At 57.4% G+C, this 271,914-nt stretch overlaps 3 protein-coding genes and 80 non-coding genes across 93 annotated transcripts; 33 read left to right on the top strand and 50 right to left on the bottom strand.

The window, feature by feature from the left end:
- The first annotated feature begins 11,490 nt into the window (after positions 1 to 11,490).
- Positions 11,491 to 20,233, top strand: LOC147377035 (low affinity immunoglobulin gamma Fc region receptor III-A). Of its 2 annotated transcripts, none has more exons than XM_086393778.1 (6): positions 11,491 to 11,554; positions 12,551 to 12,571; positions 13,382 to 13,636; positions 16,224 to 16,478; positions 18,784 to 18,973; positions 19,065 to 20,233. In XM_086393778.1, the coding sequence occupies exons 1-5, from the start codon at positions 11,515 to 11,517 to the stop codon at positions 18,960 to 18,962; spliced, it is 750 nt and encodes a 249-aa protein (XP_086249904.1). In that variant the 5' UTR covers positions 11,491 to 11,514; the 3' UTR covers positions 18,963 to 18,973; positions 19,065 to 20,233. The 2 variants fall into 2 exon arrangements, with proteins under 2 accessions (XP_086249904.1, XP_086249903.1); XM_086393777.1 differs by having other exon boundaries at positions 13,379 to 13,636.
- A 2,281-nt stretch (positions 20,234 to 22,514) lies between these two features.
- Positions 22,515 to 22,588, bottom strand: TRNAN-GUU (transfer RNA asparagine (anticodon GUU)). Its single transcript has one exon. It is a non-coding gene; the product is annotated as a tRNA-Asn (tRNA).
- A 12,363-nt stretch (positions 22,589 to 34,951) lies between these two features.
- Positions 34,952 to 35,023, bottom strand: TRNAD-GUC (transfer RNA aspartic acid (anticodon GUC)). The gene has a single exon. It is a non-coding gene; the product is annotated as a tRNA-Asp (tRNA).
- Positions 35,024 to 35,910: 887 nt separating this feature from the next.
- Positions 35,911 to 35,982, bottom strand: TRNAG-UCC (transfer RNA glycine (anticodon UCC)). Its single transcript has one exon. It is a non-coding gene; the product is annotated as a tRNA-Gly (tRNA).
- A 649-nt stretch (positions 35,983 to 36,631) lies between these two features.
- Positions 36,632 to 36,714, top strand: TRNAL-CAG (transfer RNA leucine (anticodon CAG)). The gene has a single exon. It is a non-coding gene; the product is annotated as a tRNA-Leu (tRNA).
- Positions 36,715 to 42,492: 5,778 nt separating this feature from the next.
- On the bottom strand, positions 42,493 to 44,897 carry HSPA6 (heat shock protein family A (Hsp70) member 6). The gene has a single exon (XM_086393756.1). The coding sequence runs from the start codon at positions 44,759 to 44,761 to the stop codon at positions 42,830 to 42,832; it is 1,932 nt and encodes a 643-aa protein (XP_086249882.1). The 5' UTR covers positions 44,762 to 44,897; the 3' UTR covers positions 42,493 to 42,829.
- A 546-nt stretch (positions 44,898 to 45,443) lies between these two features.
- TRNAG-GCC (transfer RNA glycine (anticodon GCC)) lies at positions 45,444 to 45,514 on the top strand. Its single transcript has one exon. It is a non-coding gene; the product is annotated as a tRNA-Gly (tRNA).
- Positions 45,515 to 47,005: 1,491 nt separating this feature from the next.
- LOC147377028 (low affinity immunoglobulin gamma Fc region receptor II-like) lies at positions 47,006 to 69,626 on the bottom strand. Of its 10 annotated transcripts, none has more exons than XM_086393769.1 (6): positions 55,305 to 55,523; positions 53,415 to 53,435; positions 51,976 to 52,230; positions 50,072 to 50,338; positions 49,115 to 49,210; positions 47,006 to 48,990 (listed from the first exon to the last, which is right to left on the bottom strand). In XM_086393769.1, the coding sequence occupies exons 1-6, from the start codon at positions 55,414 to 55,416 to the stop codon at positions 48,812 to 48,814; spliced, it is 930 nt and encodes a 309-aa protein (XP_086249895.1). In that variant the 5' UTR covers positions 55,417 to 55,523; the 3' UTR covers positions 47,006 to 48,811. The 10 variants fall into 10 exon arrangements, with proteins under 10 accessions (XP_086249895.1, XP_086249894.1, XP_086249896.1 ...); XM_086393768.1 differs by having other exon boundaries at positions 51,976 to 52,233; positions 55,305 to 55,522; XM_086393770.1 differs by having other exon boundaries at positions 49,115 to 49,205; positions 51,976 to 52,233; positions 55,305 to 55,522.
- Positions 69,627 to 109,172: 39,546 nt separating this feature from the next.
- TRNAE-CUC (transfer RNA glutamic acid (anticodon CUC)) lies at positions 109,173 to 109,244 on the bottom strand. Its single transcript has one exon. It is a non-coding gene; the product is annotated as a tRNA-Glu (tRNA).
- Positions 109,245 to 109,542: 298 nt separating this feature from the next.
- Positions 109,543 to 109,614, bottom strand: TRNAG-UCC (transfer RNA glycine (anticodon UCC)). The gene has a single exon. It is a non-coding gene; the product is annotated as a tRNA-Gly (tRNA).
- Positions 109,615 to 110,378: 764 nt separating this feature from the next.
- TRNAD-GUC (transfer RNA aspartic acid (anticodon GUC)) lies at positions 110,379 to 110,450 on the bottom strand. The gene has a single exon. It is a non-coding gene; the product is annotated as a tRNA-Asp (tRNA).
- A 561-nt stretch (positions 110,451 to 111,011) lies between these two features.
- On the top strand, positions 111,012 to 111,094 carry TRNAL-CAG (transfer RNA leucine (anticodon CAG)). The gene has a single exon. It is a non-coding gene; the product is annotated as a tRNA-Leu (tRNA).
- A 1,274-nt stretch (positions 111,095 to 112,368) lies between these two features.
- Positions 112,369 to 112,439, top strand: TRNAG-GCC (transfer RNA glycine (anticodon GCC)). The gene has a single exon. It is a non-coding gene; the product is annotated as a tRNA-Gly (tRNA).
- Positions 112,440 to 118,658: 6,219 nt separating this feature from the next.
- TRNAE-CUC (transfer RNA glutamic acid (anticodon CUC)) lies at positions 118,659 to 118,730 on the bottom strand. Its single transcript has one exon. It is a non-coding gene; the product is annotated as a tRNA-Glu (tRNA).
- Positions 118,731 to 119,030: 300 nt separating this feature from the next.
- On the bottom strand, positions 119,031 to 119,102 carry TRNAG-UCC (transfer RNA glycine (anticodon UCC)). Its single transcript has one exon. It is a non-coding gene; the product is annotated as a tRNA-Gly (tRNA).
- A 764-nt stretch (positions 119,103 to 119,866) lies between these two features.
- Positions 119,867 to 119,938, bottom strand: TRNAD-GUC (transfer RNA aspartic acid (anticodon GUC)). The gene has a single exon. It is a non-coding gene; the product is annotated as a tRNA-Asp (tRNA).
- A 553-nt stretch (positions 119,939 to 120,491) lies between these two features.
- On the top strand, positions 120,492 to 120,574 carry TRNAL-CAG (transfer RNA leucine (anticodon CAG)). The gene has a single exon. It is a non-coding gene; the product is annotated as a tRNA-Leu (tRNA).
- Positions 120,575 to 121,848: 1,274 nt separating this feature from the next.
- Positions 121,849 to 121,919, top strand: TRNAG-GCC (transfer RNA glycine (anticodon GCC)). The gene has a single exon. It is a non-coding gene; the product is annotated as a tRNA-Gly (tRNA).
- A 6,201-nt stretch (positions 121,920 to 128,120) lies between these two features.
- Positions 128,121 to 128,192, bottom strand: TRNAE-CUC (transfer RNA glutamic acid (anticodon CUC)). Its single transcript has one exon. It is a non-coding gene; the product is annotated as a tRNA-Glu (tRNA).
- A 300-nt stretch (positions 128,193 to 128,492) lies between these two features.
- Positions 128,493 to 128,564, bottom strand: TRNAG-UCC (transfer RNA glycine (anticodon UCC)). The gene has a single exon. It is a non-coding gene; the product is annotated as a tRNA-Gly (tRNA).
- Positions 128,565 to 129,328: 764 nt separating this feature from the next.
- Positions 129,329 to 129,400, bottom strand: TRNAD-GUC (transfer RNA aspartic acid (anticodon GUC)). The gene has a single exon. It is a non-coding gene; the product is annotated as a tRNA-Asp (tRNA).
- Positions 129,401 to 129,953: 553 nt separating this feature from the next.
- TRNAL-CAG (transfer RNA leucine (anticodon CAG)) lies at positions 129,954 to 130,036 on the top strand. The gene has a single exon. It is a non-coding gene; the product is annotated as a tRNA-Leu (tRNA).
- Positions 130,037 to 131,310: 1,274 nt separating this feature from the next.
- TRNAG-GCC (transfer RNA glycine (anticodon GCC)) lies at positions 131,311 to 131,381 on the top strand. Its single transcript has one exon. It is a non-coding gene; the product is annotated as a tRNA-Gly (tRNA).
- A 6,201-nt stretch (positions 131,382 to 137,582) lies between these two features.
- On the bottom strand, positions 137,583 to 137,654 carry TRNAE-CUC (transfer RNA glutamic acid (anticodon CUC)). Its single transcript has one exon. It is a non-coding gene; the product is annotated as a tRNA-Glu (tRNA).
- Positions 137,655 to 137,954: 300 nt separating this feature from the next.
- TRNAG-UCC (transfer RNA glycine (anticodon UCC)) lies at positions 137,955 to 138,026 on the bottom strand. Its single transcript has one exon. It is a non-coding gene; the product is annotated as a tRNA-Gly (tRNA).
- A 790-nt stretch (positions 138,027 to 138,816) lies between these two features.
- TRNAD-GUC (transfer RNA aspartic acid (anticodon GUC)) lies at positions 138,817 to 138,888 on the bottom strand. Its single transcript has one exon. It is a non-coding gene; the product is annotated as a tRNA-Asp (tRNA).
- A 553-nt stretch (positions 138,889 to 139,441) lies between these two features.
- Positions 139,442 to 139,524, top strand: TRNAL-CAG (transfer RNA leucine (anticodon CAG)). Its single transcript has one exon. It is a non-coding gene; the product is annotated as a tRNA-Leu (tRNA).
- Positions 139,525 to 140,787: 1,263 nt separating this feature from the next.
- On the top strand, positions 140,788 to 140,858 carry TRNAG-GCC (transfer RNA glycine (anticodon GCC)). Its single transcript has one exon. It is a non-coding gene; the product is annotated as a tRNA-Gly (tRNA).
- Positions 140,859 to 147,060: 6,202 nt separating this feature from the next.
- Positions 147,061 to 147,132, bottom strand: TRNAE-CUC (transfer RNA glutamic acid (anticodon CUC)). The gene has a single exon. It is a non-coding gene; the product is annotated as a tRNA-Glu (tRNA).
- A 300-nt stretch (positions 147,133 to 147,432) lies between these two features.
- On the bottom strand, positions 147,433 to 147,504 carry TRNAG-UCC (transfer RNA glycine (anticodon UCC)). The gene has a single exon. It is a non-coding gene; the product is annotated as a tRNA-Gly (tRNA).
- Positions 147,505 to 148,294: 790 nt separating this feature from the next.
- TRNAD-GUC (transfer RNA aspartic acid (anticodon GUC)) lies at positions 148,295 to 148,366 on the bottom strand. The gene has a single exon. It is a non-coding gene; the product is annotated as a tRNA-Asp (tRNA).
- Positions 148,367 to 148,919: 553 nt separating this feature from the next.
- On the top strand, positions 148,920 to 149,002 carry TRNAL-CAG (transfer RNA leucine (anticodon CAG)). Its single transcript has one exon. It is a non-coding gene; the product is annotated as a tRNA-Leu (tRNA).
- Positions 149,003 to 150,265: 1,263 nt separating this feature from the next.
- TRNAG-GCC (transfer RNA glycine (anticodon GCC)) lies at positions 150,266 to 150,336 on the top strand. The gene has a single exon. It is a non-coding gene; the product is annotated as a tRNA-Gly (tRNA).
- Positions 150,337 to 156,538: 6,202 nt separating this feature from the next.
- Positions 156,539 to 156,610, bottom strand: TRNAE-CUC (transfer RNA glutamic acid (anticodon CUC)). Its single transcript has one exon. It is a non-coding gene; the product is annotated as a tRNA-Glu (tRNA).
- A 300-nt stretch (positions 156,611 to 156,910) lies between these two features.
- Positions 156,911 to 156,982, bottom strand: TRNAG-UCC (transfer RNA glycine (anticodon UCC)). Its single transcript has one exon. It is a non-coding gene; the product is annotated as a tRNA-Gly (tRNA).
- A 764-nt stretch (positions 156,983 to 157,746) lies between these two features.
- On the bottom strand, positions 157,747 to 157,818 carry TRNAD-GUC (transfer RNA aspartic acid (anticodon GUC)). Its single transcript has one exon. It is a non-coding gene; the product is annotated as a tRNA-Asp (tRNA).
- Positions 157,819 to 158,371: 553 nt separating this feature from the next.
- On the top strand, positions 158,372 to 158,454 carry TRNAL-CAG (transfer RNA leucine (anticodon CAG)). The gene has a single exon. It is a non-coding gene; the product is annotated as a tRNA-Leu (tRNA).
- A 1,263-nt stretch (positions 158,455 to 159,717) lies between these two features.
- Positions 159,718 to 159,788, top strand: TRNAG-GCC (transfer RNA glycine (anticodon GCC)). The gene has a single exon. It is a non-coding gene; the product is annotated as a tRNA-Gly (tRNA).
- A 6,202-nt stretch (positions 159,789 to 165,990) lies between these two features.
- Positions 165,991 to 166,062, bottom strand: TRNAE-CUC (transfer RNA glutamic acid (anticodon CUC)). The gene has a single exon. It is a non-coding gene; the product is annotated as a tRNA-Glu (tRNA).
- Positions 166,063 to 166,362: 300 nt separating this feature from the next.
- On the bottom strand, positions 166,363 to 166,434 carry TRNAG-UCC (transfer RNA glycine (anticodon UCC)). Its single transcript has one exon. It is a non-coding gene; the product is annotated as a tRNA-Gly (tRNA).
- A 764-nt stretch (positions 166,435 to 167,198) lies between these two features.
- TRNAD-GUC (transfer RNA aspartic acid (anticodon GUC)) lies at positions 167,199 to 167,270 on the bottom strand. The gene has a single exon. It is a non-coding gene; the product is annotated as a tRNA-Asp (tRNA).
- Positions 167,271 to 167,823: 553 nt separating this feature from the next.
- Positions 167,824 to 167,906, top strand: TRNAL-CAG (transfer RNA leucine (anticodon CAG)). Its single transcript has one exon. It is a non-coding gene; the product is annotated as a tRNA-Leu (tRNA).
- A 1,263-nt stretch (positions 167,907 to 169,169) lies between these two features.
- TRNAG-GCC (transfer RNA glycine (anticodon GCC)) lies at positions 169,170 to 169,240 on the top strand. The gene has a single exon. It is a non-coding gene; the product is annotated as a tRNA-Gly (tRNA).
- Positions 169,241 to 175,441: 6,201 nt separating this feature from the next.
- TRNAE-CUC (transfer RNA glutamic acid (anticodon CUC)) lies at positions 175,442 to 175,513 on the bottom strand. The gene has a single exon. It is a non-coding gene; the product is annotated as a tRNA-Glu (tRNA).
- A 300-nt stretch (positions 175,514 to 175,813) lies between these two features.
- On the bottom strand, positions 175,814 to 175,885 carry TRNAG-UCC (transfer RNA glycine (anticodon UCC)). Its single transcript has one exon. It is a non-coding gene; the product is annotated as a tRNA-Gly (tRNA).
- Positions 175,886 to 176,649: 764 nt separating this feature from the next.
- On the bottom strand, positions 176,650 to 176,721 carry TRNAD-GUC (transfer RNA aspartic acid (anticodon GUC)). Its single transcript has one exon. It is a non-coding gene; the product is annotated as a tRNA-Asp (tRNA).
- A 553-nt stretch (positions 176,722 to 177,274) lies between these two features.
- TRNAL-CAG (transfer RNA leucine (anticodon CAG)) lies at positions 177,275 to 177,357 on the top strand. The gene has a single exon. It is a non-coding gene; the product is annotated as a tRNA-Leu (tRNA).
- Positions 177,358 to 178,631: 1,274 nt separating this feature from the next.
- On the top strand, positions 178,632 to 178,702 carry TRNAG-GCC (transfer RNA glycine (anticodon GCC)). The gene has a single exon. It is a non-coding gene; the product is annotated as a tRNA-Gly (tRNA).
- Positions 178,703 to 184,907: 6,205 nt separating this feature from the next.
- Positions 184,908 to 184,979, bottom strand: TRNAE-CUC (transfer RNA glutamic acid (anticodon CUC)). The gene has a single exon. It is a non-coding gene; the product is annotated as a tRNA-Glu (tRNA).
- Positions 184,980 to 185,279: 300 nt separating this feature from the next.
- TRNAG-UCC (transfer RNA glycine (anticodon UCC)) lies at positions 185,280 to 185,351 on the bottom strand. The gene has a single exon. It is a non-coding gene; the product is annotated as a tRNA-Gly (tRNA).
- Positions 185,352 to 186,115: 764 nt separating this feature from the next.
- Positions 186,116 to 186,187, bottom strand: TRNAD-GUC (transfer RNA aspartic acid (anticodon GUC)). Its single transcript has one exon. It is a non-coding gene; the product is annotated as a tRNA-Asp (tRNA).
- A 553-nt stretch (positions 186,188 to 186,740) lies between these two features.
- TRNAL-CAG (transfer RNA leucine (anticodon CAG)) lies at positions 186,741 to 186,823 on the top strand. The gene has a single exon. It is a non-coding gene; the product is annotated as a tRNA-Leu (tRNA).
- Positions 186,824 to 188,086: 1,263 nt separating this feature from the next.
- On the top strand, positions 188,087 to 188,157 carry TRNAG-GCC (transfer RNA glycine (anticodon GCC)). Its single transcript has one exon. It is a non-coding gene; the product is annotated as a tRNA-Gly (tRNA).
- Positions 188,158 to 194,362: 6,205 nt separating this feature from the next.
- On the bottom strand, positions 194,363 to 194,434 carry TRNAE-CUC (transfer RNA glutamic acid (anticodon CUC)). The gene has a single exon. It is a non-coding gene; the product is annotated as a tRNA-Glu (tRNA).
- A 300-nt stretch (positions 194,435 to 194,734) lies between these two features.
- TRNAG-UCC (transfer RNA glycine (anticodon UCC)) lies at positions 194,735 to 194,806 on the bottom strand. Its single transcript has one exon. It is a non-coding gene; the product is annotated as a tRNA-Gly (tRNA).
- Positions 194,807 to 195,570: 764 nt separating this feature from the next.
- TRNAD-GUC (transfer RNA aspartic acid (anticodon GUC)) lies at positions 195,571 to 195,642 on the bottom strand. Its single transcript has one exon. It is a non-coding gene; the product is annotated as a tRNA-Asp (tRNA).
- Positions 195,643 to 196,195: 553 nt separating this feature from the next.
- Positions 196,196 to 196,278, top strand: TRNAL-CAG (transfer RNA leucine (anticodon CAG)). Its single transcript has one exon. It is a non-coding gene; the product is annotated as a tRNA-Leu (tRNA).
- A 1,274-nt stretch (positions 196,279 to 197,552) lies between these two features.
- Positions 197,553 to 197,623, top strand: TRNAG-GCC (transfer RNA glycine (anticodon GCC)). Its single transcript has one exon. It is a non-coding gene; the product is annotated as a tRNA-Gly (tRNA).
- A 6,201-nt stretch (positions 197,624 to 203,824) lies between these two features.
- TRNAE-CUC (transfer RNA glutamic acid (anticodon CUC)) lies at positions 203,825 to 203,896 on the bottom strand. The gene has a single exon. It is a non-coding gene; the product is annotated as a tRNA-Glu (tRNA).
- A 300-nt stretch (positions 203,897 to 204,196) lies between these two features.
- On the bottom strand, positions 204,197 to 204,268 carry TRNAG-UCC (transfer RNA glycine (anticodon UCC)). Its single transcript has one exon. It is a non-coding gene; the product is annotated as a tRNA-Gly (tRNA).
- A 764-nt stretch (positions 204,269 to 205,032) lies between these two features.
- Positions 205,033 to 205,104, bottom strand: TRNAD-GUC (transfer RNA aspartic acid (anticodon GUC)). Its single transcript has one exon. It is a non-coding gene; the product is annotated as a tRNA-Asp (tRNA).
- A 553-nt stretch (positions 205,105 to 205,657) lies between these two features.
- Positions 205,658 to 205,740, top strand: TRNAL-CAG (transfer RNA leucine (anticodon CAG)). The gene has a single exon. It is a non-coding gene; the product is annotated as a tRNA-Leu (tRNA).
- Positions 205,741 to 207,014: 1,274 nt separating this feature from the next.
- TRNAG-GCC (transfer RNA glycine (anticodon GCC)) lies at positions 207,015 to 207,085 on the top strand. The gene has a single exon. It is a non-coding gene; the product is annotated as a tRNA-Gly (tRNA).
- A 6,206-nt stretch (positions 207,086 to 213,291) lies between these two features.
- TRNAE-CUC (transfer RNA glutamic acid (anticodon CUC)) lies at positions 213,292 to 213,363 on the bottom strand. Its single transcript has one exon. It is a non-coding gene; the product is annotated as a tRNA-Glu (tRNA).
- Positions 213,364 to 213,663: 300 nt separating this feature from the next.
- TRNAG-UCC (transfer RNA glycine (anticodon UCC)) lies at positions 213,664 to 213,735 on the bottom strand. The gene has a single exon. It is a non-coding gene; the product is annotated as a tRNA-Gly (tRNA).
- A 764-nt stretch (positions 213,736 to 214,499) lies between these two features.
- Positions 214,500 to 214,571, bottom strand: TRNAD-GUC (transfer RNA aspartic acid (anticodon GUC)). The gene has a single exon. It is a non-coding gene; the product is annotated as a tRNA-Asp (tRNA).
- Positions 214,572 to 215,124: 553 nt separating this feature from the next.
- Positions 215,125 to 215,207, top strand: TRNAL-CAG (transfer RNA leucine (anticodon CAG)). Its single transcript has one exon. It is a non-coding gene; the product is annotated as a tRNA-Leu (tRNA).
- Positions 215,208 to 216,481: 1,274 nt separating this feature from the next.
- TRNAG-GCC (transfer RNA glycine (anticodon GCC)) lies at positions 216,482 to 216,552 on the top strand. Its single transcript has one exon. It is a non-coding gene; the product is annotated as a tRNA-Gly (tRNA).
- Positions 216,553 to 222,753: 6,201 nt separating this feature from the next.
- On the bottom strand, positions 222,754 to 222,825 carry TRNAE-CUC (transfer RNA glutamic acid (anticodon CUC)). Its single transcript has one exon. It is a non-coding gene; the product is annotated as a tRNA-Glu (tRNA).
- A 300-nt stretch (positions 222,826 to 223,125) lies between these two features.
- TRNAG-UCC (transfer RNA glycine (anticodon UCC)) lies at positions 223,126 to 223,197 on the bottom strand. Its single transcript has one exon. It is a non-coding gene; the product is annotated as a tRNA-Gly (tRNA).
- A 764-nt stretch (positions 223,198 to 223,961) lies between these two features.
- TRNAD-GUC (transfer RNA aspartic acid (anticodon GUC)) lies at positions 223,962 to 224,033 on the bottom strand. Its single transcript has one exon. It is a non-coding gene; the product is annotated as a tRNA-Asp (tRNA).
- Positions 224,034 to 224,586: 553 nt separating this feature from the next.
- TRNAL-CAG (transfer RNA leucine (anticodon CAG)) lies at positions 224,587 to 224,669 on the top strand. The gene has a single exon. It is a non-coding gene; the product is annotated as a tRNA-Leu (tRNA).
- A 1,274-nt stretch (positions 224,670 to 225,943) lies between these two features.
- On the top strand, positions 225,944 to 226,014 carry TRNAG-GCC (transfer RNA glycine (anticodon GCC)). The gene has a single exon. It is a non-coding gene; the product is annotated as a tRNA-Gly (tRNA).
- Positions 226,015 to 232,219: 6,205 nt separating this feature from the next.
- Positions 232,220 to 232,291, bottom strand: TRNAE-CUC (transfer RNA glutamic acid (anticodon CUC)). Its single transcript has one exon. It is a non-coding gene; the product is annotated as a tRNA-Glu (tRNA).
- Positions 232,292 to 232,591: 300 nt separating this feature from the next.
- On the bottom strand, positions 232,592 to 232,663 carry TRNAG-UCC (transfer RNA glycine (anticodon UCC)). The gene has a single exon. It is a non-coding gene; the product is annotated as a tRNA-Gly (tRNA).
- A 764-nt stretch (positions 232,664 to 233,427) lies between these two features.
- Positions 233,428 to 233,499, bottom strand: TRNAD-GUC (transfer RNA aspartic acid (anticodon GUC)). The gene has a single exon. It is a non-coding gene; the product is annotated as a tRNA-Asp (tRNA).
- Positions 233,500 to 234,052: 553 nt separating this feature from the next.
- On the top strand, positions 234,053 to 234,135 carry TRNAL-CAG (transfer RNA leucine (anticodon CAG)). Its single transcript has one exon. It is a non-coding gene; the product is annotated as a tRNA-Leu (tRNA).
- Positions 234,136 to 235,408: 1,273 nt separating this feature from the next.
- On the top strand, positions 235,409 to 235,479 carry TRNAG-GCC (transfer RNA glycine (anticodon GCC)). Its single transcript has one exon. It is a non-coding gene; the product is annotated as a tRNA-Gly (tRNA).
- Positions 235,480 to 241,682: 6,203 nt separating this feature from the next.
- On the bottom strand, positions 241,683 to 241,754 carry TRNAE-CUC (transfer RNA glutamic acid (anticodon CUC)). Its single transcript has one exon. It is a non-coding gene; the product is annotated as a tRNA-Glu (tRNA).
- A 300-nt stretch (positions 241,755 to 242,054) lies between these two features.
- TRNAG-UCC (transfer RNA glycine (anticodon UCC)) lies at positions 242,055 to 242,126 on the bottom strand. Its single transcript has one exon. It is a non-coding gene; the product is annotated as a tRNA-Gly (tRNA).
- A 764-nt stretch (positions 242,127 to 242,890) lies between these two features.
- TRNAD-GUC (transfer RNA aspartic acid (anticodon GUC)) lies at positions 242,891 to 242,962 on the bottom strand. The gene has a single exon. It is a non-coding gene; the product is annotated as a tRNA-Asp (tRNA).
- Positions 242,963 to 243,515: 553 nt separating this feature from the next.
- On the top strand, positions 243,516 to 243,598 carry TRNAL-CAG (transfer RNA leucine (anticodon CAG)). Its single transcript has one exon. It is a non-coding gene; the product is annotated as a tRNA-Leu (tRNA).
- A 1,274-nt stretch (positions 243,599 to 244,872) lies between these two features.
- TRNAG-GCC (transfer RNA glycine (anticodon GCC)) lies at positions 244,873 to 244,943 on the top strand. The gene has a single exon. It is a non-coding gene; the product is annotated as a tRNA-Gly (tRNA).
- The last annotated feature ends 26,971 nt before the right edge of the window (positions 244,944 to 271,914 follow it).

Raw genomic sequence — 271,914 nt, 5'->3', positions numbered from 1 at the left:
CTGGGGCTAGGAAAATGTCTAGTCTTCTCTCAAGTTCATGGACACCATGTGAAAGTTGCTTAGTCATGCCCGACTCTGCCACCCCATGGACTGTATGTAGCCTGCCAGGCTCCTCTGTCCATGGGATTTTCCAGGCAGGAATACTGGAGTGGGTAGCCATTCTCTTCTCCAGGGGATCTTCCCAACCCAGGGATCAAACCCAGATCTCCTACATTTTAGGCAGAGTCTTACCACCATATATCTGAACCAAATCATGTTCTACCAGCAAGGAAGAAAGGGAGAAGAAATTTAGAGCTAGAGATAATCATGTTCTAATGATGATGAGTCTTCTAAGGATACAAGGAATGACACGGTCTCTTCCTTTCCACATTCCTCAAAAATAAATATTTTTTGGTATGTTTTCTTCAGTTAAAAAATGTGAGGGAATTCCCTGGTGGTCCATTGATTAGGACTCTACACTTTCACTGCCGGGGCCCACCTTTGATCCCTGGTCAGGGAACTAAAATCCCACAAGTTTCATGGCATGGCCAAAAAAAAAAAAAGTGGAAAATACTGAGTGATATGTGCATTTGCAGCCTATGCATATGTGGAAGTGTTGTAAGTAATTGTTGCAAAATAATTACGTAATGTAATACATAAACAATAGGAACAAAATAAGCAAAATATAAATACGTAAGGGTAGATGGGTGTTTACATGAATATGGATGTATAGGGAAAGTTCTGGAAGGACTACAAAATTCACAGTGGCTATTCCTAAGGAGGGGAGTGAAACTGGAGGAGAAACGTATTACTGTCACTTTTACTTTATTTACTTCTTGTGGAGTCCTGCCCCAAGGCCACAGGTGTGAGGGCCTTGTACTAAAGCCACAGAAGCAGAGCCCAAAACCAGGTCATCTCCGAAACTCACTGAGCCCCTGTGTAACTCACCATTGCTAAAAGACCCCCAATCATCAGCAGCCAGCTTCTCACCCCAAATTAGGCAAAAATTTCCACCCTGGTAGTTACCCAATAGCGCCACAACCAACCACATAATGCTAGCCTTCAGGCGGCAATTTTCTTTGTCTTCAGGCTATAAAAATCGGCTGCTGCTGCTGCTAAGTCACTTCAGTTGTGTCTGACTCTGTGCGACCCCATAGACGGCAGCCCACCAGGCTCCGCCGTCCCTGGGATTCTTCAGGTGAGAACACTGGAGTGGGTTGCCATTTTCTTCTCCAATGCATGAAAGTGAAAAAATACAGTGAAGTCGCTCAGTCATGTCAGACTCCTAGCGACCCCATGGACTGCAGCCCACCAGGCCCTTCCATCCATGGGATTTTCCAGGCAAGAGTACTGGAGTGGGGTGCCATTGCCTTCTCTGTAAAAATCGGCTACTAACCCACAAAAAGTGTTGGCTCTCCCTGACCTGTTAGGAGGCGTCCGTTTGCTGTGCTCCCAGTGCACATGTTATCTCTGCTCTTTGTTCTTAAAACCTCACTCCTCTCTGCCATATTCCGTGTCTGGAAATTCTTTTCCAAGCCTCATTCAGACTGCCTCGACATTTCTAAATTGTTTCACTTATTTATAGAAAGAATATATTCTAGACCACGTGTGTAGTTTCAAAGAAGTAATTGTTTAAAATGTCAACACACAATATAGGCAAGAGGAGAAAGGACTGAAGTTCTAGGAATGATTCTGAGCTCTGCTCACATTTTCACAGATGAAAAGATGGCAGTAAAGAAAAATCATTTCAAAACTAAGCATTTTTGTTTTTGTTTTGGTTTTTTTTTGGTGTCGCTTGACTGGCTTGCATGGAAGAGAAAGCATGAGTTCAGCTTTTATAATAAACTGTTAAATCTTAGTGCTATTAATTTGATAGCTCTGCTAGAAAATTCCCTGGACTCCCAAAAAATAGCCTATGGCCTTCATCGGAATTTTTAAAGACAAAGTTTATCACTTTGGATACCAGAAAAGCTTTATCAAAAGTGCAAGCTCTTGTCCAACTCATCCAAAAAAATCCAGCAAGGAACACAAAACTCAAAGAAAAAAACAAATACTGAGGTTGAGGAACAAAGAGAACCAAGAAGCAGTTTATTTAAGACAGAAGCCAAAGTTACCCCCTCAGAGAATAGGGTGGGTGGCCTCCCAAGTGAGGGATGCCCACAGAGTTTTTGATCCCACTTTTATGCTGTTTTTAGCCCTTTGAATGGGTTGGGGTCTTTTTGATTAAGGATGGACTATTCATTGAGGGGAAGGCTGAAGCATGGTCTGGATTGCACCAGGTTTTTTCAGTCCTGATCCTGAGCATTTATCTCCAGAAGCTACCACAAACACACTCCAAGAGTTTGTTGGTCAGCCTCTAGGTCATGTCTGACTCTGCAGCATGCCAGCTTCCCTGTCCTTCACTGTGTCCTGGAGTTTGCTCAAATCATTGAGTTAGCAATACCATCCAACCATCTCATCTTCTGTTGCCCGCTTCTTCTCCTGCCCTAACGTCTCCCAACATCAGTGTCTTTTCCAATAAATCGGCTCTTTGCATCAGGTGGCCAAAGTATTAGAGCTTCAGCTTCAGCATCAGTCCTTCCAATGAATATTCAGGGTTGTCTTCCCTTAAATCTTCTGTATTGGTCCAGGGCCACCACATGTGGACGCTCATACAAGGTCATCAGCAACCTGTGTGCTTTGATTGCACATGCTCCTCGGTTTTCATGGTGAGAGTTTCTTCCTCAGATGTTACCAAGTTTCTGTTTTAAACGTCATTCCTCCCTGTGTCATGACCTCTTAAGTGCAAAACGAGGAAGTGTCTTTGTTGTCTCCTTAATGCCCACGCACAAGAAGGCTATTAGGTTTGGCCCTGTATTTCTTGCCTCATTTTCTGCAAGGCTTAGAAAATTACACCTGGAAGCCAGCATTCAAAATGATAGGGCTTCCCTGGTGGCTCACACAGTATAGAATCTGCCTGCAATGCAGAAGACCTGGGTTGGAGTCCTGGTTTGGAAGATCCCCTGGAGAAGGGAATGGCTACCCACTCCAGTATATCTTGCCTGGAGAGTTCCATGGTCAGAGGAGCCTGGCGGGATACAGATCATGGGGTCGCACAGAGTCAGACAAGACTGAGTGACTAACACATATTTAAAATGATGGAATGTTAAAAGGGAAAGAACTAGATATAATCTAACTCAATTACATCATTTACAGATGAGCTTAGGAAAGAGAAGTGGCTTGACAGCTAGTCTCTGTGAAACCGAAACCAAAACTTGGATTTCCTTCCTCTTTCACCATTATCTTTCCCATACCACATCACCAACTTAAAATTCTGCAGGTCTGGGGGGAGTCTAAGTATATTCTGATGTGAGATAACGAGGTAGGATATGTATAAGTCACTCTAGCAGATAGCATCTATTTTCTGGAAAGTTCTTATATGTCAGTAGGCTGTTATTTTAATGTTTAAAGTTCAGGCTATGGTTTAAGGTTACACCACAAATATAGTTTAGTTCCTTGCAGTTTTCTTCCCTTGTGTCTATCTCTTCCTATTTGGGGAGTAGTTTTCTTACCTTGATTTCCTTTGTGTGTTTCTATAAGCATATCTGTTTTCAGACTTCTGTGTCTGTGTCTTATTCTGTGTGCATTTTCCATGAGTGTTTGAGATTTATTATCTGTGAAGCAGGGTATCGTCTTGAGTATTTTTTTACTTTCTGATCATCTTTGTCTTTCTCAGTTTTCCCTCATTTTTTCTTTTTAATGAAAAAGCCTCCAGATGACTCTAGCCCTTAGCTGTTTGATTCTTCCCAGAGCACCCCTCAGACATCATGGAGCAGATATAAGCCATCCCTACCATGCTCTATTTGAATTCCTGACCCATATAACCCATAAGAACAATCAAATGTCTGTTGTTTTACACCATAATGATTATTGTTTTAAATTTGAGTATGGTTTGTTACATAGCGATCGATAACCGGAGTTCTAGTTCTGGGCTATATCGAAGACAACCAGGCCAGCCTACCGCTCACACTCCCTCTCACGACTGTATCTTGGATGACTTCACTGAATTTCTGCCTGTCTTCATTCTAGGATTTCCTGAATCCAACTGAGCTGCTTTAGAGGTGCCACAGGTGACATAATCTACCTGGACTCCTGCTCAGGACTGCTGTCAGCAAGCTAATCAGAGAGTACTTGACCTGAACACTACTGGAGAGAAGTTACCAAGACCGAAGACTGGTCTAGCTACAAACCCATACCCCTCAACCTCTGCTGGGCCCTTCGCATTGCTTGGCAATCCTTTTACATGTAAACTCCTGTTCAGCTCCTTCTCCTGTTCACCATAAGGACCACCCTGGTGGCTCAGACGGTAAAGCGTCTGTCTACAATGCGGGAGACCCAGGTTCGATCCAATCCACTCTAGTACTATTGCCTAGAAAATCCCATGGACAGAGGAGCCTGGTAGGCTACAGTCTATGGGGTGGCAAAGATTCGGACACGACTGAGCGACTTCACTTCACTTCACTAAACCTTCTCTGGCACCCTTAAGCCCTCCTACTATCACCTTCGCCCCCTCTTTCTCAACAGTTGACTGCCTCCTTACCCAAGAAAATCAAGGCAATCAGGCATAAAGTACTTCACCTTTCTTACTCAGTGTCTGAAAATAGATTTGCATATGACTTGTCTTGAGCACCGAAGAATTGATGCTTTTGAACTGTGGTGTTGGAGAAGACTCTTGAGAGTCCCTTGGACTGCAAGATCTAACCAGTCCATCCTAAAGGAGATCAGTCCTGGGTGTTCATTGGAAGGACTGATGCTGAAGCTGAAACTCCAGTCCTTTGGCCATCTGATGTGAAGAACTGACTCATTTGAAAAGACCATGATGCTGGGAAAGATGGAAGGCAGGAGGAAAAGGGGACGACAGAGGATGAGGTGGTCAGATGGCATCACCAACTCAACGGACATGAGTTTGAGTGAAATCCGGGAACTGGTGATGGACAGGGAGGCCTGACGTTCTGCAGTCCATGGGGTCGCAGAGTTGGACACGACTGAGTGACTGAACTGAATGGAACTGATGACTCTTCCTCACCTCCTGCTCTTAGCTCAGAGGGAGAGGTGTTCCATGCCTACCTCAGAACCAACTCCCCACCCATGCGCTATTCTCGTGTCTTCAGGATCTGCGCTTGCTTCATCATGTATTCCCTCTTTGTCATGCACCCAACTTCTCCCACTCCCACTGACTTCTTCCCAAAGACCTGTAAGCAAGTCCAAGTCTTTTACTTAAAACAAAATTTCCCTTTCTTTCCTTGTCCCCCTTCTACTTATCATCTTCTAATTGTCCTTTCTTACTATGTCACTCAGGGCTCTCCATAGTAAGCCACAATATCAGAATCTGGATATATTCAGTGTCAAGAAAGGAATCTATTGGTGGGTAACTGGAGGCAGGTCAGCCAGTCCTACTGTTGTGGTGCCTGGGACCCAACTGTGTCCCTCTCTTCTAAAGGTGTCTACGTCATACGTGACCAAGTCTTACTTATTTGAGATTGAGCATTCCAGGAAAGACAAACTTGCCAGGCCCAGCTCACATGCCTGCTCTTTGGCTTTCTGCATTAGTCAACTCAGGCTGCCATAGCAAAGTATCACAGACTGGGGAGCTTAAACCTCAGAAATTCATTTTCTCACAGTTCTAGGGCTAGAAGTCAGAGATCACGTGTTTTAAGGGTTGTTTTTTTTCTGTGATCTCTTTCTTTGGCTTGTAGATAGCCATTTTCTTGCGTGTTCACATGGTCTTCCCTCTGTGCATGGCTGTGTCCTATCTCGTCTTCTTATAACCATACCAGTCATCCTGGGTTATGGTCCACCATAATGACTTCATTTTAAGGTACTGACTCTTTAAATACCCTATCTCAAAATACGGTCACAGTCTAGAGTTCTGGGAGTTAGGACTTCAACATATAAATATAAGGGAGACACAAGCCCAAGATGGGGTGAGGGGTGGAGGGGAGATCTATCTCCTCTGGCTTCTGCAATAAAAAGCAATCACCACTTTCTATTACTACTCACAGTGGGGGGTTTCCCCAAGGAATACTGAGGTGCTGGTGAGAAGGGGAAGAGGAGTGGATCCAGTCATGTTTTCATAACACAGACACTTAAAAGGAGTAGTAACTCATGGCCTTCCTTAATGGCTCAGTGGTAAAGAATCTGCCTGCCAGTGCAGGAGAAGCAGATCTGATCCCTGATTTGGGAAGACCCTACATGCTGCAGAACAACTAAGCACATGCATGACAACTGCTGAACCAGTGCTCTAGAGCCGGGGAGCAGCGACAGCTGAGCCCACAGGCCACAGCCACTGAAGCTCAGGCGCCCCAGAGCCTGCGCTCCGCAGCAGAAGAAGCCACTGCCAAGAGAAGCCCACTCGCCGAAACTAGAGAAGAGCGTGCACAGTGACAGAGACCCAGCACAGCCAGAAACAGATAAATAAATAAATATTAAATAAAATTTTAAAAATTAAAACACTTTTTCATTTCCACCCAATCTTCAGCCAAAAGTTATCAAGCTCCTATCGCCGAACCCCAGCCCCTTGAAATTGCTCAGGCAAAGGTTGTAAATAGTTCTTGGATTGCCACACTGAAAGAACTTTGTCTTAAACTTTTCTACAGCATTTTATACTGTTGACTTCTCTCTCCTACAAGATCCATTCTCCCTGGACTGTTTTGCTGTGCTCTCTCCGTTAGCCCCTCCTACCCAATTTCCTTTGTCAGCTATTCTTCCTTTTCACACCCTGTCAAAGTTGCTGAGTGTCAAGTTTCCGTCAATGGCCCTCTCTTTAGCCCTTTCCCACCTCTCCCCTTGCTTCCCCTTTTCCTCACTGTTCCCCTTTCTTTCTCAATCAATACTCTTATAAACAAAGAGATTTTTATACTTTATCTTAACCTATGCTCTCTAGATAGGCTTCACATGGAGGTTCTTAAATTATAGGGAAAATGGTATGTATATGTGCATTTTTTCTTAGGAGAGGGCCTAGCTGCTGCTGCTAAGTCACTTCAGTCGTGTCTGACTCTGTGCGACCCCATAGACTGCAGCCCACCAGGCTCCCCCGTCCCTGGGATTCTCCAGGCAAGAACACTGGAGTGGGTTGCCATTTCCTTCTCCAATGCATGAAAGGGAAAAGTGAAAGTGAAATCGCTCAGTTGTGTCCGACTCTTAGCGACCCCATGGACTGTAGCCCACCAGCCTCCTCCATCCATGGGGTTTTCCAGGCAAGAGTACTGGAGTGGAGTGCCATTATCAAAAGTTTAAAACATCAACCATGTTGATGCCTCCTAAATCTTTTGTCCAGACCCTTCTGAGTTCCAGAGCCATATATCCAACTGCCTACTTGACATCTTCACCTAAAATCACCACCAATCTCCAACTCAGTGTCAAAAGCTGAGATCATTATCTCTCTTTCTCAAAGCCTGCTCTCCTTCCTCTATTTCTTATGCCCAAGAAATGTGTTGCCATCCTCCTGATAACCCAAATCAGAAAGCTGAGCATCACCTAGCCCCTCCTTCTAAACCACTCCTCATTGCCGTTCATTCATCCAAATGCTGTCCATTCCACCTTCTTAACATCTCTCCTAAAGGCTTCCATTGCATTTTCACTTCTTTAACAGAGACTCTCCCTCAACTCAACTGTTAAAATAACTTCCCAAGTTTTTCCTCCATTTTCAATCTCTTTCCCCTCCAACCTATTTCGTGGACTATGTTATTCCCCAGCTTAAAACTTTGAAGATCAGTTTTATGTTTTGTAAAAACTACCATGATAACAGTTCAAGAAAGTCCAAAATTTTCACCATGGCATACAAAGTTTTTTATGATCACCTAATAAACATTAATTGAGCGCCTCCTCAAGGGTTTCCCTGGTCACTCAACTGGTAAAGAGCCTGCCTGTTAATGCAGGAGAGTCAAGAGATGTGGGTTCTATCCCTGAGTCAGGAAGATCCCCTGGAGAAGGAAATGGAAAGCCACTCCAGTGTTCTTGCCTGGGAAATCTCATGGACAGAGGAGCCTGGAAGGCTACAGTCCACGGGGCACAAAAAGTCAGACACAACCAAGCACTCACACACACACATGGCTTATTTGGGGGCTTCCCTGGTGGCTCAGACAGTAAAGAAGCTGCCTGCAATGCAAGAGACTCAAGAGATGTGAGTTCAATCCCTGGGTCAGGAAGATCCCCTGGTGAAGGAAATGGAAACCCACTCCAGTATTCTTGCCTGGGAAATCCCATGGGACAGAGGAGCCTGGGGGGTTACAGTCCATGGGTTGCAAAGAGTCGGACACGACTGCGCAACTAAGCAGGAGTCTACTCAAGGTACTGTATTGTATTCTGGGGATACAACGATGAACAAGAGGAACAGATTCCCTGCCCCCAAAGACCTTACAGTCCACAAATGTGATGAGTACTACAAAGGAGGAGGACAAGCCACTGCAGGATTGCAGGGGATGTGAGCGTCCCAACTTGAGTCAGGAAACGAGAGCCAGCCTCAGCCTCTTGTGTTCCACTTCCAGTTGTCATCAACAGGTGTGTGTCTAGATATGGAACCAACAACTTTGAATGCATTATTTCGTTTAAACTTCACAACAACTCCTTAGGGTTGGTACCATTTTTGCTAGCCCCATTTTAGAGATATGGAAACTGAGGCCTAGCTAGTTAAAGTAATAGAATTGGAATTCCTTCCCACACTCATCTGAAACGCAGCCCTCTTAGACCTTTAAAATCTTGTACTTCTCTTTTCTTGTATTCACGAATCCTCTGGAGCTATCCTCAGCTCTGTAAACATGCCCACCTATTTCACTTACGGTCTTGGCTCATGATGCTGCCGTTGCCTGAAATACCCATTTCCCTCAAAAGCCTTCCTGCTGAACACGCAATTATCTTCTGTGATCCAGTAAAAGTGTTCTTTCTTCCGTGTGGACTCCTAGAATTAGCCACTGCCTTCTCTGTGGATACACAGAATTTCACAAATCTTTTCTAAGTTCCTGAAGCACTTCAGATGCTTATGTGGGTAGTCTTCCCCTGCCGTGATCATTCACTCAGTCGTGTCTGACTCTTTACCACCCCATGGACTACAGCCTGCCAGGCTCCTCTGTCCATGGATTTTTCCAAGCCAGAAGAAACTATAAATCCCAGAGGATGATAATCGAGGACCTCTGTAATCTCAGAACCTTGTGCTGTGGCTGCCATTTCAACATGAAGGAAGAGAAGAAGGGACAGAGTAAAGAAAAAGATGAGGGAGAAAAGAAAAAGCAAGCACAGAGACAAGCACCCCAGTATAAGATAATGCCAAGACCATCTGTTCTTTTTAAAAATTTGCATTTACTGCAAGGTCAATCCTTACCAGCCCAACCACAGTCAGTTAGAGGGCTGTTCAAGAAAACCTGCAGAATGGCTCCCACTCTGTTGCGGTCCTCCTGTGTTCCCCTCCTCTCCTCCCAGTCTAGCCCATGCTCTTGACAGCTGACAGTTCCTCCCTCCAACTGAAGGCCACAGACAGAAAATGAGGCAAGAAGAAAATTAAACCTCAAAGGAGGAAAATAAAGTGAATGCCTGGCATCACGTATGTGGCAGAAAGCGGCTTCAGGGAACAAGAACAACAGAGAGCATTGAGAGGTACCCACCTTTCGCCCTGAAGCCACAGAAAACCCAGAAGACACTCGATTTTAGACTTCCCAGATAAGCCACCACAGCGCTACAGCATGGAGCCTGAAGATTTCAAATACAAGTCTGGATTTTCGAAGATGCAAATAAATCACCCGAGAGGAGCACTAGAATGGCTCTTCATTCGTTTCCGCCATCCATCCTTATCAGACACTTAATCCAAGGGCCTGTGGGGGAGGGGCTGCTGTAGAAGGACGTTGGGGGCAGGGAAGACGATAATGGGAGAGGACAGATTAACTCTACTCCAGAGAAATGAAAATGTGTGGAGCAGTTTTTACATCACTCTGGAGTGGAAAGGAAGTGTCTGAAGCAATGGTCACTTGTGCCAGCCTCTGATTCCATGCTGCTGCTGCTGCTGCTGCTAAGTCGCTTCAGTCGTGTCCAACTCTGTGCGACCCCATAGACTGCAGCCCACCAGGCTCCCCTGTCCCTGGGATTCTCCAGGCAAGAACATTGGAGTGGGTTGCTATTTCCTTCTCCAATGCATGAAAGTGAAAAAATACAGTGAAGTCACTCAGTCGTGTCCGACTTTTAGCGACCCCATGGACTGCAGCCCACCAGGCTCCTCCATCCATGGGATTTTCCAGGCAAGAGTACTGGAGTGGGGTGCCATCGCCTTCTCCGGATTCTATGCTACTCCTGCCAAACATCACCGGCCCACTTCTGTCTGCTGCTCACTTCCTGGGCTTTTCCAAGCAAGGCCTGTCCTAGATGTCCAGAAGCCTGCTGGGGGCCTGAAATGGCCAAGCAGAGCCATTGATTTTCTGTGTAGGAACTAGACTGATGTGAGAGCAAACAGCGCAGGGGTTGGGGGGGGGGGGGTGTGGGTGTGTGTATTTTGGCAGAGCGATGTCGAGAAAGGCGGAGAAGAGGTTAACAACTTTACCACTTCCTAACCGCTGCACCTCCACTTTTTCCGGTAAGGAACTGCTTCACAGGGCCCTGAGGGGCCTGAGCTAATCTGAGCTACTGTGGCCCATTACAGCCCTAGGAACACTAGGAGAAGTGTCACCCTAGTTCTCACCTCACCTGCTTCCTTTCCTGCCTTTCCACCTTCTCTTCATTCCTTCCAACTTTTTGGAGGTATCTCCTCCTCCCAGAGCCCATTTCTCCCACTGCCTATTTCTTTTAATAGAGGATTCAAATCTCATGATCAAATTCCCACTAAGTTAGTAGCTCCTGCAGTTTACAGATCCCAGAGATATACACATCTCCAATTTTAAAAGAAAATATTACTGTAGATAACATCGGGGTGAAGGACACTTGTAATGATCTGAAGATTTAAATGACTGCTTCCTGTGGGTAGCTTCTGGTCGCTCAGACAGTAAAGCGTCTGCCTGCAATGCAGGAGACCCAGCTTCAATCCCTGGGTCAGGAAGATCCCCTGGAGAAGGAAATGGCAACCCACTCCAGTATTCTTGCCTGGAGAATCCCATGGACGAAGAAACCTGGTAGGCTACAGTCCATGGGGTTGCAAAGAGTTGGACACAACTGAGTGACTTTACTTTCTTTTTTTCTTTCTGTAGGCAGGCCCTGGCTGCTTGGAGATGGGTCTGGGCCAAGCAGGAGAGTGAGACGTTTTGAAATAGAACAAGAGACCCCCCTAAGGAAGTGTTCTCTTTCTTGAGTCTCATTCCCAGGCTCCTATTGTCTCGAACGTGGCATTGGTGGGTCCTAATGCAAGAAGTGGGCTCATTCGTCTGCCATTTATATTCAGGAATTACATGAAGTTCCCAGAAATGGAAACTGGTGCGTAATAGATTAGGGGTGGGGAGAAAGGCTGTTTACTTCCTCTCTTCGAGTCAGCTAGGTCTCTTGAGGGTTCCTATCTGTGGTGACTTTCGCACTCTAACACACAGCATGTGGCAACTGCTACCACTGGCAGCTCTGCTGCTTCTAGGTAAGTCAGACTCACTTGGCCTGAGAGCAGAGCACAAGATGCCCTGGGCACAGCAAGCATCTCTTCTCAGGCAAGGAATGAGACCCTTAACCAAGGAGAGACCCCTTCCTATGTCTATAGACCTTGGTTTAGCTCCTAGGACACAGCTTCAGGGGTTAGAGATACAGGAAATGGGCATAATCGGGAGGTGAAAGGAGAGGACATGAGTTCTCCGTCACTTCACTCCTCTAGGTCTCAGCTTCTCTGGCTATAAACTGACAAGTGTGCACTGGGTAGCCCCTAAGGTCTGTCTCCCATTCTCACTTTCCAATGCTCCTCTCTCAGTCTTTTCATTTCTATCCTTTCCAGAGGACTTGGGTGGAGATAGTTTCCATGCTTGATTCAGAGATATTCAACCTGTGCCCTTAACTTTGGGGTTTGAACAGGGACCAAGGAGGAAGGGTATTGAAAACAGGGATTTGGGCAGACAACAGATTAGGAGGTACAGACGCTGGAAACCAGAAGGCAGGCAGTGGGGGAGATACCCACTCTATTCATCTTTGTTGAAGATGTCTTTACCTTGTTTGTTTATTTAATGGCTATACTGGGCCTTCACTGTGGCGCTCAGGCTCTTCATCACTTTGCGCAGGCTGTCTCTAGTGGCGGAGCACAAGCCTCTTGTCGCGGTGGTCTCTCGTCGCGGTGGTCTCTCTTGTTGTGGAGCACAGGCTCTAGGGCGCTCAGGCTTCAGTAGTTGTGGCTCATGGGCTCTAGAATATGAGCTCTGGTTGCTCTGCAGTGTGTGGGATCTTACTTCTGGTGCCAGGGATTGAACCTGCGTCCCCTTTACTGGCAGGCGGATTCTTACCACCAGGGAAGTCCCCACTATCTTTATCCTGATTCTTGGGAACACTGGCCTCTGAGGGCAGAGGTGGGCAGGGGAGTTTAAATACCACACTCCAGTCACCCTGTTCTCTGCTGCTGACCAATATTTGTTTTATTCTTTTTTTCTTACAGTTTCAGCTGACACGCAAACTGGTGAGTTTGCTTCATGGTCTTGGACGGATCGAGTGAGGCATGTAAATGTGTAATAGCTGCAGGGCACTGTTAGGAAATGTTCTTTGCACAAGAAACTGTTGACATGGAGTTGATGGTGGTGGTGGTGGTGGTTTAGTCGCTAAGTTTTGTCTGACTTGCAACCCCATGGACTATAGCCTTCCAGGCTTCTCTGTCCATGGGATTCTCCAGGCAAAATATTGGAGTGGATTGCCATTTCCTTCTCCAGAGGATCTTCCCGACCCAGGGATTGAAACCAGGTGTCTTGCATTTCGGGCAGATTCTTGGCAGGGGCAATTCCCCCAATACAGTGGGCTTGGCCCTACCAAGGAGGAGGCTAAGTCTCTCCAAGTCAGTATGCTCAGACTGAGTGCAATGCTGCTGCTGCTGCTGCTGCTGCTAAGTCACTTCAGTCGTGTCCGACTCTGTGCGACCCCACAGACGGCAGCCCACCAGGCTCCGCTGTCCCTGGGATTCTCCAGGCAAGAACAGTGGAGTGGGTTGCCATTTCCTTCTCCAATGCATGAAAGTGAAAAGTGAAAGTAAAGTCGCTCAGTCGTGTCCAACTCTTAGCGACCCCATGGACTGCAGCCTACCAGGCTCCTCCATCCATGGGATTTTCCAGGCAAGAGTACTGGAGTGGGTTGTCATTGCCTTCTCCAGACTGAGTGCAATACTAAGGCTGAAATGCCAACTCTCAGTTTGCAATGGGTTTTGAGCCTCCTTGGGAATACCAGTATAGAGCCTGCTCACTTCTCTGCCCTTATCTACATTCTCTTAACACTTCAGCAGATCTCTCAAAGGCTGTGGTGCTCCTAGACCCTCAGTGGAACCACGTGCTCACGAATGACCGTGTGACTCTGAAGTGCCAGGGAGACTACCCTGTTGAAGACAATTCCACAAAATGGTGGCACAATGGGACTCTCATCTCAAGCCAGACCCCCAGCTACTTCATCGCAGATGTCAAGGTTCAGGACAGTGGCGAGTACAAGTGTCAGACAGGCCTCTCTGCACTCAGTGACCCGGTGAAGCTAGAAGTCCACGTAGGTGAGTAGGAGAAGGGGAAAAAGGAACTGACCAATAAAGGATAAAAAAAAAAAGAGGCCCTGAAAAAAAATAATGTTCCTGGGGATTAAAACTAGGATGAGATGATCTGTAGTCTATTGAATTACATCAGTATTGTAGTCCTAGCTACAAGTAGGCCTTAGATAAAATGTCAAAGCCTGGCATACACTAGGGACAGGGCTGCTGGACTGCACAATTCCAAGAATCTACATTCACATAGAAGATGAATATATACAGCATGAATGGTGTCATCTGAAGGTCAGGGCATGACATCAGTGCTCTATAACAGTTATTGAATAAATTAATGAATCCACTTTAGGACCTCAATCTCCTCATTCTCAGACACAATCTCCACATTCTCTAAGCTACCCAACAAGCCACCCCTAATCTAGCATCATATCTATTTCCTCTTCCCATCAACGCTACACTCAAATATACACTTCAGCCTAAATTTGGCAATGTGAAATCTCTCCTAATAGAGATAGATACACGTTCAGCCCGCACATTCATCATGGAACGAAAGTCTTTGTATCTTAACAAAATCCAGGCATTGGATGCAAGGAGAAGTATGTTGAGGCAGAGATCTCTCCTGGTGTCCCTGAAATCACACCACATAGCCTGGTACCTGCTGTGTCTTGTAAGCTTCACTCTATCTGCATGACTGCCCCATCTCCATAATGTATGTGAGTGGAACAAGCCTGGAGGGAAAGGCGGGTTTAATGAAGGAGGACCTGCAACAAAATTCCACGGACCTGGGTCTCTGAAGCTGATTTTCTGGGCTCCTACACCTGACTGTGTTACTTAGTTGACTTAGTTCTCAATCTAGCTAGGTGAGAGATGGCCATGCCTGTGTGCCAAGTTGCTTCAGTCATATCCAACTCTTTGTGACCCTATGGACTGTAGCCTGCCAGGCTCCTCTGTCCATGGGATTCTCCAGGCAAGAATACTGGAGTGGATGGCCATGTCCTCCTCCAGGGGATCTTCCCAACCCAGGGATCTAAGCCACATCTCTTACATCTCCTGCTTTGGCAGGCAGGTTCTTTACCACTAGCACCACCTGGGAATCCCAAGAGATGGCCACCTGTGACCAAATAAAATGGGGAATTACCAACAGGAAGCAAGAGAAACCTCAAGTCTTGGAGTTGTTAGTTTGTCTTAAACTTGGCTCTAGAAACTGACTTTAGAAGTCTAATTAGTGTGAACAGTTTTAAACTCTGACCAAGAGCATTAAGTTCACCAGGCAAACTCCTGATCCTTCTTTTGGACCCACTTCACTTATCTTCTTCTCTGAGAAGCTTTGCTTACTTTCTTCGGGCCGAATTTCTTTGCTCCATTCTCTTTGGTCATGCAGTCCTTTGTTCTTAGCCTGTTGTAGCACTTATCACCTGGTATTATAATTATTTCTGAGTATATGTGTTTCTACGCCTAGACCACAGGTTCTTTGATGTGTCTCAGTCATCTGGGTGTCCCCAATCTGCATGACATGACATAGTAAGTTCTCAATAAGATATTTGTTTAACTAATGTATATGTGAACATTCACTGAGTCCATGACACCCTGAATGGAATAAGAACGTTCTCCCCTCAAAGAAACCAAACTATATGTGTGTGTGTGTGTGTGTATATGTGTGTATATACAACATAAGTTATGTATATATATGTGTGTGTGTATGTATGTATATATATGATTACATATGTAACCCCTGTTAATATTTAAGCACATGTTCTTTCTTTTTTTATGAGCATACATATGTTTTATATTCTTTTTAACTTAACATTCTCTGATAAATGTTTTCTCATGTCATTTTAAAATTTCTCTGCAGTATCGTTTTAAATTATTCAGGCCAACTTCCTCACCATGACTTTAAGTTCTCTGTGTGTGTGAAGTCTGGTTACTTGGCAAGGCAGTTGTGAAAAGAGTTGTTTTGATGATTAACTGTTTCCGTCTTAAAGGCTGTGCTCTGTAATGAAATGGTCTTGCTAAGACACTGTGGCCCCTGAAATTAGCAGTTACCATCAGCACTACCAAGCATGCTTTTCTTTCCTCTCCCTGACTTTTACAAGGAGTTCTCCTTCACAATTTCTGTAGCCACTCCTACGGATACTCAGTAACCTTCTTCCTGACTGGTTGCAACAGTCTTCCAACATTCCTAAAACCGTCTATTCCTTCTGAAGTCTACCTTTCCTTGTATTCTAATATGATTCTTACTCTTTGATCTAGAATTTACAATGGCCCCTTATCACCTTCCATAGCAAATCCAAGTGTGGACTTTGAGGATGCTGCAGCTTGCTTCTCACCTGCCTCATCACTTAGTCCCTCTGCTCTCACTTTATGCTTTGATCATGTGTGTGTCTGTCCCTCTCTCCCATTAGACAAAAGCTCTTGGAGTGACTTGAGTTCTCATCCAGAGTCCAGTTGTCTTTTTCCCAAAGAAAGTTACATAAGGACGGCGCCGCCCGGTCTGGAGTTCCATTGTCCCCCAGCACCTGGGTCGTGAGCATTCTCTTCAGAAGAGCTTTGTGCTGGGTGCTGAGGCCTCCTGGGCCTGTGTTGTCTTTGTGTTTTGCAGGCTGGCTATTGCTCCAGGTCGCTCAACGGGTGGTAAATGTGGGAAAGCCCATTCGGCTGAAGTGTCACAGCTGGAAGAAAACTCCTGTAGCAAAGGTCCAGTATTTCCGGAATGGCAGAGGCAAGAAGTATTCTCATGGGAATTCTGACTTCCACATTCCAGAAGCAAAACTTGAACACAGTGGTTCCTACTTCTGCAGGGGCATTATCGGGTCTAAAAACGAGTCTTCAGAGTCTGTGCAGATCACTGTTCAAGGTAAGACATGTGCGGCACTAAAGGGACCAGAGACCCCTGTGCTGGGAATCTTGCATTCACACTGGGGAGATGAGTTGGGAGGAAATTGCTGACAATTCCACAGACTTCTTTACGAGTGTCATTCACTTTGAAACATGACAGCAGGTGCAAAGGCCACATTTCCTTCCTCATAAATATGCCTGTCCTAACTTACCTCATTCAAACCATATCCACACTCTTGTGTATCTCTATCGTGCTGGCCCTTTTTTTGCCTGCTCCTGCTCCCCTTTCTCTTCCAAGTCTCAAGTCTTAGCCAAGAGTCTAGCTGGCAGTAACCCCTCACTTTCTCACAGAAAGACCCAGAACCTGTGTTCTGGCTCTGCTGCTGATTAACCATATGACTGTGGCCAGTTAGTCTCTTGAACTCAATTTCCACTTTTGTAACAAAGACAAGCTGACATTTATTGGGCATTTTTCAGTGTGCTGGACACTGTGCTGAATGCTTCATTACATGCACTTAATCTGAACACCTGAGAATTAATGCTTTTGAGCTGAGGTGTTGGAAAAGACTCTTGAGAGCCCCTTGGACAGCAAGGACAGTCAATCCTAAAGGAAATCAGTCCTGAATATTCATTGGAAGGACTGATGCTGAAGCTGAAACTCCAATCCTTTGGCCACCTGATGCGAAGAACTGACTCATTGGAAAAGACCCTGATGCTGGGAAAGATTGAAGCAGAAGAAGAAGGGATGACAGAGGATGAGATGATTGGATGGCATCACCGACTCAATGGCCATGAGTTTGAGTGAGCTCTGGGAGTTGGTGATGGACAGGGAAGCCTGGCGTGTTGTAGTCCATGGGGTCACAAAGAGTCGGACACGACTGAGTGACTGAACTGAACTGATATTGAATTCCACTTTCCAAATCATTTAGAAAACATCTCCAGTTTCTGTAGCACCATCCTCCAGGGTCAGAGATGCCCTGCCATGGTGCTCCTGGACTTCCTAATCTCCCAAAACTTCCACCTGGAATCAGACTGAGATAAAAACCCTGATACTGGGAAAGATTGAGGGCAGGAAGAGAAGGGGGCGACAGAGGATGAGATGGTTGGATAGTGTCATTGACTAAACGGACATGAGTTTGAGCAAACTCTGAGAGATAGTGGAGGACAGTTAAGCCTGGCATGCTGCAGTCCATGGGGTCACCAAGATTCGACACGACTGAGTGACTGAACAACAATACACTGTAAGCAATTTACATGTAATAATACAGCAATATAGACACACATCTTCTGAGATTCTAACAAAACAGTGCCATAGTTTGTATAAAAAATAACTTCATCACAATTTAAATTGAAAGTAAATACTCTCAAATAGCTAGGAAAAGAGAGAGCAAATAATAAGGAAAATGGGGGCAAATTGCAAACAATTAGTAAATCTAGGTAAAGAATATCTGAGAGTTATTTGTACTTTATTGACATCCATTTTTTAAGTTCAAAATTATATCAAAATTAAGATTTTTTAAATTGAGACTAAAAATGCACTCTCATCTTACTACCTTATAGGCAACAGCAGAGAATGACTTTAAAACAATCTTAATGGCTAAGAGGTTGAGAAGCAACAAATTCTAGCCCTTTCCATTTTGGGTTCTTAGTTACTGAGCCTTGATAAAGAAATATTTTCTGACGATAAATAGGATAAGTAGTAGATTTCAACGGCTTACCTTGTGTGTGTGTTGGTTTTTGTTTTTGTTTTTGTTTTTTCATTTTCTTGAGTCGGGTGAATACAATGAGTATAATTTTGAGACACAAGAGAAAGTTACTGAATTAAAAAACAGTGTTCTCACAACAACTTAAACTTTGATATCTCTCATTGCTGTTGTACAGTCACTAAGTCATGTCCGACTTTTTGCAGCCCCATAGACAGCATGCCAGGCTTCCCTGTCCTTACCTAACTCCCAAGTTTGCTCAAACTCATGTCTATTGAGTTAGACATCTCATCCTCTGTCACCTCCTTCTCCTTCGCATCAGGTGGCCAAAGTATTGGAGCTTCAGCTTCAGCATCAGTCCTTCCAATGAATATTCAGGGTTGATGATCTCACGCAAAACCCAGCTACAAGTACCTCCATCAAACATGAAAACACTATTGCTCAAGAAGCACTAGAATCCAAAACTGGTAGGAGGAAGCTGTGGCTTTCTTCCAGACTCCCCCACATTCAATAGAATCTGTTTCTTAGCAGGTGTCAGAAAGACTTCACAGTGATGACCTCACTGTTTATGCCAATTTTCTGCCTTAACAAATGTCATTTTTTTCTCATCTCTCTGCTCAGCTCCAGAAACTTTACAAACTGTCTCGTCATTCTTTCTACCTTGGCACCAGATCACCTTCTGTCTGGTGATGGGAGTCCTGTTTGCAGTGGACACGGGACTGTATTTTTCTGTACGGAGACACCTTCAAAGCTCAGAGGAATGGAGGGATGGCAAAGTCACATGGAGCAAGGGCCCTTAGGACAAATGGAGGTAATGAAAGCAGCATCCCCATCCCATGGGGTGATAAAAGCAGCATCTATGAACCTCTTCCTAATTTCACAGCCTTATCATCTCCCAACAGGCATCTCTGGGAGCAGCAGGAAAATTACACGTCAGACTCTAGGGATCTGAGGATCCTTCACCCAACTCTGTTTCTTCTAGTCTCCTATGGAAAGAAAGTGCCAACCGTGAAGGATCAGTAAATATCTGCATCACCAGAAATAGAAGTCTCAGAGCTACGTGGCTGCTTTCTGTATTCCAACCATTCTGTCCCAAGAGAACAACCATACAGACTCTCAAAGATCAGCCCTGATGTATGAATATTGTGCTAAAATAAATGGATATGTAAAGAAGAAAATTCATGGTGGAGAGGCAGCTGGATGGTGGTCTACATCTTTTGCTGCACGCTGACTGCCTTCAAGGCACCCTGAAACTCCTTCTAGATAGTCTGTGGGTACATGTGGGGGTGTAGGGAAGAGAGCACAACCAATGAAGAGGGTGGCTGAGAAAGAGCAGGGTAGTCCAGGATAGACCAGGCAAGACCACCACCTGGGCTGTCTTCCTAGAACATGAACCATGGTGGAGGTAAAAGAAAATCACAGACGTGAGATGGGATTGAGTTTTCCAGGGGAGCCCCTGTCAAAAGGATACAGTGTGAGTCTGTGAGTATACAATGATAAATCCTCTCACTGTCATGAGTAGAAAATGATCCAGGAAGGGGGTTAGGGGTTGGAGGATTTGCAAAAGAAAGCACAGAATAAACTCATTGGAAGGAACATTGCTGTCCCAAATTAAGCCCACTGAACAAAGATATATCAGTGTCTAAACCGAGAAAGCATTACAAGAAAAAGTCAACCACAACTGCACAGGAAGGAGCTGGCAGGAGATGAGGATGCTTTTAGACTGAGAATTAGAGAGAAGGGGCATATAAAACCAGAATTTTCACTTCAATATCTAATTCAGCTTTATTCACATCACCCTTAAACAAATGTTGGATAACCACTATTAAATGTACTAAACTCTACTGAATTAAATCATGAAACTTTTAAATCCTTCAGCATGTCAATAATAATGGAGTAGAGGTGAAATCAATCACTGCTTCTGGAAGAAAGCTTTAGCTATCTCTCTTTGTGTTTTAGAAGCTTTAAACTGAACATTTCTTGATTCCGGTAAGGCATTTTTACAAGATTCTGCATGTTATTGTTAGATAGAAGATGGAAAAACCACGATAATAAAACATGAATGATAGAATCCTTTTGTCCTCCATTGCCTAAAGTCTTATCAGAGATTAGTTAATGAGAAACCCCTCTCCTCTCAGCAACCATCTCACCACAACTCATATGAATTAGTCAACTTGCTAATTCACCAGATCTTGTTGAAACAACTAGGCAAAGGGGAACTCTGATAGGTGGTCTGGGATAGGAGGATGGATGGGAATTAGAGGTAGTTTTAGAGCATGGGGCAGGCAAGAAAAGGTAGAGCTAGGAAAGAAGTAGGTCAACTATGAGCTTTATGCCAAGCCAACAATTCAGGTTTGGTATAAGAATATTAGAAGTATAGGGATATTAGATTTGGACATGAGACAAGGGCATTTGGAAACGTTAAACATTCAACTCACATCTACTTAGTACTTAAGTGCCAATTGAAAAAAAAAGTTTTGTTTTTATTAACGTGTGGCTGAGGCTGGCCCTAATTGCAGGCATGGGGGTTTAGTTGCCCTGGGGCTTGTGGGATCTTAGTTCCCAAGGCAGGGATCAAACCCATATACCCTAAATTGGAAGGCAAATTCTTAACCACTGGACCACCAAGGAAGTCCCCAAGCTAGCATTTAGCTGCTGAAGATATCAAGATGAACAACCCAGGGTCATTCCCTGGAGCAATTTTCATTCTAGTGAAAAAAATAAAAAGCGTAAATAGAGGATGAAGAAAGGGCTGCCGAAAAGAGGCTTAATATTTGGTATTGTGGTAATGGATGACTATAAGTTTGCCAGGCAAAAAAGAGAAGTGCTGAAGGCTCATGGGCAATGATTCAAAAGCCGGAGAAAGGGGTCAAGAAAGTGGTTTGGTTCTGTTGCAGTCTAAAGAGTCAGTGAAGGACAGCAGAGAGTTCAGGGGCCAGATCTTGAAAGGCACTGCCTTCCAAGATAAGGAGGTTGTCATTTACCCTGCAAGTCATTGAAGGATTTTAAGCAGAACAGGTCTTTTCTAAAGAAAGCCTCTCTGGAAGCTACTTGGAGGCTGGAAAGAAGAGGACGGTTGAAGACAGGACACTGCTTAGGCAGCAAGGTGGTTATTGCAGTAACTCAGGGGGCAAGTAATCAGAAAGTAACTATCAGCAGGCAGAAGAGGGAGATGGCTATTCAAATGTTTAGAAGGTAGGTTCTCCAAAAATTTCGAACCAGCAGGACGTAGCATGACTGAGGGCCCAGGTTCTGGAAACACAGTTTCACAAGTTAAGAATACAAGTACAACGGGCAAGACAGGCAGATGTAGGGTAAAAGAATCCAGTTTTGGATTTTGGTTGGTAAATATTTTTAAAGCATCAGTTTCGTGATGCAATTTTAGTAGAACCTTACTCAAGCAAGTAAAAATTGTTCTACTAGTTGCAACCCTGATCTCATACACCCTTTGTTTAGAAACTGCTAGCAAAATACATAGAGAACTGAAAGAGATGAGACTTGTGGTTGCCAAGGGGGAGGAGGGAAGGGAGAGGGAAGGACTGGGAGTTTGGGGTTGGTAAAGGAAACAATTACATTGAGGATGGATAAACAACAAAGTCCTGTACAGCACAGGAAACTATAAACCTGCCTGCCAGGTTTCTTGGGATTAACCTATAATTATGTGCATAACTGAGTGACTTTGCTATACAGAAAAATGCCATGTAGTGCCACAAAGCGCCACAACACTGCTATACAGTGTGATGCCAAAGAGATGGGCACCACACTGTGAATCAACTATTGTTGTTGAGTCGCTAAGTCGTGTCCGACTCCTTTGTGACACCACGCAGTGTAGCCAGACTCCTCTGTCCATGGGATTTCCCAGCCAAGAATACTGCAGTGAGTTGCCATTTCCTTCTCCAAGGCATCTTCCTGACCCAGGGATCCAGCCTGCTTCTCCTGCATCGGCAGGCGGATGCTTTATCGCTGAGCCCCCAGGGGAGCCCAGATCAACTATGAAAGTGAAAGTGAAAGTCGCTCAGTCGTGGCAAACTCTTTGCGACCCGGTGGACTTTACAGTTGGTGGAATTCTCCAGGCCAGAATACTAGAGTGAGTAGCCTTTCCCGCCTCCAGGGGATCTTCCCAACCCAAGGATCAAACCAAGGTCTCCCTCTGCAGACGGATTCTTTACCAGCTGGGCCACAGGGAAAGTCCCAAATCAACTCTACTTCAATTTCTAAGACAAACAAACAAAAAAAAAGTAGTAGGTTGGACTCAGGCTGGGTGGAGATTTGCAAACTTTCATAATGTTAATGCCATTGGTTTCCGGTGAGAAACTGACAGGTCTATTTCAAGGGTCAAAATTGCTACACTTCGTCCCTGGGTGGATTCGAACCACCAACCTTTCGGTTAACAGCCGAACGCGCTAACCGATTGCGCTACAGAGACAGACGGTGGGAGTACCTTTTTCCAACTTGGGTCACTGAAAATAAACTCGAAGTGTTCTGTGTCTTCAATGTGGTTGAGGCCGGGTAGGAACTGGTAGAGACATCCCCCTCCAGAGCACCAGGGAAGTAAGTAGCCCAGAGAGAAGTGGGTCCTTTTCCCGCACTAGCGCCTGCTTAGATCTGAGACAGGACTCAGTTTCTACCCGGAAGATGCTAAGAAAACGAGAGCAGCCGAAGGTGAATGAACCTGACTCTTCGTCGTCGTTCCGTCGTTCAGTCGTGTCCGACTCTTTGCGACCCCATGGACTGCAGCACGCCAGGCCTCCCTGTCCATCACCAACTCCCAAAGCTTGCTCAAACTCATGGCCATTGAGTCGGTGATGCCATCCAACCATCTCATCCTCTGTCGTCCCCTTCTCCTCCTGCCTTCAGTCTTTCCCAGAATCAGGGTCTTCTCGAATGAGTCAGTTCTTCGCATCAGGTGGCCAAAGTATTGGAGCTTCATTCAGCTTCAGCATCAGTCCTTTCAATGAATATTCAGGGTTGGTTTTTCTTTAAGATGGACTGGTTGGATCTTCTTGCAGTCCAAGGGACTCTCGAGAGTCTTCTCCAGCAGCACAGTTGGAAGGCATCAGTTCTTTGGCGCTCAGTCTTTTTTCTTGTCCAGCTCTCACATAGGTACATGACTACTGGAAAAACCATAACTTTGACTATACGGACCATTGTCGGCAAAGTAATGTCTGTGCTTTTTAATACACTGTCTAGGTTTGTCACAGCTTTTCTTCCAAGGAGCAAGCGTCTTTTAATTTCATGCCTGCTGTCACCGTTCGCGGTGATTTGGCGGCGAAAGTCTGTCATTGTTTTCATTGCTTCTCCATCTATTTCGCCATGAAGCGATGGGACTGGATGCCATGATCTTAGTTTTTTGAATGTTGAGTTTAAAACCAGCTTTTTCACTCTTCTCTTTCACCCTCTTCAAGAGGCTCTTTAGTTCTTCCTCGCTTTCTTCCATAAAGGTGATGTCATCTGCATATCTGAGGTTATTGATATTTCTCCCGGCAATTTTGATTCCAGCTTGTGCTTCCTCCAGTCCGAAGTTTGGAATGACATACTTGGCATATAAGCCAAATAAGCAAGGTGACAATATACAGCCTTAACTACTCCTTTCCCAATTCTGAAACAGTCTGTTGTACCATGTCCAGTTCTAACTGTTGCTTCTTGACCTGCATACAGGTTTTGCAGGAGGCAGGTCAGGTGGTCTGGTATTCCCATCTCTTTAAGAATTTTCTACAGTTTGTTGTGATCTACACAGATGGGGGTCTTGGGGGGAATCCAAAATGAATGCTGTGGGTTCAGGAGTTCATTTGGTTTTCCTCAGAGAAATACATCACCATACTTTTTTGCCGATTTAGGCAATTTATGCATTCATGCGTGAGTGTTAACTTATAATAACATTATTACTGTGAAAATTTTAAATACTGCATCACATATCCAATCATGTCTGGAAAAATATTATATTTAAGTAAAGGAGCATAGTGAAACAAAACTGATCTTCAATTTCAGCTGTTTAGAAGGATTTCTACTAGTTTATTAGGCTCCCAGACAGAACATAGAGTTTATAAATGCCTGTAATGTATGGACTTTCACTCTGACATAATCCAGATTCAAATATTCAAGGGCCCTTATCCAATGAAATCAACCTAGAGATTCTGGCCAGTGCTGGGCCTGATAAAGTAGCTCCTCTCTTTGTTCTTGGGCCATTTAAAAACCCCAGGCTTCCTGAGCTGCATCTTCTCTGCCACAGGCATACCAAACCAGGTTACAACACCAGTTCTTCTCTGAACCCAGGCACTCACAAGAAGTGATTTTCTCTGTTGCACAAGTCCCAGGGCACCAACACATAGAATCTCTGTCTTCCTTCTGCACCAGCATCCCTTTAATAACGGTTCCAGATTAGGTGCAGGTCCAAGTTTTCACTGATTTCCAGTGAAATGAGAATACACACAATATATATATATATGTATGTGTGTGTGTCTGTGTGTGTGTGTGTATCTCAGATAAGTTTGCCAAATGACCTCCAAGCCAACATTGTTTTTTCACACTTTAAATTTTTGTTTTTAAATGTCCCTTCTTTTATAACATTAAGATGAGGATAGATGACAGTTGATGTGGCTGTGATTGTTTTATTAATTTCCTAACTTAGCAAAACGAAAAGTTAGCAACCCTATGTTGGTCACCAGCATTTGGGGGAAATATTTACTTCTCTATGAAGTCCTAGTTTGGGAATCACTACTTTCATCTTGGCCACAAAAAGTAAAAATAACTTTCAAGTTTATTCTAAAAACATATACATTTCCTGTACTTCACTTTGCATGTACACATGATAGCAATTCAAAAGAAGGTGGGAAAAGAAGAAAAGAAAAACTGAGGCAAAAAGAAAGTACAAAATGGGATAGTGAAATAAATCCAAAATATATCAGTAATCACAACAAATATAACTGGAGAAAATGTGCCAGTTAAAAACAAAAGTGGATTTTTAAAATATATTTTATTTTTATTTTGTTTAGAAGAATGACATTAAACATAAACAGAAAGACTGAATGTAAAAGAATTGTTACTCTTGAGAGTCCTTTGGACTACAAGGAGACCCAACCAGTTCATCCTAAAGGAAATCAGTCCTGAATATTCATTGGAAGGACTGACATTGAAGCTGAAACTCCAATACTTTGGCCGCCTGATGTGAAGAACTGACTCATTTTGAAAAGACCCTGATGCCGGGAAAGATTGAAAGCAGGAGGAGAAGGGGACAACAGAGGATGAGATGGTTGGATGGCGTCACCAACTCATGGGATGTGAGTTGTTGATGGATAGGGAGGCCTGGAGTGCTGCAGTCCATGGGGTCACAAAGAGTCAGACCCAAGTGAGCAACTGAACTGAACTGAACTGATGTCAGAAATATTCTAAGGAAAAAAAAGTTTGTACTTGGTATATATTAATAGCTATATGGTGGACAAACTAAAGTTTAAGAAAGAAATCATCACTAGAAGAGGATGGTCACTATATGCTAATAAAAGATTAAACACATGATAAACACATAACACTCTAAACACATATGTATCTATTAAAATAGTATTAAAATATAAAAGCAAGAATTATTAGACCAAAAGGGAAATTAACAAATCTATCACCATAGTGGGAGAATTCAACATACTTCTCTCAGTATTTCATAGATCTAATAGTTCAGTTCAGTTAGTTCAGTCTCTCAGTCGTATCTGACTATTTGCAACCCCGTGAATAGCACACCAGGCCTCCCTGTCCATCACCAACTTCTGGAGTCTACCCAAACCCATGTCCATAGAGTCGGTGATCCCATCCAGCCATCTCATCCTCTGTCATCCCCTTCTCTTCCTGCCCCCAATCCTTCCCAGCTTTTCCATATGAGTCAACTCTTCACATGAGGTGGCCAAAGTACTGGAGTTTCAGCTTCAACATCAATCCTTCCAATGAACACCCAGGACTGATCTCCTTTAGGATGGACTGGTTGGATCCTCTTGGAGTCCAAGGGACTCTCAAGAGTCTTCTCCAATGCCACAGTTCAAAAGCATCAATTCTTTGGCGCTCAGCTTTCTTCACTGTCCATACATGACTACTGGAAAAACCATAGCCTTGACTAGACCGACCTTTGTTGGCAAAGTAATGTCTCTGCTTTTCAATATGCTATCTAAGTTGGTCATAACTTTCCTTCTAAGGAGTAAGCGTCTTTTAATTTCACGGCTGCAGTCACCATCTGCAGTGATTTTGGAGCCCCCAAAAATAAAGTCTGACACTGTTTCCACTGTTTCCCCATCTGTTTCCCATGAAGTGATGGGACCAGATGCCATGATCTTCGTTTTCTGAATATTGAGCTTTAAGCCACCTTGTTCACTCTCCTCCTTCACTTTCATCAAGAGGCTTTTTAGTTCCTCTTCACTTTCTGCCATAAGGGTGGGGTCATCTGCATATCTGAGGTTATTGATATTTCTCCCGGCAATCTTGATTCCAGCTTGTGCTTCTTCCAGCCCAGCGTTTCTCATGATGTACTCTGCATAGAAGTTAAATAAGCAGGGTGACAATATACAACCTTGACGTACTCCTTTTCCTATTTGGAATCAGTCTGTTGTTTCATGTCCAGTTCTAACTGTTGCTTCCTGACCTGCATACAGGTTTCTCAAGAGACAGGTCAGATGGTCTGGTAGTCCCATCTCTTTCAGAATTTTCCACAGTTTATTGTGATCCACACAGTCAAAGGCTTTGGCATAGTCAATAAAGCAGGAACAGATGGTTTTCTGGAACTCCCTTGCTTTTTGATGATCCAGCAGATGTTGGCAATTTGATCTCTGGTTCCTCTGCCTTTTCTAAAACCAGTTTGAACATCTGGAAGTTCACAATTCACATATTGCTGAAGCCTGGCTTGGAGAATTTTGAGCATCACTTTACTAGAGTGTGAGATGACTGCAATTGTGCGGCAGTTCAAGCATTCTTTGTCATTGCCTTTCTTTGGGATTGGAATGAAAACTGACCTTTTCTAGCCCTGTGGCCACTGCTGAGTTTTCCAAATTTGCTGGCATATTGAGTCCAGCACCTTCACAGCATCATCTTACATATAAAAAATGAACGAGTTTGACTTTATATGTATATATATAAAGGGATTCCAGATTAGGAGCAGATTCAGTTTAAAGATACATATGTAGTACTACCAATTTAATGAGTATATTAAGACTTGTTTAACAAGTATATTAAGACAAGTTTAACAATATTCCATAGACAGAGGAGCATGGTGGGCTACAATCCATGGAGTCGCAAAGAATCGGACACAACTGAGTGACTACCATGTTAACATTTTGTATGTATATGGTGGTTTAGTTGCTAAGTCCTGTCCCACCATGCTCCTCCGTCCATGAAATTCTCCAGGAAAGAATAGTGGAGTGGGTTGCTATTCCCTTCTCCAGGGGATCTTCCCAACCCAGAGCTGGAACCCGAGTCTCCTGCATTACAGAGAGATTCTTTACTGTCTGAGCCACCAGGAAAGCCTTATATCCATATCCATATATATTTATATATATATATATATATATATATATAAAACTTTGCAACCAATTATATATGTATATAAAACTCTGCAACCAATAATTACAGTTTATACAGTCTTCTCAATTGACTTTGTATGAGGCCATAAAACAAGTCTTAATATACTCAGGAAATTGGCACTATTAGAAATTTTTTTAATTTGCTTTTAAATAACTTGTAATAAAGATAAACTGCATGAAAATTGAAAAATACTTAGATTGAGTAACTAAAACTAGAGCATACCAGAATTAGCAAATGCTCAATGCTTTACATGTGCTCTTGGGTAAAGGAATACTATACTAACCGTCAATGTTTAGACTATACGTTAAACAGTATTTTCTGTTAAATAAATCTGTTTTTAAAAAATGAAATACAATTTCACCCTATTACAGTGAGAGGAATAAATAGCCAGTAACTATTCTGATTGGTCAGCGCCGTACCAATGAACTCCTCAGATAGAACCGTCCTCTGGGTTCTGCTTTGGCTCTCCCTATACACTCCAGAAAACTTCCCCATACCACTGCTAGCCAACTCTAAGAAACTCTAGGTAGTCACTTCCAAGGAGCCCACTCAGTGCCTCCCAGTAGGCAGGTCTCATTTAAGCCAGCCTACTGCAGGTCCTGGATATAGGTCCCTGTCCCTAAATGTCTCCCCGGACAGGGCTACCTGAACCACAGTCCAGTTAACAAGCACTCAGTGTCAGTCTGACCACTCACTACTCAGCACACTTCTGTAGTCACCCGTGCTTGTAGCCATCTGCGGGAACTGCGGCCTCCACCCAATCTTGGCACCAAGAGAGCCGGAATAGCAGAGAGAGCAGGCAGGCAGTAATAGGTCACGGTGAAGGCATCAGCCTGGTCTTGTGGCCTCTGCTAGCACTCTGGCACTGGAGTGTAAGAAAACTCGGGGACTAAGGGATGACTGAGATGCACTTGTTCTCTTTTTCCATCCATGTTCTACTAATATTTTACCTTCTTTTCTTGGGATGAGGTGGGGTTTTTTGGGGTTTTTTTTTTTGAAAACCCAAACATCTTCCGACGATGGGCATTAAAATTTGTTTTAGTGATAAAATGAATAATTAATGTTTGCGTGTTGCCAGGCACCATTCTAAACATTAACTAACTCATTTGAAAGTTGTAGTTACGATTTTTATCCCCTCTGACAAATGAGGGAACTGAGACAGCTGAAACTGCAACCCGGGGAGCACAAGAGACCCATGTGCTTAACCACCACATTACGTCACCTCATCCAGCCTAAATGGCTGAGGTCAGCCTAATTGCATATCTCATTCCAATAAGTGATTTTTGTATGATAGAGATAACACATACATAAAACCCTTGGACAGTATTTTAAAAGCTAGAAAAAATGTTAATATAATTGCTGCTAGTTCTGCAGAAGATTACAGGGAATTCAGTATCAACATCTATCCTTTCCTAATTTTAGGAAAAAGTTTTCTACTTATTGAGATAAGTTACCTAATGACTATCCATTTTGGGGGAAAGGAATTGGGAGAATTTGATGCACTTCCCCTATGCTAAACCAGGGTTCACATTCCAGGATGTCTGACTCTAGGTCAGTGATCACACCATCGTGATTATCTGGGTCGTGAAGATCTTTTTTGTACAGTTCTGTGTATTCTTGCCACCTCTTCTTAATATCTTCTGCTTCTGTTAGGTCCATACAATTTCTGTCCTTTATCAAGCCCATCTTTGCATGAACTGTTCCCTTGGTATCTCTAATTTTCTTGAAGAGATCTCTAGTCTTTCCCATTCTGTTGTTTTCCTCTATTTCTTTGCATTGATCAAAGAGGAAGGCTTTTTTAAAATCTCTCCTTGCTATTCTTTGGAACTCTACATTCAAATGAGAATATCTTTCCTTTTCTTCTTTGCTTTTCTTTTGTCTTCTTTTCACAGCTATTTGTAAGGCCTTCCCAGACAGCCATTTTGCTTTTTTGCATTTCTTTTCCATGGGAATGGTCTTGATCCCTGTCTCCTGTACAGTGTCACGAACCTCCGTCCATAGTACATCAGGCACTCTATCTATCAGATCTAGTCCCTTAAATCTATTTCTCACTTCCACTGTATAATCATAAGGAATTTGATTTAGGTCATACCCGAATGGTCTAGTGGTTTTCCCTACTTTCTTCAATTTAAGTCTGAATTTGGCAATAAGGAGTTCATGGTCTGAGCCACAGTCAGCTCCTAGTCTTCTTTTTGCTGACTGTATAGAGCTTCTCCATCTTTGGCTGCAAAGAATATAATCAATCTGATTTCAGTTTTGACCATCTGGTGATGTCCATGTGTAGAGTCTTCTCTTGTGTTGTTGGAAAAGGGTGTTTGCTATGACCAGTGCGTTCTCTTGGCAAAACTTTATTAGCCTTTGCCCTTCTTCATTCCGTATTCCAAGGCCAAATTTGCCTGTTACCCCAGGTGTTTCTTGACTTCCTACTTTTGCATTCCAGTCCCCTACAATGAAAAGGACATCTTTTTGGGGTGTTAGTTCTAAAAAGTCTTGTAGGTCTTCATAGAACCGTTCAGCTTCTTCAGCGTTACTGGTTGGGGCATAGACTTGGATTACTGCGATATTGAATGGTTTGCCTTGGAAACAAACAGAGATCATTCTGTTGTTTTTGAGATTGCCTCCAAGTATTGCACTTTGGACTCTTTTGTTGACCATGATGGCTACTCCATTTCTTCTGAAGGATTCCTGTCCACGGTAGTAGATATAATGGTCATCTGAGTTGAATTCACCCATTCCAGTCCATCTTAGTTCGGTGATTCCTAGAATGTCGACGTTCACTCTTGTCATCTCCTGTTTGACCACTTCCAATTTGCCTTGATTCATGGACCTAACATTCCAGGGTCCTATGCAATATTGCTCTTTACAGCATTGGACCTTGCTTCTATCACCAGTCACATCCACAACTGGAGGTAAGTCAAGTGGGCCTTAGAAAGCATCACTACGAACAAAGCTAGTGGAGGTGATGGAATTCCAGTTGAGCTATTTCAAATCTGTGAAGGCGCTGCACTCAATATGCCAGCAAATTTGGAAAACTCAGCAGTGGCCACAGGGCTGGAAAAGGTCAGTTTTCATTCCAATCCCAAAGAAAGGCAATGACAAAGAATGCTCGAACTACCACACAATTGCACTCATCTCACACTCTAGTAAAGTGATGCTCAAAATTCTCCAAGCCAGGCTTCAGCAATACGTGAACTGTGAATTTCCAGATGTTCAAGCTGCCTTTAGAAAAGGCAGAGGAACCAGAGATCAAATTGCCAACATCTGCTGGATCATGGAAAAAGCAAGAGAGTTCCAGAAAACCATCTATTTCTGCTTTATTGACTATGCCAAAGCCTTTGACTGTGTGGATCACAATAAACTGTGGAAAATTCTGAAAGAGATGGGACTACCAGACCATCTGACCTGTCTCTTGAGAAACCTGTATGCAGGTCAGGAAGCAACAGTTAGAACTGGACATGAAACAACAGACTGATTCCAAATAGGAAAAGGAGTACGTCAAGGTTGTATATTGTCACCCTGCTTATTTAACTTCTATGCAGAGTACATCATGAGAAACGCTGGGCTGGAAGAAGCACAAGCTGGAATCAAGATTGCCGGGAGAAATATCAATAACCTCAGATATGCAGATGACCCCACCCTTATGGCAGAAAGTGAAGAGGAACTAAAAAGCCTCTTGATGAAAGTGAAGGAGGAGAGTGAACAAGGTGGCTTAAAGCTCAATATTCAGAAAACGAAGATCATGGCATCTGGTCCCATCACTTCATGGGAAACAGATGGGGAAACAGTGGAAACAGTGTCAGACTTTATTTTTGGGGGCTCCAAAATCACTGCAGATGGTGACTGCAGCCATGAAATTAAAAGACGCTTACTCCTTAGAAGGAAAGTTATGACCAACTTAGATAGCATATTGAAAAGCAGAGACATTACTTTGCCAACAAAGGTCCATCTAGTCAAGGCTATGGTTTTTCCAGTGGTCATGTATGGATGTGAGAGTTGGACTGTGAAGAAAGCTGAGCGCCAAAGAATTGATGCTTTTGAACTGTGGCATTGGAGAAGACTCTTGAGAGTCCCTTGGACTGCAAGGAGATCCAACCAGTCCATCCTAAAGGAGACCAGTCCTGGGTGTTCATTTGAAGGATTGATGTTGAAGCTGAAACTCCAATACTTTGGCTACCTCATGCGAAGAGTTGACTCATTGGAAAAGACCCTAATGCTGGGAAGGATGGGGACAGGAGGAGAAGGGGACGACAGAGGATGAGATGGGGCTGGATGGCATCACTGACTCGATGGACATGGGTTTGGGTAGACTCCAGGAGTTGGTGATGGACAGGAAGGCCTGGTATGCTGTGATTCACGGGGTCCCAAAGAGTCGGACATGACTCAGCGACTGAACTGAACTGAAACCAGGGTTCAGGTAGAAGCATCATTTGGCTAGTGACAGCTGTATAAAATAGAGCCAACAATTGTTAAAAATCAGCTAATCTGGAGATGAATAGAAAGATTTAACATAGTATTTGCCCTGACATTACCCAGAGATCAGTTTTATAAGATACAAAGACATGTTTATCTACATACATAAAGAATAATAGAGAATTTTTGAAATACATATTCTTATAAATGTTTTAAATCTTCAGAATATTCCTAGCTAAACACATTCCTAGCTCTGTGTTTCAACATAAATGAATCCCATAAAACTAATATTTAATGGAAAACATACTAGTTGTAAAAGAATACGTGCCACCTGATGCCAGTTATGTAAATTTTAAATCCTTGTATATCAATACCCTGCTTAAGAATGAAACAGAAAAACCAATATAATATTGTAAAGTAATTAGCCTCTAATTAAAATAAATAAAATTAAACTTTAAAAAAAAAGAATGAAACAGAAGAAGCCTCCAATGTTCCTCTATTTTTCTTTTTCCCAATAAGGAGTCTTATTTTGGATTTTATATTTATTATTCCTTTGGTTTTTATAAGCTTCACTACTTGTGTGCGTGCATGTGTGCTGAGTCATTTCTGTCATTTCTTTGCAAACTTTATGCAATTCTTTGTGACCTTATGGACTGTAGCCCACCCGGCTCCTCTGTCCACGGGATTCTCCAGGCAAGAATTCTGGAGTACCTGGGTTGCCATGCCCTCCTCCAGGGTCATTATTTGTGTGTATCTTATCAAATATCTGAAGTGCAATTAAATTAGATAGAAAATAAAGAGGATTCAAGCCTTGGAAGAAGGAACCACAATGGGTGAGCATTCTTCATTCTTCATATCTTCATTCTGAGAGCACTCACCAATCAGACATAGTCAGGCATATGAACATGCTGAAAACCAACCTTATACCTCACTCATCAAGGTACAGTTTAGATCTCCCAGACTGACTAGAAATTGAAGGAATAAATTTCAGAAAGCAGGGAGCATCATCAGGGAAAAACAATCTGCAAATGAATCACATTTCATATCTTTGGTTCACCCTAGTACCTGCTATTGGAGAAGGCAATGGCACCCCACTCCAGTACTCTTGCCTGGAAAATCCCACGGACGGAGGAGCCTGGTGGGCTGCAGTCCATGGGGTCACTAAGAGTCAGACACGACTGAGCGACTTCACTTTCACTTTTCACTTTCATGCATTGGAGAAGGAAATGGCAACCCACTCCAGTGTTCTTGCCTGGAGAATCCCAGGGAAGGGGGAGACTGGTGGGCTGCCGTCTATGGGGTCGCACAGAGTCGGACACAACTGAATTGACTTAGCAGCAGCAGCAGCAGCAGTACCTGCTATGTGCTGACTCGAGGGAGGCCAGGGGGAAAATAACAGCTGGAAGTCTAAAAGAATACTGAGCAGAGATTTTAAGAGCCGCCCCACCAGAGGAGGAAAAAACACTGGAAATGACATAAATATTCAAAAATAGGAGACTTTCTAAAAAAATTATGATGTAGCCATATAGTATAACAATGAAGTCATTAAACCAATGTTTTAGACTAGTACTTAATGAATATAGAAATATTCACATGTTTAAATAAACATTCAGTAGCTTTAAAAATGTGTACAGTATGATTCTAACCTTGCAATTAAAAATGCCAAAGAGATAAAACATACAGCAAAATATTAATAGAGATTTTCTGGATGATGAAAATATGCGTGCCTTTTATTTCTTTGTGAGTGGCTTATTCTCCATATTTTCTGTAAGGACTCTATATTACCCTTATATTCAGGAAAAATACTATCCTTTGGGGAAAAAACGAGCATATACTATCTACCAGGTGCTCACACAAGGCACTACTTCAAAGGACTCTAGCCTTGCAAAGCGTCTCAAAAACTGTACTTTTGTTCCTCTCCCTTATAAAGAAACTGCAGCCCAGAAAAGTTAAATGATTTGCAAACACGTCAACCGTTTGTAGTGATAAGTAAGCCTTCTGACTGTCAAACCAGTGACTCACTTCTTTGTAAACCAGTTTAGACATAAAATCTTGGTTTATTCCTCATCATCCCTTGTAGAGGAGAGGTTTGTTTCATAAATTGCATTCTTTGGTGTAGTATGGCAGTGCAAAGTGTGTGGGCTTGAGAACGTTAGGTTGGCCCCTACTGAATAGCAATATGAAGGAAGGGAGCAAATGAGAGCTTAGTGAATCGTCGACGCAGGAGAAAAGAAGAAGGAAAAAAGGTGGAAATCTGGAGTACAGGGTTTAAGGCAGAGCCTGAATCCTGGGATGGGATTAAAGTGTGCGGCAGGTAAACAATAGGGATGGCCCACTTAACTGCAGAGGAGGTGGAAACTTGATTGCAGGATTAATGATTCGATGCATTTAACGCAGAACCGGGGTTCCAAATAACCGCAGCAACTAGTACTCTTGCCCAGGAGCCAAGAAATTTGCATGGAAGAGAAGTACTCTTGGAAAGAGCCTAAAATTGTTTGCTGCTGCTGCTGCTAAGTCGCTTCAGTCGTGTCCGACTCTGCGACCCCATAGACGGCCTCCTACCAGGCTCCTCTGTCTCTGGGATTCTCCAGGCAAGAACACTGGAGTGGGATGCCATTTCCTTCTCCAGTGCGTGAAAGTGAAAAGTGAAAGTGAAGTCACTCAGTCGTGTCCGACTCTTCGAGACCTCATGGACTGCAGCCTACCAGGCTCCTCTATCCATGGGATTTTCCAGGCAAGAGTACTGGAGTGGGGTGCCATTGCCTTCTCCGAAAGTTGGTTAGTCTGTATTTTGGCAGTGGGGGGACAAAATAAAACAGTCTTTCGTCTCCCCGTCGGGGAATCGAACCCCGGTCTCCCGCGTGACAGGCGGGGATACTCACCACTATACTAACGAGGAAAACGACAACTACGTATGTAAAATTGCTCACTAGGAAGTTACTTCTAAACTGCCATCGTCATTCCTTGAAAAATGGCTGTTATTCAACTTGTCTCTTTACTGTGTCTAGTCTGTCACATTGCAATTGAAACATAATGGGAGCTCTACGTGTAATTTAAACTTTCTAATAGCCAACTTAAAAAGTAAGAAACAGGTGATATTTTTAATAATATATGTGATTTAACCCAAAATTTCGAAATAAGAACTGGATTTTTTTACATAATTTTCAAGCTGGTAAGTATTTTTCATTTACAGATACCACATTTCAACTCAGACGTTAAATTTTCATTGGAAAAAAATGACTAATATTTAGATTTCATGACATTCACAACTGAAATTCAAGTGGATTCATAACGTACCAAGTTGTTCGTAACGTACGTTAACGTTCTGCAATAGGTAAATGGAGTATCTGTTTAACTTTTTACATCAATTTATTTCAATTAATTAATTACAATTAACTAGCCTTTACATGCAGTTCCTCAGACACATTCGCCAGTTTCAAGTGGCCAACAGCTTGTAGCTACCGTATCAGTCTCGGAAATATAAAACCATGACCCCTTTCTGAAGCTCAGTTTCAGACAGGACATCCGGAAGATCCCAAAGATTTCTCAAGAGTTGAAAGTTTAAAATGGAAGGCAGGAGGGAAGGTAAAAGAGAAAAGAAACGCTTCAGATTCGAATCCCTCCAAAATGTACCTGGGCAGAGAATGAAGTCAAGGGAGAAAGTGAGGTACGGCTGCAGTTCTAGTTTCAGTTCTCAGTTTCGCTCAGGCTTTAAACTGCAAACTACATCGCACGCTCTGCTTCTCTCTCTCAATTTAGTTAGAGTGAAAGAAGGAAAAGATCCCCTGCGTTGGCCGGGAATCGAACCCGGGTCAACTGCTTGGAAGGCAGCTATGCTCACCACTATACCACCAACGCCTGCCTGGCAAGCTTTTCGAATTACACGTATAAGAGTAATACAGACTATGAATCTGCAAATGTTTTTTAGTACTGTTCTGTGTCTGAAACCCCAAAATACACAGAGCCTTTTCTAGGCGAGGATGGGCCCCGTTCTTACTCCTCTTAATCGGCCCCGCCAACTAAGGACTAGGGCCTGAAACGCAGAGACCACCAGGGGCCTGGAGCTGGAAGGACGGAACAGCGAGAAGCCAGGAGGGAAAGCCAATGCCTCGCTTGGCAGAGCATTTTCTTACCCACGCCCCCGCCTTCTGTCATCCGAACTCCCTGCTCCGCCGCTTGGCGCCACCCCAGGACTAGATCCACAGGGTGTTGCATTCAGTAAGGGCGATTTGAAGCGAAAGGGCCGAGGGAGAGCAGCCAACAAGGGAGTCCACTCTGGTGTGGCTAGGTCTCCGGAGAAAAGGAGCGAGAGGGACACTGGAGAAATGGATCTTTGCAATTTAGGATGGTGATAACGTAGGAAATAAGAGTCAGAAACAGTTTTATTTTCCCTATTTTGCGAAGAAGTCCAGGGAGGAGTTGTGGTTTAATTTAAAATGAGAAACTAACCATGCTACAGCACTTTTTGACAGTCTTAGAAGAAAATAAGAAACCCGATTCTATGTGTGTCAGGATGGCCGAGCGGTCTAAGGCGCTGCGTTCAGGTCGCAGTCTCCCCTGGAGGCGTGGGTTCGAATCCCACTTCTGACAACATCCAGTTATTTTCTTCGGGCTTTTCTTATTTGTTTCCAATGAACAAGTAGGATTGAATTCGTGGAGAAACGACTATTGATTAATCAACACTTTATTCTTTAATCAACGCTGTATCAACACTTTTTAATGCTCCGTATCTACATATGAAGAATGTGCTTCGCTTTGAATATAAAACTGAATCTATTTGGTTCTATGTATATGCTGTGTGTTAGTCGCTCAGTCGTGTCTGCCTCTTTGCGACCCCATAGACTGTAGCCCACCAGGCTCCTGTGTCCATGAAATTCTCCAGGCAAGAATACTGGATTGGGTTGCCAATTCCTTCTCCAATTTAGATCTATCCCTAGTTACAATTTTTTCTTTTTTTCCTTTATTATTATTATTTTTTTTTTTCCAGTGTTACAGCTCCATTTTATTTAGAAGATAGCAGGAGAGAGAGAGGGTGAGAGAGAGAGAGAGAGAAAAGAGCGCACGCACGCGGGAGAGAGAGTCCCTCTTTTTTTCCTTTAGACTCCAGTCTCTCAGTGCTTATTCACCTCATGGAGAAAAGCCCTCAATCCAGATCTCTTAAACTGCAATTGACCCGAGTCTTTTTGTGCTCAAGATTGTAGTGTCAAGCTTTGGTGAGACTCTGATTCCCCACCATCTTGCCAAACTGCTCCCACCACCAATTTTTATTCAAAAGGCTTGCTGTACCATCAAAAACCAGGGAAAGAAATCAACATACCAAACCCAGGGGAAAGTAATAGAAAGGGAAAATAAACGCATGGAGTTGTTTCAAGAACTTTTTCTTCAAGACCTAAACAAGCCACTTTCTCATTTGAGAGGAACTGGTTATAGAAAAATGTTGTCCTTTGCAGAAGAGAGAAGAACTGTCAATCAGAAGAGGCTGAATGTGTGAGGTTCATAAGCATGAAGATGGAAGGATCTTTAGGTTGGTTAGTGAAAGTTTACATTCTTTGTTATTTACTAGACTATAACCTTGGGAAATGTATTTGACTTTTCTGAGTGTTAGTTTGCTTGTTGTAAAATGGAGACAGAATTGTTGTGAGGATTGAGTGAGATGACCTAGGAGCTTATTAGAAATACACATCTCAGGCTGCACCTCTGATTTATTGAATCCACATTTTATAAGATTCTCAAATGATTCTCATGCATAATAAAGTTTGAAAGCACTGGTCTGTCTAATTTAAATCTTTAACTTGGAATATCCTTTCCCTTGCCACCTTTTACTCTGTATCATTTGAGCACTTGCAGTATGCCAGTCTGCTTAAAACAGAGACAAAAAGTTAAATTAGATACTGTGTCTAAACTAAAGAAGGTAAGAGTGTATCCATAAGAGAGACAGGGAAAAAATAACAAAGCTGAGCCTTAACCACATGATCAAGATTAAGATCACCAGAGTTGAGTCATATTGGTATCACATACCTCCTGATATAATGCAATAAGATGGGCATTTCACCCTGTGATATACTGCCCCCAAACCCCCACTCTAATCATGAGAAGTCTGACAAACCCAAATTGGGCGACAATCTGCTTCCCTGGTAGCTCAGCTGGTAAAGAATCCACCTGGGTTGGATCCCTGGGTTGGGAAGATCCCCTGGAGAAGGGAAAGGCTACCCACTCCAGTATTCTGGCCTGGAGAATTCCATGGACTGTATAGTCAGTCAGTCCATGGGGTCACAAAGAGTCAGACACGACTGAGCGACTTTCATGTATTTTCTGCCAAATACCTAACCAGTGCTTATCAAAATGTGAAATTTGGGGGGACACTGCTTTATTTCTTTATTTATTCATTCATTCATTTTTGGCCATGCTGAGACTGCATTGCTGCACGTGGGCTTTCTGTCATTGCAGAGAGTGGCAGACTATTCTCTAGCTGGGCTTCTCCCTGCAGAGCAGAGGATCTATGTGCTCCAGCTTCAATAGTTGCAGCACAGGGACTCATTAGTTGTGGCTCAAGGGCCCTAGAGCGTGCAGGCGTGGGTGGTCGTGGCATGTGGGCTCAGTAGTTGCAGAGCTTGGGCTTAATTGTTCCAAGGCTCCATGTAAGACCTTACCATTAAGAGAAGGTGGATGAAGGATATACAGTGATTTTCTGTAGTATCTTTACAATTCTCTGTCAGTCTAAAATTATTGCAAAATAAAAAGGTCTTAACAACAACAACAAAAAACTTAACAGTGGTTACCTGTTAGGAATAGTAGCAGTTGGGAGTGGGGCAAGGAACTGCTATTATTCTTGTTCTGCCTCCCCACCCCCACCACCACGAGGCTTGTGGGATCTTAACTCCCTCTAGCAGGGACAGAAACCCAGCCAAGGCAGTGGAAGTAGAGAGTCCTAACTACTGGACCACCAGGGAGTTCCCAAAACTGCTGATTTTTCATTGGAAGGGTTGTAGGAAGTTTTGATTTTTTAAATAATGGAATGTATTTTGTTTCAATATTTTGGGAAACAAATTAATATTGTAATCACAAAACTTGTGATTACAGTAATCAAACTAAGACTATATATACACAATACAATGACATTTAAATACCATGCTGTCCTCCAACCCAGGGATCAAACTGCATCTCCTGCATTGCAGGGGGATTCTTTAACTCTGAGCCACCAGGGAAGCCCATTAACAGGAAACAATCCCCAAAGTATCTAAAGCATCAGCAACAGTCATTCAGAAGTAGATGAAGTAGTTCAGTTCAGTTCAGTTCAGTCGCTCAGTCGTGTCCGACTCTTTGCGACCCAATGAATCTCAGCACGCCAGGCCTCCCTGTCCATCACCAACTCCTGGAGTTTACCCAAACTCATGTCCATCGAGTTGGTGATATCATCCAGTCATCTCATCCTCTGTCGTCCCCTTCTCCTTCTGCCTCCAATCCCTCCCGGCATCAGGGTCTTTTCCAATGAGTCAACTCTTCACATGAGGTGGCCAAAGTATTGGAGTTTCAGCTTCAACATCAGTCCTTCCAATGAACACCCAGGACTGATATCCTTTAGGATGGACTGGTTGGATCTCCTTGCAGTCCAAGGGACTCTCAAGAGTCTTCTCCAACACCACAGTTCAGAAGCATCAATTCTTCAGTGCTCAGCTTTCTTCACAGTCCAACTCTCACATCCATACATGACCACTGGAAAAACCATAGCCTTGACTAGATGGACCTTTGTTGGCAAAGTAATATCTCTGCCTTTCAATATGCTATCTAGGTTGGTCATAACTCTCCTTCCAAGGAGTAAGCATCTTTTAATTTCATGGCTGCAATCACCATCTGCAGTGATTTTGGAGCCCAGAAAAATAAAGTCTGACACTGTTTCCACTGTTTCCCCATCTACTTCCCATGAAGTGATGGGACCAGTTGCCACAGTATTCATTTTCTGAATATTGAGCTTTAAGCCAACTTTTTCACTCTCCTCCTTCACTTTCATCAAGAGGCTTTTTAGTTCCTCTTCACTTTCTGCCATAAGGGTGGTGTCATCTGCATATCTGAGGTTACTGATATTTCTCCCGGCAATCTTGATTCCAGCTTGTGCTTCTTCCAGTCCAGCGTTTCTCATGATGTACTCTGCATATAAGTTAAATAAGCAGGGTGACAATATCCAGCCTTGACGTACTCCTTTTCCTATTTGGAACCAGTCTGTTGTTCCATGTCCAGTTCGAACTGTTGCTTCCTGACCTGCATATAGGTTTCTCAAGAGGCAGGTCAGGTGGTCTGGTATTCCCATCTCTTGAAGAATTTTTCATAGTTTATTGTGATCCACACAGTCAAAGGCTTTGGCATAGTCAATAAAGCAGAAATAGATGTTTTTCTGGAACTCTCTTGCTTTTTTGATGATCCAGTGGATGTTGGCGATTTGATCTCTGGTTCCTCTGCCTTTTCTAAAACCAGCTTGAACATCTGGAAGTTCATGGTTCACATATTGCTGAAGCCTGGCTTGGAGAATTTTGAGCATTACTATACTAGCATGTGAGATGAGTGCAATTGTGCGGTAGTTTGAGCATTCTTTGGCATTGCCGTTCTTTGGTAATAAAGTGGTTAGTTTGTTTAAATCTCTCTGTAGAAAAATAGATACCGTTCAAATGAGATCTGAAGTGTTTTCACAACTAAGCATGATGGAATTCTCCTTCTTATAACCTGTGTCTGTTTAGAGAGAGAGATTGTTGAAATGTGAGGAAACTATCCAAATGTAGGTGCCATCATTCTGTTTGAGAAGTTACAAACAGGTTGCGGTGGTCAGTGTTGGAAGTGGGAAGGACATTCAGGAAAGGGGAAGTGTAATACAGAATATGTGTGTGATATCATCTCTTTTTTGCAGGTTCTTTCAATGTAAAACAAGTCACAAAAGACTTGGGCCAGGTGCAGGAAAACGCAGTTTAAAATGTGAGCTGACAACCAGACTACAGGTGGGTCGTTACTGCAATCTCCTCTCAACCTGCAACAGATCACCCTTAGCTAAATATAATGTAGCATTCCTCTAACCAAGGCCACCTTCATTTCTGAGATAAAAATAAGTCTTTGGGCTGATTGGGAACTAACTTACACAAACTTATCCTTCTCTTATGTCATTTAACTGGCAGTAAAGTTGAGCCTGAGGATACTCCCCTGGTTCAGTCACTTGCTATAAAAAGCACATATTCACTTAATGAATAATGCAAAGATACAATAAAACATACTTTTTCTCTCAGGGCTCCGTGTCCAACTGTGTTCTAAAGGAATAATATGTACAATTTCACAACATCTGGGGGAAATCTTTCTTTTTTTTAATGGTCTGTTTGTGAGTTAACAGTGCACGGAATGTAGAAGCAGGCAGGACATAGTTCTTAATTTCAACTCTCCCCACTACCCACGTTCCCTGACTTAATAGATATGGATATTGAGTAAATTGTTTAACCTCTTTTAGCCTCTGGATCCTCACTTTCAAAAGAGATAATACACTGTTATGTTGCTGTGATGATTAGATTGTACATAGTCGACAATCAATTAGTAATAATTAGTAATAGTGAATATTTGTTGCTCAATACTAGATGCCTAGCCTATTCTTCTTCACTCCTCACATACTTACTTAATTGTACCCTCATTACACATCTGAGATATTATTTGATCATCATCCCCATTAAATAGAAGGGAAAACTGAAGCTCAGAGTTTAACTTGCGGAGTAGATAAAGGAACACCCGTCTGGTTCCAGTACAGCCATCTTACTACACAGTTGCCACTGTCACCATCATCATCGTCATCATCCTAGGGCCATCAGCAGAAAGCAGATGGGACCATGCAATTCCTCTCACACAGATAAGATCAATAATAATTTTAATTATACCACTAGACTTACTCTCTTAATCTAACAAATACTATTCCCCAGAATCCAGGACTTGGGGTCTGTTCGGTAAAAGAACAATAAGGTCACATTATGAGAGGCAAATAATTAGCATATAAACTTCTTGTCCGTGTATTAGGACACATACACTGAAAAACTAAACTAAGCTCCCAATACAGAATTTTTATCTTAGGGTCTTGCCAAAACTTGTTTCTCTTCATTCTCTGCTTTTCCAACTCCACCTCCCTCCCTCTTTCAACACAATATCACAATTCTCTCCTCTCTCCTCACACTTCAATACTATCTCAGTGTGCCTTCCTCAAACTCTTCCTCTTGCTTTCCCTTATAGAAATTATGCACATAGCCTCATGAATTTTCTTCCCATCCCTCCTTCAAAACCCACCCCAGTATTTCTGCTTCTGAAAGCCCTGCCCCTTCGTCTACTTAATTGGATAGAAAGAAAACGAAGAAATTCTAAAAGTTTATTTAGCTTTATTATTTCATATAACAAATCCATACATGCAAGTAACAAAATGCATTAAATGTAGGTAAAAGCAATATTAAAGTGCCACACAAATGTTCATAATGATTTTACTTCTGCTTGTTTGATGTAGGAGAAGATTTTTTATAAGTCAAATGACAAATATCTCAATAATAAAACATACTGACCACAAAAAAAAAAATTCTCTGTTGAGGGTAAGATTCTCCTCCACTCCTACCCCTTAAGTTGGGCAGGATCACAGTAGAAAGTCTAGAAAGTCCACAAACCCAGCCCTTGCAGTCTCAGCTGATCCGTCCAGAGGGGCCATTTAATCGACCTCCTCGATGACAGGGCCAGTACTAGGGGCTCCATGTCGGGCTTGAGCTCCACAACTGCTGCCCACAGAGACACCAGGCCCCCCATAGAGCCTGGAGAAGATGGGGCAACAGATCTGCTCCAGCTCCCTCTTTTGATGCTCATATTCCTCTTTGTCTGCTAACTGGTTGTGCTCCAGCCAAGCAAGGACTTCCTGACACTTGTCTTGTACTTTGCGCCTGTCCTCTTCAGGAATCTTATCTCTAAGCCTCTCCTCTTGCAAGGAGCTCTTCACATGGAAGACATAGGCCTCCAGAGAGTTTTTGGCAGCCACCCTGTCTCTCTGGGCCTCATCCTCAGCCTTGTACTGCTCAGCCTCACGAACCATCCTCTCCACCTCCTCCTTGCTCAGCCGGCCCTTGTCATTGGTGATGGTGATCTTGTTAGCTTTGCCTGTGCTCCTGTCAGTGGCTGTCACACTCAGGATGCCATTGGCGTCAATGTCGAAGGTCACCTCGATCTGGGGGACTCCACGTGGGGCAGGAGGGATGCCGCTGAGCTCAAAGCGCCCTAGCAGGTTGTTGTCCCTGGTCATGGCCCTCTCACCCTCATACACCTGAATCAGGACCCCAGGCTGGTTGTCTGAATAGGTGGTGAAAGTCTGGGTCTGCTTGGTTGGGATAGTGGCATTCCTCTGGATCAGTGCAGTCATCACCCCACCAGCTGTCTCCAGCCCCAGGGACAGGGGAGCCACATCCAGCAGCAGAAGATCTTGCACCTTCTCACACGTGTCCCCCATCAACACGGCTGCCTGCACAGCAGCCCCATAAGCCACAGCTTCATCCGGGTTGATGCTTTTGTTCAGCTCCCTGCCATTGAAGAAGTCCTGCAGGAGCTTCTGTACCTTGGGGATTCGGGTAGAGCCACCCACCAGGACAATGTCATGGATCTGGGCCTTGCCCAGCTTGGCATCGCGCAAGGCCTTCTCTACCGGCTCCAGGGTGCTGAGGAAGAGGTCCGAGCACAGTTCTTCAAAGCGGGCTCGAGTGATAGAAGTGTAGAAGTCTACACCCTCAAACAGGGAATCGATCTCCAGAGTGGCCTGGGTACTGGACGACAGGGTGCGCTTGGCGCGCTCGCAGGCCGTGCGGAGCCTGCGCAGGGCCCGCTTGTTCCTGCTCAAATCCTTCCCATGCTTCCGCCGGAACTCCTCCATGAAGTGGTTCACCAGCCGGTTGTCGAAGTCCTCTCCACCCAGGTGAGTGTCTCCAGCCGTGGCCTTCACCTCAAAGACACCAGCGTCGATGGTGAGGACCGACACGTCGAAGGTGCCCCCACCCAGGTCGAAAATGAGCACGTTGCGCTCTCCGGCGCCCAGCCGGTCCAGGCCGTAGGCGATGGCAGCTGCCGTGGGCTCGTTGATGATTCTCAGGACGTTGAGCCCCGCGATGGCACCCGCGTCCTTAGTGGCCTGACGCTGCGAGTCGTTGAAGTAGGCAGGCACCGTGATTACAGCGTGCTTCACGGGCTGGCCCAGGTACGCCTCCGCCGTCTCCTTCATCTTGCTCAGCACCATGGACGAGATCTCCTCGGGGTAAAACGCCTTGTCCTCCCCGCGGTAGGACACGCGCACCTTCGGCTTGCCGCCCTCGCTCACCACCTGGAAGGGCCAGTGCTTCATGTCCGACTGCACAGAGGGGTCTGTGAATCTGCGCCCGATCAGTCGCTTGACGTCGAACACGGTGTTGTGCGGGTTCAGGGCCGCCTGGCTCTTGGCCGCGTCGCCCACCAGCCGCTCGGTGTCTGAGAAGGCCACGTAGCTGGGGGTGGTGCGGTTGCCCTGGTCGTTGGCGAGGATCTCCACCCGGCCGTGCTGAAACACGCCTACGCACGAGTACGTGGTGCCCAGGTCGATGCCTATGGCCAGCTCCCTCGCGGCGGACATGGTTGTGGTTTCTCCCTCTCCCGGCGACCAGTGCTATACAGAGTCGGATGGATGCAGGAACCTGCGAAAGTTGGTGCTGCTCAGCAGTGTAGGTGTACGCAGCGGCGCCTCTGTCCTGCCTGCCCAGCTCGGATCTGCTCGGCTCCGGCTCCAAGAGCTTTTTATCCAGTTGCGAAAGACCCGCCTCCTCCCGCTGCCGCCGCCGCCGCGAAACTTCTAGCGCCTTCGCGGCGAGCCCAGAGCCGCCCGGCCCGCCCGCTCCGGCTGACTCAGCCCAGGAGGCGCTGCGCTGACTCTGGGAGAAGGTTCGAGCGGATCGGGCCGTGCAGGGAGCGGCGGCCCCACCAGCGTCTGACTCAGAGTTGCAGAGAAAGTTCCAGCTTCTCCCGGCTTGTTCTAAGGGCGAGCGGTTGGGGCAGAAGAATGGTAAGGTGAAAACTTGTTCTCCCTCTGGTTGGTTGAAGAGGGCGGTTTTGAGTCCAACGGCTCTAGAAAAACCGAAAGCATTAGAGCCATGGCTTCAAGGACAGAGGTTTAAAGTTTTATTATTTTAGTCTTGAAACATGAAGGCTGTGTTTTCAAAATTGTGATTAAGAGGGGTGGTCAGATTTCTGTTACGGAGTGGACCTAGGGTCAGAGATGATGGTAAGAGACAGTGTTGTGAACCTTGGTCACGGAAGTAGCATTGGTGGTTCAGTGGTAGAATTCTCGCCTGCCACGCGGGAGGCCCGGGTTCGATTCCCGGCCAATGCAGCCTGCTCTTTTCCTTCAGGGTACCCGCATTTTAACATTTTTTTCTGTTTTTTTTCTTTAATTCAACTTCTAAAGTGGATCTTCATTAAAAAAAAAAAAATCCTATTTGAGTGTAGTTGTTTTTAAATGTTTCTGCTGCTGTATAACAAAGTGAATCACTTTTACATTTACATATATCCATTATTTTTTTTAGATTCTTTTTCCATAAAGGTTGTTCTAGAGTAACTATACATCCTCAAAAAGAAGGAACCTATTTTTATAACCCAAGAGGGAGAGAAGCTGTCAGCTTTAAATTCATTCTCTCTCAGTGTTTAGGCTGCCCAGGCCTGTGTGTCAAAAGTCAGGATATTTTAGGCAAGGCCCTGCAAAAAAGGGTGCTCACTTCAGAAAGAAAGATGTGGCCTGGCCTGGGGTCTGTGCCCTGTAGTTCAGGGACTACCTTGTCCAAGCTGCTCCAACTTTCTCTCCCAGCCCTCAGTAGCCTCAAAAGCCCTACACATCTACCCCCAAGAGTTCCAAGTTCCAAGAGTCCTACAGCTTCTAAAACAAGCTGTAGAACAAATTATACAGTGCAGTCCAGTTGCGGTATGTACAGATCTGTGACACCAACTACTTGTACATCCTTGAACAAATCATTTCAACCATCTGGTTCATTGCTTTCTCAGCTTTAAAATGAGGAGATTGAACTTCATCTTTTCTAAGACATTCTATAGCTGTAGAAGTCTTTGGTTTCATCCAGGAGCAAAAGAGGATTCCTGTTTCCCCTAAACTATGTACCTGCTCTATATCTGAAAAAATCAAGCTTCTGTTGATAAGAAAAAGAGGAGTGATCTGCTATGTCTATCCTATGGTGCCACATATACTTTATTCATTTTAACCCTTAACAACAGTCCAGTAAGGAGCCTTAGTGTGCTAGATATCGATGATGCTTAAAAATATGTATGAGTCTCCTCTTTTCAGCCTCAAAAAAGGATTGCAATTGCATGCCTCTTGAGGTCAGGTCGTACAACTTGTTTCGATTAATGAAATTTAAGTATGTGTATGTTACTTTTGGACAGAGTGCATTTAATTACTGTCCTAATTGTTACTGTTCTCTTTGCCTTCTTTGGCAATGTGTGGTAGTTGGTGTTAAAATCAAAGTATAGTATAAACCTGAGCCATCCCATGAGAGAGAGCTTCCTTAGGAAGTCTTCCACGTATATAGCAGAAAATGAGTGAGAAATAAACCTTTGATGATTTATGCCACTAAGATTGTATTTTTACAGCATATGAGCTTAGTATACTGGCTAGAGCTAGTCAAACAGGGTTATCCCCATTTTTTTTCCAATGTGACTAGCCCCAGAAACATAACTCACCCACAGTTCTACCTTTGATTTCGTCCCTACTCCAAGTTAGACCTTCTTATTTTTCTTTTTTCCCCAGTTACTATAGTAAAAGCAATATTATCTATTTAAAGGGAAAGTGCCAGCCAAATAGTGTGCTCTGAAGACATCAGATTCCATAAGCATTTATTAAACATCTACTATGTTCCAAAGACATTATGCTTCCATGTATGTTGTTACACTTTAACCTCACATGATATCCCTGGGGAGGGAGATAAAGTTATCAGTATTTCACAGAAGAAGAATCTAATTCATAGAGTAGTTAAATGAATTCTTCAAGACAAAGCACCTAGCAAATGGTAGAAACACAAATCCAAGTTGTTCAACTCTCTTTTTAGTATGCTTTCCACGGCTACTGTACAGGATTAGAAAGTCCATTCAATTAGAGGGCAGTAGGTCCAACTAATACACTACTTTACAAGATGTGATGGGTGAAAGTAAAAAATGAGTTTAGACAGATAACATTCAAAACTGAAATGAATGTACTAGTGGGATATTTTGGGTAGTATCTAATAGGGTGTTCAGTAGTACTGAATTGGACTTCTGCTTCTGGTAAGATGGAGTAGATGTACTTTTTAAAAAAGTGTCTGATTTTGAATGCTGAAGAACTTACTGATTCCATAAATATGTATTGAGGGTCTTATCATGTGCCAGACCCTGACCTTGACTCTTAAGTATATAGTAGTGAACAAAACAAAGGCCCAGATCTCCTGGAGCATGTTTTAATGAGAGAGGGAGTAGTCAGTTGGTGATACATCCATGGGGGAAAAAATACAGCAATAAACAACTGAACATATTCAGCTGGAGATGAGAACAATGGGGGAAAATAAAGCAGGAGAGCAGGATTAGGAGATGGTGGAGAAGTGAGGTTAGGTTGAATGACCAAGGAGACCTCACTGATGAGGTGATATTTGAGTAAAGACCATGAAGAAGCATGATGTGGATATCTGTAAGAACATTTCAGAAACAGTAAATAACATAAACCTGTAGCAGAAGTATAATTGAAGTGTCCAAGGAAGCAAAACAGAGCAATAAATGAGGTCAGAGAGGCATTGAGGAGCAAGATCATGTAGTACCTCGTAGAACATTGCAAAGGCTTTAGCTATTACTCTAAATGCAAGGGGGAAGCTATTACATAGCTTCCAGAAAAGAAGTGACAGATACAACACACATTGGCTGTTGTGAGAATAGACTGTTGGGTGACATGGTTGTGTGCAGGAAGACCAGGCAGGAGGCTGTTGCAGTAATCCAAGTAAGAGAGGATGGTGGCTTGGATCAAGATGCTGCCACGTCCACCCCCCTCCTGGGGCTGTGCCATCCCTCCAGGCAGCCCCGGCCCCCATGAGCCCTTCTGCAGCCTGTGAGAAGTGAGAAGATTGTTGGATTTACTTTGAAAGAAGCACCAGGATTTACTGAGGCTTCATATATTTGAGGAGCCTCTAGCAAAGAGCTGGGAGAACACATTCGCTGTGAGTCCATGTAGAGCTGGATGGGTGGGGACTGTGCCTTAGCCTTTGGGAAATCAGTGAAGGGAGGGATGGAGGAGCCTGGTAGGCTGCAGTCCATGGGGTCGCTGAGGGTCGGACACGACTGAGCGACTTCACTTTCACTTTTCACTCATGCATTGGAGAAGGAAATGGCAACCCACTCCAGTGTTCTTGCCTGGAGAATCCCAGGGACGGGGGAGCCTGGTGGGCTGCCGTCTGTGGGGTCACACAGAGTCAGACACGACTGAAGTGACTCGGCGGCGGCAGCGGCAGGGCCTGTTACCTTCTACTTGATCTGGAGATCACAGGTCTTTTCTTTCCCTGGAGGCTCCTTAGCCCAGGTTATTGTCAAAGTGAGGCCAGGGAAGAGGAAAGTTATGGACTGAAGAGTTGCTGCCACTACTGCTGTTACACCATGGAATGAAGGGTCATTTGTCCTGAGGGTCTTGGCTCCATCTGACTTTGTTATTCTTCCCGTCTCCCATGGAGCTTTGAAGGTCTCTCTGCACTGAAAAATACAGGCCTGTGTCCACTGCCAAAAGGAGTCCCATCACCAGGCAGAAAGTGATTTGATACCAAGGTGAAAAGATGAGTGGAACTGCTGGACCTAATCGGAGAGGCAGAGGGATAGGAAAAATTACAGTTGTTAAGACAGAAATTTGGAACAGTCATGTCCCTAGTGAGGAGTCTTTGCAAAGCAACCCAAGCCAAGGCCAGGAGCAGACAGCTACCCCAGGAAGTCTTCAGCGGATCGCTTCGTCTCTCTGCCTTCCCAAATAAAGTGCTGGATCGGCATTTCCCAAAGGATGACCTCAAACACATCTGTTCTGCAGAACATTAAGAAAAGTTATAGAAGAAGAAGGGTTCTGTGGTTACCTGAGTTTAGCAAATGCCTTACCAGGCTCAATTTAAAAGTTTTCTTTGAGACAGGGCTTCTTGAAGCCTTTGGTGTGCATTATGAATATAAAAGGAGAGGAAAAGAATATGTAGTGTGTTCTGCATTAATTTGACCACAGAACCCTTCATTCTGAAAGGGCTCTCAAAGAGTTATGTGATTGGGGAACAGCCTTTGGGCAACATTGAACTCGGGAATACACAGATGACATCAACACATCTTCACTCACCACCTCCTCTGAACCCAGGGCTGGGTACTTACTAATGAACATCAGGCTGGCATAAATAATCTGTGATACCGTCTGAAAGGACATAATATGGATTCCACAATGTACAGTTTCTCAAGAACAGGCGGAAGTCTAGTTCTTTATGTGTAGAGAGAGGTTCTAATGCCAACATGGCTGCAGCAAGCTAAGAGTCGATCCTAGGGTGAGAGGCTCAGTAGGGAAACGCAGCAAGCATTAGACGCCGGGAGAGACACGTGATAGAGTGGTTTGAGTGAGATGCAAAAGAGGGAGAATGGCAATGTCTGGGAATTGGATATGGAGCTTGAAAAGGTGGATTTTGTCCCCTGAGAGTTAAAACACCAAATAAATGACACCCATTTCTATAATCCCTGAGAAATGACCGGGAACACAGCTTCACATTCATACAACCATCAGGCCAAGCTAGGACTTTCAGGGTTCCTGTTTATGTTAAACAGGCACTCCCAGGAAAACAAACATTCTGGAGTCCAGAAGATTAGTAATCCCCTCACTACCCATCTTTCCAAGGTGTACATCTCCTTGAACAACCTTCATTCCCATCTTGGACAGTGATGTTCACTGGCTGTGATGAGTGTAGCATCTTCCCGATAAACGCTGTGCAGTGGTACTGGCCGCTGTGACTGAGGTTGGCGAGTGGGATAGAGAAGTTGGTGCGCTGATAGGAAAATATCTTGGATTTCCCATCCTGGTAGAACGTGATCTTATTCAGAGGTTGGTTTCTCCAGCTGTGGCACCTCAGCATGATGGGCTCCCCTTCCTGGAACACGAGGCTGGGGGTCTGGAGCAGCAGCCAGTCTGAAAGACACAAAGGGACCGCAGGACCCGGAAGGTCTTGACTCAGATCTGAGACCCAGACCATCCCTCCAGGGGCCAGTGTGTGTCGGGGGGAGTTTAAATGTGGACTCACACACCCCTGGTCTCTAATTCTGGCTCCTTCGTGTATGCACCCTGTGATCCTGGGTAAATAATTCTTTCGGACCTCAGTTTCTTCGTATGCGGAACTAGTCACAATAGTACCATTAGCTGCACTGTCTACAGTAGTTGCTGGCACACAGTAGGTGTTCAGATATGCTTGTCTTCTCGTTCCCATCCTGGGAGACACAGCTGCAGCCCTTCTGGCCCAAGAGGCCTCTGCAGGAGGATACAGGGGACCCGGAGTGCAGTCACTTTCCCCGAGGGAGGTGGGGGAGAAGCCAGTCTGAGAGAGAAGACAGCATGGGAGGGGGACGCAGCAGAGACCTGTGTCCTTGGGGAGAGTCACGGGCACCGACAAATATTGGTTTACTTGGTGCATGTTAGTAAACGTGGAATTCAGTGGGGACTTTGTCTCAAGGCAGCAGTGACATGGGTGGGCCATTAGCCGGCTGTGTATTTTTTCTCCCAAATTTAATTTTTTTACTGCGGAAAAATATTTAATTTCTTTGTTCCGTAGGGAATAGAGGCTTAGGTAGCTACTTCTAATCCTGATCTCAGCCCACACCGACTTTTTTCCTGAAGTTATAGGACAGAGCAGAGTTGAAATTGGAAAGAAAGGGTAGGAAACAGCAGATACCTTGGAAGGGAGCAGGGAGATAAGAAAAAATGACAACAGTCACACGTGTGCCAGTCAACCACACTTAGACCCTTCAGCAAATCATGACACCAACCAAGTTATATTTATGGAAGCCACCTCAATAAGAAGCCCATGCACCTCAACTAGGCACTAGCCCACACACAGCAACGAAGACAGAGCAGCCATAGATGAATAAATAAATAGAAATTTAAAAGACACAAGTTTCACCTCAGTTGCACAGACAGGGGACAGGGATTAGGGAAATGCTGATTCTCACCAGGACCTCATGTGGGAGGCAGTGGTATCTCCACTAGCAAGTGAGGAAACTGAGGCTCAAAGGTGAATGAAATCATCATGTTTAGATGGCTAGTAATTCCCAGGGCTAAGGAAATGGCAACCCACTCCAGTGTTCTTGCCTGGAGAATCCCAGGGACGGCGCAGCCTGGTGGGCTGCTGGGGTCGCACAGAGACACGACTGAAGAGACTTAGCAGCAGCAGCAGCAGCAGGATTCAGTTGTGCTGTGTCTGTGCATTTGACTCTGCCATAAAAATGGGAAGCTTTCTATGAATTAGAGATTTTCTTCTGCTTCTCTCACACCCAGATGCCTGTTGGTGGCCTGGTCACCTTCTTGCTCAATCAGCACCAAGACAAAAGAGCCCAACATATTCTGAGAAATCTCTTAGGAACTTCCACCTCACCACTCATACTAAGCCGAGGAGGTGGGTTGAGAAGGGAAATGAGTAGACCAAAACCACTTCAAACAACTCACAGCCGTGCTTTCCAGTAAGTAGGCGACTGCCCTTTCCTAAAAACCTCTGCATGGAAGCAGATTTCATCTCCCCTTGTTCTCCCAGACTCTCCAGGGCCTCCTCCACTGACCGGAAATCACATCCAGATGCACAGGGTCGCTGAGGCTGGTCTGCTCCCTCTGGCACCTGTAGGATCCACTGTCATTGCTGCCGGCCCTAAAGCTGTAGCTGGGCTGCTTCTGGGTGTGGATGGAGCTCCCGTTATGGAACCACGTGGTGAGGTTGCCTGCAGAGAAGCTGGTCCCCTGGCACATCAGCGTCACGTGATCCTCCCTGAGCACATTGATCCACGCAGGCTGGATGCTCACCACAGCTTTTGGGAGATCTGCTGAGGGGCAGAGAGAGGAGGCAGCATGAGGAAAAGGGACCCCAAGGGCCTAAGCAGACCCCAAATCTCAGATGATGGAAAACTGTGGCCATGCTGCAGAGATCAAGAGAAGAACCCAACCCAGAACAGGTCCACACCTGAAGGCAATTCCTCCAACTCATGTAGCCACACAGGGGCCCCCAGGAACCCAGATTCTCTCAGGGAGGAGAGGAGGAGGGGTAGGGAAATGGGAGAGGGGGCAAGCACACAGTCGAGAAACACAAGTACACCTCGCCCAAGGAGCTCTGCCCAGTTCCTTCTCTCTGTCTCTATTTCTCTTTCTCTCTCGAACTCACACTCACAGACACACACACACACTACACATACATCCTTTGGGGAATCACTTCCCCCACCCTCATAAACTGAGGCATTTGGACACTAGTGGATAAACTGTCTTCCCAGCTGGATGAAGACAAGTGGGGCCACCTGGTGGAGGTGCCAGGCTGAGAGTCAGAGGTCACATTTCTCTTCTGACCTGCTTCATTCCTTATCCTGTAGAATAGACCTGTCCTGACACCAAAGCACAGATGAATCTCTATGGCCTCAGGAGAATCAGAAAGAGTGAGAAAGGCCAGAAGGCCAGTCTAGGAGCTCTGGATTCAGTGACCCAGGAGAGCCCCACCCCCTACCAGCCCTGGGTGGTGGAGAGGTTAGTGGTGCTGAGAAAGGAGTGCCCAGCAGTGTTCACCCCACCCAGCCACAGTCAGTAATACGGCCTCCTCTTTCTGTCCAAGGGAACAGGCCCTGAAGCCTTCAGATACATGAAAAATGGACAATTTATCAACCCATGGGGATAATCTAAGCAGATCATGTGATTCTGCATGGCTTGGGCTCGTGGCTTAGTTTGGAAAGAGGAAGCAATTGAGACAGAGGACAGTTATTTTCTATGACAGAATCTGTGAAGTCTCATCATAACAGAAGCAGGAGGGCTGAGGCATCTGTGTCCCTTGGCTGCCCACCCCTGGTGGCTTCAGTGGAAGGGAAGCAGGAAGGAGAAGGGGGTGCAGGGCTTCTTGTGGGCGCAATTCCTCTTTCCTGGCTCTACCTCAGTCTTGGATTGCTGGTGCCTCCAGAGTTCCTCCATACAGGGTGCAGGGAGCAGAGAGAGCTGGGGGACAGAGGGGATGTGTTGGAGTACTTACCACATTTCCCAGGAACAGGAGCTGCAAGAGAGAAAGCAAAGATCAGCCTGGTGTTTGGATATGATGATTCATCATTACAAATAATCACATTGTGAAAGGTTGTTGCCGAGCCGTGAAAGATGCCAGGACTCTTGGCCTCTGGAGGAGAGGAATTCAATCCAGGCCAGTGACAAGGCATGATTGCTCAGAGCTTTTGTGTAATAAAGTTTTATTAAAGTATAAAAGAGATAGAGAAGGCCACTCCTTAGACTGGTCTTCTGACATAGACATCAGAAGGGGGCAGAAAGAGTGCTGCCTTGCTAGTTTTTAACAAGAAGTTATATTCCTATCAGCAGCCTGCTGATTAGAGGAAGGAAATGTCTCAAAACTCAGAGAGTGGTACCAGGCCCCTTATTCACAACGCGCATTTTGAGGTAACATTGGCACAAGGTGAGTCATCCCAGGCCATAAAATGATTGACATGAATCTTGAAGAAAGGCAGATTTCCAAACAAATACATAGTCTCATTAACATAGCTTAAGAGAACATTTCCATTGGGAAAACACACTGGTCTGTTGAGCTCTTATGGGTTCTGAGTGTTAGGCTAAACCGACTTGAAGAAAGACAGTCCAAGGTAAATACATAGTTCATTAACATAGCTTAAGAAAAACATTTCCCTGAGAAAAACGCATTGGTTAGCTCAAGGTTTGAGAAAAGTTAAGTTCAGGTGGAACCCGGTGTCGTCATGGCAACACAGAATTTTAAGGGAAACCTTTTAATTTTGTATAGAGAAGGGGAATACAATCTGACACTTGTAGTTTCCTCCTGCCATTTAAGAGAGAAATAAAAAAGTGTCTGATACTTGCAGCCAGTCCTCCATGTGGGGGCCCCTAGCCTTCCTGCCTGTTACCCTCTCCCTTGCAAATCCCCTTCCCTCTCTCGTGAGTCTCTTGAGGTCCTTTAACATCATGTCTGCATTTCGTTCACCTGTGGTGTTCATGCCTTAACTTGTTCAGCTGCGTTAACAAAATTACCACACAGGGGCCAGACTGATATCTTCATAAATTTACTGTCACCATATTCGGAAAGACACTAAACTGCAGTTCTCACACTTGAAGACGTTTGCTCTGATTCTCTTGGTAGTGATACTGATCTTTTCCTCTCTTCATGCTTGCAGTGCAAGGAGGCATTCTTGATGTCTCTGGTCCCACAACTGATGCTGCTGGAGTTGCCTGGCTAACATATTTTCTGATCTCCATCCCTGAATAACCCAGACTCTCGTGCGCTTTTCCCCAGGGGACTCTCCTTTCACAGAAAGAGAATAGGCCCTGCTGCCTGAAGTGGCAGGCCCAGAGGATGGCCTCTGCTCCCCAAGGCAGTTTTTATCGCTCCTTCATGCCTCTTATTGCTTAAGACAGCATCGGCCCTCTGGCCTAAGATTTAGTCCCAGTGAAACATACATTTCTAAGGAAGGTGAACACCTTGGCCATCATCAGTCCTTCAAGTCTAGGTCACTGGACATTCCTCAGGCCTGGCTCAGCTGTGGGAGGTGGCAGATTACCAGGGGCCTTAGTGCCCAGTGTCATTGGGCAAAATGTTTGAAAAGCCCTACTTCTGCCAATTTCATCATTTCCCAAGGCCAGCAAGGTCGTCAGAATGTGATTTTCATCAGCCTGCCTTCACCCTCCTGACTTTCCTGATGTGCTTCCCACTGCAGCCCTCATCCTTGCCTCTGGCTGTAGAGAGGTTAGTGGTGCAGAGAAAGCGGTGCCCAGCAGTGTTCACCCCACCCAGGTGCAACCAGTGTTACCACCTCCTATTTCTGCAACAACCCAGGTGGCAGCAGCTGACTTAGAGAAGCCCACCTGCCCATCGTCCTGATCCACTGTCCCTGCTGTGCCCCCCACTCACCCAGGAAGAGCAGAGCTGTCCACAGTAGCATGTGGCCCCAAGGATGCCAGGGCGTGCAGTGAGCTCGGTTCCTCCTGGCAGCAGGGAAGGCTAGGAATGAGGGGATCCCCATCACCTCCTGGAGCGAGCAGGTTGCTCTGACAGCCCTGCACGACAGGCACTGGCTTCTCTCGAGGCCTGATAGATTCCACCCAGTGGGCAAATTCAGGAGTCCAAAAGAGGAAGTGAAAAGAAGTGTTGCTTTATCATTGGCTCCTCCCCTTCCACCCTCTTTGCTCTAGGGAGTTCCCTCCCAGAAGATTCAGGGCTTCCCAGAATGAATCTGGCTCAGTCCCACTCCAAATTCACAGAAAATGTAGAAACTGGGAAACAAATTCTCCTCGTCCTCTGGGGCCACAGCTGTGCTCAGCCCCAGGGAGGAAGAGGGGAATGGTCACCCCTACTCAACTCAGAACTCCCTGTCTGTCTCTAAGGCGATGGAGGAGAGTGTGCCAGGGGACTCCCCATCTTCTAGATCCATTTAGAGGTGCAGACACTGGCGTCAGACTCCTCCTGAGACTGAGCAGAGGGGCTTGAGGCCACCTTTCCCCATCATTTGATTGCCTTTATTATCATAATCCAGACTCCGTTTTGGATTGTGGAACCAGGACAGAGAAGTGTGTCAGGGTGGCGATAGAAGGATCATTCCCATCTTTTATCACCCTTTGTCTTTCTTGTACTCTTCCCTCCAACAAATATCTTCTGAGCAGCAACTAGTGCCCTGGTTCTTTATCTTTCTCACCCTCATTCCCGTCACTGTTCCTATCATTATGGCATGGTGAAAGAGCAGGGCTTTGGAGCTGTAGTAGTCTAATTTTGAATGACAGGTAGCTTCTCAGAACTACAGATTCCTCATCTGTATAAATGAAGATTAATATATCTATCCTTCAAACAGGATTTCTCAGCCTCAGTACTATTGACATTTGGGGCCAAATAATTCTCCATGTTAGGACCTGTTCCATGCATTATCGGGTGTTTAGTAGAGTCGGACATGACTGAGTGACTTCCCTTTCACTTTTCACTCATGCATTGGAGAAGGAAATGGCAACCCACTCCAGTGTTCTTTCCTAGAGAATCCCAGGGACGGGGGAGCCTGGTGGGCTGCCATCTATGGGGTCACACAGAGTCGGACACGACTGAAGCAGCAGCAGCAGCAGCAGCAACATCCCTGACCTCTACCCACTAGATGCCAAGTGACATCCCCTAATCGTGAAAATAGAAATGTCTCTAGACTTTGACAAATCTGCTTTTGGGGGCAACATTGCCCCTGGCTGAGAACCACTGCACTCAAGGTTTTTGAAAATTAAAAGATAATTTGTGTGCTAGCACCATCCTTTGTGGGTATCCAATCAACACCAGTTCCCCTTTTTTGCTTTCTGTCGTCATCCTTGTCACCGTTTGCTCACCCTCAACATCCCCAGAACAGAAAATGCTCTGGGACCTCTCTCGGGGCCCTTTGCTGGGGCCTCTCTCCCAAATGCTTTCTCAGGAAACAAGCTGTAATATTCTAGAACATGATACTGTAAAACCTGCGTTTACACTCTGCGGTCTTCAGAAACCTCAACTACCCCTTGGCCCCATCGGCTAAGGCTTTACTACTGGCCCCACTCTACCCCGCCTCCCACTCCCAATCTACCTCCAGCCCTTATCTGATTCTTAGGTGAATAAGTTTCCTTAACCAGTGACAAAGCTCCAGTGAGCTGACATCAACACTTTAAAAGCTAATTTAGGAACAACTTGGTGGTCCAGGGCTTAAGGATCCGCCTGCTAATGGAGTAAACACGGGTTTGATTCCTGGTTCGGGAAGATTCCACATTCTGTGGAGTGACCAAGCCTGTGCACCACAACTGCTGAAGCCCACGTGCCCTCGTGCCCATGCTTTGCAAGTGGAGAAGGCACTGCGGTGAGAGGCCCATGCACTGCAATTAGAGAGTAGCCCCCACTCGCAGTAACCAGAGAAAGCCCATGCACAGCAAGGAAGACCCAGAGCAGTCAAACAAAAAAGGAAAGAAACTAAAAATAGAGTAATCATATGATCCTGCAATCCCATTCCTAGGCTTATATATATCCAGAGAAAACCATACTTCCAAAAGATATATGCACCCCAGTGTTGATTGCAGCACTATTGACAGTAGCCAGAACATGAAATGGTGCATATATACATTAGAGTATTATTCAGCCATGAAAAGGGATGAAATAATGCCATTTGTAGCAACATGGATGATCCTAGAAATCGTCATATTGAGTGAAGTAAGTCAGATAAGGACACATATCATATGATATCACTTATATGCAGAATCTAAAAAAAAGTGAACTTATTTACAAAAGAGAAACAGACTCACAGACTAGAGAACTTATGGTTATGGGGTTAGTGGGGAAAAGGTGGATGGGAGGGAGAGCTTCGGAGTTTGGGGACTGATGTGTACTCACTGCTATTTTTGGAATGAATGGCCAACAGGGACCTGCTGTGTACCACAGGGAATTGGGCTCAATATTTTGTGGCAACCTACATGGGAGGGAAGTTTGAGAAAGAATGGATGCATGTATGTGTGTGGCTGAATCACTTTGCTGTGCACCTGAGCTAGCACAGCATTGTTAATAATCTATAGTCCAATATAAAATAAAAAGTTAAGAAAAGACATCAGTTCAGTTCAGTCACTCAGTCGTGTCCAACTCTTTGCAACCCCATGAATCGCAGCATGCTAGGCCTCCCTGTCCATCACCAACTCCCAGACTTCACTCAAACTCACATCCATCGAGTCAGTGATGCCATCCAGCCATCTCATCCTCTGTCATCCCCTTCTCTTCCTGTCCCCAATCCCTCCCAACATCAGAGTCTTTTCCAATGAGTCAACTCTTCGCATGAGGTGGCCAAAGCACTGGAGTTTCAGCTTTAGCATCATTCCTTCCAAAGAAATCCCAGGGCTGATCTCCTTCAGAATGGACTGGTTGGATCTCCTTGCAGTCCAAGGGACTCTCAAGAGTCTTCTCCAACACTACAGTTCAAAAGCATCAATTCTTCAGTGCTCAGCCTTCTTCACAGTCCAACTCTCACATCCATACATGACCACAGGAAAAACCATAGCCTTGACTAGATGGACCTTTGTTGGCAAAGTAATGTCTCTGCTTTTGAATATGCTATCTAGGTTGGTCATAACTTTCCTTCCAAGGAGTAAGCGTCTTTTAATTTCATCACTGCAGTCACCATCTGCAGTGATTTTGGAGCCCAAAAAAATAAAGTCTGACACTGTTTCCACTATTTCCCATCTATTTCCGATGAAGTGATGGGACCAGATGCCATATCTTCGTTTTCTGGATGTTAAGCTTTAAGCCAACTTTTTCACTCTCCACTTTCACTTTCATCAAGAGGCTTTTTAATTCCTCTTCACTTTCTGCCATAAGGGTGGTGTTGTCTGCATATCTGAGGTTATTGATATTTCTCCCGGCAATCTTGATTCCAGCTTGTGTTTCTTCCAGTCCAGCGTTTCTCATGATGTACTCTGCATATAAGTTAAATAAGCAGGGTGACAATATCCAGCCTTGACGTACTCCTTTTCCTATTTGGAACCAGTCTGTTGTTCCATGTCCAGTTCTAACTGTTGCTTCTTGACCTGCATATATAGGTTTCTCGAGGCAGGTCAGATGGTCTGGTATTCCCATCTCTTTCAGAATTTTCCACAGTTTATTGTGATCCACACAGTCAAAGGCTTTGGCATAGGCAATAAAGTAGAAATAGATGTTTTTCTGGAACTCTCTTGCTTTTTCGATGATCCAGCAGATGTTGGCAATTTGATCTCTGGTTCCTCTGCCTTTTCTAAAACCAGCTTGAACATCAGGAAGTTCATGGTTCACATATTGCTGAAGCCTGGCTTGGAGAATTTTGAGCATTACTTTTCTGCATATGAGATGAGTGCAATTGTGTGGTAGTTTGAGCATTCTTTGGTATTGCCTTTCTTTGGGATTGGAATGAAAACTGACCTTTTCCAGTCCTGTGGCCACTGCTGAGTTTTCCAAATTTGCTGGCATTAGCATATGTTTAATGACACACCTTCAAGTACCAGGAGAGTTCTGTCGCCAACCATAAAAGGTCAAAAGGTTGACAGTGGCCCAATTCTTGGAAATCTCTGCTCCTTCCCTGAAACAGATGGAACAATCCTCCCACTCATTAGCTTAGGCAATTACCCAGCCCATGAAAACTAACCACCATCCATATATGGGGGCCTGTAGCCTTCTGAGATAGCCCATACTCTGTGTGTGAAGTGTGTTTCTTCCAAGGCTGTTCTCACATTTTGAAATGGACTGCATTGGGAGAAATTAGAATGTATTGTTAGTCTTTCAGTTATGTTCAACTCTTTGTGACCCCATGGACTGTAGCCCGCCCGGACTCCTCTGTCCATGGAATTCTGCAGGCAAGGATACTGGAGTGGATTGCCATTTTCTTCTCCAGGGGATCTTCCTGACCCAGGGATCAAACCTGGGTCTCCCACATTGCAGGCAGATTCCTTACCATCTGAGCCACCAGGGAATGTGGTGGTACATGATCTTGATTAAAAGACCATGGGTTCAGGTCCCAGTCTGGGGTGCACAGTTTCACTACCACTTGCTTCTCTCCTCCTTTACCAGTGCTCAGTAAACCAACTTGTTGCAGGGAGGGACACCCCTTCCAGGGTCCAAGAGTGGGCTCTTGTCTAACACTTGAAAATGAATTGTCTGAGGAGACACGCGTTTTGACAAAGCAAGAGACTTTATTGGGAAGGGGCACCCAGCTAGGCAGAGAGCAGCAGGGTAAAGGAACCCAGTGGCACACACATGGCTCAAGCAAGATGAATTCCAGCAAGGAGGATTCTGGGATGTTGGTAAGACATATGGACTGGTGTCTCCTCTCTCCTTTTGACCTTTCCAGAATTCTTCTGGTTGGTGGTAGCTTGTTAATTTTCTATTCCTTACCAGGACTTCCTGTTGTTAAGAGAATTCATGCAAGTTGGCTACTTTGGGGCCGGGCAGGGCAGGCAGTGTTTGTCAGTGTTTCTCCTATCAAATCCTGTATCTGAATTGCCCTTTCATTCTGAAGAGATCTTAAGACTGTAAACAAAAGTCTGCCAAGTTTGACCTTATTTGACACCCCTTATCTACCCTTAAAGGAGCAGGAAATGGCAACCCACTCCAGTATTCTTGCTTAGAGGATCCTGTGAACAGAGGAGCCTGGTGGGCTGCTGTCCATGAGGTCGCACAGAGTTGGACACGACTGAAGCAACTTAGCACTTAGCATTAGCATCTACTCTTAAAGGGAGGCTGCCAAATGGGCCCCTTATATGGTTGATGAGACTCTGATAAACTGCTATTAGTTATTCCCCTAAACGGCCAAGGCAAACTAAAATTAAAATTAATGGGCAACCTTACAAATTCTGATGGATACTGGAGCTTCACTCTACTTTAAACCCCTCTTGCTTCAGAGCCTCCAGAAGGGATCCTGAATGAAGTGGCAGAAGACACTGAAGGGTGGGAATTCTGACCGGAGTCAGGATCTTCCAGGTCTCTATCCTATAAAGTTGGAAGCAAAGAAGGGTTTCCAACCCCTCGTGGATAAATTCCTAAGGCATAGCCTCTTGGTGCCCTGCCAGTCCACACGTGACAATCCTGTTCTTCTAGTTGTTAAGCCCAATGGGGAATATAACAGGGCACAAGACCTTAGACCAGTAAATGATGCAGTGGTTCCTGTACATCCCCTCGTGGCCAACCCTGATTACATATTAACTGAAATCACTGAGGATGCTAAATGGTTTATTGTATACCATCTCAAGGATGCCTTCTTCTACATCCCACTTCATTCCTTATCACTCAGGTTGAACACAGTAATATACCTGAACAGTATTGCCTCCAGGGTTTCAGGACACTCCACACCTGTTTCCCCAGGCCCTGGGAAAGGAACTAAGGGAAACACACCTAGAAGGAAGTGTTATTCTACAGTACATAGATGATATTTTAACAGGTAATCCCTCCATGGAGTCCTCAGATCAAAATACCATTGAAGTATTAATTCAATTAATTTCCTTGGGGCCTAGGGTTACAGAGTCTCTCAGAAAAAGGCACAAATCACAAAGCAACAAGGTAAGTATCTGGGATATATTATAAACTCTGGATATAGACAGTTATCTCCAGATTAAAAAAAAAAACTATATTAGGCCTAAGCACTTCGAAGACTAAGGAAACATCTCCATAGCTTTTGAGGGATGGCAGGATTTTGTACAGTTTTGATTCCAGGATTCAGGCTAATGATTAAGCCCCTGTATGAAGCCACTAAAGGCCCAGATACAGAACCACTGGCCAACTGGAGGCGGCCTTATCAAGTACCAGCCTTTGCTCCTTGACTTCTCAGAGTTAATCCTCAAAACCTGCCATACTCTTAACCCCGCTACCTTAATGCCTGTTGAAAGCCCAGAGCTAACACATTCTTGCCTCCAAACCCTTGACAAGGTCTATGCTCACAGGTCTGACCTAACAGACACAGGCCGTAGAAAGTCCTAAGGAAGAATGGTTTACTGATGGCAGAAGTTTTGTTAGAGACGGTCAGGAGAGCAGGGTATGTTTTTGCGGGCACTCATAGCATCATAGAAGCAAAAATCTTGCCACCTAACACCTTGGCCCAAAATGCTGAACTGATAGCTCTAACCCAAGCCTTAATCCTAGGGAAAGGAAAGATTATAAATATATACCTAGTCTCAAAATATACCTTCCTTGTTTTACATGCCCACACAGCTATCTGGAAAGAGAAAAGACTTCTAAATGTAAGAAACCCCCCTGTAAAGAATGAGGCTGAGATTTTACATCTCATAGAAGTGGTCCAGAAACCAAATCAGGTAGCAGTCATCCACTGCCTTGAGCACCAAAAGGGAAATTCTCAAATTTCCCGAGGAAATGACAGAGCAGATCAGGAAGCAAAGTAAGCAGCCCTGATGCCCATAAATGAAATGGCTTTAATCTCACCCCTTACCCCTTCTAACATTATACCCAGCTACTCAACTTCCAAAGAGAACTGGACATGAGATAGAGGGGGAACTAAGAGAACAGATAGTTAGTGGCACATAGATCAGAAATGGCTCATACTTCTCTCTGAACAATGGAGAACTGTTAAAGAAGGGCTACATGATTCTCTCCCTCTGGGGAGAGATGCAATGTCTATCATTGTTTTCTGACTTTTAACAGGGAAAGGGCTCCTGGAGCAAATGAAAAGAGTTACTCAAGCCTGTGCCCTTTGTGTCACCCATAATCCTGGGGGCAATGTCAAGCCTCCCTCTTTTGTTAGCCCAGTCCAGCATCATGGGACTTATCCAAGACAGGACTGGCGAATAGATTTCACTCTGATGCCCTCTTTCCAGGGCTTCAAATACTTATTAGTCTTTATAGATAACTTTACTGGATGGATAGGTGAATAGAAGTCTTCTCCACTAGAACAGAGAGAGCAATTGAAGTGACTAAGACAATCCTAAAGGAAATTATTCCTAGATTTGATTGCCCCATCACTTTCAGAGTGACAATGGACCTTTGTAGCAGAGGTTTAACATTCAGGCAGAAGGGCAGGGTCGCCTGAGGCAGGCTGTTATGTATGAATGATCTCTTGTGATCTTCCACAAGAATGATCCCTCAGCCTGCAACAGCTTGAAGTGGGGCTTCCATTCCCAGCCAGAGATTGAGACCAGGTTGTGGTGGTGAGAGCCAGTAGACCAGTGGTCAGTGACAAGAGCCCTGGCCCTTCAGCTTTGCAGAAAAGAATTCCCACAAAGATGGAAAGTAGTGAAACAAGTAAAGTATTTATTAAGAGGGAAAAAATAAGGACAGTATGTGTGGATAGATACATGGGCAGGCTCAGAAGGAGAGTCCCTGAGTCTCACTCTCATAGTGGTTTGAATTACTTTCATAGGGCATTTCTTCTGGGTTTCTTTTGGCCAATCATTTGATTGGCTTGGTTCACAGTCCATATTTGGTATATCTCAGGATCTTCCTATGTGTGTGCATGCATCTTTAAACCTAGATGGGTTTTACTGAAAAAGCATGTGGATAGCCTGGCATTAATTACCATCACTCCCCTTTGACCTCCCAGGAGTTTTCTGCACATGTGTGGTTGAGGGGATCTCCTGACTTCTGGAGGGAGAAATATTTTAAACCAAAATGTCTTTGTTCAGGATGTTCAATGTCTTTGTCAAATGTCTTGTCCATCTGTGGATGACTACAGGAAGGAAGAAATTAACACATCCCTTTCCTGAGGCTGCCTATTCCAGGAAATATTTGCAAGACTGAAAGTGAAAGTGAAGTCGCTCAGTCTTGTCCAACTCTGCAACCCCATGGACTGTAGCCCACCAGGCTCCTCCATCCATGGAATTTTCCAGGCAAGAGTACTGAAGTAGGTTGCCATTTCCCTCTCCAGGGGATCTTCCTGACCCAGGGGTTGAACCCAGGTCTCCCGCATAGCAGGCAGATGCTTTACCTTCTGAGCTACCAGGGAAGCCCCTTTGCGAGGTTAACTGCCTTTTAACTACTTCCTCACCTCCCCACTTCTCTGTTCTATAGAAGAATCTGGCATCCAGACTCCATAAAGGTGGCTATTTTGAGACATTAGTCTGTCATCTTAGTCAGTCAGCTTTCCAAATAAAGTTGCATTTCTTGCCTTAATACTTTGTCTCTCCAATTTATTGGCCTGTCTTGCAGTGTGCTGACTGAGCTTGGACTTGGTAACACTTCATTTTAGAGATTCTGGTGGGTTTAAATAACTAATCGATTGGTCTACATGGTTTTCGTTTTTTCTCATCCCGTTCTTTAAATCCCTGCTCTTATATAGTAAATTCACAAATAAAAAGTGAGGCCCCAAACCCCTAGGCACTCACTCTCAACCCCAATAAATGTGTTAGGGGAAGCACACTGACTGAAACAGCCCACCCTGGCCAGGCACCATAGTGACTGTTTGTGTGAGTCATTTTATGACAGGAGGTCCTAGTAAGGAAATGGAACTAATGAGCCACCGCCAACCGGAAGAGTTCAGGAAAGGTCAAAAGGAGACACCACATGTCTGACCACCTCCCAGAATCCTTATCACTGGCATCCATCTTGGCTGAGCAAGGCATGCACCACCAGGAAGGACTCTGAGTCAGAATGATTGCCCAAAGACAACCAGGAAACTAATCCCATTACCATAAAACCCGAGACTTTGAGACCCATGGCAGAGCTGTTCTCCTGGGTTCCCTTACCCTGCTGCTCTCTTCCCACGTGCCCTTTCCAATAAAGTCTCTTGCTTCACTAGCTTGTGTGTCTCCTCGGACAATTCATTTCTGAGTGTTACACAAGAGCCCACTTTTGGGCCCTAGAAGGAGTTTCCTTTCTGTGACAAAAGCAGTACTCCAGGCCTGTATGTGTCTCCCTATGACCTTGTTGTGTGGCCCCAGGTGTGCTGGTAATTGCTAGGTCTTGTAAATAGTAAGGCTCCATTTTTTTCAGTTTGCTGATAGTTACTGCTAAAGGGCATCTTGCAGTTATGTCAGGGGAAGCACACTGATTGAAACCCCCCACCCTGGCCAGGCACCATAGTAACCATCTGCATGAGTTGTTTTAAGACAGGAGGTCCTGGTAAGGAACACAGAACTAATAAGCCACCACCAACCAGAAGAGTTTGGGAAAGGTCAAAAGGAAACACCAGGTGTCCAACCGCCTCCCAGAATCCTCTCTGGCATCCATCTTGGCTGAACAAGGCGTGTACCACCAGGAAGGACTCTTGAGTCAGAATGATTGGCTAAGGACAACCCGGAAACTAATCCCATCACCATAAAGCCTGAGACTGCAAGCCAAGTACGTGGCAGAGCTGTTCTCCTGGGTTTCCTTACCCTACTGCTCTCCACACAGGTGCCCTTTCCCAATAAAATCTCTTGCTTTGTCAGCACATGTGTCTCCTGGGACAATTCATTTCTGAGTGTTAGACAAGAGCCCAGTTTTGGGCCCTGGAAGGGTTTCCCCTTCCTGCAACATTTATAAGAACTAAAAAAGTTGGTCCAACTGTCACGCAAGTGTATGTTCCTTGGTTCTTTGTCTCATCACAACAAAGATTTGGAGTGATGGACATTAAAGCCCCCTCGGCATGTCACAGCTCTCGGGTCTTGGATAGACTGAGTTATAGCTCTCAGGTCTCAAAAGGACCATGTTGTAGCTCTTAGACAAATCAGCGTTACAGCTTGGTGTTACAGCTCTTTTATTTTATTTTATTTAGAAGATAGCAGGAAAATCAATCTCTGAGGCGTAAGGGCACATCGATCCAAATACGTGAAGGGAAGAGCGCCCCAGCCCTCAGGAAAGAGCGAGAGAGAGAGAGAAAGCTAGCTTTGGCTGTCTTTTTATGTTTATCTCTCCCTGGGCCTGTCCTATGTAAATTGGGCCAGCCAGGAGTGTTGTTTGTTTTACCTGAGGTCCTCACTCCAGTCCTCGGAACTTTTGTTCTATTTTCGAGGGCTTTCCCCTTCTTTGTCTTTTAGCCACTGCCATTTTGGACTCCTTTCCCCTATTCTACCTACCTAACACAACCACAACATTAGTTGTTGGTAGCCTGAGACTAGCACAAAACAAGGTTGCGCACCATTTATAGCTGAGGTCCTACTGTTGCCAGCTCTCAGGGGAATTAGCTAAGTATCTTGGAGACTTTTGTGAGTGGCTCTAGATCTTGGGAGAGCTATTATGTTCTGCATCCTGTTTTTTAAGGCATTCTCCCCTAAGCCAAATGACACTATATACCCAGAGAGAAGAAAAACATTCCGAGGAGAAACAGCTATGATCTACATACAGAACATAAGATTCTTTTTTTTTTTAAGTTGAGCAATTCCATCTTTTATTTATTTGTTGTTATTGAAGTATAGTCGATTTAAAGGTTTTTTTTTTCATTTCTATCTCAGTTGAAGATTTTCTCCTGATTAAAAAAAAAACAACAACAAATTGAAGATAATATAGTCAGACCGGTGGGTCAGACAGCCCTTTGGAGTATTCAGGTTGCAATGCATTTCTTTAAGGAATTAAAAACAACTGTTCTTGTAAGAACTGAATGCAGCTTAAGAAACAATTTCCCTTCATCTTGAAAGCTTGTAGGTCTTGTAGAAATCTGGATTTAGAAAATAAAATTCCTCCTTGGAGAACTTGCTTTCTTTCCTTGGTCTTTAAGATGTAAATGTACACCTGGTCTTCTCCAGGAACTCTTATCTAGCCCATATCTTTGAAATGCAAATCTCAGTGAGGTAACTTTTATTAGAAAAAAGGAAAAGATACTTGGAAACTAGGTAGATGAAAAATCTTTAGGGTTATCACAAATGTTATGAAAAAGATATGCCATCTGAGCAGGTAACTTTAACTTATTCCATCCACCAGAAACATAATTTTGATCTAACTGTCTTTTTTTTTTTAAAGTAAACTAAAAAAGTGAGTTTTTATCAACTAAAAGTGAGTTTTGCCTTATCGTAACCAAGCAGGACCCTATGGGGCATTCCTGGGACAGGCCTTCCCCCATATCCTCTGCTTTAGCTTCCCCCTGAAGTACTTAGATAACAGTATTTGATATACATTTCCTGAATTGTTTAGTTAGGGGAACCACTGACCAAAACTGCCTGCCCTGGCTAGGCAAGATAGTAGCCACTGTTGCAGTGAAAAACGAAAAAAAAAAAGAGTGAGTTTTTAAACGTTCCTTTCCTGAGAGCAAAGAAGATAAAACAGTGAGCAGGCGGGAACATTCCTAGTTTTTTTTATTTTTTTTTTTACTTATTTTTATTTATTTTTTACTTTTACCAGATGCCATGATCTTAGTTTTTTGAATGTTGAGTTTAAAGCCAGCTTTAAAGAGCTTTCACTCTTCTCTTTCACCTTCATCAAGAGGCTCTTTTTGTTCCTCCTCGATTTCTGCCATAAAGGTGATGTCATCTGCATATCTGAGGTTGTTGATATTTCTCCTGGCAATCTTGATTCCAACTTGTGCTTCATCCAGTCCAGCATTTCACATGATGTACTCTGCATGTAAGTTAATTAAGCCGGGTGACAATATACAGCCTTGACATACTCCTTTCCTGATTTGGAACCAGTCTGTTGTTCCATGTCCAGTTCTAACTGTTGCTTCTTGACCTGCATACAGATTTCTCAGGAGGCAGGTCAGGTGGTCTGGTATTCCCGTCTCTTGAAGAATTTTCCACAGTTTATTGTGATCCACACAGTCAAAGGCTTTGGCGTAGTTAATAAAGCAGAAGTAGATGCTTTTCTGGAATTCTCTTGCTTTTTTGATGATCCAGTGGATGTTGGCAATTTGATCTCTGGTTCCTCTGCCTTTTCTAAATCCAGCTTGAGCATCTGGAAGTTCACGGTTCACATACTGTTGAAGCCTGGCTTGGAGAATTTTGAGCATTACTTTTCTAGCATGTGAGATGAGGGCAATTGTGTGGCAGTTTGAGCATTCGTGGGCATTGTCTTCCTTTGGGGTTGGAATGAAAACTGACCTTTTCCAGTCCTGTGGCCACTCTGAGTCTTCCAAATTTGTTGGCATATTGAGTGAAGCACTTTCACAGCATCATCTTTTAGGATCTGAAATAACTCAACTGGAATGCCATCACCTCCACTAGCTTTGTTTATAGTGATGCTTCCTAAGGCCCACTTGACACATTCCAGGATGTCTGGCTCTAGGTGTGTGATCACACCATTGTGGTTATCTGGGTTATGTTGATCTTTTTTGTATATTTCTTCTGTGTAATCTTGCCACCTCTTCTGAATATCTTCTGCTTCTGTTGCTGCTACTGCTGCTAAGTCGCTTCAGTTGTGTCTGACTCTGTGCGACGCCAGAGATGGCAGCCCACCAGGCTTCCCCATCCCTGGGATTCTCCAGGCAAGAACACTGGAGTGGGATGCAATACTATTTCTGTCCTTCATTGTGCCCATCTTTGCATGAAATATTCCCTTGGTATCTCTAGTTTTCTTGAAGAGATCTAGTCTTTCCCATTCTATCATTTTGCTCTATTTCCTTGCACTGATCAGTTAGAAAGGCTTTTTTAATCTCCTTGCTGTTCTTTGGGACTCTGAATTCAAATAGGTATATCTTTCCTTTCTCCTTTGTCTTTCACTTCTTTCCTTTTCTCAGCTATTTGTAAGGCTTCGTCAGACAACCATTTTGCCTTTTTGCATTTCTTTTTCTTGGGGATGTTTTTGACCACCACCTCCTGTGTAATTTCACGAACCTCTGTCCACAGTTCTTCAAGCACTCTGTCTATCAGATCTAATCCCTTGAATCTATTTTTCACATACACTGTATAATCATAAGGGGTTTGATTTAGGTCGAACCTGCATAGTCTAGTGGTTTTCCCTACTTTCTACATTGTAAGTCTGAATTTTCCAATAAGAAGTTCATGATCTGAGCCACAGTCAGCTCCCAGTCTTGTTTTTGCTGACTGTATAGAGAATAACAGGGGTCAGAGTTGCCTGTCTGATTTAGAAACCGGGATGATTGGGTGTGGTTTTTTGGTCATCCAAAACAGAACATGGATTTCTGATACTGGTTAATAACATCCGAGGAGAGCCTCGTGCTCAGGAATAGGTATAGCATGTCAGTTCTGCCAGCACTCCTAGTTTCAAGGCTTTGGGCTAAATCATAATACCCTAGGGCAATTTCTAGATCCCGGTTTTGTCAGATCAGTTCTGACAGTGAAGGTTACCCCACATCATGAGTTGTCCAGATTTCCTACAGACACCCTTTTTTGGGAGTTGCTTTTAAGACAGTTAAGGAGGATCACTTGGGTAACGTTAGTCAAGAGAGAAAATAAGGGCTTGGGTGGGATGCAGATGTTATCATGGGAGTAAATATAGACAGCTATTGCTGATGCCAAGGTGTGAAGTTTTTCTCCCCTTTTACCCAAAAGGCCATGCCATGACCAGAAGGTGTGCATTGGGTGATGGCATGTAGCTGGGCTGGAAGGGTGGGCCATTGATACCCTGGGATAGGTTGGACATATCCCCAGCTTCTGTCATTAATTCAGATCCAGTAAGGGGTGGTCAGGTTGAGTTGAGAAGCAGTGTGGTTTGCAAGCGTATATGCATCATCAAGGGAGAGATTAATAGCTGTGCAGGGAGACATGATCAGAAAGAGAAGGAACATCATAGGATGCATTTACTTATCTGAGGGAGATTTAATGGTGTTCCTCTTGAACAAGGTCTCAGGTCTTCAACAGGTTCGCAGGAGTAGTTGTCCTCTGGCTTTGGAGTCTAGTCCCCATCTCCGCCTCCTGTAGACCATAGGGTTTTATTCTAGAATTGTGGACCCAGGCAGATAGACCCTTCACTTTTACACTGGTTGAGGCTACTACGACTTGATGGCCCTGTTCATTTCTCGAACAGTGGGTTTGGACTCCCTTTCTCTTGCCTGGTCTTTACTAATACTTTGGTCCCTTGGCTGTACTTGGGGATTTTTCAAGTCCTCCTGTGGTCTAGGGAGGACCTGTTCTCCATATCATTGGAGTTCTTGTTCAAACCTTCCCAACTCAATTATATGTTTTAGGAATGCATTGGTGTCTTCATCAAAAAACAAGTCAGAAGTTAAGAATGGACATCCATACATCATTTCATAAGGGCTTAATAATAGTGGTCATTTGGGGGGCTGCCCGTACCCTCATGAGGGCTATGGGTAGCATATGGATCAATTTATTATGTGTTTCTTGACATAGTTTGGCCAGAGCCCTTTGAAGAGTCTGATTGGCTCTCTCCACCTTCCCTGAGGCTTGAGGCCACTAGGATGAGTGGAGGCACTATCTCCTTTAGCAGAGCTTTACAGACTTCTGTAGTTCTCTTTGTCCCAGTAGGGAATGCTTCAATCCATCTTGTGAATGTGCCAACAAAGACTAGCAAACAAGAGAACATTTGGGTCTTTGTCATGGCTGTATAATCCACTTTGCCAGTCCTCCCCTGGGTATGATCCCCAATGTCGGACAGGTTTAATTAGAGGAGGTGGCAAGAGTCTGGTTTTTGGATTATTTCTTAGGTATCACAATTCTGTGTGACCTGCTACATGACCATAGCCAACTGGGGGTGGTAGAGAATGGGCTTGAGCAAGGTTTCCCGATTATCTTTCCTAAAATGGGTACTTTTATGTAAGGAGTTAGTAATTTTCCAAACCTGAGAGTCGGAGTATTATTTGGGCCTAATCAGTCTGGAACTACCCATGTGACCCAATCTCCCAGCCCTGCTCGGCATATTGGGAATGTTCCTCTGGGGTATAATTTGGAGTCAGGATTTCCTTGGGGCAAAGGGGGCAGGTAGCAGTGACAGGAGTAGCTTCCCTCGAGGCTTGTTTTGCCTCCTTATCAGCTTTCCTATTTCCCTGGGCCTCCTTTTCTTGTCCCTTTTGGTAACCCTTGCAGTGGATGATAGCTAGTTTAGCAGGAAGTTTGACCACCTCCAGGAGCCTGAGAATGAGCTCTTTGTGTTTAATAGGAGAGCTTTGAGCACTGAGCATCCCTTTTTCCTTCCAAATTGCCACATGGGCGTGCAGGATGAGGAAAGCATACTCAGAGTCTGTATATACATGAATCCTCTTTTCTTCCCCTAATTCCAAAGCTCTTGTCAGGGGAAAAGGTTCAGCTTTCTGAGCTAAGGTGCCTAGGGGAAGGCACTTTCCCTCATTTCTTCTAGGCTCACTATGGCATATCCTGCTTTCCTCTCTCCTTTTCTACAAAGCTACTGCCCATCTGTGTACCATTCTTCCTCTGGGTCAGATAAAGGTGTCTCTGATAGGTCAGGGCAAGAAAAATATAACTCGTTATGATTTGCATGCACTGGTGATCCAAAGGGGAAGTATGGGGATCTGGCATTAAAGTGGACTGGATTTAAAGTCTGATAGACTCTTAATTTTATTTCTGGAGTGTCTTGGAGGGCTTGTTATTGGGTGATCCTTCCCCCTGTTATTCCATGTATCCCCTTTAGTTTCCAAGACTGTTTGCACTGGTGAGGCATATACACTGTGGTGGGCTGGCCCAGGATCAGCTTTGATGCCTCTCTAACCATAAGAGCGGTGGCCACTACTGCCCCGAGGCAAGTGGGTCATCCTCTGGCTACCTCATTTAGTTGTTTTGAGAAGTAAGCTACAGGTTGTAATACAGGCTCCATTATTTGCCCTAATATCCCAAGAGCAGTTCCTACCCTTTCAGAGACATACAGCCTGAAAGGCTTTTCCAGGTCCAGGAGGCTTAAAGCTGAGGCTGTAATGATAGCCTTTCAGGGCATTAAAGGCAACCGTGCAGGTCTCATCCCAGTCAAGTGGCTCTTCCTCTTTCCCTCTTAATTTTTCATATAGGGGTCAGGCCAGATTCCCATAACTGGGATCCAGATCCTGAAAACCCAGTCATTCTTAAAAAAAACCCTAAGTTGTTTTCTCATTTGGGGGTAGAGGGTACTTAACATGAGGGATTTTCTCTAGGGGTCAAGCATTCTTTTCCCCTCTGTAATTATAAATCCAAGGTATCTTACTTGGATCAAACTAATCTGAACTTTTTTGGGGGATACTCAATAACCCTTTTCATAGAGGAAATTTAAAGTTTTAATAGTATTCATTTGAGAGCTGGTAAAATCTAGGCTAGCTATGAGCAAGTCACCTACATACTGTATTATATTACTGTTTGTTAAGGTTAATTCCCTTAGTTCTTTCCCAAAGGAAGTCCTAAAAATATGAGGGCTGTCCCTAAACCCTTGTGGTAGTTGAGTCCAGCAAAGTTGTATAGCCTCCCTTGTTCCTGGGTCCCACCACTCAAAAGCAAAAAGAGCTTTTGGGATTTGGGATGGAAAGGAATATAAAAGAAAGCATCCTTAAGGTCCAAGACTGAGAAGTATTTAGCATTTCCTGGGACTTGGGATAGGAGTGTGTTCAGGTTCAGGACTATACTGCCCTTAGATCCCAGAAAAATCAATAAGATCCATCTGGTTTCTTAACAGGGAAGATTGGAGTATTTCAGGGAGACTCATAGGAGATTAGAATTCCAATATCCTGGTAGTTGTTAACTAGTGGTCTAAGACCCTCAAGAGCTTCTAGTTTTAAGGGATATTGTCTTCTTCAGGGGTAAGGAGCATTTGGCCTCAGAAGAATCTTCACTGATTAAACATTTATGGCTAGCCCGGGACTGGAGACATCCCACACCTGGGGATTGACCTCATCTAAGAAAGGGAAGGACTCCTCCTTTTCTACATCTGACTGCAAATATTCAGACACAAGACAAAAGAAATTATTGGTTTCTAGCTTTCCCCAAGTCATTCTGGTCTGGAGGCAGCAAAGAAGGTCTCCCCCCAGTAGGGGAGCAGGGCAACCAGGGATGTATAAAAAAGGGTGGGTCCCTTGCCAATTGCCCACCTTACAATGGAAGGGCTTAGTAAAATTTCAGCTTTGGGGTTTTCCATCTACCCACATCACCATTTTATTCATGGAGTCTAAAGGTCCTAATCAGAAAGGAAGAATAGAGAAGGCAGCCCCCATGTCCGGAAGAAAGTTCACATCTTTACCTTCTATTTGCAGAATCACCTAAAGATCGAGAGGAGTGATCTGGATTTCACCATTCGGGGGAATTTCTTGAGCTGCTGGGCATTGCCAGTCCCAGTTGCCCAGGATTCACACAGAGGGAGCAGGTGTAGGGGTCTCCATACGCCTTCCCTTAGGGTGATAGGGACACTCCCCTTTCCAATACCCATCCTCTCTGCAGTAGGCACATTGGGTGCGTCTCAGCCACGGTGGATTTCTAAGATCCTTTCTTCTTCCTTACTCCCTCCATGACTCTGGCATAGTAGCAGGATGATTCAAGGCCAAGATTTTAGCCTGTTGTTGGGTCAAGGTTTGGGTCTGCCTCTCTATCCTCTTATCCTTTTGGGCTTCCTTTTGCTCCCTTTTGGCTTCCTCCTCCTGGTCCCTATTCAAAAACATCCTATTTGCCTCCTTCACCAAATCAGAGATTGGGCTTTCTGGTCCTTTTGCTAGTTTTTGCAATTTTCTTCTTATGTCTAGGGCTGCCTGGGTTATGAAGGAATGGGCCAACAGGACTTTTCCTTTCATACTCTCTAGATCTGCCTGGGTAAAGTTCTTAAAGACCTCTGTGAGTCTTCCCTCCCACCCACCCCCCCCCCCCCAAAAAAAAAAAAGAGCTGGATTTTCATTCTCTCCCTGTGTAACCTCTTTTATCTTAATATAATTTATGACCTTTTGGACACCCCGGGTCATTCCTCATAGTAGGCAAGTAGTGAAGATTCAAAACAAAAGACCTGTATACAGAAAACTATAAGACACTAACGAATGAAATCAAAGACGATATAAACAGATGGAGAGAGATTCCATGTTCCTGGTGGGAAGAATCAATACTGTGAAAATGACTATACTACCAAATGCAATCTACAGATTCAATGTGATCCCTATCAAATTACCAATGGCTTTTTTCTCAGAACTAGAACAAAAAACTTCACAATTTATATGGAAACACAAAAGTGTTTTCCTGACTAGCCAAAGCAATCTTGAGAAAGAAGAATGGAGCTGGAGGAATCAACCTTCCTGACTTCAGACTATACTACAAAGCTACAGTCATCAAGACAGTATGGTGAAAGTGAAGTCGCTCAGTCGTGTCCAACTCATAGTGACCCCATGGACTGCAGCCTACCAGGCTCCTCTGTCCATGGGATTTTCCAGACAAGAGTACTGGAGTGGGGTGCCATTGCCTTCTCCAGAGGATCTTCCCAACACAGGGATTGAACCAGGGTCTCCCGCATTGTAGACAGATGCTTTACCATCTGAGCCACCAGGGAAGTCCTAGTTAGTGGTTGCTGCTGCTAAATCGCTTCAGTCATGTCCGACTCTGTGCGACCCCATAGACGGCAGCCCACAAGGCTCCCCTGTCCCTGGGATTCTCCAGGCAAGAATACTGGAGTGGGTTGCCATTTCCTTCTCCAATGCATGAAAATGAAAAATGAAAGTGAAGTCGCTCAGTCGTGTCCGACTCTTTGCGATCCCATGGACTGCAGCCCACCAGGCTCCTCCGTCCATGGATTTTCCAGGCAAGAGTACTGGAGTGGGGTGCCATTGCCTTCTCCAAGACATCTTGTTCCATTGGTCTATATTCGTGTTTTTATGTTAGACAGTATGGTACTGACATAAAAACATGAATATAGACCAATCGAACTAGATAGCAAACTTAGGGATAAATACACACACCTATGAGCGACTGATCTGATCTGATGGGTACCTTATTTTTGACAAAGGAGACAAGATTATATAATGGGGCAAAGACAGCCTCTTCAATAAGTGGTGCTCGGAAAACTGGACAGCTACATGCAAAAGAGTGAAATTAGATCACTACCTAATGCCATACACAAAGATAAATTCAAAATGGATTAAAGACCTAAATGTAAGACAAGAAACTATTCAACTCTTAGAGGAGAACATAGGCAGAATACTTGATGACATAAATCAAAGCAAGATCTTCTATGACCCACCTTAAAACAAAAATAAACAAGTGGGACCTAATTAAACTTTGAAGCTTTTGCACAGCAAAGGATACTACAAACAAGATAAAAAAGACAACCTTCAGAATGGGAGAAAATAATAGCAAGGGAAACAACTGATAAAGAATTACTTTCCAAAATATACAAGCAGCTTATACAACTCAATACCAAAAAAGCAAACAACCCAATCAAAAAGTGGGAAAAGGACCTGAAGAGATATTTCTCCAAAGACATACAGATGACTAACAAGCACATGAAAAGATGCTCAACATCACTCATTGTTAGAGAAATGCAAATCAAAACTGCAATGAGACACCACCTCAAACCAGTCAGAATGGCCATCGTCAAAAAGTCTACAAGCAATAAATGCTGGAGAGGGTGTGGAGAAAAGGGAACACTCTTGCATTGCTGGTGGGAATGTAAACTGATACAGTTACTATGAAAGATTGTATGGAGACTCAGGGAACTTAAACAGGGGCTCTGCAACAGGCTGAAGGGTGGGGTGGGAAGGGAGATGGGAGGGAGGTTTGGGAGGGAGGGAACATGGGTATGCCTATGGCTGATTCTTGTTGATGAATGACAGAAAACCACAAAATTTTGTAAAGCAATTATCCTTCAATTAAAAAATTAAAAAATTTTTTTGCTGTGGTGGGACAGAACCGGGGAAGTTACACACTCCCCCAACATGTATAGTGCCATGACTCAGATTTAACCTGGCGGGAACAACCTCAGCTCAGCCCCTGCAAGGCGGAAGCCAAGCACAGCAGAAGACCAACTCGGTGAAGCTCCCGCAAGTGGAAGCTGAACAAGAAGAAAACCCAATGCAGAGGAAGTGACAAGAAGCCCAGCGTGCTGAAAACTGGGACAGCAAAAACAAACAGCAGAAAGCTCACGGGGCTCAGTCTCAGATTCCAGAAGACCTCCGGTTAAGGTAGGATGTCCTCACTCCTATGGATGGAAGGACATATGGCTAACAAAATTTTAATTCCTATACAATCTCTTGTTTCTTGTTTCCTTGAACACCCCGTGAATAGGCGAGCGGCAGTGGGTGCAATTGAGGGACTCTGGCAGGGTCTACTTAGTAGCTGTTGCCCAAGCTGGTGGGGGTTCTTCTGTCCTTAATCTTCTTTGTGCCAAGGATTAGGCCAATGAAAACTGTGAGCACAGGCCAGGTATTTACATTTTCCAGCAGGTTATGAAGGGGATTACTTGGCACGTTTTTCCCATTGCTTTTTCCTCCTGTCCTTCAGCTCCTCTCTCCCAGGATTTGACCCTGGCCAAAACCCACAGTGCCTGGCTTCAAGACCTAATGAAGCTCAGGCTTTTGATGTCTTATTGCAAAAAATTCAGTGAGAGACACAGGGATAGGTAAGATAGGTAGATTTGTTTGGATTCAGAGAGAAGCACTCTCCAAGAGCGTGGGCCATCACAGAGGGAAGCAGCCATGGAATATGGTGTGGTTAGTTTTCGAGGGCTGGGTGATTTCATATGCTAATGAGTGGGAGGGTCATTCCAACAACTGGGGAACCACCCACTCCTCGGTCTTTTGACAGTGCCTTGGAACTGTCTGGGCACCTCTGGGTGTGTCATTTAGCTTGCAGATTGAGGATCAAGGTTTAGTTGAATTTGACTTGTCATCTTGGACCCATTTGATTTTAATCGGTTTACGGTAGGCCCTTGGGTTATGTCATTTTTTCAAAAGTTGTGCCCTGCCCCCTTCCCTCCTGTTTCAGGCTCTTTTCTTGAGCCCTGTCCGGGCCCACAATGTTGCCTCTATAATCTTCTGGTGGGACAACCAGAAAATAGCTGGCCTTTGAGAGAGAAATGCTGTATAATATCCAATCTCTCTAGATATTCAGCCTTCATCTTCCATGTTTCCTGCAACATGTGCAACAACAGCATCTCTCAGTGAACCCACTGAGTGGGTGACAGGCACTCAATGCCTACTAGAGGTTTATCTGTTTGTGGCATCCCTTCAAGGGCAATTGGGCATCCAGGGATAATATTTGGGCCCAAACCCTTACCACCCTTCTCCTAAAGTTACAAACATACCCCTGGATCAAATCTCCATTCCACTTTTATGGAACATCCAGTCTGTTGCCTCTTATCAATTTGCTCTTAGTTCAGTTCAGTTCAGTCATTCAGTCGTGTCCAACTCTTTGCAATCCCATGGACTGCAACATGCCAGGCCTCCCTGACCATCACCAACTCCCAGAATTTACTCAAACTCATGCCCATTGAGTCGGTGATGTCATCCAACCATCTCATCCTCTGTCGTCCCCTTCTCCTCCTGCCTTCAATCTTTCCCAGCATCAGGGTCTTTTCCAATGAGTCAGCTCTTCTCATCAGGTGGCCAAAGTACTGAGTTTCAGCTTCAGCATCAGTCCTTCCAATGAACACCCAGGACTGATTTCCTTTAGGATGGACTGGTTGGATCTCCTTGCAGTCCAAGGGACTCTCAAGAGTCTTCTCCAACACATTTCAAAAGCATAAAATTCTTTGGTGCTCAGCTTTCTTTATAGTCCAACTCTCACATGCATCCATGACTACTGGAAAAATCATAGCCTTGACAAGATGGACCTTTGTTGGTGCTGTCTAGGTTGGTCATAACTTTTCTTCCAAGGAGTAAGTGTCTTTTAATTTCATGGCTGCAATCACCATCTGCAGTGATTTTGGAGCCCTCCAAAAATAAAGTCTGCCACTGTTTCCACTGTTTCTCCATCTATTTGCCATGAAGTGATGGGACCAGATGCCATGATCTTCGTTTTCTGAATGTTGAGCTTTAAGCCAACTTTTTCACTCTCCTCTTTCACTTTCATCAATTTGTTCTTAAGCCACTTACTAACTCCTACAACCAGGACCCTGCCTCTTTGTAGGCAACATTACTCTACCCCATTTATTATTATTAAAATACTCCTAACACCCCTAACAGGACCAGATAACCTGTTCCTTTGTCATTACTTCTGTTATTACCTAAAGTGAGTCTATGAGATGCTTACCATTGGAAACACCCTAAACTGCTCTTGTGGAGGACTAAGGGGAGAAATCAGTGACTTACATTCCCTCAGAGTAATAAGAGGATAAGGCTTATGACTATTTCTCCAGGTTCCCAGTCTCAGGGCACAGAATTGGATTGCTTTACATCATAATATCTATTCCCATCTGTGATGGACAAACCAGCAATGAGTTAAGATTACAACCCCTTAGAAAAAAAGAAAAAAACAAAACAAAATGAAAAACTAATAGGCCTCCTATTTCCATGGGTGGACTTTCTTAAGGATGAGGCTTTTTGAAGCTTATCCTACCCAGCACTGTTGCAACCTGAGAGTCAGGCATCCCCGGGTCAGAGTGCAGATCCCCAGGCAGGCTGAGGCGTGACAGCCTCCTGGAGATCAAATCGCCAGGCAGGTCAAGGCAGGTCAGCCTCCTGAGAATTGGGTCCCGGGGCAGGTCTAGGCATGCTGACCTCCTGGGACCCCTGGACAGGTGGACCCCCGAGCAGGCTGAGGTGTGACAACCTTTCAAGGACCAGATTCCTAGGCAGGTTGAGGCAGGTTGACCTCCTGGGACCCCCGGACTGGAGTTGGGCACCCTCAAGGTCTCCAGTGTGACAACTGGGGTTGCCTAGACCTGCCCAGGGACCCAATTCTCGGGTGGCTGACCTGCCTCAACCTGCCTGGGCATTTGATCTCCAAGAGGCTGTCACGCCTCAGCCTGCCTGGGGATCTGCACTCTGACCCGGGGATGCCTGACTCTCAGGTTACAACAGTACTGGGTAGGATAAGCTTCAAAAAGACTCATCCCTAAGAAAGTCCACCCATGGAAATAGAAGGAGGCCTATTTTTGTTTGTTTGTTTTATTTTTGTTTTTTCTTTTCCTCCCTGTCATCACTGTCTTTCAGAGGGGAAATAACCAATCCACTTCCTGACAGATGCCCTTGAGATGCATCCTTGATAGCTGGAAGCTGTTCAATCCTCAAACCTTAAGGAGAAGTCACTTAAAATTCTTTTGTGCCACTGCATGGCACATTATCCTCTGGGGGACAAGGAACACTGGCCCGAGGATGGGAGTTTAAGTTACGATACCATCCTGCAGCTAGACTTACTCTGCAAAAGACAAGGGAAATGGACAGAGATCCCCTATGTCCAAATTTTCTTCCACCTAAGAGATATGAAAGAACTCTGTCTTAAGTATGGGATTGTTGTACGCCCTAAAAGTGAGCCTACTAGGCAAATGGTGTTAGGTACAGACAACCAAGAGAAGGAAGCCTCCCATGAAGGCTCACCTCCCATGGCTCCCAAGTTGCCTGATGTTCCTTCCTTGTATCCAAACATGCCCCCATATCTGGGAGCACCCCCTCCACAGAAGCCAATTTGAGTATGTCCCCTAGTTGAAACTGGAGAATTTGGACCAACCCAGATCCATAAGCCGTTCTCCAAGACAGATCAAACAAGACCTGGGAAGCTATCCAGATGACCCAGGCAAATATATAGATACATTCCAACACATTACCTTGGCCTTTGACTTGACATGGAAAGATATCATGGTCATATTTAGTCAAACTTTATCTGGACCTGAGCATGCTAGGGTCTTAAAGGAAGCCTGAAGGTATGCTATAGGGCTTCACATGTCAAGCGATAAATACCCCATAGGGGAAACAGCGGTCCCCTCCTTAGATCCTAATTGGAATTATAATGACCCTGAACACATCTGGGAAAGAGATCATTTTCTGATCTGTGTAAAGGCAGGACTAAGAGCAGCCCAGCAAAAAGTAATCAACTATGCCTTGGTCTCAGCAATAAGTCAGCAGTCCAACAAGAACCCCACTGCCTTTCTCGAAAGGCTAAAAGAGGCCCTCCAAAAGTTTACCAATCTGGACTTAGACTCTTACAAGGGACAGGTGATTTTAAAGGACAAATTCCTGTCCCAATGTGCATCAGACATCAGGATAAAGTTACAACAGCTACAGCAGCAGGACCCTGCTGCATATTTAGATGAGATGGTCCAGACAGCCACCAATACCTTTTATAACAGAGAACAGGAGAGGGAGGCCAAGGCCCATGAAAGGGATAAAAGGAAAGAGACACTCCATGCCCAAACGCTGGCCACCCTCCAGGGAAGCCCTATGGCAAACCCCAAGTCCTTGAAGGACAAGGCACGAAGCAAATGCCTAATCTGTAGACAAGCGGGACATTGGGCCAAAGAGCATCAAAACCATGACAAGTCTCCTAAAACAGCTGGCTACAAATGCCATCAATTGGGACATTGGGCAGCACTCTGCCCTGGGGACCCAAGAGCCTCAAGGTCAAGCACCAAGCCTTCCCTCACCATGGCTCAACAGGACTGAAGTGGCCCGCTCCAGACAGCCCACCTGTTGCTGGAGCCAAGGGTGCAACCGGATGTGGCAGGTAGGTCCAAGGATTTCTTGGTTGACACAGGGGCTACCTACTCTGTCCTGACCTCCTACTCCAGAGCCTTCTCCTCCCAAACCTGGGAGGTGCTACAGGAAAAAATTTTACTTTTAGGTGCTACAGGAAAAAAAATTACAAAAATACCCACCTGAGCACCTCTTTGTTGCTGGGATGGACAAATATTTTTCCACCAGTTTCTGGTGGTCCCTGAGTAAAAGAGATATACTCAGTAAAGTGGGGACCACCCTTGTGATGGGAAGCTTTTCAGTCCCTAGAGCCCTACTGCTTCTGGTTACTACTGAGGATCCCATTATACCCTGTCCAATAGGGAAGGGCCAAAACTATGGGAGGACAAAATTAACCCCCAGGTGTGGGACCAGAAAACTCCAGGACGACCCCACCAAGCTGCACCAGTTGTCATTGTCCTCTGAGATCCTACTCGGTTTCCAAATCGAAGCTTCTCTTCCAGAAGAGAAGCTCAGAAAGGACTACAGCCTCCAATAAATAAATCCCTTGCCCGTGGGCTGTTGGTCCCCACCAATTCATCGTGTAACACTCCAATCCTCCTTGTAAAGAAAAAGGATGGGACCTGGCAAATGGTTCAAGATCTCTGGATCATAAATGAAGCTGTAGTCCCCCTCCATCCCACAGTACCCAATCCCTATGCAATCTTGGGAGAAATCCCACCCAGTGCCAAGTGGTTTACAGTCCTGGATCTCAAAGATGCATTCTTTTGCATACCATTGGCTAAAGAACCCCAATATCTTTTTGCCTTCAAGTGGGAGGCTCCAGGAGAAAAATACCAACAGATAACTTGTACAGTATTACCTCAGGGGTTCAGAGATAGCCCCCACATTTTGGGGCAGGCTCTTAGCCGGGATCTCCTAGATCTGGACCTGGGACCTAATAGGAAAATATTACAATACATAGATGACCTACTAATCTGCTCTCCAGATGAGAAAAATGCCCAAAAACATGCAATTCAAGTTCTAAACTTTTTGGCAGAGAAGGGATATAAAGTGTCCTGTGCTAAAGCCTAGATGGTTGAGACAAAGGTCACTTACCTGGGAGTCCAGATTACACATGGGTCTAGGAGGCTGTCCTCTGATCCGGTACAAGGAATTCTCCAGTTGCCCTCCCCCATGACTCAAAAACAATTGCAAGCTTTCTTGGGGCTAACTGGGTATTGTAGAATCTATACCCCACTATGGTCTAATTGCCCAGCCCTTATATGAAAGCTTGAAGGGATGGGATGATGTGGGATGCCTCAAAAGAAGGCAGAACCTACACTAAAACAAGCCTTAACTCAAGCACCTGCTTTGAGGTTGCCAGACTCAGAAAAAGAATTCCAACTTTATGTCCATGAAAGAAAGGCAATAGCCTTGGGAGTGTTAACTTAAAGGTTGGGATCTGAGCCCCAGCCTGTAGCTTATTTATCCAAGAGGCTCAACCCAACTGCCCCAGGCTGGCCTCCCTGCCTTCGAAATCTTGCTGCTATTGCAGTCCTGATAGGAGATTCTTTAAAACTCTCTTTTAGGGGCAAACTAACTATTTTTACCAGCTGCCAACTAAAAAAACTCCTAAATGGGAGAGGCCATTTATGGATGTCTGATCAAAAAATCCTCAGATATCAAGTTGTGCTGATGGAAAATCCAGGCCTGACTATATCACCTTGTGAGGTTCTTAACCCAGCCACCCTCCTGAGGGCTCTCTCCCCTTTCACTCTGTCTAGAAACCTTGGACCACTGGACAAAACCCTGAGAGGGATTGTCAGAAGATCCTCTGACTAATCCTGAGGGAATCTCGTACACTGATGGAAGCAGCTTTGTCTTGAATGGAAAAAGAGCCAGATATGCAGTAGTCTCCAATTTTGAGACCATAAAGGCTAAACCTTTGCTACTAGGTACTTCAGCTCAGTTAGCTGAGCTCATGGCCCTGACTCCAGCGTTAGAGCTGGAAAAAGAAGAGAGTAGCCGTTTACACTGACTCCAAATATGCCTTTCTGGTGCTACATACACATGCTGCTGTTTGGAAAGAAAAGAGGCCACTTGACCACCCGAGGGTCCCCAATCAAATATGGTGATCAAATCCTTAGGCTCTTGGAGGCAGTCCATTTGCCAGATGAGGTTTCAGTCTCCCACTGTAAAGGACACCAAAAAGGGAGCACAGAAGTGGCACGAGGGAACCAAGCAGCTGATCAGGCAGCTAGGAGAGCAGCATTACAGAACCATGACCTAATAGGGATTGCCACCTTAGTTCCACAGACTAATTTGCCAGAAACTCCTTCATATACTGAAGGTGAGACTCTTAAACTAAAAGTGAGGCGTTTCAGGAAGATCATATGGGGTGGTTCCAAAAGGAGGGACTCCTTTTTCTGCCTGGGAACCTCCAATGGAAGTTGGTTAACTCCTTACATGCCACCACTCATTTAGGGGAGAAGGCCCTCCAAAGATGACTAGAAAGTTCCTTCAGAGGAACAGGTCTCCAAATGACTATAAGGCAAGTGGTCTCCTCTTGTCCAACTTGCCAATTAAACATCCCCCCAGGAGCTTGAATATCCCAGCTGGCCCAGCCTATCCAATGATGTGGAGCCTACCCAGGAGAGGACTGGCAGATGGACTTCACCCAGATGCCAGCTTCTCAAGGGTATAAATACCTATTAGTCATGATAGATAGCTTCACAGGATGGATTGAAGGCTTTCCCACCTGAACTGAGAAGACTGAGGAGGTGGTAAAAAAAAAAAAAAAAAACTGCTCCATGCAATCATTCCGAGATTTGGTCTGCCCAGATCATTACAAAGTGACAATGGGACATCATTTACTTCTAAGGTCACCCAAGGGGTCTCAAGAGCATTGGGCATTACTTATTATCTCCATTGTGCCTGGAGGCCTCAGTCTTCAATAAAAGTAGAAAAAGCCAACCAGTTCTCAAAATCAGTGATAAAAAAGATAACCCGGGAGACCTCTCTGGGATGGAAGGAGGCTTTACCAATAGCTCTCCACCCATATTGGCCCTAAGGAACAGCTTGGTCTTAGTCCTTAAGAGATGCTATGTGGGAGAACTTTTGTTTATGTCAATGACCTCTTCCTAGATCCAGAGGCTCAGACCCTCCAGTCTTATACCATGGCCATTAGGCAATTCCAACAAGACATATGCTTGTGGGGTGCCAACCAGGATCCAAAAGATTCTAAAGAGCCACCACTATATGCTCCAAGGAGTCAAGTCCTAATTAAAGTCTGGAAAGATGGGTCCTCAAAGGCTCAACTCCAGCCCACATGGAAGGGCCCCTACCCTGTAATACTTTCTACCCCCACAGCAGTCAAGGTACCAGGACATGACTCCTGGATTCACTACTCACGAGTCAAGCCCGTGGAAGAAAACAGAAGAGAACACTCAATACCCCTGTGAGCCCCTGGGAGATCTCAGAAAATTGTTCAGAACCACAAATGAGTGCCGTTCTAATGAACACCCCCAAAATTAAGTTTCTGGGGATAAGATTTCTCAGGACACTCTAAAGAGCCAACAAAGCTTGGCAGGGGTTGTACTCCAAAACAGACAGGAGATAGATCTCTTGACCCCTGAACAAGGAGGGACTTGAGCCATCTTGAATGAGACATGTTGTTTCTGGGTAAATCAGATCAGATCAGTTGCTCAGTCATATCCGACTCTTTGCGACCCCATGAATTGCAGCATGCCAGTCCTCCCTGTCCATCACCAACTCCCAGAGTTCACTCAAACTCACGTCCATCGAGTCGGTGATGCCATCCAGCCATCTCATCCTCTGTCGTCCCCTTTTCCTCCTGCCCCCAATCCCTCCCAGCATCAGAGTCTTTTCCAATGAGTCAACTCTTCGCACGAGGTAACCAAAGTACTGGAGTTTCAGCTTTAGCATCATTCCTTCCAAAGAAATCCCAGGGCTGATCTCCTTCAGAATGGACTGGTTGGATCTCCTTGCAGTCCAAGGGACTCTCAAGAGTCTTCTCCAACACCACACTTCAAAAGCATCAATTCTTTGGCACTCAGCCTTCTTCACAGTCCAACTCTCACATCCATACATGACCACAGGAAAAACCATAGCCTTGACTAGACGAACCTTTGTTGGCAAAGTAATGTCTCTGCTTTTGAATATGCTATCTAGGTTGGTCATAATTTTCCTTCCAAGGAGTAAGCGTCTTTTAATTTCACGGCTGCAGTCACCATCTGCAGTGACTTTGGAGCCCAGAAAAATAAAGTCTGACACTGTTTCCCCATCTATTTCCCATGAAGTGATGGGACCGGATGCCATGATCTTCATTTTCTGAATGTTGAGCTTTAAGCCAACTTTTTCACTCTCCACTTTCACTTTCACCAAGAGGCTTTTTAGTAAATACCTCCAGCTAAATTAAAGAAAGTTTAACAGTCTTCGAGAAAAACATTCCAGATCCTACAGGACCTCAAAGAACGAAATGGAGAGTTCTCGGGGTGGCTACAATCTCTCCTTGGGGATCCTTCTCCTGGTGAGGGAGGATTTGGAGTTGGCTAATATCCCTACTAATCCCTGTTATCACCATTTGATGCTGCTTATGATTGCTCCATGTATTAACAATTGTCTAACCCATTTTATCTCTGCCCAGGTCAACAAGCTACAACATGGGGTGCCCGTTCAACAAGGATGTATAAAACTACACCTGACCATGGGAAATATCACTCACCCTTAGATGGACACCGCTATACAGACTCTGAGGATTGCGATAAGCAAGAGGGGGAGGCCCAATGCCCCTTGCTGTCCCAGCTCAGCAGGAAGTAGCCAGAGAGACCTCGACGCCCTATTCCCAAAGAATTGGGCCACCCACCTCTTGAGGGGGGAATGTTAGGTAGTTAGAATAGGAAAAAGGGGTCCAAAATGGTGGTGGCTAAAAGACAAAGAGAAAAACCCATAAAAATAGAACAAAGGAAGGTCCGAGGACCAGAGTGAGAACCTCAGGTGAAACAAACAGCCCTCCTTGCTAGCCCAGTTTACATAGGGCAGGCTCAGGGGGAGGAGAAAAATCTTACAAAAAGAGGAGCCAAATTTCAGCGGGGGGTTTCTCTTCTCTTCGCATCTTTTGGGTCGGCCCACCCTCACACCTCAAGGACGTATTTTCCTTTGCTTGCCAAATAAAACTGAGCTGTAACATGGAGCTATAACACTGGTCGGTCCTTCACTGCAAATTTTTGCTGTGGCGAGATGGAACGAGGGAAGTTACACACTCCCCCAATACGATGTTATTAATAACTTCTATGACCCTGCCCTGTTACCCATCAGCCAGTCAGAGAACTGTGCCTAAGATGATCACAGGTGCTTGGAACCCTCCTCCTTCACCTGACTTTTAAAAATGCTTGGCTGAAACACTTCAGAGGGCAGGGGGTGTTTTAGAGCTCATACCACCCACCTCCTTGCCTGGCCCTGCAGTAAACCTTTCTTGGCTCCAAACTCTGACATCTCAGTTTGGCCTCACTGCGTCAGACTCACAGACTTGGGCTATCATTATCATAATAGTCTTGTGACTAAAATCTTTAAACAGCAGCATAAGATCTCTGGGTCTCTACATATGTCTGTGTATGTCTATGAGTATGTTTTATAAATGTGTAATTTTTTAACACTGTTGGATGATATTGCCAAAATTAATTGGTGAGGAGCTCTAATTGGCTTAAAGAAAATTAAGCATTTATATAAATCAAGTGTACTCTCAGAAATATGTAATATGTTTTTCAATTTCACATAATCTAGGATGATAAAGTTTGCTGAATAAAAGCTACTTTAAGCTTGTCAGTGTTGTTAGGGGAACCATTGATTGAAACTGCCTACCCTGACCAGGCACAAGAGTAACCACTTGAATGAGTTACCTTACAACCGGAGGTCCTGGTAAGGAATACAGAACTAACAAGCTACCAACAGCCAGAAGAATTCAGGAAAGGTCAAAAAGAGAGAGGAGACTCCAGTCCATATGCCCTACTGATCTCAGGTGATCTCGACCTGCAGTGGCTTGAAGCAGGATTTTGGTTCCCTGGCCAGAGATTGAAGTCAGGACTGGCAGTGAGAGTGCTGGATCCTAGCCATTAGACCACGAGGGCCAGTAGCCAATGTCACCTGTGACAAGGCTCTGGCCCATTGGCTTTGTAGAAATGAATTCCCACAAAGAGAAAGTAATGAAACAAGTGAAGTGTTTATTAGGAGGGAAAAGGGTACATGTGAATTGACTCACACAGGCAAGCACCCTCATGGTAGTTGAATTACTTCTACGAGGCATTTCTTCTGTATTGCCTCTGGTTAATCATCTTGCTTAGCCTAGTTCTGAGTGTGTACTTGGTTTATCTCAGGGTCCTCCCCCGTGTGTGACTTCCCCTTCTTTTGGCCAGAGGAACCTTTCTGCATACATGTCGTCAGGAAGATCTCTTGACCTCAAGTATGAGAAATATGTGGGCTTGGGGCTTCCCTGGTGATCCAGTGGCTAAAACTCTTTCACTCCCAGTGAACACCAGAGGCCTGGGTTCGATCTCTGGTCAGGGAACTAGATCCTACCTGCTGCAAGTAAGATTCTTATTCCACAACTAAAGATCCCACGTGCTGCAACTAAGGCCTGGCACAGCCAAAATAAATATAGTTTTTAAAAAGAAAGAAATATGGGGTCTCTTATTTAGACAGGACTCAGCTCCCCTCTCCCTTTCTGCTATTAATATTATCTTCATCTTGGAGTACCTGTCTACAGGGGACAAACTCCAGCTGTTCAGCCTGGAGCTCTTCAATCTCCTGCCTCACTACCAACCTCCCAGAATCCCCTTACTGGAATTCATCTTGGCTGAGTAATGCACGCACCACCAGGAAGGACCCTCAGTCAGAAAGATTGGCCAGAGACAACCTGGAAACTAATGGCATCACCATAAAACCCAAGTCTATGAGCCACAGGGCAGAGCAGTTCTCCTGGATTCCTTTACGCTGCTGCTCTCTGCCCAGGCATCCCTTTCTAATAAAGTCTCTTGCTTTGTCAGCACATGTGTCTCCTCAGACAACTCATTTCTGAGTGTTAGATAAGAGCCCACTCTGTCCTTGAAGGGGTCCCCCTTCCTGAAACTAAGAGTCATGTGTCCAACTCTTGAGACCCCATGGACTGTAGCCTGCCAGGCTCCCCTGGCCATGGGATTCTCTAGGCAAGAAAACTGGAGTGAGTTGCCATTTCCTTCTCCAGGGGATTTTCCTGACCTGGAAATTGAACCAGGGTGGCCTGCATTGCAGGCAGATTCTTTACGGACTGAGCTATGTGGGAAGCCCCTTCCTGAAACAGTTTGATTAAAACAGGCATGCTTTTAGAAATAGCAGCATTAAATATAATACTTTTGTAACTGAGAAAGATGCTATGGGACCTTGGTGCAGATCCCTCCCCCATATCCTCTGCTTTTATCTTCTTCCTGAAGTACCTAGATACTATTATCTGATGCACATTTCCTGAATTGTTTTATAGATGCTAAAGCCACCACCAAATGGAAGAAATTAACTACTTGATCATGAGTAGTAGCTTCCAGACCAGTTGGTATCTGACTAATGTCGATGTTAACTCCTACCGCACTGCCCTGTTACCTCACCATCGCCAATCAGAAAATTATGCACAAGCTGATTACATACCCTGGGACTCTACTCCCTCATCTTGCCTTTAAAAATGTTTTGCAGAAACCCACTGAGAAGTGTGGGCTTTCTGTTCACTAGCAAGTTCACTAGCTGTCCTGAGCTCACCTGCCACCCTGCAATAAACACTGCACTTTACCACAACCTGGGTCAGTAGGTTGGCATTACTATGCCTGAGCCAGCAGACCCACATTTGGTTCAGTAATACTTTTATTCTACCTAGGCTTACTAAAAGTCAAATTAGCTCGTGTTATATCTGTTACAGAATTTGTCAGCAAGAAAGATAAATTAAGATGATGGTTAGCAATTTAAACAAAATGGTTAAGAGCAAATAAATAGATGTAACTAAGATACAAGATTATAAATGAAGTTTTCAACAGTAATTATACTTCATGATACATCTACTTAAAAATAGTTTCTAAAATATTTCTGGTAACTTAAAATCTTAATGTTATACTAAACTATCTTATATAATGGATATTCACTGAATACCTAGATCATTCCAAATAAGATAAAATTCTGAAACATTAATTACTGAACATAGGCTTATCTGCTTTTGGCTTCCTTTAGTAAACATGGTTTTTGGCACATTAAAAACTTTTACTATGAGGAAGAATATACTTCTAAAAATTATGAGATGTTTTTTGTATATTTGCCAATTCACAAAATGCTAGTACAACAGACAGTCCACAATTACTTACTTTTCAGGTTTCACTAGGAAATAAGGGATTCTAAGGCTAAGAATTATAATTAATACATGAAATTAAAACTAACAGAAATAATACAGGAAATATCTCTATGCAAGATGTGGAGATGTGTTTTTCTTAAGGGAAAAAGAGAGTAATTTTTTCCTAATCTAAAATGATTTTGTCTTAATCTAAAATGACAAAAAAAAAAAAAAAACATAGGAAAAAACTTGAATGGATGTAAAAAACGTTGTAGAATGTTTGTGGGAAAGGATTCTTGTGGGAAAGCAGTTTTAAGTGTGGTCAAGCTGGAAAATGTGGCTAAGATTGGGATGGATTTACTTAAGGTTTTTTTTAATGTTAATATCACAAGTAAACTGGTACAAAATTAGAATTTGGTTTTCTGTTACAAAAACAAACTTTTATTGCACTATTGATAAGAAATTGGGAAAGTCTTTTTTTTAGCCCTTTGGGTAATCTACTTGGAAAGCAAAGCTTTTGAGTCTTACCAAAACAATTTCCTGGGTTTCATATTGTCTTTATCAGATCTTTACTTACTTAAGAAAACTCGGTCTTCTCAATATTAAAAAGCAAAGATTTGTTCACAACTATAACCTTCCTCATTGGCCTTTAAAATCTTTTAGGGTCACTCTACTTAAACAGATAAGTATTATTTCATAATGATCTGTGACCCTATGTAGTCAAATGTTCGAGCCTTTTTGGCATCTTCAAGTTCCCAAGTTCTAAATAGATTCTTATTAACCTCAAAGTAACAAATCCAAAAATCCCTTGGAATGCTCAAGCGATTTGTCTCTCAGCTTATAAAGGAGAGATGTTAAACTATGTTTATTTGTTACATTAAATGATATGCAAAACACTGTCAAAAAGTGTTGGTAAACCTTTTTAAGGTAAATGGGTATGAGTATATGTTACTAATATAGGTGTTCCAGAAATTGTTTTATGGTGCTAGAAATTTTTCAATACTTTTATTGTCCAATCATCCTAAATTACTTTATGTCATAGAATTAACTGGAGAAGGCAATGGCAACCCACTCCAGTATTCTTGCCTGGAGAACCCCAGGGACAGGAACCTGGTGGGCTGCCATCTATGGGGTCGCACAGAGTCGGACACAACTGACGTGACTTAGCAGCCGCAGCATAGAATTAACTATATTTCCTTATGAGATGAACTCTCATCAGATTTGTATCCATGGGCATTAAAGTCTTCTGTCATTGACAGACAGTTATTATTTTACTTTGATGCTTTTGCAAAATGAGATTCATGGAAAGGCCCTGTGAAAAATTGTTGACCACTCACACTGCTGCCTGGAGAAGGAAATGGTAACCCACTCCAGTATTCTTGCCTGGAGAATCTTGTGGACAGAGGAGCCTGGTGGGCTGCTGTCCATAGGGTCACATAGAGTCAGACACTACTGAAGCGACTTAGCATGCATGCATGCATTGGAGACGGCAATGGCAACCCACTCCAGTGTTCTTGCCTGGAGAATCGCAGGGATGGAGGAGCCTAGTGGGCTGCCATCTATGGGGTTGCACAGAGTCAGACAAGACTGAAGTAACTTAGCAGCAGCAGCACACTGCTGCCAAATCACCGGCGGCAAACTGATACTGTGCAGGGCCCTTTGGGGCTCCTGGGCACAAGGCCTTTGTGGCCCCATTTCTTTGCTTACAGTAAACAGCCTTCATTCAGACTCCAGGACCTTCCCCGAGTTCCAGTGGGCATATACAAGCCATTGTTAATTAGGGAAAGGAGGGGATGCAAAACCAGGGAAAAACCAGTCCAGAGTGGCCTTGGGGCAAGGTCCTATTTCCCATCAATGGATACACACAACAATATCTTTGAACTATTTTGCAGATACTGAAACCCCCTCCCGGTGGGAGAAGTTAGTGATTAAAGATGGCATGCTGCCCACAAGCATGTAGACCCCAGACCATGAAGGTTGATATTAACTCCTACTTACATCACCACCAACCCATCAGAAGAATGTGCACGAGCTAATCACACTCTCTTTGAACAATTACTATAAAACTTCTCACTATCTTCCCCAGGTTGAGACACATGGTTTTGAAGGCATTAGCCTGCTGTGGCCCCCTTCACCTGGCAAAGCAAAAAAGCTAGTCTTTTCTGCTTCATCCAAAACTCTGTCTCCAAGATTTGATTCAGCACAGGTGTACAGAGAAGCTGAGCTTTTGACATCAAAACCTTGCATATACATTTCACAACTGAAAAAGGGTCCACCTGGCATCTGGTTCTGTACAAATGGTGGAGAACTCACAATCAAGCTTACTAGAATGAGAAGCTATTGACATCATTAGGTAGACTGCTTGCACCCAAGACACTAACAGGCAAGAATCCTAGTCCCTTTGACTCTCATCATGAAACACCCTCTCCTCTTTGTACCTGCTTCACCATTCTTCTTTCCTTCTTGTCACTTGTAAAGATAAAGCTATCATCTGTATTTCTGGGGCTCTTGCAAAAGAGGAGACTTACCTGATTATTAAATGCCGGGGTCCAGCCCCGGTGGATCCAGGGAATTCGAAGCGGGGACGGCGTCGGCGAGGATCAGGAAACAACTGCTTAATTAAACTTTAATTAAAGATATAAAGAGTAATGGAATAAGGATAGCTCAGTGAGGAAATTCAGTGGAGAAAAGAGGCTGAATAATTCAGCCAGAAGGTAAGAGAAAGAACGACATGGTGAGACCAAGTTTCGGTGAACAAGGCCCGCACTTTATTTTCCAAAGTAGTTTTTATACCTTAAGTTATGCATAGAGGATAATGGGGGAAGGGGTAGAGTCATGCAGCAAGCCAGGCTTTCTTCCTGCAAACTTATCATATGCAAAAGCTTAGGTGATTTGCATCATCTTCTGGCCCGGAGGCCTGTTAACATTTTAAGACCCTTTCTTCAGAAAACTTATTTTTCTCTAAAGGTGATAAGTCAAGCGCCACCCTCCAAAAGCATTAGATAAGGTTGCTTTCCTACAGAGCAAAGGTGTGGTGGGCTATAACGAGAAAAAGAATTAACTCAAGGGTCCCAGGTTACAAACATTAAAGCTACTACTTACACCAATTATATTAATCAATACACTGCCAGGGACACAGCAGATAAGGGATATGGAGACTTAGCAGCAAACATTGGCCCAACAAGTGAAAAACCCTTCACCAATACAATTTCTAATCAATCTTTTAACTGCTCAAAGGAATCTGTATTTAGACAGTTTAGAACATCTCATGCCTCTCACAGTTGGGAGGCTCTGAACAATCACGTGTGACCGGAAAAACCTATTCAGGCAGGCTAGAGGATTTCCAAAGGAGTTTGTAGGTTAAACACTGTCACAACCAGGAATTATTAACTGGAGCTGTAAGCTAACTCTTTTTTTCAGAGAGAGGTAGTGGGGACAGCCCTCCCCCCCCCCCCCCCCGTAAAGTCAGAGGTATAGGTGAAGGCACAAAGCAGAAAGTAGGCAGACTCTGGTTTGGGGTGTAAATGCTCGAGAATTTCCAGGGAGACTCCTGAGGCTTGATCCCGCCTTTGCGTATGCCAAGCCTCCTTTCTCAAGACCTTTGCCAGGGGTGGAGCTCGCTCCCCACAATTAAATTTGCCACCAAAGCAACAATTACTATGATACTGGTAATCCTGTAGTTCTGCCTGTTACAAACTTCTCCCTGATTTCCAATGCCTCAGTTTCTCTGGACCAAATGAAGCCCCGACTCTTAACCCTGACTCTGCAAGTCAATTTCTCTGCTTCCAGTTGACAACTCTACAAAGAGAAATCAGAATACTCTGTGCAATGTACAGACCCTTAACTCTTTAGTCATAAATTATCTGACCTCTCTGCACTTCTATTCCAGCATTCTCCACCATGGGAATATTTCCTTTGGTAGGACACCTGTACTGTTCCCAGGTTTATCTTTGTCTATGGATGATAGTCGGAGAAGGCAATGGCACCCCACTCCAGTACTCTTGCCTGGAGAATCCCATGGATGGAGGAGCCTGATAGGCTGCAGTCCATGGGGTCGCTAAGAGTCGGACACAACTGAGCAACTTCACTTTCACTTTTCACTTTTCACTTTTGTGCATTGGAGAAGGAAATGGCAACCCACTCCAGTGTTCTTGCCTGGAGAATCCCAGGGACGGGGAAGCCAGGTGGGCTGCCGTCTATGGGGTCGCACAGAGTCGGACACGACTGAAGTGACTTAGCAGCAGTAGCAGCAGCATGGATGATAGTGCCCTTCACACATGGGAAACTCAATGTTTAAATAATTGGGAAATGGTGGGAAGCTGTGGTCTGAGCTAACCATGTCTCTGATGGTCCACAATCAAACCAAGGCATCACACTGGGTTGCACCTATCTATTTACATTACAGATCAAATGGGAATTACCAGGAGGCATCCACAATTCAAATTTTTCTTCCTTTAGATTCCTTAAAAAACTGGAAACAGAACTGCCATATGACCCAGCAATCCCACTGCTGGGCATACACACTGAGGAAACTAGAATTGAAAGAGACACGTGTACCCCAATGTTCATCGAAGCACTGTTTACAATAGCCAGGACATGGAAGCAACCTAGATGTCCATCAGTAGATGAATGGATAAGAACGCTGTGGTACATACACACAATGGAGTATTACTCAGCTATTAAAAAGAATGCATTTGAATCAGTTCTAATGAGGTGGATGAAACTGGAGCCTATTATACAGAGTGAAGTAAGTCAAAAAGAAAAACACCAATACAGTATATTAACGCATATATATAGAATTTAGAAAGATGGTAATGATGACCCTATATGAGAGATAGCAAAAGAGACACAGATGTAAAGAACAGACTTTTGGACTCTGTGGGAGAAGGCAAGGGTGGGATGATTTGAGAGAATAGCATTGAAACATGTGTATTACCATATGTGAAACAGATCACCAGTCCAGGTTCGATGCATGAGACAGGGTGCTCGGGGCTGGTGCACTGGGATGACCCTGAGGGATGGGATGGGGAGGGAGGTGGGAGGGCAGTTCAGGATGGGGAACACATGTGCACCCATGGCTAATTCATGTCAATGTATGGCAAAAACCGCTACAATATTACAAAGTAATTAGCCTCCAATTAAAATAAATTAATTAATTAAAAAAATTTTTCTTCCTTAGGCAGATCCCTATTTCCTAGGCTAGGAGTCAGTGTAAATGAGGCTGTGATTAGGAACCTACCCTTAACTCTTGAAGATATCATAGAAATCTAATGTTAAAACAATAGCTGCCCAACCAAAATCCCTGGATTCTCTGGCCAATGTTGTTCTTGAAATAGGATAGCCCTTGATATCTTTTAGAGGAGCAAGAAGTGTCTGTGCCATTGCCAACACCACTTGCTGTACTTGGATTAACACTTCTGGGGAAGTTGAAACTCAGTTACCTGGGATAACTGAAAAAGTCACTTTGCTTAGTAAAGTGTCTCCTTTGATTCAGCCTTTCTTTGATCTATTTGATCTAAGTTGTTTTGGGCCAGGGGACTGTGGTGTTTGAGCGCTCTGCAAATGTTGGGAATTATTCTGCTTATAATCTTTTTGATAGTCTCCCTCGTGCTCGTGCATTTTCTCTTAAAGGCACGGGCGCAGCTGCAGGAGACCAGACAAATGATCTACCTTCACTTAGAATGCCAAAGATAGGATGAAGAAAATTGCCAGTTATGGGACTGAGACCTCAATATTCTAACCTATAGATTCCAATCAGAGAGCCAATATGATTCTATGGGAGCTCAGAGTTGTGCCAATACTTTAACTTTGATCAATACACTCAATACAACTGGAAGTATGATCAAAGGGGAGTGGAATCAGTCAAATTAATCTACATATCAGGATCCTTCAGGAGGAGACTGCCCTCCGTACTGCAGGCCCAGCCCATAACACTTCACATGTAAATCTAAGTCAGCCTGAACTAACAGAAAGCCCCGTGCAGGCAACCTAACACCCACCAATCACAATTCTCCAACTCAGCTTTAGCTAGCATATCTTACCCACAGAATAGGACCTACTGGGACGTCTGATTTCAGTTTGGGAGAAAAAGTTCTTGTAAGGAAAATTTGGGGTGAGAGCTGCATGGTGTATGACTTTCTTCTGATTGGTGGATGGTGAGGTAATAGGACAGTCTTCCAGGAACCCAGTGCTCAGCATGAAGTCACCGTCCTCCACCTAGAGCAGAGCGTGGGGTGAAGGGGGGCTTAGTTTTGAAACCAAGCAGGACCCTGTGGGGCTCATGGGCACAGAAGCTTTTCAGGGCCCTCTGCTCCTTGTTGCAGGGAGTAGACTCCACATTCAGCACCTTCCCTGTGTCCCAAAAGGCAGAGTCAAACAGTTGCTAATCAGGGAAGCGAGGGGATACAGAGACAAGTCAAGAGAGGAGCAGCCAAGAAACAAGAGTATGGCCTTGGAGCAGGGTCCTGGTTCTGCTTCCAGGGATATACATAACTTTCTAAGCTCTTCTACAAAACTAAAACCTCTAACATGTGGAATATGAACTCCTAATGAAGCAAAACTCATTCCAGAGAGGTTAGGGTTTGATATCCTTGAGAACCAGAGCTACTTCAGGCCAGACTAAAGGACTGAAGGCCCTGCACACACCCTAATTTTATCAACAACCCTGCCTTTGAACCATTCCTGTAAAACTCCTGAACAAATCTTCCTAGATTGGAACACAGTTTTTCAGGGCACAAGCCTGCTGTGTTCCCCTTTGCCCAGTAAAGCAATAGTTATTCTTTCCTACTTCACCCCAAATTCTCTTTGAGATTTGATTCAGCACTGGTGCACAGAGGCCAATTTTTCAGCATTGGTTTTTGCAGAACTTAAAGATATGTGTCATATTGCTATGTATATCCCTTGAGGAGGAACTAGACTCTGTGTTATATCACTATATTATTGTTTCTTGACAGCGTTTCCTTTGCTTCTGCATTCCCTCACTTCTTCCCTAATTAGAAACTGCATGCATCTGCCGTTTGGAACAAGAGAAGTTCTAGGTGGCTGAAGCCTTTTCCCTAAAAATAAAACACAAGGAACATGGAAAAGCTTATTTACCCAGGAGTGAGACAGGAGATAGTGGACCCCAGGCTGAGAAACTGGAGTCTTCTCAGTACCTATGGATACTCTTAGATGAAGATAATAGCAGGAGGATTATAATGGAAGCTGAGCCCTGCTCGGATTTAAAGACAGAGACCACATTTTCCTCATTCTCAAAGTCAAGGAGATGGTCTGGACTACACACGTGCAGAAAGCCTCGTGAAGGTCAGAAACGGAGGGGGCACCACCCCATAGTAGGTGATGTCAACCTACCCATAGGTCTCTTCAATAGAATTCATCTTGGCTAAGAGATATGTCTACACACACAGGAGGACCCTGAGATAAACCAAATAGGGACTCAGGCAAAGCAAGATGATTGGTCAAAGGAAACTCAGAAAATTCGCCCAATATAAGTGATTCAAACTACCACAGGTCCATGATGCTCTCTCTCTCTGAGTCTGCCCTTGTGTGCCCATTCACACGTGCCACTTTCCCTCCTAATAAATGTTTTACCTGTTACACTATTTCCATATCTTTGTGGGAATTCATTTCTACAAAGCCCTCAGGCCAGAGGCTTTGTCACAGGTCACTGTCCCTCGCAGTCTAGTGGCTAGGGCTCAGTGCTCTCACTGCCACAACCTGACTTCAGCCTCCCAGGGACTGAAATCCTGCTTCAAGCTACTGCAGGCTCAGGCCACCAGACATGGGAAGGGCTCAGCAGAGTCCGGCTTGATTTCCATTGCCTTTAGCTTAAAATAATTCTCACACAAAAATGGCATTTTGAGGGAGACTCTTTCTGAAGCCCTACACCCTCATTTGCACAAAAAGAAACTGTTAAAAGATAAACCGGGGCATATTTTTAAAAATTTTAAGAGTTCATTTGAGCAATAATCAGTTCCAACTGGGCAGCACCAAATTGGAAGTGGTCATGGTCCATACACAGGTTGGAAAAGAATTTCCAGACATAGGCAGAATGAGACGAGAGTAAAGCTTGAGTGAGAGGCACTGTTAAAACAGCAGGACAGCTCAAGGGAGAGCTGAACCCTTTCACAGGCTAGTCGCCAATTTTTATAGCCTCAAAATAGAGAAAATCCCTACTGGAATGGTGGCCATAGATGATTGGTTAGGATGCTGTAGGGTGGGTAATAGAGTGGATATTTTACCTAATGTGGGGTCAGGGAACTGGCTGGTTTAGATTCGGAGGCTAATGGCAATAGTTGCTATGGGGCTTGGTCAGTCCCAGAGATTTTTATCCTGTGACCTTGGTACAGGGCTCCACACCTGTAACTTTGGTATAGGGTTCCACATTACCCCCTCTTTCTACTTGTGGGCCAAATCTTTGGCCCCTTAACAGCCTGCTCATGACTGTAACTGTCTACCTATGGGATAGACCATGGGGACTCAGTCTGGGGACCCAGACTTACTGGGGAGAGAGGTGATGACCTCTCTGACTTCTTCAAACTGGGCAGTGGTGTCATAGGGTCCTGGGTTCCAATGCCCACTTTCTGTCAGGGTGCAATTATGGAGGGAGATGAGAGTCCAAGAAATGATAAGGCAGCTTGTTCCAGCATTGTCTGGGTGTTGGCAGAGTGATATTCCTGTCTTATCTACCACTTGGTGATTTATTTGTTGTATTCTAGAAGAAAGAAACTTAATAAGAAGGTTAAAGATACATGGGCCAAAGATTAACAGAAGTAGAAAAGCCGCCAGGGTATAGAAGAGGGGCTGGCCAGGAGAACTAGGACCAGAACTCAGTCTGTGAGGTTAGTGTTTCTATCTAGGTATGAGAAGATGCAAGAATTTGGGTTCATAAAATTCTTTACCTGAAAACGTCTGACTGTCTGAAGGCCTGTTCTTCCGGTTTTTCCCCGTGCCTCTGATCACCACCCTGAACTCCTTTCAGCTGACCCTGAAGGTCAGCAGCTTGCGGGAGTCATGAATTAATCTTTGTAGAGGCAAATGGCAAGTGCAATTTCCAGTTGGCAGAACCCCTTTGGGTCATAAATTTGACCCTGGTTTGGGGGCATTTCATGGCCATTGTGTCCCATGGTGCTAGGAAAGCTAGGAAAGCTCATTCCCAGTTCTGTTGAAGCTTTTGTTGATAGGCCTCTCAGTGTGCTGTTATTGGACCAGGCCAGGGTCTTGCCAGGCTACCAGGCAAGTAGCAAAAGTCTCTGGACCACACTTATGTTACTAGCCTCTTGGTCCAGGAAAATATTCCCTTTTGTTGCTTCTTCCCATGTCTGATCTCATATAAAAGTATATATCAGCATTTTATCAGACACTCAGTCACATATTTGGTAATGTAAAAAACAATCTTATGAAACAGGTGACATAGAAAATAATATAGCTAGCTGTTATTAGTAATGTCAAAAGTAAGAATTTAAGTCAAGAACTTCCATTAAGCATAGTCCATTACATCCCCAGGCCATCTGACAGCTTGTTAAATGGCTGTAGCCTGGTGTTAATTTCCTGGTTGTAGATCATGGAGCATCTGGTCTTTATCCAAAGACTGATTATTGAGATATGCTTTAGAAACAAATTTAGAGTGTCTCTTTTAATAGTTTAAATAAACCTTTTAGCAATATAACATAACAGTTATCTCAGAAATGAGTCATAGTAAACACAGACTTTAGTTAACAAAACTAGAATTTAATATTCAGTGAAACATAATTTCTTTTTCATTGTGAGGGCATTAACACCACAGCCAGAAAAGGGTTTAACCCATCAAATAAAAATGAGGTTTTGCAGGGAGCTGGGAAAAGCCAAGTGGCCTTGTTGGATTTCCAAAGCTCTGATCGTTTGATTTACAGCTATTATTTACCCATTTTAAATTCCCTGATTTAGGAGTAGACTATTGTCAAGTTTTAAGGACATCAGGATAGCAAAAGTCTGACAATGAGGGGTTAATTTTTTGTAGAATCAGAATGAGTTTTATCTACATGTACCATAATCTTCATAGATAATTGTGAAATAATATTTATTTACTTTACCAAAGCAACAAAATGTTTTAGAAACAAATATAAATTATTTAAAGGCAAAAAAATTCACATAGTCTGTTATCAAAAGCCACATTCCAAGTAAACTTTGTTCTCTTAACAGAGAAAGAAAACCAAATTCCAGTCTGATACCAGATTCAAGGCTGTATATTGTCACCCTGCTTATTTAACTTATATGCAGAGTACATCATAAGAAACGCTGGGCTGGAAGAAGCACAAGGTGGAATCAAGATTGCCAGGAGAAATATCAATAACCTCAGATATGCAGATGACATCACCCTTATGGCAGAAAGTGAACAGGAACTAAAAAGCCTCTTGATGAAAGTGAAAGAGGAGAGTGAAAAAGTTGGCTTAAAGCTCAACATTCAGAAAACGAAGATCATGGCATCTGGTCCCATCACTTCATGGGAAATAGATGGGGAAGCAGTGGAAACAGTGTCAGACTTTATTTTTGGGGGCTCCAAAATCACTGCAGATGGTGATTGCAGTGATGAAATTAAAAGATGCTTACTCCTCGGAAGGAAAGTTATGACCAACCTCGATAGCATATTAAAAAGCAGAGACATTACTTTGCCAACAAAGGTCCGTCTAGTCAAGGCTATGGTTTTTCCAGTGGTCATGTATGGATGTGACAGTTGGACTGTGAAGAAGGCTGAGCACCGAAGAATTGATGCTTTTGAACTGTGGTGTTGGAGAAGACTCTTGAGAGTCCCTTGGACTGCAAGGAGATCCAACCAGTCCATTCTGAAGATCAGCCCTGGGTGTTCTTTGGAAGGAAAGATGCTAAAGCTAAAACTCCAATACTTTGGCCACCTCATGTGAAGAGTTGACTCATTGGAAAAGACTCTGATGCTGGGAGGGATTGGGGGCAGGAGGAGAAGGGGACAACAGAGGATGAGATGGCTGGATGGCATCACCGACTCAATGGACATGAGTTTGAGTGAACTCCGGGAGTTGGTGATGGACAGGGAGGCCTATCGTGCTGCGATTCATGGGGTCGCAAAGAGTCGGACACGACTGAGCAACTGAACTGAACTGAACCAGCTTACTATTAATTTAACCTTAGAAAGTCCTTTCTGTAAATCTTGAAGAGGTAATATATAAATATATATATATATATATATATTTTTTTTTTTTTGGAAAGGCATCAGAGTGAAACCATAGTTTTCTATGATGACAAGAAGGCACATTTAAAATCTGACTACAATGCAACTGAAAAAAAGTAACTTGGGAACTTCCTTGGTGGTAAAGGGGTTAAGACTTCACCTTCCAATGTAGGGGGTGCAGGTTTGATCTCTGCTCAGGGAGCTAAGATTCCACATGCCTCCTGGCCAAAAAACTGAAATATAAAACAGAAGAAATATTGTAACAGATTCAATAAAGACTTTAAAATGGTCCCCATAAAAAAATTTGTTTTTAAAAAAGTAACTCGGTTACTGCTGTGATATGCAACACTTAGATAATAACTAGAATTAGGACTGATATTTCACCAGGACATACCAGATCATTATGAATGATTAGGTTAACAAACAAGCATTAATAGCAGATATTAATTTAATACTGAATTTCTCCCAGTTTGCACAAACCTGAAATTCATTTAGCTTAATTTCTTTTGTATTTAGAATTGTTTTATTTGTAAGCACTTACTTTTATTTAGGCCAGTTAAATCAGAGCTCATTTACAAATTAACTTCAGCAATATTGCCCAAAGACAAAGACACACACAGAGACATACAATAAATACAGAGAGATCTCATAATTTTCCACTTGAGATGTACTGTCTCTTTACCTTCCCCCACTTTTTTGGCTTGAGGTTCTAATTTGCCCAATGCTGAAGTCTCAGGCAAAGGACATGATAAGTTAACTTCAAGCTTTCTCCTAGGCATATTTTTGCTTAACAAGCTAACTTTCTCTAGTTGAATATGCAAGAACAGTTTTGTAATTTCAGAAAGGTTTCATTTTAATCAGTTTTCTCCAGGGTCTAATATCATGGTCATATTGTCTTTTTCTTTCTGTGGTTATGGACTCAGAGCTAAAATTTAGATAGTACTCAAATCGGCTCTGATAACAGGGGCAGACTGACTGATAAGATGTTGTCCCAGCAGAGATTGACCCTCTGGGGAGGTGAGGTCTTCCATTTAATCAGAAGAATCTGGAGGGGTTGGGGGAAGTTTGGTCCCTTCCCACCCTGAGAGATAGCAGTAGTTAGAAGGGGCTTCTTTAGAATGTTAGGAGAGTTTTTTGATCCCTCAGGCGTTTGATCATAGGAGAAAGTCCTAGACCAAAGGGAACTTCAGAATCCTTTCCTTGTCTCTGACAACAGAGATCAAATATGGATACGAATGGAGGAGGGCACGGCAGCCCACTCCAGGATTCTTGCCTGGGGAATCCCACAGACAGAGAAGCCTGGCAGGCTACAGTCCATAGGGTTGCAAAGAGTCGGACACGACTAAAGTGACTTAGCACATGTGCACATGGATAGGAAAGGTCAAGTAGAGGTCATCTAGGCAATCTGATGGAGCAGGAGACAGAGAGGGATGGGGGAAAAGGCAACAACAGAAAGATACATGTGGCATGAGTCCCTCAAATCTGAATTCTGACTAAGGGCTGTGAAGGACTGAACATCAGGAACCTCTGAGTCCTTTCCTGCTTGTGGCAAAAGAGATTAAGTTGAAGGATTGTGCTACAATCTGGTGTGCCATTCGGAGGGCATTTTTTTTTTTTTTTTGGTCCTCCAATTTATATTGGGGCCAGTCCTTTTTGAGATTTTCAAGATCAAATTTTTTCAGTTCCTGAGGATGTAGCCAAGGGGTGTGTCTGAGAGGCTCCTAGGATATACCATTCTTAGCCTACATGCCATAGACTGCAAGTACTTAGTCACCAGCTTACAGAAAGGCATACCTTTGTCCCAGTGATCTCTCCATGTGACTAATGGCACAAAACAGCCAATCATCCTAAGAGTTGCTTCTTGAGAACCTACAAGCTAAAGAACCATGTGACCCAGGCAGGGAAAGACAGAGATTCCTGGGAGCAACTGGGTAACTCACCATTTGGCACTTCCCTGAAATGTGGAAGGCACTCTTGGGATGGCTCACAGGCAACCCTTAGGCTCCTTAAATCAACCCAGATGGAAAGGAAAAGAAGTGAAAGTGATAGGGAAGACAGGCTGGGGATTCCACCTTATAATCCTGTTGGGGAGGCAGTGGCCAGGGGACAATGGGCTCTGTTTTGCTCGAAGTAATATGTGCCTGACATGGAGCACGCAAGTTGTTTTGTTGAGGGTGGATGCCCTTGTGGTCTGGTCCATCCCATAACTCCCTTATCCTTCAAGGGAACTTTCAAGTGGCAGACACCCTAAGGTCTCTTAAGTGTCTGACCCATGCCTGCACAATATTGATTGGCCTAGTCATCATTTGGAAAGAAGTCAAAAAGTGAGACCCTCACCTATTTGGGTGGTAGCTACTGGGGCACAGTCGGCTGTAGGGCCTTTGGAATACACCAGATGGTAACCCTGGCCAGAGGTCCTCAATTGCTGCCACAGGCTCTTGCTTGCTCACAGAGGGCTCCTCTGAAAAAGAACAGGTGATGGAAGAGACCCCAAATCCCTGTATAGGCCACCAGAATAGTGTGGTCTGTGCATGGGTTGGAAAAGAATTTCCAAACATAAGGCAGAATGAGAGGAGAATAACATTTATTACAGTAGGAGACACTGTTAGAGCTGCAAGGGAAATCTGAACCTTTCGCAGGCTAGTAGCCAATTTTTATAGCCTCAAGACAGAGAAAATTCCTACTGGAATGGTGGCATTAGGTAACTGGTTAGGGTGTTATGGGCTTCCCCGGTGGCTCGGTAGTAAAAAGAATCTGCCTGCAATGCAGACCTAGGTTTGACCTCTGGGTCAGGAAGAGCCCCTGGAGGAGGGAACAGGAACCAACTCCAGTATTCTCCATTCTGGAGAATTCTATGAAGAGAGGAGCCTTTCAGGCTACAGTCCATAGGGTTGCAAAGAGTTAGACACAACTGAAGTGACTGAGCACGCATGCACAGAGGATGCTACAGGATGGGTAATAGGGTGGGTATTTTACCTAATATGGAGTCAGGAAACTGACTGGTTTAGACCCGAAGGCTCATGGCAACAGTTCCTATGGGGCTTGGTCACTTCCAGGGATTTTTGTCCTGTGACCTTGGTTCAGGGCCCCACACCTATGACTTTGGTGTAGGGCTCCACAGAAGTGATTGAGTGGTCCACCAATAGGAACTGGGAGAAAGACTGCTTTAGATAAAAGATGGAAGCAAAGCAAGGAAATTATTTGATTGGCTATAGCTTAAGTATTTGCATTATTTTAGAAAAGCCTAGTGACAGCTTATGGTGAACAAGGTTGGATTTATGATCTCAAAAGGAGAGAATTTAGCTTCAGGACCAAAGATGCAGCTTCACTCACTCAGAGCTTCGTGCAGCAAAAGATTTATTAAGGTGAAAAGGGGACAGAGAAAGCTTCTGACATAGACATCAGAAGGGGGCAGACTCAGCAAGGGATCTATATACTTTTTCAATTGGTTACTAGCAATAGATCAAAAGAATGTCTCAAGTTTGTAAAGGTCTTAACAGACCCACTCCCACAACATACATCTTAAGATAATAGGATTAGTCAGAAGACTTCTGTGAAGAAGGAGAAACATGTCCTCAAGAAAGATACATTGTTGTTACATAATCATTAGTACAGAGCTTAAGGAAAAACATAACTTGAGCAAGATGTGTTGTTTTATTGTGTAATCATTAGCTCTGAGCTTAAAGAAAGTTAGTTTAAGGCAAAATAGATTGTTGCCATAACAACTCAGAGCTTAAGAAAAAACATCTTATGTGACTAAGATGTAGGAATGTAGAAGAAAAAGTTTATCCCTTCCTCCTCCTTGAGGGCCCTGGTTTCCTTATCAACCTACCTAAGAATTAGCTCTCTCACCTAAGTGTCTCTTTGTTACTGGTTGAGAAGGGAAGCAGAATATACCACCCCAAAATATGCCTCACTGTCATAAGGATTATCTTGAGCTGCTTGAAACAGCAGACACTAGAAAAGCTCTGAAAACTAAGCAGAATTTTCTCTGTGTAAGGGAAAGTTACATTTAGAAAGGAAATCCCCATTTGTACAGATATATCGCTATACATACCAGGAAGAGAAGAATCACCCTAAATCATAAGAAATTATTATCTCTGCAGAAGGCACAGACTAAAACCTGCAATAATAATCTTACCCTTTAATGCACTTTTCCTAATAACTTGCCATAACTCACTCCCCCACTTCCAAAATCTTTCTTCTGTTTTTAGCAGAATATAGGTCAGAGAAGGCAATGGCACCCTACTCCAGTACTCTTGCCTGGAAAATCCCATGGACAGAGGAGCCTGGTGGGCCGCAGTCCATGGGGTTGCTAAGAGTCGGACACGACTGAGCAACTTCACTTTCACTTTTCACTTTCATGCACTGGAGAAGGAAATGGCAACCCACTCCAGTGTTCTTGCCTGGAGAATCCCAGGGATGGGGGAGCCTGGTGGGCTGCCATCTATGGGGTCGCACAGAGTCGGACACGACTGAAGCGACTTAGCAGCAGCAGCAGCAGCAGCAGTATTTAAGGTAATGACTTGAGCCATTTCAGGGAGCCATTCAGCTTTCCTGGGTATCTCTTATGTATACAGGAGGTGTGTGGTTGTTGTTCAGTCACCCAGTTGAGTCTGACTGTTTGAGACCCCACGCACCGCAGCACGCTGAGCCTTCCTGTCCCTCACCATCTCCCCGAGTTGAGCAGCCCATGCACTGCAACTAGGGTTACCCCCACTCACCACGACTAGAGAAAGCCCACATACTGCAATGAAGACCCAGTACAACCAAAAATAAATTTTAAAAAAAATTGATGGAGGAAAACAAACAACTTTAATAATATGTATACCTCCTATATAAAATTAACTTTGGCTGCACTGGGTCTTCATCACTGTGTGTGGGCTTTCTCTAGTTGTGGTTAGCAGGGACTATGCTCTAGTTGCAGGGCGCCTGCTTCTCATTCGCATGGCTTCTCCTGTGGCAGAGCAGGAGCTCTAGAGTGCACAGCCTTCAGTAATTTCAATGCATGGGCTCAGTAGCTGTGGCATACAAGCTTAGTTGACCCAAAGCATGTGGCATCTTCCTGGACCAGGGATTGAACCCATGTCCCCTGCATTGGCAAAGAAAGTGAAAGAAAGTGAAGTTGCTCAGTCGTGTCTGACTCTTTGTGACCCCATGGACTGCAGCCTACCAGGCTCCTCCCTCCATGGGATTCTCCAGGCAAGAGTACTGAAGTGGGTTGCCATTTCCTTCTCCAGGCCTGCATTGGCAGGCATGTTCTTAACAAACGGACCACCAGAGAAGTCCTCCATTAATGTTTTATTATAAGGCAGACGGAGGAGGGTCATCTCAGCCAAGACCCTAGAAGAATAGAGGGAAAACTATTTTTCCTTCTGAAGGAAAGTTATGACCAACCTAGACAGCATATTAAGAAGCAGAGACATTACTTTGCCAACAAAGGTCCATCTAGTCAAGGCTATGGTTTTTCCAGTGGTCATGTATGGATGTGAGAGTTGGACTGTGAAGAAGGCTGAGCGCTGAAGAATTGATGCTTTTGAACTGTGGTGTTGGAGAAGACTCTTGAGAGTCCCTTGGACTGCAAGGAGATCCAACCAGTCCATCCTAAAGGAGATCAGTCCTGGGTGTTCTTTGAAAGGACTGATGCTAAAGCTGAAACTCCAGTACTTTGGCCACCTCATGCGAAGAGTTGACTCATTGAAAAAGACTCTGATGCTGGGAGGGATAGGGGGCAGGAGCAGAAGGGGACGACAGAGGATGAGATGGCTGGATGGCATCACTGACTCGATGGACATGAGTTTAAGTAAAGTCCGGGAGTTGGTGATGGACAGGGAGGCCTGGCATGCTGCGATTCATGGGGTCGCAAGGAGTCGGATATGACTGAGCAACTGAACTGAACTGATAAAACAAAAACATATCTCTCTTTCCCATCACAGCTGAGAAAAGATAAAGAAAGAACAAATTACAAGGAGATGTTTCTAAAAGAAAACTGAAATGAACAGGACCATGTGGGGCCCTCTGGAGTGCAGATATTTTCTGCTTCCCTTTCTTGTTTTCAGAAAAAAAAGGCTTCAGCCTTCTACACTGATTCCAAAGAGCAAATTGAAACACTTCCTAATCAGGGAAGTGAGGGAATGCAGAAACAAAGGAGAAACAGTCAAGCAGTCAAGTCAAGGCATCTACTGGGCAAGGTCCTGGTTCCTCCTGAAGGATTATACATAACAATACCTTTCAGTTCTGCAGAAACTAAGGTCCTCACTCAGGTAAAGGATGGTAACTTCAGATTGAGCCCTTGATTACTGGAATACCACCTGGTTTCCTCACCATCACCCAATTAGAAGTCATACACCCTTCAGCCCTCACTCTAAATTTTGCCCATAAAAATTCTCCCCCAAAACTAAATGAGAGTTCCTCTTTTTATGAGCACAAGCCACTCAATCTCCTTGCTTGGCCCTGCAATAAAATTTTCTCTGCTCCAAACTCTGATGTTTTCGTTTGTTTGGCCTTACTGTTAGGCACACAAAGTTGAGTTTGGTGACCCAGTCAGGAGTCTGTGTCCATGGCAGACTGACTCCAGCCAGGAGCAGCCTCTTGGCAACCCACTCCAGTACTCTTGCCTGGCAAATACCATGGATAGAGGAGCCTGGTGGGCTGCAGTCCATGGGGTAGCTAGGAGTCAGACACGACTGAGCAACTTCACTTTCACTTTTCACTTTCATGCATTGGAGAAGGAAATGGCAACCCACTCCAGTGTTCTTACCTGGAGAATCCCAGGGACGGCAGAGCCTGGTGGGCTGCCGTCTATGGGGTCGCACAGAGTGGGACACAACTGAAGTGACTTAGCAGCAGCAGCTGCTGCAGGAGCTCATTTTACTCTGGGGAAGATAAAGGGACTCTTCCTGACAGGCCCCAGCCACCACAGCATGAGGCTTTTTGGAACCAAGAAATGTCCTGAGCTACAATCCATATTCTGCATCACTTGGGGGTGATTTGCTCCAGTTTGTGCAGGCTGAAATTTTCTCTCTATTCTATCCAGGCTCATTGCCTTGCAAGGACTGAGCCACTTTGGGCTCACTGTGAGCCAATCTGGGCTTAAGGCAGGAGGCATATTCTTTTCTGCAAAGCCAAAGGGCCAGGGCCCTTGTCACTGACCACTGGTCTAGTGGCTAGGATCTGGTGCTTTCACTGCTATGACTCAGCTCAGTCTCTGGCTGGGAGCCCAAGCCTTGCTCCAAGACATTGAAGGCTGAGGCCACCCAAGAGCAGGCTCATTGCAAGCCACTCTGGATCTTTCTTTCAAGAGCTGGGCCAATCTGTTTGGAGACCTCCATCTGGCACTGGGAGTAAAATTTTGGACTATACCTCTTCTGATTTTCTGTCTCTGTGACCATACCGTGTTAGTTGTTGGTGTTTTTGTGTGTGTTGATTGAATTGGGAAGAGCCACTCTGGCTTGTGCAGGATGGGAAAATTCTACCTGCACCATCTGGGCTCACTTCCCTTTCAGGGACTGAACCATTCAGGACTGATTATGAGACACTCTAGATTCATTCTCTTTCAGGAGCCAGGCCAATCTGGAAGTCTCCATCTGGCACTGGAAGTGGAATTTGGGGGCTACAGCTTGTCTGATCTTTTGTTGGTGGAAACATATTTGTTGTTTTTAAGTATGTCTATGTGTATCAGTACTAGGATTGGGTGGTTAAGACATCCATGGCCTTTGAGCCCTGACAAGGGTGTTTTCCTTTATTGCATTGGCTTTGAATATAGTGGAACATTGCTTGGAAATTTCTGTTTTGAGGCCTGCTGCTAAGTCACTTCAGTCGTGTCTAACTCTGTGCGACCCCATAGACGGCAACCCACCAGGCTCCCCTGTCCCTGGGATTCTCCAGGCAAGAACACTGGAGTGGGTTGCCATTTCCTTCTCCAGTGCATGAAAGTGAAAAGTGAAAGTGAAGTCACTCAGTCGTGTCCGACTCTTCGAAACCCCACGGATTGCAGCCCACCAGGCTCCTCTGCCCATGGGATTTTCCAGGCAAGAGTACTGGAGTGGGGTGCCATCGCCTTCTCCACTTTTGAGGCCTAGGGAACTGCAACCCTGAGAGACTCGTCTATATTGCACTGGTTTGCTATTTTGCCATGAGTAATTAAGTATGGGTGACAGGTGCGCTTTTATCTTATAGTTCCCGCAGGGTGTTTATGCTCCCATGAATGAAACCAATCCGTATTTCTCTTCCTATGCCTTTGACATGTAGATCACCTATCTGGTTTTAAGGAACTTTAAAATCATAATCTAACTTAAATTTTATTGATCACAGCAGTTGCTGTTGTGGTTTATTAAACATACCTTCTATATCTACGTTCACGATTGATGAGTATAGTGTATTTAAGAGTCAAAATGGCAGCACCTATGGTTCAGACATCCAAAGTAAAAGCAGGTAGTAGTCACAGTGGCGGGAAATTCAGACACATTCATGACAAATTGAATTTTGCAAACTGTATCAGATTTGAGAACAGCATCAGCAATCTCGTCACCTACCACCAACTATCCAACTGTCTGAGTCTGAGTCACTATACACACTCTGAAAATCACACTAATTCGCATAACTAGGATTACAGAAGTTGCCACATCCAGCACAATAATTTCAAATTCATTGGGGGTACCATGCAATCAACTTAAGAGTTCAATATGATGGGGAACACAGGTATACCTGTGGCGGATTCATTTCGATATTTGGCAAAACTAATACAATATTGTAGTTTAAAAATAAAATAAAATTAAAAAAAAAAAAAAAAAAAAGAGTTCAATAGAAGTCCACAAGCTCCTGGCACACTGTAATCTCTATTCATCTTTTGTCCCTCAGCAGAAATAGGTTTCGAACTGCACCGCCACAACCACATCAAACATCAATCCTCCCCTGAAACCCTCTTCCCCATTCACCTTAGCATCAGCCCTGCCCAAGACCATCACCACATCAGCCTGAACCCTCACCATAACCCCACTCCCAGAGGCAGAACTCCTGGCTCAACTTCGGCTGCCGGCCCGCGCCCCGACGCCCACCGCGACCCCCACCCACCCTATCCAACCTCACCTCCTACCACCACCAACAGCAGGAGAACCAGCACAAGCCCAGTAGAATCACCGCCGCCACCAGGTCCAGCAGCCACAGCCCCTCAGGAGAGAGGGAGGCGGGGGATGGGAGGCCTCACGCGGCTCATGATGGAAGCGGCTCGAGGTTGCCACTGTGGCCAAAAGGTTTGCCCCGGGGTTTGGCGGAGGTGGCCTGAATCGTGCTTGGCCTGGAGGTGCAGGGTCCCAGGGTGCTCTGGCGCAGCGCTTAGCAAGAGAAGATTAAAAGCGTGGGAGTGTCGCGGGAGAGGACAACGGTAGGTGGCAGGCGGAGAGGAAGTAGAAAGGCTTCCCTGATCGGGAATCGAACCCGGGCCGCGGCGGTGAGAGCGCCGAATCCTAACCACTAGACCACCAGGGAGCGTCGGGGACGCACTCTCGCCTGCTCCCACTAAACAAAGCGCCTCCATGCCACCCGCGCGCGCCCCCTTGATGCCAACACACGGACTTTGCAAGTCCAGCCGCCCGCCGGCCCTATCAGTCCGCCTGCCCAGGCGTGCCGTCTTACTTTCAGCACCGTCAAAACACTGTGCACGCCGTCGCTTCTCGCACACACGCCAAAAGACGCGGGCCACCGGGCTGGCTCCACTCTCCCAGCTCTCTCTCCCACAAACGCCCCTGCCGGGAGGGCGGTGGACCTCAGCAAAAGGTCGGCCCGCTGCGTTGGCCGGGAATCGAACCCAGGTCAACTGCTTGGAAGGCAGCTATGCTCACCACTATACCACCAACGCTACACAGCCCGAGCGGCCTCCAGATCCCAGGCCCGGGGTCGCGACAGCATACTCTCGACGCCGAAGCTGCCGCCGCCTCCGCATCCCTACACCGACGCACCGCGAACCGGAGGATGTGCGCCGCCGCCGGCGCCAGCAGCCAAGCGGCGCCTTATCCGCGCAACAGCTAAGCGGCAGCCGGAGTCTACCGGACCGAACGCCCCGGGGCGGCGCTCACGCAGCCTTACGGCCCTCAGGCCCTTCCTCGCCGCCGCGGCACGCGAACCACTCCGCCTTCAACCGCAGCGGGCAACGAGGGGCACGCAACTTCCAGCACCCAGCTACCCAAAGCCCTTCTCCAACAGGCGATGGGTGCGGCCACTTCCCACGACGACTTGGGGACAAGGGTCCCACCTGCCTGCACGCGTCGCGGCGCTGTGCCGAGCCGCACGGCGGGGGCGTCGCGAGCCTAGGAGCCCACTGAGGCGGCCAGTGGGAGTGGGTGCGTGGGCGGCCGGGCGGCCCCGCGGGCCGCAAGCTCCGGCTCTGGTCGGGCAAGGCCGTGGGGTGGCCAAGGAGACCCTCGCTCGGCCGTGGCGACGGTGAGCCCGGCGACCACAAAGGGCTCAGGCTGGAGGGCCGCACGGGGAGAGGGGGTCGACGGTGGCTAGGCCGCGCACCGCGCCCTGGCGCCTCGCCAAAAGGCGGCGGAACGAGACGAAGGGCCGTTGGGGGCCTGGGGGCAGGACAGAGAGCGACCGCGGCCACGAAAAAGGGTGTATTGCCTCCCCGTCGGGGAATCGAACCCCGGTCTCCCGCGTGACAGGCGGGGATACTCACCACTATACTAACGAGGACGGCGGCGACCGTCCTACCGCCCGGCCGCTCACGGGCTCTCGGGCTGCCTGCCGAAGCGACCCCTGCCCAGCACGGGCCCCCGGCCACCGCGGGTCCCGACCCAACCGCGCACCCAACCAACCGCCTCGCTCACAGCGGCAGCCCGCCACCCCGACAGGGCCCCGGACCCCCGGGGCACTGGACACTCCCCAGGGCGCGCCGCCTCTTGCCTCCCACGCGGGCATTCCGCCGGGAGAAGGGGGCCCGAGAAGGCAAGCGAGGCTGCGAGGACACGGTGGGCGCGCGCCGGCCGGCGTCGGGCCAGGAGAGGCGCGGCTGGGGAGGGGCCGGCCCGCCCAGGGCCCGGCTGGGTCCGGGGCGCGACCGGCGGCAGAGCCAGGCGCCTCGGCCGGCCGCCGCGCGCCGGCTCCGTCGACACCCACCCCGGACGGCCGCCTGCCTGCCTGCCTGCCTGCCTGCCTGCGGGGCGCGGCGCGGCGCGCGGCCCGCCAAGGGCGCCGGGGCTCGCGCCGCGTCGGGTCCCAGCCAGGCGAGCGGCACCGCGCTCAGCTGGGCCCGCCGTCAGGATGGCCGAGCGGTCTAAGGCGCTGCGTTCAGGTCGCAGTCTCCCCTGGAGGCGTGGGTTCGAATCCCACTCCTGACAAACCAGCCTTTTGGCCCGCCGGACAAACGCGCCCGTCCTCCCCGCGCCACTGCCTTGCTCCACACACGCCCCGCCTCCCGCCACCTGCACCCCCACCCCAGGAACCTTCAATCCTCCTCAGCGCATCTTTCCTCCCCAGCTGGCTGCAGCTGCAGCTGCTGGTTTTCCTGCCTCCCCGCCTCCCCCTCGCCCACCCTCGCCCACCCTCCCACTCCCACGGCCACGCCCCGCCCCCGGCCGCACCGAAGCACGCAGCCCCGCGGCGGCTGGCAAGCCCTCCTCGCGTCGCCGGCGCTCCGACTTCTGCCGGGGAACGGCCAACTCGCTCTCGCAGCCTTGCTTCCACGTCCGCCCCCGGCCGCTCTCCCTCCGGCCGGCACCCTGTCTGTCCTCCGCACCCGCCCCGCCGGCCCGCCTGCGCTCCCCAGTCACACCGAGGAGGCCGAGCCCCCGCCTTGCCCGCCAGGGGGCTGCTGCGTGCCCTCGACGCTTCTGCGCCTTGCGGCCTTGGCCGGGCCACACCTGCCTGCCGCCCGCCAGGGACACGTGCCTCCCAGCCTTCCTGCTGGCCAGCGAACACCGGTCTTCCTGGCACCAGTCCGTCCCGGGAAGGGTGCTCCTCTGGGGAGGGAGCAGAAGCCCTGCGTGCCCGTGCAGCCCGCCCACCGGTGCCCGGCCGGCGCCCCCGACCTTCCCGGGGGAAGCCGCTGCCCGGGCCGGAGCCAAGCCCTTCCAGAGCGCGCTCCCTGCCTCAGCCGGCAGTCCCCGAGCCAGGAGCCGCTCTGCCAAAGGGCCCCTCCTCACCAGCACCACCACCCCGTCAGAGCCGGACCTCGGGCGCGCGGTCCGCCAGAGCGCACGAGCCGGGCTCACACGCCTTTTGGTCGGGAAACGGCGTTCGCTGAGAGGAACGTCGGCGCGCGGCCGCAGCGACCACGCAGCGCCTGCGCCTGCACCTGACAGGGATCTCGGCGCCGGGCAGGAGGCGTCGGCTCCCGGCCCCCTCGGGCGACACCGACAGGGTCGCGGCGGCTGTGGTCGGCGCAGAAGGCGCGCGACGGGCCGAGTGGGACCCTCCGAGAGCGCCGCGCCCTGTGGTCCTGCACGTGCCCGGATCCTGGCTTTCAGGTCGCCCCCTCTCCCCGCCCCCCACCGTCGTCTCCTGCTCCGCTGGAGCAGATAGATGCCGACGGGCCAGCAGTGAGCAGTGAGCAGTGCCGGGCGGGTGGCGGTCAGCGCCCCTGGGGCAGCGTCGGGCGGCGTTGGCCATCGGTGCATGGGTGGTTCAGTGGTAGAATTCTCGCCTGCCACGCGGGAGGCCCGGGTTCGATTCCCGGCCCATGCAGCCACAGCGTCCCCTTTTGGTCCCGCAGTGCAGCCCCAGAGCCCAGCTAGGTCTGCCGGCTGAAAGACGCTCCAGGCAGCGCTCCTGCAACCGCTGGCTGCTACCTGCCGCCCGCTGCCTCTCCCACGCAGACGCCCACCACCCCGCCCCACCCCACCCCACCCCACCCCACCCAGAAAAGGCCCTGCTGCCAAGCCTCCGTGGCCCCAAGCCCTGCGGGCTCAGCCGCCCGTGCGTCCAGGCGCCTTTCTTGTGTTTGCCCGCTTCCTCACCCGGACCCAGCCAGGGGCTCAGGGATTGCACTGGAAGGAATAGCCCACGGCTGGCAGCCGCCCGCACCACCTCTTCACCTTTCACAACGTCCGTCTCCAAGCTCCCTGCCTCACTCTCCCCACACTCCGAGAATCAATCACACTACGTTTGCACAGTCAGGAGCAAGGAAGTTGCCACATCTGGCAAGCATACCTCCCTTTCGCCTGGAGGGTCCCTGGACCAGCGTCTTGCAGGAGGAGTTCCAAAGAAGTCCACCAGCTCCCGTCCCTCGGCAGAAATGGGTCTCCAACAGGGACGGCCTCACCGCCTCAAACACCACCCCAAACACCACCCCATGCCCCTGAAACCCTGTTGCGCGCCTCACCTCAGCATCAGCCCTGCCCCCAAGAGCACCACCACCTCAGCCTGCACCCTCACCGTGCCCCTACTTCCCCAAACGCAACCCCCATCCCACCCCCACCCGGCTCCCCACCTCCCCCATTTGCACACCCCCCCCCACCACGCCCAGGTCCTCCCTGAGCCATTCCAAATCCCAGGCTGTCCAGGAACCTGCCTTTGCATTTGGCGCACTGGCCTGCCTCCCCCCACCCCCTACCCCAGGCCAGGGCCTGCTCCTCTTTCTGCTTCTTCCAACACGAGGAGAACTGCTTTACAGTCCTGGGTTAGTCTCAGGTGCTCGGCAAAGTGATTCAGTCCCCTGTTCTTTTCCAGGTGATTTTCCAGTGTAGGTTAAGGCGAGACACGAATACAGTTCTCATGCTACAGAGGAAAGCTCTGTTGCTCATCGACTGTAAGTACAGTATTTCCTATCTCTTGATCCGACTCCAACTTCGTCCCTCCCCTGCCTTTCCCCTTGGCTAGCCCTATGCACGTTTTCTCCGTCTCAAGGTCGGTTTCCCCTTTGCACACAGATTCACTGGTATTCGTTGTTCGAGTCCACAGAGCTTTGTCCCTCTCCACCCGACTCACTTCAGGCAGTGGACCCTTCTGTGGGTCCGTCCGGCGTTGGGGCCCATGGCGATGGCCGCTCCTACTTGATGGCTGCGTCATATTCCACGGTACGTATCTGCCTCACCTTCTCGTGCCGGCCACGGGCCGACGGGCACGTGAGGGTTTCCCACGTCTCGGCTACGGCACCGAGGGCTGCGATGACCCTGGGGGATGCCCGCCTCTCTTCCCATTGGGCGTGTTGTCTTTTCCCGATGAGTAGCCGGGATTGGGTCTGCTGGATCATCATGTGAGCTCTTCTTTGTCCTACTGGTGGACCGATCCTCGACTGATTGACTTCCCCGGAGTGGCAGTTGTTGTTCTGGAAGTGTACAACTACAGCCTGGTGCCCGTGTCCGCTGTACAGCGTTGTGATTCCCTCCTGTGCAGGTGGGATGAGGGTTTCAGATCGGTTTCCGTTACAGGTGAACAGGATACGGGATCTCATTCCCTGTAGTATCCCGTGTCTCCTTGTTGCTCCTCTCCTTTCTACGCAGTACTGGTACGGTACATCCGTTGAGCCCGGCTCCTCATCCATCCCTCCGTCCGTGACTCTGCCCTTGGGAAGCCCGAGGCTGCTTTCCCGAGTCTGAGAGTCTGTCGCTGGTTGCCACAGGGGTGAATTTGTACAACACTTAAGATTCCACCCATCTGTGACCCTGCCTGTTTGACTTCCCTCACCAAGGGTAATATTGCGCAGCTCCAGCTTCCGCTGTTGCTGCCAGTGACACTAATGCACTCGCGTGGACGGCTCAGTGCCATCCCATTCTCTCCCTGTCTCTGGTATGGCACCTACGCGGGTGAGCCGTTGGGGATGGGCACTAGGGTTTCCTCCACGTCTCGGCTATGGCAAGCAGTGCTGCTATGACCGTGGGGTTTGCATGTGTCTTTCCGAATGAAGAGTTGCGGCTCTCACGGGTATGTACCCAGGGTGGGATTGGGACAGCTCGTCTGTTCCCGGCCGACTTACTTGCCTGTTGATTTCGTTTCTTCTGCAAAGCCGATTCCATTGTCGGAGTCACGGTTGTTGCTGAAGCACAGTGGGTTTCCAATATTGTGCTCGTTTCCGATGGACCGCAAAGTGATTCTGTTTCCCGTGTTGTACACGGGATTTTGGATTTCATGTATGTTTTCAGATTCTTGTCCACTCGAGGGGATTCCAGGGTACTGACGCTTATTCCCTGTGTTGAACTGGATCACCTTGGCGCTTCTCCCTTTATCCAGGGTCCTGCGTATCTGTTCGTCCCAGCTGCACACGCATCCCTCCAGCGCTGCCTTTCCGCTGGCGTTCCCCTAAGGTGGTTTTCTGCGTGAGTGGGTTTCTCCTCGGCAAATAGCTCCGTTTTGTATTCTTTCACACGTTCCACATGCCTTTGTCCAACGCGGTCTGACGTGCTTCACCAAGTGTAAGAGTCTCTAGGTCCATCATTGCTTGTGACAAGTGGCAACACTTGACTTATTTCTTTATGACTGAGTGATGGTTCCATGCTACATCTGTGCCACCTCTTCTCGGGCCCGCCACGTGTGGATGGGCGCTGGGGTTTGCTCCGTGTCTTGGCCATGGCAAACAGTGTCGCCGTGTCCGTGGCGGTGTGGGCACCCTCAGACCTCCCCGAGGTTTGCCCTCTGCGGGTGTGTACCCTGGAGGGACGGTTGTGCTCGGTCACATGGGAGCTCTCCTTGGTCCTCGTGAAATCTCAGCCACCCGAGCGGCCAACCACCACTCCCCATCCCACCGTGTGCCCCCAGCCATGTCACACCCGAGACTGGACATTTGCTCCTGATGAGTGGTGACTTTGGTCTCTGGGGCGGTAAGGGGGGCCCACCCATCTCGGACCAGGTCTGGCCCCCATCTGGGACCCCGTTTCTGTCGTTGGCTTGCCTGCGTCCTCAGCCCACCGCTGAGCCTGAGCAGCCTGCAGCACCGCGCACCAGTGTGGCTCGCCCGCTCACCCGCCACCCCGCCCAAATGAATGGAGTGCTCCCCCACCATCTTCCTCATGCCACAGCCCCATCACTGTCACGGCCTGCCCTCTGCCTTTCCCTCCAACTCCAGGCTCGGACCCATCCGCCCCCGCCCCGGCCCCGCCACCAACGCCCTGGAGCTCGGGCCACCCCTCCCACGTCCTGCCCTGGCCTGGCCTGGCCTGCCCTGCCCTGAGGTTCACCAGTGCGGGCCTCCCTCCGGCTCCGCGGACCCACCCCGACCCTACGCCCACCCCTACCTCCCACAGATCCATCCCAGCCTCTCACATGCGCCTGGCAGGGCTTTGCCACCTCGCCCATGCTCCTGCAGAGGGCCTGCTCGAGCGGCCTGCCGATCTTTCGGCCAGGTTCCCTCGAGCCCCACCCATCCCCTCATGCTGGCCCTCCAGGAAGACTCCACCCAAGCACCCCTGGGCCTGCCTGCCAGCCCCTCAGCTCGCCGCCGCCCCCTCTCCCTGCGATGATCGCTCTGCCCAGGTCCCTGATCCACGTGGGGCGCCCACCAGCCATGGCCCCAAGCACCTTCGTCCCATACTCTCCCCCACGCACGCTGATGCCCACGGCCCCGGCAGGGGCCTCAAGGAAACCTCCTTTGGCCACGGCAAGCACACGTCGGGCCACGGGGGCTCCTTTCCCATAGGGGACTCGGCGCCATCCCACCCGATTGTGCCGCCCTCGCTGCACTTTGGTGCCCTTGGTCGGCCGTCCACTTCCCCTCCGAAGGACACAGTCCTTGAACGGACGTGGAATGAAACCCTTTGGGGAAAGACGACCTCGAGATTGGCCCAAGGGGAGACTGTGGTGGGCGATTACCCTCGGGGAGAGTTCCTAGGGGAAGACAATGACAGGTTGGCGAGAGGGATGGAGTGGATCCTGGATAGACAGTTGGATGAGAATGGGAAACTCGTAGATGTCATAACTAGGGGAGGGGTGCGGGGAACAGGGCGCTGTGCGTGTGTGTGTGTGTGTGTGGGTGGGTGGGTGGGTGGGTGTGTGGGTGGGTGTGGGTGTGAGGGCGCCCCAGTGCCCACCTTTGGTTACGAGTGGGGGAGGGAGGCCTGGGGAAATCTTGCCTCAGTCCGGTAGGATTGAGAGCTGTGGTCAGGCAAGGGAAACACCCTGATGGTTGGGTAGTCCTCCCTGGCAGGCATCGCTGCCTCGAGCGCATCTGCCGCCTCCAGGCCGGTGGGCTAGCTTTGCCCAGCCGGGCCGGCCCGCCCCCCCGGATCTGCGAGCTCTCTCACTTCCACTAAGCGGTGGTGGGATTCGAGGCACAGGTCCACATCCGTCTTCACCCCTTTGCCTCGGGGAGAGCGAAGAAGAACTAAAGAGCCCCTTGAGGAAAGTGAAAGAGGAGAGTGAAAACGTTGGCTTCAAACTCAACATTCAGACAACTAAGATCATGGCATCCCGTCCCATCACTTCATGGCAAATAGACGGGGAAAGAACGGAAAGCGGGAAAGACTTCATTTGGGGGGGCTGCCCCAAAGCACTGCAGACGCCGGCCGCGCCGGCGAAATGAAAAGACGTTCGCTCCTTGGGAGAAAAGCTATGACCAACCTAGACAGCATGTCGAAAAGCAGAGACGAGGTCTGTGACGAGGGTCTGTCTCGTGAAAGCTACGGTTTCTCCAGCGGTCACGTACAGATGTGAGAGGTGGAGTATAAAGAAGGATGAGTGCCGAAGAATTGATGCTTTTGGACTGCGGTGTTGGAGAAGACTCTTGAGAGTCCCTTGGACTGCGAGGAGACCCAACCCGTCCATCCTCGAGGAAATCAGTCCTGAATATTCATTAGAAGGACTGAGGCTGAAGCCGAAACGCCAATCCTCTGGCCACCCGACCCGCAAAACTGACTCACGGGGAAAGACCCTGATGGAAGGCAGGAGGAGACCGGGACGACCCGACAGAAGACGAGAGGCTTGGATGGCATCCCCGACTGGACGGACATGAGTTTGAGCAAGCCTCGCGAGTTGGTGATGGACAGGGAAGCCTGGCTGCTGCAGTGCCCTGAGCGACTGAACTGATCCCGATGCCTCCCGGGCGCCGCGGTCCGCCTCCCAGAGCCCACTCAAGACCAGAACCCTCTCGGAGACAGCAGCACCATACGGGAGTCACAGCCAGCCCGGGACCTGGCGCGCAGTGGCCAAGCCGCCCAGAGACGGGGCTGGCATGAGGGACATGGGGAGGCAGGCGTGTCCGTGGCCACTGGCCCCCACTCTCCGAGGCACATCCCCCTCGCTCACCTTCGGCTGCGGCCACCGCCCCTGCCGCTGCTGGCCCCCGCTGGCGACCACCACAGCTCGCGCCCCTACCCCCGCCCCTATCCCCACCCCGCCCTATCCCACCCCACCTCCTCACCGGCCCCGCCCCCCGCCCCCCTCCCCCCGCCCCCCCGACACCAGGAGAACCAGCACAAGCCCTGGAGCTTCACGGCCGCCACCAGGGCCAGCAGCCGCAGCCCCTCAGGAGGGAGGGAGGCGGGGGATGGGAGGCCTCAGGCCGGTCGTGGTGAAAGCGGCGCGAGGTTGCCACTGCGGCCAACAAAGGTTTGCCCCGGGGGACGGCGGAGGTGGCCTGAATCGTGCTTGGGCTGGAGGTGCAGGGTCCCGGGGGCCTCTGGCGCAGTGCTGAGCTGCTAAGTCGCGTCAGTCCTGTCCGACTCTGTGCGACCCCGTAGACGGCAGCCCACCAGGCTCCCCCGTCCCTGGGATTCTCCAGGCAAGAACACTGGAGTGGCTTGCCATTTCCTTCTGCAATGCATGCAAGTGAAAAGTGAAAGTGAAGTCGCTCGGTCCTATGGGACGTTTAGCGACCCCATGGTCTGCAGCCTCCCAGGCTCCTCGGTCCATAGGGTTTTCCAGGCAGGAGGACTGGAGTGGGTTGCCATTGCGTAGGCTAAAAGGGTAAAGGTGGGAGGGTCGCCGGCGAGGACCCCGGCAGGTGGCAGGCCTCCGGAGAGGAAGAAGAAAGGCTTCCCTGACCGGGAATCGAACCCGGGCCGCGGCGGTGAGAGCGCCGAATCCTAACCACTAGACCACCAGGGAGCGTCGGGGCAAGGCCCTCGCCTGCTCCCGCTGAACCCAGCGCCTCCATGCCACCCGCCCGCGCCACCTTGCCGCCCACACCCGGCCTTTGCAAGTCCAGCCGCCCGCCGGCCCCGTCAGTCCTCCTGCCTTGGCGTGCCGTCTTGCTTTCAGCCCCCTCAAAACACTGCGCGCGCCGCCGGCTTCTCGCACACACGCCAAAAGCCGCGGGCCAGCGGGCTGGCTCCCCGCTCCCAGCTCTCTCTCCCCGCCATCGCCCGTGCCGGGAGGGCGGTGCAGCTCAGCAAAAGGTCGGCCCGCTGCGTTGGCCGGGAATCGAACCCGGGTCAACTGCTTGGAAGGCAGCTATGCTCACCACTATACCACCAACGCTACACAGCCCGGGCGGCCGCCGGACGCCGGCCCCGGGCTCGCCCCAGCATAATCTCGCCGCCGCCGCCGCCCCTGCCGCCCCTGCCGCCACCGCCTCCGCATCCCTGCCCGGACGCCCCGTCAGCCGGAGGCTCTGCGCCGCCGCCGGCGCCACCAGCAGCCGCGCGGCGCCCCATGCGCGTCGGCGCTACGCCGTTGCCGTGGTCCACCGGCCCGACGGCCTTGCGGCCCTGCGGCCCTTCGCTCCCCGCCGCGGCCCGCGAACGCCTCCGCCCTCACCTCCGGCGGGCAACGCGGGGCACGCAGCTTCCCGCACCCAGCTGGCCAAAGCCCTTCTCCACCGGGCTCTGGGCGCGGCCACTTCCCACGACGACTTGGGGACACGGGACCCAGCTGCCTGCACGCGTCGCGGCGCTGTGCCGAGCCGCACGGCGGGGGCGTCGCGAGCCTAGGAGCCCACTCAGGCGGCCAGTGGGAGTGGGTGCGTGGGCGGCCGGGCGGCCCCGCGGGCCGCAAGCTCCGGCTCTGGTCGGGCAAGGCCGTGGGGTGGCCAAGGAGGCCCTCGCTCGGCCGTGGCGACCGTGCGCCCGGCGACCACAAAGGGCTCGGGCTGGAGGCCCGCACGGGGAGAGGGGGTCGACGGTGGCTAGGCCGCGCACCGCGCCCTGGCGCCTCGCCCAAAGGCGGCGGGACCAGACGAAGGGCCTCTGGGGGCCTGGCGGCAGGACAGAGAGCGACCGCGGCCACCAAAAAGGGTGTGTGGCCTCCCCGTCGGGGAATCGAACCCCGGTCTCCCGCGTGACAGGCGGGGATACTCACCACTATACTAACGAGGACGGCGGCGACCGTCCTACCGCCCGGCCGCTCTCGGGCTGCCTGCCGACGCGACCCCTGCCCAGCACGGGCCCCCGGCCACCGCGGGTCCCGACCCAACCGGGCACCCAACCAACCGCCTCGCTCACAGCGGCAGCCCGCCACCCCGACAGGGCCCCGGACCCCCGGGGCACTGGACACTCCCCAGGGCGCGCCGCCTCTTGCCTCCCACGCGGGCATTCCGCCGGGAGAAGGGGGCCCGAGAAGGCAAGCGAGGCTGCGAGGACACGGTGGGCGCGCGCCGGCCGGCGTCGGGCCAGGAAAGGCGCGGCTGGGGAGGGGCCGGCCCGCCCACGGCCCGGCTGGGTCCGGGGAGCGACCGGCGGCCGAGCCAGGCGCCTCGGCCGGCCGCCGCGCGCCGGCTCCGTCGACACCCACCCCGGACGGCCGCCTGCCTGCCTGCCTGCCTGCCTGCCTGCCGGGCGCGGCGCGGCGCGCGGCCCGCCAAGGGCGCCGGGGCTCGCGCCGCGTCGGGTCCCAGCCAGGCGAGCGGCCACGCGCCCAGCCAGGCCCGCCGTCAGGATGGCCGAGCGGTCTAAGGCGCTGCGTTCAGGTCGCAGTCTCCCCTGGAGGCGTGGGTTCGAATCCCACTCCTGACAAGCCAGCCTTTTGGCCCGCCGGACAAACGCGCCCGTCCTCCCCGCGCCACTGCCTTGCTCCACACACGCCCTGCCTCCCGCCACCTGCACCCCCACCCCAGGAACCTTCAGTCCTCCTCAGCGCATCTTTCCTCCCCAGCTGGCTGCAGCTGCAGCTGCTGGTTTTCCTGCCTCCCCGCTTCCCCCTCGCCCACCCTCGCCCACCCTCCCACTCCCACGGCCACGCCCCGCCCCCGGCCGCACCGAAGCACGCAGCCCCGCGGCGGCTGGCAAGCCCTCCTCGCGTCGCCGGCGCTCCGACTTCTGCCGGGGAACGGCCAACTCGCTCTCGCAGCCTTGCTTCCACGTCCGCCCCCGGCCGCTCTCCCACCGGCCGGCACCCTGTCTGTCCTCCGCACCCGCCCCGCCGGCCCGCCTGCGCTCCCCAGTCACACCGAGGCGGCCGAGCCCCAGCCTTGCCCGCCAGGGGGGTTGCTGCGTGCCCTCGACGCTTCTGCGCCTTGCGGCCTTGGCCGGGCCACACCTGCCTGCCGCCCGCCAGGGACACGTGCCTCCCAGCCTTCCTGCTGGCCAGCGAACACCGGTCTTCCTGGCACCAGTCCGTCCCGGGAAGGGTGCTCCTCTGGGGAGGGAGCAGAAGCCCTACGTGCCCGTGCAGCCCGCCCACCGGCGGCCGGCCGGCGCCCCCGACCTTCCCGGGGAAGCCGCTGCCCGGGCCGGAGCCAAGCCCTTCCAGAGCGCGCTCCCTGCCTCAGCCGGCAGTCCCCGAGCCAGGAGCCGCTCTGCCAAATGGCCCCTCCTCACCAGCACCACCACCCCGTCAGAGCCGGACCTCGGGCGCGCGGCCCGCCAGAGCGCACGAGCCGGGCTCACACGCCTTTGGGTCGGGACCCGGCGGTCGCTGAGAGGAACGTCGGCGCGCGGCCGCAGCGACCACGCAGCGCCTGCGCCTGCACCTGACAGGGATCTCGGCGCCGGGCAGGAGGCGTCGGCTCCCGGCCCCCTCGGGCGACACCGACAGGGTCGCGGCGGCCGTGGTCGGCGCAGAAGGCGCGCGACGGGCCGAGTGGGACCCTCCGAGAGCGCCGCGCCCTGTGGTCCTGCACGTGCCCGGATCCTGGCTTTCAGGTCGCCCCCTCTCCCCGCTCCCCACCGTCGTCTCCTGCTCCGATGGAGCAGATAGATGCCGACGGGCGACGGGCGAGCAGTGAGCAGTGCCGGGCGGGTGGCGGTCAGCGCCCCTGGGGCAGCGTCGGGCGGCGTTGGCCATCGGTGCATGGGTGGTTCAGTGGTAGAATTCTCGCCTGCCACGCGGGAGGCCCGGGTTCGATTCCCGGCCCATGCAGCCGCAGCGTCCCCTTTTGGTCCCGCAGTGCAGCCCCAGAGCCCAGCTAGGTCTGCCGGCTGAAAGACGCTCCAGGCAGCGCTCCTGCAACCGCTGGCTGCTACCTGCCGCCCGCTGCCTCTCCCACGCAGACGCCCACCACCCCACCCCACCCCCACCCCACCCAGAAAAGGCCCTGCTGCCAAGCCTCCGTGGCCCCAAGCCCTGCGGGCTCAGCCGCCCGTGCGTCCAGGCGCCTTTCTTGTGTTTGCCCGCTTCCTCACCCGGACCCAGCCAGGGGCTCAGGGATTGCACTGGAAGGAATAGCCCACGGCTGGCAGCCGCCCGCACCACCTCTTCACCTTTCACAACGTCCGTCTCCAAGCTCCCTGCCTCACTCTCCCCACACTCCGAGAATCAATCACACTACGTTTGCACAGTCAGGAGCAAGGAAGTTGCCACATCTGGCAAGCATACCTCCCTTTCGCCTGGAGGGTCCCTGGACCAGCGTCTTGCAGGAGGAGTTCCAAAGAAGTCCACCAGCTCCCGTCCCTCGGCAGAAATGGGTCTCCAACAGGGACGGCCTCACCGCCTCAAACACCACCCCATGCCCCTGAAACCCTGTTGCGCGCCTCACCTCAGCATCAGCCCTGCCCCCAAGAGCACCACCACCTCAGCCTGCACCCTCACCGTGCCCCTACTTCCCCAAACGCAACCCCCATCCCACCCCCACCCGGCTCCCCACCTCCCCCATTTGCACACCCCCCCCCCACCACGCCCAGGTCCTCCCTGAGCCATTCCAAATCCCAGGCTGTCCAGGAACCTGCCTTTGCATTTGGCGCACTGGCCTGCCTCCCCCCACCCCCTACCCCAGGCCAGGGCCTGCTCCTCTTTCTGCTTCTTCCAACACGAGGAGAACTGCTTTACAGTCCTGGGTTAGTCTCAGGTGCTCGGCAAAGTGATTCAGTCCCCTGTTCTTTTCCAGGTGATTTTCCAGTGTAGGTTAAGGCGAGACACGAATACAGTTCTCATGCTACAGAGGAAAGCTCTGTTGCTCATCGACTGTAAGTACAGTATTTCCTATCTCTTGATCCGACTCCAACTTCGTCCCTCCCCTGCCTTTCCCCTTGGCTAGCCCTATGCACGTTTTCTCCGTCTCAAGGTCGGTTTCCCCTTTGCACACAGATTCACTGGTATTCGTTGTTCGAGTCCACAGAGCTTTGTCCCTCTCCACCCGACTCACTTCAGGCAGTGGACCCTTCTGTGGGTCCGTCCGGCGTTGGGGCCCATGGCGATGGCCGCTCCTACTTGATGGCTGCGTCATATTCCACGGTACGTATCTGCCTCACCTTCTCGTGCCGGCCACGGGCCGACGGGCACGTGAGGGTTTCCCACGTCTCGGCTACGGCACCGAGGGCTGCGATGACCCTGGGGGATGCCCGCCTCTCTTCCCATTGGGCGTGTTGTCTTTTCCCGATGAGTAGCCGGGATTGGGTCTGCTGGATCATCATGTGAGCTCTTCTTTGTCCTACTGGTGGACCGATCCTCGACTGATTGACTTCCCCGGAGTGGCAGTTGTTGTTCTGGAAGTGTACAACTACAGCCTGGTGCCCGTGTCCGCTGTACAGCGTTGTGATTCCCTCCTGTGCAGGTGGGATGAGGGTTTCAGATCGGTTTCCGTTACAGGTGAACAGGATACGGGATCTCATTCCCTGTAGTATTCCGTGTCTCCTTGTTGCTCCTCTCCTTTCTACGCAGTACTGGTACGGTACATCCGTTGAGCCCGGCTCCTCATCCATCCCTCCGTCCGTGACTCTGCCCTTGGGAAGCCCGAGGCTGCTTTCCCGAGTCTGAGAGTCTGTCGCTGGTTGCCACAGGGGTGAATTTGTACAACACTTAAGATTCCACCCATCTGTGACCCTGCCTGTTTGACTTCCCTCACCAAGGGTAATATTGCGCAGCTCCAGCTTCCGCTGTTGCTGCCAGTGACACTAATGCACTCGCGTGGACGGCTCAGTGCCATCCCATTCTCTCCCTGTCTCTGGTATGGCACCTACGCGGGTGAGCCGTTGGGGATGGGCACTAGGGTTTCCTCCACGTCTCGGCTATGGCAAGCAGTGCTGCTATGACCGTGGGGTTTGCATGTGTCTTTCCGAATGAAGAGTTGCGGCTCTCACGGGTATGTACCCAGGGTGGGATTGGGACAGCTCGTCTGTTCCCGGCCGACTTACTTGCCTGTTGATTTCGTTTCTTCTGCAAAGCCGATTCCATTGTCGGAGTCACGGTTGTTGCTGAAGCACAGTGGGTTTCCAATATTGTGCTCGTTTCCGATGGACCGCAAAGTGATTCTGTTTCCCGTGTTGTACACGGGATTTTGGATTTCATGTATGTTTTCAGATTCTTGTCCACTCGAGGGGATTCCAGGGTACTGACGCTTATTCCCTGTGTTGAACTGGATCACCTTGGCGCTTCTCCCTTTATCCAGGGTCCTGCGTATCTGTTCGTCCCAGCTGCACACGCATCCCTCCAGCGCTGCCTTTCCGCTGGCGTTCCCCTAAGGTGGTTTTCTGCGTGAGTGGGTTTCTCCTCGGCAAATAGCTCCGTTTTGTATTCTTTCACACGTTCCACATGCCTTTGTCCAACGCGGTCTGACGTGCTTCACCAAGTGTAAGAGTCTCTAGGTCCATCATTGCTTGTGACAAGTGGCAACACTTGACTTATTTCTTTATGACTGAGTGATGGTTCCATGCTACATCTGTGCCACCTCTTCTCGGGCCCGCCACGTGTGGATGGGCGCTGGGGTTTGCTCCGTGTCTTGGCCATGGCAAACAGTGTCGCCGTGTCCGTGGCGGTGTGGGCACCCTCAGACCTCCCCGAGGTTTGCCCTCTGCGGGTGTGTACCCTGGAGGGACGGTTGTGCTCGGTCACATGGGAGCTCTCCTTGGTCCTCGTGAAATCTCAGCCACCCGAGCGGCCAACCACCACTCCCCATCCCACCGTGTGCCCCCAGCCATGTCACACCCGAGACTGGACATTTGCTCCTGATGAGTGGTGACTTTGGTCTCTGGGGCGGTAAGGGGGGCCCACCCATCTCGGACCAGGTCTGGCCCCCATCTGGGACCCCGTTTCTGTCGTTGGCTTGCCTGCGTCCTCAGCCCACCGCTGAGCCTGAGCAGCCTGCAGCACCGCGCACCAGTGTGGCTCGCCCGCTCACCCGCCACCCCGCCCAAATGAATGGAGTGCTCCCCCACCATCTTCCTCATGCCACAGCCCCATCACTGTCACGGCCTGCCCTCTGCCTTTCCCTCCAACTCCAGGCTCGGACCCATCCGCCCCCGCCCCGGCCCCGCCACCAACGCCCTGGAGCTCGGGCCACCCCTCCCACGTCCTGCCCTGGCCTGGCCTGGCCTGCCCTGCCCTGAGGTTCACCAGTGCGGGCCTCCCTCCGGCTCCGCGGACCCACCCCGACCCTACGCCCACCCCTACCTCCCACAGATCCATCCCAGCCTCTCACATGCGCCTGGCAGGGCTTTGCCACCTCGCCCATGCTCCTGCAGAGGGCCTGCTCGAGCGGCCTGCCGATCTTTCGGCCAGGTTCCCTCGAGCCCCACCCATCCCCTCATGCTGGCCCTCCAGGAAGACTCCACCCAAGCACCCCTGGGCCTGCCTGCCAGCCCCTCAGCTCGCCGCCGCCCCCTCTCCCTGCGATGATCGCTCTGCCCAGGTCCCTGATCCACGTGGGGCGCCCACCAGCCATGGCCCCAAGCACCTTCGTCCCATACTCTCCCCCACGCACGCTGATGCCCACGGCCCCGGCAGGGGCCTCAAGGAAACCTCCTTTGGCCACGGCAAGCACACGTCGGGCCACGGGGGCTCCTTTCCCATAGGGGACTCGGCGCCATCCCACCCGATTGTGCCGCCCTCGCTGCACTTTGGTGCCCTTGGTCGGCCGTCCACTTCCCCTCCGAAGGACACAGTCCTTGAACGGACGTGGAATGAAACCCTTTGGGGAAAGACGACCTCGAGATTGGCCCAAGGGGAGACTGTGGTGGGCGATTACCCTCGGGGAGAGTTCCTAGGGGAAGACAATGACAGGTTGGCGAGAGGGATGGAGTGGATCCTGGATAGACAGTTGGATGAGAATGGGAAACTCGTAGATGTCATAACTAGGGGAGGGGTGCGGGGAACAGGGCGCTGTGCGTGTGTGTGTGTGTGTGTGTGGGTGGGTGGGTGGGTGGGTGTGTGGGTGGGTGTGGGTGTGAGGGCGCCCCAGTGCCCACCTTTGGTTACGAGTGGGGGAGGGAGGCCTGGGGAAATCTTGCCTCAGTCCGGTAGGATTGAGAGCTGTGGTCAGGCAAGGGAAACACCCTGATGGTTGGGTAGTCCTCCCTGGCAGGCATCGCTGCCTCGAGCGCATCTGCCGCCTCCAGGCCGGTGGGCTAGCTTTGCCCAGCCGGGCCGGCCCGCCCCCCCGGATCTGCGAGCTCTCTCACTTCCACTAAGCGGTGGTGGGATTCGAGGCACAGGTCCACATCCGTCTTCACCCCTTTGCCTCGGGGAGAGCGAAGAAGAACTAAAGAGCCCCTTGAGGAAAGTGAAAGAGGAGAGTGAAAACGTTGGCTTCAAACTCAACATTCAGACAACTAAGATCATGGCATCCCGTCCCATCACTTCATGGCAAATAGACGGGGAAAGAACGGAAAGCGGGAAAGACTTCATTTGGGGGGGCTGCCCCAAAGCACTGCAGACGCCGGCCGCGCCGGCGAAATGAAAAGACGTTCGCTCCTTGGGAGAAAAGCTATGACCAACCTAGACAGCATGTCGAAAAGCAGAGACGAGGTCTGTGACGAGGGTCTGTCTCGTGAAAGCTACGGTTTCTCCAGCGGTCACGTACAGATGTGAGAGGTGGAGTATAAAGAAGGATGAGTGCCGAAGAATTGATGCTTTTGGACTGCGGTGTTGGAGAAGACTCTTGAGAGTCCCTTGGACTGCGAGGAGACCCAACCCGTCCATCCTCGAGGAAATCAGTCCTGAATATTCATTAGAAGGACTGAGGCTGAAGCCGAAACGCCAATCCTCTGGCCACCCGACCCGCAAAACTGACTCACGGGGAAAGACCCTGATGGAAGGCAGGAGGAGACCGGGACGACCCGACAGAAGACGAGAGGCTTGGATGGCATCCCCGACTGGACGGACATGAGTTTGAGCAAGCCTCGCGAGTTGGTGATGGACAGGGAAGCCTGGCTGCTGCAGTGCCCTGAGCGACTGAACTGATCCCGATGCCTCCCGGGCGCCGCGGTCCGCCTCCCAGAGCCCACTCAAGACCAGAACCCTCTCGGAGACAGCAGCACCATACGGGAGTCACAGCCAGCCCGGGACCTGGCGCGCAGTGGCCAAGCCGCCCAGAGACGGGGCTGGCATGAGGGACATGGGGAGGCAGGCGTGTCCGTGGCCACTGGCCCCCACTCTCCGAGGCACATCCCCCTCGCTCACCTTCGGCTGCGGCCACCGCCCCTGCCGCTGCTGGCCCCCGCTGGCGACCACCACAGCTCGCGCCCCTACCCCCGCCCCTATCCCCACCCCGCCCTATCCCACCCCACCTCCTCACCGGCCCCGCCCCCCGCCCCCCTCCCCCCGCCCCCCCGACACCAGGAGAACCAGCACAAGCCCTGGAGCTTCACGGCCGCCACCAGGGCCAGCAGCCGCAGCCCCTCAGGAGGGAGGGAGGCGGGGGATGGGAGGCCTCAGGCCGGTCGTGGTGAAAGCGGCGCGAGGTTGCCACTGCGGCCAACAAAGGTTTGCCCCGGGGGACGGCGGAGGTGGCCTGAATCGTGCTTGGGCTGGAGGTGCAGGGTCCCGGGGGCCTCTGGCGCAGTGCTGAGCTGCTAAGTCGCGTCAGTCCTGTCCGACTCTGTGCGACCCCGTAGACGGCAGCCCACCAGGCTCCCCCGTCCCTGGGATTCTCCAGGCAAGAACACTGGAGTGGCTTGCCATTTCCTTCTGCAATGCATGCAAGTGAAAAGTGAAAGTGAAGTCGCTCGGTCCTATGGGACGTTTAGCGACCCCATGGTCTGCAGCCTCCCAGGCTCCTCGGTCCATAGGGTTTTCCAGGCAGGAGGACTGGAGTGGGTTGCCATTGCGTAGGCTAAAAGGGTAAAGGTGGGAGGGTCGCCGGCGAGGACCCCGGCAGGTGGCAGGCCTCCGGAGAGGAAGAAGAAAGGCTTCCCTGACCGGGAATCGAACCCGGGCCGCGGCGGTGAGAGCGCCGAATCCTAACCACTAGACCACCAGGGAGCGTCGGGGCAAGGCCCTCGCCTGCTCCCGCTGAACCCAGCGCCTCCATGCCACCCGCCCGCGCCACCTTGCCGCCCACACCCGGCCTTTGCAAGTCCAGCCGCCCGCCGGCCCCGTCAGTCCTCCTGCCTTGGCGTGCCGTCTTGCTTTCAGCCCCCTCAAAACACTGCGCGCGCCGCCGGCTTCTCGCACACACGCCAAAAGCCGCGGGCCAGCGGGCTGGCTCCCCGCTCCCAGCTCTCTCTCCCCGCCATCGCCCGTGCCGGGAGGGCGGTGCAGCTCAGCAAAAGGTCGGCCCGCTGCGTTGGCCGGGAATCGAACCCGGGTCAACTGCTTGGAAGGCAGCTATGCTCACCACTATACCACCAACGCTACACAGCCCGGGCGGCCGCCGGACGCCGGCCCCGGGCTCGCCCCAGCATAATCTCGCCGCCGCCGCCGCCCCTGCCGCCCCTGCCGCCACCGCCTCCGCATCCCTGCCCGGACGCCCCGTCAGCCGGAGGCTCTGCGCCGCCGCCGGCGCCACCAGCAGCCGCGCGGCGCCCCATGCGCGTCGGCGCTACGCCGTTGCCGTGGTCCACCGGCCCGACGGCCTTGCGGCCCTGCGGCCCTTCGCTCCCCGCCGCGGCCCGCGAACGCCTCCGCCCTCACCTCCGGCGGGCAACGCGGGGCACGCAGCTTCCCGCACCCAGCTGGCCAAAGCCCTTCTCCACCGGGCTCTGGGCGCGGCCACTTCCCACGACGACTTGGGGACACGGGACCCAGCTGCCTGCACGCGTCGCGGCGCTGTGCCGAGCCGCACGGCGGGGGCGTCGCGAGCCTAGGAGCCCACTCAGGCGGCCAGTGGGAGTGGGTGCGTGGGCGGCCGGGCGGCCCCGCGGGCCGCAAGCTCCGGCTCTGGTCGGGCAAGGCCGTGGGGTGGCCAAGGAGGCCCTCGCTCGGCCGTGGCGACCGTGCGCCCGGCGACCACAAAGGGCTCGGGCTGGAGGCCCGCACGGGGAGAGGGGGTCGACGGTGGCTAGGCCGCGCACCGCGCCCTGGCGCCTCGCCCAAAGGCGGCGGGACCAGACGAAGGGCCTCTGGGGGCCTGGCGGCAGGACAGAGAGCGACCGCGGCCACCAAAAAGGGTGTGTGGCCTCCCCGTCGGGGAATCGAACCCCGGTCTCCCGCGTGACAGGCGGGGATACTCACCACTATACTAACGAGGACGGCGGCGACCGTCCTACCGCCCGGCCGCTCTCGGGCTGCCTGCCGACGCGACCCCTGCCCAGCACGGGCCCCCGGCCACCGCGGGTCCCGACCCAACCGGGCACCCAACCAACCGCCTCGCTCACAGCGGCAGCCCGCCACCCCGACAGGGCCCCGGACCCCCGGGGCACTGGACACTCCCCAGGGCGCGCCGCCTCTTGCCTCCCACGCGGGCATTCCGCCGGGAGAAGGGGGCCCGAGAAGGCAAGCGAGGCTGCGAGGACACGGTGGGCGCGCGCCGGCCGGCGTCGGGCCAGGAAAGGCGCGGCTGGGGAGGGGCCGGCCCGCCCACGGCCCGGCTGGGTCCGGGGAGCGACCGGCGGCCGAGCCAGGCGCCTCGGCCGGCCGCCGCGCGCCGGCTCCGTCGACACCCACCCCGGACGGCCGCCTGCCTGCCTGCCTGCCTGCCTGCCTGCCGGGCGCGGCGCGGCGCGCGGCCCGCCAAGGGCGCCGGGGCTCGCGCCGCGTCGGGTCCCAGCCAGGCGAGCGGCCACGCGCCCAGCCAGGCCCGCCGTCAGGATGGCCGAGCGGTCTAAGGCGCTGCGTTCAGGTCGCAGTCTCCCCTGGAGGCGTGGGTTCGAATCCCACTCCTGACAAGCCAGCCTTTTGGCCCGCCGGACAAACGCGCCCGTCCTCCCCGCGCCACTGCCTTGCTCCACACACGCCCTGCCTCCCGCCACCTGCACCCCCACCCCAGGAACCTTCAGTCCTCCTCAGCGCATCTTTCCTCCCCAGCTGGCTGCAGCTGCAGCTGCTGGTTTTCCTGCCTCCCCGCTTCCCCCTCGCCCACCCTCGCCCACCCTCCCACTCCCACGGCCACGCCCCGCCCCCGGCCGCACCGAAGCACGCAGCCCCGCGGCGGCTGGCAAGCCCTCCTCGCGTCGCCGGCGCTCCGACTTCTGCCGGGGAACGGCCAACTCGCTCTCGCAGCCTTGCTTCCACGTCCGCCCCCGGCCGCTCTCCCACCGGCCGGCACCCTGTCTGTCCTCCGCACCCGCCCCGCCGGCCCGCCTGCGCTCCCCAGTCACACCGAGGCGGCCGAGCCCCAGCCTTGCCCGCCAGGGGGGTTGCTGCGTGCCCTCGACGCTTCTGCGCCTTGCGGCCTTGGCCGGGCCACACCTGCCTGCCGCCCGCCAGGGACACGTGCCTCCCAGCCTTCCTGCTGGCCAGCGAACACCGGTCTTCCTGGCACCAGTCCGTCCCGGGAAGGGTGCTCCTCTGGGGAGGGAGCAGAAGCCCTACGTGCCCGTGCAGCCCGCCCACCGGCGGCCGGCCGGCGCCCCCGACCTTCCCGGGGAAGCCGCTGCCCGGGCCGGAGCCAAGCCCTTCCAGAGCGCGCTCCCTGCCTCAGCCGGCAGTCCCCGAGCCAGGAGCCGCTCTGCCAAATGGCCCCTCCTCACCAGCACCACCACCCCGTCAGAGCCGGACCTCGGGCGCGCGGCCCGCCAGAGCGCACGAGCCGGGCTCACACGCCTTTGGGTCGGGACCCGGCGGTCGCTGAGAGGAACGTCGGCGCGCGGCCGCAGCGACCACGCAGCGCCTGCGCCTGCACCTGACAGGGATCTCGGCGCCGGGCAGGAGGCGTCGGCTCCCGGCCCCCTCGGGCGACACCGACAGGGTCGCGGCGGCCGTGGTCGGCGCAGAAGGCGCGCGACGGGCCGAGTGGGACCCTCCGAGAGCGCCGCGCCCTGTGGTCCTGCACGTGCCCGGATCCTGGCTTTCAGGTCGCCCCCTCTCCCCGCTCCCCACCGTCGTCTCCTGCTCCGATGGAGCAGATAGATGCCGACGGGCGACGGGCGAGCAGTGAGCAGTGCCGGGCGGGTGGCGGTCAGCGCCCCTGGGGCAGCGTCGGGCGGCGTTGGCCATCGGTGCATGGGTGGTTCAGTGGTAGAATTCTCGCCTGCCACGCGGGAGGCCCGGGTTCGATTCCCGGCCCATGCAGCCGCAGCGTCCCCTTTTGGTCCCGCAGTGCAGCCCCAGAGCCCAGCTAGGTCTGCCGGCTGAAAGACGCTCCAGGCAGCGCTCCTGCAACCGCTGGCTGCTACCTGCCGCCCGCTGCCTCTCCCACGCAGACGCCCACCACCCCACCCCACCCCCACCCCACCCAGAAAAGGCCCTGCTGCCAAGCCTCCGTGGCCCCAAGCCCTGCGGGCTCAGCCGCCCGTGCGTCCAGGCGCCTTTCTTGTGTTTGCCCGCTTCCTCACCCGGACCCAGCCAGGGGCTCAGGGATTGCACTGGAAGGAATAGCCCACGGCTGGCAGCCGCCCGCACCACCTCTTCACCTTTCACAACGTCCGTCTCCAAGCTCCCTGCCTCACTCTCCCCACACTCCGAGAATCAATCACACTACGTTTGCACAGTCAGGAGCAAGGAAGTTGCCACATCTGGCAAGCATACCTCCCTTTCGCCTGGAGGGTCCCTGGACCAGCGTCTTGCAGGAGGAGTTCCAAAGAAGTCCACCAGCTCCCGTCCCTCGGCAGAAATGGGTCTCCAACAGGGACGGCCTCACCGCCTCAAACACCACCCCATGCCCCTGAAACCCTGTTGCGCGCCTCACCTCAGCATCAGCCCTGCCCCCAAGAGCACCACCACCTCAGCCTGCACCCTCACCGTGCCCCTACTTCCCCAAACGCAACCCCCATCCCACCCCCACCCGGCTCCCCACCTCCCCCATTTGCACACCCCCCCCCCACCACGCCCAGGTCCTCCCTGAGCCATTCCAAATCCCAGGCTGTCCAGGAACCTGCCTTTGCATTTGGCGCACTGGCCTGCCTCCCCCCACCCCCTACCCCAGGCCAGGGCCTGCTCCTCTTTCTGCTTCTTCCAACACGAGGAGAACTGCTTTACAGTCCTGGGTTAGTCTCAGGTGCTCGGCAAAGTGATTCAGTCCCCTGTTCTTTTCCAGGTGATTTTCCAGTGTAGGTTAAGGCGAGACACGAATACAGTTCTCATGCTACAGAGGAAAGCTCTGTTGCTCATCGACTGTAAGTACAGTATTTCCTATCTCTTGATCCGACTCCAACTTCGTCCCTCCCCTGCCTTTCCCCTTGGCTAGCCCTATGCACGTTTTCTCCGTCTCAAGGTCGGTTTCCCCTTTGCACACAGATTCACTGGTATTCGTTGTTCGAGTCCACAGAGCTTTGTCCCTCTCCACCCGACTCACTTCAGGCAGTGGACCCTTCTGTGGGTCCGTCCGGCGTTGGGGCCCATGGCGATGGCCGCTCCTACTTGATGGCTGCGTCATATTCCACGGTACGTATCTGCCTCACCTTCTCGTGCCGGCCACGGGCCGACGGGCACGTGAGGGTTTCCCACGTCTCGGCTACGGCACCGAGGGCTGCGATGACCCTGGGGGATGCCCGCCTCTCTTCCCATTGGGCGTGTTGTCTTTTCCCGATGAGTAGCCGGGATTGGGTCTGCTGGATCATCATGTGAGCTCTTCTTTGTCCTACTGGTGGACCGATCCTCGACTGATTGACTTCCCCGGAGTGGCAGTTGTTGTTCTGGAAGTGTACAACTACAGCCTGGTGCCCGTGTCCGCTGTACAGCGTTGTGATTCCCTCCTGTGCAGGTGGGATGAGGGTTTCAGATCGGTTTCCGTTACAGGTGAACAGGATACGGGATCTCATTCCCTGTAGTATTCCGTGTCTCCTTGTTGCTCCTCTCCTTTCTACGCAGTACTGGTACGGTACATCCGTTGAGCCCGGCTCCTCATCCATCCCTCCGTCCGTGACTCTGCCCTTGGGAAGCCCGAGGCTGCTTTCCCGAGTCTGAGAGTCTGTCGCTGGTTGCCACAGGGGTGAATTTGTACAACACTTAAGATTCCACCCATCTGTGACCCTGCCTGTTTGACTTCCCTCACCAAGGGTAATATTGCGCAGCTCCAGCTTCCGCTGTTGCTGCCAGTGACACTAATGCACTCGCGTGGACGGCTCAGTGCCATCCCATTCTCTCCCTGTCTCTGGTATGGCACCTACGCGGGTGAGCCGTTGGGGATGGGCACTAGGGTTTCCTCCACGTCTCGGCTATGGCAAGCAGTGCTGCTATGACCGTGGGGTTTGCATGTGTCTTTCCGAATGAAGAGTTGCGGCTCTCACGGGTATGTACCCAGGGTGGGATTGGGACAGCTCGTCTGTTCCCGGCCGACTTACTTGCCTGTTGATTTCGTTTCTTCTGCAAAGCCGATTCCATTGTCGGAGTCACGGTTGTTGCTGAAGCACAGTGGGTTTCCAATATTGTGCTCGTTTCCGATGGACCGCAAAGTGATTCTGTTTCCCGTGTTGTACACGGGATTTTGGATTTCATGTATGTTTTCAGATTCTTGTCCACTCGAGGGGATTCCAGGGTACTGACGCTTATTCCCTGTGTTGAACTGGATCACCTTGGCGCTTCTCCCTTTATCCAGGGTCCTGCGTATCTGTTCGTCCCAGCTGCACACGCATCCCTCCAGCGCTGCCTTTCCGCTGGCGTTCCCCTAAGGTGGTTTTCTGCGTGAGTGGGTTTCTCCTCGGCAAATAGCTCCGTTTTGTATTCTTTCACACGTTCCACATGCCTTTGTCCAACGCGGTCTGACGTGCTTCACCAAGTGTAAGAGTCTCTAGGTCCATCATTGCTTGTGACAAGTGGCAACACTTGACTTATTTCTTTATGACTGAGTGATGGTTCCATGCTACATCTGTGCCACCTCTTCTCGGGCCCGCCACGTGTGGATGGGCGCTGGGGTTTGCTCCGTGTCTTGGCCATGGCAAACAGTGTCGCCGTGTCCGTGGCGGTGTGGGCACCCTCAGACCTCCCCGAGGTTTGCCCTCTGCGGGTGTGTACCCTGGAGGGACGGTTGTGCTCGGTCACATGGGAGCTCTCCTTGGTCCTCGTGAAATCTCAGCCACCCGAGCGGCCAACCACCACTCCCCATCCCACCGTGTGCCCCCAGCCATGTCACACCCGAGACTGGACATTTGCTCCTGATGAGTGGTGACTTTGGTCTCTGGGGCGGTAAGGGGGGCCCACCCATCTCGGACCAGGTCTGGCCCCCATCTGGGACCCCGTTTCTGTCGTTGGCTTGCCTGCGTCCTCAGCCCACCGCTGAGCCTGAGCAGCCTGCAGCACCGCGCACCAGTGTGGCTCGCCCGCTCACCCGCCACCCCGCCCAAATGAATGGAGTGCTCCCCCACCATCTTCCTCATGCCACAGCCCCATCACTGTCACGGCCTGCCCTCTGCCTTTCCCTCCAACTCCAGGCTCGGACCCATCCGCCCCCGCCCCGGCCCCGCCACCAACGCCCTGGAGCTCGGGCCACCCCTCCCACGTCCTGCCCTGGCCTGGCCTGGCCTGCCCTGCCCTGAGGTTCACCAGTGCGGGCCTCCCTCCGGCTCCGCGGACCCACCCCGACCCTACGCCCACCCCTACCTCCCACAGATCCATCCCAGCCTCTCACATGCGCCTGGCAGGGCTTTGCCACCTCGCCCATGCTCCTGCAGAGGGCCTGCTCGAGCGGCCTGCCGATCTTTCGGCCAGGTTCCCTCGAGCCCCACCCATCCCCTCATGCTGGCCCTCCAGGAAGACTCCACCCAAGCACCCCTGGGCCTGCCTGCCAGCCCCTCAGCTCGCCGCCGCCCCCTCTCCCTGCGATGATCGCTCTGCCCAGGTCCCTGATCCACGTGGGGCGCCCACCAGCCATGGCCCCAAGCACCTTCGTCCCATACTCTCCCCCACGCACGCTGATGCCCACGGCCCCGGCAGGGGCCTCAAGGAAACCTCCTTTGGCCACGGCAAGCACACGTCGGGCCACGGGGGCTCCTTTCCCATAGGGGACTCGGCGCCATCCCACCCGATTGTGCCGCCCTCGCTGCACTTTGGTGCCCTTGGTCGGCCGTCCACTTCCCCTCCGAAGGACACAGTCCTTGAACGGACGTGGAATGAAACCCTTTGGGGAAAGACGACCTCGAGATTGGCCCAAGGGGAGACTGTGGTGGGCGATTACCCTCGGGGAGAGTTCCTAGGGGAAGACAATGACAGGTTGGCGAGAGGGATGGAGTGGATCCTGGATAGACAGTTGGATGAGAATGGGAAACTCGTAGATGTCATAACTAGGGGAGGGGTGCGGGGAACAGGGCGCTGTGCGTGTGTGTGTGTGTGTGTGTGGGTGGGTGGGTGGGTGGGTGTGTGGGTGGGTGTGGGTGTGAGGGCGCCCCAGTGCCCACCTTTGGTTACGAGTGGGGGAGGGAGGCCTGGGGAAATCTTGCCTCAGTCCGGTAGGATTGAGAGCTGTGGTCAGGCAAGGGAAACACCCTGATGGTTGGGTAGTCCTCCCTGGCAGGCATCGCTGCCTCGAGCGCATCTGCCGCCTCCAGGCCGGTGGGCTAGCTTTGCCCAGCCGGGCCGGCCCGCCCCCCCGGATCTGCGAGCTCTCTCACTTCCACTAAGCGGTGGTGGGATTCGAGGCACAGGTCCACATCCGTCTTCACCCCTTTGCCTCGGGGAGAGCGAAGAAGAACTAAAGAGCCCCTTGAGGAAAGTGAAAGAGGAGAGTGAAAACGTTGGCTTCAAACTCAACATTCAGACAACTAAGATCATGGCATCCCGTCCCATCACTTCATGGCAAATAGACGGGGAAAGAACGGAAAGCGGGAAAGACTTCATTTGGGGGGGCTGCCCCAAAGCACTGCAGACGCCGGCCGCGCCGGCGAAATGAAAAGACGTTCGCTCCTTGGGAGAAAAGCTATGACCAACCTAGACAGCATGTCGAAAAGCAGAGACGAGGTCTGTGACGAGGGTCTGTCTCGTGAAAGCTACGGTTTCTCCAGCGGTCACGTACAGATGTGAGAGGTGGAGTATAAAGAAGGATGAGTGCCGAAGAATTGATGCTTTTGGACTGCGGTGTTGGAGAAGACTCTTGAGAGTCCCTTGGACTGCGAGGAGACCCAACCCGTCCATCCTCGAGGAAATCAGTCCTGAATATTCATTAGAAGGACTGAGGCTGAAGCCGAAACGCCAATCCTCTGGCCACCCGACCCGCAAAACTGACTCACGGGGAAAGACCCTGATGGAAGGCAGGAGGAGACCGGGACGACCCGACAGAAGACGAGAGGCTTGGATGGCATCCCCGACTGGACGGACATGAGTTTGAGCAAGCCTCGCGAGTTGGTGATGGACAGGGAAGCCTGGCTGCTGCAGTGCCCTGAGCGACTGAACTGATCCCGATGCCTCCCGGGCGCCGCGGTCCGCCTCCCAGAGCCCACTCAAGACCAGAACCCTCTCGGAGACAGCAGCACCATACGGGAGTCACAGCCAGCCCGGGACCTGGCGCGCAGTGGCCAAGCCGCCCAGAGACGGGGCTGGCATGAGGGACATGGGGAGGCAGGCGTGTCCGTGGCCACTGGCCCCCACTCTCCGAGGCACATCCCCCTCGCTCACCTTCGGCTGCGGCCACCGCCCCTGCCGCTGCTGGCCCCCGCTGGCGACCACCACAGCTCGCGCCCCTACCCCCGCCCCTATCCCCACCCCGCCCTATCCCACCCCACCTCCTCACCGGCCCCGCCCCCCGCCCCCCTCCCCCCGCCCCCCCGACACCAGGAGAACCAGCACAAGCCCTGGAGCTTCACGGCCGCCACCAGGGCCAGCAGCCGCAGCCCCTCAGGAGGGAGGGAGGCGGGGGATGGGAGGCCTCAGGCCGGTCGTGGTGAAAGCGGCGCGAGGTTGCCACTGCGGCCAACAAAGGTTTGCCCCGGGGGACGGCGGAGGTGGCCTGAATCGTGCTTGGGCTGGAGGTGCAGGGTCCCGGGGGCCTCTGGCGCAGTGCTGAGCTGCTAAGTCGCGTCAGTCCTGTCCGACTCTGTGCGACCCCGTAGACGGCAGCCCACCAGGCTCCCCCGTCCCTGGGATTCTCCAGGCAAGAACACTGGAGTGGCTTGCCATTTCCTTCTGCAATGCATGCAAGTGAAAAGTGAAAGTGAAGTCGCTCGGTCCTATGGGACGTTTAGCGACCCCATGGTCTGCAGCCTCCCAGGCTCCTCGGTCCATAGGGTTTTCCAGGCAGGAGGACTGGAGTGGGTTGCCATTGCGTAGGCTAAAAGGGTAAAGGTGGGAGGGTCGCCGGCGAGGACCCCGGCAGGTGGCAGGCCTCCGGAGAGGAAGAAGAAAGGCTTCCCTGACCGGGAATCGAACCCGGGCCGCGGCGGTGAGAGCGCCGAATCCTAACCACTAGACCACCAGGGAGCGTCGGGGCAAGGCCCTCGCCTGCTCCCGCTGAACCCAGCGCCTCCATGCCACCCGCCCGCGCCACCTTGCCGCCCACACCCGGCCTTTGCAAGTCCAGCCGCCCGCCGGCCCCGTCAGTCCTCCTGCCTTGGCGTGCCGTCTTGCTTTCAGCCCCCTCAAAACACTGCGCGCGCCGCCGGCTTCTCGCACACACGCCAAAAGCCGCGGGCCAGCGGGCTGGCTCCCCGCTCCCAGCTCTCTCTCCCCGCCATCGCCCGTGCCGGGAGGGCGGTGCAGCTCAGCAAAAGGTCGGCCCGCTGCGTTGGCCGGGAATCGAACCCGGGTCAACTGCTTGGAAGGCAGCTATGCTCACCACTATACCACCAACGCTACACAGCCCGGGCGGCCGCCGGACGCCGGCCCCGGGCTCGCCCCAGCATACTCTGGCCGCCGCCGCCGTCGCCGCCGCCCTGCCGCCGCCGCCGCCACCCCTGCCGCCACCGCCTCCCCATCCGCATCCCTGCCCCGACGCCCCGTCAGCCGGAGGCTCTGCGCCGCCGCCGGCGCCACCAGCAGCCGCGCGGCGCCCCATGCGCGTCGGCGCTACGCCGTTGCCGTGGTCCACCCGCCCGACGGCCTTGCGGCCCTGCGGCCCTTCGCTCCCCGCCGCGGCCCGCGAACGCCTCCGCCCTCACCTCCGGCGGGCAACGCGGGGCACGCAGCTTCCCGCACCCAGCTGGCCAAAGCCCTTCTCCACCGGGCTCTGGGCGCGGCCACTTCCCACGACGACTTGGGGACACGGGACCCAGCTGCCTGCACGCGTCGCGGCGCTGTGCCGAGCCGCACGGCGGGGGCGTCGCGAGCCTAGGAGCCCACTCAGGCGGCCAGTGGGAGTGGGTGCGTGGGCGGCCGGGCGGCCCCGCGGGCCGCAAGCTCCGGCTCTGGTCGGGCAAGGCCGTGGGGTGGCCAAGGAGGCCCTCGCTCGGCCGTGGCGACCGTGCGCCCGGCGACCACAAAGGGCTCGGGCTGGAGGCCCGCACGGGGAGAGGGGGTCGACGGTGGCTAGGCCGCGCACCGCGCCCTGGCGCCTCGCCCAAAGGCGGCGGGACCAGACGAAGGGCCTCTGGGGGCCTGGCGGCAGGACAGAGAGCGACCGCGGCCACCAAAAAGGGTGTGTGGCCTCCCCGTCGGGGAATCGAACCCCGGTCTCCCGCGTGACAGGCGGGGATACTCACCACTATACTAACGAGGACGGCGGCGACCGTCCTACCGCCCGGCCGCTCTCGGGCTGCCTGCCGACGCGACCCCTGCCCAGCACGGGCCCCCGGCCACCGCGGGTCCCGACCCAACCGGGCACCCAACCAACCGCCTCGCTCACAGCGGCAGCCCGCCACCCCGACAGGGCCCCGGACCCCCGGGGCACTGGACACTCCCCAGGGCGCGCCGCCTCTTGCCTCCCACGCGGGCATTCCGCCGGGAGAAGGGGGCCCGAGAAGGCAAGCGAGGCTGCGAGGACACGGTGGGCGCGCGCCGGCGGGCGTCGGGCCAGGAGAGGCGCGGCTGGGGAGGGGCCGGCCCGCCCACGGCCCGGCTGGGTCCGGGGAGCGACCGGCGGCCGAGCCAGGCGCCTCGGCCGGCCGCCGCGCGCCGGCTCCGTCGACACCCACCCCGGACGGCCGCCTGCCTGCCTGCCTGCCTGCCTGCCTGCCGGGCGCGGCGCGGCGCGCGGCCCGCCAAGGGCGCCGGGGCTCGCGCCGCGTCGGGTCCCAGCCAGGCGAGCGGCCACGCGCCCAGCCAGGCCCGCCGTCAGGATGGCCGAGCGGTCTAAGGCGCTGCGTTCAGGTCGCAGTCTCCCCTGGAGGCGTGGGTTCGAATCCCACTCCTGACAAGCCAGCCTTTTGGCCCGCCGGACAAACGCGCCCGTCCTCCCCGCGCCACTGCCTTGCTCCACACACGCCCTGCCTCCCGCCACCTGCACCCCCACCCCAGGAACCTTCAGTCCTCCTCAGCGCATCTTTCCTCCCCAGCTGGCTGCAGCTGCAGCTGCTGGTTTTCCTGCTCCCCGCCTCCCCCTCGCCCACCCTCCCACTCCCACGGCCCCGCCCCGCCCCCGGCCGCACCGAAGCACGCAGCCCCGCGGCGGCTGGCAAGCCCTCCTCGCGTCGCCGGCGCTCCGACTTCTGCCGGGGAACGGCCAACTCGCTCTCGCAGCCTTGCTTCCACGTCCGCCCGCCCCCGGCCGCTCTCCCTCCGGCCGGCACCCTGTCCTCCGCACCCGCCCCGCCGGCCCGCCTGCGCTCCCCAGTCACACCGAGGCGGCCGAGCCCCCGCCTTGCCCGCCAGGGGGGTGCTGCGTGCCCTCGACGCTTCTGCGCCTTGCGGCCTTGGCCGGGCCACACCTGCCTGCCGCCCGCCAGGGACACGTGCCTCCCAGCCTTCCTGCTGGCCAGCGAACACCGGTCTTCCTGCCACCAGTCCGTCCCGGGAAGGGTGCTCCTCTGGGGAGGGAGCAGAAGCCCTACGTGCCCGTGCAGCCCGCCCACCGGCGGCCGGCCGGCGCCCCCGACCTTCCCGGGGGAAGCCGCTGCCCGGGCCGGAGCCAAGCCCTTCCAGAGCGCGCTCCCTGCCTCAGCCGGCAGTCCCCGAGCCAGGAGCCGCTCTGCCAAAGGGCCCCTCCTCACCAGCACCACCACCCCGTCAGAGCCGGACCTCGGGCGCGCGGTCCGCCAGAGCGCACGAGCCGGGCTCACACGCCTTTGGGTCGGGACCCGGCGGTCGCTGAGAGGAACGTCGGCGCGCGGCCGCAGCGACCACGCAGCGCCTGCGCCTGCACCTGACAGGGATCTCGGCGCCGGGCAGGAGGCGTCGGCTCCCGGCCCCCTCGGGCGACACCGACAGGGTCGCGGCGGCCGTGGTCGGCGCAGAAGGCGCGCGACGGGCCGAGTGGGACCCTCCGAGAGCGCCGCGCCCTGTGGTCCTGCACGTGCCCGGATCCTGGCTTTCAGGTCGCCCCCTCTCCCCGCTCCCCACCGTCGTCTCCTGCTCCGATGGAGCAGATAGATGCCGACGGGCGACGGGCGAGCAGTGAGCAGTGCCGGGCGGGTGGCGGTCAGCGCCCCTGGGGCAGCGTCGGGCGGCGTTGGCCATCGGTGCATGGGTGGTTCAGTGGTAGAATTCTCGCCTGCCACGCGGGAGGCCCGGGTTCGATTCCCGGCCCATGCAGCCGCAGCGTCCCCTTTTGGTCCCGCAGTGCAGCCCCAGAGCCCAGCTAGGTCTGCCGGCTGAAAGACGCTCCAGGCAGCGCTCCTGCAACCGCTGGCTGCTACCTGCCGCCCGCTGCCTCTCCCACGCAGACGCCCACCACCCCACCCCACCCCCACCCCACCCAGAAAAGGCCCTGCTGCCAAGCCTCCGTGGCCCCAAGCCCTGCGGGCTCAGCCGCCCGTGCGTCCAGGCGCCTTTCTTGTGTTTGCCCGCTTCCTCACCCGGACCCAGCCAGGGGCTCAGGGATTGCACTGGAAGGAATAGCCCACGGCTGGCAGCCGCCCGCACCACCTCTTCACCTTTCACAACGTCCGTCTCCAAGCTCCCTGCCTCACTCTCCCCACACTCCGAGAATCAATCACACTACGTTTGCACAGTCAGGAGCAAGGAAGTTGCCACATCTGGCAAGCATACCTCCCTTTCGCCTGGAGGGTCCCTGGACCAGCGTCTTGCAGGAGGAGTTCCAAAGAAGTCCACCAGCTCCCGTCCCTCGGCAGAAATGGGTCTCCAACAGGGACGGCCTCACCGCCTCAAACACCACCCCATGCCCCTGAAACCCTGTTGCGCGCCTCACCTCAGCATCAGCCCTGCCCCCAAGAGCACCACCACCTCAGCCTGCACCCTCACCGTGCCCCTACTTCCCCAAACGCAACCCCCATCCCACCCCCACCCGGCTCCCCACCTCCCCCATTTGCACACCCCCCCCCCCCACCACGCCCAGGTCCTCCCTGAGCCATTCCAAATCCCAGGCTGTCCAGGAACCTGCCTTTGCATTTGGCGCACTGGCCTGCCTCCCCCCACCCCCTACCCCAGGCCAGGGCCTGCTCCTCTTTCTGCTTCTTCCAACACGAGGAGAACTGCTTTACAGTCCTGGGTTAGTCTCAGGTGCTCGGCAAAGTGATTCAGTCCCCTGTTCTTTTCCAGGTGATTTTCCAGTGTAGGTTAAGGCGAGACACGAATACAGTTCTCATGCTACAGAGGAAAGCTCTGTTGCTCATCGACTGTAAGTACAGTATTTCCTATCTCTTGATCCGACTCCAACTTCGTCCCTCCCCTGCCTTTCCCCTTGGCTAGCCCTATGCACGTTTTCTCCGTCTCAAGGTCGGTTTCCCCTTTGCACACAGATTCACTGGTATTCGTTGTTCGAGTCCACAGAGCTTTGTCCCTCTCCACCCGACTCACTTCAGGCAGTGGACCCTTCTGTGGGTCCGTCCGGCGTTGCGGCCCATGGCGATGGCCGCTCCTACTTGATGGCTGCGTCATATTCCACGGTACGTATCTGCCTCACCTTCTCGTGCCGGCCACGGGCCGACGGGCACGTGAGGGTTTCCCACGTCTCGGCTACGGCACCGAGGGCTGCGATGACCCTGGGGGATGCCCGCCTCTCTTCCCATTGGGCGTGTTGTCTTTTCCCGATGAGTAGCCGGGATTGGGTCTGCTGGATCATCATGTGAGCTCTTCTTTGTCCTACTGGTGGACCGATCCTCGACTGATTGACTTCCCCGGAGTGGCAGTTGTTGTTCTGGAAGTGTACAACTACAGCCTGGTGCCCGTGTCCGCTGTACAGCGTTGTGATTCCCTCCTGTGCAGGTGGGATGAGGGTTTCAGATCGGTTTCCGTTACAGGTGAACAGGATACGGGATCTCATTCCCTGTAGTATCCCGTGTCTCCTTGTTGCTCCTCTCCTTTCTACGCAGTACTGGTACGGTACATCCGTTGAGCCCGGCTCCTCATCCATCCCTCCGTCCGTGACTCTGCCCTTGGGAAGCCCGAGGCTGCTTTCCCGAGTCTGAGAGTCTGTCGCTGGTTGCCACAGGGGTGAATTTGTACAACACTTAAGATTCCACCCATCTGTGACCCTGCCTGTTTGACTTCCCTCACCAAGGGTAATATTGCGCAGCTCCAGCTTCCGCTGTTGCTGCCAGTGACACTAATGCACTCGCGTGGACGGCTCAGTGCCATCCCATTCTCTCCCTGTCTCTGGTATGGCACCTACGCGGGTGAGCCGTTGGGGATGGGCACTAGGGTTTCCTCCACGTCTCGGCTATGGCAAGCAGTGCTGCTATGACCGTGGGGTTTGCATGTGTCTTTCCGAATGAAGAGTTGCGGCTCTCACGGGTATGTACCCAGGGTGGGATTGGGACAGCTCGTCTGTTCCCGGCCGACTTACTTGCCTGTTGATTTCGTTTCTTCTGCAAAGCCGATTCCATTGTCGGAGTCACGGTTGTTGCTGAAGCACAGTGGGTTTCCAATATTGTGCTCGTTTCCGATGGACCGCAAAGTGATTCTGTTTCCCGTGTTGTACACGGGATTTTGGATTTCATGTATGTTTTCAGATTCTTGTCCACTCGAGGGGATTCCAGGGTACTGACGCTTATTCCCTGTGTTGAACTGGATCACCTTGGCGCTTCTCCCTTTATCCAGGGTCCTGCGTATCTGTTCGTCCCAGCTGCACACGCATCCCTCCAGCGCTGCCTTTCCGCTGGCGTTCCCCTAAGGTGGTTTTCTGCGTGAGTGGGTTTCTCCTCGGCAAATAGCTCCGTTTTGTATTCTTTCACACGTTCCACATGCCTTTGTCCAACGCGGTCTGACGTGCTTCACCAAGTGTAAGAGTCTCTAGGTCCATCATTGCTTGTGACAAGTGGCAACACTTGACTTATTTCTTTATGACTGAGTGATGGTTCCATGCTACATCTGTGCCACCTCTTCTCGGGCCCGCCACGTGTGGATGGGCGCTGGGGTTTGCTCCGTGTCTTGGCCATGGCAAACAGTGTCGCCGTGTCCGTGGCGGTGTGGGCACCCTCAGACCTCCCCGAGGTTTGCCCTCTGCGGGTGTGTACCCTGGAGGGACGGTTGTGCTCGGTCACATGGGAGCTCTCCTTGGTCCTCGTGAAATCTCAGCCACCCGAGCGGCCAACCACCACTCCCCATCCCACCGTGTGCCCCCAGCCATGTCACACCCGAGACTGGACATTTGCTCCTGATGAGTGGTGACTTTGGTCTCTGGGGCGGTAAGGGGGGCCCACCCATCTCGGACCAGGTCTGGCCCCCATCTGGGACCCCGTTTCTGTCGTTGGCTTGCCTGCGTCCTCAGCCCACCGCTGAGCCTGAGCAGCCTGCAGCACCGCGCACCAGTGTGGCTCGCCCGCTCACCCGCCACCCCGCCCAAATGAATGGAGTGCTCCCCCACCATCTTCCTCATGCCACAGCCCCATCACTGTCACGGCCTGCCCTCTGCCTTTCCCTCCAACTCCAGGCTCGGACCCATCCGCCCCCGCCCCGGCCCCGCCACCAACGCCCTGGAGCTCGGGCCACCCCTCCCACGTCCTGCCCTGGCCTGGCCTGGCCTGCCCTGCCCTGAGGTTCACCAGTGCGGGCCTCCCTCCGGCTCCGCGGACCCACCCCGACCCTACGCCCACCCCTACCTCCCACAGATCCATCCCAGCCTCTCACATGCGCCTGGCAGGGCTTTGCCACCTCGCCCATGCTCCTGCAGAGGGCCTGCTCGAGCGGCCTGCCGATCTTTCGGCCAGGTTCCCTCGAGCCCCACCCATCCCCTCATGCTGGCCCTCCAGGAAGACTCCACCCAAGCACCCCTGGGCCTGCCTGCCAGCCCCTCAGCTCGCCGCCGCCCCCTCTCCCTGCGATGATCGCTCTGCCCAGGTCCCTGATCCACGTGGGGCGCCCACCAGCCATGGCCCCAAGCACCTTCGTCCCATACTCTCCCCCACGCACGCTGATGCCCACGGCCCCGGCAGGGGCCTCAAGGAAACCTCCTTTGGCCACGGCAAGCACACGTCGGGCCACGGGGGCTCCTTTCCCATAGGGGACTCGGCGCCATCCCACCCGATTGTGCCGCCCTCGCTGCACTTTGGTGCCCTTGGTCGGCCGTCCACTTCCCCTCCGAAGGACACAGTCCTTGAACGGACGTGGAATGAAACCCTTTGGGGAAAGACGACCTCGAGATTGGCCCAAGGGGAGACTGTGGTGGGCGATTACCCTCGGGGAGAGTTCCTAGGGGAAGACAATGACAGGTTGGCGAGAGGGATGGAGTGGATCCTGGATAGACAGTTGGATGAGAATGGGAAACTCGTAGATGTCATAACTAGGGGAGGGGTGCGGGGAACAGGGCGCTGTGCGTGTGTGTGTGTGTGTGTGGGTGGGTGGGTGGGTGGGTGTGTGGGTGGGTGTGGGTGTGAGGGCGCCCCAGTGCCCACCTTTGGTTACGAGTGGGGGAGGGAGGCCTGGGGAAATCTTGCCTCAGTCCGGTAGGATTGAGAGCTGTGGTCAGGCAAGGGAAACACCCTGATGGTTGGGTAGTCCTCCCTGGCAGGCATCGCTGCCTCGAGCGCATCTGCCGCCTCCAGGCCGGTGGGCTAGCTTTGCCCAGCCGGGCCGGCCCGCCCCCCCGGATCTGCGAGCTCTCTCACTTCCACTAAGCGGTGGTGGGATTCGAGGCACAGGTCCACATCCGTCTTCACCCCTTTGCCTCGGGGAGAGCGAAGAAGAACTAAAGAGCCCCTTGAGGAAAGTGAAAGAGGAGAGTGAAAACGTTGGCTTCAAACTCAACATTCAGACAACTAAGATCATGGCATCCCGTCCCATCACTTCATGGCAAATAGACGGGGAAAGAACGGAAAGCGGGAAAGACTTCATTTGGGGGGGCTGCCCCAAAGCACTGCAGACGCCGGCCGCGCCGGCGAAATGAAAAGACGTTCGCTCCTTGGGAGAAAAGCTATGACCAACCTAGACAGCATGTCGAAAAGCAGAGACGAGGTCTGTGACGAGGGTCTGTCTCGTGAAAGCTACGGTTTCTCCAGCGGTCACGTACAGATGTGAGAGGTGGAGTATAAAGAAGGATGAGTGCCGAAGAATTGATGCTTTTGGACTGCGGTGTTGGAGAAGACTCTTGAGAGTCCCTTGGACTGCGAGGAGACCCAACCCGTCCATCCTCGAGGAAATCAGTCCTGAATATTCATTAGAAGGACTGAGGCTGAAGCCGAAACGCCAATCCTCTGGCCACCCGACCCGCAAAACTGACTCACGGGGAAAGACCCTGATGGAAGGCAGGAGGAGACCGGGACGACCCGACAGAAGACGAGAGGCTTGGATGGCATCCCCGACTGGACGGACATGAGTTTGAGCAAGCCTCGCGAGTTGGTGATGGACAGGGAAGCCTGGCTGCTGCAGTGCCCTGAGCGACTGAACTGATCCCGATGCCTCCCGGGCGCCGCGGTCCGCCTCCCAGAGCCCACTCAAGACCAGAACCCTCTCGGAGACAGCAGCACCATACGGGAGTCACAGCCAGCCCGGGACCTGGCGCGCAGTGGCCAAGCCGCCCAGAGACGGGGCTGGCATGAGGGACATGGGGAGGCAGGCGTGTCCGTGGCCACTGGCCCCCACTCTCCGAGGCACATCCCCCTCGCTCACCTTCGGCTGCGGCCACCGCCCCTGCCGCTGCTGGCCCCCGCTGGCGACCACCACAGCTCGCGCCCCTACCCCCGCCCCTATCCCCACCCCGCCCTATCCCACCCCACCTCCTCACCGGCCCCGCCCCCCGCCCCCCCTCCCCCCGCCCCCCCGACACCAGGAGAACCAGCACAAGCCCTGGAGCTTCACGGCCGCCACCAGGGCCAGCAGCCGCAGCCCCTCAGGAGGGAGGGAGGCGGGGGATGGGAGGCCTCAGGCCGGTCGTGGTGAAAGCGGCGCGAGGTTGCCACTGCGGCCAACAAAGGTTTGCCCCGGGGGACGGCGGAGGTGGCCTGAATCGTGCTTGGGCTGGAGGTGCAGGGTCCCGGGGGCCTCTGGCGCAGTGCTGAGCTGCTAAGTCGCGTCAGTCCTGTCCGACTCTGTGCGACCCCGTAGACGGCAGCCCACCAGGCTCCCCCGTCCCTGGGATTCTCCAGGCAAGAACACTGGAGTGGCTTGCCATTTCCTTCTGCAATGCATGCAAGTGAAAAGTGAAAGTGAAGTCGCTCGGTCCTATGGGACGTTTAGCGACCCCATGGTCTGCAGCCTCCCAGGCTCCTCGGTCCATAGGGTTTTCCAGGCAGGAGGACTGGAGTGGGTTGCCATTGCGTAGGCTAAAAGGGTAAAGGTGGGAGGGTCGCCGGCGAGGACCCCGGCAGGTGGCAGGCCTCCGGAGAGGAAGAAGAAAGGCTTCCCTGACCGGGAATCGAACCCGGGCCGCGGCGGTGAGAGCGCCGAATCCTAACCACTAGACCACCAGGGAGCGTCGGGGCAAGGCCCTCGCCTGCTCCCGCTGAACCCAGCGCCTCCATGCCACCCGCCCGCGCCACCTTGCCGCCCACACCCGGCCTTTGCAAGTCCAGCCGCCCGCCGGCCCCGTCAGTCCTCCTGCCTTGGCGTGCCGTCTTGCTTTCAGCCCCCTCAAAACACTGCGCGCGCCGCCGGCTTCTCGCACACACGCCAAAAGCCGCGGGCCAGCGGGCTGGCTCCCCGCTCCCAGCTCTCTCTCCCCGCCATCGCCCGTGCCGGGAGGGCGGTGCAGCTCAGCAAAAGGTCGGCCCGCTGCGTTGGCCGGGAATCGAACCCGGGTCAACTGCTTGGAAGGCAGCTATGCTCACCACTATACCACCAACGCTACACAGCCCGGGCGGCCGCCGGACGCCGGCCCCGGGCTCGCCCCAGCATACTCTGGCCGCCGCCGCCGTCGCCGCCGCCCTGCCGCCGCCGCCGCCACCCCTGCCGCCACCGCCTCCCCATCCGCATCCCTGCCCCGACGCCCCGTCAGCCGGAGGCTCTGCGCCGCCGCCGGCGCCACCAGCAGCCGCGCGGCGCCCCATGCGCGTCGGCGCTACGCCGTTGCCGTGGTCCACCCGCCCGACGGCCTTGCGGCCCTGCGGCCCTTCGCTCCCCGCCGCGGCCCGCGAACGCCTCCGCCCTCACCTCCGGCGGGCAACGCGGGGCACGCAGCTTCCCGCACCCAGCTGGCCAAAGCCCTTCTCCACCGGGCTCTGGGCGCGGCCACTTCCCACGACGACTTGGGGACACGGGACCCAGCTGCCTGCACGCGTCGCGGCGCTGTGCCGAGCCGCACGGCGGGGGCGTCGCGAGCCTAGGAGCCCACTCAGGCGGCCAGTGGGAGTGGGTGCGTGGGCGGCCGGGCGGCCCCGCGGGCCGCAAGCTCCGGCTCTGGTCGGGCAAGGCCGTGGGGTGGCCAAGGAGGCCCTCGCTCGGCCGTGGCGACCGTGCGCCCGGCGACCACAAAGGGCTCGGGCTGGAGGCCCGCACGGGGAGAGGGGGTCGACGGTGGCTAGGCCGCGCACCGCGCCCTGGCGCCTCGCCCAAAGGCGGCGGGACCAGACGAAGGGCCTCTGGGGGCCTGGCGGCAGGACAGAGAGCGACCGCGGCCACCAAAAAGGGTGTGTGGCCTCCCCGTCGGGGAATCGAACCCCGGTCTCCCGCGTGACAGGCGGGGATACTCACCACTATACTAACGAGGACGGCGGCGACCGTCCTACCGCCCGGCCGCTCTCGGGCTGCCTGCCGACGCGACCCCTGCCCAGCACGGGCCCCCGGCCACCGCGGGTCCCGACCCAACCGGGCACCCAACCAACCGCCTCGCTCACAGCGGCAGCCCGCCACCCCGACAGGGCCCCGGACCCCCGGGGCACTGGACACTCCCCAGGGCGCGCCGCCTCTTGCCTCCCACGCGGGCATTCCGCCGGGAGAAGGGGGCCCGAGAAGGCAAGCGAGGCTGCGAGGACACGGTGGGCGCGCGCCGGCGGGCGTCGGGCCAGGAGAGGCGCGGCTGGGGAGGGGCCGGCCCGCCCACGGCCCGGCTGGGTCCGGGGAGCGACCGGCGGCCGAGCCAGGCGCCTCGGCCGGCCGCCGCGCGCCGGCTCCGTCGACACCCACCCCGGACGGCCGCCTGCCTGCCTGCCTGCCTGCCTGCCTGCCGGGCGCGGCGCGGCGCGCGGCCCGCCAAGGGCGCCGGGGCTCGCGCCGCGTCGGGTCCCAGCCAGGCGAGCGGCCACGCGCCCAGCCAGGCCCGCCGTCAGGATGGCCGAGCGGTCTAAGGCGCTGCGTTCAGGTCGCAGTCTCCCCTGGAGGCGTGGGTTCGAATCCCACTCCTGACAAGCCAGCCTTTTGGCCCGCCGGACAAACGCGCCCGTCCTCCCCGCGCCACTGCCTTGCTCCACACACGCCCTGCCTCCCGCCACCTGCACCCCCACCCCAGGAACCTTCAGTCCTCCTCAGCGCATCTTTCCTCCCCAGCTGGCTGCAGCTGCAGCTGCTGGTTTTCCTGCTCCCCGCCTCCCCCTCGCCCACCCTCCCACTCCCACGGCCACGCCCCGCCCCCGGCCGCACCGAAGCACGCAGCCCCGCGGCGGCTGGCAAGCCCTCCTCGCGTCGCCGGCGCTCCGACTTCTGCCGGGGAACGGCCAACTCGCTCTCGCAGCCTTGCTTCCACGTCCGCCCCCGGCCGCTCTCCCACCGGCCGGCACCCTGTCTGTCCTCCGCACCCGCCCCGCCGGCCCGCCTGCGCTCCCCAGTCACACCGAGGCGGCCGAGCCCCAGCCTTGCCCGCCAGGGGGGTTGCTGCGTGCCCTCGACGCTTCTGCGCCTTGCGGCCTTGGCCGGGCCACACCTGCCTGCCGCCCGCCAGGGACACGTGCCTCCCAGCCTTCCTGCTGGCCAGCGAACACCGGTCTTCCTGGCACCAGTCCGTCCCGGGAAGGGTGCTCCTCTGGGGAGGGAGCAGAAGCCCTACGTGCCCGTGCAGCCCGCCCACCGGCGGCCGGCCGGCGCCCCCGACCTTCCCGGGGAAGCCGCTGCCCGGGCCGGAGCCAAGCCCTTCCAGAGCGCGCTCCCTGCCTCAGCCGGCAGTCCCCGAGCCAGGAGCCGCTCTGCCAAATGGCCCCTCCTCACCAGCACCACCACCCCGTCAGAGCCGGACCTCGGGCGCGCGGCCCGCCAGAGCGCACGAGCCGGGCTCACACGCCTTTGGGTCGGGACCCGGCGGTCGCTGAGAGGAACGTCGGCGCGCGGCCGCAGCGACCACGCAGCGCCTGCGCCTGCACCTGACAGGGATCTCGGCGCCGGGCAGGAGGCGTCGGCTCCCGGCCCCCTCGGGCGACACCGACAGGGTCGCGGCGGCCGTGGTCGGCGCAGAAGGCGCGCGACGGGCCGAGTGGGACCCTCCGAGAGCGCCGCGCCCTGTGGTCCTGCACGTGCCCGGATCCTGGCTTTCAGGTCGCCCCCTCTCCCCGCTCCCCACCGTCGTCTCCTGCTCCGATGGAGCAGATAGATGCCGACGGGCGACGGGCGAGCAGTGAGCAGTGCCGGGCGGGTGGCGGTCAGCGCCCCTGGGGCAGCGTCGGGCGGCGTTGGCCATCGGTGCATGGGTGGTTCAGTGGTAGAATTCTCGCCTGCCACGCGGGAGGCCCGGGTTCGATTCCCGGCCCATGCAGCCGCAGCGTTCCCTTTTGGTCCCGCAGTGCAGCCCCAGAGCCCAGCTAGGTCTGCCGGCTGAAAGACGCTCCAGGCAGCGCTCCTGCAACCGCTGGCTGCTACCTGCCGCCCGCTGCCTCTCCCACGCAGACGCCCACCACCCCACCCCACCCCCACCCCACCCAGAAAAGGCCCTGCTGCCAAGCCTCCGTGGCCCCAAGCCCTGCGGGCTCAGCCGCCCGTGCGTCCAGGCGCCTTTCTTGTGTTTGCCCGCTTCCTCACCCGGACCCAGCCAGGGGCTCAGGGATTGCACTGGAAGGAATAGCCCACGGCTGGCAGCCGCCCGCACCACCTCTTCACCTTTCACAACGTCCGTCTCCAAGCTCCCTGCCTCACTCTCCCCACACTCCGAGAATCAATCACACTACGTTTGCACAGTCAGGAGCAAGGAAGTTGCCACATCTGGCAAGCATACCTCCCTTTCGCCTGGAGGGTCCCTGGACCAGCGTCTTGCAGGAGGAGTTCCAAAGAAGTCCACCAGCTCCCGTCCCTCGGCAGAAATGGGTCTCCAACAGGGACGGCCTCACCGCCTCAAACACCACCCCATGCCCCTGAAACCCTGTTGCGCGCCTCACCTCAGCATCAGCCCTGCCCCCAAGAGCACCACCACCTCAGCCTGCACCCTCACCGTGCCCCTACTTCCCCAAACGCAACCCCCATCCCACCCCCACCCGGCTCCCCACCTCCCCCATTTGCACACCCCCCCCCCACCACGCCCAGGTCCTCCCTGAGCCATTCCAAATCCCAGGCTGTCCAGGAACCTGCCTTTGCATTTGGCGCACTGGCCTGCCTCCCCCCACCCCCTACCCCAGGCCAGGGCCTGCTCCTCTTTCTGCTTCTTCCAACACGAGGAGAACTGCTTTACAGTCCTGGGTTAGTCTCAGGTGCTCGGCAAAGTGATTCAGTCCCCTGTTCTTTTCCAGGTGATTTTCCAGTGTAGGTTAAGGCGAGACACGAATACAGTTCTCATGCTACAGAGGAAAGCTCTGTTGCTCATCGACTGTAAGTACAGTATTTCCTATCTCTTGATCCGACTCCAACTTCGTCCCTCCCCTGCCTTTCCCCTTGGCTAGCCCTATGCACGTTTTCTCCGTCTCAAGGTCGGTTTCCCCTTTGCACACAGATTCACTGGTATTCGTTGTTCGAGTCCACAGAGCTTTGTCCCTCTCCACCCGACTCACTTCAGGCAGTGGACCCTTCTGTGGGTCCGTCCGGCGTTGGGGCCCATGGCGATGGCCGCTCCTACTTGATGGCTGCGTCATATTCCACGGTACGTATCTGCCTCACCTTCTCGTGCCGGCCACGGGCCGACGGGCACGTGAGGGTTTCCCACGTCTCGGCTACGGCACCGAGGGCTGCGATGACCCTGGGGGATGCCCGCCTCTCTTCCCATTGGGCGTGTTGTCTTTTCCCGATGAGTAGCCGGGATTGGGTCTGCTGGATCATCATGTGAGCTCTTCTTTGTCCTACTGGTGGACCGATCCTCGACTGATTGACTTCCCCGGAGTGGCAGTTGTTGTTCTGGAAGTGTACAACTACAGCCTGGTGCCCGTGTCCGCTGTACAGCGTTGTGATTCCCTCCTGTGCAGGTGGGATGAGGGTTTCAGATCGGTTTCCGTTACAGGTGAACAGGATACGGGATCTCATTCCCTGTAGTATTCCGTGTCTCCTTGTTGCTCCTCTCCTTTCTACGCAGTACTGGTACGGTACATCCGTTGAGCCCGGCTCCTCATCCATCCCTCCGTCCGTGACTCTGCCCTTGGGAAGCCCGAGGCTGCTTTCCCGAGTCTGAGAGTCTGTCGCTGGTTGCCACAGGGGTGAATTTGTACAACACTTAAGATTCCACCCATCTGTGACCCTGCCTGTTTGACTTCCCTCACCAAGGGTAATATTGCGCAGCTCCAGCTTCCGCTGTTGCTGCCAGTGACACTAATGCACTCGCGTGGACGGCTCAGTGCCATCCCATTCTCTCCCTGTCTCTGGTATGGCACCTACGCGGGTGAGCCGTTGGGGATGGGCACTAGGGTTTCCTCCACGTCTCGGCTATGGCAAGCAGTGCTGCTATGACCGTGGGGTTTGCATGTGTCTTTCCGAATGAAGAGTTGCGGCTCTCACGGGTATGTACCCAGGGTGGGATTGGGACAGCTCGTCTGTTCCCGGCCGACTTACTTGCCTGTTGATTTCGTTTCTTCTGCAAAGCCGATTCCATTGTCGGAGTCACGGTTGTTGCTGAAGCACAGTGGGTTTCCAATATTGTGCTCGTTTCCGATGGACCGCAAAGTGATTCTGTTTCCCGTGTTGTACACGGGATTTTGGATTTCATGTATGTTTTCAGATTCTTGTCCACTCGAGGGGATTCCAGGGTACTGACGCTTATTCCCTGTGTTGAACTGGATCACCTTGGCGCTTCTCCCTTTATCCAGGGTCCTGCGTATCTGTTCGTCCCAGCTGCACACGCATCCCTCCAGCGCTGCCTTTCCGCTGGCGTTCCCCTAAGGTGGTTTTCTGCGTGAGTGGGTTTCTCCTCGGCAAATAGCTCCGTTTTGTATTCTTTCACACGTTCCACATGCCTTTGTCCAACGCGGTCTGACGTGCTTCACCAAGTGTAAGAGTCTCTAGGTCCATCATTGCTTGTGACAAGTGGCAACACTTGACTTATTTCTTTATGACTGAGTGATGGTTCCATGCTACATCTGTGCCACCTCTTCTCGGGCCCGCCACGTGTGGATGGGCGCTGGGGTTTGCTCCGTGTCTTGGCCATGGCAAACAGTGTCGCCGTGTCCGTGGCGGTGTGGGCACCCTCAGACCTCCCCGAGGTTTGCCCTCTGCGGGTGTGTACCCTGGAGGGACGGTTGTGCTCGGTCACATGGGAGCTCTCCTTGGTCCTCGTGAAATCTCAGCCACCCGAGCGGCCAACCACCACTCCCCATCCCACCGTGTGCCCCCAGCCATGTCACACCCGAGACTGGACATTTGCTCCTGATGAGTGGTGACTTTGGTCTCTGGGGCGGTAAGGGGGGCCCACCCATCTCGGACCAGGTCTGGCCCCCATCTGGGACCCCGTTTCTGTCGTTGGCTTGCCTGCGTCCTCAGCCCACCGCTGAGCCTGAGCAGCCTGCAGCACCGCGCACCAGTGTGGCTCGCCCGCTCACCCGCCACCCCGCCCAAATGAATGGAGTGCTCCCCCACCATCTTCCTCATGCCACAGCCCCATCACTGTCACGGCCTGCCCTCTGCCTTTCCCTCCAACTCCAGGCTCGGACCCATCCGCCCCCGCCCCGGCCCCGCCACCAACGCCCTGGAGCTCGGGCCACCCCTCCCACGTCCTGCCCTGGCCTGGCCTGGCCTGCCCTGCCCTGAGGTTCACCAGTGCGGGCCTCCCTCCGGCTCCGCGGACCCACCCCGACCCTACGCCCACCCCTACCTCCCACAGATCCATCCCAGCCTCTCACATGCGCCTGGCAGGGCTTTGCCACCTCGCCCATGCTCCTGCAGAGGGCCTGCTCGAGCGGCCTGCCGATCTTTCGGCCAGGTTCCCTCGAGCCCCACCCATCCCCTCATGCTGGCCCTCCAGGAAGACTCCACCCAAGCACCCCTGGGCCTGCCTGCCAGCCCCTCAGCTCGCCGCCGCCCCCTCTCCCTGCGATGATCGCTCTGCCCAGGTCCCTGATCCACGTGGGGCGCCCACCAGCCATGGCCCCAAGCACCTTCGTCCCATACTCTCCCCCACGCACGCTGATGCCCACGGCCCCGGCAGGGGCCTCAAGGAAACCTCCTTTGGCCACGGCAAGCACACGTCGGGCCACGGGGGCTCCTTTCCCATAGGGGACTCGGCGCCATCCCACCCGATTGTGCCGCCCTCGCTGCACTTTGGTGCCCTTGGTCGGCCGTCCACTTCCCCTCCGAAGGACACAGTCCTTGAACGGACGTGGAATGAAACCCTTTGGGGAAAGATGACCTCGAGATTGGCCCAAGGGGAGACTGTGGTGGGCGATTACCCTCGGGGAGAGTTCCTAGGGGAAGACAATGACAGGTTGGCGAGAGGGATGGAGTGGATCCTGGATAGACAGTTGGATGAGAATGGGAAACTCGTAGATGTCATAACTAGGGGAGGGGTGCGGGGAACAGGGCGCTGTGCGTGTGTGTGTGTGTGTGTGTGGGTGGGTGGGTGGGTGGGTGTGTGGGTGGGTGTGGGTGTGAGGGCGCCCCAGTGCCCACCTTTGGTTACGAGTGGGGGAGGGAGGCCTGGGGAAATCTTGCCTCAGTCCGGTAGGATTGAGAGCTGTGGTCAGGCAAGGGAAACACCCTGATGGTTGGGTAGTCCTCCCTGGCAGGCATCGCTGCCTCGAGCGCATCTGCCGCCTCCAGGCCGGTGGGCTAGCTTTGCCCAGCCGGGCCGGCCCGCCCCCCCGGATCTGCGAGCTCTCTCACTTCCACTAAGCGGTGGTGGGATTCGAGGCACAGGTCCACATCCGTCTTCACCCCTTTGCCTCGGGGAGAGCGAAGAAGAACTAAAGAGCCCCTTGAGGAAAGTGAAAGAGGAGAGTGAAAACGTTGGCTTCAAACTCAACATTCAGACAACTAAGATCATGGCATCCCGTCCCATCACTTCATGGCAAATAGACGGGGAAAGAACGGAAAGCGGGAAAGACTTCATTTGGGGGGGCTGCCCCAAAGCACTGCAGACGCCGGCCGCGCCGGCGAAATGAAAAGACGTTCGCTCCTTGGGAGAAAAGCTATGACCAACCTAGACAGCATGTCGAAAAGCAGAGACGAGGTCTGTGACGAGGGTCTGTCTCGTGAAAGCTACGGTTTCTCCAGCGGTCACGTACAGATGTGAGAGGTGGAGTATAAAGAAGGATGAGTGCCGAAGAATTGATGCTTTTGGACTGCGGTGTTGGAGAAGACTCTTGAGAGTCCCTTGGACTGCGAGGAGACCCAACCCGTCCATCCTCGAGGAAATCAGTCCTGAATATTCATTAGAAGGACTGAGGCTGAAGCCGAAACGCCAATCCTCTGGCCACCCGACCCGCAAAACTGACTCACGGGGAAAGACCCTGATGGAAGGCAGGAGGAGACCGGGACGACCCGACAGAAGACGAGAGGCTTGGATGGCATCCCCGACTGGACGGACATGAGTTTGAGCAAGCCTCGCGAGTTGGTGATGGACAGGGAAGCCTGGCTGCTGCAGTGCCCTGAGCGACTGAACTGATCCCGATGCCTCCCGGGCGCCGTGGTCCGCCTCCCAGAGCCCACTCAAGACCAGAACCCTCTCGGAGACAGCAGCACCATACGGGAGTCACAGCCAGCCCGGGACCTGGCGCGCAGTGGCCAAGCCGCCCAGAGACGGGGCTGGCATGAGGGACATGGGGAGGCAGGCGTGTCCGTGGCCACTGGCCCCCACTCTCCGAGGCACATCCCCCTCGCTCACCTTCGGCTGCGGCCACCGCCCCTGCCGCTGCTGGCCCCCGCTGGCGACCACCACAGCTCGCGCCCCTACCCCCGCCCCTATCCCCACCCCGCCCTATCCCACCCCACCTCCTCACCGGCCCCGCCCCCCGCCCCCCCTCCCCCCGCCCCCCCGACACCAGGAGAACCAGCACAAGCCCTGGAGCTTCACGGCCGCCACCAGGGCCAGCAGCCGCAGCCCCTCAGGAGGGAGGGAGGCGGGGGATGGGAGGCCTCAGGCCGGTCGTGGTGAAAGCGGCGCGAGGTTGCCACTGCGGCCAACAAAGGTTTGCCCCGGGGGACGGCGGAGGTGGCCTGAATCGTGCTTGGGCTGGAGGTGCAGGGTCCCGGGGGCCTCTGGCGCAGTGCTGAGCTGCTAAGTCGCGTCAGTCCTGTCCGACTCTGTGCGACCCCGTAGACGGCAGCCCACCAGGCTCCCCCGTCCCTGGGATTCTCCAGGCAAGAACACTGGAGTGGCTTGCCATTTCCTTCTGCAATGCATGCAAGTGAAAAGTGAAAGTGAAGTCGCTCGGTCCTATGGGACGTTTAGCGACCCCATGGTCTGCAGCCTCCCAGGCTCCTCGGTCCATAGGGTTTTCCAGGCAGGAGGACTGGAGTGGGTTGCCATTGCGTAGGCTAAAAGGGTAAAGGTGGGAGGGTCGCCGGCGAGGACCCCGGCAGGTGGCAGGCCTCCGGAGAGGAAGAAGAAAGGCTTCCCTGACCGGGAATCGAACCCGGGCCGCGGCGGTGAGAGCGCCGAATCCTAACCACTAGACCACCAGGGAGCGTCGGGGCAAGGCCCTCGCCTGCTCCCGCTGAACCCAGCGCCTCCATGCCACCCGCCCGCGCCACCTTGCCGCCCACACCCGGCCTTTGCAAGTCCAGCCGCCCGCCGGCCCCGTCAGTCCTCCTGCCTTGGCGTGCCGTCTTGCTTTCAGCCCCCTCAAAACACTGCGCGCGCCGCCGGCTTCTCGCACACACGCCAAAAGCCGCGGGCCAGCGGGCTGGCTCCCCGCTCCCAGCTCTCTCTCCCTGCCATCGCCCGTGCCGGGAGGGCGGTGCAGCTCAGCAAAAGGTCGGCCCGCTGCGTTGGCCGGGAATCGAACCCGGGTCAACTGCTTGGAAGGCAGCTATGCTCACCACTATACCACCAACGCTACACAGCCCGGGCGGCCGCCGGACGCCGGCCCCGGGCTCGCCCCAGCATAATCTCGCCGCCGCCGCCGCCCCTGCCGCCCCTGCCGCCACCGCCTCCGCATCCCTGCCCGGACGCCCCGTCAGCCGGAGGCTCTGCGCCGCCGCCGGCGCCACCAGCAGCCGCGCGGCGCCCCATGCGCGTCGGCGCTACGCCGTTGCCGTGGTCCACCGGCCCGACGGCCTTGCGGCCCTGCGGCCCTTCGCTCCCCGCCGCGGCCCGCGAACGCCTCCGCCCTCACCTCCGGCGGGCAACGCGGGGCACGCAGCTTCCCGCACCCAGCTGGCCAAAGCCCTTCTCCACCGGGCTCTGGGCGCGGCCACTTCCCACGACGACTTGGGGACACGGGACCCAGCTGCCTGCACGCGTCGCGGCGCTGTGCCGAGCCGCACGGCGGGGGCGTCGCGAGCCTAGGAGCCCACTCAGGCGGCCAGTGGGAGTGGGTGCGTGGGCGGCCGGGCGGCCCCGCGGGCCGCAAGCTCCGGCTCTGGTCGGGCAAGGCCGTGGGGTGGCCAAGGAGGCCCTCGCTCGGCCGTGGCGACCGTGCGCCCGGCGACCACAAAGGGCTCGGGCTGGAGGCCCGCACGGGGAGAGGGGGTCGACGGTGGCTAGGCCGCGCACCGCGCCCTGGCGCCTCGCCCAAAGGCGGCGGGACCAGACGAAGGGCCTCTGGGGGCCTGGCGGCAGGACAGAGAGCGACCGCGGCCACCAAAAAGGGTGTGTGGCCTCCCCGTCGGGGAATCGAACCCCGGTCTCCCGCGTGACAGGCGGGGATACTCACCACTATACTAACGAGGACGGCGGCGACCGTCCTACCGCCCGGCCGCTCTCGGGCTGCCTGCCGACGCGACCCCTGCCCAGCACGGGCCCCCGGCCACCGCGGGTCCCGACCCAACCGGGCACCCAACCAACCGCCTCGCTCACAGCGGCAGCCCGCCACCCCGACAGGGCCCCGGACCCCCGGGGCACTGGACACTCCCCAGGGCGCGCCGCCTCTTGCCTCCCACGCGGGCATTCCGCCGGGAGAAGGGGGCCCGAGAAGGCAAGCGAGGCTGCGAGGACACGGTGGGCGCGCGCCGGCCGGCGTCGGGCCAGGAGAGGCGCGGCTGGGGAGGGGCCGGCCCGCCCACGGCCCGGCTGGGTCCGGGGAGCGACCGGCGGCCGAGCCAGGCGCCTCGGCCGGCCGCCGCGCGCCGGCTCCGTCGACACCCACCCCGGACGGCCGCCTGCCTGCCTGCCTGCCTGCCTGCCTGCCGGGCGCGGCGCGGCGCGCGGCCCGCCAAGGGCGCCGGGGCTCGCGCCGCGTCGGGTCCCAGCCAGGCGAGCGGCCACGCGCCCAGCCAGGCCCGCCGTCAGGATGGCCGAGCGGTCTAAGGCGCTGCGTTCAGGTCGCAGTCTCCCCTGGAGGCGTGGGTTCGAATCCCACTCCTGACAAGCCAGCCTTTTGGCCCGCCGGACAAACGCGCCCGTCCTCCCCGCGCCACTGCCTTGCTCCACACACGCCCTGCCTCCCGCCACCTGCACCCCCACCCCAGGAACCTTCAGTCCTCCTCAGCGCATCTTTCCTCCCCAGCTGGCTGCAGCTGCAGCTGCTGGTTTTCCTGCTCCCCGCCTCCCCCTCGCCCACCCTCCCACTCCCACGGCCACGCCCCGCCCCCGGCCGCACCGAAGCACGCAGCCCCGCGGCGGCTGGCAAGCCCTCCTCGCGTCGCCGGCGCTCCGACTTCTGCCGGGGAACGGCCAACTCGCTCTCGCAGCCTTGCTTCCACGTCCGCCCCCGGCCGCTCTCCCACCGGCCGGCACCCTGTCTGTCCTCCGCACCCGCCCCGCCGGCCCGCCTGCGCTCCCCAGTCACACCGAGGCGGCCGAGCCCCAGCCTTGCCCGCCAGGGGGGTTGCTGCGTGCCCTCGACGCTTCTGCGCCTTGCGGCCTTGGCCGGGCCACACCTGCCTGCCGCCCGCCAGGGACACGTGCCTCCCAGCCTTCCTGCTGGCCAGCGAACACCGGTCTTCCTGGCACCAGTCCGTCCCGGGAAGGGTGCTCCTCTGGGGAGGGAGCAGAAGCCCTACGTGCCCGTGCAGCCCGCCCACCGGCGGCCGGCCGGCGCCCCCGACCTTCCCGGGGAAGCCGCTGCCCGGGCCGGAGCCAAGCCCTTCCAGAGCGCGCTCCCTGCCTCAGCCGGCAGTCCCCGAGCCAGGAGCCGCTCTGCCAAATGGCCCCTCCTCACCAGCACCACCACCCCGTCAGAGCCGGACCTCGGGCGCGCGGCCCGCCAGAGCGCACGAGCCGGGCTCACACGCCTTTGGGTCGGGACCCGGCGGTCGCTGAGAGGAACGTCGGCGCGCGGCCGCAGCGACCACGCAGCGCCTGCGCCTGCACCTGACAGGGATCTCGGCGCCGGGCAGGAGGCGTCGGCTCCCGGCCCCCTCGGGCGACACCGACAGGGTCGCGGCGGCCGTGGTCGGCGCAGAAGGCGCGCGACGGGCCGAGTGGGACCCTCCGAGAGCGCCGCGCCCTGTGGTCCTGCACGTGCCCGGATCCTGGCTTTCAGGTCGCCCCCTCTCCCCGCTCCCCACCGTCGTCTCCTGCTCCGATGGAGCAGATAGATGCCGACGGGCGACGGGCGAGCAGTGAGCAGTGCCGGGCGGGTGGCGGTCAGCGCCCCTGGGGCAGCGTCGGGCGGCGTTGGCCATCGGTGCATGGGTGGTTCAGTGGTAGAATTCTCGCCTGCCACGCGGGAGGCCCGGGTTCGATTCCCGGCCCATGCAGCCGCAGCGTCCCCTTTTGGTCCCGCAGTGCAGCCCCAGAGCCCAGCTAGGTCTGCCGGCTGAAAGACGCTCCAGGCAGCGCTCCTGCAACCGCTGGCTGCTACCTGCCGCCCGCTGCCTCTCCCACGCAGACGCCCACCACCCCACCCCACCCCCACCCCACCCAGAAAAGGCCCTGCTGCCAAGCCTCCGTGGCCCCAAGCCCTGCGGGCTCAGCCGCCCGTGCGTCCAGGCGCCTTTCTTGTGTTTGCCCGCTTCCTCACCCGGACCCAGCCAGGGGCTCAGGGATTGCACTGGAAGGAATAGCCCACGGCTGGCAGCCGCCCGCACCACCTCTTCACCTTTCACAACGTCCGTCTCCAAGCTCCCTGCCTCACTCTCCCCACACTCCGAGAATCAATCACACTACGTTTGCACAGTCAGGAGCAAGGAAGTTGCCACATCTGGCAAGCATACCTCCCTTTCGCCTGGAGGGTCCCTGGACCAGCGTCTTGCAGGAGGAGTTCCAAAGAAGTCCACCAGCTCCCGTCCCTCGGCAGAAATGGGTCTCCAACAGGGACGGCCTCACCGCCTCAAACACCACCCCATGCCCCTGAAACCCTGTTGCGCGCCTCACCTCAGCATCAGCCCTGCCCCCAAGAGCACCACCACCTCAGCCTGCACCCTCACCGTGCCCCTACTTCCCCAAACGCAACCCCCATCCCACCCCCACCCGGCTCCCCACCTCCCCCATTTGCACACCCCCCCCCCACCACGCCCAGGTCCTCCCTGAGCCATTCCAAATCCCAGGCTGTCCAGGAACCTGCCTTTGCATTTGGCGCACTGGCCTGCCTCCCCCCACCCCCTACCCCAGGCCAGGGCCTGCTCCTCTTTCTGCTTCTTCCAACACGAGGAGAACTGCTTTACAGTCCTGGGTTAGTCTCAGGTGCTCGGCAAAGTGATTCAGTCCCCTGTTCTTTTCCAGGTGATTTTCCAGTGTAGGTTAAGGCGAGACACGAATACAGTTCTCATGCTACAGAGGAAAGCTCTGTTGCTCATCGACTGTAAGTACAGTATTTCCTATCTCTTGATCCGACTCCAACTTCGTCCCTCCCCTGCCTTTCCCCTTGGCTAGCCCTATGCACGTTTTCTCCGTCTCAAGGTCGGTTTCCCCTTTGCACACAGATTCACTGGTATTCGTTGTTCGAGTCCACAGAGCTTTGTCCCTCTCCACCCGACTCACTTCAGGCAGTGGACCCTTCTGTGGGTCCGTCCGGCGTTGGGGCCCATGGCGATGGCCGCTCCTACTTGATGGCTGCGTCATATTCCACGGTACGTATCTGCCTCACCTTCTCGTGCCGGCCACGGGCCGACGGGCACGTGAGGGTTTCCCACGTCTCGGCTACGGCACCGAGGGCTGCGATGACCCTGGGGGATGCCCGCCTCTCTTCCCATTGGGCGTGTTGTCTTTTCCCGATGAGTAGCCGGGATTGGGTCTGCTGGATCATCATGTGAGCTCTTCTTTGTCCTACTGGTGGACCGATCCTCGACTGATTGACTTCCCCGGAGTGGCAGTTGTTGTTCTGGAAGTGTACAACTACAGCCTGGTGCCCGTGTCCGCTGTACAGCGTTGTGATTCCCTCCTGTGCAGGTGGGATGAGGGTTTCAGATCGGTTTCCGTTACAGGTGAACAGGATACGGGATCTCATTCCCTGTAGTATTCCGTGTCTCCTTGTTGCTCCTCTCCTTTCTACGCAGTACTGGTACGGTACATCCGTTGAGCCCGGCTCCTCATCCATCCCTCCGTCCGTGACTCTGCCCTTGGGAAGCCCGAGGCTGCTTTCCCGAGTCTGAGAGTCTGTCGCTGGTTGCCACAGGGGTGAATTTGTACAACACTTAAGATTCCACCCATCTGTGACCCTGCCTGTTTGACTTCCCTCACCAAGGGTAATATTGCGCAGCTCCAGCTTCCGCTGTTGCTGCCAGTGACACTAATGCACTCGCGTGGACGGCTCAGTGCCATCCCATTCTCTCCCTGTCTCTGGTATGGCACCTACGCGGGTGAGCCGTTGGGGATGGGCACTAGGGTTTCCTCCACGTCTCGGCTATGGCAAGCAGTGCTGCTATGACCGTGGGGTTTGCATGTGTCTTTCCGAATGAAGAGTTGCGGCTCTCACGGGTATGTACCCAGGGTGGGATTGGGACAGCTCGTCTGTTCCCGGCCGACTTACTTGCCTGTTGATTTCGTTTCTTCTGCAAAGCCGATTCCATTGTCGGAGTCACGGTTGTTGCTGAAGCACAGTGGGTTTCCAATATTGTGCTCGTTTCCGATGGACCGCAAAGTGATTCTGTTTCCCGTGTTGTACACGGGATTTTGGATTTCATGTATGTTTTCAGATTCTTGTCCACTCGAGGGGATTCCAGGGTACTGACGCTTATTCCCTGTGTTGAACTGGATCACCTTGGCGCTTCTCCCTTTATCCAGGGTCCTGCGTATCTGTTCGTCCCAGCTGCACACGCATCCCTCCAGCGCTGCCTTTCCGCTGGCGTTCCCCTAAGGTGGTTTTCTGCGTGAGTGGGTTTCTCCTCGGCAAATAGCTCCGTTTTGTATTCTTTCACACGTTCCACATGCCTTTGTCCAACGCGGTCTGACGTGCTTCACCAAGTGTAAGAGTCTCTAGGTCCATCATTGCTTGTGACAAGTGGCAACACTTGACTTATTTCTTTATGACTGAGTGATGGTTCCATGCTACATCTGTGCCACCTCTTCTCGGGCCCGCCACGTGTGGATGGGCGCTGGGGTTTGCTCCGTGTCTTGGCCATGGCAAACAGTGTCGCCGTGTCCGTGGCGGTGTGGGCACCCTCAGACCTCCCCGAGGTTTGCCCTCTGCGGGTGTGTACCCTGGAGGGACGGTTGTGCTCGGTCACATGGGAGCTCTCCTTGGTCCTTGTGAAATCTCAGCCACCCGAGCGGCCAACCACCACTCCCCATCCCACCGTGTGCCCCCAGCCATGTCACACCCGAGACTGGACATTTGCTCCTGATGAGTGGTGACTTTGGTCTCTGGGGCGGTAAGGGGGGCCCACCCATCTCGGACCAGGTCTGGCCCCCATCTGGGACCCCGTTTCTGTCGTTGGCTTGCCTGCGTCCTCAGCCCACCGCTGAGCCTGAGCAGCCTGCAGCACCGCGCACCAGTGTGGCTCGCCCGCTCACCCGCCACCCCGCCCAAATGAATGGAGTGCTCCCCCACCATCTTCCTCATGCCACAGCCCCATCACTGTCACGGCCTGCCCTCTGCCTTTCCCTCCAACTCCAGGCTCGGACCCATCCGCCCCCGCCCCGGCCCCGCCACCAACGCCCTGGAGCTCGGGCCACCCCTCCCACGTCCTGCCCTGGCCTGGCCTGGCCTGCCCTGCCCTGAGGTTCACCAGTGCGGGCCTCCCTCCGGCTCCGCGGACCCACCCCGACCCTACGCCCACCCCTACCTCCCACAGATCCATCCCAGCCTCTCACATGCGCCTGGCAGGGCTTTGCCACCTCGCCCATGCTCCTGCAGAGGGCCTGCTCGAGCGGCCTGCCGATCTTTCGGCCAGGTTCCCTCGAGCCCCACCCATCCCCTCATGCTGGCCCTCCAGGAAGACTCCACCCAAGCACCCCTGGGCCTGCCTGCCAGCCCCTCAGCTCGCCGCCGCCCCCTCTCCCTGCGATGATCGCTCTGCCCAGGTCCCTGATCCACGTGGGGCGCCCACCAGCCATGGCCCCAAGCACCTTCGTCCCATACTCTCCCCCACGCACGCTGATGCCCACGGCCCCGGCAGGGGCCTCAAGGAAACCTCCTTTGGCCACGGCAAGCACACGTCGGGCCACGGGGGCTCCTTTCCCATAGGGGACTCGGCGCCATCCCACCCGATTGTGCCGCCCTCGCTGCACTTTGGTGCCCTTGGTCGGCCGTCCACTTCCCCTCCGAAGGACACAGTCCTTGAACGGACGTGGAATGAAACCCTTTGGGGAAAGATGACCTCGAGATTGGCCCAAGGGGAGACTGTGGTGGGCGATTACCCTCGGGGAGAGTTCCTAGGGGAAGACAATGACAGGTTGGCGAGAGGGATGGAGTGGATCCTGGATAGACAGTTGGATGAGAATGGGAAACTCGTAGATGTCATAACTAGGGGAGGGGTGCGGGGAACAGGGCGCTGTGCGTGTGTGTGTGTGTGTGTGTGGGTGGGTGGGTGGGTGGGTGTGTGGGTGGGTGTGGGTGTGAGGGCGCCCCAGTGCCCACCTTTGGTTACGAGTGGGGGAGGGAGGCCTGGGGAAATCTTGCCTCAGTCCGGTAGGATTGAGAGCTGTGGTCAGGCAAGGGAAACACCCTGATGGTTGGGTAGTCCTCCCTGGCAGGCATCGCTGCCTCGAGCGCATCTGCCGCCTCCAGGCCGGTGGGCTAGCTTTGCCCAGCCGGGCCGGCCCGCCCCCCCGGATCTGCGAGCTCTCTCACTTCCACTAAGCGGTGGTGGGATTCGAGGCACAGGTCCACATCCGTCTTCACCCCTTTGCCTCGGGGAGAGCGAAGAAGAACTAAAGAGCCCCTTGAGGAAAGTGAAAGAGGAGAGTGAAAACGTTGGCTTCAAACTCAACATTCAGACAACTAAGATCATGGCATCCCGTCCCATCACTTCATGGCAAATAGACGGGGAAAGAACGGAAAGCGGGAAAGACTTCATTTGGGGGGGCTGCCCCAAAGCACTGCAGACGCCGGCCGCGCCGGCGAAATGAAAAGACGTTCGCTCCTTGGGAGAAAAGCTATGACCAACCTAGACAGCATGTCGAAAAGCAGAGACGAGGTCTGTGACGAGGGTCTGTCTCGTGAAAGCTACGGTTTCTCCAGCGGTCACGTACAGATGTGAGAGGTGGAGTATAAAGAAGGATGAGTGCCGAAGAATTGATGCTTTTGGACTGCGGTGTTGGAGAAGACTCTTGAGAGTCCCTTGGACTGCGAGGAGACCCAACCCGTCCATCCTCGAGGAAATCAGTCCTGAATATTCATTAGAAGGACTGAGGCTGAAGCCGAAACGCCAATCCTCTGGCCACCCGACCCGCAAAACTGACTCACGGGGAAAGACCCTGATGGAAGGCAGGAGGAGACCGGGACGACCCGACAGAAGACGAGAGGCTTGGATGGCATCCCCGACTGGACGGACATGAGTTTGAGCAAGCCTCGCGAGTTGGTGATGGACAGGGAAGCCTGGCTGCTGCAGTGCCCTGAGCGACTGAACTGATCCCGATGCCTCCCGGGCGCCGTGGTCCGCCTCCCAGAGCCCACTCAAGACCAGAACCCTCTCGGAGACAGCAGCACCATACGGGAGTCACAGCCAGCCCGGGACCTGGCGCGCAGTGGCCAAGCCGCCCAGAGACGGGGCTGGCATGAGGGACATGGGGAGGCAGGCGTGTCCGTGGCCACTGGCCCCCACTCTCCGAGGCACATCCCCCTCGCTCACCTTCGGCTGCGGCCACCGCCCCTGCCGCTGCTGGCCCCCGCTGGCGACCACCACAGCTCGCGCCCCTACCCCCGCCCCTATCCCCACCCCGCCCTATCCCACCCCACCTCCTCACCGGCCCCGCCCCCCGCCCCCCCTCCCCCCGCCCCCCCGACACCAGGAGAACCAGCACAAGCCCTGGAGCTTCACGGCCGCCACCAGGGCCAGCAGCCGCAGCCCCTCAGGAGGGAGGGAGGCGGGGGATGGGAGGCCTCAGGCCGGTCGTGGTGAAAGCGGCGCGAGGTTGCCACTGCGGCCAACAAAGGTTTGCCCCGGGGGACGGCGGAGGTGGCCTGAATCGTGCTTGGGCTGGAGGTGCAGGGTCCCGGGGGCCTCTGGCGCAGTGCTGAGCTGCTAAGTCGCGTCAGTCCTGTCCGACTCTGTGCGACCCCGTAGACGGCAGCCCACCAGGCTCCCCCGTCCCTGGGATTCTCCAGGCAAGAACACTGGAGTGGCTTGCCATTTCCTTCTGCAATGCATGCAAGTGAAAAGTGAAAGTGAAGTCGCTCGGTCCTATGGGACGTTTAGCGACCCCATGGTCTGCAGCCTCCCAGGCTCCTCGGTCCATAGGGTTTTCCAGGCAGGAGGACTGGAGTGGGTTGCCATTGCGTAGGCTAAAAGGGTAAAGGTGGGAGGGTCGCCGGCGAGGACCCCGGCAGGTGGCAGGCCTCCGGAGAGGAAGAAGAAAGGCTTCCCTGACCGGGAATCGAACCCGGGCCGCGGCGGTGAGAGCGCCGAATCCTAACCACTAGACCACCAGGGAGCGTCGGGGCAAGGCCCTCGCCTGCTCCCGCTGAACCCAGCGCCTCCATGCCACCCGCCCGCGCCACCTTGCCGCCCACACCCGGCCTTTGCAAGTCCAGCCGCCCGCCGGCCCCGTCAGTCCTCCTGCCTTGGCGTGCCGTCTTGCTTTCAGCCCCCTCAAAACACTGCGCGCGCCGCCGGCTTCTCGCACACACGCCAAAAGCCGCGGGCCAGCGGGCTGGCTCCCCGCTCCCAGCTCTCTCTCCCCGCCATCGCCCGTGCCGGGAGGGCGGTGCAGCTCAGCAAAAGGTCGGCCCGCTGCGTTGGCCGGGAATCGAACCCGGGTCAACTGCTTGGAAGGCAGCTATGCTCACCACTATACCACCAACGCTACACAGCCCGGGCGGCCGCCGGACGCCGGCCCCGGGCTCGCCCCAGCATAATCTCGCCGCCGCCGCCGCCCCTGCCGCCCCTGCCGCCACCGCCTCCGCATCCCTGCCCGGACGCCCCGTCAGCCGGAGGCTCTGCGCCGCCGCCGGCGCCACCAGCAGCCGCGCGGCGCCCCATGCGCGTCGGCGCTACGCCGTTGCCGTGGTCCACCGGCCCGACGGCCTTGCGGCCCTGCGGCCCTTCGCTCCCCGCCGCGGCCCGCGAACGCCTCCGCCCTCACCTCCGGCGGGCAACGCGGGGCACGCAGCTTCCCGCACCCAGCTGGCCAAAGCCCTTCTCCACCGGGCTCTGGGCGCGGCCACTTCCCACGACGACTTGGGGACACGGGACCCAGCTGCCTGCACGCGTCGCGGCGCTGTGCCGAGCCGCACGGCGGGGGCGTCGCGAGCCTAGGAGCCCACTCAGGCGGCCAGTGGGAGTGGGTGCGTGGGCGGCCGGGCGGCCCCGCGGGCCGCAAGCTCCGGCTCTGGTCGGGCAAGGCCGTGGGGTGGCCAAGGAGGCCCTCGCTCGGCCGTGGCGACCGTGCGCCCGGCGACCACAAAGGGCTCGGGCTGGAGGCCCGCACGGGGAGAGGGGGTCGACGGTGGCTAGGCCGCGCACCGCGCCCTGGCGCCTCGCCCAAAGGCGGCGGGACCAGACGAAGGGCCTCTGGGGGCCTGGCGGCAGGACAGAGAGCGACCGCGGCCACCAAAAAGGGTGTGTGGCCTCCCCGTCGGGGAATCGAACCCCGGTCTCCCGCGTGACAGGCGGGGATACTCACCACTATACTAACGAGGACGGCGGCGACCGTCCTACCGCCCGGCCGCTCTCGGGCTGCCTGCCGACGCGACCCCTGCCCAGCACGGGCCCCCGGCCACCGCGGGTCCCGACCCAACCGGGCACCCAACCAACCGCCTCGCTCACAGCGGCAGCCCGCCACCCCGACAGGGCCCCGGACCCCCGGGGCACTGGACACTCCCCAGGGCGCGCCGCCTCTTGCCTCCCACGCGGGCATTCCGCCGGGAGAAGGGGGCCCGAGAAGGCAAGCGAGGCTGCGAGGACACGGTGGGCGCGCGCCGGCCGGCGTCGGGCCAGGAGAGGCGCGGCTGGGGAGGGGCCGGCCCGCCCACGGCCCGGCTGGGTCCGGGGAGCGACCGGCGGCCGAGCCAGGCGCCTCGGCCGGCCGCCGCGCGCCGGCTCCGTCGACACCCACCCCGGACGGCCGCCTGCCTGCCTGCCTGCCTGCCTGCCTGCCGGGCGCGGCGCGGCGCGCGGCCCGCCAAGGGCGCCGGGGCTCGCGCCGCGTCGGGTCCCAGCCAGGCGAGCGGCCACGCGCCCAGCCAGGCCCGCCGTCAGGATGGCCGAGCGGTCTAAGGCGCTGCGTTCAGGTCGCAGTCTCCCCTGGAGGCGTGGGTTCGAATCCCACTCCTGACAAGCCAGCCTTTTGGCCCGCCGGACAAACGCGCCCGTCCTCCCCGCGCCACTGCCTTGCTCCACACACGCCCTGCCTCCCGCCACCTGCACCCCCACCCCAGGAACCTTCAGTCCTCCTCAGCGCATCTTTCCTCCCCAGCTGGCTGCAGCTGCAGCTGCTGGTTTTCCTGCTCCCCGCCTCCCCCTCGCCCACCCTCCCACTCCCACGGCCACGCCCCGCCCCCGGCCGCACCGAAGCACGCAGCCCCGCGGCGGCTGGCAAGCCCTCCTCGCGTCGCCGGCGCTCCGACTTCTGCCGGGGAACGGCCAACTCGCTCTCGCAGCCTTGCTTCCACGTCCGCCCCCGGCCGCTCTCCCACCGGCCGGCACCCTGTCTGTCCTCCGCACCCGCCCCGCCGGCCCGCCTGCGCTCCCCAGTCACACCGAGGCGGCCGAGCCCCAGCCTTGCCCGCCAGGGGGGTTGCTGCGTGCCCTCGACGCTTCTGCGCCTTGCGGCCTTGGCCGGGCCACACCTGCCTGCCGCCCGCCAGGGACACGTGCCTCCCAGCCTTCCTGCTGGCCAGCGAACACCGGTCTTCCTGGCACCAGTCCGTCCCGGGAAGGGTGCTCCTCTGGGGAGGGAGCAGAAGCCCTACGTGCCCGTGCAGCCCGCCCACCGGCGGCCGGCCGGCGCCCCCGACCTTCCCGGGGAAGCCGCTGCCCGGGCCGGAGCCAAGCCCTTCCAGAGCGCGCTCCCTGCCTCAGCCGGCAGTCCCCGAGCCAGGAGCCGCTCTGCCAAATGGCCCCTCCTCACCAGCACCACCACCCCGTCAGAGCCGGACCTCGGGCGCGCGGCCCGCCAGAGCGCACGAGCCGGGCTCACACGCCTTTGGGTCGGGACCCGGCGGTCGCTGAGAGGAACGTCGGCGCGCGGCCGCAGCGACCACGCAGCGCCTGCGCCTGCACCTGACAGGGATCTCGGCGCCGGGCAGGAGGCGTCGGCTCCCGGCCCCCTCGGGCGACACCGACAGGGTCGCGGCGGCCGTGGTCGGCGCAGAAGGCGCGCGACGGGCCGAGTGGGACCCTCCGAGAGCGCCGCGCCCTGTGGTCCTGCACGTGCCCGGATCCTGGCTTTCAGGTCGCCCCCTCTCCCCGCTCCCCACCGTCGTCTCCTGCTCCGATGGAGCAGATAGATGCCGACGGGCGACGGGCGAGCAGTGAGCAGTGCCGGGCGGGTGGCGGTCAGCGCCCCTGGGGCAGCGTCGGGCGGCGTTGGCCATCGGTGCATGGGTGGTTCAGTGGTAGAATTCTCGCCTGCCACGCGGGAGGCCCGGGTTCGATTCCCGGCCCATGCAGCCGCAGCGTCCCCTTTTGGTCCCGCAGTGCAGCCCCAGAGCCCAGCTAGGTCTGCCGGCTGAAAGACGCTCCAGGCAGCGCTCCTGCAACCGCTGGCTGCTACCTGCCGCCCGCTGCCTCTCCCACGCAGACGCCCACCACCCCACCCCACCCCCACCCCACCCAGAAAAGGCCCTGCTGCCAAGCCTCCGTGGCCCCAAGCCCTGCGGGCTCAGCCGCCCGTGCGTCCAGGCGCCTTTCTTGTGTTTGCCCGCTTCCTCACCCGGACCCAGCCAGGGGCTCAGGGATTGCACTGGAAGGAATAGCCCACGGCTGGCAGCCGCCCGCACCACCTCTTCACCTTTCACAACGTCCGTCTCCAAGCTCCCTGCCTCACTCTCCCCACACTCCGAGAATCAATCACACTACGTTTGCACAGTCAGGAGCAAGGAAGTTGCCACATCTGGCAAGCATACCTCCCTTTCGCCTGGAGGGTCCCTGGACCAGCGTCTTGCAGGAGGAGTTCCAAAGAAGTCCACCAGCTCCCGTCCCTCGGCAGAAATGGGTCTCCAACAGGGACGGCCTCACCGCCTCAAACACCACCCCATGCCCCTGAAACCCTGTTGCGCGCCTCACCTCAGCATCAGCCCTGCCCCCAAGAGCACCACCACCTCAGCCTGCACCCTCACCGTGCCCCTACTTCCCCAAACGCAACCCCCATCCCACCCCCACCCGGCTCCCCACCTCCCCCATTTGCACACCCCCCCCCACCACGCCCAGGTCCTCCCTGAGCCATTCCAAATCCCAGGCTGTCCAGGAACCTGCCTTTGCATTTGGCGCACTGGCCTGCCTCCCCCCACCCCCTACCCCAGGCCAGGGCCTGCTCCTCTTTCTGCTTCTTCCAACACGAGGAGAACTGCTTTACAGTCCTGGGTTAGTCTCAGGTGCTCGGCAAAGTGATTCAGTCCCCTGTTCTTTTCCAGGTGATTTTCCAGTGTAGGTTAAGGCGAGACACGAATACAGTTCTCATGCTACAGAGGAAAGCTCTGTTGCTCATCGACTGTAAGTACAGTATTTCCTATCTCTTGATCCGACTCCAACTTCGTCCCTCCCCTGCCTTTCCCCTTGGCTAGCCCTATGCACGTTTTCTCCGTCTCAAGGTCGGTTTCCCCTTTGCACACAGATTCACTGGTATTCGTTGTTCGAGTCCACAGAGCTTTGTCCCTCTCCACCCGACTCACTTCAGGCAGTGGACCCTTCTGTGGGTCCGTCCGGCGTTGGGGCCCATGGCGATGGCCGCTCCTACTTGATGGCTGCGTCATATTCCACGGTACGTATCTGCCTCACCTTCTCGTGCCGGCCACGGGCCGACGGGCACGTGAGGGTTTCCCACGTCTCGGCTACGGCACCGAGGGCTGCGATGACCCTGGGGGATGCCCGCCTCTCTTCCCATTGGGCGTGTTGTCTTTTCCCGATGAGTAGCCGGGATTGGGTCTGCTGGATCATCATGTGAGCTCTTCTTTGTCCTACTGGTGGACCGATCCTCGACTGATTGACTTCCCCGGAGTGGCAGTTGTTGTTCTGGAAGTGTACAACTACAGCCTGGTGCCCGTGTCCGCTGTACAGCGTTGTGATTCCCTCCTGTGCAGGTGGGATGAGGGTTTCAGATCGGTTTCCGTTACAGGTGAACAGGATACGGGATCTCATTCCCTGTAGTATTCCGTGTCTCCTTGTTGCTCCTCTCCTTTCTACGCAGTACTGGTACGGTACATCCGTTGAGCCCGGCTCCTCATCCATCCCTCCGTCCGTGACTCTGCCCTTGGGAAGCCCGAGGCTGCTTTCCCGAGTCTGAGAGTCTGTCGCTGGTTGCCACAGGGGTGAATTTGTACAACACTTAAGATTCCACCCATCTGTGACCCTGCCTGTTTGACTTCCCTCACCAAGGGTAATATTGCGCAGCTCCAGCTTCCGCTGTTGCTGCCAGTGACACTAATGCACTCGCGTGGACGGCTCAGTGCCATCCCATTCTCTCCCTGTCTCTGGTATGGCACCTACGCGGGTGAGCCGTTGGGGATGGGCACTAGGGTTTCCTCCACGTCTCGGCTATGGCAAGCAGTGCTGCTATGACCGTGGGGTTTGCATGTGTCTTTCCGAATGAAGAGTTGCGGCTCTCACGGGTATGTACCCAGGGTGGGATTGGGACAGCTCGTCTGTTCCCGGCCGACTTACTTGCCTGTTGATTTCGTTTCTTCTGCAAAGCCGATTCCATTGTCGGAGTCACGGTTGTTGCTGAAGCACAGTGGGTTTCCAATATTGTGCTCGTTTCCGATGGACCGCAAAGTGATTCTGTTTCCCGTGTTGTACACGGGATTTTGGATTTCATGTATGTTTTCAGATTCTTGTCCACTCGAGGGGATTCCAGGGTACTGACGCTTATTCCCTGTGTTGAACTGGATCACCTTGGCGCTTCTCCCTTTATCCAGGGTCCTGCGTATCTGTTCGTCCCAGCTGCACACGCATCCCTCCAGCGCTGCCTTTCCGCTGGCGTTCCCCTAAGGTGGTTTTCTGCGTGAGTGGGTTTCTCCTCGGCAAATAGCTCCGTTTTGTATTCTTTCACACGTTCCACATGCCTTTGTCCAACGCGGTCTGACGTGCTTCACCAAGTGTAAGAGTCTCTAGGTCCATCATTGCTTGTGACAAGTGGCAACACTTGACTTATTTCTTTATGACTGAGTGATGGTTCCATGCTACATCTGTGCCACCTCTTCTCGGGCCCGCCACGTGTGGATGGGCGCTGGGGTTTGCTCCGTGTCTTGGCCATGGCAAACAGTGTCGCCGTGTCCGTGGCGGTGTGGGCACCCTCAGACCTCCCCGAGGTTTGCCCTCTGCGGGTGTGTACCCTGGAGGGACGGTTGTGCTCGGTCACATGGGAGCTCTCCTTGGTCCTCGTGAAATCTCAGCCACCCGAGCGGCCAACCACCACTCCCCATCCCACCGTGTGCCCCCAGCCATGTCACACCCGAGACTGGACATTTGCTCCTGATGAGTGGTGACTTTGGTCTCTGGGGCGGTAAGGGGGGCCCACCCATCTCGGACCAGGTCTGGCCCCCATCTGGGACCCCGTTTCTGTCGTTGGCTTGCCTGCGTCCTCAGCCCACCGCTGAGCCTGAGCAGCCTGCAGCACCGCGCACCAGTGTGGCTCGCCCGCTCACCCGCCACCCCGCCCAAATGAATGGAGTGCTCCCCCACCATCTTCCTCATGCCACAGCCCCATCACTGTCACGGCCTGCCCTCTGCCTTTCCCTCCAACTCCAGGCTCGGACCCATCCGCCCCCGCCCCGGCCCCGCCACCAACGCCCTGGAGCTCGGGCCACCCCTCCCACGTCCTGCCCTGGCCTGGCCTGGCCTGCCCTGCCCTGAGGTTCACCAGTGCGGGCCTCCCTCCGGCTCCGCGGACCCACCCCGACCCTACGCCCACCCCTACCTCCCACAGATCCATCCCAGCCTCTCACATGCGCCTGGCAGGGCTTTGCCACCTCGCCCATGCTCCTGCAGAGGGCCTGCTCGAGCGGCCTGCCGATCTTTCGGCCAGGTTCCCTCGAGCCCCACCCATCCCCTCATGCTGGCCCTCCAGGAAGACTCCACCCAAGCACCCCTGGGCCTGCCTGCCAGCCCCTCAGCTCGCCGCCGCCCCCTCTCCCTGCGATGATCGCTCTGCCCAGGTCCCTGATCCACGTGGGGCGCCCACCAGCCATGGCCCCAAGCACCTTCGTCCCATACTCTCCCCCACGCACGCTGATGCCCACGGCCCCGGCAGGGGCCTCAAGGAAACCTCCTTTGGCCACGGCAAGCACACGTCGGGCCACGGGGGCTCCTTTCCCATAGGGGACTCGGCGCCATCCCACCCGATTGTGCCGCCCTCGCTGCACTTTGGTGCCCTTGGTCGGCCGTCCACTTCCCCTCCGAAGGACACAGTCCTTGAACGGACGTGGAATGAAACCCTTTGGGGAAAGATGACCTCGAGATTGGCCCAAGGGGAGACTGTGGTGGGCGATTACCCTCGGGGAGAGTTCCTAGGGGAAGACAATGACAGGTTGGCGAGAGGGATGGAGTGGATCCTGGATAGACAGTTGGATGAGAATGGGAAACTCGTAGATGTCATAACTAGGGGAGGGGTGCGGGGAACAGGGCGCTGTGCGTGTGTGTGTGTGTGTGTGTGGGTGGGTGGGTGGGTGGGTGTGTGGGTGGGTGTGGGTGTGAGGGCGCCCCAGTGCCCACCTTTGGTTACGAGTGGGGGAGGGAGGCCTGGGGAAATCTTGCCTCAGTCCGGTAGGATTGAGAGCTGTGGTCAGGCAAGGGAAACACCCTGATGGTTGGGTAGTCCTCCCTGGCAGGCATCGCTGCCTCGAGCGCATCTGCCGCCTCCAGGCCGGTGGGCTAGCTTTGCCCAGCCGGGCCGGCCCGCCCCCCCGGATCTGCGAGCTCTCTCACTTCCACTAAGCGGTGGTGGGATTCGAGGCACAGGTCCACATCCGTCTTCACCCCTTTGCCTCGGGGAGAGCGAAGAAGAACTAAAGAGCCCCTTGAGGAAAGTGAAAGAGGAGAGTGAAAACGTTGGCTTCAAACTCAACATTCAGACAACTAAGATCATGGCATCCCGTCCCATCACTTCATGGCAAATAGACGGGGAAAGAACGGAAAGCGGGAAAGACTTCATTTGGGGGGGCTGCCCCAAAGCACTGCAGACGCCGGCCGCGCCGGCGAAATGAAAAGACGTTCGCTCCTTGGGAGAAAAGCTATGACCAACCTAGACAGCATGTCGAAAAGCAGAGACGAGGTCTGTGACGAGGGTCTGTCTCGTGAAAGCTACGGTTTCTCCAGCGGTCACGTACAGATGTGAGAGGTGGAGTATAAAGAAGGATGAGTGCCGAAGAATTGATGCTTTTGGACTGCGGTGTTGGAGAAGACTCTTGAGAGTCCCTTGGACTGCGAGGAGACCCAACCCGTCCATCCTCGAGGAAATCAGTCCTGAATATTCATTAGAAGGACTGAGGCTGAAGCCGAAACGCCAATCCTCTGGCCACCCGACCCGCAAAACTGACTCACGGGGAAAGACCCTGATGGAAGGCAGGAGGAGACCGGGACGACCCGACAGAAGACGAGAGGCTTGGATGGCATCCCCGACTGGACGGACATGAGTTTGAGCAAGCCTCGCGAGTTGGTGATGGACAGGGAAGCCTGGCTGCTGCAGTGCCCTGAGCGACTGAACTGATCCCGATGCCTCCCGGGCGCCGTGGTCCGCCTCCCAGAGCCCACTCAAGACCAGAACCCTCTCGGAGACAGCAGCACCATACGGGAGTCACAGCCAGCCCGGGACCTGGCGCGCAGTGGCCAAGCCGCCCAGAGACGGGGCTGGCATGAGGGACATGGGAAGGCAGGCGTGTCCGTGGCCACTGGCCCCCACTCTCCGAGGCACATCCCCCTCGCTCACCTTCGGCTGCGGCCACCGCCCCTGCCGCGCTGGCCCCCGCTGGCGACCACCACAGCTCGCGCCCCTACCCCCGCCCCTATCCCCACCCCGCCCTATCCCACCCCACCTCCTCACCGGCCCCGCCCCCCGCCCCCCCTCCCCCCGCCCCCCCCGACACCAGGAGAACCAGCACAAGCCCTGGAGCTTCACGGCCGCCACCAGGGCCAGCAGCCGCAGCCCCTCAGGAGGGAGGGAGGCGGGGGATGGGAGGCCTCAGGCCGGTCGTGGTGAAAGCGGCGCGAGGTTGCCACTGCGGCCAACAAAGGTTTGCCCCGGGGGACGGCGGAGGTGGCCTGAATCGTGCTTGGGCTGGAGGTGCAGGGTCCCGGGGGCCTCTGGCGCAGTGCTGAGCTGCTAAGTCGCGTCAGTCCTGTCCGACTCTGTGCGACCCCGTAGACGGCAGCCCACCAGGCTCCCCCGTCCCTGGGATTCTCCAGGCAAGAACACTGGAGTGGCTTGCCATTTCCTTCTGCAATGCATGCAAGTGAAAAGTGAAAGTGAAGTCGCTCGGTCCTATGGGACGTTTAGCGACCCCATGGTCTGCAGCCTCCCAGGCTCCTCGGTCCATAGGGTTTTCCAGGCAGGAGGACTGGAGTGGGTTGCCATTGCGTAGGCTAAAAGGGTAAAGGTGGGAGGGTCGCCGGCGAGGACCCCGGCAGGTGGCAGGCCTCCGGAGAGGAAGAAGAAAGGCTTCCCTGACCGGGAATCGAACCCGGGCCGCGGCGGTGAGAGCGCCGAATCCTAACCACTAGACCACCAGGGAGCGTCGGGGCAAGGCCCTCGCCTGCTCCCGCTGAACCCAGCGCCTCCATGCCACCCGCCCGCGCCACCTTGCCGCCCACACCCGGCCTTTGCAAGTCCAGCCGCCCGCCGGCCCCGTCAGTCCTCCTGCCTTGGCGTGCCGTCTTGCTTTCAGCCCCCTCAAAACACTGCGCGCGCCGCCGGCTTCTCGCACACACGCCAAAAGCCGCGGGCCAGCGGGCTGGCTCCCCGCTCCCAGCTCTCTCTCCCCGCCATCGCCCGTGCCGGGAGGGCGGTGCAGCTCAGCAAAAGGTCGGCCCGCTGCGTTGGCCGGGAATCGAACCCGGGTCAACTGCTTGGAAGGCAGCTATGCTCACCACTATACCACCAACGCTACACAGCCCGGGCGGCCGCCGGACGCCGGCCCCGGGCTCGCCCCAGCATAATCTCGCCGCCGCCGCCGCCCCTGCCGCCCCTGCCGCCACCGCCTCCGCATCCCTGCCCGGACGCCCCGTCAGCCGGAGGCTCTGCGCCGCCGCCGGCGCCACCAGCAGCCGCGCGGCGCCCCATGCGCGTCGGCGCTACGCCGTTGCCGTGGTCCACCGGCCCGACGGCCTTGCGGCCCTGCGGCCCTTCGCTCCCCGCCGCGGCCCGCGAACGCCTCCGCCCTCACCTCCGGCGGGCAACGCGGGGCACGCAGCTTCCCGCACCCAGCTGGCCAAAGCCCTTCTCCACCGGGCTCTGGGCGCGGCCACTTCCCACGACGACTTGGGGACACGGGACCCAGCTGCCTGCACGCGTCGCGGCGCTGTGCCGAGCCGCACGGCGGGGGCGTCGCGAGCCTAGGAGCCCACTCAGGCGGCCAGTGGGAGTGGGTGCGTGGGCGGCCGGGCGGCCCCGCGGGCCGCAAGCTCCGGCTCTGGTCGGGCAAGGCCGTGGGGTGGCCAAGGAGGCCCTCGCTCGGCCGTGGCGACCGTGCGCCCGGCGACCACAAAGGGCTCGGGCTGGAGGCCCGCACGGGGAGAGGGGGTCGACGGTGGCTAGGCCGCGCACCGCGCCCTGGCGCCTCGCCCAAAGGCGGCGGGACCAGACGAAGGGCCTCTGGGGGCCTGGCGGCAGGACAGAGAGCGACCGCGGCCACCAAAAAGGGTGTGTGGCCTCCCCGTCGGGGAATCGAACCCCGGTCTCCCGCGTGACAGGCGGGGATACTCACCACTATACTAACGAGGACGGCGGCGACCGTCCTACCGCCCGGCCGCTCTCGGGCTGCCTGCCGACGCGACCCCTGCCCAGCACGGGCCCCCGGCCACCGCGGGTCCCGACCCAACCGGGCACCCAACCAACCGCCTCGCTCACAGCGGCAGCCCGCCACCCCGACAGGGCCCCGGACCCCCGGGGCACTGGACACTCCCCAGGGCGCGCCGCCTCTTGCCTCCCACGCGGGCATTCCGCCGGGAGAAGGGGGCCCGAGAAGGCAAGCGAGGCTGCGAGGACACGGTGGGCGCGCGCCGGCCGGCGTCGGGCCAGGAAAGGCGCGGCTGGGGAGGGGCCGGCCCGCCCACGGCCCGGCTGGGTCCGGGGAGCGACCGGCGGCCGAGCCAGGCGCCTCGGCCGGCCGCCGCGCGCCGGCTCCGTCGACACCCACCCCGGACGGCCGCCTGCCTGCCTGCCTGCCTGCCTGCCTGCCGGGCGCGGCGCGGCGCGCGGCCCGCCAAGGGCGCCGGGGCTCGCGCCGCGTCGGGTCCCAGCCAGGCGAGCGGCCACGCGCCCAGCCAGGCCCGCCGTCAGGATGGCCGAGCGGTCTAAGGCGCTGCATTCAGGTCGCAGTCTCCCCTGGAGGCGTGGGTTCGAATCCCACTCCTGACAAGCCAGCCTTTTGGCCCGCCGGACAAACGCGCCCGTCCTCCCCGCGCCACTGCCTTGCTCCACACACGCCCTGCCTCCCGCCACCTGCACCCCCACCCCAGGAACCTTCAGTCCTCCTCAGCGCATCTTTCCTCCCCAGCTGGCTGCAGCTGCAGCTGCTGGTTTTCCTGCCTCCCCGCTTCCCCCTCGCCCACCCTCGCCCACCCTCCCACTCCCACGGCCACGCCCCGCCCCCGGCCGCACCGAAGCACGCAGCCCCGCGGCGGCTGGCAAGCCCTCCTCGCGTCGCCGGCGCTCCGACTTCTGCCGGGGAACGGCCAACTCGCTCTCGCAGCCTTGCTTCCACGTCCGCCCCCGGCCGCTCTCCCACCGGCCGGCACCCTGTCTGTCCTCCGCACCCGCCCCGCCGGCCCGCCTGCGCTCCCCAGTCACACCGAGGCGGCCGAGCCCCAGCCTTGCCCGCCAGGGGGGTTGCTGCGTGCCCTCGACGCTTCTGCGCCTTGCGGCCTTGGCCGGGCCACACCTGCCTGCCGCCCGCCAGGGACACGTGCCTCCCAGCCTTCCTGCTGGCCAGCGAACACCGGTCTTCCTGGCACCAGTCCGTCCCGGGAAGGGTGCTCCTCTGGGGAGGGAGCAGAAGCCCTACGTGCCCGTGCAGCCCGCCCACCGGCGGCCGGCCGGCGCCCCCGACCTTCCCGGGGAAGCCGCTGCCCGGGCCGGAGCCAAGCCCTTCCAGAGCGCGCTCCCTGCCTCAGCCGGCAGTCCCCGAGCCAGGAGCCGCTCTGCCAAATGGCCCCTCCTCACCAGCACCACCACCCCGTCAGAGCCGGACCTCGGGCGCGCGGCCCGCCAGAGCGCACGAGCCGGGCTCACACGCCTTTGGGTCGGGACCCGGCGGTCGCTGAGAGGAACGTCGGCGCGCGGCCGCAGCGACCACGCAGCGCCAGCGCCTGCACCTGACAGGGATCTCGGCGCCGGGCAGGAGGCGTCGGCTCCCGGCCCCCTCGGGCGACACCGACAGGGTCGCGGCGGCCGTGGTCGGCGCAGAAGGCGCGCGACGGGCCGAGTGGGACCCTCCGAGAGCGCCGCGCCCTGTGGTCCTGCACGTGCCCGGATCCTGGCTTTCAGGTCGCCCCCTCTCCCCGCTCCCCACCGTCGTCTCCTGCTCCGATGGAGCAGATAGATGCCGACGGGCGACGGGCGAGCAGTGAGCAGTGCCGGGCGGGTGGCGGTCAGCGCCCCTGGGGCAGCGTCGGGCGGCGTTGGCCATCGGTGCATGGGTGGTTCAGTGGTAGAATTCTCGCCTGCCACGCGGGAGGCCCGGGTTCGATTCCCGGCCCATGCAGCCGCAGCGTCCCCTTTTGGTCCCGCAGTGCAGCCCCAGAGCCCAGCTAGGTCTGCCGGCTGAAAGACGCTCCAGGCAGCGCTCCTGCAACCGCTGGCTGCTACCTGCCGCCCGCTGCCTCTCCCACGCAGACGCCCACCACCCCACCCCACCCCCACCCCACCCAGAAAAGGCCCTGCTGCCAAGCCTCCGTGGCCCCAAGCCCTGCGGGCTCAGCCGCCCGTGCGTCCAGGCGCCTTTCTTGTGTTTGCCCGCTTCCTCACCCGGACCCAGCCAGGGGCTCAGGGATTGCACTGGAAGGAATAGCCCACGGCTGGCAGCCGCCCGCACCACCTCTTCACCTTTCACAACGTCCGTCTCCAAGCTCCCTGCCTCACTCTCCCCACACTCCGAGAATCAATCACACTACGTTTGCACAGTCAGGAGCAAGGAAGTTGCCACATCTGGCAAGCATACCTCCCTTTCGCCTGGAGGGTCCCTGGACCAGCGTCTTGCAGGAGGAGTTCCAAAGAAGTCCACCAGCTCCCGTCCCTCGGCAGAAATGGGTCTCCAACAGGGACGGCCTCACCGCCTCAAACACCACCCCATGCCCCTGAAACCCTGTTGCGCGCCTCACCTCAGCATCAGCCCTGCCCCCAAGAGCACCACCACCTCAGCCTGCACCCTCACCGTGCCCCTACTTCCCCAAACGCAACCCCCATCCCACCCCCACCCGGCTCCCCACCTCCCCCATTTGCACACCCCCCCCCCCCACCACGCCCAGGTCCTCCCTGAGCCATTCCAAATCCCAGGCTGTCCAGGAACCTGCCTTTGCATTTGGCGCACTGGCCTGCCTCCCCCCACCCCCTACCCCAGGCCAGGGCCTGCTCCTCTTTCTGCTTCTTCCAACACGAGGAGAACTGCTTTACAGTCCTGGGTTAGTCTCAGGTGCTCGGCAAAGTGATTCAGTCCCCTGTTCTTTTCCAGGTGATTTTCCAGTGTAGGTTAAGGCGAGACACGAATACAGTTCTCATGCTACAGAGGAAAGCTCTGTTGCTCATCGACTGTAAGTACAGTATTTCCTATCTCTTGATCCGACTCCAACTTCGTCCCTCCCCTGCCTTTCCCCTTGGCTAGCCCTATGCACGTTTTCTCCGTCTCAAGGTCGGTTTCCCCTTTGCACACAGATTCACTGGTATTCGTTGTTCGAGTCCACAGAGCTTTGTCCCTCTCCACCCGACTCACTTCAGGCAGTGGACCCTTCTGTGGGTCCGTCCGGCGTTGGGGCCCATGGCGATGGCCGCTCCTACTTGATGGCTGCGTCATATTCCACGGTACGTATCTGCCTCACCTTCTCGTGCCGGCCACGGGCCGACGGGCACGTGAGGGTTTCCCACGTCTCGGCTACGGCACCGAGGGCTGCGATGACCCTGGGGGATGCCCGCCTCTCTTCCCATTGGGCGTGTTGTCTTTTCCCGATGAGTAGCCGGGATTGGGTCTGCTGGATCATCATGTGAGCTCTTCTTTGTCCTACTGGTGGACCGATCCTCGACTGATTGACTTCCCCGGAGTGGCAGTTGTTGTTCTGGAAGTGTACAACTACAGCCTGGTGCCCGTGTCCGCTGTACAGCGTTGTGATTCCCTCCTGTGCAGGTGGGATGAGGGTTTCAGATCGGTTTCCGTTACAGGTGAACAGGATACGGGATCTCATTCCCTGTAGTATTCCGTGTCTCCTTGTTGCTCCTCTCCTTTCTACGCAGTACTGGTACGGTACATCCGTTGAGCCCGGCTCCTCATCCATCCCTCCGTCCGTGACTCTGCCCTTGGGAAGCCCGAGGCTGCTTTCCCGAGTCTGAGAGTCTGTCGCTGGTTGCCACAGGGGTGAATTTGTACAACACTTAAGATTCCACCCATCTGTGACCCTGCCTGTTTGACTTCCCTCACCAAGGGTAATATTGCGCAGCTCCAGCTTCCGCTGTTGCTGCCAGTGACACTAATGCACTCGCGTGGACGGCTCAGTGCCATCCCATTCTCTCCCTGTCTCTGGTATGGCACCTACGCGGGTGAGCCGTTGGGGATGGGCACTAGGGTTTCCTCCACGTCTCGGCTATGGCAAGCAGTGCTGCTATGACCGTGGGGTTTGCATGTGTCTTTCCGAATGAAGAGTTGCGGCTCTCACGGGTATGTACCCAGGGTGGGATTGGGACAGCTCGTCTGTTCCCGGCCGACTTACTTGCCTGTTGATTTCGTTTCTTCTGCAAAGCCGATTCCATTGTCGGAGTCACGGTTGTTGCTGAAGCACAGTGGGTTTCCAATATTGTGCTCGTTTCCGATGGACCGCAAAGTGATTCTGTTTCCCGTGTTGTACACGGGATTTTGGATTTCATGTATGTTTTCAGATTCTTGTCCACTCGAGGGGATTCCAGGGTACTGACGCTTATTCCCTGTGTTGAACTGGATCACCTTGGCGCTTCTCCCTTTATCCAGGGTCCTGCGTATCTGTTCGTCCCAGCTGCACACGCATCCCTCCAGCGCTGCCTTTCCGCTGGCGTTCCCCTAAGGTGGTTTTCTGCGTGAGTGGGTTTCTCCTCGGCAAATAGCTCCGTTTTGTATTCTTTCACACGTTCCACATGCCTTTGTCCAACGCGGTCTGACGTGCTTCACCAAGTGTAAGAGTCTCTAGGTCCATCATTGCTTGTGACAAGTGGCAACACTTGACTTATTTCTTTATGACTGAGTGATGGTTCCATGCTACATCTGTGCCACCTCTTCTCGGGCCCGCCACGTGTGGATGGGCGCTGGGGTTTGCTCCGTGTCTTGGCCATGGCAAACAGTGTCGCCGTGTCCGTGGCGGTGTGGGCACCCTCAGACCTCCCCGAGGTTTGCCCTCTGCGGGTGTGTACCCTGGAGGGACGGTTGTGCTCGGTCACATGGGAGCTCTCCTTGGTCCTCGTGAAATCTCAGCCACCCGAGCGGCCAACCACCACTCCCCATCCCACCGTGTGCCCCCAGCCATGTCACACCCGAGACTGGACATTTGCTCCTGATGAGTGGTGACTTTGGTCTCTGGGGCGGTAAGGGGGGCCCACCCATCTCGGACCAGGTCTGGCCCCCATCTGGGACCCCGTTTCTGTCGTTGGCTTGCCTGCGTCCTCAGCCCACCGCTGAGCCTGAGCAGCCTGCAGCACCGCGCACCAGTGTGGCTCGCCCGCTCACCCGCCACCCCGCCCAAATGAATGGAGTGCTCCCCCACCATCTTCCTCATGCCACAGCCCCATCACTGTCACGGCCTGCCCTCTGCCTTTCCCTCCAACTCCAGGCTCGGACCCATCCGCCCCCGCCCCGGCCCCGCCACCAACGCCCTGGAGCTCGGGCCACCCCTCCCACGTCCTGCCCTGGCCTGGCCTGGCCTGCCCTGCCCTGAGGTTCACCAGTGCGGGCCTCCCTCCGGCTCCGCGGACCCACCCCGACCCTACGCCCACCCCTACCTCCCACAGATCCATCCCAGCCTCTCACATGCGCCTGGCAGGGCTTTGCCACCTCGCCCATGCTCCTGCAGAGGGCCTGCTCGAGCGGCCTGCCGATCTTTCGGCCAGGTTCCCTCGAGCCCCACCCATCCCCTCATGCTGGCCCTCCAGGAAGACTCCACCCAAGCACCCCTGGGCCTGCCTGCCAGCCCCTCAGCTCGCCGCCGCCCCCTCTCCCTGCGATGATCGCTCTGCCCAGGTCCCTGATCCACGTGGGGCGCCCACCAGCCATGGCCCCAAGCACCTTCGTCCCATACTCTCCCCCACGCACGCTGATGCCCACGGCCCCGGCAGGGGCCTCAAGGAAACCTCCTTTGGCCACGGCAAGCACACGTCGGGCCACGGGGGCTCCTTTCCCATAGGGGACTCGGCGCCATCCCACCCGATTGTGCCGCCCTCGCTGCACTTTGGTGCCCTTGGTCGGCCGTCCACTTCCCCTCCGAAGGACACAGTCCTTGAACGGACGTGGAATGAAACCCTTTGGGGAAAGATGACCTCGAGATTGGCCCAAGGGGAGACTGTGGTGGGCGATTACCCTCGGGGAGAGTTCCTAGGGGAAGACAATGACAGGTTGGCGAGAGGGATGGAGTGGATCCTGGATAGACAGTTGGATGAGAATGGGAAACTCGTAGATGTCATAACTAGGGGAGGGGTGCGGGGAACAGGGCGCTGTGCGTGTGTGTGTGTGTGTGTGTGGGTGGGTGGGTGGGTGGGTGTGTGGGTGGGTGTGGGTGTGAGGGCGCCCCAGTGCCCACCTTTGGTTACGAGTGGGGGAGGGAGGCCTGGGGAAATCTTGCCTCAGTCCGGTAGGATTGAGAGCTGTGGTCAGGCAAGGGAAACACCCTGATGGTTGGGTAGTCCTCCCTGGCAGGCATCGCTGCCTCGAGCGCATCTGCCGCCTCCAGGCCGGTGGGCTAGCTTTGCCCAGCCGGGCCGGCCCGCCCCCCCGGATCTGCGAGCTCTCTCACTTCCACTAAGCGGTGGTGGGATTCGAGGCACAGGTCCACATCCGTCTTCACCCCTTTGCCTCGGGGAGAGCGAAGAAGAACTAAAGAGCCCCTTGAGGAAAGTGAAAGAGGAGAGTGAAAACGTTGGCTTCAAACTCAACATTCAGACAACTAAGATCATGGCATCCCGTCCCATCACTTCATGGCAAATAGACGGGGAAAGAACGGAAAGCGGGAAAGACTTCATTTGGGGGGGCTGCCCCAAAGCACTGCAGACGCCGGCCGCGCCGGCGAAATGAAAAGACGTTCGCTCCTTGGGAGAAAAGCTATGACCAACCTAGACAGCATGTCGAAAAGCAGAGACGAGGTCTGTGACGAGGGTCTGTCTCGTGAAAGCTACGGTTTCTCCAGCGGTCACGTACAGATGTGAGAGGTGGAGTATAAAGAAGGATGAGTGCCGAAGAATTGATGCTTTTGGACTGCGGTGTTGGAGAAGACTCTTGAGAGTCCCTTGGACTGCGAGGAGACCCAACCCGTCCATCCTCGAGGAAATCAGTCCTGAATATTCATTAGAAGGACTGAGGCTGAAGCCGAAACGCCAATCCTCTGGCCACCCGACCCGCAAAACTGACTCACGGGGAAAGACCCTGATGGAAGGCAGGAGGAGACCGGGACGACCCGACAGAAGACGAGAGGCTTGGATGGCATCCCCGACTGGACGGACATGAGTTTGAGCAAGCCTCGCGAGTTGGTGATGGACAGGGAAGCCTGGCTGCTGCAGTGCCCTGAGCGACTGAACTGATCCCGATGCCTCCCGGGCGCCGTGGTCCGCCTCCCAGAGCCCACTCAAGACCAGAACCCTCTCGGAGACAGCAGCACCATACGGGAGTCACAGCCAGCCCGGGACCTGGCGCGCAGTGGCCAAGCCGCCCAGAGACGGGGCTGGCATGAGGGACATGGGAAGGCAGGCGTGTCCGTGGCCACTGGCCCCCACTCTCCGAGGCACATCCCCCTCGCTCACCTTCGGCTGCGGCCACCGCCCCTGCCGCTGCTGGCCCCCGCTGGCGACCACCACAGCTCGCGCCCCTACCCCCGCCCCTATCCCCACCCCGCCCTATCCCACCCCACCTCCTCACCGGCCCCGCCCCCCGCCCCCCCTCCCCCCGCCCCCCCCGACACCAGGAGAACCAGCACAAGCCCTGGAGCTTCACGGCCGCCACCAGGGCCAGCAGCCGCAGCCCCTCAGGAGGGAGGGAGGCGGGGGATGGGAGGCCTCAGGCCGGTCGTGGTGAAAGCGGCGCGAGGTTGCCACTGCGGCCAACAAAGGTTTGCCCCGGGGGACGGCGGAGGTGGCCTGAATCGTGCTTGGGCTGGAGGTGCAGGGTCCCGGGGGCCTCTGGCGCAGTGCTGAGCTGCTAAGTCGCGTCAGTCCTGTCCGACTCTGTGCGACCCCGTAGACGGCAGCCCACCAGGCTCCCCCGTCCCTGGGATTCTCCAGGCAAGAACACTGGAGTGGCTTGCCATTTCCTTCTGCAATGCATGCAAGTGAAAAGTGAAAGTGAAGTCGCTCGGTCCTATGGGACGTTTAGCGACCCCATGGTCTGCAGCCTCCCAGGCTCCTCGGTCCATAGGGTTTTCCAGGCAGGAGGACTGGAGTGGGTTGCCATTGCGTAGGCTAAAAGGGTAAAGGTGGGAGGGTCGCCGGCGAGGACCCCGGCAGGTGGCAGGCCTCCGGAGAGGAAGAAGAAAGGCTTCCCTGACCGGGAATCGAACCCGGGCCGCGGCGGTGAGAGCGCCGAATCCTAACCACTAGACCACCAGGGAGCGTCGGGGCAAGGCCCTCGCCTGCTCCCGCTGAACCCAGCGCCTCCATGCCACCCGCCCGCGCCACCTTGCCGCCCACACCCGGCCTTTGCAAGTCCAGCCGCCCGCCGGCCCCGTCAGTCCTCCTGCCTTGGCGTGCCGTCTTGCTTTCAGCCCCCTCAAAACACTGCGCGCGCCGCCGGCTTCTCGCACACACGCCAAAAGCCGCGGGCCAGCGGGCTGGCTCCCCGCTCCCAGCTCTCTCTCCCCGCCATCGCCCGTGCCGGGAGGGCGGTGCAGCTCAGCAAAAGGTCGGCCCGCTGCGTTGGCCGGGAATCGAACCCGGGTCAACTGCTTGGAAGGCAGCTATGCTCACCACTATACCACCAACGCTACACAGCCCGGGCGGCCGCCGGACGCCGGCCCCGGGCTCGCCCCAGCATAATCTCGCCGCCGCCGCCGCCCCTGCCGCCCCTGCCGCCACCGCCTCCGCATCCCTGCCCGGACGCCCCGTCAGCCGGAGGCTCTGCGCCGCCGCCGGCGCCACCAGCAGCCGCGCGGCGCCCCATGCGCGTCGGCGCTACGCCGTTGCCGTGGTCCACCGGCCCGACGGCCTTGCGGCCCTGCGGCCCTTCGCTCCCCGCCGCGGCCCGCGAACGCCTCCGCCCTCACCTCCGGCGGGCAACGCGGGGCACGCAGCTTCCCGCACCCAGCTGGCCAAAGCCCTTCTCCACCGGGCTCTGGGCGCGGCCACTTCCCACGACGACTTGGGGACACGGGACCCAGCTGCCTGCACGCGTCGCGGCGCTGTGCCGAGCCGCACGGCGGGGGCGTCGCGAGCCTAGGAGCCCACTCAGGCGGCCAGTGGGAGTGGGTGCGTGGGCGGCCGGGCGGCCCCGCGGGCCGCAAGCTCCGGCTCTGGTCGGGCAAGGCCGTGGGGTGGCCAAGGAGGCCCTCGCTCGGCCGTGGCGACCGTGCGCCCGGCGACCACAAAGGGCTCGGGCTGGAGGCCCGCACGGGGAGAGGGGGTCGACGGTGGCTAGGCCGCGCACCGCGCCCTGGCGCCTCGCCCAAAGGCGGCGGGACCAGACGAAGGGCCTCTGGGGGCCTGGCGGCAGGACAGAGAGCGACCGCGGCCACCAAAAAGGGTGTGTGGCCTCCCCGTCGGGGAATCGAACCCCGGTCTCCCGCGTGACAGGCGGGGATACTCACCACTATACTAACGAGGACGGCGGCGACCGTCCTACCGCCCGGCCGCTCTCGGGCTGCCTGCCGACGCGACCCCTGCCCAGCACGGGCCCCCGGCCACCGCGGGTCCCGACCCAACCGGGCACCCAACCAACCGCCTCGCTCACAGCGGCAGCCCGCCACCCCGACAGGGCCCCGGACCCCCGGGGCACTGGACACTCCCCAGGGCGCGCCGCCTCTTGCCTCCCACGCGGGCATTCCGCCGGGAGAAGGGGGCCCGAGAAGGCAAGCGAGGCTGCGAGGACACGGTGGGCGCGCGCCGGCCGGCGTCGGGCCAGGAGAGGCGCGGCTGGGGAGGGGCCGGCCCGCCCACGGCCCGGCTGGGTCCGGGGAGCGACCGGCGGCCGAGCCAGGCGCCTCGGCCGGCCGCCGCGCGCCGGCTCCGTCGACACCCACCCCGGACGGCCGCCTGCCTGCCTGCCTGCCTGCCTGCCTGCCGGGCGCGGCGCGGCGCGCGGCCCGCCAAGGGCGCCGGGGCTCGCGCCGCGTCGGGTCCCAGCCAGGCGAGCGGCCACGCGCCCAGCCAGGCCCGCCGTCAGGATGGCCGAGCGGTCTAAGGCGCTGCGTTCAGGTCGCAGTCTCCCCTGGAGGCGTGGGTTCGAATCCCACTCCTGACAAGCCAGCCTTTTGGCCCGCCGGACAAACGCGCCCGTCCTCCCCGCGCCACTGCCTTGCTCCACACACGCCCTGCCTCCCGCCACCTGCACCCCCACCCCAGGAACCTTCAGTCCTCCTCAGCGCATCTTTCCTCCCCAGCTGGCTGCAGCTGCAGCTGCTGGTTTTCCTGCTCCCCGCCTCCCCCTCGCCCACCCTCCCACTCCCACGGCCACGCCCCGCCCCCGGCCGCACCGAAGCACGCAGCCCCGCGGCGGCTGGCAAGCCCTCCTCGCGTCGCCGGCGCTCCGACTTCTGCCGGGGAACGGCCAACTCGCTCTCGCAGCCTTGCTTCCACGTCCGCCCCCGGCCGCTCTCCCACCGGCCGGCACCCTGTCTGTCCTCCGCACCCGCCCCGCCGGCCCGCCTGCGCTCCCCAGTCACACCGAGGCGGCCGAGCCCCAGCCTTGCCCGCCAGGGGGGTTGCTGCGTGCCCTCGACGCTTCTGCGCCTTGCGGCCTTGGCCGGGCCACACCTGCCTGCCGCCCGCCAGGGACACGTGCCTCCCAGCCTTCCTGCTGGCCAGCGAACACCGGTCTTCCTGGCACCAGTCCGTCCCGGGAAGGGTGCTCCTCTGGGGAGGGAGCAGAAGCCCTACGTGCCCGTGCAGCCCGCCCACCGGCGGCCGGCCGGCGCCCCCGACCTTCCCGGGGAAGCCGCTGCCCGGGCCGGAGCCAAGCCCTTCCAGAGCGCGCTCCCTGCCTCAGCCGGCAGTCCCCGAGCCAGGAGCCGCTCTGCCAAATGGCCCCTCCTCACCAGCACCACCACCCCGTCAGAGCCGGACCTCGGGCGCGCGGCCCGCCAGAGCGCACGAGCCGGGCTCACACGCCTTTGGGTCGGGACCCGGCGGTCGCTGAGAGGAACGTCGGCGCGCGGCCGCAGCGACCACGCAGCGCCTGCGCCTGCACCTGACAGGGATCTCGGCGCCGGGCAGGAGGCGTCGGCTCCCGGCCCCCTCGGGCGACACCGACAGGGTCGCGGCGGCCGTGGTCGGCGCAGAAGGCGCGCGACGGGCCGAGTGGGACCCTCCGAGAGCGCCGCGCCCTGTGGTCCTGCACGTGCCCGGATCCTGGCTTTCAGGTCGCCCCCTCTCCCCGCTCCCCACCGTCGTCTCCTGCTCCGATGGAGCAGATAGATGCCGACGGGCGACGGGCGAGCAGTGAGCAGTGCCGGGCGGGTGGCGGTCAGCGCCCCTGGGGCAGCGTCGGGCGGCGTTGGCCATCGGTGCATGGGTGGTTCAGTGGTAGAATTCTCGCCTGCCACGCGGGAGGCCCGGGTTCGATTCCCGGCCCATGCAGCCGCAGCGTCCCCTTTTGGTCCCGCAGTGCAGCCCCAGAGCCCAGCTAGGTCTGCCGGCTGAAAGACGCTCCAGGCAGCGCTCCTGCAACCGCTGGCTGCTACCTGCCGCCCGCTGCCTCTCCCACGCAGACGCCCACCACCCCACCCCACCCCCACCCCACCCAGAAAAGGCCCTGCTGCCAAGCCTCCGTGGCCCCAAGCCCTGCGGGCTCAGCCGCCCGTGCGTCCAGGCGCCTTTCTTGTGTTTGCCCGCTTCCTCACCCGGACCCAGCCAGGGGCTCAGGGATTGCACTGGAAGGAATAGCCCACGGCTGGCAGCCGCCCGCACCACCTCTTCACCTTTCACAACGTCCGTCTCCAAGCTCCCTGCCTCACTCTCCCCACACTCCGAGAATCAATCACACTACGTTTGCACAGTCAGGAGCAAGGAAGTTGCCACATCTGGCAAGCATACCTCCCTTTCGCCTGGAGGGTCCCTGGACCAGCGTCTTGCAGGAGGAGTTCCAAAGAAGTCCACCAGCTCCCGTCCCTCGGCAGAAATGGGTCTCCAACAGGGACGGCCTCACCGCCTCAAACACCACCCCATGCCCCTGAAACCCTGTTGCGCGCCTCACCTCAGCATCAGCCCTGCCCCCAAGAGCACCACCACCTCAGCCTGCACCCTCACCGTGCCCCTACTTCCCCAAACGCAACCCCCATCCCACCCCCACCCGGCTCCCCACCTCCCCCATTTGCACACCCCCCCCCCACCACGCCCAGGTCCTCCCTGAGCCATTCCAAATCCCAGGCTGTCCAGGAACCTGCCTTTGCATTTGGCGCACTGGCCTGCCTCCCCCCACCCCCTACCCCAGGCCAGGGCCTGCTCCTCTTTCTGCTTCTTCCAACACGAGGAGAACTGCTTTACAGTCCTGGGTTAGTCTCAGGTGCTCGGCAAAGTGATTCAGTCCCCTGTTCTTTTCCAGGTGATTTTCCAGTGTAGGTTAAGGCGAGACACGAATACAGTTCTCATGCTACAGAGGAAAGCTCTGTTGCTCATCGACTGTAAGTACAGTATTTCCTATCTCTTGATCCGACTCCAACTTCGTCCCTCCCCTGCCTTTCCCCTTGGCTAGCCCTATGCACGTTTTCTCCGTCTCAAGGTCGGTTTCCCCTTTGCACACAGATTCACTGGTATTCGTTGTTCGAGTCCACAGAGCTTTGTCCCTCTCCACCCGACTCACTTCAGGCAGTGGACCCTTCTGTGGGTCCGTCCGGCGTTGGGGCCCATGGCGATGGCCGCTCCTACTTGATGGCTGCGTCATATTCCACGGTACGTATCTGCCTCACCTTCTCGTGCCGGCCACGGGCCGACGGGCACGTGAGGGTTTCCCACGTCTCGGCTACGGCACCGAGGGCTGCGATGACCCTGGGGGATGCCCGCCTCTCTTCCCATTGGGCGTGTTGTCTTTTCCCGATGAGTAGCCGGGATTGGGTCTGCTGGATCATCATGTGAGCTCTTCTTTGTCCTACTGGTGGACCGATCCTCGACTGATTGACTTCCCCGGAGTGGCAGTTGTTGTTCTGGAAGTGTACAACTACAGCCTGGTGCCCGTGTCCGCTGTACAGCGTTGTGATTCCCTCCTGTGCAGGTGGGATGAGGGTTTCAGATCGGTTTCCGTTACAGGTGAACAGGATACGGGATCTCATTCCCTGTAGTATTCCGTGTCTCCTTGTTGCTCCTCTCCTTTCTACGCAGTACTGGTACGGTACATCCGTTGAGCCCGGCTCCTCATCCATCCCTCCGTCCGTGACTCTGCCCTTGGGAAGCCCGAGGCTGCTTTCCCGAGTCTGAGAGTCTGTCGCTGGTTGCCACAGGGGTGAATTTGTACAACACTTAAGATTCCACCCATCTGTGACCCTGCCTGTTTGACTTCCCTCACCAAGGGTAATATTGCGCAGCTCCAGCTTCCGCTGTTGCTGCCAGTGACACTAATGCACTCGCGTGGACGGCTCAGTGCCATCCCATTCTCTCCCTGTCTCTGGTATGGCACCTACGCGGGTGAGCCGTTGGGGATGGGCACTAGGGTTTCCTCCACGTCTCGGCTATGGCAAGCAGTGCTGCTATGACCGTGGGGTTTGCATGTGTCTTTCCGAATGAAGAGTTGCGGCTCTCACGGGTATGTACCCAGGGTGGGATTGGGACAGCTCGTCTGTTCCCGGCCGACTTACTTGCCTGTTGATTTCGTTTCTTCTGCAAAGCCGATTCCATTGTCGGAGTCACGGTTGTTGCTGAAGCACAGTGGGTTTCCAATATTGTGCTCGTTTCCGATGGACCGCAAAGTGATTCTGTTTCCCGTGTTGTACACGGGATTTTGGATTTCATGTATGTTTTCAGATTCTTGTCCACTCGAGGGGATTCCAGGGTACTGACGCTTATTCCCTGTGTTGAACTGGATCACCTTGGCGCTTCTCCCTTTATCCAGGGTCCTGCGTATCTGTTCGTCCCAGCTGCACACGCATCCCTCCAGCGCTGCCTTTCCGCTGGCGTTCCCCTAAGGTGGTTTTCTGCGTGAGTGGGTTTCTCCTCGGCAAATAGCTCCGTTTTGTATTCTTTCACACGTTCCACATGCCTTTGTCCAACGCGGTCTGACGTGCTTCACCAAGTGTAAGAGTCTCTAGGTCCATCATTGCTTGTGACAAGTGGCAACACTTGACTTATTTCTTTATGACTGAGTGATGGTTCCATGCTACATCTGTGCCACCTCTTCTCGGGCCCGCCACGTGTGGATGGGCGCTGGGGTTTGCTCCGTGTCTTGGCCATGGCAAACAGTGTCGCCGTGTCCGTGGCGGTGTGGGCACCCTCAGACCTCCCCGAGGTTTGCCCTCTGCGGGTGTGTACCCTGGAGGGACGGTTGTGCTCGGTCACATGGGAGCTCTCCTTGGTCCTTGTGAAATCTCAGCCACCCGAGCGGCCAACCACCACTCCCCATCCCACCGTGTGCCCCCAGCCATGTCACACCCGAGACTGGACATTTGCTCCTGATGAGTGGTGACTTTGGTCTCTGGGGCGGTAAGGGGGGCCCACCCATCTCGGACCAGGTCTGGCCCCCATCTGGGACCCCGTTTCTGTCGTTGGCTTGCCTGCGTCCTCAGCCCACCGCTGAGCCTGAGCAGCCTGCAGCACCGCGCACCAGTGTGGCTCGCCCGCTCACCCGCCACCCCGCCCAAATGAATGGAGTGCTCCCCCACCATCTTCCTCATGCCACAGCCCCATCACTGTCACGGCCTGCCCTCTGCCTTTCCCTCCAACTCCAGGCTCGGACCCATCCGCCCCCGCCCCGGCCCCGCCACCAACGCCCTGGAGCTCGGGCCACCCCTCCCACGTCCTGCCCTGGCCTGGCCTGGCCTGCCCTGCCCTGAGGTTCACCAGTGCGGGCCTCCCTCCGGCTCCGCGGACCCACCCCGACCCTACGCCCACCCCTACCTCCCACAGATCCATCCCAGCCTCTCACATGCGCCTGGCAGGGCTTTGCCACCTCGCCCATGCTCCTGCAGAGGGCCTGCTCGAGCGGCCTGCCGATCTTTCGGCCAGGTTCCCTCGAGCCCCACCCATCCCCTCATGCTGGCCCTCCAGGAAGACTCCACCCAAGCACCCCTGGGCCTGCCTGCCAGCCCCTCAGCTCGCCGCCGCCCCCTCTCCCTGCGATGATCGCTCTGCCCAGGTCCCTGATCCACGTGGGGCGCCCACCAGCCATGGCCCCAAGCACCTTCGTCCCATACTCTCCCCCACGCACGCTGATGCCCACGGCCCCGGCAGGGGCCTCAAGGAAACCTCCTTTGGCCACGGCAAGCACACGTCGGGCCACGGGGGCTCCTTTCCCATAGGGGACTCGGCGCCATCCCACCCGATTGTGCCGCCCTCGCTGCACTTTGGTGCCCTTGGTCGGCCGTCCACTTCCCCTCCGAAGGACACAGTCCTTGAACGGACGTGGAATGAAACCCTTTGGGGAAAGATGACCTCGAGATTGGCCCAAGGGGAGACTGTGGTGGGCGATTACCCTCGGGGAGAGTTCCTAGGGGAAGACAATGACAGGTTGGCGAGAGGGATGGAGTGGATCCTGGATAGACAGTTGGATGAGAATGGGAAACTCGTAGATGTCATAACTAGGGGAGGGGTGCGGGGAACAGGGCGCTGTGCGTGTGTGTGTGTGTGTGTGTGTGGGTGGGTGGGTGGGTGGGTGTGTGGGTGGGTGTGGGTGTGAGGGCGCCCCAGTGCCCACCTTTGGTTACGAGTGGGGGAGGGAGGCCTGGGGAAATCTTGCCTCAGTCCGGTAGGATTGAGAGCTGTGGTCAGGCAAGGGAAACACCCTGATGGTTGGGTAGTCCTCCCTGGCAGGCATCGCTGCCTCGAGCGCATCTGCCGCCTCCAGGCCGGTGGGCTAGCTTTGCCCAGCCGGGCCGGCCCGCCCCCCCGGATCTGCGAGCTCTCTCACTTCCACTAAGCGGTGGTGGGATTCGAGGCACAGGTCCACATCCGTCTTCACCCCTTTGCCTCGGGGAGAGCGAAGAAGAACTAAAGAGCCCCTTGAGGAAAGTGAAAGAGGAGAGTGAAAACGTTGGCTTCAAACTCAACATTCAGACAACTAAGATCATGGCATCCCGTCCCATCACTTCATGGCAAATAGACGGGGAAAGAACGGAAAGCGGGAAAGACTTCATTTGGGGGGGCTGCCCCAAAGCACTGCAGACGCCGGCCGCGCCGGCGAAATGAAAAGACGTTCGCTCCTTGGGAGAAAAGCTATGACCAACCTAGACAGCATGTCGAAAAGCAGAGACGAGGTCTGTGACGAGGGTCTGTCTCGTGAAAGCTACGGTTTCTCCAGCGGTCACGTACAGATGTGAGAGGTGGAGTATAAAGAAGGATGAGTGCCGAAGAATTGATGCTTTTGGACTGCGGTGTTGGAGAAGACTCTTGAGAGTCCCTTGGACTGCGAGGAGACCCAACCCGTCCATCCTCGAGGAAATCAGTCCTGAATATTCATTAGAAGGACTGAGGCTGAAGCCGAAACGCCAATCCTCTGGCCACCCGACCCGCAAAACTGACTCACGGGGAAAGACCCTGATGGAAGGCAGGAGGAGACCGGGACGACCCGACAGAAGACGAGAGGCTTGGATGGCATCCCCGACTGGACGGACATGAGTTTGAGCAAGCCTCGCGAGTTGGTGATGGACAGGGAAGCCTGGCTGCTGCAGTGCCCTGAGCGACTGAACTGATCCCGATGCCTCCCGGGCGCCGTGGTCCGCCTCCCAGAGCCCACTCAAGACCAGAACCCTCTCGGAGACAGCAGCACCATACGGGAGTCACAGCCAGCCCGGGACCTGGCGCGCAGTGGCCAAGCCGCCCAGAGACGGGGCTGGCATGAGGGACATGGGAAGGCAGGCGTGTCCGTGGCCACTGGCCCCCACTCTCCGAGGCACATCCCCCTCGCTCACCTTCGGCTGCGGCCACCGCCCCTGCCGCTGCTGGCCCCCGCTGGCGACCACCACAGCTCGCGCCCCTACCCCCGCCCCTATCCCCACCCCGCCCTATCCCACCCCACCTCCTCACCGGCCCCGCCCCCCGCCCCCCCTCCCCCCGCCCCCCCCGACACCAGGAGAACCAGCACAAGCCCTGGAGCTTCACGGCCGCCACCAGGGCCAGCAGCCGCAGCCCCTCAGGAGGGAGGGAGGCGGGGGATGGGAGGCCTCAGGCCGGTCGTGGTGAAAGCGGCGCGAGGTTGCCACTGCGGCCAACAAAGGTTTGCCCCGGGGGACGGCGGAGGTGGCCTGAATCGTGCTTGGGCTGGAGGTGCAGGGTCCCGGGGGCCTCTGGCGCAGTGCTGAGCTGCTAAGTCGCGTCAGTCCTGTCCGACTCTGTGCGACCCCGTAGACGGCAGCCCACCAGGCTCCCCCGTCCCTGGGATTCTCCAGGCAAGAACACTGGAGTGGCTTGCCATTTCCTTCTGCAATGCATGCAAGTGAAAAGTGAAAGTGAAGTCGCTCGGTCCTATGGGACGTTTAGCGACCCCATGGTCTGCAGCCTCCCAGGCTCCTCGGTCCATAGGGTTTTCCAGGCAGGAGGACTGGAGTGGGTTGCCATTGCGTAGGCTAAAAGGGTAAAGGTGGGAGGGTCGCCGGCGAGGACCCCGGCAGGTGGCAGGCCTCCGGAGAGGAAGAAGAAAGGCTTCCCTGACCGGGAATCGAACCCGGGCCGCGGCGGTGAGAGCGCCGAATCCTAACCACTAGACCACCAGGGAGCGTCGGGGCAAGGCCCTCGCCTGCTCCCGCTGAACCCAGCGCCTCCATGCCACCCGCCCGCGCCACCTTGCCGCCCACACCCGGCCTTTGCAAGTCCAGCCGCCCGCCGGCCCCGTCAGTCCTCCTGCCTTGGCGTGCCGTCTTGCTTTCAGCCCCCTCAAAACACTGCGCGCGCCGCCGGCTTCTCGCACACACGCCAAAAGCCGCGGGCCAGCGGGCTGGCTCCCCGCTCCCAGCTCTCTCTCCCCGCCATCGCCCGTGCCGGGAGGGCGGTGCAGCTCAGCAAAAGGTCGGCCCGCTGCGTTGGCCGGGAATCGAACCCGGGTCAACTGCTTGGAAGGCAGCTATGCTCACCACTATACCACCAACGCTACACAGCCCGGGCGGCCGCCGGACGCCGGCCCCGGGCTCGCCCCAGCATAATCTCGCCGCCGCCGCCGCCCCTGCCGCCCCTGCCGCCACCGCCTCCGCATCCCTGCCCGGACGCCCCGTCAGCCGGAGGCTCTGCGCCGCCGCCGGCGCCACCAGCAGCCGCGCGGCGCCCCATGCGCGTCGGCGCTACGCCGTTGCCGTGGTCCACCGGCCCGACGGCCTTGCGGCCCTGCGGCCCTTCGCTCCCCGCCGCGGCCCGCGAACGCCTCCGCCCTCACCTCCGGCGGGCAACGCGGGGCACGCAGCTTCCCGCACCCAGCTGGCCAAAGCCCTTCTCCACCGGGCTCTGGGCGCGGCCACTTCCCACGACGACTTGGGGACACGGGACCCAGCTGCCTGCACGCGTCGCGGCGCTGTGCCGAGCCGCACGGCGGGGGCGTCGCGAGCCTAGGAGCCCACTCAGGCGGCCAGTGGGAGTGGGTGCGTGGGCGGCCGGGCGGCCCCGCGGGCCGCAAGCTCCGGCTCTGGTCGGGCAAGGCCGTGGGGTGGCCAAGGAGGCCCTCGCTCGGCCGTGGCGACCGTGCGCCCGGCGACCACAAAGGGCTCGGGCTGGAGGCCCGCACGGGGAGAGGGGGTCGACGGTGGCTAGGCCGCGCACCGCGCCCTGGCGCCTCGCCCAAAGGCGGCGGGACCAGACGAAGGGCCTCTGGGGGCCTGGCGGCAGGACAGAGAGCGACCGCGGCCACCAAAAAGGGTGTGTGGCCTCCCCGTCGGGGAATCGAACCCCGGTCTCCCGCGTGACAGGCGGGGATACTCACCACTATACTAACGAGGACGGCGGCGACCGTCCTACCGCCCGGCCGCTCTCGGGCTGCCTGCCGACGCGACCCCTGCCCAGCACGGGCCCCCGGCCACCGCGGGTCCCGACCCAACCGGGCACCCAACCAACCGCCTCGCTCACAGCGGCAGCCCGCCACCCCGACAGGGCCCCGGACCCCCGGGGCACTGGACACTCCCCAGGGCGCGCCGCCTCTTGCCTCCCACGCGGGCATTCCGCCGGGAGAAGGGGGCCCGAGAAGGCAAGCGAGGCTGCGAGGACACGGTGGGCGCGCGCCGGCCGGCGTCGGGCCAGGAAAGGCGCGGCTGGGGAGGGGCCGGCCCGCCCACGGCCCGGCTGGGTCCGGGGAGCGACCGGCGGCCGAGCCAGGCGCCTCGGCCGGCCGCCGCGCGCCGGCTCCGTCGACACCCACCCCGGACGGCCGCCTGCCTGCCTGCCTGCCTGCCTGCCTGCCGGGCGCGGCGCGGCGCGCGGCCCGCCAAGGGCGCCGGGGCTCGCGCCGCGTCGGGTCCCAGCCAGGCGAGCGGCCACGCGCCCAGCCAGGCCCGCCGTCAGGATGGCCGAGCGGTCTAAGGCGCTGCGTTCAGGTCGCAGTCTCCCCTGGAGGCGTGGGTTCGAATCCCACTCCTGACAAGCCAGCCTTTTGGCCCGCCGGACAAACGCGCCCGTCCTCCCCGCGCCACTGCCTTGCTCCACACACGCCCTGCCTCCCGCCACCTGCACCCCCACCCCAGGAACCTTCAGTCCTCCTCAGCGCATCTTTCCTCCCCAGCTGGCTGCAGCTGCAGCTGCTGGTTTTCCTGCCTCCCCGCTTCCCCCTCGCCCACCCTCGCCCACCCTCCCACTCCCACGGCCACGCCCCGCCCCCGGCCGCACCGAAGCACGCAGCCCCGCGGCGGCTGGCAAGCCCTCCTCGCGTCGCCGGCGCTCCGACTTCTGCCGGGGAACGGCCAACTCGCTCTCGCAGCCTTGCTTCCACGTCCGCCCCCGGCCGCTCTCCCACCGGCCGGCACCCTGTCTGTCCTCCGCACCCGCCCCGCCGGCCCGCCTGCGCTCCCCAGTCACACCGAGGCGGCCGAGCCCCAGCCTTGCCCGCCAGGGGGGTTGCTGCGTGCCCTCGACGCTTCTGCGCCTTGCGGCCTTGGCCGGGCCACACCTGCCTGCCGCCCGCCAGGGACACGTGCCTCCCAGCCTTCCTGCTGGCCAGCGAACACCGGTCTTCCTGGCACCAGTCCGTCCCGGGAAGGGTGCTCCTCTGGGGAGGGAGCAGAAGCCCTACGTGCCCGTGCAGCCCGCCCACCGGCGGCCGGCCGGCGCCCCCGACCTTCCCGGGGAAGCCGCTGCCCGGGCCGGAGCCAAGCCCTTCCAGAGCGCGCTCCCTGCCTCAGCCGGCAGTCCCCGAGCCAGGAGCCGCTCTGCCAAATGGCCCCTCCTCACCAGCACCACCACCCCGTCAGAGCCGGACCTCGGGCGCGCGGCCCGCCAGAGCGCACGAGCCGGGCTCACACGCCTTTGGGTCGGGACCCGGCGGTCGCTGAGAGGAACGTCGGCGCGCGGCCGCAGCGACCACGCAGCGCCTGCGCCTGCACCTGACAGGGATCTCGGCGCCGGGCAGGAGGCGTCGGCTCCCGGCCCCCTCGGGCGACACCGACAGGGTCGCGGCGGCCGTGGTCGGCGCAGAAGGCGCGCGACGGGCCGAGTGGGACCCTCCGAGAGCGCCGCGCCCTGTGGTCCTGCACGTGCCCGGATCCTGGCTTTCAGGTCGCCCCCTCTCCCCGCTCCCCACCGTCGTCTCCTGCTCCGATGGAGCAGATAGATGCCGACGGGCGACGGGCGAGCAGTGAGCAGTGCCGGGCGGGTGGCGGTCAGCGCCCCTGGGGCAGCGTCGGGCGGCGTTGGCCATCGGTGCATGGGTGGTTCAGTGGTAGAATTCTCGCCTGCCACGCGGGAGGCCCGGGTTCGATTCCCGGCCCATGCAGCCGCAGCGTCCCCTTTTGGTCCCGCAGTGCAGCCCCAGAGCCCAGCTAGGTCTGCCGGCTGAAAGACGCTCCAGGCAGCGCTCCTGCAACCGCTGGCTGCTACCTGCCGCCCGCTGCCTCTCCCACGCAGACGCCCACCACCCCACCCCACCCCCACCCCACCCAGAAAAGGCCCTGCTGCCAAGCCTCCGTGGCCCCAAGCCCTGCGGGCTCAGCCGCCCGTGCGTCCAGGCGCCTTTCTTGTGTTTGCCCGCTTCCTCACCCGGACCCAGCCAGGGGCTCAGGGATTGCACTGGAAGGAATAGCCCACGGCTGGCAGCCGCCCGCACCACCTCTTCACCTTTCACAACGTCCGTCTCCAAGCTCCCTGCCTCACTCTCCCCACACTCCGAGAATCAATCACACTACGTTTGCACAGTCAGGAGCAAGGAAGTTGCCACATCTGGCAAGCATACCTCCCTTTCGCCTGGAGGGTCCCTGGACCAGCGTCTTGCAGGAGGAGTTCCAAAGAAGTCCACCAGCTCCCGTCCCTCGGCAGAAATGGGTCTCCAACAGGGACGGCCTCACCGCCTCAAACACCACCCCATGCCCCTGAAACCCTGTTGCGCGCCTCACCTCAGCATCAGCCCTGCCCCCAAGAGCACCACCACCTCAGCCTGCACCCTCACCGTGCCCCTACTTCCCCAAACGCAACCCCCATCCCACCCCCACCCGGCTCCCCACCTCCCCCATTTGCACACCCCCCCCCCACCACGCCCAGGTCCTCCCTGAGCCATTCCAAATCCCAGGCTGTCCAGGAACCTGCCTTTGCATTTGGCGCACTGGCCTGCCTCCCCCCACCCCCTACCCCAGGCCAGGGCCTGCTCCTCTTTCTGCTTCTTCCAACACGAGGAGAACTGCTTTACAGTCCTGGGTTAGTCTCAGGTGCTCGGCAAAGTGATTCAGTCCCCTGTTCTTTTCCAGGTGATTTTCCAGTGTAGGTTAAGGCGAGACACGAATACAGTTCTCATGCTACAGAGGAAAGCTCTGTTGCTCATCGACTGTAAGTACAGTATTTCCTATCTCTTGATCCGACTCCAACTTCGTCCCTCCCCTGCCTTTCCCCTTGGCTAGCCCTATGCACGTTTTCTCCGTCTCAAGGTCGGTTTCCCCTTTGCACACAGATTCACTGGTATTCGTTGTTCGAGTCCACAGAGCTTTGTCCCTCTCCACCCGACTCACTTCAGGCAGTGGACCCTTCTGTGGGTCCGTCCGGCGTTGGGGCCCATGGCGATGGCCGCTCCTACTTGATGGCTGCGTCATATTCCACGGTACGTATCTGCCTCACCTTCTCGTGCCGGCCACGGGCCGACGGGCACGTGAGGGTTTCCCACGTCTCGGCTACGGCACCGAGGGCTGCGATGACCCTGGGGGATGCCCGCCTCTCTTCCCATTGGGCGTGTTGTCTTTTCCCGATGAGTAGCCGGGATTGGGTCTGCTGGATCATCATGTGAGCTCTTCTTTGTCCTACTGGTGGACCGATCCTCGACTGATTGACTTCCCCGGAGTGGCAGTTGTTGTTCTGGAAGTGTACAACTACAGCCTGGTGCCCGTGTCCGCTGTACAGCGTTGTGATTCCCTCCTGTGCAGGTGGGATGAGGGTTTCAGATCGGTTTCCGTTACAGGTGAACAGGATACGGGATCTCATTCCCTGTAGTATTCCGTGTCTCCTTGTTGCTCCTCTCCTTTCTACGCAGTACTGGTACGGTACATCCGTTGAGCCCGGCTCCTCATCCATCCCTCCGTCCGTGACTCTGCCCTTGGGAAGCCCGAGGCTGCTTTCCCGAGTCTGAGAGTCTGTCGCTGGTTGCCACAGGGGTGAATTTGTACAACACTTAAGATTCCACCCATCTGTGACCCTGCCTGTTTGACTTCCCTCACCAAGGGTAATATTGCGCAGCTCCAGCTTCCGCTGTTGCTGCCAGTGACACTAATGCACTCGCGTGGACGGCTCAGTGCCATCCCATTCTCTCCCTGTCTCTGGTATGGCACCTACGCGGGTGAGCCGTTGGGGATGGGCACTAGGGTTTCCTCCACGTCTCGGCTATGGCAAGCAGTGCTGCTATGACCGTGGGGTTTGCATGTGTCTTTCCGAATGAAGAGTTGCGGCTCTCACGGGTATGTACCCAGGGTGGGATTGGGACAGCTCGTCTGTTCCCGGCCGACTTACTTGCCTGTTGATTTCGTTTCTTCTGCAAAGCCGATTCCATTGTCGGAGTCACGGTTGTTGCTGAAGCACAGTGGGTTTCCAATATTGTGCTCGTTTCCGATGGACCGCAAAGTGATTCTGTTTCCCGTGTTGTACACGGGATTTTGGATTTCATGTATGTTTTCAGATTCTTGTCCACTCGAGGGGATTCCAGGGTACTGACGCTTATTCCCTGTGTTGAACTGGATCACCTTGGCGCTTCTCCCTTTATCCAGGGTCCTGCGTATCTGTTCGTCCCAGCTGCACACGCATCCCTCCAGCGCTGCCTTTCCGCTGGCGTTCCCCTAAGGTGGTTTTCTGCGTGAGTGGGTTTCTCCTCGGCAAATAGCTCCGTTTTGTATTCTTTCACACGTTCCACATGCCTTTGTCCAACGCGGTCTGACGTGCTTCACCAAGTGTAAGAGTCTCTAGGTCCATCATTGCTTGTGACAAGTGGCAACACTTGACTTATTTCTTTATGACTGAGTGATGGTTCCATGCTACATCTGTGCCACCTCTTCTCGGGCCCGCCACGTGTGGATGGGCGCTGGGGTTTGCTCCGTGTCTTGGCCATGGCAAACAGTGTCGCCGTGTCCGTGGCGGTGTGGGCACCCTCAGACCTCCCCGAGGTTTGCCCTCTGCGGGTGTGTACCCTGGAGGGACGGTTGTGCTCGGTCACATGGGAGCTCTCCTTGGTCCTCGTGAAATCTCAGCCACCCGAGCGGCCAACCACCACTCCCCATCCCACCGTGTGCCCCCAGCCATGTCACACCCGAGACTGGACATTTGCTCCTGATGAGTGGTGACTTTGGTCTCTGGGGCGGTAAGGGGGGCCCACCCATCTCGGACCAGGTCTGGCCCCCATCTGGGACCCCGTTTCTGTCGTTGGCTTGCCTGCGTCCTCAGCCCACCGCTGAGCCTGAGCAGCCTGCAGCACCGCGCACCAGTGTGGCTCGCCCGCTCACCCGCCACCCCGCCCAAATGAATGGAGTGCTCCCCCACCATCTTCCTCATGCCACAGCCCCATCACTGTCACGGCCTGCCCTCTGCCTTTCCCTCCAACTCCAGGCTCGGACCCATCCGCCCCCGCCCCGGCCCCGCCACCAACGCCCTGGAGCTCGGGCCACCCCTCCCACGTCCTGCCCTGGCCTGGCCTGGCCTGCCCTGCCCTGAGGTTCACCAGTGCGGGCCTCCCTCCGGCTCCGCGGACCCACCCCGACCCTACGCCCACCCCTACCTCCCACAGATCCATCCCAGCCTCTCACATGCGCCTGGCAGGGCTTTGCCACCTCGCCCATGCTCCTGCAGAGGGCCTGCTCGAGCGGCCTGCCGATCTTTCGGCCAGGTTCCCTCGAGCCCCACCCATCCCCTCATGCTGGCCCTCCAGGAAGACTCCACCCAAGCACCCCTGGGCCTGCCTGCCAGCCCCTCAGCTCGCCGCCGCCCCCTCTCCCTGCGATGATCGCTCTGCCCAGGTCCCTGATCCACGTGGGGCGCCCACCAGCCATGGCCCCAAGCACCTTCGTCCCATACTCTCCCCCACGCACGCTGATGCCCACGGCCCCGGCAGGGGCCTCAAGGAAACCTCCTTTGGCCACGGCAAGCACACGTTGGGCCACGGGGGCTCCTTTCCCATAGGGGACTCGGCGCCATCCCACCCGATTGTGCCGCCCTCGCTGCACTTTGGTGCCCTTGGTCGGCCGTCCACTTCCCCTCCGAAGGACACAGTCCTTGAACGGACGTGGAATGAAACCCTTTGGGGAAAGATGACCTCGAGATTGGCCCAAGGGGAGACTGTGGTGGGCGATTACCCTCGGGGAGAGTTCCTAGGGGAAGACAATGACAGGTTGGCGAGAGGGATGGAGTGGATCCTGGATAGACAGTTGGATGAGAATGGGAAACTCGTAGATGTCATAACTAGGGGAGGGGTGCGGGGAACAGGGCGCTGTGCGTGTGTGTGTGTGTGTGTGTGGGTGGGTGGGTGGGTGGGTGTGTGGGTGGGTGTGGGTGTGAGGGCGCCCCAGTGCCCACCTTTGGTTACGAGTGGGGGAGGGAGGCCTGGGGAAATCTTGCCTCAGTCCGGTAGGATTGAGAGCTGTGGTCAGGCAAGGGAAACACCCTGATGGTTGGGTAGTCCTCCCTGGCAGGCATCGCTGCCTCGAGCGCATCTGCCGCCTCCAGGCCGGTGGGCTAGCTTTGCCCAGCCGGGCCGGCCCGCCCCCCCGGATCTGCGAGCTCTCTCACTTCCACTAAGCGGTGGTGGGATTCGAGGCACAGGTCCACATCCGTCTTCACCCCTTTGCCTCGGGGAGAGCGAAGAAGAACTAAAGAGCCCCTTGAGGAAAGTGAAAGAGGAGAGTGAAAACGTTGGCTTCAAACTCAACATTCAGACAACTAAGATCATGGCATCCCGTCCCATCACTTCATGGCAAATAGACGGGGAAAGAACGGAAAGCGGGAAAGACTTCATTTGGGGGGGCTGCCCCAAAGCACTGCAGACGCCGGCCGCGCCGGCGAAATGAAAAGACGTTCGCTCCTTGGGAGAAAAGCTATGACCAACCTAGACAGCATGTCGAAAAGCAGAGACGAGGTCTGTGACGAGGGTCTGTCTCGTGAAAGCTACGGTTTCTCCAGCGGTCACGTACAGATGTGAGAGGTGGAGTATAAAGAAGGATGAGTGCCGAAGAATTGATGCTTTTGGACTGCGGTGTTGGAGAAGACTCTTGAGTCCCTTGGACTGCGAGGAGACCCAACCCGTCCATCCTCGAGGAAATCAGTCCTGAATATTCATTAGAAGGACTGAGGCTGAAGCCGAAACGCCAATCCTCTGGCCACCCGACCCGCAAAACTGACTCACGGGGAAAGACCCTGATGGAAGGCAGGAGGAGACCGGGACGACCCGACAGAAGACGAGAGGCTTGGATGGCATCCCCGACTGGACGGACATGAGTTTGAGCAAGCCTCGCGAGTTGGTGATGGACAGGGAAGCCTGGCTGCTGCAGTGCCCTGAGCGACTGAACTGATCCCGATGCCTCCCGGGCGCCGTGGTCCGCCTCCCAGAGCCCACTCAAGACCAGAACCCTCTCGGAGACAGCAGCACCATACGGGAGTCACAGCCAGCCCGGGACCTGGCGCGCAGTGGCCAAGCCGCCCAGAGACGGGGCTGGCATGAGGGACATGGGAAGGCAGGCGTGTCCGTGGCCACTGGCCCCCACTCTCCGAGGCACATCCCCCTCGCTCACCTTCGGCTGCGGCCACCGCCCCTGCCGCTGCTGGCCCCCGCTGGCGACCACCACAGCTCGCGCCCCTACCCCCGCCCCTATCCCCACCCCGCCCTATCCCACCCCACCTCCTCACCGGCCCCGCCCCCCGCCCCCCCTCCCCCCGCCCCCCCCGACACCAGGAGAACCAGCACAAGCCCTGGAGCTTCACGGCCGCCACCAGGGCCAGCAGCCGCAGCCCCTCAGGAGGGAGGGAGGCGGGGGATGGGAGGCCTCAGGCCGGTCGTGGTGAAAGCGGCGCGAGGTTGCCACTGCGGCCAACAAAGGTTTGCCCCGGGGGACGGCGGAGGTGGCCTGAATCGTGCTTGGGCTGGAGGTGCAGGGTCCCGGGGGCCTCTGGCGCAGTGCTGAGCTGCTAAGTCGCGTCAGTCCTGTCCGACTCTGTGCGACCCCGTAGACGGCAGCCCACCAGGCTCCCCCGTCCCTGGGATTCTCCAGGCAAGAACACTGGAGTGGCTTGCCATTTCCTTCTGCAATGCATGCAAGTGAAAAGTGAAAGTGAAGTCGCTCGGTCCTATGGGACGTTTAGCGACCCCATGGTCTGCAGCCTCCCAGGCTCCTCGGTCCATAGGGTTTTCCAGGCAGGAGGACTGGAGTGGGTTGCCATTGCGTAGGCTAAAAGGGTAAAGGTGGGAGGGTCGCCGGCGAGGACCCCGGCAGGTGGCAGGCCTCCGGAGAGGAAGAAGAAAGGCTTCCCTGACCGGGAATCGAACCCGGGCCGCGGCGGTGAGAGCGCCGAATCCTAACCACTAGACCACCAGGGAGCGTCGGGGCAAGGCCCTCGCCTGCTCCCGCTGAACCCAGCGCCTCCATGCCACCCGCCCGCGCCACCTTGCCGCCCACACCCGGCCTTTGCAAGTCCAGCCGCCCGCCGGCCCCGTCAGTCCTCCTGCCTTGGCGTGCCGTCTTGCTTTCAGCCCCCTCAAAACACTGCGCGCGCCGCCGGCTTCTCGCACACACGCCAAAAGCCGCGGGCCAGCGGGCTGGCTCCCCGCTCCCAGCTCTCTCTCCCCGCCATCGCCCGTGCCGGGAGGGCGGTGCAGCTCAGCAAAAGGTCGGCCCGCTGCGTTGGCCGGGAATCGAACCCGGGTCAACTGCTTGGAAGGCAGCTATGCTCACCACTATACCACCAACGCTACACAGCCCGGGCGGCCGCCGGACGCCGGCCCCGGGCTCGCCCCAGCATAATCTCGCCGCCGCCGCCGCCCCTGCCGCCCCTGCCGCCACCGCCTCCGCATCCCTGCCCGGACGCCCCGTCAGCCGGAGGCTCTGCGCCGCCGCCGGCGCCACCAGCAGCCGCGCGGCGCCCCATGCGCGTCGGCGCTACGCCGTTGCCGTGGTCCACCGGCCCGACGGCCTTGCGGCCCTGCGGCCCTTCGCTCCCCGCCGCGGCCCGCGAACGCCTCCGCCCTCACCTCCGGCGGGCAACGCGGGGCACGCAGCTTCCCGCACCCAGCTGGCCAAAGCCCTTCTCCACCGGGCTCTGGGCGCGGCCACTTCCCACGACGACTTGGGGACACGGGACCCAGCTGCCTGCACGCGTCGCGGCGCTGTGCCGAGCCGCACGGCGGGGGCGTCGCGAGCCTAGGAGCCCACTCAGGCGGCCAGTGGGAGTGGGTGCGTGGGCGGCCGGGCGGCCCCGCGGGCCGCAAGCTCCGGCTCTGGTCGGGCAAGGCCGTGGGGTGGCCAAGGAGGCCCTCGCTCGGCCGTGGCGACCGTGCGCCCGGCGACCACAAAGGGCTCGGGCTGGAGGCCCGCACGGGGAGAGGGGGTCGACGGTGGCTAGGCCGCGCACCGCGCCCTGGCGCCTCGCCCAAAGGCGGCGGGACCAGACGAAGGGCCTCTGGGGGCCTGGCGGCAGGACAGAGAGCGACCGCGGCCACCAAAAAGGGTGTGTGGCCTCCCCGTCGGGGAATCGAACCCCGGTCTCCCGCGTGACAGGCGGGGATACTCACCACTATACTAACGAGGACGGCGGCGACCGTCCTACCGCCCGGCCGCTCTCGGGCTGCCTGCCGACGCGACCCCTGCCCAGCACGGGCCCCCGGCCACCGCGGGTCCCGACCCAACCGGGCACCCAACCAACCGCCTCGCTCACAGCGGCAGCCCGCCACCCCGACAGGGCCCCGGACCCCCGGGGCACTGGACACTCCCCAGGGCGCGCCGCCTCTTGCCTCCCACGCGGGCATTCCGCCGGGAGAAGGGGGCCCGAGAAGGCAAGCGAGGCTGCGAGGACACGGTGGGCGCGCGCCGGCCGGCGTCGGGCCAGGAAAGGCGCGGCTGGGGAGGGGCCGGCCCGCCCACGGCCCGGCTGGGTCCGGGGAGCGACCGGCGGCCGAGCCAGGCGCCTCGGCCGGCCGCCGCGCGCCGGCTCCGTCGACACCCACCCCGGACGGCCGCCTGCCTGCCTGCCTGCCTGCCTGCCTGCCGGGCGCGGCGCGGCGCGCGGCCCGCCAAGGGCGCCGGGGCTCGCGCCGCGTCGGGTCCCAGCCAGGCGAGCGGCCACGCGCCCAGCCAGGCCCGCCGTCAGGATGGCCGAGCGGTCTAAGGCGCTGCGTTCAGGTCGCAGTCTCCCCTGGAGGCGTGGGTTCGAATCCCACTCCTGACAAGCCAGCCTTTTGGCCCGCCGGACAAACGCGCCCGTCCTCCCCGCGCCACTGCCTTGCTCCACACACGCCCTGCCTCCCGCCACCTGCACCCCCACCCCAGGAACCTTCAGTCCTCCTCAGCGCATCTTTCCTCCCCAGCTGGCTGCAGCTGCAGCTGCTGGTTTTCCTGCCTCCCCGCTTCCCCCTCGCCCACCCTCGCCCACCCTCCCACTCCCACGGCCACGCCCCGCCCCCGGCCGCACCGAAGCACGCAGCCCCGCGGCGGCTGGCAAGCCCTCCTCGCGTCGCCGGCGCTCCGACTTCTGCCGGGGAACGGCCAACTCGCTCTCGCAGCCTTGCTTCCACGTCCGCCCCCGGCCGCTCTCCCACCGGCCGGCACCCTGTCTGTCCTCCGCACCCGCCCCGCCGGCCCGCCTGCGCTCCCCAGTCACACCGAGGCGGCCGAGCCCCAGCCTTGCCCGCCAGGGGGGTTGCTGCGTGCCCTCGACGCTTCTGCGCCTTGCGGCCTTGGCCGGGCCACACCTGCCTGCCGCCCGCCAGGGACACGTGCCTCCCAGCCTTCCTGCTGGCCAGCGAACACCGGTCTTCCTGGCACCAGTCCGTCCCGGGAAGGGTGCTCCTCTGGGGAGGGAGCAGAAGCCCTACGTGCCCGTGCAGCCCGCCCACCGGCGGCCGGCCGGCGCCCCCGACCTTCCCGGGGAAGCCGCTGCCCGGGCCGGAGCCAAGCCCTTCCAGAGCGCGCTCCCTGCCTCAGCCGGCAGTCCCCGAGCCAGGAGCCGCTCTGCCAAATGGCCCCTCCTCACCAGCACCACCACCCCGTCAGAGCCGGACCTCGGGCGCGCGGCCCGCCAGAGCGCACGAGCCGGGCTCACACGCCTTTGGGTCGGGACCCGGCGGTCGCTGAGAGGAACGTCGGCGCGCGGCCGCAGCGACCACGCAGCGCCTGCGCCTGCACCTGACAGGGATCTCGGCGCCGGGCAGGAGGCGTCGGCTCCCGGCCCCCTCGGGCGACACCGACAGGGTCGCGGCGGCCGTGGTCGGCGCAGAAGGCGCGCGACGGGCCGAGTGGGACCCTCCGAGAGCGCCGCGCCCTGTGGTCCTGCACGTGCCCGGATCCTGGCTTTCAGGTCGCCCCCTCTCCCCGCTCCCCACCGTCGTCTCCTGCTCCGATGGAGCAGATAGATGCCGACGGGCGACGGGCGAGCAGTGAGCAGTGCCGGGCGGGTGGCGGTCAGCGCCCCTGGGGCAGCGTCGGGCGGCGTTGGCCATCGGTGCATGGGTGGTTCAGTGGTAGAATTCTCGCCTGCCACGCGGGAGGCCCGGGTTCGATTCCCGGCCCATGCAGCCGCAGCGTCCCCTTTTGGTCCCGCAGTGCAGCCCCAGAGCCCAGCTAGGTCTGCCGGCTGAAAGACGCTCCAGGCAGCGCTCCTGCAACCGCTGGCTGCTACCTGCCGCCCGCTGCCTCTCCCACGCAGACGCCCACCACCCCACCCCACCCCCACCCCACCCAGAAAAGGCCCTGCTGCCAAGCCTCCGTGGCCCCAAGCCCTGCGGGCTCAGCCGCCCGTGCGTCCAGGCGCCTTTCTTGTGTTTGCCCGCTTCCTCACCCGGACCCAGCCAGGGGCTCAGGGATTGCACTGGAAGGAATAGCCCACGGCTGGCAGCCGCCCGCACCACCTCTTCACCTTTCACAACGTCCGTCTCCAAGCTCCCTGCCTCACTCTCCCCACACTCCGAGAATCAATCACACTACGTTTGCACAGTCAGGAGCAAGGAAGTTGCCACATCTGGCAAGCATACCTCCCTTTCGCCTGGAGGGTCCCTGGACCAGCGTCTTGCAGGAGGAGTTCCAAAGAAGTCCACCAGCTCCCGTCCCTCGGCAGAAATGGGTCTCCAACAGGGACGGCCTCACCGCCTCAAACACCACCCCATGCCCCTGAAACCCTGTTGCGCGCCTCACCTCAGCATCAGCCCTGCCCCCAAGAGCACCACCACCTCAGCCTGCACCCTCACCGTGCCCCTACTTCCCCAAACGCAACCCCCATCCCACCCCCACCCGGCTCCCCACCTCCCCCATTTGCACACCCCCCCCCCACCACGCCCAGGTCCTCCCTGAGCCATTCCAAATCCCAGGCTGTCCAGGAACCTGCCTTTGCATTTGGCGCACTGGCCTGCCTCCCCCCACCCCCTACCCCAGGCCAGGGCCTGCTCCTCTTTCTGCTTCTTCCAACACGAGGAGAACTGCTTTACAGTCCTGGGTTAGTCTCAGGTGCTCGGCAAAGTGATTCAGTCCCCTGTTCTTTTCCAGGTGATTTTCCAGTGTAGGTTAAGGCGAGACACGAATACAGTTCTCATGCTACAGAGGAAAGCTCTGTTGCTCATCGACTGTAAGTACAGTATTTCCTATCTCTTGATCCGACTCCAACTTCGTCCCTCCCCTGCCTTTCCCCTTGGCTAGCCCTATGCACGTTTTCTCCGTCTCAAGGTCGGTTTCCCCTTTGCACACAGATTCACTGGTATTCGTTGTTCGAGTCCACAGAGCTTTGTCCCTCTCCACCCGACTCACTTCAGGCAGTGGACCCTTCTGTGGGTCCGTCCGGCGTTGGGGCCCATGGCGATGGCCGCTCCTACTTGATGGCTGCGTCATATTCCACGGTACGTATCTGCCTCACCTTCTCGTGCCGGCCACGGGCCGACGGGCACGTGAGGGTTTCCCACGTCTCGGCTACGGCACCGAGGGCTGCGATGACCCTGGGGGATGCCCGCCTCTCTTCCCATTGGGCGTGTTGTCTTTTCCCGATGAGTAGCCGGGATTGGGTCTGCTGGATCATCATGTGAGCTCTTCTTTGTCCTACTGGTGGACCGATCCTCGACTGATTGACTTCCCCGGAGTGGCAGTTGTTGTTCTGGAAGTGTACAACTACAGCCTGGTGCCCGTGTCCGCTGTACAGCGTTGTGATTCCCTCCTGTGCAGGTGGGATGAGGGTTTCAGATCGGTTTCCGTTACAGGTGAACAGGATACGGGATCTCATTCCCTGTAGTATTCCGTGTCTCCTTGTTGCTCCTCTCCTTTCTACGCAGTACTGGTACGGTACATCCGTTGAGCCCGGCTCCTCATCCATCCCTCCGTCCGTGACTCTGCCCTTGGGAAGCCCGAGGCTGCTTTCCCGAGTCTGAGAGTCTGTCGCTGGTTGCCACAGGGGTGAATTTGTACAACACTTAAGATTCCACCCATCTGTGACCCTGCCTGTTTGACTTCCCTCACCAAGGGTAATATTGCGCAGCTCCAGCTTCCGCTGTTGCTGCCAGTGACACTAATGCACTCGCGTGGACGGCTCAGTGCCATCCCATTCTCTCCCTGTCTCTGGTATGGCACCTACGCGGGTGAGCCGTTGGGGATGGGCACTAGGGTTTCCTCCACGTCTCGGCTATGGCAAGCAGTGCTGCTATGACCGTGGGGTTTGCATGTGTCTTTCCGAATGAAGAGTTGCGGCTCTCACGGGTATGTACCCAGGGTGGGATTGGGACAGCTCGTCTGTTCCCGGCCGACTTACTTGCCTGTTGATTTCGTTTCTTCTGCAAAGCCGATTCCATTGTCGGAGTCACGGTTGTTGCTGAAGCACAGTGGGTTTCCAATATTGTGCTCGTTTCCGATGGACCGCAAAGTGATTCTGTTTCCCGTGTTGTACACGGGATTTTGGATTTCATGTATGTTTTCAGATTCTTGTCCACTCGAGGGGATTCCAGGGTACTGACGCTTATTCCCTGTGTTGAACTGGATCACCTTGGCGCTTCTCCCTTTATCCAGGGTCCTGCGTATCTGTTCGTCCCAGCTGCACACGCATCCCTCCAGCGCTGCCTTTCCGCTGGCGTTCCCCTAAGGTGGTTTTCTGCGTGAGTGGGTTTCTCCTCGGCAAATAGCTCCGTTTTGTATTCTTTCACACGTTCCACATGCCTTTGTCCAACGCGGTCTGACGTGCTTCACCAAGTGTAAGAGTCTCTAGGTCCATCATTGCTTGTGACAAGTGGCAACACTTGACTTATTTCTTTATGACTGAGTGATGGTTCCATGCTACATCTGTGCCACCTCTTCTCGGGCCCGCCACGTGTGGATGGGCGCTGGGGTTTGCTCCGTGTCTTGGCCATGGCAAACAGTGTCGCCGTGTCCGTGGCGGTGTGGGCACCCTCAGACCTCCCCGAGGTTTGCCCTCTGCGGGTGTGTACCCTGGAGGGACGGTTGTGCTCGGTCACATGGGAGCTCTCCTTGGTCCTTGTGAAATCTCAGCCACCCGAGCGGCCAACCACCACTCCCCATCCCACCGTGTGCCCCCAGCCATGTCACACCCGAGACTGGACATTTGCTCCTGATGAGTGGTGACTTTGGTCTCTGGGGCGGTAAGGGGGGCCCACCCATCTCGGACCAGGTCTGGCCCCCATCTGGGACCCCGTTTCTGTCGTTGGCTTGCCTGCGTCCTCAGCCCACCGCTGAGCCTGAGCAGCCTGCAGCACCGCGCACCAGTGTGGCTCGCCCGCTCACCCGCCACCCCGCCCAAATGAATGGAGTGCTCCCCCACCATCTTCCTCATGCCACAGCCCCATCACTGTCACGGCCTGCCCTCTGCCTTTCCCTCCAACTCCAGGCTCGGACCCATCCGCCCCCGCCCCGGCCCCGCCACCAACGCCCTGGAGCTCGGGCCACCCCTCCCACGTCCTGCCCTGGCCTGGCCTGGCCTGCCCTGCCCTGAGGTTCACCAGTGCGGGCCTCCCTCCGGCTCCGCGGACCCACCCCGACCCTACGCCCACCCCTACCTCCCACAGATCCATCCCAGCCTCTCACATGCGCCTGGCAGGGCTTTGCCACCTCGCCCATGCTCCTGCAGAGGGCCTGCTCGAGCGGCCTGCCGATCTTTCGGCCAGGTTCCCTCGAGCCCCACCCATCCCCTCATGCTGGCCCTCCAGGAAGACTCCACCCAAGCACCCCTGGGCCTGCCTGCCAGCCCCTCAGCTCGCCGCCGCCCCCTCTCCCTGCGATGATCGCTCTGCCCAGGTCCCTGATCCACGTGGGGCGCCCACCAGCCATGGCCCCAAGCACCTTCGTCCCATACTCTCCCCCACGCACGCTGATGCCCACGGCCCCGGCAGGGGCCTCAAGGAAACCTCCTTTGGCCACGGCAAGCACACGTCGGGCCACGGGGGCTCCTTTCCCATAGGGGACTCGGCGCCATCCCACCCGATTGTGCCGCCCTCGCTGCACTTTGGTGCCCTTGGTCGGCCGTCCACTTCCCCTCCGAAGGACACAGTCCTTGAACGGACGTGGAATGAAACCCTTTGGGGAAAGATGACCTCGAGATTGGCCCAAGGGGAGACTGTGGTGGGCGATTACCCTCGGGGAGAGTTCCTAGGGGAAGACAATGACAGGTTGGCGAGAGGGATGGAGTGGATCCTGGATAGACAGTTGGATGAGAATGGGAAACTCGTAGATGTCATAACTAGGGGAGGGGTGCGGGGAACAGGGCGCTGTGCGTGTGTGTGTGTGTGTGTGTGGGTGGGTGGGTGGGTGGGTGTGTGGGTGGGTGTGGGTGTGAGGGCGCCCCAGTGCCCACCTTTGGTTACGAGTGGGGGAGGGAGGCCTGGGGAAATCTTGCCTCAGTCCGGTAGGATTGAGAGCTGTGGTCAGGCAAGGGAAACACCCTGATGGTTGGGTAGTCCTCCCTGGCAGGCATCGCTGCCTCGAGCGCATCTGCCGCCTCCAGGCCGGTGGGCTAGCTTTGCCCAGCCGGGCCGGCCCGCCCCCCCGGATCTGCGAGCTCTCTCACTTCCACTAAGCGGTGGTGGGATTCGAGGCACAGGTCCACATCCGTCTTCACCCCTTTGCCTCGGGGAGAGCGAAGAAGAACTAAAGAGCCCCTTGAGGAAAGTGAAAGAGGAGAGTGAAAACGTTGGCTTCAAACTCAACATTCAGACAACTAAGATCATGGCATCCCGTCCCATCACTTCATGGCAAATAGACGGGGAAAGAACGGAAAGCGGGAAAGACTTCATTTGGGGGGGCTGCCCCAAAGCACTGCAGACGCCGGCCGCGCCGGCGAAATGAAAAGACGTTCGCTCCTTGGGAGAAAAGCTATGACCAACCTAGACAGCATGTCGAAAAGCAGAGACGAGGTCTGTGACGAGGGTCTGTCTCGTGAAAGCTACGGTTTCTCCAGCGGTCACGTACAGATGTGAGAGGTGGAGTATAAAGAAGGATGAGTGCCGAAGAATTGATGCTTTTGGACTGCGGTGTTGGAGAAGACTCTTGAGAGTCCCTTGGACTGCGAGGAGACCCAACCCGTCCATCCTCGAGGAAATCAGTCCTGAATATTCATTAGAAGGACTGAGGCTGAAGCCGAAACGCCAATCCTCTGGCCACCCGACCCGCAAAACTGACTCACGGGGAAAGACCCTGATGGAAGGCAGGAGGAGACCGGGACGACCCGACAGAAGACGAGAGGCTTGGATGGCATCCCCGACTGGACGGACATGAGTTTGAGCAAGCCTCGCGAGTTGGTGATGGACAGGGAAGCCTGGCTGCTGCAGTGCCCTGAGCGACTGAACTGATCCCGATGCCTCCCGGGCGCCGTGGTCCGCCTCCCAGAGCCCACTCAAGACCAGAACCCTCTCGGAGACAGCAGCACCATACGGGAGTCACAGCCAGCCCGGGACCTGGCGCGCAGTGGCCAAGCCGCCCAGAGACGGGGCTGGCATGAGGGACATGGGAAGGCAGGCGTGTCCGTGGCCACTGGCCCCCACTCTCCGAGGCACATCCCCCTCGCTCACCTTCGGCTGCGGCCACCGCCCCTGCCGCTGCTGGCCCCCGCTGGCGACCACCACAGCTCGCGCCCCTACCCCCGCCCCTATCCCCACCCCGCCCTATCCCACCCCACCTCCTCACCGGCCCCGCCCCCCGCCCCCCCTCCCCCCGCCCCCCCCCCCGACACCAGGAGAACCAGCACAAGCCCTGGAGCTTCACGGCCGCCACCAGGGCCAGCAGCCGCAGCCCCTCAGGAGGGAGGGAGGCGGGGGATGGGAGGCCTCAGGCCGGTCGTGGTGAAAGCGGCGCGAGGTTGCCACTGCGGCCAACAAAGGTTTGCCCCGGGGGACGGCGGAGGTGGCCTGAATCGTGCTTGGGCTGGAGGTGCAGGGTCCCGGGGGCCTCTGGCGCAGTGCTGAGCTGCTAAGTCGCGTCAGTCCTGTCCGACTCTGTGCGACCCCGTAGACGGCAGCCCACCAGGCTCCCCCGTCCCTGGGATTCTCCAGGCAAGAACACTGGAGTGGCTTGCCATTTCCTTCTGCAATGCATGCAAGTGAAAAGTGAAAGTGAAGTCGCTCGGTCCTATGGGACGTTTAGCGACCCCATGGTCTGCAGCCTCCCAGGCTCCTCGGTCCATAGGGTTTTCCAGGCAGGAGGACTGGAGTGGGTTGCCATTGCGTAGGCTAAAAGGGTAAAGGTGGGAGGGTCGCCGGCGAGGACCCCGGCAGGTGGCAGGCCTCCGGAGAGGAAGAAGAAAGGCTTCCCTGACCGGGAATCGAACCCGGGCCGCGGCGGTGAGAGCGCCGAATCCTAACCACTAGACCACCAGGGAGCGTCGGGGCAAGGCCCTCGCCTGCTCCCGCTGAACCCAGCGCCTCCATGCCACCCGCCCGCGCCACCTTGCCGCCCACACCCGGCCTTTGCAAGTCCAGCCGCCCGCCGGCCCCGTCAGTCCTCCTGCCTTGGCGTGCCGTCTTGCTTTCAGCCCCCTCAAAACACTGCGCGCGCCGCCGGCTTCTCGCACACACGCCAAAAGCCGCGGGCCAGCGGGCTGGCTCCCCGCTCCCAGCTCTCTCTCCCCGCCATCGCCCGTGCCGGGAGGGCGGTGCAGCTCAGCAAAAGGTCGGCCCGCTGCGTTGGCCGGGAATCGAACCCGGGTCAACTGCTTGGAAGGCAGCTATGCTCACCACTATACCACCAACGCTACACAGCCCGGGCGGCCGCCGGACGCCGGCCCCGGGCTCGCCCCAGCATAATCTCGCCGCCGCCGCCGCCCCTGCCGCCCCTGCCGCCACCGCCTCCGCATCCCTGCCCGGACGCCCCGTCAGCCGGAGGCTCTGCGCCGCCGCCGGCGCCACCAGCAGCCGCGCGGCGCCCCATGCGCGTCGGCGCTACGCCGTTGCCGTGGTCCACCGGCCCGACGGCCTTGCGGCCCTGCGGCCCTTCGCTCCCCGCCGCGGCCCGCGAACGCCTCCGCCCTCACCTCCGGCGGGCAACGCGGGGCACGCAGCTTCCCGCACCCAGCTGGCCAAAGCCCTTCTCCACCGGGCTCTGGGCGCGGCCACTTCCCACGACGACTTGGGGACACGGGACCCAGCTGCCTGCACGCGTCGCGGCGCTGTGCCGAGCCGCACGGCGGGGGCGTCGCGAGCCTAGGAGCCCACTCAGGCGGCCAGTGGGAGTGGGTGCGTGGGCGGCCGGGCGGCCCCGCGGGCCGCAAGCTCCGGCTCTGGTCGGGCAAGGCCGTGGGGTGGCCAAGGAGGCCCTCGCTCGGCCGTGGCGACCGTGCGCCCGGCGACCACAAAGGGCTCGGGCTGGAGGCCCGCACGGGGAGAGGGGGTCGACGGTGGCTAGGCCGCGCACCGCGCCCTGGCGCCTCGCCCAAAGGCGGCGGGACCAGACGAAGGGCCTCTGGGGGCCTGGCGGCAGGACAGAGAGCGACCGCGGCCACCAAAAAGGGTGTGTGGCCTCCCCGTCGGGGAATCGAACCCCGGTCTCCCGCGTGACAGGCGGGGATACTCACCACTATACTAACGAGGACGGCGGCGACCGTCCTACCGCCCGGCCGCTCTCGGGCTGCCTGCCGACGCGACCCCTGCCCAGCACGGGCCCCCGGCCACCGCGGGTCCCGACCCAACCGGGCACCCAACCAACCGCCTCGCTCACAGCGGCAGCCCGCCACCCCGACAGGGCCCCGGACCCCCGGGGCACTGGACACTCCCCAGGGCGCGCCGCCTCTTGCCTCCCACGCGGGCATTCCGCCGGGAGAAGGGGGCCCGAGAAGGCAAGCGAGGCTGCGAGGACACGGTGGGCGCGCGCCGGCCGGCGTCGGGCCAGGAAAGGCGCGGCTGGGGAGGGGCCGGCCCGCCCACGGCCCGGCTGGGTCCGGGGAGCGACCGGCGGCCGAGCCAGGCGCCTCGGCCGGCCGCCGCGCGCCGGCTCCGTCGACACCCACCCCGGACGGCCGCCTGCCTGCCTGCCTGCCTGCCTGCCTGCCGGGCGCGGCGCGGCGCGCGGCCCGCCAAGGGCGCCGGGGCTCGCGCCGCGTCGGGTCCCAGCCAGGCGAGCGGCCACGCGCCCAGCCAGGCCCGCCGTCAGGATGGCCGAGCGGTCTAAGGCGCTGCGTTCAGGTCGCAGTCTCCCCTGGAGGCGTGGGTTCGAATCCCACTCCTGACAAGCCAGCCTTTTGGCCCGCCGGACAAACGCGCCCGTCCTCCCCGCGCCACTGCCTTGCTCCACACACGCCCTGCCTCCCGCCACCTGCACCCCCACCCCAGGAACCTTCAGTCCTCCTCAGCGCATCTTTCCTCCCCAGCTGGCTGCAGCTGCAGCTGCTGGTTTTCCTGCCTCCCCGCTTCCCCCTCGCCCACCCTCGCCCACCCTCCCACTCCCACGGCCACGCCCCGCCCCCGGCCGCACCGAAGCACGCAGCCCCGCGGCGGCTGGCAAGCCCTCCTCGCGTCGCCGGCGCTCCGACTTCTGCCGGGGAACGGCCAACTCGCTCTCGCAGCCTTGCTTCCACGTCCGCCCCCGGCCGCTCTCCCACCGGCCGGCACCCTGTCTGTCCTCCGCACCCGCCCCGCCGGCCCGCCTGCGCTCCCCAGTCACACCGAGGCGGCCGAGCCCCAGCCTTGCCCGCCAGGGGGGTTGCTGCGTGCCCTCGACGCTTCTGCGCCTTGCGGCCTTGGCCGGGCCACACCTGCCTGCCGCCCGCCAGGGACACGTGCCTCCCAGCCTTCCTGCTGGCCAGCGAACACCGGTCTTCCTGGCACCAGTCCGTCCCGGGAAGGGTGCTCCTCTGGGGAGGGAGCAGAAGCCCTACGTGCCCGTGCAGCCCGCCCACCGGCGGCCGGCCGGCGCCCCCGACCTTCCCGGGGAAGCCGCTGCCCGGGCCGGAGCCAAGCCCTTCCAGAGCGCGCTCCCTGCCTCAGCCGGCAGTCCCCGAGCCAGGAGCCGCTCTGCCAAATGGCCCCTCCTCACCAGCACCACCACCCCGTCAGAGCCGGACCTCGGGCGCGCGGCCCGCCAGAGCGCACGAGCCGGGCTCACACGCCTTTGGGTCGGGACCCGGCGGTCGCTGAGAGGAACGTCGGCGCGCGGCCGCAGCGACCACGCAGCGCCTGCGCCTGCACCTGACAGGGATCTCGGCGCCGGGCAGGAGGCGTCGGCTCCCGGCCCCCTCGGGCGACACCGACAGGGTCGCGGCGGCCGTGGTCGGCGCAGAAGGCGCGCGACGGGCCGAGTGGGACCCTCCGAGAGCGCCGCGCCCTGTGGTCCTGCACGTGCCCGGATCCTGGCTTTCAGGTCGCCCCCTCTCCCCGCTCCCCACCGTCGTCTCCTGCTCCGATGGAGCAGATAGATGCCGACGGGCGACGGGCGAGCAGTGAGCAGTGCCGGGCGGGTGGCGGTCAGCGCCCCTGGGGCAGCGTCGGGCGGCGTTGGCCATCGGTGCATGGGTGGTTCAGTGGTAGAATTCTCGCCTGCCACGCGGGAGGCCCGGGTTCGATTCCCGGCCCATGCAGCCGCAGCGTTCCCTTTTGGTCCCGCAGTGCAGCCCCAGAGCCCAGCTAGGTCTGCCGGCTGAAAGACGCTCCAGGCAGCGCTCCTGCAACCGCTGGCTGCTACCTGCCGCCCGCTGCCTCTCCCACGCAGACGCCCACCACCCCACCCCACCCCCACCCCACCCAGAAAAGGCCCTGCTGCCAAGCCTCCGTGGCCCCAAGCCCTGCGGGCTCAGCCGCCCGTGCGTCCAGGCGCCTTTCTTGTGTTTGCCCGCTTCCTCACCCGGACCCAGCCAGGGGCTCAGGGATTGCACTGGAAGGAATAGCCCACGGCTGGCAGCCGCCCGCACCACCTCTTCACCTTTCACAACGTCCGTCTCCAAGCTCCCTGCCTCACTCTCCCCACACTCCGAGAATCAATCACACTACGTTTGCACAGTCAGGAGCAAGGAAGTTGCCACATCTGGCAAGCATACCTCCCTTTCGCCTGGAGGGTCCCTGGACCAGCGTCTTGCAGGAGGAGTTCCAAAGAAGTCCACCAGCTCCCGTCCCTCGGCAGAAATGGGTCTCCAACAGGGACGGCCTCACCGCCTCAAACACCACCCCATGCCCCTGAAACCCTGTTGCGCGCCTCACCTCAGCATCAGCCCTGCCCCCAAGAGCACCACCACCTCAGCCTGCACCCTCACCGTGCCCCTACTTCCCCAAACGCAACCCCCATCCCACCCCCACCCGGCTCCCCACCTCCCCCATTTGCACACCCCCCCCCCCACCACGCCCAGGTCCTCCCTGAGCCATTCCAAATCCCAGGCTGTCCAGGAACCTGCCTTTGCATTTGGCGCACTGGCCTGCCTCCCCCCACCCCCTACCCCAGGCCAGGGCCTGCTCCTCTTTCTGCTTCTTCCAACACGAGGAGAACTGCTTTACAGTCCTGGGTTAGTCTCAGGTGCTCGGCAAAGTGATTCAGTCCCCTGTTCTTTTCCAGGTGATTTTCCAGTGTAGGTTAAGGCGAGACACGAATACAGTTCTCATGCTACAGAGGAAAGCTCTGTTGCTCATCGACTGTAAGTACAGTATTTCCTATCTCTTGATCCGACTCCAACTTCGTCCCTCCCCTGCCTTTCCCCTTGGCTAGCCCTATGCACGTTTTCTCCGTCTCAAGGTCGGTTTCCCCTTTGCACACAGATTCACTGGTATTCGTTGTTCGAGTCCACAGAGCTTTGTCCCTCTCCACCCGACTCACTTCAGGCAGTGGACCCTTCTGTGGGTCCGTCCGGCGTTGGGGCCCATGGCGATGGCCGCTCCTACTTGATGGCTGCGTCATATTCCACGGTACGTATCTGCCTCACCTTCTCGTGCCGGCCACGGGCCGACGGGCACGTGAGGGTTTCCCACGTCTCGGCTACGGCACCGAGGGCTGCGATGACCCTGGGGGATGCCCGCCTCTCTTCCCATTGGGCGTGTTGTCTTTTCCCGATGAGTAGCCGGGATTGGGTCTGCTGGATCATCATGTGAGCTCTTCTTTGTCCTACTGGTGGACCGATCCTCGACTGATTGACTTCCCCGGAGTGGCAGTTGTTGTTCTGGAAGTGTACAACTACAGCCTGGTGCCCGTGTCCGCTGTACAGCGTTGTGATTCCCTCCTGTGCAGGTGGGATGAGGGTTTCAGATCGGTTTCCGTTACAGGTGAACAGGATACGGGATCTCATTCCCTGTAGTATTCCGTGTCTCCTTGTTGCTCCTCTCCTTTCTACGCAGTACTGGTACGGTACATCCGTTGAGCCCGGCTCCTCATCCATCCCTCCGTCCGTGACTCTGCCCTTGGGAAGCCCGAGGCTGCTTTCCCGAGTCTGAGAGTCTGTCGCTGGTTGCCACAGGGGTGAATTTGTACAACACTTAAGATTCCACCCATCTGTGACCCTGCCTGTTTGACTTCCCTCACCAAGGGTAATATTGCGCAGCTCCAGCTTCCGCTGTTGCTGCCAGTGACACTAATGCACTCGCGTGGACGGCTCAGTGCCATCCCATTCTCTCCCTGTCTCTGGTATGGCACCTACGCGGGTGAGCCGTTGGGGATGGGCACTAGGGTTTCCTCCACGTCTCGGCTATGGCAAGCAGTGCTGCTATGACCGTGGGGTTTGCATGTGTCTTTCCGAATGAAGAGTTGCGGCTCTCACGGGTATGTACCCAGGGTGGGATTGGGACAGCTCGTCTGTTCCCGGCCGACTTACTTGCCTGTTGATTTCGTTTCTTCTGCAAAGCCGATTCCATTGTCGGAGTCACGGTTGTTGCTGAAGCACAGTGGGTTTCCAATATTGTGCTCGTTTCCGATGGACCGCAAAGTGATTCTGTTTCCCGTGTTGTACACGGGATTTTGGATTTCATGTATGTTTTCAGATTCTTGTCCACTCGAGGGGATTCCAGGGTACTGACGCTTATTCCCTGTGTTGAACTGGATCACCTTGGCGCTTCTCCCTTTATCCAGGGTCCTGCGTATCTGTTCGTCCCAGCTGCACACGCATCCCTCCAGCGCTGCCTTTCCGCTGGCGTTCCCCTAAGGTGGTTTTCTGCGTGAGTGGGTTTCTCCTCGGCAAATAGCTCCGTTTTGTATTCTTTCACACGTTCCACATGCCTTTGTCCAACGCGGTCTGACGTGCTTCACCAAGTGTAAGAGTCTCTAGGTCCATCATTGCTTGTGACAAGTGGCAACACTTGACTTATTTCTTTATGACTGAGTGATGGTTCCATGCTACATCTGTGCCACCTCTTCTCGGGCCCGCCACGTGTGGATGGGCGCTGGGGTTTGCTCCGTGTCTTGGCCATGGCAAACAGTGTCGCCGTGTCCGTGGCGGTGTGGGCACCCTCAGACCTCCCCGAGGTTTGCCCTCTGCGGGTGTGTACCCTGGAGGGACGGTTGTGCTCGGTCACATGGGAGCTCTCCTTGGTCCTTGTGAAATCTCAGCCACCCGAGCGGCCAACCACCACTCCCCATCCCACCGTGTGCCCCCAGCCATGTCACACCCGAGACTGGACATTTGCTCCTGATGAGTGGTGACTTTGGTCTCTGGGGCGGTAAGGGGGGCCCACCCATCTCGGACCAGGTCTGGCCCCCATCTGGGACCCCGTTTCTGTCGTTGGCTTGCCTGCGTCCTCAGCCCACCGCTGAGCCTGAGCAGCCTGCAGCACCGCGCACCAGTGTGGCTCGCCCGCTCACCCGCCACCCCGCCCAAATGAATGGAGTGCTCCCCCACCATCTTCCTCATGCCACAGCCCCATCACTGTCATGGCCTGCCCTCTGCCTTTCCCTCCAACTCCAGGCTCGGACCCATCCGCCCCCGCCCCGGCCCCGCCACCAACGCCCTGGAGCTCGGGCCACCCCTCCCACGTCCTGCCCTGGCCTGGCCTGGCCTGCCCTGCCCTGAGGTTCACCAGTGCGGGCCTCCCTCCGGCTCCGCGGACCCACCCCGACCCTACGCCCACCCCTACCTCCCACAGATCCATCCCAGCCTCTCACATGCGCCTGGCAGGGCTTTGCCACCTCGCCCATGCTCCTGCAGAGGGCCTGCTCGAGCGGCCTGCCGATCTTTCGGCCAGGTTCCCTCGAGCCCCACCCATCCCCTCATGCTGGCCCTCCAGGAAGACTCCACCCAAGCACCCCTGGGCCTGCCTGCCAGCCCCTCAGCTCGCCGCCGCCCCCTCTCCCTGCGATGATCGCTCTGCCCAGGTCCCTGATCCACGTGGGGCGCCCACCAGCCATGGCCCCAAGCACCTTCGTCCCATACTCTCCCCCACGCACGCTGATGCCCACGGCCCCGGCAGGGGCCTCAAGGAAACCTCCTTTGGCCACGGCAAGCACACGTCGGGCCACGGGGGCTCCTTTCCCATAGGGGACTCGGCGCCATCCCACCCGATTGTGCCGCCCTCGCTGCACTTTGGTGCCCTTGGTCGGCCGTCCACTTCCCCTCCGAAGGACACAGTCCTTGAACGGACGTGGAATGAAACCCTTTGGGGAAAGATGACCTCGAGATTGGCCCAAGGGGAGACTGTGGTGGGCGATTACCCTCGGGGAGAGTTCCTAGGGGAAGACAATGACAGGTTGGCGAGAGGGATGGAGTGGATCCTGGATAGACAGTTGGATGAGAATGGGAAACTCGTAGATGTCATAACTAGGGGAGGGGTGCGGGGAACAGGGCGCTGTGCGTGTGTGTGTGTGTGTGTGTGGGTGGGTGGGTGGGTGGGTGTGTGGGTGGGTGTGGGTGTGAGGGCGCCCCAGTGCCCACCTTTGGTTACGAGTGGGGAGGGAGGCCTGGGGAAATCTTGCCTCAGTCCGGTAGGATTGAGAGCTGTGGTCAGGCAAGGGAAACACCCTGATGGTTGGGTAGTCCTCCCTGGCAGGCATCGCTGCCTCGAGCGCATCTGCCGCCTCCAGGCCGGTGGGCTAGCTTTGCCCAGCCGGGCCGGCCCGCCCCCCCGGATCTGCGAGCTCTCTCACTTCCACTAAGCGGTGGTGGGATTCGAGGCACAGGTCCACATCCGTCTTCACCCCTTTGCCTCGGGGAGAGCGAAGAAGAACTAAAGAGCCCCTTGAGGAAAGTGAAAGAGGAGAGTGAAAACGTTGGCTTCAAACTCAACATTCAGACAACTAAGATCATGGCATCCCGTCCCATCACTTCATGGCAAATAGACGGGGAAAGAACGGAAAGCGGGAAAGACTTCATTTGGGGGGGCTGCCCCAAAGCACTGCAGACGCCGGCCGCGCCGGCGAAATGAAAAGACGTTCGCTCCTTGGGAGAAAAGCTATGACCAACCTAGACAGCATGTCGAAAAGCAGAGACGAGGTCTGTGACGAGGGTCTGTCTCGTGAAAGCTACGGTTTCTCCAGCGGTCACGTACAGATGTGAGAGGTGGAGTATAAAGAAGGATGAGTGCCGAAGAATTGATGCTTTTGGACTGCGGTGTTGGAGAAGACTCTTGAGAGTCCCTTGGACTGCGAGGAGACCCAACCCGTCCATCCTCGAGGAAATCAGTCCTGAATATTCATTAGAAGGACTGAGGCTGAAGCCGAAACGCCAATCCTCTGGCCACCCGACCCGCAAAACTGACTCACGGGGAAAGACCCTGATGGAAGGCAGGAGGAGACCGGGACGACCCGACAGAAGACGAGAGGCTTGGATGGCATCCCCGACTGGACGGACATGAGTTTGAGCAAGCCTCGCGAGTTGGTGATGGACAGGAAGCCTGGCTGCTGCAGTGCCCTGAGCGACTGAACTGATCCCGATGCCTCCCGGGCGCCGTGGTCCGCCTCCCAGAGCCCACTCAAGACCAGAACCCTCTCGGAGACAGCAGCACCATACGGGAGTCACAGCCAGCCCGGGACCTGGCGCGCAGTGGCCAAGCCGCCCAGAGACGGGGCTGGCATGAGGGACATGGGAAGGCAGGCGTGTCCGTGGCCACTGGCCCCCACTCTCCGAGGCACATCCCCCTCGCTCACCTTCGGCTGCGGCCACCGCCCCTGCCGCTGCTGGCCCCCGCTGGCGACCACCACAGCTCGCGCCCCTACCCCCGCCCCTATCCCCACCCCGCCCTATCCCACCCCACCTCCTCACCGGCCCCGCCCCCCGCCCCCCCTCCCCCCGCCCCCCCGACACCAGGAGAACCAGCACAAGCCCTGGAGCTTCACGGCCGCCACCAGGGCCAGCAGCCGCAGCCCCTCAGGAGGGAGGGAGGCGGGGGATGGGAGGCCTCAGGCCGGTCGTGGTGAAAGCGGCGCGAGGTTGCCACTGCGGCCAACAAAGGTTTGCCCCGGGGGACGGCGGAGGTGGCCTGAATCGTGCTTGGGCTGGAGGTGCAGGGTCCCGGGGGCCTCTGGCGCAGTGCTGAGCTGCTAAGTCGCGTCAGTCCTGTCCGACTCTGTGCGACCCCGTAGACGGCAGCCCACCAGGCTCCCCCGTCCCTGGGATTCTCCAGGCAAGAACACTGGAGTGGCTTGCCATTTCCTTCTGCAATGCATGCAAGTGAAAAGTGAAAGTGAAGTCGCTCGGTCCTATGGGACGTTTAGCGACCCCATGGTCTGCAGCCTCCCAGGCTCCTCGGTCCATAGGGTTTTCCAGGCAGGAGGACTGGAGTGGGTTGCCATTGCGTAGGCTAAAAGGGTAAAGGTGGGAGGGTCGCCGGCGAGGACCCCGGCAGGTGGCAGGCCTCCGGAGAGGAAGAAGAAAGGCTTCCCTGACCGGGAATCGAACCCGGGCCGCGGCGGTGAGAGCGCCGAATCCTAACCACTAGACCACCAGGGAGCGTCGGGGCAAGGCCCTCGCCTGCTCCCGCTGAACCCAGCGCCTCCATGCCACCCGCCCGCGCCACCTTGCCGCCCACACCCGGCCTTTGCAAGTCCAGCCGCCCGCCGGCCCCGTCAGTCCTCCTGCCTTGGCGTGCCGTCTTGCTTTCAGCCCCCTCAAAACACTGCGCGCGCCGCCGGCTTCTCGCACACACGCCAAAAGCCGCGGGCCAGCGGGCTGGCTCCCCGCTCCCAGCTCTCTCTCCCCGCCATCGCCCGTGCCGGGAGGGCGGTGCAGCTCAGCAAAAGGTCGGCCCGCTGCGTTGGCCGGGAATCGAACCCGGGTCAACTGCTTGGAAGGCAGCTATGCTCACCACTATACCACCAACGCTACACAGCCCGGGCGGCCGCCGGACGCCGGCCCCGGGCTCGCCCCAGCATAATCTCGCCGCCGCCGCCGCCCCTGCCGCCCCTGCCGCCACCGCCTCCGCATCCCTGCCCGGACGCCCCGTCAGCCGGAGGCTCTGCGCCGCCGCCGGCGCCACCAGCAGCCGCGCGGCGCCCCATGCGCGTCGACGCTACGCCGTTGCCGTGGTCCACCGGCCCGACGGCCTTGCGGCCCTGCGGCCCTTCGCTCCCCGCCGCGGCCCGCGAACGCCTCCGCCCTCACCTCCGGCGGGCAACGCGGGGCACGCAGCTTCCCGCACCCAGCTGGCCAAAGCCCTTCTCCACCGGGCTCTGGGCGCGGCCACTTCCCACGACGACTTGGGGACACGGGACCCAGCTGCCTGCACGCGTCGCGGCGCTGTGCCGAGCCGCACGGCGGGGGCGTCGCGAGCCTAGGAGCCCACTCAGGCGGCCAGTGGGAGTGGGTGCGTGGGCGGCCGGGCGGCCCCGCGGGCCGCAAGCTCCGGCTCTGGTCGGGCAAGGCCGTGGGGTGGCCAAGGAGGCCCTCGCTCGGCCGTGGCGACCGTGCGCCCGGCGACCACAAAGGGCTCGGGCTGGAGGCCCGCACGGGGAGAGGGGGTCGACGGTGGCTAGGCCGCGCACCGCGCCCTGGCGCCTCGCCCAAAGGCGGCGGGACCAGACGAAGGGCCTCTGGGGGCCTGGCGGCAGGACAGAGAGCGACCGCGGCCACCAAAAAGGGTGTGTGGCCTCCCCGTCGGGGAATCGAACCCCGGTCTCCCGCGTGACAGGCGGGGATACTCACCACTATACTAACGAGGACGGCGGCGACCGTCCTACCGCCCGGCCGCTCTCGGGCTGCCTGCCGACGCGACCCCTGCCCAGCACGGGCCCCCGGCCACCGCGGGTCCCGACCCAACCGGGCACCCAACCAACCGCCTCGCTCACAGCGGCAGCCCGCCACCCCGACAGGGCCCCGGACCCCCGGGGCACTGGACACTCCCCAGGGCGCGCCGCCTCTTGCCTCCCACGCGGGCATTCCGCCGGGAGAAGGGGGCCCGAGAAGGCAAGCGAGGCTGCGAGGACACGGTGGGCGCGCGCCGGCCGGCGTCGGGCCAGGAAAGGCGCGGCTGGGGAGGGGCCGGCCCGCCCACGGCCCGGCTGGGTCCGGGGAGCGACCGGCGGCCGAGCCAGGCGCCTCGGCCGGCCGCCGCGCGCCGGCTCCGTCGACACCCACCCCGGACGGCCGCCTGCCTGCCTGCCTGCCTGCCTGCCTGCCGGGCGCGGCGCGGCGCGCGGCCCGCCAAGGGCGCCGGGGCTCGCGCCGCGTCGGGTCCCAGCCAGGCGAGCGGCCACGCGCCCAGCCAGGCCCGCCGTCAGGATGGCCGAGCGGTCTAAGGCGCTGCGTTCAGGTCGCAGTCTCCCCTGGAGGCGTGGGTTCGAATCCCACTCCTGACAAGCCAGCCTTTTGGCCCGCCGGACAAACGCGCCCGTCCTCCCCGCGCCACTGCCTTGCTCCACACACGCCCTGCCTCCCGCCACCTGCACCCCCACCCCAGGAACCTTCAGTCCTCCTCAGCGCATCTTTCCTCCCCAGCTGGCTGCAGCTGCAGCTGCTGGTTTTCCTGCCTCCCCGCTTCCCCCTCGCCCACCCTCGCCCACCCTCCCACTCCCACGGCCACGCCCCGCCCCCGGCCGCACCGAAGCACGCAGCCCCGCGGCGGCTGGCAAGCCCTCCTCGCGTCGCCGGCGCTCCGACTTCTGCCGGGGAACGGCCAACTCGCTCTCGCAGCCTTGCTTCCACGTCCGCCCCCGGCCGCTCTCCCACCGGCCGGCACCCTGTCTGTCCTCCGCACCCGCCCCGCCGGCCCGCCTGCGCTCCCCAGTCACACCGAGGCGGCCGAGCCCCAGCCTTGCCCGCCAGGGGGGTTGCTGCGTGCCCTCGACGCTTCTGCGCCTTGCGGCCTTGGCCGGGCCACACCTGCCTGCCGCCCGCCAGGGACACGTGCCTCCCAGCCTTCCTGCTGGCCAGCGAACACCGGTCTTCCTGGCACCAGTCCGTCCCGGGAAGGGTGCTCCTCTGGGGAGGGAGCAGAAGCCCTACGTGCCCGTGCAGCCCGCCCACCGGCGGCCGGCCGGCGCCCCCGACCTTCCCGGGGAAGCCGCTGCCCGGGCCGGAGCCAAGCCCTTCCAGAGCGCGCTCCCTGCCTCAGCCGGCAGTCCCCGAGCCAGGAGCCGCTCTGCCAAATGGCCCCTCCTCACCAGCACCACCACCCCGTCAGAGCCGGACCTCGGGCGCGCGGCCCGCCAGAGCGCACGAGCCGGGCTCACACGCCTTTGGGTCGGGACCCGGCGGTCGCTGAGAGGAACGTCGGCGCGCGGCCGCAGCGACCACGCAGCGCCTGCGCCTGCACCTGACAGGGATCTCGGCGCCGGGCAGGAGGCGTCGGCTCCCGGCCCCCTCGGGCGACACCGACAGGGTCGCGGCGGCCGTGGTCGGCGCAGAAGGCGCGCGACGGGCCGAGTGGGACCCTCCGAGAGCGCCGCGCCCTGTGGTCCTGCACGTGCCCGGATCCTGGCTTTCAGGTCGCCCCCTCTCCCCGCTCCCCACCGTCGTCTCCTGCTCCGATGGAGCAGATAGATGCCGACGGGCGACGGGCGAGCAGTGAGCAGTGCCGGGCGGGTGGCGGTCAGCGCCCCTGGGGCAGCGTCGGGCGGCGTTGGCCATCGGTGCATGGGTGGTTCAGTGGTAGAATTCTCGCCTGCCACGCGGGAGGCCCGGGTTCGATTCCCGGCCCATGCAGCCACAGCGTCCCCTTTTGGTCCCGCAGTGCAGCCCCAGAGCCCAGCTAGGTCTGCCGGCTGAAAGACGCTCCAGGCAGCGCTCCTGCAACCGCTGGCTGCTACCTGCCGCCCGCTGCCTCTCCCACGCAGACGCCCACCACCCCACCCCACCCCCACCCCACCCAGAAAAGGCCCTGCTGCCAAGCCTCCGTGGCCCCAAGCCCTGCGGGCTCAGCCGCCCGTGCGTCCAGGCGCCTTTCTTGTGTTTGCCCGCTTCCTCACCCGGACCCAGCCAGGGGCTCAGGGATTGCACTGGAAGGAATAGCCCACGGCTGGCAGCCGCCCGCACCACCTCTTCACCTTTCACAACGTCCGTCTCCAAGCTCCCTGCCTCACTCTCCCCACACTCCGAGAATCAATCACACTACGTTTGCACAGTCAGGAGCAAGGAAGTTGCCACATCTGGCAAGCATACCTCCCTTTCGCCTGGAGGGTCCCTGGACCAGCGTCTTGCAGGAGGAGTTCCAAAGAAGTCCACCAGCTCCCGTCCCTCGGCAGAAATGGGTCTCCAACAGGGACGGCCTCACCGCCTCAAACACCACCCCATGCCCCTGAAACCCTGTTGCGCGCCTCACCTCAGCATCAGCCCTGCCCCCAAGAGCACCACCACCTCAGCCTGCACCCTCACCGTGCCCCTACTTCCCCAAACGCAACCCCCATCCCACCCCCACCCGGCTCCCCACCTCCCCCATTTGCACACCCCCCCCCCACCACGCCCAGGTCCTCCCTGAGCCATTCCAAATCCCAGGCTGTCCAGGAACCTGCCTTTGCATTTGGCGCACTGGCCTGCCTCCCCCCACCCCCTACCCCAGGCCAGGGCCTGCTCCTCTTTCTGCTTCTTCCAACACGAGGAGAACTGCTTTACAGTCCTGGGTTAGTCTCAGGTGCTCGGCAAAGTGATTCAGTCCCCTGTTCTTTTCCAGGTGATTTTCCAGTGTAGGTTAAGGCGAGACACGAATACAGTTCTCATGCTACAGAGGAAAGCTCTGTTGCTCATCGACTGTAAGTACAGTATTTCCTATCTCTTGATCCGACTCCAACTTCGTCCCTCCCCTGCCTTTCCCCTTGGCTAGCCCTATGCACGTTTTCTCCGTCTCAAGGTCGGTTTCCCCTTTGCACACAGATTCACTGGTATTCGTTGTTCGAGTCCACAGAGCTTTGTCCCTCTCCACCCGACTCACTTCAGGCAGTGGACCCTTCTGTGGGTCCGTCCGGCGTTGGGGCCCATGGCGATGGCCGCTCCTACTTGATGGCTGCGTCATATTCCACGGTACGTATCTGCCTCACCTTCTCGTGCCGGCCACGGGCCGACGGGCACGTGAGGGTTTCCCACGTCTCGGCTACGGCACCGAGGGCTGCGATGACCCTGGGGGATGCCCGCCTCTCTTCCCATTGGGCGTGTTGTCTTTTCCCGATGAGTAGCCGGGATTGGGTCTGCTGGATCATCATGTGAGCTCTTCTTTGTCCTACTGGTGGACCGATCCTCGACTGATTGACTTCCCCGGAGTGGCAGTTGTTGTTCTGGAAGTGTACAACTACAGCCTGGTGCCCGTGTCCGCTGTACAGCGTTGTGATTCCCTCCTGTGCAGGTGGGATGAGGGTTTCAGATCGGTTTCCGTTACAGGTGAACAGGATACGGGATCTCATTCCCTGTAGTATTCCGTGTCTCCTTGTTGCTCCTCTCCTTTCTACGCAGTACTGGTACGGTACATCCGTTGAGCCCGGCTCCTCATCCATCCCTCCGTCCGTGACTCTGCCCTTGGGAAGCCCGAGGCTGCTTTCCCGAGTCTGAGAGTCTGTCGCTGGTTGCCACAGGGGTGAATTTGTACAACACTTAAGATTCCACCCATCTGTGACCCTGCCTGTTTGACTTCCCTCACCAAGGGTAATATTGCGCAGCTCCAGCTTCCGCTGTTGCTGCCAGTGACACTAATGCACTCGCGTGGACGGCTCAGTGCCATCCCATTCTCTCCCTGTCTCTGGTATGGCACCTACGCGGGTGAGCCGTTGGGGATGGGCACTAGGGTTTCCTCCACGTCTCGGCTATGGCAAGCAGTGCTGCTATGACCGTGGGGTTTGCATGTGTCTTTCCGAATGAAGAGTTGCGGCTCTCACGGGTATGTACCCAGGGTGGGATTGGGACAGCTCGTCTGTTCCCGGCCGACTTACTTGCCTGTTGATTTCGTTTCTTCTGCAAAGCCGATTCCATTGTCGGAGTCACGGTTGTTGCTGAAGCACAGTGGGTTTCCAATATTGTGCTCGTTTCCGATGGACCGCAAAGTGATTCTGTTTCCCGTGTTGTACACGGGATTTTGGATTTCATGTATGTTTTCAGATTCTTGTCCACTCGAGGGGATTCCAGGGTACTGACGCTTATTCCCTGTGTTGAACTGGATCACCTTGGCGCTTCTCCCTTTATCCAGGGTCCTGCGTATCTGTTCGTCCCAGCTGCACACGCATCCCTCCAGCGCTGCCTTTCCGCTGGCGTTCCCCTAAGGTGGTTTTCTGCGTGAGTGGGTTTCTCCTCGGCAAATAGCTCCGTTTTGTATTCTTTCACACGTTCCACATGCCTTTGTCCAACGCGGTCTGACGTGCTTCACCAAGTGTAAGAGTCTCTAGGTCCATCATTGCTTGTGACAAGTGGCAACACTTGACTTATTTCTTTATGACTGAGTGATGGTTCCATGCTACATCTGTGCCACCTCTTCTCGGGCCCGCCACGTGTGGATGGGCGCTGGGGTTTGCTCCGTGTCTTGGCCATGGCAAACAGTGTCGCCGTGTCCGTGGCGGTGTGGGCACCCTCAGACCTCCCCGAGGTTTGCCCTCTGCGGGTGTGTACCCTGGAGGGACGGTTGTGCTCGGTCACATGGGAGCTCTCCTTGGTCCTTGTGAAATCTCAGCCACCCGAGCGGCCAACCACCACTCCCCATCCCACCGTGTGCCCCCAGCCATGTCACACCCGAGACTGGACATTTGCTCCTGATGAGTGGTGACTTTGGTCTCTGGGGCGGTAAGGGGGGCCCACCCATCTCGGACCAGGTCTGGCCCCCATCTGGGACCCCGTTTCTGTCGTTGGCTTGCCTGCGTCCTCAGCCCACCGCTGAGCCTGAGCAGCCTGCAGCACCGCGCACCAGTGTGGCTCGCCCGCTCACCCGCCACCCCGCCCAAATGAATGGAGTGCTCCCCCACCATCTTCCTCATGCCACAGCCCCATCACTGTCACGGCCTGCCCTCTGCCTTTCCCTCCAACTCCAGGCTCGGACCCATCCGCCCCCGCCCCGGCCCCGCCACCAACGCCCTGGAGCTCGGGCCACCCCTCCCACGTCCTGCCCTGGCCTGGCCTGGCCTGCCCTGCCCTGAGGTTCACCAGTGCGGGCCTCCCTCCGGCTCCGCGGACCCACCCCGACCCTACGCCCACCCCTACCTCCCACAGATCCATCCCAGCCTCTCACATGCGCCTGGCAGGGCTTTGCCACCTCGCCCATGCTCCTGCAGAGGGCCTGCTCGAGCGGCCTGCCGATCTTTCGGCCAGGTTCCCTCGAGCCCCACCCATCCCCTCATGCTGGCCCTCCAGGAAGACTCCACCCAAGCACCCCTGGGCCTGCCTGCCAGCCCCTCAGCTCGCCGCCGCCCCCTCTCCCTGCGATGATCGCTCTGCCCAGGTCCCTGATCCACGTGGGGCGCCCACCAGCCATGGCCCCAAGCACCTTCGTCCCATACTCTCCCCCACGCACGCTGATGCCCACGGCCCCGGCAGGGGCCTCAAGGAAACCTCCTTTGGCCACGGCAAGCACACGTCGGGCCACGGGGGCTCCTTTCCCATAGGGGACTCGGCGCCATCCCACCCGATTGTGCCGCCCTCGCTGCACTTTGGTGCCCTTGGTCGGCCGTCCACTTCCCCTCCGAAGGACACAGTCCTTGAACGGACGTGGAATGAAACCCTTTGGGGAAAGATGACCTCGAGATTGGCCCAAGGGGAGACTGTGGTGGGCGATTACCCTCGGGGAGAGTTCCTAGGGGAAGACAATGACAGGTTGGCGAGAGGGATGGAGTGGATCCTGGATAGACAGTTGGATGAGAATGGGAAACTCGTAGATGTCATAACTAGGGGAGGGGTGCGGGGAACAGGGCGCTGTGCGTGTGTGTGTGTGTGTGTGTGTGGGTGGGTGGGTGGGTGGGTGTGTGGGTGGGTGTGGGTGTGAGGGCGCCCCAGTGCCCACCTTTGGTTACGAGTGGGGGAGGGAGGCCTGGGGAAATCTTGCCTCAGTCCGGTAGGATTGAGAGCTGTGGTCAGGCAAGGGAAACACCCTGATGGTTGGGTAGTCCTCCCTGGCAGGCATCGCTGCCTCGAGCGCATCTGCCGCCTCCAGGCCGGTGGGCTAGCTTTGCCCAGCCGGGCCGGCCCGCCCCCCCGGATCTGCGAGCTCTCTCACTTCCACTAAGCGGTGGTGGGATTCGAGGCACAGGTCCACATCCGTCTTCACCCCTTTGCCTCGGGGAGAGCGAAGAAGAACTAAAGAGCCCCTTGAGGAAAGTGAAAGAGGAGAGTGAAAACGTTGGCTTCAAACTCAACATTCAGACAACTAAGATCATGGCATCCCGTCCCATCACTTCATGGCAAATAGACGGGGAAAGAACGGAAAGCGGGAAAGACTTCATTTGGGGGGGCTGCCCCAAAGCACTGCAGACGCCGGCCGCGCCGGCGAAATGAAAAGACGTTCGCTCCTTGGGAGAAAAGCTATGACCAACCTAGACAGCATGTCGAAAAGCAGAGACGAGGTCTGTGACGAGGGTCTGTCTCGTGAAAGCTACGGTTTCTCCAGCGGTCACGTACAGATGTGAGAGGTGGAGTATAAAGAAGGATGAGTGCCGAAGAATTGATGCTTTTGGACTGCGGTGTTGGAGAAGACTCTTGAGAGTCCCTTGGACTGCGAGGAGACCCAACCCGTCCATCCTCGAGGAAATCAGTCCTGAATATTCATTAGAAGGACTGAGGCTGAAGCCGAAACGCCAATCCTCTGGCCACCCGACCCGCAAAACTGACTCACGGGGAAAGACCCTGATGGAAGGCAGGAGGAGACCGGGACGACCCGACAGAAGACGAGAGGCTTGGATGGCATCCCCGACTGGACGGACATGAGTTTGAGCAAGCCTCGCGAGTTGGTGATGGACAGGGAAGCCTGGCTGCTGCAGTGCCCTGAGCGACTGAACTGATCCCGATGCCTCCCGGGCGCCGTGGTCCGCCTCCCAGAGCCCACTCAAGACCAGAACCCTCTCGGAGACAGCAGCACCATACGGGAGTCACAGCCAGCCCGGGACCTGGCGCGCAGTGGCCAAGCCGCCCAGAGACGGGGCTGGCATGAGGGACATGGGAAGGCAGGCGTGTCCGTGGCCACTGGCCCCCACTCTCCGAGGCACATCCCCCTCGCTCACCTTCGGCTGCGGCCACCGCCCCTGCCGCTGCTGGCCCCCGCTGGCGACCACCACAGCTCGCGCCCCTACCCCCGCCCCTATCCCCACCCCGCCCTATCCCACCCCACCTCCTCACCGGCCCCGCCCCCCGCCCCCCCTCCCCCCGCCCCCCCCGACACCAGGAGAACCAGCACAAGCCCTGGAGCTTCACGGCCGCCACCAGGGCCAGCAGCCGCAGCCCCTCAGGAGGGAGGGAGGCGGGGGATGGGAGGCCTCAGGCCGGTCGTGGTGAAAGCGGCGCGAGGTTGCCACTGCGGCCAACAAAGGTTTGCCCCGGGGGACGGCGGAGGTGGCCTGAATCGTGCTTGGGCTGGAGGTGCAGGGTCCCGGGGGCCTCTGGCGCAGTGCTGAGCTGCTAAGTCGCGTCAGTCCTGTCCGACTCTGTGCGACCCCGTAGACGGCAGCCCACCAGGCTCCCCCGTCCCTGGGATTCTCCAGGCAAGAACACTGGAGTGGCTTGCCATTTCCTTCTGCAATGCATGCAAGTGAAAAGTGAAAGTGAAGTCGCTCGGTCCTATGGGACGTTTAGCGACCCCATGGTCTGCAGCCTCCCAGGCTCCTCGGTCCATAGGGTTTTCCAGGCAGGAGGACTGGAGTGGGTTGCCATTGCGTAGGCTAAAAGGGTAAAGGTGGGAGGGTCGCCGGCGAGGACCCCGGCAGGTGGCAGGCCTCCGGAGAGGAAGAAGAAAGGCTTCCCTGACCGGGAATCGAACCCGGGCCGCGGCGGTGAGAGCGCCGAATCCTAACCACTAGACCACCAGGGAGCGTCGGGGCAAGGCCCTCGCCTGCTCCCGCTGAACCCAGCGCCTCCATGCCACCCGCCCGCGCCACCTTGCCGCCCACACCCGGCCTTTGCAAGTCCAGCCGCCCGCCGGCCCCGTCAGTCCTCCTGCCTTGGCGTGCCGTCTTGCTTTCAGCCCCCTCAAAACACTGCGCGCGCCGCCGGCTTCTCGCACACACGCCAAAAGCCGCGGGCCAGCGGGCTGGCTCCCCGCTCCCAGCTCTCTCTCCCCGCCATCGCCCGTGCCGGGAGGGCGGTGCAGCTCAGCAAAAGGTCGGCCCGCTGCGTTGGCCGGGAATCGAACCCGGGTCAACTGCTTGGAAGGCAGCTATGCTCACCACTATACCACCAACGCTACACAGCCCGGGCGGCCGCCGGACGCCGGCCCCGGGCTCGCCCCAGCATAATCTCGCCGCCGCCGCCGCCCCTGCCGCCCCTGCCGCCACCGCCTCCGCATCCCTGCCCGGACGCCCCGTCAGCCGGAGGCTCTGCGCCGCCGCCGGCGCCACCAGCAGCCGCGCGGCGCCCCATGCGCGTCGGCGCTACGCCGTTGCCGTGGTCCACCGGCCCGACGGCCTTGCGGCCCTGCGGCCCTTCGCTCCCCGCCGCGGCCCGCGAACGCCTCCGCCCTCACCTCCGGCGGGCAACGCGGGGCACGCAGCTTCCCGCACCCAGCTGGCCAAAGCCCTTCTCCACCGGGCTCTGGGCGCGGCCACTTCCCACGACGACTTGGGGACACGGGACCCAGCTGCCTGCACGCGTCGCGGCGCTGTGCCGAGCCGCACGGCGGGGGCGTCGCGAGCCTAGGAGCCCACTCAGGCGGCCAGTGGGAGTGGGTGCGTGGGCGGCCGGGCGGCCCCGCGGGCCGCAAGCTCCGGCTCTGGTCGGGCAAGGCCGTGGGGTGGCCAAGGAGGCCCTCGCTCGGCCGTGGCGACCGTGCGCCCGGCGACCACAAAGGGCTCGGGCTGGAGGCCCGCACGGGGAGAGGGGGTCGACGGTGGCTAGGCCGCGCACCGCGCCCTGGCGCCTCGCCCAAAGGCGGCGGGACCAGACGAAGGGCCTCTGGGGGCCTGGCGGCAGGACAGAGAGCGACCGCGGCCACCAAAAAGGGTGTGTGGCCTCCCCGTCGGGGAATCGAACCCCGGTCTCCCGCGTGACAGGCGGGGATACTCACCACTATACTAACGAGGACGGCGGCGACCGTCCTACCGCCCGGCCGCTCTCGGGCTGCCTGCCGACGCGACCCCTGCCCAGCACGGGCCCCCGGCCACCGCGGGTCCCGACCCAACCGGGCACCCAACCAACCGCCTCGCTCACAGCGGCAGCCCGCCACCCCGACAGGGCCCCGGACCCCCGGGGCACTGGACACTCCCCAGGGCGCGCCGCCTCTTGCCTCCCACGCGGGCATTCCGCCGGGAGAAGGGGGCCCGAGAAGGCAAGCGAGGCTGCGAGGACACGGTGGGCGCGCGCCGGCCGGCGTCGGGCCAGGAAAGGCGCGGCTGGGGAGGGGCCGGCCCGCCCACGGCCCGGCTGGGTCCGGGGAGCGACCGGCGGCCGAGCCAGGCGCCTCGGCCGGCCGCCGCGCGCCGGCTCCGTCGACACCCACCCCGGACGGCCGCCTGCCTGCCTGCCTGCCTGCCTGCCTGCCGGGCGCGGCGCGGCGCGCGGCCCGCCAAGGGCGCCGGGGCTCGCGCCGCGTCGGGTCCCAGCCAGGCGAGCGGCCACGCGCCCAGCCAGGCCCGCCGTCAGGATGGCCGAGCGGTCTAAGGCGCTGCGTTCAGGTCGCAGTCTCCCCTGGAGGCGTGGGTTCGAATCCCACTCCTGACAAGCCAGCCTTTTGGCCCGCCGGACAAACGCGCCCGTCCTCCCCGCGCCACTGCCTTGCTCCACACACGCCCTGCCTCCCGCCACCTGCACCCCCACCCCAGGAACCTTCAGTCCTCCTCAGCGCATCTTTCCTCCCCAGCTGGCTGCAGCTGCAGCTGCTGGTTTTCCTGCCTCCCGCTTCCCCCTCGCCCACCCTCGCCCACCCTCCCACTCCCACGGCCACGCCCCGCCCCCGGCCGCACCGAAGCACGCAGCCCCGCGGCGGCTGGCAAGCCCTCCTCGCGTCGCCGGCGCTCCGACTTCTGCCGGGGAACGGCCAACTCGCTCTCGCAGCCTTGCTTCCACGTCCGCCCCCGGCCGCTCTCCCACCGGCCGGCACCCTGTCTGTCCTCCGCACCCGCCCCGCCGGCCCGCCTGCGCTCCCCAGTCACACCGAGGCGGCCGAGCCCCAGCCTTGCCCGCCAGGGGGGTTGCTGCGTGCCCTCGACGCTTCTGCGCCTTGCGGCCTTGGCCGGGCCACACCTGCCTGCCGCCCGCCAGGGACACGTGCCTCCCAGCCTTCCTGCTGGCCAGCGAACACCGGTCTTCCTGGCACCAGTCCGTCCCGGGAAGGGTGCTCCTCTGGGGAGGGAGCAGAAGCCCTACGTGCCCGTGCAGCCCGCCCACCGGCGGCCGGCCGGCGCCCCCGACCTTCCCGGGGAAGCCGCTGCCCGGGCCGGAGCCAAGCCCTTCCAGAGCGCGCTCCCTGCCTCAGCCGGCAGTCCCCGAGCCAGGAGCCGCTCTGCCAAATGGCCCCTCCTCACCAGCACCACCACCCCGTCAGAGCCGGACCTCGGGCGCGCGGCCCGCCAGAGCGCACGAGCCGGGCTCACACGCCTTTGGGTCGGGACCCGGCGGTCGCTGAGAGGAACGTCGGCGCGCGGCCGCAGCGACCACGCAGCGCCTGCGCCTGCACCTGACAGGGATCTCGGCGCCGGGCAGGAGGCGTCGGCTCCCGGCCCCCTCGGGCGACACCGACAGGGTCGCGGCGGCCGTGGTCGGCGCAGAAGGCGCGCGACGGGCCGAGTGGGACCCTCCGAGAGCGCCGCGCCCTGTGGTCCTGCACGTGCCCGGATCCTGGCTTTCAGGTCGCCCCCTCTCCCCGCTCCCCACCGTCGTCTCCTGCTCCGATGGAGCAGATAGATGCCGACGGGCGACGGGCGAGCAGTGAGCAGTGCCGGGCGGGTGGCGGTCAGCGCCCCTGGGGCAGCGTCGGGCGGCGTTGGCCATCGGTGCATGGGTGGTTCAGTGGTAGAATTCTCGCCTGCCACGCGGGAGGCCCGGGTTCGATTCCCGGCCCATGCAGCCGCAGCGTCCCCTTTTGGTCCCGCAGTGCAGCCCCAGAGCCCAGCTAGGTCTGCCGGCTGAAAGACGCTCCAGGCAGCGCTCCTGCAACCGCTGGCTGCTACCTGCCGCCCGCTGCCTCTCCCACGCAGACGCCCACCACCCCACCCCACCCCCACCCCACCCAGAAAAGGCCCTGCTGCCAAGCCTCCGTGGCCCCAAGCCCTGCGGGCTCAGCCGCCCGTGCGTCCAGGCGCCTTTCTTGTGTTTGCCCGCTTCCTCACCCGGACCCAGCCAGGGGCTCAGGGATTGCACTGGAAGGAATAGCCCACGGCTGGCAGCCGCCCGCACCACCTCTTCACCTTTCACAACGTCCGTCTCCAAGCTCCCTGCCTCACTCTCCCCACACTCCGAGAATCAATCACACTACGTTTGCACAGTCAGGAGCAAGGAAGTTGCCACATCTGGCAAGCATACCTCCCTTTCGCCTGGAGGGTCCCTGGACCAGCGTCTTGCAGGAGGAGTTCCAAAGAAGTCCACCAGCTCCCGTCCCTCGGCAGAAATGGGTCTCCAACAGGGACGGCCTCACCGCCTCAAACACCACCCCATGCCCCTGAAACCCTGTTGCGCGCCTCACCTCAGCATCAGCCCTGCCCCCAAGAGCACCACCACCTCAGCCTGCACCCTCACCGTGCCCCTACTTCCCCAAACGCAACCCCCATCCCACCCCCACCCGGCTCCCCACCTCCCCCATTTGCACACCCCCCCCCCACCACGCCCAGGTCCTCCCTGAGCCATTCCAAATCCCAGGCTGTCCAGGAACCTGCCTTTGCATTTGGCGCACTGGCCTGCCTCCCCCCACCCCCTACCCCAGGCCAGGGCCTGCTCCTCTTTCTGCTTCTTCCAACACGAGGAGAACTGCTTTACAGTCCTGGGTTAGTCTCAGGTGCTCGGCAAAGTGATTCAGTCCCCTGTTCTTTTCCAGGTGATTTTCCAGTGTAGGTTAAGGCGAGACACGAATACAGTTCTCATGCTACAGAGGAAAGCTCTGTTGCTCATCGACTGTAAGTACAGTATTTCCTATCTCTTGATCCGACTCCAACTTCGTCCCTCCCCTGCCTTTCCCCTTGGCTAGCCCTATGCACGTTTTCTCCGTCTCAAGGTCGGTTTCCCCTTTGCACACAGATTCACTGGTATTCGTTGTTCGAGTCCACAGAGCTTTGTCCCTCTCCACCCGACTCACTTCAGGCAGTGGACCCTTCTGTGGGTCCGTCCGGCGTTGGGGCCCATGGCGATGGCCGCTCCTACTTGATGGCTGCGTCATATTCCACGGTACGTATCTGCCTCACCTTCTCGTGCCGGCCACGGGCCGACGGGCACGTGAGGGTTTCCCACGTCTCGGCTACGGCACCGAGGGCTGCGATGACCCTGGGGGATGCCCGCCTCTCTTCCCATTGGGCGTGTTGTCTTTTCCCGATGAGTAGCCGGGATTGGGTCTGCTGGATCATCATGTGAGCTCTTCTTTGTCCTACTGGTGGACCGATCCTCGACTGATTGACTTCCCCGGAGTGGCAGTTGTTGTTCTGGAAGTGTACAACTACAGCCTGGTGCCCGTGTCCGCTGTACAGCGTTGTGATTCCCTCCTGTGCAGGTGGGATGAGGGTTTCAGATCGGTTTCCGTTACAGGTGAACAGGATACGGGATCTCATTCCCTGTAGTATTCCGTGTCTCCTTGTTGCTCCTCTCCTTTCTACGCAGTACTGGTACGGTACATCCGTTGAGCCCGGCTCCTCATCCATCCCTCCGTCCGTGACTCTGCCCTTGGGAAGCCCGAGGCTGCTTTCCCGAGTCTGAGAGTCTGTCGCTGGTTGCCACAGGGGTGAATTTGTACAACACTTAAGATTCCACCCATCTGTGACCCTGCCTGTTTGACTTCCCTCACCAAGGGTAATATTGCGCAGCTCCAGCTTCCGCTGTTGCTGCCAGTGACACTAATGCACTCGCGTGGACGGCTCAGTGCCATCCCATTCTCTCCCTGTCTCTGGTATGGCACCTACGCGGGTGAGCCGTTGGGGATGGGCACTAGGGTTTCCTCCACGTCTCGGCTATGGCAAGCAGTGCTGCTATGACCGTGGGGTTTGCATGTGTCTTTCCGAATGAAGAGTTGCGGCTCTCACGGGTATGTACCCAGGGTGGGATTGGGACAGCTCGTCTGTTCCCGGCCGACTTACTTGCCTGTTGATTTCGTTTCTTCTGCAAAGCCGATTCCATTGTCGGAGTCACGGTTGTTGCTGAAGCACAGTGGGTTTCCAATATTGTGCTCGTTTCCGATGGACCGCAAAGTGATTCTGTTTCCCGTGTTGTACACGGGATTTTGGATTTCATGTATGTTTTCAGATTCTTGTCCACTCGAGGGGATTCCAGGGTACTGACGCTTATTCCCTGTGTTGAACTGGATCACCTTGGCGCTTCTCCCTTTATCCAGGGTCCTGCGTATCTGTTCGTCCCAGCTGCACACGCATCCCTCCAGCGCTGCCTTTCCGCTGGCGTTCCCCTAAGGTGGTTTTCTGCGTGAGTGGGTTTCTCCTCGGCAAATAGCTCCGTTTTGTATTCTTTCACACGTTCCACATGCCTTTGTCCAACGCGGTCTGACGTGCTTCACCAAGTGTAAGAGTCTCTAGGTCCATCATTGCTTGTGACAAGTGGCAACACTTGACTTATTTCTTTATGACTGAGTGATGGTTCCATGCTACATCTGTGCCACCTCTTCTCGGGCCCGCCACGTGTGGATGGGCGCTGGGGTTTGCTCCGTGTCTTGGCCATGGCAAACAGTGTCGCCGTGTCCGTGGCGGTGTGGGCACCCTCAGACCTCCCCGAGGTTTGCCCTCTGCGGGTGTGTACCCTGGAGGGACGGTTGTGCTCGGTCACATGGGAGCTCTCCTTGGTCCTTGTGAAATCTCAGCCACCCGAGCGGCCAACCACCACTCCCCATCCCACCGTGTGCCCCCAGCCATGTCACACCCGAGACTGGACATTTGCTCCTGATGAGTGGTGACTTTGGTCTCTGGGGCGGTAAGGGGGGCCCACCCATCTCGGACCAGGTCTGGCCCCCATCTGGGACCCCGTTTCTGTCGTTGGCTTGCCTGCGTCCTCAGCCCACCGCTGAGCCTGAGCAGCCTGCAGCACCGCGCACCAGTGTGGCTCGCCCGCTCACCCGCCACCCCGCCCAAATGAATGGAGTGCTCCCCCACCATCTTCCTCATGCCACAGCCCCATCACTGTCACGGCCTGCCCTCTGCCTTTCCCTCCAACTCCAGGCTCGGACCCATCCGCCCCCGCCCCGGCCCCGCCACCAACGCCCTGGAGCTCGGGCCACCCCTCCCACGTCCTGCCCTGGCCTGGCCTGGCCTGCCCTGCCCTGAGGTTCACCAGTGCGGGCCTCCCTCCGGCTCCGCGGACCCACCCCGACCCTACGCCCACCCTACCTCCCACAGATCCATCCCAGCCTCTCACATGCGCCTGGCAGGGCTTTGCCACCTCGCCCATGCTCCTGCAGAGGGCCTGCTCGAGCGGCCTGCCGATCTTTCGGCCAGGTTCCCTCGAGCCCCACCCATCCCCTCATGCTGGCCCTCCAGGAAGACTCCACCCAAGCACCCCTGGGCCTGCCTGCCAGCCCCTCAGCTCGCCGCCGCCCCCTCTCCCTGCGATGATCGCTCTGCCCAGGTCCCTGATCCACGTGGGGCGCCCACCAGCCATGGCCCCAAGCACCTTCGTCCCATACTCTCCCCCACGCACGCTGATGCCCACGGCCCCGGCAGGGGCCTCAAGGAAACCTCCTTTGGCCACGGCAAGCACACGTCGGGCCACGGGGGCTCCTTTCCCATAGGGGACTCGGCGCCATCCCACCCGATTGTGCCGCCCTCGCTGCACTTTGGTGCCCTTGGTCGGCCGTCCACTTCCCCTCCGAAGGACACAGTCCTTGAACGGACGTGGAATGAAACCCTTTGGGGAAAGATGACCTCGAGATTGGCCCAAGGGGAGACTGTGGTGGGCGATTACCCTCGGGGAGAGTTCCTAGGGGAAGACAATGACAGGTTGGCGAGAGGGATGGAGTGGATCCTGGATAGACAGTTGGATGAGAATGGGAAACTCGTAGATGTCATAACTAGGGGAGGGGTGCGGGGAACAGGGCGCTGTGCGTGTGTGTGTGTGTGTGTGTGTGGGTGGGTGGGTGGGTGGGTGTGTGGGTGGGTGTGGGTGTGAGGGCGCCCCAGTGCCCCACCTTTGGTTACGAGTGGGGGAGGGAGGCCTGGGGAAATCTTGCCTCAGTCCGGTAGGATTGAGAGCTGTGGTCAGGCAAGGGAAACACCCTGATGGTTGGGTAGTCCTCCCTGGCAGGCATCGCTGCCTCGAGCGCATCTGCCGCCTCCAGGCCGGTGGGCTAGCTTTGCCCAGCCCGGCCGCCCGCCCCCCGGATCTGCGAGCTCTCTCACTTCCACTAAGCGGTGGTGGGATTCGAGGCACAGGTCCACATCCGTCTTCACCCCTTTGCCTCGGGGAGAGCGAAGAAGAACTAAAGAGCCCCTTGAGGAAAGTGAAAGAGGAGAGTGAAAACGTTGGCTTCAAACTCAACATTCAGACAACTAAGATCATGGCATCCCGTCCCATCACTTCATGGCAAATAGACGGGGAAAGAACGGAAAGCGGGAAAGACTTCATTTGGGGGGGCTGCCCCAAAGCACTGCAGACGCCGGCCGCGCCGGCGAAATGAAAAGACGTTCGCTCCTTGGGAGAAAAGCTATGACCAACCTAGACAGCATGTCGAAAAGCAGAGACGAGGTCTGTGACGAGGGTCTGTCTCGTGAAAGCTACGGTTTCTCCAGCGGTCACGTACAGATGTGAGAGGTGGAGTATAAAGAAGGATGAGTGCCGAAGAATTGATGCTTTTGGACTGCGGTGTTGGAGAAGACTCTTGAGAGTCCCTTGGACTGCGAGGAGACCCAACCCGTCCATCCTCGAGGAAATCAGTCCTGAATATTCATTAGAAGGACTGAGGCTGAAGCCGAAACGCCAATCCTCTGGCCACCCGACCCGCAAAACTGACTCACGGGGAAAGACCCTGATGGAAGGCAGGAGGAGACCGGGACGACCCGACAGAAGACGAGAGGCTTGGATGGCATCCCCGACTGGACGGACATGAGTTTGAGCAAGCCTCGCGAGTTGGTGATGGACAGGGAAGCCTGGCTGCTGCAGTGCCCTGAGCGACTGAACTGATCCCGATGCCTCCCGGGCGCCGTGGTCCGCCTCCCAGAGCCCACTCAAGACCAGAACCCTCTCGGAGACAGCAGCACCATACGGGAGTCACAGCCAGCCCGGGACCTGGCGCGCAGTGGCCAAGCCGCCCAGAGACGGGGCTGGCATGAGGGACATGGGAAGGCAGGCGTGTCCGTGGCCACTGGCCCCCACTCTCCGAGGCACATCCCCCTCGCTCCACCTTCGGCTGCGGCCACCGCCCCTGCCGCTGCTGGCCCCCGCTGGCGACCACCACAGCTCGCGCCCCTACCCCGCCCCTATCCCCACCCCGCCCTATCCCACCCCACCTCCTCACCGGCCCCGCCCCCCGCCCCCCCCTCCCCCCGCCCCCCCGACACCAGGAGAACCAGCACAAGCCCTGGAGCTTCACGGCCGCCACCAGGGCCAGCAGCCGCAGCCCCTCAGGAGGGAGGGAGGCGGGGGATGGGAGGCCTCAGGCCGGTCGTGGTGAAAGCGGCGCGAGGTTGCCACTGCGGCCAACAAAGGTTTGCCCCGGGGGACGGCGGAGGTGGCCTGAATCGTGCTTGGGCTGGAGGTGCAGGGTCCCGGGGGCCTCTGGCGCAGTGCTGAGCCTGCTAAGTCGCGTCAGTCCTGTCCGACTCTGTGCGACCCCGTAGACGGCAGCCCACCAGGCTCCCCCGTCCCTGGGATTCTCCAGGCAAGAACACTGGAGTGCTTGCCATTTCCTTCTGCAATGCATGCAAGTGAAAAGTGAAAGTGAAGTCGCTCGGTCCTATGGGACGTTTAGCGACCCCTTGGTCTGCAGCCTCCCAGGCTCCTCGGTCATAGGAGTTTTCCAGGCAGGAGGACTGGAGTGGGTTGCCATTGCGTAGGCTAAAAGGGTAAAGGTGGGAGGGTCGCCGGCGAGGACCCCGGCAGGTGGCAGGCCTCCGGAGAGGAAGAAGAAAGGCTTCCCTGACCGGGAATCGAACCCGGGCCGCGGCGGTGAGAGCGCCGAATCCTAACCACTAGACCACCAGGGAGCGTCGGGGCAAGGCCCTCGCCTGCTCCCGCTGAACCCAGCGCCTCCATGCCACCCGCCCGCGCCACCTTGCCGCCCACACCCGGCCTTTGCAAGTCCAGCCGCCCGCCGGCCCCGTCAGTCCTCCTGCCTTGGCGTGCCGTCTTGCTTTCAGCCCCCTCAAAACACTGCGCGCGCCGCCGGCTTCTCGCACACACGCCAAAAGCCGCGGGCCAGCGGGCTGGCTCCCCGCTCCCAGCTCTCTCTCCCCGCCATCGCCCGTGCCGGGAGGGCGGTGCAGCTCAGCAAAAGGTCGGCCCGCTGCGTTGGCCGGGAATCGAACCCGGGTCAACTGCTTGGAAGGCAGCTATGCTCACCACTATACCACCAACGCTACACAGCCCGGGCGGCCGCCGGACGCCGGCCCCGGGCTCGCCCCAGCATAATCTCGCCGCCGCCGCCGCCCCTGCCGCCCCTGCCGCCACCGCCTCCGCATCCCTGCCCGGACGCCCCGTCAGCCGGAGGCTCTGCGCCGCCGCCGGCGCCACCAGCAGCCGCGCGGCGCCCCATGCGCGTCGGCGCTACGCCGTTGCCGTGGTCCACCGGCCCGACGGCCTTGCGGCCCTGCGGCCCTTCGCTCCCCGCCGCGGCCCGCGAACGCCTCCGCCCTCACCTCCGGCGGGCAACGCGGGGCACGCAGCTTCCCGCACCCAGCTGGCCAAAGCCCTTCTCCACCGGGCTCTGGGCGCGGCCACTTCCCACGACGACTTGGGGACACGGGACCCAGCTGCCTGCACGCGTCGCGGCGCTGTGCCGAGCCGCACGGCGGGGGCGTCGCGAGCCTAGGAGCCCACTCAGGCGGCCAGTGGGAGTGGGTGCGTGGGCGGCCGGGCGGCCCCGCGGGCCGCAAGCTCCGGCTCTGGTCGGGCAAGGCCGTGGGGTGGCCAAGGAGGCCCTCGCTCGGCCGTGGCGACCGTGCGCCCGGCGACCACAAAGGGCTCGGGCTGGAGGCCCGCACGGGGAGAGGGGGTCGACGGTGGCTAGGCCGCGCACCGCGCCCTGGCGCCTCGCCCAAAGGCGGCGGGACCAGACGAAGGGCCTCTGGGGGCCTGGCGGCAGGACAGAGAGCGACCGCGGCCACCAAAAAGGGTGTGTGGCCTCCCCGTCGGGGAATCGAACCCCGGTCTCCCGCGTGACAGGCGGGGATACTCACCACTATACTAACGAGGACGGCGGCGACCGTCCTACCGCCCGGCCGCTCTCGGGCTGCCTGCCGACGCGACCCCTGCCCAGCACGGGCCCCCGGCCACCGCGGGTCCCGACCCAACCGGGCACCCAACCAACCGCCTCGCTCACAGCGGCAGCCCGCCACCCCGACAGGGCCCCGGACCCCCGGGGCACTGGACACTCCCCAGGGCGCGCCGCCTCTTGCCTCCCACGCGGGCATTCCGCCGGGAGAAGGGGGCCCGAGAAGGCAAGCGAGGCTGCGAGGACACGGTGGGCGCGCGCCGGCCGGCGTCGGGCCAGGAAAGGCGCGGCTGGGGAGGGGCCGGCCCGCCCACGGCCCGGCTGGGTCCGGGGAGCGACCGGCGGCCGAGCCAGGCGCCTCGGCCGGCCGCCGCGCGCCGGCTCCGTCGACACCCACCCCGGACGGCCGCCTGCCTGCCTGCCTGCCTGCCTGCCTGCCGGGCGCGGCGCGGCGCGCGGCCCGCCAAGGGCGCCGGGGCTCGCGCCGCGTCGGGTCCCAGCCAGGCGAGCGGCCACGCGCCCAGCCAGGCCCGCCGTCAGGATGGCCGAGCGGTCTAAGGCGCTGCGTTCAGGTCGCAGTCTCCCCTGGAGGCGTGGGTTCGAATCCCACTCCTGACAAGCCAGCCTTTTGGCCCGCCGGACAAACGCGCCCGTCCTCCCCGCGCCACTGCCTTGCTCCACACACGCCCTGCCTCCCGCCACCTGCACCCCCACCCCAGGAACCTTCAGTCCTCCTCAGCGCATCTTTCCTCCCCAGCTGGCTGCAGCTGCAGCTGCTGGTTTTCCTGCCTCCCCGCTTCCCCCTCGCCCACCCTCGCCCACCCTCCCACTCCCACGGCCACGCCCCGCCCCCGGCCGCACCGAAGCACGCAGCCCCGCGGCGGCTGGCAAGCCCTCCTCGCGTCGCCGGCGCTCCGACTTCTGCCGGGGAACGGCCAACTCGCTCTCGCAGCCTTGCTTCCACGTCCGCCCCCGGCCGCTCTCCCACCGGCCGGCACCCTGTCTGTCCTCCGCACCCGCCCCGCCGGCCCGCCTGCGCTCCCCAGTCACACCGAGGCGGCCGAGCCCCAGCCTTGCCCGCCAGGGGGGTTGCTGCGTGCCCTCGACGCTTCTGCGCCTTGCGGCCTTGGCCGGGCCACACCTGCCTGCCGCCCGCCAGGGACACGTGCCTCCCAGCCTTCCTGCTGGCCAGCGAACACCGGTCTTCCTGGCACCAGTCCGTCCCGGGAAGGGTGCTCCTCTGGGGAGGGAGCAGAAGCCCTACGTGCCCGTGCAGCCCGCCCACCGGCGGCCGGCCGGCGCCCCCGACCTTCCCGGGGAAGCCGCTGCCCGGGCCGGAGCCAAGCCCTTCCAGAGCGCGCTCCCTGCCTCAGCCGGCAGTCCCCGAGCCAGGAGCCGCTCTGCCAAATGGCCCCTCCTCACCAGCACCACCACCCCGTCAGAGCCGGACCTCGGGCGCGCGGCCCGCCAGAGCGCACGAGCCGGGCTCACACGCCTTTGGGTCGGGACCCGGCGGTCGCTGAGAGGAACGTCGGCGCGCGGCCGCAGCGACCACGCAGCGCCTGCGCCTGCACCTGACAGGGATCTCGGCGCCGGGCAGGAGGCGTCGGCTCCCGGCCCCCTCGGGCGACACCGACAGGGTCGCGGCGGCCGTGGTCGGCGCAGAAGGCGCGCGACGGGCCGAGTGGGACCCTCCGAGAGCGCCGCGCCCTGTGGTCCTGCACGTGCCCGGATCCTGGCTTTCAGGTCGCCCCCTCTCCCCGCTCCCCACCGTCGTCTCCTGCTCCGATGGAGCAGATAGATGCCGACGGGCGACGGGCGAGCAGTGAGCAGTGCCGGGCGGGTGGCGGTCAGCGCCCCTGGGGCAGCGTCGGGCGGCGTTGGCCATCGGTGCATGGGTGGTTCAGTGGTAGAATTCTCGCCTGCCACGCGGGAGGCACGGGTTCGATTCCCGGCCCATGCAGCCGCAGCGTCCCCTTTTGGTCCCGCAGTGCAGCCCCAGAGCCCAGCTAGGTCTGCCGGCTGAAAGACGCTCCAGGCAGCGCTCCTGCAACCGCTGGCTGCTACCTGCCGCCCGCTGCCTCTCCCACGCAGACGCCCACCACCCCACCCCACCCCCACCCCACCCAGAAAAGGCCCTGCTGCCAAGCCTCCGTGGCCCCAAGCCCTGCGGGCTCAGCCGCCCGTGCGTCCAGGCGCCTTTCTTGTGTTTGCCCGCTTCCTCACCCGGACCCAGCCAGGGGCTCAGGGATTGCACTGGAAGGAATAGCCCACGGCTGGCAGCCGCCCGCACCACCTCTTCACCTTTCACAACGTCCGTCTCCAAGCTCCCTGCCTCACTCTCCCCACACTCCGAGAATCAATCACACTACGTTTGCACAGTCAGGAGCAAGGAAGTTGCCACATCTGGCAAGCATACCTCCCTTTCGCCTGGAGGGTCCCTGGACCAGCGTCTTGCAGGAGGAGTTCCAAAGAAGTCCACCAGCTCCCGTCCCTCGGCAGAAATGGGTCTCCAACAGGGACGGCCTCACCGCCTCAAACACCACCCCATGCCCCTGAAACCCTGTTGCGCGCCTCACCTCAGCATCAGCCCTGCCCCCAAGAGCACCACCACCTCAGCCTGCACCCTCACCGTGCCCCTACTTCCCCAAACGCAACCCCCATCCCACCCCCACCCGGCTCCCCACCTCCCCCATTTGCACACCCCCCCCCCCACCACGCCCAGGTCCTCCCTGAGCCATTCCAAATCCCAGGCTGTCCAGGAACCTGCCTTTGCATTTGGCGCACTGGCCTGCCTCCCCCCACCCCCTACCCCAGGCCAGGGCCTGCTCCTCTTTCTGCTTCTTCCAACACGAGGAGAACTGCTTTACAGTCCTGGGTTAGTCTCAGGTGCTCGGCAAAGTGATTCAGTCCCCTGTTCTTTTCCAGGTGATTTTCCAGTGTAGGTTAAGGCGAGACACGAATACAGTTCTCATGCTACAGAGGAAAGCTCTGTTGCTCATCGACTGTAAGTACAGTATTTCCTATCTCTTGATCCGACTCCAACTTCGTCCCTCCCCTGCCTTTCCCCTTGGCTAGCCCTATGCACGTTTTCTCCGTCTCAAGGTCGGTTTCCCCTTTGCACACAGATTCACTGGTATTCGTTGTTCGAGTCCACAGAGCTTTGTCCCTCTCCACCCGACTCACTTCAGGCAGTGGACCCTTCTGTGGGTCCGTCCGGCGTTGGGGCCCATGGCGATGGCCGCTCCTACTTGATGGCTGCGTCATATTCCACGGTACGTATCTGCCTCACCTTCTCGTGCCGGCCACGGGCCGACGGGCACGTGAGGGTTTCCCACGTCTCGGCTACGGCACCGAGGGCTGCGATGACCCTGGGGGATGCCCGCCTCTCTTCCCATTGGGCGTGTTGTCTTTTCCCGATGAGTAGCCGGGATTGGGTCTGCTGGATCATCATGTGAGCTCTTCTTTGTCCTACTGGTGGACCGATCCTCGACTGATTGACTTCCCCGGAGTGGCAGTTGTTGTTCTGGAAGTGTACAACTACAGCCTGGTGCCCGTGTCCGCTGTACAGCGTTGTGATTCCCTCCTGTGCAGGTGGGATGAGGGTTTCAGATCGGTTTCCGTTACAGGTGAACAGGATACGGGATCTCATTCCCTGTAGTATTCCGTGTCTCCTTGTTGCTCCTCTCCTTTCTACGCAGTACTGGTACGGTACATCCGTTGAGCCCGGCTCCTCATCCATCCCTCCGTCCGTGACTCTGCCCTTGGGAAGCCCGAGGCTGCTTTCCCGAGTCTGAGAGTCTGTCGCTGGTTGCCACAGGGGTGAATTTGTACAACACTTAAGATTCCACCCATCTGTGACCCTGCCTGTTTGACTTCCCTCACCAAGGGTAATATTGCGCAGCTCCAGCTTCCGCTGTTGCTGCCAGTGACACTAATGCACTCGCGTGGACGGCTCAGTGCCATCCCATTCTCTCCCTGTCTCTGGTATGGCACCTACGCGGGTGAGCCGTTGGGGATGGGCACTAGGGTTTCCTCCACGTCTCGGCTATGGCAAGCAGTGCTGCTATGACCGTGGGGTTTGCATGTGTCTTTCCGAATGAAGAGTTGCGGCTCTCACGGGTATGTACCCAGGGTGGGATTGGGACAGCTCGTCTGTTCCCGGCCGACTTACTTGCCTGTTGATTTCGTTTCTTCTGCAAAGCCGATTCCATTGTCGGAGTCACGGTTGTTGCTGAAGCACAGTGGGTTTCCAATATTGTGCTCGTTTCCGATGGACCGCAAAGTGATTCTGTTTCCCGTGTTGTACACGGGATTTTGGATTTCATGTATGTTTTCAGATTCTTGTCCACTCGAGGGGATTCCAGGGTACTGACGCTTATTCCCTGTGTTGAACTGGATCACCTTGGCGCTTCTCCCTTTATCCAGGGTCCTGCGTATCTGTTCGTCCCAGCTGCACACGCATCCCTCCAGCGCTGCCTTTCCGCTGGCGTTCCCCTAAGGTGGTTTTCTGCGTGAGTGGGTTTCTCCTCGGCAAATAGCTCCGTTTTGTATTCTTTCACACGTTCCACATGCCTTTGTCCAACGCGGTCTGACGTGCTTCACCAAGTGTAAGAGTCTCTAGGTCCATCATTGCTTGTGACAAGTGGCAACACTTGACTTATTTCTTTATGACTGAGTGATGGTTCCATGCTACATCTGTGCCACCTCTTCTCGGGCCCGCCACGTGTGGATGGGCGCTGGGGTTTGCTCCGTGTCTTGGCCATGGCAAACAGTGTCGCCGTGTCCGTGGCGGTGTGGGCACCCTCAGACCTCCCCGAGGTTTGCCCTCTGCGGGTGTGTACCCTGGAGGGACGGTTGTGCTCGGTCACATGGGAGCTCTCCTTGGTCCTCGTGAAATCTCAGCCACCCGAGCGGCCAACCACCACTCCCCATCCCACCGTGTGCCCCCAGCCATGTCACACCCGAGACTGGACATTTGCTCCTGATGAGTGGTGACTTTGGTCTCTGGGGCGGTAAGGGGGGCCCACCCATCTCGGACCAGGTCTGGCCCCCATCTGGGACCCCGTTTCTGTCGTTGGCTTGCCTGCGTCCTCAGCCCACCGCTGAGCCTGAGCAGCCTGCAGCACCGCGCACCAGTGTGGCTCGCCCGCTCACCCGCCACCCCGCCCAAATGAATGGAGTGCTCCCCCACCATCTTCCTCATGCCACAGCCCCATCACTGTCACGGCCTGCCCTCTGCCTTTCCCTCCAACTCCAGGCTCGGACCCATCCGCCCCCGCCCCGGCCCCGCCACCAACGCCCTGGAGCTCGGGCCACCCCTCCCACGTCCTGCCCTGGCCTGGCCTGGCCTGCCCTGCCCTGAGGTTCACCAGTGCGGGCCTCCCTCCGGCTCCGCGGACCCACCCCGACCCTACGCCCACCCCTACCTCCCACAGATCCATCCCAGCCTCTCACATGCGCCTGGCAGGGCTTTGCCACCTCGCCCATGCTCCTGCAGAGGGCCTGCTCGAGCGGCCTGCCGATCTTTCGGCCAGGTTCCCTCGAGCCCCACCCATCCCCTCATGCTGGCCCTCCAGGAAGACTCCACCCAAGCACCCCTGGGCCTGCCTGCCAGCCCCTCAGCTCGCCGCCGCCCCCTCTCCCTGCGATGATCGCTCTGCCCAGGTCCCTGATCCACGTGGGGCGCCCACCAGCCATGGCCCCAAGCACCTTCGTCCCATACTCTCCCCCACGCACGCTGATGCCCACGGCCCCGGCAGGGGCCTCAAGGAAACCTCCTTTGGCCACGGCAAGCACACGTCGGGCCACGGGGGCTCCTTTCCCATAGGGGACTCGGCGCCATCCCACCCGATTGTGCCGCCCTCGCTGCACTTTGGTGCCCTTGGTCGGCCGTCCACTTCCCCTCCGAAGGACACAGTCCTTGAACGGACGTGGAATGAAACCCTTTGGGGAAAGACGACCTCGAGATTGGCCCAAGGGGAGACTGTGGTGGGCGATTACCCTCGGGGAGAGTTCCTAGGGGAAGACAATGACAGGTTGGCGAGAGGGATGGAGTGGATCCTGGATAGACAGTTGGATGAGAATGGGAAACTCGTAGATGTCATAACTAGGGGAGGGGTGCGGGGAACAGGGCGCTGTGCGTGTGTGTGTGTGTGTGTGGGGTGGGTGGGTGGGTGGGTGTGTGGGTGGGTGTGGGTGTGAGGGCGCCCCAGTGCCCACCTTTGGTTACGAGTGGGGGAGGGAGGCCTGGGGAAATCTTGCCTCAGTCCGGTAGGATTGAGAGCTGTGGTCAGGCAAGGGAAACACCCTGATGGTTGGGTAGTCCTCCCTGGCAGGCATCGCTGCCTCGAGCGCATCTGCCGCCTCCAGGCCCGGCTGGGCACCACCCGATCGAAACGGGTCGGCCCGGCCGGGCGGGGGGCCTAGACGCTCGAGAGAGTGAAGGTGATTCGCCACCACCCTAAGCTCCGTGTCCAGGTGTAGGCAGAAGTGGGGAAACGGAGCCCCTCTCGCTTCTTCTTGATTTCTCGGGGAACTCCTTTCACTTTCTCCTCTCACTTTTGCAACCGAAGTTTGAGTTGTAAGTCTGTTGATTCTAGTACCGTAGGGCAGGGTAGTGAAGTACCGTTTATCTGCCCCTTTCTTGCCTTTCGCCCTTTCTGAAGTAAACCCCCGACGGGGTTTCGTGACGTCTGCGGCCGGCGCGGCCGCTTTACTTTTCTGCAAGCGAGGAACCCTCTTTTCGATACTGGTTGGATCTGTCGTACAGCTTTTCGTCTCTGCTCCAGACACTGCTCCCAGACAGAGCACTTTCGATGCCAAAGAGGTCGCCAGTGCATGTCTACACTCTCCACCTCATATTTCTTCCTACTCACGGCTTCTTAACTACGAAAACCTGACGCCACAACCTCTTCTGAGAACTCTCAGGGAACCTGACGCTCCTCTGGGTTGGGCAGGTAGGAGCTCCTTTAGTCAGGACTTATAAGTAATCTTCCTGACTCCGACTTCGGCTTTGCGGTTAGGAGACCGGTGGGCTGGGCGTTTTGACTGAGTGCCCCTTTCTGGGACTACCTTCCGTCCTCCTCTGGCCCTGCTGGGCTGTCTTCTGCTCTCCGAACCTACCGTAGGGGCTGACCTGCCTGTACTCAAACTCGTTCGGAGCGCTCAACCACTACCTGTCCCTTCGGACCGACGACGTCACGGGACTCGCTGACTTGACTAGGGCTACGGAGGGCCCGCGGCACCAGGCGGAGGGTCTCGGGTGAGTTCTGGTCTTGGGAGAGCCTCTGTCGTCGTGGTATGCCCTCAGTGTCGGTCGGGCCCTGGACCGCGCGTCACCGGTTCGGCGGGTCTCTGCCCCGACCGTACTCCCTGTACCCTTCCGTCCGCACAGGCACCGGTGACCGGGGGTGAGAGGCTCCGTGTAGGGGGAGCGAGTGGAAGCCGACGCCGGTGGCGGGGACGGCGACGACCGGGGGCGACCGCTGGTGGTGTCGAGCGCGGGGATGGGGGCGGGGATAGGGGTGGGGCGGGATAGGGTGGGGTGGAGGAGTGGCCGGGGCGGGGGCGGGGGGAGGGGGGCGGGGGGCTGTGGTCCTCTTGGTCGTGTTCGGGACCTCGAAGTGCCGGCGGTGGTCCCGGTCGTCGGCGTCGGGGAGTCCTCCCTCCCTCCGCCCCCTACCCTCCGGAGTCCGGCCAGCACCACTTTCGCCGCGCTCCAACGGTGACGCCGGTTGTTTCCAAACGGGGCCCCCTGCCGCCTCCACCGGACTTAGCACGAACCCGACCTCCACGTCCCAGGGCCCCCGGAGACCGCGTCACGACTCGACGATTCAGCGCAGTCAGGACAGGCTGAGACACGCTGGGGCATCTGCCGTCGGGTGGTCCGAGGGGGCAGGGACCCTAAGAGGTCCGTTCTTGTGACCTCACCGAACGGTAAAGGAAGACGTTACGTACGTTCACTTTTCACTTTCACTTCAGCGAGCCAGGATACCCTGCAAATCGCTGGGGTACCAGACGTCGGAGGGTCCGAGGAGCCAGGTATCCCAAAAGGTCCGTCCTCCTGACCTCACCCAACGGTAACGCATCCGATTTTCCCATTTCCACCCTCCCAGCGGCCGCTCCTGGGGCCGTCCACCGTCCGGAGGCCTCTCCTTCTTCTTTCCGAAGGGACTGGCCCTTAGCTTGGGCCCGGCGCCGCCACTCTCGCGGCTTAGGATTGGTGATCTGGTGGTCCCTCGCAGCCCCGTTCCGGGAGCGGACGAGGGCGACTTGGGTCGCGGAGGTACGGTGGGCGGGCGCGGTGGAACGGCGGGTGTGGGCCGGAAACGTTCAGGTCGGCGGGCGGCCGGGGCAGTCAGGAGGACGGAACCGCACGGCAGAACGAAAGTCGGGGGAGTTTTGTGACGCGCGCGGCGGCCGAAGAGCGTGTGTGCGGTTTTCGGCGCCCGGTCGCCCGACCGAGGGGCGAGGGTCGAGAGAGAGGGGCGGTAGCGGGCACGGCCCTCCCGCCACGTCGAGTCGTTTTCCAGCCGGGCGACGCAACCGGCCCTTAGCTTGGGCCCAGTTGACGAACCTTCCGTCGATACGAGTGGTGATATGGTGGTTGCGATGTGTCGGGCCCGCCGGCGGCCTGCGGCCGGGGCCCGAGCGGGGTCGTATTAGAGCGGCGGCGGCGGCGGGGACGGCGGGGACGGCGGTGGCGGAGGCGTAGGGACGGGCCTGCGGGGCAGTCGGCCTCCGAGACGCGGCGGCGGCCGCGGTGGTCGTCGGCGCGCCGCGGGGTACGCGCAGCCGCGATGCGGCAACGGCACCAGGTGGCCGGGCTGCCGGAACGCCGGGACGCCGGGAAGCGAGGGGCGGCGCCGGGCGCTTGCGGAGGCGGGAGTGGAGGCCGCCCGTTGCGCCCCGTGCGTCGAAGGGCGTGGGTCGACCGGTTTCGGGAAGAGGTGGCCCGAGACCCGCGCCGGTGAAGGGTGCTGCTGAACCCCTGTGCCCTGGGTCGACGGACGTGCGCAGCGCCGCGACACGGCTCGGCGTGCCGCCCCCGCAGCGCTCGGATCCTCGGGTGAGTCCGCCGGTCACCCTCACCCACGCACCCGCCGGCCCGCCGGGGCGCCCGGCGTTCGAGGCCGAGACCAGCCCGTTCCGGCACCCCACCGGTTCCTCCGGGAGCGAGCCGGCACCGCTGGCACGCGGGCCGCTGGTGTTTCCCGAGCCCGACCTCCGGGCGTGCCCCTCTCCCCCAGCTGCCACCGATCCGGCGCGTGGCGCGGGACCGCGGAGCGGGTTTCCGCCGCCCTGGTCTGCTTCCCGGAGACCCCCGGACCGCCGTCCTGTCTCTCGCTGGCGCCGGTGGTTTTTCCCACACACCGGAGGGGCAGCCCCTTAGCTTGGGGCCAGAGGGCGCACTGTCCGCCCCTATGAGTGGTGATATGATTGCTCCTGCCGCCGCTGGCAGGATGGCGGGCCGGCGAGAGCCCGACGGACGGCTGCGCTGGGGACGGGTCGTGCCCGGGGGCCGGTGGCGCCCAGGGCTGGGTTGGCCCGTGGGTTGGTTGGCGGAGCGAGTGTCGCCGTCGGGCGGTGGGGCTGTCCCGGGGCCTGGGGGCCCCGTGACCTGTGAGGGGTCCCGCGCGGCGGAGAACGGAGGGTGCGCCCGTAAGGCGGCCCTCTTCCCCCGGGCTCTTCCGTTCGCTCCGACGCTCCTGTGCCACCCGCGCGCGGCCGGCCGCAGCCCGGTCCTTTCCGCGCCGACCCCTCCCCGGCCGGGCGGGTGCCGGGCCGACCCAGGCCCCTCGCTGGCCGCCGGCTCGGTCCGCGGAGCCGGCCGGCGGCGCGCGGCCGAGGCAGCTGTGGGTGGGGCCTGCCGGCGGACGGACGGACGGACGGACGGACGGACGGCCCGCGCCGCGCCGCGCGCCGGGCGGTTCCCGCGGCCCCGAGCGCGGCGCAGCCCAGGGTCGGTCCGCTCGCCGGTGCGCGGGTCGGTCCGGGCGGCAGTCCTACCGGCTCGCCAGATTCCGCGACGCAAGTCCAGCGTCAGAGGGGACCTCCGCACCCAAGCTTAGGGTGAGGACTGTTCGGTCGGAAAACCGGGCGGCCTGTTTGCGCGGGCAGGAGGGGCGCGGTGACGGAACGAGGTGTGTGCGGGACGGAGGGCGGTGGACGTGGGGGTGGGGTCCTTGGAAGTCAGGAGGAGTCGCGTAGAAAGGAGGGGTCGACCGACGTCGACGTCGACGACCAAAAGGACGGAGGGGCGAAGGGGGAGCGGGTGGGAGCGGGTGGGAGGGTGAGGGTGCCGGTGCGGGGCGGGGGCCGGCGTGGCTTCGTGCGTCGGGGCGCCGCCGACCGTTCGGGAGGAGCGCAGCGGCCGCGAGGCTGAAGACGGCCCCTTGCCGGTTGAGCGAGAGCGTCGGAACGAAGGTGCAGGCGGGGGCCGGCGAGAGGGTGGCCGGCCGTGGGACAGACAGGAGGCGTGGGCGGGGCGGCCGGGCGGACGCGAGGGGTCAGTGTGGCTCCGCCGGCTCGGGGTCGGAACGGGCGGTCCCCCCAACGACGCACGGGAGCTGCGAAGACGCGGAACGCCGGAACCGGCCCGGTGTGGACGGACGGCGGGCGGTCCCTGTGCACGGAGGGTCGGAAGGACGACCGGTCGCTTGTGGCCAGAAGGACCGTGGTCAGGCAGGGCCCTTCCCACGAGGAGACCCCTCCCTCGTCTTCGGGATGCACGGGCACGTCGGGCGGGTGGCCGCCGGCCGGCCGCGGGGGCTGGAAGGGCCCCTTCGGCGACGGGCCCGGCCTCGGTTCGGGAAGGTCTCGCGCGAGGGACGGAGTCGGCCGTCAGGGGCTCGGTCCTCGGCGAGACGGTTTACCGGGGAGGAGTGGTCGTGGTGGTGGGGCAGTCTCGGCCTGGAGCCCGCGCGCCGGGCGGTCTCGCGTGCTCGGCCCGAGTGTGCGGAAACCCAGCCCTGGGCCGCCAGCGACTCTCCTTGCAGCCGCGCGCCGGCGTCGCTGGTGCGTCGCGGACGCGGACGTGGACTGTCCCTAGAGCCGCGGCCCGTCCTCCGCAGCCGAGGGCCGGGGGAGCCCGCTGTGGCTGTCCCAGCGCCGCCGGCACCAGCCGCGTCTTCCGCGCGCTGCCCGGCTCACCCTGGGAGGCTCTCGCGGCGCGGGACACCAGGACGTGCACGGGCCTAGGACCGAAAGTCCAGCGGGGGAGAGGGGCGAGGGGTGGCAGCAGAGGACGAGGCTACCTCGTCTATCTACGGCTGCCCGCTGCCCGCTCGTCACTCGTCACGGCCCGCCCACCGCCAGTCGCGGGGACCCCGTCGCAGCCCGCCGCAACCGGTAGCCACGTACCCACCAAGTCACCATCTTAAGAGCGGACGGTGCGCCCTCCGGGCCCAAGCTAAGGGCCGGGTACGTCGGCGTCGCAGGGGAAAACCAGGGCGTCACGTCGGGGTCTCGGGTCGATCCAGACGGCCGACTTTCTGCGAGGTCCGTCGCGAGGACGTTGGCGACCGACGATGGACGGCGGGCGACGGAGAGGGTGCGTCTGCGGGTGGTGGGGTGGGGTGGGGGTGGGGTGGGTCTTTTCCGGGACGACGGTTCGGAGGCACCGGGGTTCGGGACGCCCGAGTCGGCGGGCACGCAGGTCCGCGGAAAGAACACAAACGGGCGAAGGAGTGGGCCTGGGTCGGTCCCCGAGTCCCTAACGTGACCTTCCTTATCGGGTGCCGACCGTCGGCGGGCGTGGTGGAGAAGTGGAAAGTGTTGCAGGCAGAGGTTCGAGGGACGGAGTGAGAGGGGTGTGAGGCTCTTAGTTAGTGTGATGCAAACGTGTCAGTCCTCGTTCCTTCAACGGTGTAGACCGTTCGTATGGAGGGAAAGCGGACCTCCCAGGGACCTGGTCGCAGAACGTCCTCCTCAAGGTTTCTTCAGGTGGTCGAGGGCAGGGAGCCGTCTTTACCCAGAGGTTGTCCCTGCCGGAGTGGCGGAGTTTGTGGTGGGGTACGGGGACTTTGGGACAACGCGCGGAGTGGAGTCGTAGTCGGGACGGGGGTTCTCGTGGTGGTGGAGTCGGACGTGGGAGTGGCACGGGGATGAAGGGGTTTGCGTTGGGGGTAGGGTGGGGGTGGGCCGAGGGGTGGAGGGGGTAAACGTGTGGGGGGGGGTGGTGCGGGTCCAGGAGGGACTCGGTAAGGTTTAGGGTCCGACAGGTCCTTGGACGGAAACGTAAACCGCGTGACCGGACGGAGGGGGGTGGGGGATGGGGTCCGGTCCCGGACGAGGAGAAAGACGAAGAAGGTTGTGCTCCTCTTGACGAAATGTCAGGACCCAATCAGAGTCCACGAGCCGTTTCACTAAGTCAGGGGACAAGAAAAGGTCCACTAAAAGGTCACATCCAATTCCGCTCTGTGCTTATGTCAAGAGTACGATGTCTCCTTTCGAGACAACGAGTAGCTGACATTCATGTCATAAAGGATAGAGAACTAGGCTGAGGTTGAAGCAGGGAGGGGACGGAAAGGGGAACCGATCGGGATACGTGCAAAAGAGGCAGAGTTCCAGCCAAAGGGGAAACGTGTGTCTAAGTGACCATAAGCAACAAGCTCAGGTGTCTCGAAACAGGGAGAGGTGGGCTGAGTGAAGTCCGTCACCTGGGAAGACACCCAGGCAGGCCGCAACCCCGGGTACCGCTACCGGCGAGGATGAACTACCGACGCAGTATAAGGTGCCATGCATAGACGGAGTGGAAGAGCACGGCCGGTGCCCGGCTGCCCGTGCACTCCCAAAGGGTGCAGAGCCGATGCCGTGGCTCCCGACGCTACTGGGACCCCCTACGGGCGGAGAGAAGGGTAACCCGCACAACAGAAAAGGGCTACTCATCGGCCCTAACCCAGACGACCTAGTAGTACACTCGAGAAGAAACAGGATGACCACCTGGCTAGGAGCTGACTAACTGAAGGGGCCTCACCGTCAACAACAAGACCTTCACATGTTGATGTCGGACCACGGGCACAGGCGACATGTCGCAACACTAAGGGAGGACACGTCCACCCTACTCCCAAAGTCTAGCCAAAGGCAATGTCCACTTGTCCTATGCCCTAGAGTAAGGGACATCATAAGGCACAGAGGAACAACGAGGAGAGGAAAGATGCGTCATGACCATGCCATGTAGGCAACTCGGGCCGAGGAGTAGGTAGGGAGGCAGGCACTGAGACGGGAACCCTTCGGGCTCCGACGAAAGGGCTCAGACTCTCAGACAGCGACCAACGGTGTCCCCACTTAAACATGTTGTGAATTCTAAGGTGGGTAGACACTGGGACGGACAAACTGAAGGGAGTGGTTCCCATTATAACGCGTCGAGGTCGAAGGCGACAACGACGGTCACTGTGATTACGTGAGCGCACCTGCCGAGTCACGGTAGGGTAAGAGAGGGACAGAGACCATACCGTGGATGCGCCCACTCGGCAACCCCTACCCGTGATCCCAAAGGAGGTGCAGAGCCGATACCGTTCGTCACGACGATACTGGCACCCCAAACGTACACAGAAAGGCTTACTTCTCAACGCCGAGAGTGCCCATACATGGGTCCCACCCTAACCCTGTCGAGCAGACAAGGGCCGGCTGAATGAACGGACAACTAAAGCAAAGAAGACGTTTCGGCTAAGGTAACAGCCTCAGTGCCAACAACGACTTCGTGTCACCCAAAGGTTATAACACGAGCAAAGGCTACCTGGCGTTTCACTAAGACAAAGGGCACAACATGTGCCCTAAAACCTAAAGTACATACAAAAGTCTAAGAACAGGTGAGCTCCCCTAAGGTCCCATGACTGCGAATAAGGGACACAACTTGACCTAGTGGAACCGCGAAGAGGGAAATAGGTCCCAGGACGCATAGACAAGCAGGGTCGACGTGTGCGTAGGGAGGTCGCGACGGAAAGGCGACCGCAAGGGGATTCCACCAAAAGACGCACTCACCCAAAGAGGAGCCGTTTATCGAGGCAAAACATAAGAAAGTGTGCAAGGTGTACGGAAACAGGTTGCGCCAGACTGCACGAAGTGGTTCACATTCTCAGAGATCCAGGTAGTAACGAACACTGTTCACCGTTGTGAACTGAATAAAGAAATACTGACTCACTACCAAGGTACGATGTAGACACGGTGGAGAAGAGCCCGGGCGGTGCACACCTACCCGCGACCCCAAACGAGGCACAGAACCGGTACCGTTTGTCACAGCGGCACAGGCACCGCCACACCCGTGGGAGTCTGGAGGGGCTCCAAACGGGAGACGCCCACACATGGGACCTCCCTGCCAACACGAGCCAGTGTACCCTCGAGAGGAACCAGGAGCACTTTAGAGTCGGTGGGCTCGCCGGTTGGTGGTGAGGGGTAGGGTGGCACACGGGGGTCGGTACAGTGTGGGCTCTGACCTGTAAACGAGGACTACTCACCACTGAAACCAGAGACCCCGCCATTCCCCCCGGGTGGGTAGAGCCTGGTCCAGACCGGGGGTAGACCCTGGGGCAAAGACAGCAACCGAACGGACGCAGGAGTCGGGTGGCGACTCGGACTCGTCGGACGTCGTGGCGCGTGGTCACACCGAGCGGGCGAGTGGGCGGTGGGGCGGGTTTACTTACCTCACGAGGGGGTGGTAGAAGGAGTACGGTGTCGGGGTAGTGACAGTGCCGGACGGGAGACGGAAAGGGAGGTTGAGGTCCGAGCCTGGGTAGGCGGGGGCGGGGCCGGGGCGGTGGTTGCGGGACCTCGAGCCCGGTGGGGAGGGTGCAGGACGGGACCGGACCGGACCGGACGGGACGGGACTCCAAGTGGTCACGCCCGGAGGGAGGCCGAGGCGCCTGGGTGGGGCTGGGATGCGGGTGGGGATGGAGGGTGTCTAGGTAGGGTCGGAGAGTGTACGCGGACCGTCCCGAAACGGTGGAGCGGGTACGAGGACGTCTCCCGGACGAGCTCGCCGGACGGCTAGAAAGCCGGTCCAAGGGAGCTCGGGGTGGGTAGGGGAGTACGACCGGGAGGTCCTTCTGAGGTGGGTTCGTGGGGACCCGGACGGACGGTCGGGGAGTCGAGCGGCGGCGGGGGAGAGGGACGCTACTAGCGAGACGGGTCCAGGGACTAGGTGCACCCCGCGGGTGGTCGGTACCGGGGTTCGTGGAAGCAGGGTATGAGAGGGGGTGCGTGCGACTACGGGTGCCGGGGCCGTCCCCGGAGTTCCTTTGGAGGAAACCGGTGCCGTTCGTGTGCAGCCCGGTGCCCCCGAGGAAAGGGTATCCCCTGAGCCGCGGTAGGGTGGGCTAACACGGCGGGAGCGACGTGAAACCACGGGAACCAGCCGGCAGGTGAAGGGGAGGCTTCCTGTGTCAGGAACTTGCCTGCACCTTACTTTGGGAAACCCCTTTCTGCTGGAGCTCTAACCGGGTTCCCCTCTGACACCACCCGCTAATGGGAGCCCCTCTCAAGGATCCCCTTCTGTTACTGTCCAACCGCTCTCCCTACCTCACCTAGGACCTATCTGTCAACCTACTCTTACCCTTTGAGCATCTACAGTATTGATCCCCTCCCCACGCCCCTTGTCCCGCGACACGCACACACACACACACACACACCCACCCACCCACCCACCCACACACCCACCCACACCCACACTCCCGCGGGGTCACGGGTGGAAACCAATGCTCACCCCCTCCCTCCGGACCCCTTTAGAACGGAGTCAGGCCATCCTAACTCTCGACACCAGTCCGTTCCCTTTGTGGGACTACCAACCCATCAGGAGGGACCGTCCGTAGCGACGGAGCTCGCGTAGACGGCGGAGGTCCGGCCACCCGATCGAAACGGGTCGGCCCGGCCGGGCGGGGGGCCTAGACGCTCGAGAGAGTGAAGGTGATTCGCCACCACCCTAAGCTCCGTGTCCAGGTGTAGGCAGAAGTGGGGAAACGGAGCCCCTCTCGCTTCTTCTTGATTTCTCGGGGAACTCCTTTCACTTTCTCCTCTCACTTTTGCAACCGAAGTTTGAGTTGTAAGTCTGTTGATTCTAGTACCGTAGGGCAGGGTAGTGAAGTACCGTTTATCTGCCCCTTTCTTGCCTTTCGCCCTTTCTGAAGTAAACCCCCGACGGGGTTTCGTGACGTCTGCGGCCGGCGCGGCCGCTTTACTTTTCTGCAAGCGAGGAACCCTCTTTTCGATACTGGTTGGATCTGTCGTACAGCTTTTCGTCTCTGCTCCAGACACTGCTCCCAGACAGAGCACTTTCGATGCCAAAGAGGTCGCCAGTGCATGTCTACACTCTCCACCTCATATTTCTTCCTACTCACGGCTTCTTAACTACGAAAACCTGACGCCACAACCTCTTCTGAGAACTCTCAGGGAACCTGACGCTCCTCTGGGTTGGGCAGGTAGGAGCTCCTTTAGTCAGGACTTATAAGTAATCTTCCTGACTCCGACTTCGGCTTTGCGGTTAGGAGACCGGTGGGCTGGGCGTTTTGACTGAGTGCCCCTTTCTGGGACTACCTTCCGTCCTCCTCTGGCCCTGCTGGGCTGTCTTCTGCTCTCCGAACCTACCGTAGGGGCTGACCTGCCTGTACTCAAACTCGTTCGGAGCGCTCAACCACTACCTGTCCCTTCGGACCGACGACGTCACGGGACTCGCTGACTTGACTAGGGCTACGGAGGGCCCGCGGCACCAGGCGGAGGGTCTCGGGTGAGTTCTGGTCTTGGGAGAGCCTCTGTCGTCGTGGTATGCCCTCAGTGTCGGTCGGGCCCTGGACCGCGCGTCACCGGTTCGGCGGGTCTCTGCCCCGACCGTACTCCCTGTACCCCTCCGTCCGCACAGGCACCGGTGACCGGGGGTGAGAGGCTCCGTGTAGGGGGAGCGAGTGGAAGCCGACGCCGGTGGCGGGGACGGCGACGACCGGGGGCGACCGCTGGTGGTGTCGAGCGCGGGGATGGGGGCGGGGATAGGGGTGGGGCGGGATAGGGTGGGGTGGAGGAGTGGCCGGGGCGGGGGGGGGGGAGGGGGGCGGGGGGGCTGTGGTCCTCTTGGTCGTGTTCGGGACCTCGAAGTGCCGGCGGTGGTCCCGGTCGTCGGCGTCGGGGAGTCCTCCCTCCCTCCGCCCCCTACCCTCCGGAGTCCGGCCAGCACCACTTTCGCCGCGCTCCAACGGTGACGCCGGTTGTTTCCAAACGGGGCCCCCTGCCGCCTCCACCGGACTTAGCACGAACCCGACCTCCACGTCCCAGGGCCCCCGGAGACCGCGTCACGACTCGACGATTCAGCGCAGTCAGGACAGGCTGAGACACGCTGGGGCATCTGCCGTCGGGTGGTCCGAGGGGCAGGGACCCTAAGAGGTCCGTTCTTGTGACCTCACCGAACGGTAAAGGAAGACGTTACGTACGTTCACTTTTCACTTTCACTTCAGCGAGCCAGGATACCCTGCAAATCGCTGGGGTACCAGACGTCGGAGGGTCCGAGGAGCCAGGTATCCCAAAAGGTCCGTCCTCCTGACCTCACCCAACGGTAACGCATCCGATTTTCCCATTTCCACCCTCCCAGCGGCCGCTCCTGGGGCCGTCCACCGTCCGGAGGCCTCTCCTTCTTCTTTCCGAAGGGACTGGCCCTTAGCTTGGGCCCGGCGCCGCCACTCTCGCGGCTTAGGATTGGTGATCTGGTGGTCCCTCGCAGCCCCGTTCCGGGAGCGGACGAGGGCGACTTGGGTCGCGGAGGTACGGTGGGCGGGCGCGGTGGAACGGCGGGTGTGGGCCGGAAACGTTCAGGTCGGCGGGCGGCCGGGGCAGTCAGGAGGACGGAACCGCACGGCAGAACGAAAGTCGGGGGAGTTTTGTGACGCGCGCGGCGGCCGAAGAGCGTGTGTGCGGTTTTCGGCGCCCGGTCGCCCGACCGAGGGGCGAGGGTCGAGAGAGAGGGGCGGTAGCGGGCACGGCCCTCCCGCCACGTCGAGTCGTTTTCCAGCCGGGCGACGCAACCGGCCCTTAGCTTGGGCCCAGTTGACGAACCTTCCGTCGATACGAGTGGTGATATGGTGGTTGCGATGTGTCGGGCCCGCCGGCGGCCTGCGGCCGGGGCCCGAGCGGGGTCGTATTAGAGCGGCGGCGGCGGCGGGGACGGCGGGGACGGCGGTGGCGGAGGCGTAGGGACGGGCCTGCGGGGCAGTCGGCCTCCGAGACGCGGCGGCGGCCGCGGTGGTCGTCGGCGCGCCGCGGGGTACGCGCAGCCGCGATGCGGCAACGGCACCAGGTGGCCGGGCTGCCGGAACGCCGGGACGCCGGGAAGCGAGGGGCGGCGCCGGGCGCTTGCGGAGGCGGGAGTGGAGGCCGCCCGTTGCGCCCCGTGCGTCGAAGGGCGTGGGTCGACCGGTTTCGGGAAGAGGTGGCCCGAGACCCGCGCCGGTGAAGGGTGCTGCTGAACCCCTGTGCCCTGGGTCGACGGACGTGCGCAGCGCCGCGACACGGCTCGGCGTGCCGCCCCCGCAGCGCTCGGATCCTCGGGTGAGTCCGCCGGTCACCCTCACCCACGCACCCGCCGGCCCGCCGGGGCGCCCGGCGTTCGAGGCCGAGACCAGCCCGTTCCGGCACCCCACCGGTTCCTCCGGGAGCGAGCCGGCACCGCTGGCACGCGGGCCGCTGGTGTTTCCCGAGCCCGACCTCCGGGCGTGCCCCTCTCCCCCAGCTGCCACCGATCCGGCGCGTGGCGCGGGACCGCGGAGCGGGTTTCCGCCGCCCTGGTCTGCTTCCCGAGACCCCCGGACCGCCGTCCTGTCTCTCGCTGGCGCCGGTGGTTTTTCCCACACACCGGAGGGGCAGCCCCTTAGCTTGGGGCCAGAGGGCGCACTGTCCGCCCCTATGAGTGGTGATATGATTGCTCCTGCCGCCGCTGGCAGGATGGCGGGCCGGCGAGAGCCCGACGGACGGCTGCGCTGGGGACGGGTCGTGCCCGGGGGCCGGTGGCGCCCAGGGCTGGGTTGGCCCGTGGGTTGGTTGGCGGAGCGAGTGTCGCCGTCGGGCGGTGGGGCTGTCCCGGGGCCTGGGGGCCCCGTGACCTGTGAGGGGTCCCGCGCGGCGGAGAACGGAGGGTGCGCCCGTAAGGCGGCCCTCTTCCCCCGGGCTCTTCCGTTCGCTCCGACGCTCCTGTGCCACCCGCGCGCGGCCGGCCGCAGCCCGGTCCTTTCCGCGCCGACCCCTCCCCGGCCGGGCGGGTGCCGGGCCGACCCAGGCCCCTCGCTGGCCGCCGGCTCGGTCCGCGGAGCCGGCCGGCGGCGCGCGGCCGAGGCAGCTGTGGGTGGGGCCTGCCGGCGGACGGACGGACGGACGGACGGACGGACGGCCCGCGCCGCGCCGCGCGCCGGGCGGTTCCCGCGGCCCCGAGCGCGGCGCAGCCCAGGGTCGGTCCGCTCGCCGGTGCGCGGGTCGGTCCGGGCGGCAGTCCTACCGGCTCGCCAGATTCCGCGACGCAAGTCCAGCGTCAGAGGGGACCTCCGCACCCAAGCTTAGGGTGAGGACTGTTCGGTCGGAAAACCGGGCGGCCTGTTTGCGCGGGCAGGAGGGGCGCGGTGACGGAACGAGGTGTGTGCGGGACGGAGGGCGGTGGACGTGGGGGTGGGGTCCTTGGAAGTCAGGAGGAGTCGCGTAGAAAGGAGGGGTCGACCGACGTCGACGTCGACGACCAAAAGGACGGAGGGGCGAAGGGGGAGCGGGTGGGAGCGGGTGGGAGGGTGAGGGTGCCGGTGCGGGGCGGGGGCCGGCGTGGCTTCGTGCGTCGGGGCGCCGCCGACCGTTCGGGAGGAGCGCAGCGGCCGCGAGGCTGAAGACGGCCCCTTGCCGGTTGAGCGAGAGCGTCGGAACGAAGGTGCAGGCGGGGGCCGGCGAGAGGGTGGCCGGCCGTGGGACAGACAGGAGGCGTGGGCGGGGCGGCCGGGCGGACGCGAGGGGTCAGTGTGGCTCCGCCGGCTCGGGGTCGGAACGGGCGGTCCCCCAACGACGCACGGGAGCTGCGAAGACGCGGAACGCCGGAACCGGCCCGGTGTGGACGGACGGCGGGCGGTCCCTGTGCACGGAGGGTCGGAAGGACGACCGGTCGCTTGTGGCCAGAAGGACCGTGGTCAGGCAGGGCCCTTCCCACGAGGAGACCCCTCCCTCGTCTTCGGGATGCACGGGCACGTCGGGCGGGTGGCCGCCGGCCGGCCGCGGGGGCTGGAAGGGCCCCCTTCGGCGACGGGCCCGGCCTCGGTTCGGGAAGGTCTCGCGCGAGGGACGGAGTCGGCCGTCAGGGGCTCGGTCCTCGGCGAGACGGTTTACCGGGGAGGAGTGGTCGTGGTGGTGGGGCAGTCTCGGCCTGGAGCCCGCGCGCCGGGCGGTCTCGCGTGCTCGGCCCGAGTGTGCGGAAACCCAGCCCTGGGCCGCCAGCGACTCTCCTTGCAGCCGCGCGCCGGCGTCGCTGGTGCGTCGCGGACGCGGACGTGGACTGTCCCTAGAGCCGCGGCCCGTCCTCCGCAGCCGAGGGCCGGGGGAGCCCGCTGTGGCTGTCCCAGCGCCGCCGGCACCAGCCGCGTCTTCCGCGCGCTGCCCGGCTCACCCTGGGAGGCTCTCGCGGCGCGGGACACCAGGACGTGCACGGGCCTAGGACCGAAAGTCCAGCGGGGGAGAGGGGCGAGGGGTGGCAGCAGAGGACGAGGCTACCTCGTCTATCTACGGCTGCCCGCTGCCCGCTCGTCACTCGTCACGGCCCGCCCACCGCCAGTCGCGGGGACCCCGTCGCAGCCCGCCGCAACCGGTAGCCACGTACCCACCAAGTCACCATCTTAAGAGCGGACGGTGCGCCCTCCGGGCCCAAGCTAAGGGCCGGGTACGTCGGCGTCGCAGGGGAAAACCAGGGCGTCACGTCGGGGTCTCGGGTCGATCCAGACGGCCGACTTTCTGCGAGGTCCGTCGCGAGGACGTTGGCGACCGACGATGGACGGCGGGCGACGGAGAGGGTGCGTCTGCGGGTGGTGGGGTGGGGTGGGGGTGGGGTGGGTCTTTTCCGGGACGACGGTTCGGAGGCACCGGGGTTCGGGACGCCCGAGTCGGCGGGCACGCAGGTCCGCGGAAAGAACACAAACGGGCGAAGGAGTGGGCCTGGGTCGGTCCCCGAGTCCCTAACGTGACCTTCCTTATCGGGTGCCGACCGTCGGCGGGCGTGGTGGAGAAGTGGAAAGTGTTGCAGGCAGAGGTTCGAGGGACGGAGTGAGAGGGGTGTGAGGCTCTTAGTTAGTGTGATGCAAACGTGTCAGTCCTCGTTCCTTCAACGGTGTAGACCGTTCGTATGGAGGGAAAGCGGACCTCCCAGGGACCTGGTCGCAGAACGTCCTCCTCAAGGTTTCTTCAGGTGGTCGAGGGCAGGGAGCCGTCTTTACCCAGAGGTTGTCCCTGCCGGAGTGGCGGAGTTTGTGGTGGGGTACGGGGACTTTGGGACAACGCGCGGAGTGGAGTCGTAGTCGGGACGGGGGTTCTCGTGGTGGTGGAGTCGGACGTGGGAGTGGCACGGGGATGAAGGGGTTTGCGTTGGGGGTAGGGTGGGGGTGGGCCGAGGGGTGGAGGGGGTAAACGTGTGGGGGGGGGGTGGTGCGGGTCCAGGAGGGACTCGGTAAGGTTTAGGGTCCGACAGGTCCTTGGACGGAAACGTAAACCGCGTGACCGGACGGAGGGGGGTGGGGGATGGGGTCCGGTCCCGGACGAGGAGAAAGACGAAGAAGGTTGTGCTCCTCTTGACGAAATGTCAGGACCCAATCAGAGTCCACGAGCCGTTTCACTAAGTCAGGGGACAAGAAAAGGTCCACTAAAAGGTCACATCCAATTCCGCTCTGTGCTTATGTCAAGAGTACGATGTCTCCTTTCGAGACAACGAGTAGCTGACATTCATGTCATAAAGGATAGAGAACTAGGCTGAGGTTGAAGCAGGGAGGGGACGGAAAGGGGAACCGATCGGGATACGTGCAAAAGAGGCAGAGTTCCAGCCAAAGGGGAAACGTGTGTCTAAGTGACCATAAGCAACAAGCTCAGGTGTCTCGAAACAGGGAGAGGTGGGCTGAGTGAAGTCCGTCACCTGGGAAGACACCCAGGCAGGCCGCAACCCCGGGTACCGCTACCGGCGAGGATGAACTACCGACGCAGTATAAGGTGCCATGCATAGACGGAGTGGAAGAGCACGGCCGGTGCCCGGCTGCCCGTGCACTCCCAAAGGGTGCAGAGCCGATGCCGTGGCTCCCGACGCTACTGGGACCCCCTACGGGCGGAGAGAAGGGTAACCCGCACAACAGAAAAGGGCTACTCATCGGCCCTAACCCAGACGACCTAGTAGTACACTCGAGAAGAAACAGGATGACCACCTGGCTAGGAGCTGACTAACTGAAGGGGCCTCACCGTCAACAACAAGACCTTCACATGTTGATGTCGGACCACGGGCACAGGCGACATGTCGCAACACTAAGGGAGGACACGTCCACCCTACTCCCAAAGTCTAGCCAAAGGCAATGTCCACTTGTCCTATGCCCTAGAGTAAGGGACATCATAAGGCACAGAGGAACAACGAGGAGAGGAAAGATGCGTCATGACCATGCCATGTAGGCAACTCGGGCCGAGGAGTAGGTAGGGAGGCAGGCACTGAGACGGGAACCCTTCGGGCTCCGACGAAAGGGCTCAGACTCTCAGACAGCGACCAACGGTGTCCCCACTTAAACATGTTGTGAATTCTAAGGTGGGTAGACACTGGGACGGACAAACTGAAGGGAGTGGTTCCCATTATAACGCGTCGAGGTCGAAGGCGACAACGACGGTCACTGTGATTACGTGAGCGCACCTGCCGAGTCACGGTAGGGTAAGAGAGGGACAGAGACCATACCGTGGATGCGCCCACTCGGCAACCCCTACCCGTGATCCCAAAGGAGGTGCAGAGCCGATACCGTTCGTCACGACGATACTGGCACCCCAAACGTACACAGAAAGGCTTACTTCTCAACGCCGAGAGTGCCCATACATGGGTCCCACCCTAACCCTGTCGAGCAGACAAGGGCCGGCTGAATGAACGGACAACTAAAGCAAAGAAGACGTTTCGGCTAAGGTAACAGCCTCAGTGCCAACAACGACTTCGTGTCACCCAAAGGTTATAACACGAGCAAAGGCTACCTGGCGTTTCACTAAGACAAAGGGCACAACATGTGCCCTAAAACCTAAAGTACATACAAAAGTCTAAGAACAGGTGAGCTCCCCTAAGGTCCCATGACTGCGAATAAGGGACACAACTTGACCTAGTGGAACCGCGAAGAGGGAAATAGGTCCCAGGACGCATAGACAAGCAGGGTCGACGTGTGCGTAGGGAGGTCGCGACGGAAAGGCGACCGCAAGGGGATTCCACCAAAAGACGCACTCACCCAAAGAGGAGCCGTTTATCGAGGCAAAACATAAGAAAGTGTGCAAGGTGTACGGAAACAGGTTGCGCCAGACTGCACGAAGTGGTTCACATTCTCAGAGATCCAGGTAGTAACGAACACTGTTCACCGTTGTGAACTGAATAAAGAAATACTGACTCACTACCAAGGTACGATGTAGACACGGTGGAGAAGAGCCCGGGCGGTGCACACCTACCCGCGACCCCAAACGAGGCACAGAACCGGTACCGTTTGTCACAGCGGCACAGGCACCGCCACACCCGTGGGAGTCTGGAGGGGGCTCCAAACGGGAGACGCCCACACATGGGACCTCCCTGCCAACACGAGCCAGTGTACCCTCGAGAGGAACCAGGAGCACTTTAGAGTCGGTGGGCTCGCCGGTTGGTGGTGAGGGGTAGGGTGGCACACGGGGGTCGGTACAGTGTGGGCTCTGACCTGTAAACGAGGACTACTCACCACTGAAACCAGAGACCCCGCCATTCCCCCGGGTGGGTAGAGCCTGGTCCAGACCGGGGGTAGACCCTGGGGCAAAGACAGCAACCGAACGGACGCAGGAGTCGGGTGGCGACTCGGACTCGTCGGACGTCGTGGCGCGTGGTCACACCGAGCGGGCGAGTGGGCGGTGGGGCGGGTTTACTTACCTCACGAGGGGGTGGTAGAAGGAGTACGGTGTCGGGGTAGTGACAGTGCCGGACGGGAGACGGAAAGGGAGGTTGAGGTCCGAGCCTGGGTAGGCGGGGGCGGGGCCGGGGCGGTGGTTGCGGGACCTCGAGCCCGGTGGGGAGGGTGCAGGACGGGACCGGACCGGACCGGACGGGACGGGACTCCAAGTGGTCACGCCCGGAGGGAGGCCGAGGCGCCTGGGTGGGGCTGGGATGCGGGTGGGGATGGAGGGTGTCTAGGTAGGGTCGGAGAGTGTACGCGGACCGTCCCGAAACGGTGGAGCGGGTACGAGGACGTCTCCCGGACGAGCTCGCCGGACGGCTAGAAAGCCGGTCCAAGGGAGCTCGGGGTGGGTAGGGGAGTACGACCGGGAGGTCCTTCTGAGGTGGGTTCGTGGGGACCCGGACGGACGGTCGGGGAGTCGAGCGGCGGCGGGGGAGAGGGACGCTACTAGCGAGACGGGTCCAGGGACTAGGTGCACCCCGCGGGTGGTCGGTACCGGGGTTCGTGGAAGCAGGGTATGAGAGGGGGTGCGTGCGACTACGGGTGCCGGGGCCGTCCCCGGAGTTCCTTTGGAGGAAACCGGTGCCGTTCGTGTGCAGCCCGGTGCCCCCGAGGAAAGGGTATCCCCTGAGCCGCGGTAGGGTGGGCTAACACGGCGGGAGCGACGTGAAACCACGGGAACCAGCCGGCAGGTGAAGGGGAGGCTTCCTGTGTCAGGAACTTGCCTGCACCTTACTTTGGGAAACCCCTTTCTGCTGGAGCTCTAACCGGGTTCCCCTCTGACACCACCCGCTAATGGGAGCCCCTCTCAAGGATCCCCTTCTGTTACTGTCCAACCGCTCTCCCTACCTCACCTAGGACCTATCTGTCAACCTACTCTTACCCTTTGAGCATCTACAGTATTGATCCCCTCCCCACGCCCCTTGTCCCGCGACACGCACACACACACACACACACACCCACCCACCCACCCACCCACACACCCACCCACACCCACACTCCCGCGGGGTCACGGGTGGAAACCAATGCTCACCCCCTCCCTCCGGACCCCTTTAGAACGGAGTCAGGCCATCCTAACTCTCGACACCAGTCCGTTCCCTTTGTGGGACTACCAACCCATCAGGAGGGACCGTCCGTAGCGACGGAGCTCGCGTAGACGGCGGAGGTCCGGCCACCCGATCGAAACGGGTCGGCCCGGCCGGGCGGGGGGCCTAGACGCTCGAGAGAGTGAAGGTGATTCGCCACCACCCTAAGCTCCGTGTCCAGGTGTAGGCAGAAGTGGGGAAACGGAGCCCCTCTCGCTTCTTCTTGATTTCTCGGGGAACTCCTTTCACTTTCTCCTCTCACTTTTGCAACCGAAGTTTGAGTTGTAAGTCTGTTGATTCTAGTACCGTAGGGCAGGGTAGTGAAGTACCGTTTATCTGCCCCTTTCTTGCCTTTCGCCCTTTCTGAAGTAAACCCCCCCGACGGGGTTTCGTGACGTCTGCGGCCGGCGCGGCCGCTTTACTTTTCTGCAAGCGAGGAACCCTCTTTTCGATACTGGTTGGATCTGTCGTACAGCTTTTCGTCTCTGCTCCAGACACTGCTCCCAGACAGAGCACTTTCGATGCCAAAGAGGTCGCCAGTGCATGTCTACACTCTCCACCTCATATTTCTTCCTACTCACGGCTTCTTAACTACGAAAACCTGACGCCACAACCTCTTCTGAGAACTCTCAGGGAACCTGACGCTCCTCTGGGTTGGGCAGGTAGGAGCTCCTTTAGTCAGGACTTATAAGTAATCTTCCTGACTCCGACTTCGGCTTTGCGGTTAGGAGACCGGTGGGCTGGGCGTTTTGACTGAGTGCCCCTTTCTGGGACTACCTTCCGTCCTCCTCTGGCCCTGCTGGGCTGTCTTCTGCTCTCCGAACCTACCGTAGGGGCTGACCTGCCTGTACTCAAACTCGTTCGGAGCGCTCAACCACTACCTGTCCCTTCGGACCGACGACGTCACGGGACTCGCTGACTTGACTAGGGCTACGGAGGGCCCGCGGCACCAGGCGGAGGGTCTCGGGTGAGTTCTGGTCTTGGGAGAGCCTCTGTCGTCGTGGTATGCCCTCAGTGTCGGTCGGGCCCTGGACCGCGCGTCACCGGTTCGGCGGGTCTCTGCCCCGACCGTACTCCCTGTACCCTTCCGTCCGCACAGGCACCGGTGACCGGGGGTGAGAGGCTCCGTGTAGGGGGAGCGAGTGGAAGCCGACGCCGGTGGCGGGGACGGCGACGACCGGGGGCGACCGCTGGTGGTGTCGAGCGCGGGGATGGGGGCGGGGATAGGGGTGGGGCGGGATAGGGTGGGGTGGAGGAGTGGCCGGGGCGGGGGGCGGGGGGAGGGGGGCGGGGGGCTGTGGTCCTCTTGGTCGTGTTCGGGACCTCGAAGTGCCGGCGGTGGTCCCGGTCGTCGGCGTCGGGGAGTCCTCCCTCCCTCCGCCCCCTACCCTCCGGAGTCCGGCCAGCACCACTTTCGCCGCGCTCCAACGGTGACGCCGGTTGTTTCCAAACGGGGCCCCCTGCCGCCTCCACCGGACTTAGCACGAACCCGACCTCCACGTCCCAGGGCCCCCGGAGACCGCGTCACGACTCGACGATTCAGCGCAGTCAGGACAGGCTGAGACACGCTGGGGCATCTGCCGTCGGGTGGTCCGAGGGGGCAGGGACCCTAAGAGGTCCGTTCTTGTGACCTCACCGAACGGTAAAGGAAGACGTTACGTACGTTCACTTTTCACTTTCACTTCAGCGAGCCAGGATACCCTGCAAATCGCTGGGGTACCAGACGTCGGAGGGTCCGAGGAGCCAGGTATCCCAAAAGGTCCGTCCTCCTGACCTCACCCAACGGTAACGCATCCGATTTTCCCATTTCCACCCTCCCAGCGGCCGCTCCTGGGGCCGTCCACCGTCCGGAGGCCTCTCCTTCTTCTTTCCGAAGGGACTGGCCCTTAGCTTGGGCCCGGCGCCGCCACTCTCGCGGCTTAGGATTGGTGATCTGGTGGTCCCTCGCAGCCCCGTTCCGGGAGCGGACGAGGGCGACTTGGGTCGCGGAGGTACGGTGGGCGGGCGCGGTGGAACGGCGGGTGTGGGCCGGAAACGTTCAGGTCGGCGGGCGGCCGGGGCAGTCAGGAGGACGGAACCGCACGGCAGAACGAAAGTCGGGGGAGTTTTGTGACGCGCGCGGCGGCCGAAGAGCGTGTGTGCGGTTTTCGGCGCCCGGTCGCCCGACCGAGGGGCGAGGGTCGAGAGAGAGGGGCGGTAGCGGGCACGGCCCTCCCGCCACGTCGAGTCGTTTTCCAGCCGGGCGACGCAACCGGCCCTTAGCTTGGGCCCAGTTGACGAACCTTCCGTCGATACGAGTGGTGATATGGTGGTTGCGATGTGTCGGGCCCGCCGGCGGCCTGCGGCCGGGGCCCGAGCGGGGTCGTATTAGAGCGGCGGCGGCGGCGGGGACGGCGGGGACGGCGGTGGCGGAGGCGTAGGGACGGGCCTGCGGGGCAGTCGGCCTCCGAGACGCGGCGGCGGCCGCGGTGGTCGTCGGCGCGCCGCGGGGTACGCGCAGCCGCGATGCGGCAACGGCACCAGGTGGCCGGGCTGCCGGAACGCCGGGACGCCGGGAAGCGAGGGGCGGCGCCGGGCGCTTGCGGAGGCGGGAGTGGAGGCCGCCCGTTGCGCCCCGTGCGTCGAAGGGCGTGGGTCGACCGGTTTCGGGAAGAGGTGGCCCGAGACCCGCGCCGGTGAAGGGTGCTGCTGAACCCCTGTGCCCTGGGTCGACGGACGTGCGCAGCGCCGCGACACGGCTCGGCGTGCCGCCCCCGCAGCGCTCGGATCCTCGGGTGAGTCCGCCGGTCACCCTCACCCACGCACCCGCCGGCCCGCCGGGGCGCCCGGCGTTCGAGGCCGAGACCAGCCCGTTCCGGCATTCCACAGGGGACTCGGCGCCATCCCACCCGAGTGTGCCGCCCTCGCCGCACTTTGGTGCCCTTGGTCGGCCGGCCACTTCCCCTCCGAAGGACACAGTCCTTGAACGGACGTGGAATGAAACCCTTTGGGGAAAGACGACCTCGAGATTGGCCCAAGGGGAGACTGTGCTGGGCGATTCCCCTCGGGGAGAGTTCCTAGGGGAAGACAATGACGGGTTGGCGAGAGGGATGGAGTGGATCCTGGATAGCCAGTTGGATGAGAATGGGAAACTCGTAGATGTCATAACTAGGGGAGGGGTGCGGGGAACAGGGCGCTGTGCGTGTGCCTGTGTGTGTGTGTGTGGGTGTGTGGGTGTGTGTGTGGGGGGGGGTGGGTGGGTGTGGGTGTGGGCGCGCCCCAGTGCCCACCTTTGGTTACGAGTGGGGGAGGGAGGCCTGGGGAAATCTTGCCTCAGTCCGGTAGGATTGAGAGCTGTGGTCAGGCAAGGGAAACACCCTGATGGTCGGGTTGTCCTCCCTGGCAGGCATCCCTGCCTCGAGCGCATCTGCCGCCTCCAGGCTGGTGGGCTAGCTTTGCCCAGCCGGGCCGGCCCGCCCCGCCCGGATCTGCGAGCTCTCTCACTTCCACTAAGCGGTGGTGGGATTCGAGGCACAGGTCCACATCCGTCTTCACCCCTTTGCCTCGGGGACAGCGAAGAAGAACTAAAGAGCCCCTTGAGGAAAGTGAAAGAGGAGAGTGAAAACGTTGGCTTCAAACTCAACATTCAGACAACTAAGATCATGGCATCCCGTCCCATCACTTCATGGCAAATAGACGGGGAAAGAACGGAAAGCGGGAAAGACTTCATTTGGGGGGCTGCCCC

This window comes from Bos grunniens, chromosome 3 (genome assembly GCF_055505025.1).
Source record: "Bos grunniens cultivar Pamir isolate PY7600 chromosome 3, Bosgru_T2T1.0, whole genome shotgun sequence".
NCBI classification, from domain to species: Eukaryota; Metazoa; Chordata; class Mammalia; order Artiodactyla; family Bovidae; genus Bos; species Bos grunniens.
Note: the sequence above shows the minus strand (reverse complement) of the source record. Positions and strands in the feature narration are given on the sequence as shown.

Excerpts from the sequence above, each read along its gene's own strand:
- HSPA6 (XM_086393756.1), bottom strand. The coding sequence starts at position 44,761 with ATGTCCGCCGCGAGGGAGCTGGCCATAGGCATCGACCTGGGCACCACG.
- LOC147377035 (XM_086393777.1), top strand. The coding sequence starts at position 11,515 with ATGTGGCAACTGCTACCACTGGCAGCTCTGCTGCTTCTAG. Across the intron at positions 13,637-16,223 it reads GAAGCTAGAAGTCCACGTAG|GCTGGCTATTGCTCCAGGTC; the intron begins GTGAGTAGGAGA and ends TGTGTTTTGCAG. Across the intron at positions 16,479-18,783 it reads TGTGCAGATCACTGTTCAAG|CTCCAGAAACTTTACAAACT; the intron begins GTAAGACATGTG and ends CTCTCTGCTCAG.
- LOC147377028 (XM_086393766.1), bottom strand. The coding sequence starts at position 55,416 with ATGGGGATCCCCTCATTCCTAGCCTTCCCTGCTGCCAGGAGGAACCGA. Across the intron at positions 53,436-55,304 it reads GACAGCTCTGCTCTTCCTGG|CTCCTGTTCCTGGGAAATGT; the intron begins GTGAGTGGGGGG and ends TCTCTCTTGCAG. Across the intron at positions 50,339-51,975 it reads GCATCTGGATGTGATTTCCG|ACTGGCTGCTGCTCCAGACC; the intron begins GTCAGTGGAGGA and ends TGTGTCTTTCAG.